Below are 219,145 nucleotides of genomic sequence, written 5' to 3' on the forward strand. Positions count from 1 at the left end.
AAAACATCCATTCCCCACCCCCCCTCCGGTGTGCTTTTCTTGGACTTCCTCTGATCTTAGCTACTTGGTTATTTCTTTAATGAGTATTTCAGCTATGAAGTAACCTCCACCAAGTACACCCGGGACATCTACAAGGAACTGCTTATTTCTCTGGTGGCTTCATTATTCATGGGTTTTGGCGTACTCTTCCTACTACTGTGGGTTGGTATCTATGTGTGACAGTAAAGCAGGAGCTGCTTCAGGTAAGAAAACTAGGATGGAGAGGTAGAAGACACAGCTCACAGGTACTGTGAAGCTGCTTAGTAGGCATTAAATACATGTTTTTTCTGTTTTATATGCATAACGTTTTTGCTCTCCTTTGCATATGCACTTGCCAGTCAAGCCATGTGATTACGGGCAGAAAAGCCTTCTATAACGTGCTGAAATCATATTTTGTATAAGTATGATTTAATTTTGCATGATCATGACTGGAAAGCTTCCTGAGTGTTTCTAGATATCTACATATTGCATGGAATTTTTATATGGAAATTTGTAGGAGCTGCATACCTTCAATAGCACTAGAATAATCACTTTCTGAGCACTGCAGAGCAGCATGGGCCTCTTTACTTTGTGAGAAAGGACACCTAATGGAAAAAATGCATTCCAAATGGATATTATTCTTTCTCTGCTGTTTACAGGTGAAAATCTTTGCTTGGTTGAAATATCAAAAGCTTCAAATATAGAAAGCCATTGGAGTCTGTTGAGTATGAATCCTATGCTCTAAAGTAATATATGGCTCACATCATTGTTACTTTGAAATAAAGGGTATCTATTCCTCTACTCCCCAAAAAGGCAAATTATAAATAAATATGAGCCATAGATAGCTCTCCGTGCTTATAGAAGCAGGCTGTGCCCATAACACCATGTGACATGCCAGAAGATGTGTGCCAGTTTGCTAGAAAACAAATAGTTCTTAGCATGAGTAGCTGTTCCAGTGAGGGACAAGGGTGAAACTATTGTTGTCATGATGCAGAGTCCAGATAAAATACTACTTGGATTAGTTCAGTAAGAGAGTTGGTTGAGACTTCAGGCAAGATGGCAACAAACTATCATTGCCTTTCAGTTGCTCCATGGTTTTATCTGCGTTTCAATTACCTTCTAGAAGTTTAAGATATCTTATCTGGCTATAACTGGAATAATTGTACTGACACTTATGATTCAGATGACCTGAACTTCTTGCATTCTCTAATTACTGAGTAGATTATTCTGACTCTCCCAGATAGACATTCAGAGAGTGGGTTGCTTTTTGGTTTTCCCCCCTTATAACAGCAAATGAATTTGAGACAAATTTGCCGAAAGAACAGTATAGGAAGCATTTTTGGTTTAAAAGTTGGTTAACCCCCACTCCCACTTAATTTGAATGAGCTTGAGTTCAAGGATACTGGTTGCCAAATTCTGTTTTGTTACTGAAGCAACAAATTATTTGATCTGTATCTAGTATAGTGCCCATTTGTGATGAATTCATTGAAACCTTTGGGTATTGAAGATACCAGCCCCATGGCACAGAGTGATAAGCTGCAGTATTGTAGTCCAAGTTCTGCTCACAGCCTGAGTTCGATCCCGGCAGGTAGCTGGCAGGTAGCCAGCTCAAAGTTGATTCAGCCTTCCATCCTTCCGAGGTCAGTAAAATGAGTACCCAGCTTGCTGGGGGTAAAGTGTAGATGGCTGGGGAAGTCAATGGCAAACCACCCTGTTAAAAGTCTGCTGTGACAACGTCGTGATGCGACATCACCCCAGAAATGACTGGTGCTTGCACAGGGGACTACCTTTACGTTTTTATTAAAGATAGCAGCATGAATGTAAGCGCACATGCCCCCAAACTGCATCATGTCCAACCCATTTTCCTATGATACTAGTAGGTTTGGGATGCTAGAAGTTGCTGACCTCCATATCGTTGACTGAAAATGAGCTCTCTTTATCTGGAATTTCAGTGTATTACTTATAGAGTCAGTGCTTCAGGTGACACTTAAATTATTCATGCCTGATCACGACTGTCTTCATTAGGAAGATAATACAGACTCTAAAGGGAAATTCAGTGTAAGTAAATTAACACCGTAAGCCAATTGACACTGAAAAAAAAGACCATCAAACTTTATATAGCTCTTTATTAGTCAATATCCAATACGAATTTTACAGTATAGTAACTTTCATATATCATATAAAAACATTCAATGTGTTCATACACAATTAGGCAACATCCATGGTCAAATATGCATTAATCTGAAAGTTTTCCCAGCTCAATGTAACAGACAAAATAGCACTAAAAATGTTCCTTAGAAAGCTTTTAATCTGACTTAATAGTAATGTCAGTTCAATGGAGAAGAAAATCTCTTCTAAATATCTTGCATCCGTTAGACAAGTATGCCTGGATGAAAAAGGGACTGCTTCCACAAACTGATTAGAAGGAATGCTTCCGCAGACTGATTTACAAAACAGCAGGGTGTGCCCCTCTGAATTGAAGGTGGTTTCAATAGTGACTTCTGCAACTTGCTTCCAACAGTGAATATTCTTCCAACAATTCTTGTTTGGAATTCAGCATGAATGAAAAAAAACTTCAATAATGTGGACTGAAAATGTGATGTCACCCTATGGGTCAGTAATGACCCAGTGCTTGCACAAGGCACTACCTTTACCTTTTTTAGCCTGCTACTATTAAAAAATGTTATTCGCACATGGTTGTTGCCTAATTTTGTAGGACTATATTGAAGGTTTCTATATGATGTGTGATGAAAGTTACTATATTGTAAAATTCATGTTGGAGATTGACTAGTAGAGAGCTATATGATGTTTGATGGTCTTTAATTCATTAGGAAGATACCGTGTCTTGCACATAAGCTTCTGATTTTTTTGATAACCTTTTTCTGCCTTTCCTTGTAACAAATGGTATATGCAAAACTGTCAAGAAGTCCAAAGCTGAATCCCATGGGTTCCTAGGGCTGTTGTACACAAGTAACCAAACCCTTCTTTATTTTTTAAATTATTTGAAGTTTTACTTAAATTCTGTCAATGCAAAATGTTAAATCTACAGGCAACACAACTCTCTAAAATCATGCAGCACCCCCCAAAAAAAATAAAAAACTAGCTCAACTATCTAACACATGTTTAAGATCTGTTAGATGGCACAAACCTGAGTCCAAGACTCAAATGCCATAGCCTAGGCGTTCTTTACATTGCTATCAATTGCAGAATAAGCATATCATAGTTGGTCTAAAAGGTGCACTTGTTCTTGAAATTCCTTTGCATGAAGAATGCAAAGGAACTTCAAGAACAAAATGGAGAGAGAAATTGCTGATTTACAAATTATCATGAAACTTGGAACAAACACCTCCCCAGGACTGAACAGGGATACTGGTTTTTCATCTTATTACATATGCTAAACCAACTCTCACTGAGTATAACTGTGCATCCACAGTGTTCCAGTGTATTTCTCTTTTAGAACAGTGTATCAGAATAATGGGGTTTTTTTGTGTTGACATGCTCAAATGAGGGATGTGGGCTGTTTGTCTCATTACATGTACTAACCCACCTTCCACTATACTTTAATGCACCCTGTTTTACTAATGGCTAGCTTATATATATTTCTCCTTTGGAACAGTGTATCAGAATATTTGGGGGGTTTGTTTTTTTTGTATTGACATACTCAAATGGGGGATATTGGCTGTTTGTCTTATTGCATATACTAACCCATCCTCCACTGTATTTTAATATCTTCCTTTTTTTCTAATGGCAAACTATAATGAATGTTATAACCTCCTGAGAAACCATGCCCTCTGTTTAAACAAAGCCAGAATGTTACCTAGATTTATGGCACTTCATACCTACAGCAGTCTGCTTTTTATCACCCTCCAGTGCTTTGTTCTAACACTAACAAACACAGATCCCTACTTGTGATTCTTTTAATCTGCTAAAAACATTCCCATGATTCTACATACCAACTCACTGCCCACTTATATTAAGAATTGCTGCTTGCCATTCCCATTTTGCCTGATGAAGTCTGGCTTAAGAGCATATGAAAGTTTATATTCTGAATAAAACTTAGTTGGTCTTAAAGGTGCCCTTGTCTACTGCTTTGTTCTATTACAAGGCTGTTAGTAAGTTGTACTATAATAGTACGTTGAAGAGAATTTGATATTTTTTTCTCTTTTTTTTCAGGTTCCAGGTAGAAGCCTTACTGAAGCTCCTTTTTCTATTTTTGTACTTAACATGGCTCATCACAGGAGGAGGACACGTGTGGAATCCAGAGTGCCCTAACATCTAATAAAGTTGGCTCTGTGATGTGCTGAAGTTTGTTCCCTTTTTTCTTTGGAATCCCTTTAATATTGTGATGAACACATTTTGAAATGAAGTCAACTTTCTGTAGCTGTGTCTGCAGTGTGTTTAGAATTGAAGTAGGGTTGTACTAGTCCCTTATTAGCAGCAGCCTGAGAGTAGAATACTTCATGTATGGACATGTATCAAATCAAAGACAGCCATGTATTTGTTCCAAGTAAAGTTTGATTACAGCCACCTGTGAATATATGCCCTATATCTGTTTTAATTTTTATGCATAAATCACATGAATAATTGTGCATACACTTGTTTCATGTGCACTGTAGCCTTTGCAGCTTTAGCAAGCAGCAAAATATTAGCAGCAGCTCAATACACTAAAAGCTGCATTATCTGATACTTGGTTAAGCAACATACAGACTTACTGCTGTTTGTTCTCAAGGGAGAGGAGGTAGTGGGATCTTGACTCTCAGCCATAGGCAGCACCTACTTCTGAGAAGCACTGTAGCCAATATCCCTTGCTCCCTACCCTGATCTGACTGTGCAGCAGATGGAGATTTAAAGGCCCAAATGCATTCCAGCTTTTAAAATCACACTGCTGCACAGCTGATCAATGGTATGGGGGGCAGTAAGCAACTTATATCTTGAGTCAGAATATACCATCTGCTCCTATGAAACATTCAGATGATGGTGGTGATTATAACTAAAGCTTTAGCCACATGGAGCGGGGCTGAAGCAGTGAACCAATTTTGAAGATTTTTAGTGCCTTTCTAATGCATGTATGATGGTATTTGAGGAGCTGCCAACATATAAAACATTTGCTGTAGTGAAATGCCCAGAAGGATGAAGAATAAAGTCTTGTTTAGACTTGGATAATATCTTTGGTAGCTAAAAATATTCCAGATTCCTTTACAGAGAGCTGGACATTATGGGCCCATTCCAAACAAAGATGTACTGAATGCTACAATCCAATGTGTTTTTAACTAGAAATCTCCGTCCCCACCCCCCTTCAGACCTACTTTCAAGTAAAGCATGGACTTGGGTTCATATACCATTGACATGTGGAGGGCTTTTAGTCCATCCTGTGTCTTAATGTCCCTGGAATTTAATGTGACTCAAGGAAAAACTGCTAATAATTCAGTCCCCACAAGATGGAGGAAGAAGCCATGAGCCAATCTTGGATACAAAGTAGTATACTTATATTTATTTATATAGGTACATTTCTTAGAATAAAGGTCTAGGTAAGCAAAAAAAAAATACAAGAACACTGAAACCCAGCGCTCCAAAATAAAATATAAATACAAATCAGAAAAGTGGTATGAGAAAAAGCTAACTAAGCATCCTCCACCAAAGCAAGACTGTAAAACATTTAAAATACTAAGTATAGGACTCTGAAATTGTGGGCAATATACAGATTAAAGCTGTGATAGCAACATTTAAACAGAACATATTAGTGCTTTATCTTCCTTAAGGCTCACAGTGGCAGCACAAGTCTATTTACAGGCTTTAAGCTTTAATAACAAAGACAAAAAAGGCTTATGAATTTTTCTTCAAGAATATTTGCAGCCCCCCCACAGACGAGCCACGCTCCCAAAACTGGCTTTATATCCACCCTTGTTTTTCCTTCTTGTCCCCTGAAATGTCTAGAGAGATAGAGCTTCATGTTCCAGTTCTAAGGAACAAGAACTTCCTACTAAGCTGGAAGCACTAACTCAAGAGCTCCCTCCATCAGACAGAAATTCCAGTTGTTAACCTTCACTCTTACATTTTGGGAGAATACATATGGTGCTAATGAGAATACATCCTGAGAAAGGTAAAAAGGTGAAGGCACTATGGCTGGTCAGTCCAGCTGATATCCTCTTGAAACCAGTGAACACAGTTAAGAATATGAAACTCCGCTTGTCTGCTTTGTCACTCCCCCACCCCCACTGTGAAGATAAAAAGGTGCTATATAGGTACATTAAGTAGTTAAACAATTTTAAAACAATTTAAACTGATGTAAAGAACACTACTGTTACCATGAATTAGGCATGTCAGATATAAAAAACGTGATGTAAATTTATCAGTGAAAATGTTTGACTTATGTACAGCCCTTCTCTCCGATTCCACCTAATAAACTGGGAGAAGACAAGTGATTGGAACATTCGCTCTGGATGTCAGTGTCCCTCTTGCCCTCACTCTGATCTAGAAAGGTAAAACATATAGTTGGTTGGTTATACGTTACTATGAGCTGGGGAGCAGGCAATGGGATAATCAGGTCAAAATGAATATCCTCACTAGATTGTTGTTTTTTAATCCAGTGGTTCTTCACCACTGGCCTATGGGTTCAGTTCAAAGCTAGGGAGTCGTCTTAACCTCCTGCTTGGAAGGAGAGCTTTATTCTTCCCTCCACTAGTAAATAATGCCTTGTTGAGAGGATGAACATCATTCTGATGAAGAGGAAAGCACAGAGCCCCCTCTTCCAATCATTATGATCTCATGATGATTCCATGGTCGCATAACACCATAGAAGCCAGTGCAGCTTTACTTGTCATGTTACTGGGCAATGCAAGAAGCCCCAAGTCATGGCAGGGAACCCAGGCAGCTGACCTTCCGCAACAGCCTTAATATTGAGGGAACTGAGTATGTCGGGATGGGGAAGATCTGCACCACGTGTTTCTCTTGCTGATTTCCGAACTTATTGTGCTGTTGAGAGACATGGATGCAGCTTGTTTGAAAACACAGTGACTAGCATACAAGAAGAAGAAGAAGATATTGGATTTATATCCCGCCCTTCACTCTGAAGAGTCTCAGAGCGGCTCACAATCTCCTTTACCTTCCTCCCCCACAACAAACACCCTGTGAGGTGGGTGGGGCTGGAGAGGGCTCTCACAGCAGCTGCCCTTTCAAGGACAACCTCTGCCAGAGCTATGGCTGACCCAAGGCCATTCCAGCAGGTGCAAGTGGAGGAGTGGGGAATCAAACCCGGTTCTCCCAGATAAGAGTCCAGACACTTAACCACTACACCAAACTGGCTCTCCACAGCTGGAAGAAAAAGTGCATTCTTAGCTGCTTTCACTGCTTGAGGATGGACAGTATGTCCAGAGAACAGATATTCGGTACTGGATGATCAAAAACCTAGAAGAAGAAAACTATGGTTTGAACCAGAGTTGTTACTGTATAAGGCATGTGTGCTGGTGATGTACAGAATACCCTTCAGTGATGGTTGTATGCAAAATAATATCTGACAAGTCAATGGTCATAGATGAGGATGGTGGAATTAATTGGGTAGCACTGGACATGTCATGCATAAATAACCTTAAACGGCTTAACTGCTTGATAGGTCCATCTCAAAAGAGATTAAGGCTAAAGGAATTCACCTTGACACACACACCCATGGTAGAATTATAGGCAGGGGTCATTTTGTAGAAAAACAGGTGGTGGAGCTCATTAGCATAACTCATTCGCATATGCTGCCCCCCCCCCACCAGCCAAAAGCAACTCAACAAAAGGAGAGCCCCGGGCGAGCGAGGCCTGCTTGGGCTGGCTAGAGATCCAGCCAGCTCAAACAGGCCTCGCTCACCTGGGGCTCTCTTTGGCCACCCCCGTACAATCAAAAGGCCAGCAAGCCATCCACCGCCCAAGATCACATAAGAAGTGGAGAAAGGGTGGCGGGGGCTTCTCCAGGGGTTAATAAAGGCTGCTGGGGATGCAGCAAAGCTCCTGGTGGCTGACTGGCTGCCTGCTCTCCTAATCCAGGGATTGTTATGCAGCTGCACCTACTATTCAATGGACAAGGTAGGTGTGAAGGGGGAGGAGGAACCCTCAGAAAGGTTCAGGAGCTGTGCTCCTGTGAGCTCCTGCTGAATTCAAGGCCTGATTATAGGTGAGACGGGGCAGTTCTTTACAGCAGCCTGAATTAGCTTAGGCCTCTGTTGGGCTATCTCACATAAGGCGTTGCAAGAGGCTCTAAAGCCTTACAATGTACTCTGCACTCTGCTCCAAAAGAGCAGTTTACATTTCTGAGTTCCAGACTCAAAGTAATCTAGACATGAGGATATGTGGCTCCAAGATCTTGCCTTGACAAGGTGTTTTTAATCTAGTAATACAATGACTCAGGTCAAAGTCTTCTGATCAGAAAAGCAAAGGGTCTGGATTACGTCAGGACCATCCGATTTCTTGATTGACAGCTAATCTGGGTTATAAAGGGATTTAACACCAGTGTCTGAGATGCGAAGGGCCTTCTGCCCACACTGCGGTTAGATCTTGCCAGAGTGGCCGGAATGCATTCCTAAATAGATAACAATTCCTAAATGAATAACAAGTGCACTATTTGTTTGTAAGTACTGATTGGTCTTTTCTCTTCTGTAAAATGAATACTGAAATTGCTTCTTGCTTGAAAATTTGTGCAGTATAGTTTTCTTTCAGTAAATCATGGATACTTTGGAACAGGTTTTTATTTCTCCAATTGTAGGATTCCTGCCAGTTTCACCTCACCCCTTTTGTTGAGCTGGATGGGAATGGGATTTCTAAGGAAAGCTCCTGGACTCTTAAATTCCCCAACACCAACACCCCCAAATGGTAGGTAGTCCAAAATTTAACTGGAGTTCCTTAAACATTTCCTTTAATTTATCTTATACTAGACACTCCTAAACACCACATGCCTGACTGGATAAATTTTTGGTCTGTTCCAGTAAGTGCTGAAAAGAAAGACAGACATTTCCTGTTACCTATTTTAATCTCTCTTATTCTGAGATTAAAATAGGAACAATTAACTGGAGTGGGAGAGAAGAGATAAAGGTTCCAGAGAAATTCACACAGGAATATTCAAAATAAAGATTTTTCCTTCCTCCTTCTAAGATGAGTTTACCATCTTCAGGCAATAGCAGGATGATTTAGTAGTAGGACAAAGAACAAAACAGGAAATTCTATTTGTGGTCCCCAATACGGGTTGCTGGAGGAGCCCCGTGGCACAGAGTGGTAGGCTGCAGTACTGCAGTTCAAGCTCTGTTCATGACCTGAGTTCGATCCTGGTGGAAGCTGGGTTCGGGTAGCTAGCTCAGGTCTTCCATCCTTCCAAGGTTGGTAAAATGAGTACCTAGCTTGCTTGGGGGTAAAGTGTAGATGACTGGGAAACCACCCTGCAAAAAGGTCTGCCGTGAAAACATCATGATGCGACGTCACCCCAGAGTCAGAAACTACTGGTGTTTGCACCTTTACCTTTAATACAGGTTGCTAAAACTCATGGAGAAAATATAAAGGAGAGAAGAACGGACTGGGTAGAGAGAAAAGCAGAGGCTACTACAGTAGGTAGCTGGAAAACGTGAGAGTGGCAGAGGCTCCCATCTATTTAAAACTACTGTTGGTGGCAGGCTGTTTTGCATTTCTGATTTGTTGTTTGCCTACAAGCCATTTTCGAAAGTGATATTTAAATAGGCTTTCATGAGCACTGCATTTATCATTCAAATGAAAACAAAAGCTATCTTGGCTGAAGCGTGTATTCCATTTCCAAATGGCTCTCTTTCTTTCTTTCTATCCTGCTTTAAATGATATTCATTGATCATACAATCCAGTTTAAATGATGTCCAAAACCTTTGACTTGAATCTTTACATAGTAAACTGATCACACTGCTCATCTCTTCTGAAAAACAGGGCCAGCCAGTGGTGAGTGCTAGCAATTGCACCTTTACACGCCTTGTTCTCTGGACCCAGTGGGTATTTATCTTCCCCCGCTTCCACCTCTGCTGCTCTCAATGAATGCTCATGCCACAGTGCCAGCTGCCGACTTCCTTGTGAGTATGTCTGTGCAGCATTACAGCTGTCACAACTCTGGCCCCGACAGACACTAATGAAACCTACACATTATAAAACTATACCTGTTTTATACCACGTGAAGTATCCCCCTCCCCCCAGGAATCCTGATAATTTTAGACTGGAAGAGTGTTGAGTATTCTTTGTTAGAGATCCCCGGCTCCCATGCTCATTGGAGAAGAGGGAAAAAAACCACTTTAATTTTGTAATATAGATGTAGCCTAAAAGCAGCACTAGCTTGAACTGGTAATGGCTTCGGGAATTTAATTAATATTAATAAAATGACATCTCCATCCAGGCACCATGCTTCAAACACCACTGTATTTTTTAAAACAAAATAAATCCCCCCCCAATCCCTATGTTAACACATTTACCTCTTGCACTACTATAATCTGGTTTAAAGATGGGTTTAGACTATAATCGAAGGCAGGGATATTTATGTCTACAGATTCTGCTTTATAATTTGATTTAGGATCAGAGCAGTAGTAGCAGCTTGCTGACTTGCTTCCTACATTCTCCATCTCCATCCCCTCATCTTCCTTCCCCCTACAGCTGATCTCAACCAAAAGTCTAAATAACCCATTTTATGAAGAGCCAGAGCCTGTTTTCAAAGGCCTCTCTCTTCTCCCTTTGCACAGAGGGCAGAAGTCCGATACACAGGGTAGTTGTGCTTGTACATCTGCCGTGTCTTAGCTACTTCTAGCACCTGACACAGAGCCCAGGTGCAGACTAGTGCTCAGCACCAGCCCACTTTGGTTTCCTATAAGACAGAAGTACGCCAATAATTAACAGAGCTGATTTTTTTTTTTGAAAAATATATATCAGTGGTTTAGCAAGTTAAGACCTTGTAACAGTAAGTTACTCAAAATACACTCAGAATTCCAAGGCACCCCAAGGCGTGGAGTGAAAACAGCATTTTGTTTGCTGCCTGGCAGAGACCCCTTGGGGATCAAAAAGATTTTCAGTCTTTTCTTTTTAGCATAGAGTAAAACTCTTCCAGGAGCCCTCCTCTTTAGCCTCTGGCACAAAGAGTTATATGCCAAGCTCAGGCTTTGCCATGTGCTCTTTGTCAGACCTTTGGGATGAATGCATATTTGTTGCTTCCAATGCATGGAATGATCATCCAGTGTTATTTTTATGACATCAGAAGGATGGAGTTCAGTGGCAAAACCCAGAGGCTGACTTCCTCCAGTAGACTTGAACTAGCTTCCTTAGAAGCATCTTCCTCTAACCCTGAAAAAGAAGGCACAGTAGAAGCAAGCTACCTGCTTGAGATTTGCAGAATTGCTTTTGGTGAGGTTCTTCAGGTCTGTTCTCTCTGGCATGTAATATATATGGCAAAGCAAAAAGCCAGAGGGGGAAATCCTGTTGCTTCCCAGTTGTTGCTGCTGTTTGAAATTCATGGGCAGTAACATGTTCCAGAATCATTAAAAACTCTTCAGAGTATAAATTTAGAGAGAAGCAGCTAGCCACCAGCCAGAAACTCCAGTGTATGACTTGCATAAGATTCTCTATAGTAAGAATTCCAGTGTTTTTGGCTTGAGAACCAGGCTTCCAGCATCAATGAGAAATATCTGTATCTGCTTCACTGGCTCTCTGGGAATTGAGATCTAGGTAAGCTGCATTTTGGAGTTCTGAAGTAAGCAAAGAGATTCAGGCACAATCCAGTGTAGCACAGTCAAATCCAGTGTAATAAGGAGAAAAAAAGAAGGAATGCCAACATCTCATTAAGGGCTTTTGTAATACATACAGCTGCCATGTCCAGAAAAAAAAATATGCCTCAATGTTTCCAAGTTTTGCTAGTGGCAAAATTCTGTGTTCCCCAAAGCTTGCATGGCATTCCAGTGTTTATGCCATCCCTAGAAAGAACCAAATCAACTCAGAGCCCAAAGGGGAAGGGCCTGTAGAGTTCAGAGGCTCCAGCATAGGGCTTTGAGGTTCATTAGAAGAGAACACTGAGTCCAAAGGGTCTTTCAGCTCCTATGGAAAGGGAAGTGGTGCAATGAAGACTCACTCACAGAGCCAGTAGAACTGGAAGTAATAGTCAGTGAAGAGAGAGCCCCTCTGCTCCAGAGCAGTACTACAGTTAGCTTGGCCCTGTGGTGAAAGAACAAGTCAACATTCAAAGGAAACTTTCATGGAAGGATTACTCATATTTACAGTCAATAACATGTTATGATTGTAAGTAGCACCGACCTAAGGTACACTGTTCCCAGGAGGAGGGGAGGGTTAGAACAAATGCTTGGGTATTTTTGTGGGGTATTCAGTTAAAAGGCTTCTGTGGGGAAAGCAAAATGGAGTTTGAATTCAGAACCAAGCGGAAAGCGAACTGATACCTAAACTAAAAAATGCCCTTGATTTCTGGAGTGGCCTCTAAGACTCACTGTATCCCAGTTGGTGGGTGGGGGTAGTCCCATCTGAAACCTGTGACAGTGGCCCCAACTTCAGCAAGGAAAGCCTTGAGGGATCTACCATGTTCAGGCTTGGCTTCTCAATGAATTTCATATTCATCTTGCTTTGAGAGCAGGAGACACATGTGCATGGTGATCTCATTGTTCTGTAGAGGTTAAATTGCCCTGTGTGTGTATGAGAGAATCCACACTCATGAAGGCTGCAAATAAGGTCTATGTCTGAGAAAAATGTTAAATCCATCAGATACACTGGTGACAAACAGTTTACTTACCTGTAACTGATTATCTCTGAGTGGTCATCTGTGCAGTTACACACATGGGTATTGTGCTCAGCCATGGAGAATACAATAGCTAGCTGTGGGCTTTTTCATGCACTTTCCCTTTACTCTGGGGAACAGGCAGCGACTGCGCATGCCTGGAGTGAAGAGAGAGCACCCCACCCACTCAGTTTCTTCCAATCACTACTGACAAGTCACAAGATAATGAGAATAAAGTGAGAAGAGCCAGCAGTGGGGAAAGGTGGGTGGGTGTGACTGCACAGATGACTACTCGAAGATCATCAGTTACAGGTAAGCAACCTATTTATCTTCACTGTGGTCTCTGTGCAGTCCCACACATGGCTGATTAGCAAGCTTTGACAGGATGGAGGGTGCTGGCAGATGAGGAAAACTATCCTGTACTTTACCTGCAGGCACTTACCTGAACAGGTGTCAATTGAAAATTGAGTGACGCACCACCTGGCCAAAAGAATCATCCCATCTTGCCCGCATGTCCAAGGCATAGTGCGTTGCAAAGGTGGATGGGGAGAACCAGATGGCCGTCGCACAGACGTTCTCCAGGGAGATACCCTTAAGAAAGGCAGATGAGGTGTAAACAGCTCTTGTGGAGAGCGCTTTCAAGGCAACATGCATGGGCTGTTTGGCCAGTCCATAACATAAGTTGATAGCTGATACCACCCATTTAGAGAAACGTTGGGTTGAGATTTTGCAGCCCTGATGTGGCTTTCCAAAGGCCACAAATAAGTTAGGGTCCTTAGGGAAGGGCCGTGTGCAGGAGAGGTAGAAAGCAAGAATCCTCCTGACATCCAGGTTATGCAAGGCCTTCTGACCACCGTCTTTTGGTTCCGGGGAAAATGTGGGAAGCACTGTAGATTTGGAGAGATGAAAGGTGGACACAACTTTCAGCAGAAAAGTAGGATCAGGTCTGAGAATGACTTTGGGTCAGGCAAGTCAGAACGAAATGCACAAGTATTGCTAGCCCATTTACTCAAGGTGAGAGCTACAAAAAGAGCAACCTTCCAAGACAACAAATGTAAAGGAACAGAAGTCAACGGTTCAAATGGTGGACACATGAATTTAGCTAAAACTAACGAGAGACTCCAAGAAGGATGAATAGGAGGATGAAGGTATAACAGGCCCTTCAAGAAGGATTTGGTGAGGGTTTGGGAAAAAACAGTTCTACTTTCAACAGGAATGTGAAACACTGATATGGCAGATAAATGAACCTTTAGGGAGGAAAAAACCAAGTCCAGAATCCCTAAGAGACCAGATGTATTACAGAATGTCCAGTAAAGGGGCCGATTCCAGTAGGAGATGACAATTTGTAGCATAGATAGGAAAAACGTCTCCTCTTGAGAAGATATGAACAGTGAGTGGATGGTTTCCTTGCATTCAGTAGGATGTGTTGGACAGCCAGAAGGATGGTGATGGTCGTATTCTCTAGGCTGTGAGATGTAACAGATGGGTTGTGATGCCAGACTTCTTCCCTTTGTTGGGAGAGAAGATCTGCAGCTGGGGGCAGATGGTGAAAAGTGAGAGAGTTGGAGCAGTATGGTGAACCAGGGTTGCTTGGGCCACCAAGGAGTCACAATTATACAGTCCATGAAGTAGAACCTTTGGTGATGATGACATGTGGGAACAGATTCTATTGCTCCTTTCTCTAGGAGAGTGAGAATTTCGGCCTGTAGAATCGGGGATGGGATGGAGGTGTTGTGACAAATCGATGGAATCTTGGGGGCAAAGTGGACTTGATTGTGTACCCTGTTCTTATTATGGTTAACACCCATGAGACTGTGGTGATAATCTCCCATGCCTGAAGGAATGGAGACAGTCTTGTGCCCGCAGATGGTGTAAACTGCGGAGGAGACAGGCAAGGAAGAGGTGGACCAAAGTCAAAGAGACTGCTTTGAAGAGAGAGCAGGTTTTTTTTGAGGATTGAGATCGTGTCTTTTGTTGGAATGCTTCCAGTAGTCAGTTTGTTTAGGTGACCTTGGATGTTTGTAGTAAGATGATTTCCCAACAGCTGTTGAGGCTGACTGACTCCAAGGCGTCTGGCTCGCTTTCTGCCATCGTCAACTGAAGTTAGCAGTTCATCAGTGGAGGTATGAAAGAGTCCTTGGCTGTCGAAGGGCAAATCCTCAATTTTCAGCTTAATATCTGGATGCAATGTGGTGGGATTCAGCCAGGCATGAAGATGTAAAGCTACGGAAGTAGCTATAGCCCTTGAGGAACAGGAAATGGCATGATGGACAGAATTTATCTATTGCTTGTTCTTGTAACTCAGTTACAAGATTTTCTTAGAGTTTTCTCAGTTACAGTTTTCTTAGAGGTGTCTGGCAAGCGTGAAATAAGAAGTGTGAACTCATTGGCTAAATTACAGACATAAGCAGAAAAATAGGCAAGGTAATTGTTGATTTTTGCATTAGCTGTAGTAAGAGTTCCCAGCCTAAGGTGTCCAGTTTCCTACCCTCTTGGTCAGGCAAAACAGGATGTCTGCTAGGTTTGGCTCTCGAAGCCAAGTGAACTATGATAGAGTTAGGAGTAATGTTCCCTCTAAGCTGCAGAATCTTATGAGCAAAAATTCTACTTTGTGACCTACTGGCACTGAAGTTGTGAGCTACTGCATAAATTATTATGCTCTGGGGCCATTTTTCCTGCGGTAAGACAAAAAGGTGTCAGCTGGAGGCTAAAAATATATGAGCTAGCTCATGCTAACTTAGCTTAGAGGGAACACTGGTTAGGAGCCAGATGGGTGAACAGGAATTTTGACTCAGGAGCATGGACTCGATAGAGGGAGTCAAAATGTGTGGAAGTCGGTGGAATAGAGGCAGGTTTGTCCCATGCCTCACACAATTGTTTGAGACGGTAGCATTGGAAAAAGAGGTCCTGCAAGGTCGACTTGTACCAAATCATGAACTGTGTCTGAAACTTTAGGAGAATCAGAGGAGAGTGTGATGTTAAGAGCCTCTCTGCCATGCTTGTAATAAGATCAAGGTAGGCTTTAGATCCCTCAGATGGCAAATATTGGACTGAATGGCTAATGTCAGAACCTGGAGAAACAGGTGGAGAGACCAGGCGGTCTTCATCGGACGACGACTACAATCGGTCAGACTCTGATAAAACTGGCACCACAGGGGGCATCTTAGAGTGGTCAAATCCAGCAAGCAACTGATCCTGAGGAGAGAAGTGAGGCTGGACAATTGGGTCTGTTTGCTGGTCTCTGGAGAAAGCATTGGTGCCGAGTAAGATGACTGACCAGCCTGGGAAGCAGTAGCTGTGGCCGAAGTAGGAGATCCCCAATGTCCTATGGTGTCTCGAGATTGGAAGTCTCTGCGAACAGGTGAAGGGTCTCAGAATTGAAAGTCCGTCTGATGAGGTAAATAGTCACAACACTGAGAGTGTTGGTAGGCATCATAAGACAGCAATCTAGAATAATGCCGGTAATTGCATTAATGCAGAGACATTGTAATGCCTGTGGTGGCACCAGTCATAATGGGTTCAATAACAAGAATTCTGAGGATGGTGATAAGAGACTTGTGTGGAAGACTCTTGGTACAGAGGAAAAACTGCTATACTGTGGAATATGTCTGGTCCCAGAACGTGGCTGACAAAAGTTGAGGCTGAAAAGCTTGGCTGGTCTGAGGGTCGGATTTGAGAATGTCAGACAGAAGGTAGCTATGTACTCACTATGAACGAGAAGGAATCCAAATGATATCCATAGATAGGACCAACTTCTGAGTCTGGAAAGGCACATCGGCGATTACACCCGTGGGAGCAGAAAACTCAGGTGGTAAAATAGGAGATTTCAAAGTTGAGATCGGATTGGGCTTCGAAGCAGAAGCTGTCAGAGTTGACTTTGAAGCCAAGGCTGCGCTGGGGTTGAATCTGAGGAATCATAAGATTCCTTGGGAGTGATGACAGATGAATTGGAATGGTGCTGAGACTTTTTGAAGGACTTCCAATCCAACTCGGAATGGCATGAAGTTCCTTTGTCGAACTTAAGCTTTTTCGGAGCTGGAACCGATACAGTGGCCGACGCAGCCAAATCTCCAACCCTTGGTGGGGGAGGCAGCGGAGAATGAGAGGACAACATTGCTGAGAGAGACTTTTAAAGTAAGCAGCTCTGGAGTCTGGTGGCCTGGTTTTTTCGCACTTGTTTTCCAAAGCTACTACAGTGAGTACAGATGTCTACTTGGTGGGCTTCCCCCAAACAAAAAAAGGCAAAATGAGTGTCTGCCAGCAGTCAGAATTCTAGTCCCACACCTCCAGCACTTTTAAAAAGTCATTTTCCCTTCCATATGCCTCAGAGAGGGTGGGAGGGGGTTGAAGGGAGGGAGAGAACGACACTAAGGGAAAAGATGAAAATTAAAGATTTTTCTTTTTTTGCAGATGAAGAAAACGACAAAAACAGGGCAATGATACCAGACAACGATAGATGAGACGATGAGAAGAGAAGCACTGAGGCAAGCTGAGAAGGAGCACAACAAGGTAGCTGATATCCAAGTGGCGGTTAGGAAGAAACTAAGTTGGCGGAGCACTCTATCTTCACTCCAGGCATGCACAGTTGATGCCTGATCCCCAGAGTGAAGAGAAAATGCACAAACAAGTCTGTGGCTAGCTACTGTATTCTTCAAAGTAGGGTTCATGGCTGAGGACAGTACCCGTTTGTGGGACTGCACAGAGACCACGGTAAATATGAGTTATATCCTTGGAATCAATATTTTCATTAGTCCATTTTGATCTGGCATTTGCACTACTGCATATTAGGACTAAAGTGAATGTTCAGTGCAATGTGGCTACAAGTGCTACCTTCGATGCGATTTTATTTATCCATCAATTCACCCCTTTGTATTCATCCACCAATAGGTAGGATGGAGTAACATTTTGTCCACAACATTCCCAGTGCCCCTTTCCAGATGTGGCTTTTATCTATACACTCATCCACTCCTACTTGGCTTCTGAGTTCTCAGTTCTGTGCTCCACTGGCTAACAATCAGAATCCAAGCTCGGTACTGCAGGGCAATTTAAACAGTAATCACTCCTTTCTTCTGAAAGATGAAATGAAATTAGTTCAGCTTGCACGGCAAAGCATGCATGGTTATACTCACAGGTCTGGCTAATCGGAAATGGTAGGTAAATTCCTGGAATGGCATCATCATCACAGACCAACGGTATGTTTTTCCCTATAGATAAGAAGAAACCACACTTTCAGTGAAACAGAAGCTACTGCAGTTAACGCCTACTGGTTTTCTTGGTTCGTACCAGATGGAATCAGCACATTCACTTTCTGATCCTTTCCCTTGTAGGGAACAAAGAGAGAAACAGACAATAAAGTGCATTATTCCAGCTTCTGTTACTAGTAGGGATGCCTCTTACTTGGCAAGGAAGAAAAAAAAAGAAATAAAATAAAATAAGCGAAATAAATTAAAGGACTGAGATAATGGAGAACTGAGACACAGAGGATTTAAAATCTTGCTGAATAGGAGAATATTTGGTTCACTGATAAGAGTTGTTGTTTTCTTTGTCCACCATAACACACATCCTTAGTGGGTGACATATCATGGTCCCTACTCTCTTCTCTTGCAGAATTGGAGGACTCTACCTTCTTGAAAGTAGGTTGGATCTAGCCAGCTTAATGACTGAACTACACTCTTTATTACAGCTCCTGCCCATATGGCTTTTGTACGCCTAAGTTCCATGATCCCCAGAGACAGCCTTTTTTTGGTAGTTCTGTTTTAACCAGTAGAACATTTTTTATTTTATTAGATTTATATCCTGCCCTCCCCACTAAAAGCAAGCTCAGGGCAGCTCACAGGCCAGTTGGCAATATGAAACATCAATAATAAAACAGAAGCACATAATAACATAAAACAATGAAACATGAAAATAACAGTTGGTGCTATTTTAAAAGGTAAAGGTAGTCCCCTGTGCAAGCACCAGTTGTTTTTGACTCTGAGGTGACGTTGCTTTCACAACGTTTTCACGGCAGACTTTTTACGGAGTGGTTTGCCATTGTCTTCCCCAGTCATCTACACTTTAAATGGGTACTCATTTGACCGACCTCGGAAGGATGGAAGGCTGAGTAAACCTGGAGCCAGCTACCTGAACCCAGCTTCCACCGGAATCGAACTCAGGTCATGAGCAGAGGGCTCCGGCTGCAGTACTGCAGCTTTGCCACTCTGTGCCACGGGGCTCTTGTGGTGCTATTTTACAGTTAGATAACTAGGCAAATCCAGGGGTATCTTCATGATCACCGTTTACATCCAGTGGCCTAGGTGATGTTTCCCGCAGGTAGTTTGTATAATTGCTCCCTCAAGTTCTGTACTTAACAGTTTAATGCAAGATGGAAAAGTGCAGTCTTCCTGTCCTTGCAGAACTGGGAAAGGTCCTGCAAGGCTCTAACCTCATCCAGGAGTTCGTTCCACCAATAGTGTGTGGCTACTGAAAAAAGCCATAGTTTGTAGCCTTGCCTCCTTCAGCCTGGGGACTGACAAAAGATTTTGCATTCTGGGGAATATATGGAGAAAGGTGGTCCCTAAGGTAGACAGGTCCTAGGCCATATAGGGTTTTAAAGGTAATAACCGGCACCTTGTAGCAAAACCAGTATGGAACAGGCAGCCAGTGCAGCGCTTTTAATCCAGGTTTGTATATGCTCCCGTATGGAAAGCCCTAGCAGCAGTTGAGCTGCTGCATTCTGCACCAGCTGCAGCTTCTGGATTTGAGACAAGGGCAGCCCCATGTGGAGGGCATTGTAGTAGTCCAATCTTGAGGTGACCATAGCATGGATCACAGTTCCCAGGTTGCCACGCTCGAGAAGGGGGACTAACTGCCTTATCCACCGAAGATGGTAAAAGGCCGATTTGGCAGTGGCTGCTATCTGGGCCTCCAGTCAAAGAAAGCTCCAGTAGTAACCCCAGGCTTTTGACTTTTGGCGCTTTCATCCATGAGGGCTACCAGAACAGTCTCCATCCCATGGCCTGGGCGAAAGCTGGACTGATAGGGATCTAAAATGGAAATGTCCTCCAAGAAACTCTGCAACTGTAACACTACTGCCCTCTCAATTACCTTATCCGAAAAGGATGTGTTCAACACCGGCTGGTAGTTCACCAATTCGGTTGGACCTGATGTTGGTTTTTTTTAGTAGAGGGCAAACCCCTGCCTCCTTCAGAGGTGTAGGGAAGAGCCCTTCGGAAAGGGATCTATTTACGATATCCCACAGAGGACGTTGTAACTCCATCCAGCAAGCTTTGATCAGCCAGGATGGGCACGGGTCCAGATCACATGTTGTTGAGTGTACAGTAGAGAAGATCCTGTCAACTTCCTTCAGACTGAGAGGAGTGAAACAATCCAAAACCAGACTAGAAGACGGGCACAGAGCCTCAAGTTCACTTACTGTTTCAAATGTGGCAGGGATGTTGCGGCAGAGCAATAAGACCTTATCTGCAAAGAAGTTTGCAAAAGCCTCACAGCCTATGTCCAATTCCCTAACATTTTGTCTGCCTTGTGGCAGGGTTGTAAGAGACTGAATTGTATTAAACAATTGTGCTAGGTGCAAATTCTCAGACGCAATCTTAGCCACAAAGAAAGCCGCCTTTGCAGTTTTGACTGCCATCTCATAGGTCCTCATAACTGACCTATAGGATGTTCTAGTTGCTTTGTTGCGAGTATACCACCACTGCCTCTCTAGTCTGAGCCTCTGTTTCATCAGCTGCAACTCTGGATTATACAGCCTTGAATGAGGGTGTAAAGGATGCCAGGGAGCAATCTCATTGATGGCTGCAGAGAGCCAATCATACCAAGATTCCATTAGCTCATCTAATGAGCCACCAGGGGGCTAGCAGAGCCATCTGGAACTGCACAGGGTCCACTTGGCTCTGGGGGCAAGCTAAAATCTGCTCGCTGCCTAAACAGGGTCGAGGTGGAACGTCCATATGGGCCTTCAGAGCATAGTGGTCTAACCATGGTTGGGTTCAACCTTGCATTTTTAGCAAGAGGTTTTGCTGGTATTGCCCATTTCCTGACCAACATTTATTTATTTAGAAAAGTTGTATGCTGTCTCTTCAGAACCCTGCTTGGGGAGACTTACAGAATAAATACACTGGCTACACATGTATTTCTCCAAAACCATGCAATTAAACATAAGGACCATGTTGTTGGTGACCTTACCTGGGTGTCTGTTGTATCAGTGAAGCTGCCCATGTTCTCTGTGGTGTGATGACATGGACTGCTGGAGATGAGACTGCAAAGATAGCCAGACACAGTAGAGGACACACTGGAGAGAGAAAAGGAAATGGAAGACTTCCAGTTTAAGTCAACGAGATGAGCTGTTTTGACACTGACTTTTCTTTATTTTCTCCACAGACCCTGCTTTCCCAAGAATTCTTACTCACTTAATCTCCAAGGTAAGGTTTGTGTTCACAGCAGTAAACTTGCTGATGGGGATGCGGTAGGTAATGTTTCCCATCCTATATAGGCAGAAACAGAACATAACAGTATTGAATAAAAAAAAAACTAAGACTTGTTCAGAGTTTGCAGAAGGAATTCTGACAGGAATACATAACAGCCTAAGGAATACATAACAGCCTAAGGCACAGTTTAAAGGCTACTTATAATATATCCCCAGGTTATTTAGGGAATCAAAGATAATGGCTTGAATCCCACAGAGGTTTTCCAAAGGTGTGTGTGTGAATCCCTCCCTCACATGGCAAACATCATCTGGGGGCCTTATCCCCTAGAAGCAGCATTTTGAGGGGCATTTAGACTGCCATGGAAGAGGAAGGCAAAAAAGTCCTGCTGTGCAGATGGAAATCCTTTCTGTTCATGGACAATTCCAGCGGATTCCAAGCAACTAGCAGAATTAATTTCCGTTCAACCTAGTGAGATCCTAGGATAGAACAACATCTCAAGTCGCTTTAAACTAGAAGGTCCATTGAGCAAATAATTTAAGATAATGCATGGGATGGAGAAAGTAGAGAAGTACTTTTCTCCCTTTCTCACAATACAAGAACTCGTGGGCATTCGATGAAATTGCTGAGCAGACAGGTTAAAACGGATAAAAGGAAGTATTTCTTCACCCAAAGGGTGATTAACATGTGGAATTCACTGCCACAGGAGGTGGTGGCAGCGACAAGCATAGCCACCTTCAATAGGGGTTTAGATAAAAATATGGAGCACAGGTCCATCAGTGGCTATTAGCCACAGTGTGTGTGTATATATAAAAAATTTTGCCACTGCGTGACACAGAGTGTTGGACTGGATGGGCCGTTGGCCTGATCCAACATGGCTTCTCTTATGTTCTTAACTGGAAATGCTATGAGCTGAACTGGGGATTTCCTGCATGCAAAGCAGGCAGTCCAAACTGCAACCCCTATTTTTAATCTCCAGCCTCTACCTCATAGGCCATTTGTTCCAGTCTGAACTCTCTGGTTGTTGTTCACTTGTGCCTACATTGGATGAAGATTTTAATCACCTGCCATAAAAATGATGTATACAACCTCCTGGAAAAATCCCCAGCAAGTATCTTTACACTACCAAGATGACTGTAATATTTTAAGGATTCTAGTCTTCAAGAAACAGTAAGTTTATAACAAAGGCTATTGGCAGGACACCACATTGCTTTTCATGCTCACCTGCATTCATCACCAGATACACAGTTCTGGGGCGTGATGGCTACATTAGTCTCCAGCAGTGAAACAGACTGCAATGCAAAAGCTGCTCCTAGGGATGGGGGAAAAACTCTCAGTAAGAGAAGGTCACTGCCCAGAAGCTAAAGCAAAACCTTAGGCATTCTGAAGATAGCAGGAAAGACAATGTATTTTGACGTCTATTCCTTCCTACCAAGCTTTGTTGCTTCCACCGGGATCGCATGCTCAAATTCCTATGAGGTTTTCATTTGGCCAAGAGAAGAATGGATGGGCATCAACAACTTTTTGAACATGAAGAAGCATGGATGATTCTACCTATGCTGTTTCTCACCAGGGCCCTAGCCAGGATTCCAGGTTTTTTGTGTGTTTGTTTAGGGGGGCAAGGGGGCCAAGCTCAGAAAGATCTACTCTAGAATGAGCCTTCCCCACAGCCGCCTGGCCTGGCTGCCCAGGGCTCCTTCCCTCAATATGTATCTTTCACTGCCTGAAGGCACGGGTTTTAAATCTTTGCTCTGCTGCTCCTGATGGTGGGTGCAGGATGCTGGGGGGAGCCTGGGGCCGAGTGCACCTTCCCACTGCTGCCACCTTGCCCAGTTGCCCAGGGCTCAACAGCAACTCCAGAGCAGCAGCAGCACTCCGAGTCCCATTGGGGGAACGAGTCATGCCGGGAGGGTGTGCCCAGAGGGTTGCAAATTTGGGGAAGGGAGGGCCTGGGCAACGGAAGGGTTGGGCCAAGCAGCACTGGCACCGGCCGTAAGCAGTGGGGCCAATGGGTTTCTGCAGGGAGAAGGGGCCCACCCCCAATGGGTCCCCACCATAGTTACAGGCCTGTTTCCCACACAACCGAGAGGAGATCAGATAACTCAAAGCTGCAGGAGAGGTCCACAATCTGATTGTTTTTCAACAGCTCCTTATCTGGGAATGTGTGGCATCATCCCCATGGCTATAAATCAGACCAAGTGCAAACTTGTGCAGTACTATTTTGGTTAAGAAGAAGAATTGTAGATTTATACTCTGCCCTTCTCTCTGAATCAGAGACTCAGCGGCTTACAATCTCCTATATCTTCTCCCCCCACAACAGACTTCCTGTGAGGTGGGTGGGGCTGGAGAGGGCTCTCACAGCAGCTGCCCTTTCAAGGACAACCTCTGCCAGAGCTATGGCTGACCCAAGGCCATTCCAGCAGGTGCAAGTGGAGGAGTGGGGAATCAAAACCGGTTGTACAAAATATCTCCCAGATAAAGAGTCCACGCACTTAACCACTACACCAAACTGGTTCTCATAGGGGAATCATTCCAAACAAGATTTGACTTCTGATTTCTGTGAACAATGTCACAGGAAGGAAAAATGCTCATGATTTAGAGAGTTCTACTGAATTTAGATTTGGCTTCAAGAAGTAGCACAGTGGCTGGCAAAACTGGGGAAGATGGACACCTGGAAGAAGAAGCAATAAGAAGAGTTGATACAACTGAAGTAGGAGTTGGGGGCAGCAGCTGGGCAAGGTCAGCAAACTCATTAGAGGACACATTGTTGGATAAAGATCTATATATGAAGGGGCAGGAAAAGAGGGAATACTTACCATCCTGGCTGGCGCTTCCTGTTCTGGGCTCCTCAGGGCCTTGTTGGCTGACGCTACGCTGCTGCCGTACCTGCCCTGGTGGGAAGCTGTTGTGTGTTAGAGGGAGGTTGGAGATGTATTTGGACTTGCTCTGAATGTGGGTGAAGGGGGAAGATGGGCTGGCATTGGGGCCACCAAGGCCCCGCGACCTCTCAGACATCTTTGGCCACTTTGTATGGGAAGCTGCCTTGCCCGTGACTCCCCTAGATTTGGCTTTGATGTTGGTCACTGGCAGGAGTGACACAAGGCTCTGATCTGTAAGGGGAAAAGCAAACAATAAACTAAGATGATGAGGAAACCACAAGCATACAAATCCTCCGTTCTCAACAAGAAAGGTAAATATAAAGGTGGGTTAAATATACTAGCTAGATAGTTGATCTTCATGGGCCTTTGTATCCACTTTATGTATATGATGCAGGTGACTCCTGCCTACAATATGTGTAAAAGTAAAGGCAGTCCCCTGTGCAAGCACCAGTCATTTTCGACTCTGGGGTGACGCTGCTTCCACAACGTTTTCACGGCAGAATTTTTACGGGGTGGTTTGCCATTGCCTTTCCCAGTCAACCACACTTTCCCCCCAGCATGCTAAAATCAAGTTGTTGGCTTCAAGAAGGCCATGGATTTCTAGGTCTTTTTGTTGCGACAGACTAATATGGCTGCTGTCCTTGCATCAAAAAGGTCATATACACTTGGCTAACGTGCTTGTTTTTTAAGTTTTGATGGCTTGCTCTGAGAGTATCACACATACATGACACCCTTCTAATGGTCCACAATATTTAAGAAGTACTGGGAAAGGTTCTATTGTTCTGCTTTCACACTCTATCTTACCAGAGTCTCTCTGGTAGCTAGACATATGGACAGCTAGACAGTTCACAATAGCCATACTAGAGAACACAGGAGAGAATAAAAGTGGAAAACATATATTGATTCTGGGAATTGTTACAAGATGCACAGAGTGACAGAACCCGATCCATCACTAATGTTTGAGGTTTAATTATCTTTACCTGTCCGATTGGTGATGACAGTGGTGGTAGTCTCTGAAGCTGCAGCAGAAGACACATTGTTGGGAACAGAACAGCACATGGAGAAGCAAGGAGGAGTGAAACACACTACTATGCTATGGACAGGCAAGCCATAGAGAGAATCTGGCACATGCGTTGTGGCTGTAAGAGAAAAGCACTGCTGTTAGGTAAGTTGAACAGCCAAGAACTGAAGCAGTACCCCACAATCTCTGGTATTAAAAACATATTTTGTACAACCACTTCACGTCTTATTTTTCTCATTTCCCCCTTGTGTGTATACTTTGAATCTGTCCATGGAAGATGTATCTAAAACTGACCTTTTACTTGCTCACAGTGAGCAAAAGTTGCCCAGGATGAGGAAAAATATATTTTTTTACATAGGTGTCAGCTTGTTCTAGTATGAAATGGCCAAAGGCAAAAAGTACATGACCTCTTCATAGGCATTGACATCCTCCTCCCCCATACATCAGCAGGGGAACTCACTGGCTTAAGATGGTCATCTTAGATAAAACTTCTCAGTTGGGGACTGCTGCTACTCATACCTACCACGCTGTGGAGGGGGATCACCACCAGGTGCATCTGATGAGGCAGCAGTAGAATACAGCAGCTGATTCTTATCAATATTCTGATTGGATCTAAAAATGCAAGAAAACATCTGTGCGTGACATTTTGAAATAAATACAAACATGGCATATGCAGCAACAGAAAGTGATGGAAGTGCACAGGGTCAAGTGTAGAGCCAGGGAGAGTGAGCATATTGCAAACATGAAGATAAAAGGCAGATAACAAGATGGAAAGCAAAAAGACTGGTGGGACAGACTGGAGTAGATTGTGACTCTTGAGACTGAAATCCTACTAGAAATACCAACCCTGCAAGCTAAGGATTGCAACCATGTTGGAAGAGAGAATTCCAACAGCTGTTAAACCCGCAGCTGCTGTTGCAAATCTCTCCTCCCCAATCCATGGACTGTTGTTGTAGTGCAGCAAGGAGGAAACCCCCAACCCTGATACGGCTTGGTTTGCTGAAGCACTTGTTGCTACTGCTGTAGAGATTGCATGGTGAATTTGGTGACAGCCATGATAACATCCTGTTTTCACAAAGACAGAAAATCCTAACCCTATTTACTGGGAAGCAAATTCCACTGGAATTATTGGGACCTATTTCTGATAAAGCATAGCTACAATCAGGTCATTTTGTAGAATAATAGGTGGTGGAGCTCATCCAGGGATTGTTATGCAGCTGCACCTACTATTCAATGGACAAGGTAGGTAGGTGGGGAGGAGGAGGGGGAACCCTCAGAAAGGTTCAGGAGCTGTGCTGTGAGCTCCTGCTGAATTCAAGGCCTGGCTACAATTCCCATCACAAGTTGTATGCCATCCAACTGGCTCATCTCAGATCAGACTTGTATGTCCTGGTTTGGCTCCAGGGTGTCTGTTTAAGCCTTTATTTTGAATCTTTACAGTCCGCTTGCCCTCTTTGTTTAGGAGACAGGGTAAAGACAGGAAAAGATGGAATGGGGACACTAAACAACAGGCCAGAAAGGATGCAATATTTAACATCAACAGTATACTGAAAAAGAAACATCATACCGTGGACAGAGAACAACTGAGATGCCAGGACCCCTGTGCCGAAAAAGGGCCAGACGACAAGTGGAAGACACAGCAAAAGAACTACGAGACAGAATGAAGACAGTGGGGGGAGGGCACATGAAAAACAGATACAAGAGAAACCATAAAGAGGAAAATTGGAATGAGTGAAGAGGACAGGAAGAACAGTGAAAAGATTGAGGGGGAAAAACAAATGCAGCAGGAAAAAAAAACAAAGGAAGAGAAAGGGGGAAGATAGTTTTATCAGTTAAATAGTAATGAATATTCCAACAGTGGTCCAATGTGTCTAAAATTTGTAAGCACAACAGTACATAAAAGAAGAAAGTTTGGAACATTATTCTCAGCGATTCCAGCCATCACCAATCAGTGAATGACAATTTGAATAGGATACATGCCCATAACTGACAGAAGGGATGGGCAGGGTTGGGTCAGATGCTGGGGCTTCAATGCCCTACCTAGATAGCTCTCTAGCTCTTTCCACCCTCAATGTTCAGCTTTCTTATTTCTTTGATCTCTAGAAACAGCATAATTATGCACCCACAAAATGTAATCTGCATGCGTTTTTCTGAACACTGGATACAGGTTTATCAAGCATGACATTTAAATAATTGTAGGGCACAACTCAACAGGCTTAACTTATGACATCTGTTTGAAAAGGTGTGAACTTTTGTACGCTGAACCAAAAGCCACAAGACTGCAGCTTGTATTAGAGATTGCCAAAGGAGCCTCTCCCTCTGGATTGCACATTTTATTTTCATGCACCATGTCATACCTTTGTAGGAAAGTCTCTTATGACTGCAGGGTTCCTACCAAGGAACCAAACCCCTCCCCCCTAATATAATTGTCTGAAGTATGTGACTAAAGGAGAAGAGGCTACATACCCTTCAATATCCACAAGGTCCTCCTCATTGCGATAGCTTAGCACATAGAGAGTAGACATGGACACAACACTGGGAAAGACAAAAAAAAAAGCATCCAGAAGTATAGGTCTTCATCATGTTAGAAAGAAAAAGAGTTCTCTACATGCAGTGCAATGTAAGAGTCTATGAATGAGGCAGGCCCCATGAAAACTGCTATTATCTACTTAGTTTAGGGATAACAACTACAGAGAAGGAATCTTGCATTCAGTGCAACTGCACCAATCAGAAACAGACCGGCATGTCTGGACAGCTTCATGGAAATGAGAGTCAAAGTAAATGAGGTGCTGGGGAAGTTGTGACTGGATCTCCCACTCCCCCCCCGCCACACACACACTTTTTAATGTTTAAAGAAGTCATAGAGGAGGAGTGGATGTCCCAAATCAGGTAATCAGCACTGGGAAACACACCTATTTAAATTCTCCTTTTCCTGTGTTGCCTTGCCAGGGAAAAAACACAGGTACTTGTAGGGTGCCTGCCTGTATGTTTTATCCTGCATAAAACAAAGTTGCACTTACCTGTAACTGTTGTTCATCAACATCTTCTGTGCAGACACACACTGGGACTGGGCCTGCACAGGCCAGCCATGGACATTTTCTTTTCTAGCTTAAAAACTCCTTTCAGAGCTGTGTCCATCATGTGCTCCAATGGCAGTTCCCACTAAGCTGCCATGAGCTCTGCCATTACAAGTACACACACACAAATATCGGCACAATAGCCAGTTGAGAGCTCACGGTGGGGCAGGAAGGAGGGAATGTATGCCTGCCCAGAAGACATTGATGACCAACAGTTACAGGTAAGTGCAACTCTGTTTTCTTCTTCTGTCTTCTTGTGCAGCCCCACACTGGGACCATTCATGAGCTGCTCACCAGAAGGAGGTGGGGTGAGTCTCGCACTGGAACAAAGCCCATAGAATAGCCTTTCCCACATTCACTTCTCTTCTTGTTTGCAGGTCCAGGGCATAATGTCTCACAAATGTGTCCTCTGTTGACCACATTGCTGCCTTACAGGTGTCCAGGAGGGACACTTGTTGATGGAATGCAGCAGACAATCTCTGTGCTTGTGTGGAATGTGCTTTAATGTTAAGAGGACATGGTTCCTCAAAGCTCATGCTCATCACTCTGAGTCATCTTTGTTCTCCACTTGTAATATTTTTAATGGTGCTTTGGATGCTGTTGTAAGGGCCACAAGCACAATCTGGAAAGCCTAGGTGATTGGACTTGTTGCCCAAGGAAGAACACAGACTCAGAACTGCAAGGAAACTCTCCTGAAAACAAAGGGAGAGATCTTTCCAGAAGAATGAAGAACAGACAGAGCATGCAAGAAAAGCTTTCTGTCCTCCCGGAAGTGAAAGTGAGTGAGGGAAGGGGAACACCCACCACTGGAGCATGTGACATATTGGGTTGGAATCCCAAGCATGCACTGGCTCTGAAGGGCAGAGCACCCCTCTGTTGGAGTTTTTAAGCTAGAAAAGGAAATGCCCATGGCTGCCCTATGCAGGCACAGTCCCAATGTGGGGCTGCACAAGACGGACGATGAACATGATTTAGATGTAGAGGAGAGGATTAGACAATACTCAAATATAAAACATTCCCAGCTTCATGAAATGCTGATGTGAGTTGCTTCAGGAGACCCCTAACTCAACTCACTTCACACGTAAAAGTTAGGTCTTCAGTCCAGTTCTGCCATACCTCATTGCAGTGGCAAATAAATAAATAAGAGCCAAACAGGAAATCTGATCACAGATCTCCAAACGCAGCTTAGCACCAGTATGTATGTTTTACTAGATGTCGCTTAAATGTAAGAGGTCTATAGCAAAATGTACTATATATGATTTAGGAGCACTGCCAAGGAGCAACAGCAGGGTATTAACAGGCAGCACTAGTTTCATCTTGACTTTAGAAGGCACACTCTACTCCAAACCAATAGGACTTGTCCATTTGCCTTCAGATCAGAAGAGCTGCCCCTGCTCTGTTCTATGAGCCACACGGACAACACTCATATCCTGGATGTAAGAATAAAATAGGCCAAATATATAGACTCTCACCTGAATGCCATGATGACCACTAGGGCAATGATGGTGCCCTGCAGGAAACGCTGGCTGATACAAGCCTGGTCTGTGGCAACAGAAGGGGACTGCAGGGGAGGGAGAGAAGAACAACACCAGACACATCTCTTTGATTTATCGTCTTTAAGTATAGCAGGCTGTAACAACCATCATATTCCCAGTCAGGTTATGGTAATTTTAGCCCACTCTTCACAGGAAAAAACAGTAACTTCACTAGAAAAGCATTGCTATCACATTGAATAGGGCTATTGATAATCACTGAATAGCTATGAAGGCCACAGCAAAGGCCAAAACAGACATGGCTATGGAAATAAGTGATCAATACATGTATTTTCCCCCTCAACAGAGCTAACAGCAGCTTGGGGGTGGGTGGGAATTTATATCAGAGAAGCAGCACTATTTCCTGTCCAATTTTCCTATCCAATTAGCTACTTTTCACAGATGCTTTGAATTAAAACAGAAGTGGGGACACCCAGATACTGGGAGATTTGATCATAGATCTCCTGCATCATGTCTATTAAAGCTCTGAGTTTGTTAAGCGATTGTAGGAACTGGCCTAGGAGAAGGGTACAAAATTGGGCATTAGAAAGAAGTGGAGAACTAATGACTGGAACAGAAAACTGTTGGATGGAACAGGAGTGCAAGAGTCAACAAGGTCTTCAAGAAGTTATGTCAGATTAAGGAAAGCATCAAGTATGGAAAATGGTTCTCAGTCTACAGATACCACAAACCTCAAATATCATACCATTGGCATGGGAGTACTTACACTAGGGAGTACTTACACTACCCAACCAACCACAACAACACCATTTCATTTGAAGAATTCCAGATAAAAATTTCCCTTTTGTCAGCACTTGTCATCATCACCACCACCACCACAATCTAAAACCCAACATTCAGAATCAGCAGCTGCATTTCTTGCCTTGTGCCAGAACAATTCCATGTGCCTGATGCACACAAGCAAGGGTGACAATGGGTTTCCATCTTACCTTGCTGGCCATTTTGGGGGGCCTCTTTTTGTAAGGCATGCTTCCTGCACGGCTGAACTGACTCCCTGCTTGGCTGCAACAAAAAGATAAGTTAAGGTGCATTCCAAACCAGGACTCCTCATATTTAATTTCTCTTCTGTTTTACCTCTCACTATCTTATCCCTAACCTTCAGTTGGAGGTGGACTCCAAAGGCATTGAAATGCCTTTCGGAACTCACTTCCAGGCTGGCAGCTTGACCCAGAAGTAAACTCTGAAGGCATTTAAATGCTGTTGGAGCTCACTTCTGGTTGGGCTTCTGGACGGGTACTGCTAAAACACTGCGTTATTAGGAGGCTTCCAAGGAAGCCTCCAAAGACCGTGGCGGCCGCTTTCGGCTTGAAAGTGGCCAGGCGACACTTTCAACCTGAAAGTGGACGGGCAGCACTAAAACACCACACTCTTCGGAGGCTTCCAAGGAAGCCTTCAAAGAGCGCAGCAGCCAAGCAGCACCTTCCAGCCGAGGAAGGGGCAAGGGGAGAAAGGGGGCACCTGGTGGTACCCCCAGGCAGGGTAGCGCCATATACAGCCGCCTATCCCACCTACTCCCACGTGCCGGCCCTGCATAAGGTTTCTCATAAGAATTTTGACCATTTCTCCTAATAATTTCTCATTCAAATGTAGCATTGTCTGGGCTTGTAGATGCAGATTTAAACACAGGTTTGTATCTGGACCAGTTCATACACTTAGCTGGGTCCAAGATCCTGTACTGGTAGAGCGAAGGAATTAGTGGACACTCTCCACTCCTCTATGTTTGCAATGCAATGTGCATTATGACTCCTAAAAAAAGAAAGAAAGCAGGAAGTCCTGCATCACATTGCATTATGACTGATTCCACAGCCCTTGGGCTTCTGCTTCTCCCAGTTCAACTGATCGATTTCCCACCAGTTGCTGCATGGCTGCATTTTGACTTGCGTCTCCCTCCAATTCCCCCTGTATCTTCCTGATCTTGTTTTTTAAAGATCAAGAAGGAGGGGGATTGGAGGGAGATGTGAATCAACATGCAGCTGCACAGCAACTGATGGGGAATCGATCAGCTGAGCTGGGGAAAGCAGAAGCCAGAAGGTAGAATGACTGCTACTGTGGAATCAGTCTTTGAGTATGGTGGAAGGGGATGAATGCCTGCCTGTTCTTCCCTCAAAGGAACAAGATGCCCATTCTGGATAAACATCTGAGCCAGGTCCCCATCTGCTCAAAGCTCTGCTTGCTTTTCTAGTCATGACTGAGGTTTAAGTACGCCAGAAAATCTAGACCTGGCTCTTCAAGCCATCTTGGCTCAGGCTGAGTCGGTTGAAGCTGAATCCGATGAAGACGGAGGTTCTTTACCTGAGCCGGGGTGGTCCAGGGGGGGAGATCCCTCTGCCAGCTCTTGATGGGGTGTCACTAATACCGGCCCCTAAGGTCAAGATCTTGGGTGTGCTCCTTGAGTCCTCTCTTACAATGTAGGCCTGAGTAGCAGCCACTACTAGAGCCACCTTTTTTCATCTTCGGCGGCTGTGGCAGTTGGCCCCTTTCCTGGAGCGCAACGACTTGGCAATGGTGATCCATGCTATGGTCACCTCAAGAATAGATCACTGTAATGCTCTCTACATGGGGCTACCCTTGGCGATGACTTGGAAACTACAGCTAGTGCAGAATGCTGCAGCATGGCTGTTAATGGGACTCCCCCGGTGGGAGCACATTCGGCCAGTGCTGAGAGAGCTGCACTGGCTACCTATTGTGTTCCGAGTCCATTTCAAGGTGTTGGTATTGACCTTTAAAGCCCTCTATGGTCAGGGGCCTGTCTACCTGCGGAACCGCCTTTCTCCACATGTTCCCCGGAGAGCACTGCGTTCAGGGACAAAAAATCTATTGCCCATCCCTGGACCAAAGGAGGCTAGGTTGCGGCTGACGTGAGCTAGGGCCTTCTCGGTGGCAGCACCAGAATTGTGAAATGCTCTCCTGGAGGCCATAAGGGCCCTGTGGGATCTCTCTACTTTCCACAGGGCCTGTAAGACCGAACTCTTTCGACAGGCCTTTGAGATCTAACCGGGAGAGAGCTGCCACCCTACATCATTATAGAGCACCATATGATCACTGCTTATATTATATTGTAGTGATACAGCACCATGAAATGAAATGTTTTTAAATAATTTTAAACTGTAGCTATTTTTAATTGGTTTTTAATTTGTAAAAATGAATGTTGTTAGCCGCCCTGAGTCCGCTTGCGGAGAGCGCGGGATAGAAATTTAAAGTAATAAATAACAAATAAATAAGTATCAGCAGCCTATAATCTCTTGACTTTTGAGTGGGACAGAAGTAAAATGAAGCAGCTTGTCTGAAAGCTCTCTGTACCTGAATGTTCCAGAGCTCACAGTTGATTTCATGCTGTCTAGTCGCTTAAGCTTGGCAAGTTTATGACTCCACCTCTCTAGCTCATCAATCCGAGTCTCCAGGTTGTCAGTCAGTTTACAAAGCTCCTTCACAGCTCCTACATTTTCCATGAAAATGCGCTCCTGCCAGAGACAAAATAAAGATTCTCTTTCATTTTCTCTTTTGGAATACTCAGGTACTCACACAATGTATTTAATCCCTTTCATTTGATGTTGGTGTGGATTTTGGCCATAAAGTAAAAATTACCATTCTTAGAAATTGCTTATATATTTTTTTCAATGCAGCAAGTTGATTTTCCCATACAGGCATGTTTCTTCAAAACTCCCTATCAAGTAAAAGTGATATGATATAGCAGGTATGTCCAACAGGTAGATTGCGATCTACCAGTAGATCACGGAGGGGTCAGAGGTAGATCACCAGCCCCACTTGGTCTCATGGTTTGCTGGACAGGTATTTGGGGGTTTTTTTATGATTGTTTGGTGTGGTGGTATTTGATTATTGGTGCCAGTATGGTGAATTCTTACTTTTACTTTTAGAACTGCATGTGTGGTTTTGGCATCATCCAGAGGTCTTCAGTTCCTATTGATCTTTAATACTTGGGACAGTGACAGTTTTGGACCAGATTCAGCCAGTGTTAACTTAGCACCCCAGCCACCCCAGTATAACGAAGATGAGTGTTCCAAAGAAGAGCAAAACCTACCACTTTCATGATGAATGGGAAATGGACTACTTCTTCATGGTGAAAGACAAGTGTTGTTGTCTACTTTGTAACTCCGCTGTATCCTTGCCCAAAAAGGGTAATCTGTTGTGTCATTATAAGGCTCTGCATACAGCAATAAATTTGATGCTGATTTTCCACCCAAAAGTGAAATTTGTAAACTGAAGCTCAAAGAACTTAAATCTAAATTGGCTGCACAGCAACAGTTGATGGCGAAGCCAAGGTCACATTCAGTCAATGCAACCATGGCATCCTTCAAGGTCAGCAACCTGATTGCAAAGAAATGCAAACCTTTCAATGAAGGAGAATTTGTAAAAGACTGTTTTCGTGAAGCAGCAGACAATCTTTTTGAAGGATTTAAAAATAAGAAAGAGATCATAGCTGCTGTTCAAGATGTATAATTGTCAAGAAACACCGTAGTGCGGCAAATAGAAAAGATGTGTGGAGACACAACTGAACAATTGTTGGAGGATGTTTCAGTTTGTGTTGCTTTCTCACTCCAACTGGATGAATCTACAGACATAAGAGACATAGCCCAGTTACTAGGCTTTATCCGGATGGTTTTTGAAGACTTCAGTGTTAAAGAAGAACTACTTGGAATGATTTCTTTAAAAGGGAGAACTACCGGTCAGGAAATATTCAGCTCTTTCCATTCTTTTGTGACAAAGTGTAATCTTCCACTGCATAAACTTGTTTCCATCACTACTGATGGAGCAAGAGCAATGACAGGTGAGGTTAATGGTTTCATAGGCCTCTGTAGACAGCATGACGACTTTCCAGATTTCCTTTCTTACCATGCATCATTCACCGGCAAGTTTTGGCAAACAAGAGACTCAATACAAAGACTGTCATGGACATCACTTTCAAAATTGTAAATTCAGTTCATGGAAGATCACTTCAAAGATGGCTTTTCAATCTTACTCTTGATGAAGGGGTAGCGGAAATAATTTTGCACACAGATGTAAGGTTAAGTAGGCACAAATTTCTGCAAAGATTTCGTGATTTGCTAAATGAAATAAGAAGGTTTTTGAAGGAGAGGGGAGATGACAAAGCAGAGTTGGAAGATGAGGAGTGGTTATGTGATCTGGCATTTCTCGCTGACTTTACAGGCAAGCTAAGTGATATGAACATTGAACTACAAGGTAAAAACAAATGCATTGGCGAGATGATGAGTACAGTTTCATCCTACAAAAACAAATTTGAGCTAATGATGACTGACCTTGCAAACAACACTTTTGATCATTTCCCTAATACGCAGGACCATCTGGGACAATATCCGAATTTTGTTTTTCAGAACGAGAAGTATATGACAGAAATCTGTTTTGTTATCCAGGAATTCGAAAAAAGATTGTGACTTCCAAAGAAATGAAAAAGTTGTGGAGTACTTGTCATACCCATTCAAAGCAGATATGGACATTAAATTACTCATTGAACAAGGTATCTCTTGAAAACGAAATAGTAACCCTTAAAAATGACATTTTTCTCAAGACCCAAGCTGAGCAAGAATCATTTTGGAAGCTAGTGTCTAGAGACAAATTTCCCAGCTTGAGAAGATGCAGTGAAGCTGTACACTCGTTTCGGTTCAACTTATTTGTGTGAATCTGCGTTTTCCCATCTGAAAATGACAAAGAGTACACAGCGTTCCAATATGACAGATGAATATCTCCAGGATTCCCTAAGACTGGCCTCCATGCAATATTCACCCAACTTCAAAAAGCTGGTGGATGAAGTGCAGGCTCAGACATCTCACTAATTAGCAAGAGCGAAGTTTTAAAGATTGCGCAAGATCAGCCTGGATCAATACTTGACCTACATTTAACACAAATTACTCAATAAAAGTTAAAGAAAGTTATTAAGACAGTTAAAGAAAGTTATAACAATAAAAATTGAAGAAAAACTGTTTGCAGTTCTTTCTGGATCTTCGTCTCTCTGTTTTGTTTTTGCTTATTTTGCTTACCAGTAAACGACAGAAGGTGCATTGTAAATGGGGGGCCGGGCACGGTGGAACCCAACTGGTGGGTTAAAATCTAATTTGAAACTTAATTTTCATGGTGCTAAATCACCAGCACTTTTGTCCAGAAAAAACAGATCACAACCTGTTCAAAGTTGGACATGCCTATGATATTAGCAATATCATGCTGTGAAGCTTTCACTTCCTACACCGCAAAATCAACACAGGAATTGGTCCCAGGACCAAGTATAAACAGGACATGGCACAAGTGCATCCTCAGAGATGGCTGCTCAGCCACAAATGATTTTCCCCTCATGTTCATATTTTTAAAACATGAAACTCCATAGACCTGTTTATCATAAAATTCCAATGCATTTTATTCAGGATACATTACTATGGTGATCTCACCCTCTTCCCTCCCTCTCACACAGGATTTTCCCTTTGTTTCTTTTCTTTCTTTCTTGCTGAACAGCAGGCCTTACATCTATTTTATTCTTATTTGTTGGTCTATGGCTGTCCCACCCTGTCATGTTGTTATATTTTGGTGCTGGCCCAGGGATATGAAGGAAGAGTCAGAAATCACCTAATAATATTCTACACCTGTAATGGCACATGAGAGGCTTTTGAAAGTTCAAAAATAAAATATTTTATATAACTTGAAGGGCAAATGGTAAGGTAGAATCAGGGATAGGATGTATGAGGTTAACTGATAATAGAAACTGAGGTAACTTTGTAATCACACTAAATACAGATAATATGTTGCCAGCAAGTAAGTGTTTTTGCTTTTCAACAGGTTCTGCATTGCCGTAAAAACAAACAACCCACCCTGAATCAGCTTTTGTTCCAGCTTATTTCAGCCCTTCCTATATAACATTCAAGTATCTAATATCAGATTTCTTCCATACCGAGCCTGTGCACATGACCACTGAAATTACCATAAATACTGGCCCAAATGAAAATCAACAAGACAGTGCCTGCCAAAACACTGAGAACAACAGTTTACAAGTTTCAGACATGGGATGTTTAAATTAAGTTAAGAACAGTAATCTACTTACAACAAAGAAAAGCAGGACCAAGGATTCTGCTATCACCATACCTCCTTTTCACATCCTTTTCTGGTTACTTATAGTCTGTGGTTTTCTCTTACTTACCTTATTTACTACTAGGAAATTCTCAACAGTCTTCCCACTGGCAAAGACTATGTCCCCTGTATCTTTCACTGCTTCTGGGAGAATTTCCTGCACTTCCTGAGCAATGACACCTGCATAGAAATGGTAGGACCACAAAATATCAGTGTCACCTTAGAACCTCAGAAGGTATTTGCTAGGAGTGATTAGGAACTAAGGCTGAGTAGAGATGGGCACAGAAGTAAGAGTGGGTTTCATTTGTTTTCCTGTGGGTAAACCTTGTGTTTTCCCTCCCTCATTCCTGCACCATTTATCCAGTTCTGGTTCCAGTCCCAAAACTGATAGCTGGCTCTTCGCACGTGTTTCAAGTTTGCTTTATTTCCGATTTTAGTTTCAACGATACCATATTTATTTGTTTGTTTTTACATGTTCCCACTTTGAAATGTCTTCCAACAAGGTGCAGGGGAACACCTTTATGACTGAAACAGGACCAGTCAGCCAGCACTGTTCAGATCCAGCTTCTTCACAAAGCTAAAAAACATCCTCCCCTGATCCAGTTCTGGGCCCATGGAGCTGTGTCTGCGGCAAATGAAGAACCAAGTGTGCTTCCAAAGCTTAGCGGCCGTAGGGCAACTAACCACAAAAGCAGTACGTGTGTACTAGAGGCAGCATTGTCAACAGTAACTTTGGTGCCAAAGCAAATCCATGCAGCAATCACTGGTGTTACAACAGTGTATAGAAGACACACCCATGTCTGAATATTGAAGGTGCATGTATGTAGTTGAAAAACACCAATGTACCCGCTGCAATACCATTTGACAACTGTGAGTGAAGGTTGATTATCATGTCAGTTCAGTTCAGTTACCTTTATTGGCATTAAAGGAGAGAGAAAAGAGAGAGAAAAAACAGATGTACACACATATGCATACAAATAAATGAAACATGCCAACATTAGTGAAGACAAAAGAACATTCTAAAAGGGTCTAAAATCTGTACAAAAATAAGTCAAAAGTCAATCTGTCTAATACAAATTTAAATTACAATATATTACTGCGTATAAGAAGAGCAGCCTGCAAAAACTTTGCCACAGCATCAGTTGTGTTCCCATCTTGGTTGGTTAATAGATAAAGCAGTTTATATGAATCTGGAAGCTCTACGATACTATCAAGAATTAAAGATAAAATGCTGCGCTGAATATTAACATAAAAAAAGTATTCCAATAATACATGAGACACAGTTTCAATGGAAGTACTTCTTCACCCAAAGGGTGATTAACATGTGGAATTCACTGCCACAGGAGGTGGTGGCGGCCACAAGCATAGCCACCTTCAAGAGGGGTTTAGATAAAAATATGGAGCAGAGGTCCATCAGTGGCTATTAGCCACAGTGTGTGTGTGTGTGTGTGTGTGTGTATATATAAAATTTTTGCCACTGTGTGACACAGAGTGTTGGACTGGATGGGCCATTGGCCTGATCTAACATGGCTTCTCTTATGTTCTTATGGCCCACTTGCACAAGGGCACAGTCTGTTAGCAAAAAGTGTACTGTTAAAGCTTATGATTTATCAGGAGTTAATGACACAGGCTTGAGAAAGACCAAAGTATTCCTCAAAAGTCTTGCAGAACTTGAGATTTTCACTGATCTAGCTATAATATCATTCATAATATGAGTAGTTTCCAGACTGCATGTACTATGTATGAATACTTCAGTAGGTCTGACTATTGTTTTGAAGGTCAGGAAATGGCATTATGAAGATCCCAGGAATGGGGCAGCAGAAGTAGGCTGGGCTCATGGATCTGGTGAAGCTAAAATCGATGATGGCATCTTTGCCAAATCTTACTGTACAATCCTAAACAGAGTTATATCTTATAAACCCTGAAGTCCTGAAGTTATAAACCCTGAAGTCAATGGTCTTCGAAGGGGGTTATCTCTGTTTAGGAATGAAGTGTGAAAACTACCAGAAGGATGGAACCTGCAGTTAGCACAGGGACTGTACCTGTCTCAGATGTGTTCTCAAGGCCTGCAGTGGCAGCAAATTCTGGCTTGTAATTGTAGTGCACCAGTCGCATGCGGGAGATCCTCTTCAGCTGTTCTGTGGTGTCTACCTGAACCATACGTAAAAAAAGAAATAGGTGAAAAATCTTTATAACTGAGTCTATAGTACCCAAACATCTAACCCAACTCCTGTAGCAATAGGAAACGAGTAATTTGGGATTACAATCTTAGGTACACTAGGCAGGGAATTACATAGAGCATTCAGCTCTGTATTGAACATATATGAACATATGAAGCTGCCTTATACTGAATCAGACTCTCAGTCCATCAAAGTCAGTATTGTCTTCTCAGACTGGCAGTGGCTCTCCAGGGTCTCAAGCTGAGGTTTTTCACACCTATTTGCCTGGACCCTTTTTAGTTGGAGATGTCGGGGATTGAACCTGGGACCTTCTGCTTACCAAGCAGATGATCTACCACTGAGCCACTGTCCCTCCCCTATTGTTATTCTCTACACTCTGGGCTCAACTGCTGTCCTGGCCAGAGAGCAGCTGAGTGCTCAGCCCTTGTGTTACAGTAAGAAACTGATTTTCCAAGAGGTCAGACTCAGCTTAACTACATCTTTGCACAATGGAGTCTTGATATCATTAGTAAAAACTGCATGTATTTATTTTTCTTAACCTCATTTCTACCCTGCCTTTCTCCCCAGTGGGGACCCAAAGCAGCTTCAATCATTCTCACCCCTTGTATCCTTGACAACAACCCTGGCAAGGTAGGTTAGGTTGGGAGTGTGTGACTGGCCCAAGGTCACTCGGCAAACTTCCCTGACAGAGCGGAGATTCCAACCTGGATCTCTCAGGTCCCAGTCTGAAGCTCTAATCACTGCATCACACTGGCTTACACATATGTTTTCATCTTTGTCTCAGTCATGCACATTGCATGGTGACTGATGTTAGTGACTATGGGTATTAGAGATCTTGAGCCTCAAATGGTAATACTCTCAGGGATTTACCTAGCTTGGCTCCTTGGGCATTTCAATTTATGCAAATAAGTATATATTTACATAATATTTATACATTATACATTGTTGAAGACGCAGCTGCGCCGGGCAGGGCATATTTCTAGGATGGAAAACCACCGCCTTCCCAAGATTGCTCTGTATGGCAAACTTTCCACTGGCCATCGAAATAGAGGGGCACCAAAGAAGAGGTACAAGGACTCCTTGAAGAAATCCCTTGGCACCTGTCGCATCAACCATCACCAGTGGTCTGACCTAGCCTCAGATCGCAAAGCATGGAGGCACACCATCCACCAGGCTGTCTCTTCCTTTGAGAACGCACGCATAGCTGGTCTTGAGGACAAAAGGAGATTGAGGAAGAATCGCACTGCTACAGCACCAACCCCAAATCAGACTTTTCCCTGCAGCCACTGTGGCCGGATCTGCCTGTCCCGCATTGGTCTTGTCAGCCACTAGCGAGCCTGCAGCAGACATGGACTACTGCACCCTTCTTAAATCTTCGTTCGCGAAGTCAAGCCGAGAGATACATCCAGGTCAGTAGCCATGTTAGTCTAAAGCAGCAAAACTAAACTTGAGTCCAGTGGCACCTTTAAGACCAACAGATTTTTATTCAAGGGCAAGCGTACTTCTTCAGATCCTCCATGTATTTGCAGAGGCACTTCTGAAGGATCCTCTCCCCCATCTAAAAGACAGGCTGAGGTACGCATGATTCTCTTCTGTTATGTTAATCCTGCAATTGCTGCAAGGGACTGGCCCTTTTGAGGTCGTTAAAAAAAAATAATAATAATAAAAATCATTGACTATTACTTCAATGGAGTCCTGCCATTGCAATTCAGACACAAGAAACTGCTCATGTCAACAGCATCCTGTCCATGAAACACTTTTTTTTTTTTACAGGAAGTTTTTTTGTGTGTGGAAAGAACAAACTCTGCACAGAACTGTATATGTATGAATAGAGTATGATAACGTGTGGAAACACAATTAAAAGCTCGCACAAGACAGGTGGTGGAAGTGTGGAAACCCCTTGGTATAAAAGCTGCCCTGTTGATTGTTGGGGGATAATCTTGTCCTCTCTTTTCTGGTACTACCCCCCCACCCCCCGCCCTCAGTTTGTATATTAAACTGTGAGGCTGAGGGCAAGGATTATTTGTTTTAATTTTAAAGCGGTGCTTGGCTTAAAATCTCTGAAACAATAAACACGTTGATGCAACTAGGGATGGGCACAAATTAAACTTCATCACAAATTTTGGCTGCTTCGTATTTGTGTAAGGGCAACTGGCATGAACATTCCATGAGCTTTGGTGCTGTTTGTGGCGGTTTGTGAATGGATACATTTCCAGACAGTCTCCACTCAAACTGTTTACTAAACTCCAAAGCAACAGAGGGTGGTAGAAGCACCAATAGGAGCCCTCCCTAGCTTAACAGGCACTGCTGGCTGCCAATAACAGAGCTCCCATTCTGCTCTCTGGGATCAGAATACTATGTATAAGCTCAGCTCTACAGCCTTTCCTCTGCTGGCTGTTGGCAGTTAGACAGAGAGGCAGGGAATTTGTTAAAAGCAGAGCACATTCATCATTTTTTTCTGACTGTGAACACCTCTCCCCTGCTGGGGGTCTGGGTTTGAGGTGGACCTGGAAGGTCACAGATACAGGCCAGCTTGTACTCCCCTTTATTGCAGAGAGGATGCAAACTGGTAGTGATGCTCACATGCAACCTCTCTGCCAAGGCTCTGACCCATGGGAGAACAGTAAGCTCCAGTGTGGAGGCCAGGGCCCAGTCCAGCCCTTCAATCAGGCTGTCTGTATGGGCACACAGCAACATTGGTTGTGTCCTGGAAGGGCCTGAGGACATGCACCATTTGGAAGAGGGTCAGCCAGTCACTGGAGCTAATGGTGAGCTCCTCTTTCCTGTGCAGAATGGTCATGGAGGAGATGACATCCTTAATGGCGCTCTTCTGCTCCACCAAACATGCAATCATGGCATAGGTGGAGTTCCTCATCCCTCTCTTCGGCCTCTCAAGCAGCAGACGGGCAGACTTGATGCTGTGCAAGAAGGCACCAGCAGGTCTCGAGCAAGGGCCACATCTCAAGGGGAGCATCACCTCAGGTGGCCTTAATTGTGCTCCCCAGCCCCAGAGTATTCTTTACCACCAGTTGAAATGTGTGCACCAGGCAGATGATGTCCTTCAGGCGCACACGCTTCACCTCTGCCAGCATGTTGGTGTTGGCATCCGTGACTATGTAGTCATAGATGATGTTGTTGCTGCCCACCCACTCCATCACACACCAGTGATGTTTGCAGCACGTGGTCTGCATCCATTCCCTGCATATGGAGCAGAACCACTTTGTAGCCCAGTGGTAGGACTGTCCCCTCCTGCAGCCTGGGCCATGTCTTGACTGTCCTACTGGCTGCTCCAGAGGTCTGTCATGAAGTGCAGTTCTGCCTTGCATTCAGGAGATCTGAGCCTTGACCATCACCAATGCAGCTGGCAAAAGGCCAAATCCTTCATGAGGGAGAAGGGTTGACCATCCACAGTAATCATTTCACTGATGATTAGGTGCTGGGAGTTCGCACCCCTTTGGACATGGGTGTGGCATACCTGGCACTCTGCCACAAGGGGGTCACTAGGAAAGGTTGCAGAAATGTTGCCAAACTATGGGCTTCCCTGAATCACTGCTGACAGAGTTCTCCTCTCCATAGAATGTTAGCAACTGCTGGTGTCTCTGGGCAGTGCTAACGACTCTTGCCTCTCTGGAGAGTCCCAGGAACAGATCAAGGGAAGAAGGTTCCAAGACCCTTGGTGATGCCCTGCTACGGCTGGTCTCCAGTGGCCTGCCAGGATGGGTTGTGAAGCTTGCAGTAGTTTTCAAATGTTAGTATATGTTTACACAGCTCACATGTTTTCAGGAAACTCTTTCTCCTCCCCTTCGTAGAACAAAGTTAGAGTCCAATGGCCCCTTGTCTGCTTCCTTTGTCCGTGTGGTGTGGGCTAGAGTGCCTGCCAAGCTGTTATGGGGTTTCTTTGGGGAGCCCCTGTTGGAAACATGGGGAATGCCTGCCTTTCTGTCATTCAGAACCTGCCTTTGGAGACTGGGGGGGGGGGCTGTAAGTATAGGGGGGATGCTTACCTTGCTTACAGTTTCTGGCTGGGGGGGGAGGTGTCTGCCCAAATGATGTTTCCCTGTGAGTTTGATGTCACTGGCATGTTCCTGAGCCAGTCCATAGACTCCTGTAAATACAGCTGTTTTTTCCAGAGAGAGTACTGGGGAGACCTTTGGGTTTTTTGGGGTGGTGGTGGTGGTCTGTAACTGGGACCCCAGAAAGGTAATCTGCCTCCAACTTGGAGAGATTGTAGAGGAGTGCGCAGCAGGGTGAGGATCCCTGTGTACTTGATGTGTGCAGCTTCTATACATTTTTGATCCTGTGCCTGACATTTCTCCCAAAAGCATTTTACTGGGGGCACCCTTTTTGGGGAGCTGTAACTTGGACCCCCTAAATCCAATCTGCACATAATTTGGAGGGCATGTAGAGGAGGATTGGGGAGTCTGATGCATGATATGCTGGGACCACATGATACGCACTGGGTTGCCTTTAATGACATCAAAATTCATAGCATCTAAGTCTGATGCCTTTGGCTTGCACTCAGTCCACTCTATACACTCCTGAACCTGCACCTCTCACTTCTGCAGAAAGCATTTTTCTGAGGGCAACTCCTTTGGGAGGTCATAACTCAGACTCCCTAAGTCCAATCCTCACCAAACATGGCAGGCAGGTAGAAGAGAGTCAACTGGAGATTCTCAGTGAGTTTAGTGTCTCCAGCATGCTTGGGGGCTGTTCTACTGCATCATGAACCTCATGAACCAAAGTGGTTCATTTAGACCCCAAAAAATCATGAGAGACTGTGGTCCTCAAAGCAGGGACACCACAAACTGAACTGCATTTTCCCAGTTTGTGCCCATCCCCGACAGCAACTGTTCTAATCTTTAATCTGCATTTTGGACTCTTACATTTTTTGGGCTCCTGAACTGCTCTGAGCAAAATCTCTGCCTGTCCATATGCTAGGCTGGCCTTTTTCTATGGTTTTCTCAGTTTGCCTAATAGTGAGAAGCATATACATTGAAGGGAAGGATGCTGTTCTCATAAGCATTTCTGTACAATGCCAAAGAGACGTCTAAGAACTTCTAAGGATGATGAACTCTTACCTCCTGGATGTCATCTTTTATTCGGATGTCTGACGGATGCATAAGGGATCCCATGACTTTCACATTACCATGAACAACCAACGCTTCATCTGGGCGATCTGTATTGATACCCACTCGGCCATGATGAAACACAGTGTCAGGAAGCTGAGCACGCTGCCAGAGTACATCGCTGTCACTCTCAAACTGACCTGGATTAGAGGCCTGGGGGGAAAAGGTCCATAAAAGAGCATTACAAGGATTCCGCTTTTTGCTAAGTTTGTGGTTCTCATCATGGATGAGAACACATATTTCTTTGTCTATGTTAGGAGAAGAACACATATTTCTTTGTCTATGTTAGGAGAAGACCACTTCTGTGATGGACCCACTTCTGTGATGGACTGCACTTTATAAACTGTATAAACATGTAATGGACTGTGAAGGGTTAATGCCTCACAGTTCCAGAGAGCCTTGAGTGACAGGCTGCTCAAAGGGATTTGACTGATTAGCATCAGATGAGCAGAAAGACTTGGGAACTGACTGCTGAAGAGAACTCAGTTTGAGTTTTGCCCTGACTGTGGAAAGTTTAGCTCTGACTGAGGAGAGGTTGGCTCTGACTGAAAACAGTTTCATACTGATTGAGGATTGGGAACGTTGGCAAGGAGGAGTGGGTGGATCAGTGAAGACCCCCTTTTGGGATAGGAAAAGCGACAGAACTTCTAGTCAGAGAAGAGATTCCCTGCCCAGTTGAAAGGGAGATCCCTGGTTTGTCCAGAGAAGGAATTTGGGTACTTGTTAGTGTATCCCTACCTTCTGAAACCTGAAGATTCTGTTAAACTCAAGAAAGTGAACTGGAGTATTTAGGAAACACATAAATAAAGCCTCTCAACTCAAAGATTCTAAGACAGTGTATAAAGCTTTAAAACTCTCAATTGTAGTTTTTGAAAATATTAAGTTACCTCAGTGTTCTTATTGATTTACCTCAGACAATTTACCCCTGCTTCAACATGACCTTTTCCCCTCTACATTGAATAAAATATTTGGGCTTTTTAAAATATTATAAATGGCACTTGTGTGCCATTTCAGATGTTTAAGTTAAGAGGGTAATCTTGTCTTTTCCCTAAAGTTTCTAGGCTAAACCAGCGTAAATAAAGTGAAAGGGTGGGACAGCCATACACAGATAAGAAGAAAACAGATAAAGGGGCTGCTCAATCAGAAAGGAAGAAAAAACAGAGGGAAAATCCTGCATCTGAGAGAGGGAATGGGGCTAGGCTGACATGCCTTTAGACCTTACTTTGCCGCATAGCTCTACTTTTAATGGAAAAGTATGTTGTTTATTGTTTGATCTGTTTTGCCAAATAAGTACAAGGACTCATAGCTTTGAGTCACCTCATGTTTACAGATCCAATAAGATAAGGACAGGTTTCTTACCTGTAACTGGTGATCTTCGAGTGGTCATCTGTGCAATCACACATATGGGTAATCCGCAGGATTGGCCCCGACCTCGGAGAGTTCAAAGCAATCTTGATCGTAGATCTGGCGCGCCTCCCGCTTGTCCTGGGAGGAGTCAGCTACTGCGCATGCCTGGAGAAGGGGGAGGTGCTTAGCCACTCAGTTTCTTCCCGCCGCCGGGTAGGTGGAAATAACTGTGCTAACTAACTTCCAGCAGCGGGGAAGGCTGGGTGGGTCTGTGTGATTGCACAGATGACCACTCGAAGATCACCAGTTACAGGTAAGAAACCTGTCCATCTTCTTCGTGGTCTCTGTGCATTCACACATATGGGTGATTAGCGAGCCATTTCTTCGGAGGTGGGTGCTGGATCTGTAAGAAAATGTAGGATTAGAGTGTAACATAATGATAGTGTTACTCACGGTGGTTAGTCGAAGATCGATCGTAGCACCGCTTGTCCGAAGGAGGCGTCTCGCCGGGCACGAACGTCGAGGGCGTAGTGCGAGGCGAAGGTAGATGTAGAGGACCAGACGGCTGCGGCGCAGATGTCCTCTATAGGTATGCCTTTCATGAAGGCGGACGAGGTGGCCACGGCTCTGGTTGAGTGGGCTCGTATATGTTGAGGGATTGGTTGTTTTGCCAGCTGGTAGCAGAGTTCGATGGCAGCAACAATCCATTTGGAGAGTCTCTGGGTAGATATTCTGCTGCCCTGATTATGGGTAGCGTAAGTGATAAAGAGTCTGGGGTCTTTACGGATTTGGCGGGTTCTATCTATGTAGAAGGCTAGGGCTCTCCGTGCATCCAAGTTGTGGAGTGCCCTTTGTCCCGCGTCCGCGGGGTGCTGGAAGAAGGCTGGTATAATGGACTGTCTTCCCAGATGGAAGGGAGAGACGACCTTGGGAAGAAAGGTCGGGTCAGGTCGGAGGACCACCGTACTGTTATGAAATGTCGTATACGGTGGGTCTGCTCTGAATGCGCAGATGTCACTGGCCCTCTTACCTGTGGTGAGGGCCGTAAGTAATGCCGTCTTCCATGACAGCAGGTGCAGTGGAATGGAAGCCATGGGTTCGAAGGGCGGTTTCATGAGTTGGCTCAGGACTAGAGATAGGCTCCAGGTGGGTAGAACTTGTTTGATTGGTGGGTGAAGGCGAATGATGCCCTTGAGGAAGGCTCTAGTCGCATGGTGAGAAAAAACCGTTGTGCCATCGATGCGGGGGTGGAAAGCAGAGATGGCTGCCAGATGTACCTTCAGGGAGGAATACGACAGACCCGCTCTAGAGAGCGTTAAGGTGTAAGTTAGTACCTGAGGTATGGTGGCATAGTTGGGGTCGAAGTTGTGTTGTGAGGCATAGTGTGAGAAGCGTTTCCACTTAAGTAGATAGGATTTCCTAGTAGATGGTTTTCTGGAATTCACTAGGACGTGACGGACCTCTGGGGGGAAATCTAGAAATTGATTCTCCAGGCTGTTAGCTTGAGTGACGCCGGGTTGTGGTGAAGGACCCTGCCGTCCTGTTGGGAGAGGAGATCCCGTGTTTGAGGGAGCTGGACGAAGGTATTGTTGGACAGGAGCAGCACGGTCGTAAACCAGGGTTGGCGCGGCCACCATGGAGTTATGAGGATGCAGTTTGTGTGGTCTACCTGAATCTTCTGTAGAACTCTGGTGATAAGTGGGATGGGGGGAAAGAGGTAGTGCAGTGTTCCGTTCCAAGTTTGTAGGAAGGCATCCCCCCTGGAGAGGTGGGATGGGGGACCTCTCATGTAGAAGCGGGTGCATTGGGCATTTGATGGTGAAGCAAATACATCTATCTTCGGTTGTCCGAAGACGTTGAAGATCTGTCGGATGTATCGACTGTTGATGGACCACTCGTGGTTGTTGGTCGAGTGGCGACTCAGGGCGTCTGCCTGGGTGTTGTCGGTCCCTGGTAGGTGCACGGCCGTGAGGAAGATGCCCTGGCTTATGCTCCAATGCCACAGTGCGAGGGCTCTCCTGCAGAGTCTGACGGAGGCGGTGCCGCCCTGCCTGTTGATGTAAAAGACTGTGGCGATGTTGTCGGAGGTGACCTGGACGTGCTGGTTCTTTAGCGACGGGAGGAAAGACCGCAGGGCCTTGTGCACTGCGATGAGCTCCAGGCAATTTATGTGGAGAGAGCGTTCGTAGTCTGTCCATTGGCCCTGCACCGTGAGGTCCTCTAAGTGGGCTCCCCATCCCCACTTGGATGCATCTGTGGTTACGATCACCGAGGGCGGTGTCTGTTTGAATGGCATGCCCTTGAAGAGGTGATGTTGCTTGGTCCACCATTTGAGGGATGGCACAATGTGCGGTGGGAGGGTGAGTAGTGTGGATTGATGTTGTGTGTGGGGGCGAAAAGTCCTTACGAACCACATTTGAAGGGGGCGCATGTGCAGCTTCGCAAACCGCAGAACTGCTGTGGTTGCTGCCATGAGGCCTAGCATTCTTTGGAAGGTGAGCGCTGTTTGGGAGCGCTGGGCGATGATAGTGTTGGCCATTGACAGTATGGCGAGTGCTCTGTCCTGAGGTAGGGAAGCCGTTTGCGAGAGCGTGGAGATGTCCGCCCCTATGAACTGAATCCTCTGGGTAGGGATTAGTTTGGATTTTGAGAGGTTGACTCGGAGGCCTAGGGTGGCCAGGGTGGAGAGGGTGGTCGAGACGTCCAGTTGTAGTTGCTCCCTGGAATGGGCGACGATCAGCCAGTCGTCTATGTACGGGAAGATTGATATCTGTTGCTGGTGTAATGTGGCTGCTACTACTGCCATGCACTTGGTGAAGACCCTTGGTGCTGTGGAGAGGCCGAAGGGGAGGGAGCAGAACTGGAAGTGCTGCCTCCCTACGGCGAACCTTAGGAATCTTCTGTGATGATGATTGATTGTTATGTGGAAGTAGGCATCCTGGAGGTCTATGGACGCCATCCATGCTCGTTCTGGGATGAGCGGAAGGATTGCCTGAAGCGTGACCATACGGAATTTCTTGTAGATTATGTGTAGGTTGAGTTTGCGGAGGTCGAGGATGGGTCGGAGTCCTCCGTCCCTTTTTGGTACCAGGAAGTACCGGGAGTAGAAGCCGGTGCGATGGTATTGGGGTGGGACTGGTTCTATCGCGCCCTTGTCCAGCAGAGACGCAATTTCTGTCTGCAGGGGTGCGGACGGGGGTGTGGTGAGGAATCGGTGGTGCCTTGGAGTGGATGTAAACTCTATCAGGTAGCCTCTTTGAATGATGGTGAGGACCCAGGCGTCTGATGTTATGGTCCTCCAGGCAGTGTAGAACGGTTGTAGTCGTGTTGATGGGTTTGGCTGATGAAGGGGGACTGGACGGCTCGGGGCAGGGAGGTCAGAGAGATGGTTTGGATGTGGTTGGAGGTTTCTTGGTTGTTTGGCGTCTGTGCTGAAAGGAAGGCTTGGACTGTGGTGGTTTGCGCTTCCATGAATCCTGTTGTCGTGGGGATCTGGCCCCTTTGTATTGGCTGGACCTCCAGTTCCTTTGTCGGTTGGATTGTGTCAGAGGTTGGGAAACTCCCAGACGTTTCGCCCTCTTCCTGCCATCGTCTACTGACGTGAGGATGTCATCTGTAGATGAGCTGAACAGGCCGAGGCCATCAAAGGGCAGGTCTTCCACCTTGTATTTGATGTCTGGTTGGAGGGAGGAGGATCTGAGCCACGCGTGTCTACGGAGTGCTATGGCTGAGGCCAAGGTTTTGGAAGAACACTGTGCAGCGTGCCGTGCAGTGTTGATTTGCTGTTTGCTCACTCTGGCGATCTCTTGCAGGGTAGTGGCGGCTGACTTCTGGGACGCCTCGGGTAGGGATGGTACCAGTGCGCCGAGGGAAGTGGTCAGGTTGTGGGTGTATGCGGAAAAGCATGCCATGTAGTTGAGGATTTTGGTTGTGGCTGTAGTGAGGGCGTAGATCTTTCTCCCGATCGTGTCGAGTTTCTTGCCCTCTCGTTCTGGTGGTACCGGGTGCCTAGTCTGCTTCGATTTCGAAGACGAATGCACGATGATCGAGTTCGGAGCCGGGTGAGTGAATAGGAACTTGGATTCAGGTGCATGTATCTTGTAGAGGGCTTCGACCTTCTTGGATGTCGGCGGTACTGATGCCGGTTTGTCCCATGCTTCTCTGAGTGTTTCTAGGAGGACGGGGAGCATGGGAAGAGATGAGCTGGATGGAAGATCCGCATGCACCAGATCGAATACGACGTCCGAGACTCTGGGGGCGTCCGTATTGAGCTTCAGGTTCAGCGAACTTGCCATGTTTGCCACGAGGTCGAGGTAGGATTTCGGGCCCTCGGACGGCGATAGGTCTGCTGGCTTGGCTATGTCGGATTCTGGGGATTGTAGGTCCGAACCCGAAGAGTGGTCGGAGTCGGAGAGTTCCTCCTCGGATCCGTCGTCGGTTCCCTGGTGCAGGTCGGGCTGGGGCGTTGTCTTGGGAGCCGTGTGTAAGGACTCGAGTGGCGGCGGGAGTTTCGGTTCGGCGCCGAGATTCGTAAGGTCGTCATGGTGAAGCGGTTCGACCGATGCGGAATGGAGTCTGTGTGAGCGATCTCGGTCGCGAGGAGACTCTTGGTAGCTGTGGTAATGTCGATCGTAGGATGGTGATCGTCGGTGCCGTCTTCGGTTCCGTGGGGATGGAGACCTGGATCTCGATGGAGAGTAGTAGTAGTGTCTCCCCCTGCGGTGGCTGCGGGAGCGACGGCGGCTGCGGGAGCTGGTGCGGCGGCGACTGCGGGACCTGGTGCGGCGGCGGCTGCGAGACCTGGTGTGACGGCGACTGCGCGACCTGGTGTGCCGGCGACTGCGGGATCTGGTGCGTCTGCGACTGCGAGACCGCGGTCTGGTCGGGAGGACTCTCGGGGTCGAGGGTTCTCTGGTGAGCGCGTGGGCGTCTACAGGGTGCGAGAGATCTATGAATTTAGATGGGTCGAGGATCCCAACGGATGCGGTAGAGTGCGTATCCAGCAGTTGGTCTGGTGGGGAATTCGGAATGGACGGTGACTTGGATGAAATGCGGATGATTTCCAATGGAGTGATTGATGGTGTTGCTGTCGACTTCGATGTCGGAGTCTTCGGCAGCGATCCGGAGGCAGTGGCGCTCGGGTTCGGGGTCTTCGGCTTGGTGGTCGGGTTCGAGACCGAGTCGAGAGGTCGGGTCTTGTGCTTCTTGGAGCTCACGCTACCCGTCGGGTCCGAGTGGGCGGAATCGGAACGGCGGCGCTTCTTGGGGTCGTCCGACTTCTTGGAGTGCTTGCCGGTCTTAGGCTTACTGGGACTCTGTGCCACGGAAGCTGCCGACTGCGTCTCTCCCACGAGGTGTGGGGAAGATGGCGCGGGTTGTTTTTGTCCGCCATGCGGCATGGCCGGTCGGAGTGTGGTTTCCATGAGGTGGCTCCTGAGTCTCGCGGCGCGGTTCTTGCGGGCCTGTTTGCCAAATTGGCTGCAGTGCACGCAGGAGTCTGGACGGTGGGCCTCTCCAAGGCAGAACAAGCACAGAGAGTGACCGTCGGATGAGGGGATTTTGGATGAGCAGCTGGTGCAGCGTTTAAAGATTATCTTGTCCCTTCCTTCCATCCGCCCGGGGAGGGGGGGGGGGGGAGGGGAAAAGTCCCGAAGAGATAGTAAGAAAAGGCCTTTTTTTTTTTTTTTTTTTTTATACGATACCAGGTAGAAGTAGAAGATGAAGAGTTGAGGTTGAAGAGAAGGTAGTTGTAGAGATTGCAATGAAGAAGTTGGAGATCAACGAGGAAGGTGCGATCCGGTCGGCGGTAAGGAAGAAACTGAGTGGCTAAGCACCTCCCCCTTCTCCAGGCATGCGCAGTAGCTGACTCCTCCCAGGACAAGCGGGAGGCGCGCCAGATCTACGATCAAGATTGCTTTGAACTCTCCGAGGTCGGGGCCAATCCTGCGGATTACCCATATGTGTGAATGCACAGAGACCACGAAGAAGATGCATTCCTTTGTAGCTCAAAACAGAAATCTTATGTCTACAAGAAGTCTTTTCCTCTTTCAGTGAGGAAAATTCCCTCAGGGAACTAAAAAACCCCAATTACAAAACAAACCCCTTAAAAGACCTCTAAGCAAACATTATGTGTATTGTGCAGGGAGAAGCAATTAAACATAATGGATAATTCAAGATTGGCAGGAGGGAAATGAAGAAACAAACACCAGACCATGGAATGGTCTCTCTGGTGTTTACAGCATCTTCATTGTGGATTATGCACATTGGAAGTTTGCTTCTAAAGAGAGATGTTCCTGAGCTCAAGATGTCCTTGAAGTCACACACTTTCATCACGCAGCCCCTGGACTCTAATCTCAGACATGTGGGAAAGGATTGTAATTCCTCAGCAGTAAAGAAAAAGTATTTTTGCAATGGCTCAGTCCAAAAGACACCATTCTGTATCTAGTGACTCAGTTAATTTCCAAACACATCTAATGTGAGAGTCATCTCCTTTCAAATTTATTTTACCTGAGCGGTCCCCCATTTTTTCCTCACACATTCTTCATTTATTACTATTTCAGAACTGAGCCCTGACAGGAAAAAATGGGTTTCAAAGGTAAGCCCAGGGTTAAATTAATTCTTAAAAACAGCTGCAAGCCTGCTCAGAATTCATGGCAATATAGCCATGAACAGAGGGCAGCTGAATGAGGTGAGATGGTCACAGAATGTTTAGAAAGTGGTAGTAATAGGCCAGAACACATGATCAGTGAACTGCAATAAGGCAATGTGGGCAATGTTTGTATCACAAGTTGTTCTAGAAATACTTTTTCATGGCTACAACCAGGTTCCCAGTTCTATACTGTGGGGCTCACCTGAGTGAGAATACATGAAAGAGTAAGGATGCTGCCATCTGCAGGTGACTCTGCTATCTTTCAGATAACATACACAAATTGTCAGGACTGCACAGATGGGGAGAAAAATAAAAGAGAACTGGCCATTCTCTGTGTCCAAAATATAAAGCTTCCTCTCCACTTGGTCCCAGGTGGAAATGCTACCAAGTCTAGTCCCATTGGTGCTGGCACTGGTTGCCCCATGAACTCTGCCTCAGAGTCTCCTGCTCTCTTAAATAACCTCACCCATTCTCCCCTGTGGTTCCTAATGCCTGGAACTCTGAACCACTTACATGCTATCACCAACAAGCTGAGAGCTGAGACAGCCTAGCTGCTAACAGACTGTTTCTGCAGATCATGGTCATCTCTCGCATGAACTCACTGACAGTGCCTTTTAAGTGCACTGAAGCCAATGGGCTTAGGACTCTGTAAGTGCACTTAGGCAAGCAGCCTTCACAGCCCTTCCTCTTCTCAATATGGAGGCAATCAGATTTCCTACCTTACAGGGCTGTTGTAAGGCTTACAACACTTGAAATGCTTTGAACTCTCTAAAGCAGGGGTGTCAAACATGCAGTTTGGGGGCCGAATCAGGCCCCCAGAGGGCTCCTATCAGGCCCCCGAGCAACTGGCTGTCATCTGCTTCCTTCTGCATAACAGCTTGCTTTGCAAGGCTTGCTCAATTGCTCAGGAGCTACAGAGCAAAACCTCTATTTTCTCCATTGGCTGAGGCTCCTCCCCACCATTCCCCTGGGGAAGGAAGGAAAGAGCCAGAGCTTCCTTTGCCCAGTTCCCTGGATCCCATGGGAGAAATACAAAGAAAGCATCCTATGCTGTTGTCAGTCTCATATCTTTCTATAGGGTCTTTCTTTCAATATCCTTTTTTAAAGGGGGAGGGCGGGATATAAATCTGATAAAGAAAGAAAGAAACCCACCAGTTTCTTAAAATTTTTAGTGCAGGGTCCCCAATGCAGGGCCCATAGGGACCATGGCACACACCAACATCTTTCCTGGCATCCACCAAGTGTTTTAGAAAGTTGGTGGGGCCAGTGGGGCTTTTGCCTAGCAATACTTTTGATTAGTCATTGGAGATTTGATTGGCTGTGCAACTGTTTAAAAGTATTGCTTCGGCAGTAGCTGCCACCACAGCACCAGGATCTTCAGCATGTGAATGAAGTTCAGATATGGCAGCCATTTTGTGAGGCTTTGCCTCTTAGGGCTGCACCCACCACACTGTGTCAGAATTTGAAAGGTGTCCACAGACTCAAAAGTTTGGAGACCCCTGCTAATGTAACTTTATTTTCATATAAATGAACTATATGTCACATTCGCCCTTGGGTTCTGTAGCTTCTTGTGTCCACCCTCATTCTATGTTGAATTCCCACTGTCTATCTGTAGACACTGAGCTTGTTGAGGCAGGGATGTGTCTGTTTTGTTAACGAAACTTTGTACATGAACTTACATAAATATTACAAGCAATAACAACAGCAGAAACAGCAAAGCATCATGGAACATCTGTGTGGCACTGCTGATGACACAGTGCAGATTCATTCCATGGTCTCTCTGGTGTTTACACCATCTTCACTATGGATTATGCACATCAGCTGTGTATCTGATATGCAACCAAACCATGAATTTGAGCTAGTGCAGACACATCTTTAGGCTCACTGACCACCTAAGCTTGCTCAGAGTCTTCTCCATCCTATCCACCATTCCCATTGGCTTTGCAATACAGCCTCCCACCTCCACCCCGGAGACTGCATAGTTCAGCATGCTACTTACTTGTCTGCAGACTCCGGGGTCCCCGTCTGCCCTCTGTTTGTGTTTTAACCCCGAACCGGCCCGTTGCTAGAGGAAACGGACACAGCACTTAAAAAGGCAGCAGGGCTCAGACAGCCAACCACAATGTCACAGCCTAGTATCCTCCCTATTTGCTAAGAATCTCTGCCAATGCAGGAATCACAAACGGTCTCTTCACACACTGTTCCTAAAAGTTATGTCATCCAAAGTCCAAGAAACTGATCAGTTTAGTTGCTTGCTATGAAACTGTACTAGCTGGATCAATTTTAGCCAGTTTCAGAATTGATGTGTTAGAATTCATAGCAATACACATTTGAGAAGTACTACCTCAGTCAGTCATAGGGTTGTCATAAGTCCTGTCTTCCCTTCCCAAGAACCATAAGGTGTGTCTGCACAAGTGCAATCCTGTGGTTTGACATCAGCATGGTGCTGATGGGGATCTGACCCAAGCAACTTGCTCTATGACTCATGTTGGTGGGGAACAGCTTCCTGCTGATTTGCTTCTAAACAAGAGCATCTGGACAGAGGACGATGTCACTGCCATGCCACACCATTCATGCTGGCAACCCTATTTCTGTGCAGCAAAGGTGTATGCGCTGGGGTGCATTCCATAGCTCTCAGCATGCCCCCCCCCCTCCCCAGGAAAATATCTTTGTGGTGGAAACCAGTAAACTTTCAAGAATATAAACTTTCTGGTCAATGTTTGTAAAATTCAGCTTTATCTGTATAGATGAATGGATAGGGATCCAGAAAGCTGGGCAGGAAGAATGGACTCTGAGAGTAAGGTAGGAAGGATAAAAAGGACAGCAGGAAGTGCTGAGGAATAAGGGCAGTTTCGTAACAGTGAGAAGGAGTAAATGAACCCCCAATTCAGCCAAGAGAAATGCAGTACATCCTCAAGGTCAGGAAAACAGTGAAAGATGAAGAGAGGTACTTACTCGAACAATGATGCGCTCAGAGATGTGAGCAGCCAGAGTGTAGTTCTGGTTTTGGGCATGAGCTTGCAAGGCGACCACCAACATAAAGTATCTGAAAATGCCACAAAACAGGAGTGAGACCAAGATGACGCAAGTATTCCACAGGATTCTCTGAACACAACAATAAACACACCGTATTTTGAAAAATAAACTTCCTAGTAAGCAAAAACAATTTGAAACAAGGCGTAATGTAACATACATATAATCAAAACAGTCTATGTGGTGATGGAAAGTACGGAGTGCATGCTAAATACAGAGAGCCAGTAGTGGTTTGAATATCGAACTAGGGTTTGGGAGACCCAGGTTCAAATGCCCACACTGCCATGGAAGTTTGTGGGATGACTGTGCCTAACCTACTCCACAGGGTTGTTGTGAGGATAAAATGGAGGACAGGAGAATGATGGAAGCAGCTCTGGGTAGCCATTAGGAAGAAAAGTGCGTTATGAATGAAGAAAATTAATAAAATAAAAATGTCTCAGTTACTTTGATGATCCTGTTGAGGACCAAATTTCATTTTAGAAGTGCCAAAGCACCAACTCAAAATGTTTTAATGATTCTAAAAACAACCATTAAAATCAACTTATTTTAAAAATCCTAATATGCAGTAGAACTGCAAAGCACAACTAAAATGGGCAACTTATATCCACACCTCTCATTTACTCTTTAGTTATATCACCATCTTTGTCAGATTTTCAAACTGGACCAGCTTGGGGAGGGACGGTGGCTCAGTGGTAGAGAATCTGCTTAGTAAGCAGAAGGTCCCAGGTTCAATCCCCGGCATCTCCAAAAAAGGGTCCAGGCAAATAGGTGTGAAAAACCTCAGCTTGAGACCCTGGAGAGCCGCTGCCAGTCTGAGAAGACAATACTGACTTTGATGGACCAAGGGTCTGATTCAGTAGAAGGCAGCTTCACATGTTCATATGTACAGAAAGCGTTCTTTTGGCCCTCAGGGTCAGGGGCTGCTCCTGCTGGAAACCCAGAGACCCTAGAGCCGAAGTGATGACTTGGGCTGAGAGAGCATCCAAGAGGTGATAATTAAGCAGCAACTTCACAGTCAGGGGACTTAGAAGGATCTAACTCTACTTAAAATGGCACTGTGAGTCTTCTATATTAAGGTTTCTCAAACTTTTTTATAAAGGGACTGAAATTTTTAAAGCATCGTGGAATCATACTTGGACACATAACTAAAATGTTGAGGAATTCAACACAAAATCTCTATAAACCAGTGTACTTTTAAATTTCCTTTCTGTGTTATAAGACTAAGTTTGAAATATTAAACTTAAAACATTATATTGTACATTTATGGTCTTTGTTTTAATGATAAAGCGGAGATTTGGTGGCTAAGAAACAGTAGTTTATAAGAACACAGTGGAAGCCGCATCTAAGGTACATCTAGGATCCTGTGATTAAGATTTTCCAGGTTTTTAAAATGCTAAAATGATGAATCTGCATCAAAGCACTGAGGAAAGGAGGGGTTAAATGCCCCTGGGGAAGACAGAGAAACTTCAGTCTAGTAACAGCACTACCAAAGAACATGCAGATTTCTGCTTCAGTGCAAAAAAGTTAACATTTAACAGTCACAAGCAAGTATAAGTTCATGTCACAGGTTGAGGAGAGCGTGACAATCTCATTGATCCTTACCTCTGATCAGGATTGGGTTTTCCCTTCTTCCGCATGTTATTGGCTGTGGTCTCACTGAAATGCAGTCGCCCTACGGTGACCTTTGTAACCTGCTCTGGAGGCAAATTGACCCTGAAAAGGGGAGGGGGGGATAGAAGGAAATGAAGATCTGAATCTGTCAAACAGAGACTGTCATTATGAAAGTAATCAAGATGGATAAAATCCAGGGACCCTGAGTGCTCCATGATGGACAGAGAATCAGCACTCCAGAAAAGATATCTCAGAGAATGCTATGCATTTCTAAGGGCCCAGTGAAATCAATAGGACTTAGTCCCAATTTCACAAAGACAGAGAGAGGCTTCAGCTGTGATATCCCCAGGCAATACACTTAATGTGCAATCATTTCTGATGCCATCTGTTAGTACAGGAAGGTAAGGTTTCTGCAGGGAAGGAACATAGAACTTTTTCACACAGCCTATGTATTCCGGTATGGAAGCTGGTCAGTTACTGAACAGTAACGGGTTTCTGCTGGCATTTCAGACAGACCCGACTCAGTAACTGGCTGCTACCGGAATACTGTCACCTTTTCACACAGTCCCACAGCTGTCCCGGTAGTGAGGCATGCCTGAGTCGTTACTAACAAAGAGCAGCTTCTTCCAGTTTTCAACCCCTCCTTCCGGGTTGAAATTGGTATGGGGCGCTGTGTGAAATGTCCAGTATCTAACCCGGGAGCAGTTTTCGCGCCCTTTTTCGCCCGCCGGTGCACGATCTCCAGCCTTTTTTTTTTTTGGAATGTCAGGCTAAGATCACTATAGCGCTATAACGATGTATCACTACAGCATCACCATAGGGATGCCTGGGTTCCATTAAGATGCCAGAGATTGCCGCCGCCGCTGAAACTTGGTAACTTATCTCAATGGAGCCTAGCCATCTCTATGGTGGTGCTGTTGTGATACGACGCTATAGCGCTATAGCGATCTTTGCCCGAGGTTCAAAAAAAAAAATAAGCCGGAGATCACGCGCCGGCAGGCGAAAACGGCTGGGGCTGGTGGAAGCGAGACAAAAGCAGAACAGTGTGAAATGGCTTACTTCAATCACGGAACCCTACCGGGAAAAAAACCATGTGTCTGAAAACTCCCATCCCTGTCTCAAATTACTGCAAGGCGGCACAATACCGACTCCCTTTCGGTTTCCATCGGTAAGCGTGAAAAGGCCCATAGTCTGTACACACAGAACTGTCCTCTCCAAACGTGATGCACATGTGTAGTGATCACACCTTCAGGCTGATGTACAGGAGCTGTCATGTCCAAATTGCCTTTGCTTGTACCTACCTTCTACTGGATCACACACAAAGGAGCACATTAGAAAAGGGGGAGAAGCAGAGAAGTCTGCAGGTGAGAGTTACTACAAATATTCTGCATTTTCCCCCATAGGTAGTCTTTGGAAGGGATCCTCTACCTTTCCCATATTAACCCTTGATATTTTCTCCTTTACAATGAAGAATAAGCAATACTCACATGACAGGATTAAAGGGCCGCTTGCTGCGGTCAGATTGTGACTGTTCTATGTTGATGGACTGGTTCAAGGCCTCCAGCTGTTCAAAAAAAGATCTGAGCTCATTTAACAAGCACTGTCGGAACTACCTCCTCAAGACCTAATCCTAAGCAGCACTGTAGATCCCTTGGTGACTGGCACAAAGCACACACCCTTCTCTCTTCTTCAACTGTATACCTGGGAGGAGATGAGTCTGGGAAGCAGGAGTTTTACACACCGCCCAAAGTCTCATTATGAGGAAGATATTGCAACTATTTTAAAAACATTGAAGAGGACTGGATCGGAAGTGTGATAGCATTGACAATTTAAACCCTCACACACTATTCCTCCCATGGAATCACACATCCCTTGAAGCTGCTATTAGCCACTAGGTACCAAAAAGAGAGAGGGGGGGGGTACCTGTTTTTTTTTTTCCATTGTGCCTAGTAACATGCCAGTAAGTGGGGACGGGGCAGAGAGTAATTTCCGCTGAGGAAGTACAAAGGAAAACATTTAACTGCCCCCCTCCTCCAGTACTGGAAAGCATGGCCTCCCCACAATGACTGGAGTCTTTTAAATGTCAAGTGATCCACCATAACTCTCCCAGTATTTATTTATTTATATTTGTATCCCAGCCTGCCCTGATGGGCTCAGGGTGGCTAACAACAGTTAAAACAACATAGTATTAATAATAAAATCACAATAAAATCATTGCACTCCATTTCCTACAATTTCAGATTACAATCCCAAAAATCCAGGATGGCATCATTATTGGTTTTTATTTAGCACTACCATATAATGATGTTGTTAGATGTTATTTGGTGCTCCACATTTATGCTGGGATGAGTTCAGATATCAATGCTGTGGGATGGTGGTTGCCTCCCCGTTAGATATTAAATGCCAGTTAAAACGATTCTGTTTTGCAGGCCCTGTGAAATTGTGGCAAGTCCCACAGCGCTCTGATGTTTTCAGAAACTGCGTTCCACAGAGCAGGGACAGCCGAGCTTCTTTTGGCCCAGGGAGCATGAGAAGATTTCGTGAACTTGATCGTGGTGGTCTCTGAGGCTCATATGCGGAAAGGCGGTCCCAAAGGTAGACAGGTCCCAGGCCATATAGGGCTTTAAAGGTCATAACCAGCACCTTGAAGCAAATCCAGAACGCCACAGGCAACCAAGTGCAGCGATTCCAGCTAATTACTCTGTTTTTAATGTTTTTAACTGTTTAAATATTTAACTGTTTATACTTGAAATTGTTTAAATTTTATTGTTGGAAGCCGCCCTGAGCCATTCGTGGGAAGGGAGGGATATAAATCCCAAATAAATAAATAAAAAAATAAAAAAAAGGTGCTCCCATAATGGTAGCTGCATTAACAACCTGACTGCTGCATTTTGCACTAGTTGCAGCTTCCAGATTTGCGTTAAGGGCAGCCCCGTGTAGAGGACGTTACAGTAGTCTGTTCTTGAGATGACTGTCACATGGATCACTGTTGCCAAGTTGCCACGCTCCAGGTATGGAATCAACTGGCTTACCCTCCTAAGATGATAAAATGCAGATTTGGCAGTGGCTGCTACCTGGGCCTCCATAGCCAGTGAAGGCTCCAGGAGCACCCCTAGTCTCTTGACCCTAGAAGCTGGCACTAAAGGCGCCCCATCAAAGGTTGACAGGGGAATCGCTCTACCCAGACTGCAGCGGCTCAGGCACAGAACCTTCGTCTTCATTGGATTCAATTTCAGTCAGCTCTGCCTGAGCCATTTCACTATGGCTTGCAATGCCAGGTCCAGATTTTCCAGGGTGCATCTGGACAGTAGTCTAAAGGTTTCTTTTTTGTTTCCCAAAAAGAAGCATATGTATGAGAAAAGCTAATGTGGCTAAGTGCCAAAAAACTGAAGCTCAGTCCAGACAGAGAGTGTTACACTCCTCTAAATCAATCGAAATCCAGTGGGCTCAAAAGAGTGTAATTCTGCTTAGGGATGTGCCAGCAGTCACCTATATATAAAACATAAACTGTTCTATTCAGTCTGATTCACAACATTGAAACCACTTGCTTACACAGATGTCCACACTCCCCAGTTGTTCCCCATAAACTCAATAGGTTTACGCTGATGTTTACATGGCAATATCAGCAGATACAGCCATTGGCATCCATGGAGCCTCCCACCAGCCTGCCATCAGCCTCTTTGATTACCACAAGTGCCCTGCTTTAAACTTGCCTTCACACCATGTAGTTTCAGGTAGAAGCACTCAAGGGGTTTCAAGCCCTCTGGAGTTTTGACATACTTGGCATCACCAATCATGCCGATGTAGACTGTGACCTGGAAGTGATTCTTCTTTTGGCACACGAAAGCATCATCACCCACCGAGAAGTTAAACCCTTTATCTGCATCCACCCGGTAGGTGGGCATTGGCCTGTGCACCAAAGAAGGATTAAGACAAGAAAGAAAGTATCAGGCAAAAGGAGAGATGAGTCAGAAACCTAATTCATGATATGAATCCAGTGCCACTGCTTATGGACACGCCCCTGCCAGAATCAAGAACTGCACAGGCTTCTTCTTCCACCATCAGTGAACAGTCTTATGAAAACTATAAACAGAACAGTGTATTTTGCCCCCTCACAGAACTGGCAGGTTGGAGATATGAAAGAAACATTTCCAGCAAGCACTCTGAGAACTACTGTTCTTCCCCCACCCCCCTCAGTCTCAGATGCCTTATTCTGGAAGCACTGCTTTTGGGTTCAAGCACCCTATGTAACACCAGGAAAGCATTTCTGTTCTTTGATGCCTTTACTCCTAGCTTAAGGTAAAAACATAAAGGTGCAAGCAGTTACATACACTCAGCCTAATCTATCTCACAGGGATGTTGTGAAGATAACATGGAGGAGAAGAGAACAATGTAAGCTTCTTTTGGTATAAATGAAGTAAATAAATAGCTTTTCCTAGCATTCAACAATGTATCAAATGGAAGTACTTGTTCCAGAAGAGGAACAAAATGCCCCATATGAAATCACCAGAACAGCCTTGAATCTCCAATTTTTTTTTTAGAATGCAGTGCCCTGAGACATTAAGAAGGAAAGAAAATGTTCGCCTCAAGTCTCTCCTCTTAAAGCACAAGCAACCAGGTGCTTTTACAGAAAGAGACCTGTCTTCTTTTATAAATCAGATCCATAACTAGCCAGGGAATAAGAAATTTGGTCATTTGAAAATTTTAACTATGTGACTAAGTTGATGGAAAACTCCAGGTATCACATTTTTCACATGCAAATAAAGAAACACCCAGAGCTTGAATTTTCTCCTCTCATAATCAGAAAGAAAATCTTGTCTCTGATACAAAGCTAATCCAATCTCCTTAAGAGAAGTAAATTGTCAACATATTTGCAAAGAGTCAAAGTTTTCTCTTTTGCAAGGAACTTTTGTCCTAGCAACTTTCACTGGATTTTGGCTAGGAAAACTTTTGCAGACCCTTTTTAGCTGTTTTAGGAAAGAAAAGACAGCCAAATTTAGTCTTAATTGTAGAAATAAGAAGTGTAAAATCTGAGCCCCCCACCAGGCAGATATCTCATCACCTTCCCCATCTTGTGTTTAAAAGTTTCTTAACCTGGGGGGAAAAGAACTGTATCCTGGAAAATTTATCAAGATCAGATAAGAGAATACTGGGATTAACTGCCCAGCAAGGTTTATCATCTTCTCTTTCTATCTTTTGTTAAACCAATTTTCTCTCTTCCAGCTTTAGAGAGAGAAGGATCTTTTATATATATATGCCCCATGGTATCTAAGGGGAGAGGCACAATTGAGATATTTTTCTGAATTCTCATCTTCTCCTGATTTTGGGTCTAAAGATACAAATTCAAACGTTTGAAATTCTGCAAGAATGTTTCCATAAACAAAATGAGTAGTTCTAGAAGACCACTCCCAGCCAGGAAGATGCCTGGAAGGAAAGATGTGCATATGTTGAAAGAAGCAAGTCAGCTTGTAAGCTTCTTGGCTTGCTCAAAACACTACTGTGTTTTGCAAGGGTGCCAGTCTCCAGGTGGAACCTGGAGATCACTCCCAAAAATATAATGTAATGCCCAGAACATTAAGGCCAGTGCCTCTGGGAGAGAAAGTGTCCAAGAAAATGAACTGCACGCCTTGTAATCTTCAAATTTAATTCAAATATTCAGAAATCTCCAGCCTGGAGCTGGCATCCCAAAATTCCACTTACAGCTAATATTTCTCTGCTAGAGAAAAGACTCTGCCTGTAAACTGCCCTGAGGCTAAGAGTTCTCCTAGATTAAAAGCTTTTTCTCTGATAATTTTTATTTTGCTTTACCTTTTGAGTCTGAAAATATTTTTCTATTGGCCGTTATCAGTTTCCCTTGTACTTAGATTTTGTAGCTTTAATTTTAAGGAGAACACTTTTAAGATATTCAGCTTGTGATCTCCTTTGTTTTAAAGAAATGGTGCACCTAACAGATCTTTTGTTAAGTTTTTTTTTAATCTGAGACAATGGGTTAAAAGTTTATATTTGCAATTTTGGGTTTATATGGAACATCTTTTTCTGCTAACGCAATACAGTATCAAACCTTTTGGAAATTTTATTTCTCTTGTGATTTTTGTTAAGTACATCTCATACCAGAAGCATGTGGTCTTCAAGTGTTACATCTAACACAGTTTTCTATCTTACTTTGAACTGCTTCCCAATGTTTCATTCATTTAAATCTGAAAATTCCTTTTGTTGTTGGACTGAAATTTTATTTTCTGAAAAGAACAGTGTTTTAAATTTCCACCTCACAAATTTTGGTTTCTACAAGACCTCTTTTCATTTGAAATTATAGCATGTGTTATAGAAGAACATCTGTACCCTTCCTTGGGTAAAACTACCCTCTCATTATGCATCTTCTCTCTTAAGTCTTAAGAAACTAATACTTTGTTTTACCAGTGATCCAGTTATTCTGTGTCTTGTTTCCCATAGAAATACCTTTTCTAGATTTGTTGGTAATTCAGTAGGCAGAATTCCTGAAAACTCTTGGTCTTCATTAGAAATCTGGACTTTAATAATGTTCTGCATTCCTCAAATGTATATCTTCATTTGCTCTCTTAATGTCATTTATAGTTATGTTCCGTCTATGAACTCTGCATATCAATCTTCCTATTCAGCTGTTTGGTGAACCTCTTACCTGCGGAAAGAGGCATCTATATGCTTATCTATCTTATTTTATGCCTCCATCTATAGTATCTTGTTAGAGCTTGACCTTTTCTGAGTGTTTTGTTTAGAAAAGCCTTTCTATGTTTCATGTTCTTACCACGGTAGGACTCCAATTCTGCTTGATTTTGTGTTTCAATTCACTCTCCAGTCCTGGCCAGGCTTGCTACTGGATAACACATTTCCATTTGCTTGTTTTAAGTTTCTGCCTCTCCAATATTTCAACCTTCTTTGTCAAGATGCATTAACCAGAATTTGCTTTCCAGGATTGTTTTGTTATATATAAAGGAAATCCGGATCTGCAATTCAAGTTTAGTGCATGCTCATTGTTATATAGTAGTTTTAAGAATTGCTGGTATGTCTGCTAAGAATTGTTTGTTTAAGGATTAATTATTATTTGCTTTTAGGATTTTGTTGTTAAAGTTTGTTGAAACCCACTCTCACATCTATGTGAAACCCAAAGAACAAATTTTGGATGAGCTGACACAGAGGAAAATGGGGTTCAGTGGAACTTGAACACCCCACTGATTTCCAATGGTTTAAATTTTCTAATCCAGTTCTCTAATCATTTTGGGTCTGATCCCTCGCATACATGTATGTTAATGCTGGCATTGTTCTATTGAGGCCTCAGTTTTGTTTTGTGTGTTTGTTTTTGAAGTTTTTCTTATTTTTGACAATTTCATATATACATAGCTATAGCAAAAGTTTTTGTCTCCCTTTTTGTGTCTGAATGTGTGTATCTTAATCACCCAGGCTACAACAAGGTGTTTGCCATAAAGGCACATGAGTTGATCCAGTTTATAGCATGTCACTTGCATATGTCCCTTGTTATTGCTTATGTGTCTTAGAAATTGAGATGAGTTCTTGTATTCTTGCATCATAACTAGTAATGTTTTATTGATAAAGAAATAAGTTCTCTAGGATCCTTCCAAGATTTATGTTCACAAATTTAGACTGGACATATGTAATTATTCAATGCATATACTATGAATGGATTTCCCTGTTCAAGTGACTGATTATCTCAAAAATGAAATGTATCTCTAGCCTCCTCTACCTCCTCCTCAAGATCGTCCCAAATTTCAGTGATAGTTAGTCTTCAGTACCAAGACACACAGTCCCCTTTTTCCTGATTGGATTGTTTTTTTTAAATTTTCAACTCATGTATAACTTATTTTTTGTAGTTGATATTCCTAAGCCCTTTTCCTTTGTCCCAACTGTGTCTCAACCGTGGTTGTTTGAAGTCTGATCGGCAGCGCGTCATGAAATGTGGCACACACCCTCCAAGGATTGGGCAGTGCCAAAGGGGGGGAAATTGATACCAGAGTGCTGCCGAATAAAGAGGGTAGCCTTAAAAGACATGGGCGGCCCTCTCAAGCTAGTCTGTGTGCCCAGAAAGGCCCCATGATGGAGACCAGGAAAACTCCATATTGGAAGGCTGGGCTGCATAGCCAAGGCATGCCTCTGAGTGACCTTCCCCCCACCCACATCTCTAGATGGAAAAATACTGGGATGTGCCAGTGTGAATGGATAATCCTATTACTGTCTCTCCTCCTCTCGTGACTCATCTTTACCCCATCTCTGTCAATATACTATTTTATTACCCCATTGTAGTGTCATTTCAGTCTTTCCTGGGAATGTCAAAACCAAATTGTCACCTAGCTGCCCTTCCTGAGTGGTCATACAGAATTAATTTGTTTATGATGATGATGGTCAGTTTCCTTCAGACTTAAATAAGCTTTCAGAAGACTGAAAGGTGGGAATGAAGGGGGATCCCTGAATAATTAATGAATACCCCTATGATAATGAATAAAAGCATGCTTCTGCCTTCAGAACTAGGATGTCTGATGCAACTCTTCGTTAGAAGCACAGACAGCCCCAAGTGGGTGTGAATTCAAGGTTTTATATTAGATAAAGAGACAGTGACCTCATTGAGGCCTCTGAATGTGTATTAGATAACAAAAGGGCCTCAGAGAAGCTTCTTGCTGAAGCTGATCAAGGAAGGAGACAGGAGAAGTGGAAAAGTGCTAGAAGTTACAGGGGGTGGAGAATATTGAATCAGATAAGCCTGTATGAATAAAACTGGCTGTATGTAGAATGATTGGAACTTAGTCATTTTGGGGGCCCATGGCTGACTAAGTTCTGCTCTTGGTGCCAAAAGTAAACCTCGTTTCATACCAGTAAGTCTGTGTGGACCTCGTTATTTCTCTGCTTCATTACCAATCTTACTACACAATACTGAGCTAGATGGATCAATGATAATATCATCTGTTTGATTAACTGATTAAATCAGTGCATGAAAGGAAAAACATTTTTGCTATTAGATACTTGCCTTTGTTGTAGCAGGTATCCTCAAAGACAAACCATTCTTTCTCTCATATTTTATGACAGCATCTTCTGTCATTATTATCAGGATCTTTATTAAATTTATTTTGTTAAGAATTAATAACATGACTGCCGAGTTAATTAAGGGAGTTGATCAAAAGGTTTTTTAAATTAATCAATGAATTTACTTGATGAAGTATTGCAGTCTTACTTTAAACCCATATGTTTGGGAAAGGCATAAAGAGGAAGGATCAGTCTAAGGGCTTCATCAAGAAATAGGCGTAAGGGAATGAAGGACAAAGCGATGGATGGTGGAGAAAGATAGAGTCTGGGATCAACAGGATACTTGCAACAAGTGGAGCAGACAGGAGTAGCTCAGCACTTGCCAGATCCATTGCTAGTTTGTATGTGTTTGTCTAGAGGCATGACTAGAATAGAAGTTAAATATTTCCTTTAGGCAGAAAAGACTGGTCTTGTGTATGTTGATAATCTTCCTAAGAGTTCTTCTAAGACATGCCAGAGTGGATGTATGCTGTCAGCACATCCTTGCCAGGCACTGTAAGGAGCCATTTAGTTCTTCCGCATAGTAACAGGGGGACCCTGAGCTGCCAGAGATGTGCCTTGAACAAAAAACAGATGGTGGTCACATAACAAGCTACCTCAGTCAGTAAGTATGAGAGGAATTTCTCTCCCCCTCATACCCCTTTTCCTCACATTTTTGGTCCTTCACTTTGCTATTAATTTTTTCCCAGCCTATGCTATTCAAACAGCAAATTATTCCCCTCCACCATTCAAAGAGCAGGCTTCCTTCCTCATCATTTCTCCTCAGGCCTAGCTATTTGGTGTGTGGCTTCCATATTCCACTGTGATTATATCAGATCTGCCACTCAGAAATTAAAGGAGCGAAAGAAAATACAGGAAAGGCAAAGCATCCTAAGGCAAATGGGAGCCCCTCAAAGATGTTCTGGTTAATGTCTGCCTAGGCTGATAGTTGACCTTTGAGTATGTCCCTTGGAAGGTTCTGGCCTGGAAGGATATTTGCTGGAATAGCATATCAGTTCCTAGGTCCATTTATATAGGGTGTTTTTACACTTACAGTCTGTGACTCTCTATCACCACATTGGAAACTCACCTTTTACACAACCTAACATTCTCACAACTGTTTTGCATTGTTGCTGCCCGAAGCATCTACGTTTGTTTCTGTGAGATGGGTTCTGGTGCTGCTGCAACGTTTTTCTCAAAACTAGTTTTGATCCGGTCATTTCTCTACAGGCGTTTCAAACTTGTATTGTAGAAGTTTTCATGCATTTTAAAAGACTCTTTGCCAACAGTAGTTTGCATGAGAACTGACAGCACTTGAAATTTTTACATATCATTGCTTGCCTCATCTTGTAATTTAAATTTGTATTGTTTTTGCAGTGTTGACACGATTTCCAAGCAATCATATACATTTAACTAAGCACTGGTACTCCGGCTGTCCTCTGATCAGAGACACACCCCCCCCACACACACAAACTGAAATGCTTTCAACAGACAATATAAAAGTTTGGCTATGCAAAATGAGCAGAGCAAATTCACAAATGTAAAAGGAAACTAATTAAAGCGGAACGGTGGCAGACGATTTGAAGACTCTAAAACTCTGGATCAAACTGAATGTAAAAACACCCATAGTGTACTTGCAAACACTCAACAGGCTGCAATCAAAATCTTAGCTGCCAGTAATAGTAAACTAGGGTTTTTGGGGGGGCAGTGGGGGCAATTTTCATGTTACACAAAAATGCATGCAACACATTTAAATCTTTAAATGAAAAGCAAGTTTTAGGAAGCTACAATGTTGATCAGGAAGAGAAGTGGGGAGCATGTCTAGCCCTTTCCTTGTTGACTTTTTTTTCTGTTCAAAATCACCCAACTGCTTCTCATAACTGTGGTATTCCAGATGCATAACTACCACAGCAAATATACAACTTGAACCTCATAGCATGGAAAACAAAGTAGGCATGTTGGAGGAAAAAATGATGATAGGGAAAGGGTTATGCACCCCTTCCCCACCTGCTCTCCATCACAGCCTCCTGAGACTGCTTTTAATGTATAAATAAGCCAGGACTTCCTTACACACACTTGTTTGTCAGAACGTTAAGCATTAAATGGATTCTTTACATGATGAAAAGAAATGGAAGATTCACAGAAGGACAAGGAGGAACTTATAGTGCCATGCTAAGCAGTGTTAAATAATTCCAAACCTAGTGATGTTAGTGGATTTGGATGTGTTAAGCTCTGATTAGCATGGTACTACAAGTCTGCTATCTTTATGATGGAAGACTGTGAAGGGTTATGAACCTAACATGGCCAGTATCTGCCAGAGGTTCAAATAATTAAGATCCATGATAATATTTTAAGCTACAACACAGACGTTAAACAATTGGCATAACAGTGACTAGGATGACATCAGAAACATTACCTAAAATATATACCTAATAAGAAGATGTAACCAAGACATTGCACCTCACAAAAAAAGTCTATGAATTAGCTCAAGAGCATCCCACCAATGAGAACTGTCTCCAAAAAAATCTGCCAGCCAACAGAAATCGGACTTTGTTATCATCTGGTGAAAACCAGAAGCCTATACAGAAACTGAATATTTACCTAACACGGTAAAACCGTCACCTGTCCTTTATGCCAGAGTTGCAATGTAGCCAGAAACAGGGAAACATGAGTAGTATCTCCATAGTTATGCTATCTGGCTCCCATGTTTGTGTGAGATTTGCTGACATGCAGTTTCCAAAGCTGATACACACCAAGGAAAGTTCATTGGAAACCATCTTCTAACCCTTCAGAATATGAGACATTGATCTTAAAAACTGACAAAGCCCATTGACCTGTCTCACAATTTAATCCTTTCAGGTCAGTACACTGATTTCTTTAAACACGATGCCCCGAACCGGGATAGCCCAAGCTAGCCTGCTCTCATCATATGCTGTAAGCTAAACAGGTTAAGTCCTACACACAATTAAGATGGGAGACCACCAAGAAAGTCCAAGGAAGAACCACCTCTGAATGTCTCTTGCCTTGACAACCCTACAGTGTCACCATAAGCTGGATGAAACTAGATGGGGGGAAAAACCCATACACACAAAAAAAATCACTTTGGCCGGGGCCAGACGGGCAGTTTAAGCGGCCCCAGGGATGGCAGGCGAGTGGACTAAAAAGATGCATCCAAACGCGCACATCTGCCTGCTATCCTGCTCCCACCTACAACCCATCCCCACTGTATCTGGAACCAGTCCAAAAAGGTACCACGTTGAAAGTGGTACCTAATCGCTAGGGCACCTTTGAAGTGCCTCCCCAGCCATCTGGATGGCCGGGAAGCAGCCAGCAAGTGCCTGGGGAGCTGCGGATGGGGCACATGAGTGCTCTGGATGCACTGATCTGCCCTGATCTGCAGGCCGTCTGGAGGCTCTGGGGTGGAACCAACCTATGAGTACTGTCTGCCATTTAACTGTAGCCCTTCCATTCTAGTATCCTGTTTCATCTCACAATCGAACTTGAATAGCTGCAAATGAGATCAAATGGATAAGTGCAGAAAGTTAGTGTTCTCTAGAAACTGTGATCCATGGTCCTCTCTTTCAAGGGTAACCCTATGTACCAAAGACTCTTTGGAAGGCAGAAGAGCTAGGTTCAGGACAACAGATAACACTACCATTTCCAGATACATGCAGCATCTCACATATCATATTCCATGCTTTATACTATGGAAAACATTGTGGTCCCAGGCAGGTATCAGTTGATGATGCACTTATATTTTATAGTCTCTGTGTCACTGTATGATGTCACTGTATTATCTCCAGGATTTGTCCAAACATGAAAACTCTCATAAATTTAAAATGTGATACATTTTGCACAAACCTGAATATAAATCCTACCAAAACAAAACAAAACAAAACAAAAAAACGGTTAGTGGGTACAATCTTATTGCATATGTATGCAATTTCTGTGGTTTAGGCATCTCAACCTGTATCTTTCCATTTGAAACTGTAAAATGTAGGTCACTAATGCCTTAGTTCTCAGCAAAATCTGTAATTTGATGTACCATTTAATCCTTATTATGAAATTATGGACATTCCCCATGAGCAGTTCTGAATGCTTTATTTTGCATTCATTTCAGTTGTAACGGAGATGCTTCTAGCACAGCAAAGTGTTACTCGTGTGCATATAGCATGATTCTTACTGGAGCAAGGTTTTCTTTTTTAAATCAGGCTAATCACCCTTCCAGACATTGATGCGGGACTGCCTTTCACTGTGAACAGAGGATGTTGCTAGATGAATTCCATCTAGAGCTGAAACGACCCCCTGTAACATTCCAGGCTGACAGCTATGTTGAAAGTTAATCAAGACATGTCTTAGTCATCCACTGCAGAACCAGAATGATTCTAAACAGAATTTATAGCTGATCCTCTCAACAAAGAAAGTCTACCTTTAAAGCTCTACTTTCCAGTGTACATGTCACTAGTTGAAAACAACCAGAAGGATGGTGAGGGTTTGACCAGTTATTTTCAGAGAAGGGGCTGACTCGTTCCTTTTCTCTTTCCCTCTTCCTCACATTTAGTTGAACAAAATGCAGTTATGCATTATTATGCATTGCCAGATATGCAAATCATATCACTGGTTGTCAGCAGAGGGAGTGGGGCAATACATAGCACATGTTTCATGCTCAGCTAGACATTACAAGGAAAAAGTGGTGGTAGGCCCATGCATCCTGGATTAGTCAGACCCTGAGAAGTATGCTTCTGATTGGAAAACGGAAGTCCAAGAACCACCTGACCCCACATGAACCTGCCCAATTACTGAGATCGTCTTCAGAGGCCCTGCTCTGCATGCCCTTGACTTCAGAGATTCAGTGGGTAGCTAATGGAGTCCATGCCTTTTTTATTTTGTCATCTCATCTTTCACTCCCTTTGTCTGGTGTCTATTCTTTAGACGGTTAAGCACTAGCTGAAGATATTTTATATCCCCAGAAGTAATTGAAATGTTGTTGCTTGGTTTTTTAATGCCCTGAGTTCTGTTAATGCAGCTCATTTATGCTTATACGTATTTTTACGGTCCACTGCTTCTATCATTTATTGTTAGCAGGGTTGTTAATGACTTATGTACTTGGATGCCAGAATTACCTGGGGTGGTTTACACCTTTTATTGCTGTTTATATTGAGTATAATAAATTTTATTGGTTTTCTAGAAAAAAGAAAGGAGTAGGGAAAGGGGAATAGAAAAGTGAAATTACAATTAGCAATACCATAATAATCCAATCTGCATGGTAATGAGTCATTAACATATTATCAAAGATTTCAGGTTTTCACGGCTGGTAACATCATTAGGGTTAGTAGAATCTTTCGGGATCAAGTGCCGTGTTCTACTGGAGAAAGTTTTCCTTCCAGACATTTCGTTCTCAGCTGCGGAGAACATCCTCAGTGGCGGAGAACATCCTGCTCCGGCTGCAACGCCACTGAGGATGTTCTCCGCAGCTGAGAATGAAACGTCTGGAAGGAAAACTTTCTCCAGTAGAACATGGCACTTGATCCCGAAAGATTCTACAAACCCTAATCATTAACATATTGTAATTCATTATACATCATATCTTCTTAAACTGTATGACGTATTACATAAGTAGTAAGTTCTCCTCTTAACTATCTATCTGTCATTATTAATTTATATTTCTAGTATTTCTAGTTTAACATCCTGTAAGAGCTAAAAATAAAAGAATAAAAGTTCACACCATTAATTCGTAATTATCTAGCCACACATATAACTTTCCCCAATATTTCTTTGCTTCTTCCTTAGATTTCCCAGCCAGCAACTGAGATAAGTAGTCCATCTCCGCTGTTTCCAAGATTTTCCCCATCAAATCTGATCTCATAGGGATTGCCTGAAGTTTCCATTTCTGTGCAAGCAAAATTCTAGCTGCTGTAATAATATGAGCCAATAAATGCTTAGTCTCTTTTGTATATTCATTAGGATATATGTTCAATAAAAATAGTTCTGATTTAAATTGGATCTGAGCCTTCAAAATTCTCTGTAGAAGTACATGCACCATCTTCCAATAGTCTTTCACCATCTCACATGAGCACCACATATGATAAAACGACCCCACATGTTTTGTACATTTCCAGCACTTGTTTGACATATTTGAGTACATTTTAGAAAGTTTCTGAGGGGTTACATACCATCTATAAAACATTCAGATTTTCTTTAAAGGCTATTAACCTAGTTAGTTTAATATTAGATTTCCATAATGTCTCCCATTCCTCTAGCACAATATTACGGCCCACATTTTTTGCCCACTGGACCATACAGTCCTTTACAATCTCATCTTGCATCTTCATCTGTAGCAGGTATGAATATAAATTCAAAAGCAGTTTCTCGTGAGGGCCCAAAAAGATTTTATCAAATGGATATTGGTCTGTATTAAAACCCATTGTCTTGTCTTTGGCGTATCTAGACTCTATTTGTGTTCTCATCCACCAGTTCATTTTAATATCAGTGTCCTCTAATTCTTCCTTAAAACTTCAAAAGATTGTCTTTTTTCAGTAAATCTTCATATTTATAGTTCTGATTTGGATTTATGAGATTAGGCGGTGTAAATGCTTCCACCGGAGACACCCATCTTGGAATTTTCTGATAAATTTTCGATTTTAACCATGTCCATGTATGGTACAAAGATTTTCAAAGCCAATGATGTTTAAAATAAGAGTGTCCATCTAGTCTTTGATACCATAAGTACGCATGCCAACCCAAGGTCAGATCGTGTCTCTCTAGCAGTAACTGCCTTCTACCATTCAGTAGAGCCTAGTCTCTCACCCAAGTCAAAATCCGAGGCTCTATAGTACAGCTGCCAGTCAGGAAGACCCAGACCTGCTCTTGTTTTAGTGTCTTGTAGTATTTTTAATCTAATTCTAGGTTTTTTCTTACGCCAGATGTACTCAGAGACCATTTTATTCAAGTCTTGAAAAAACACAGTAGTTAAAAGCACCAGGGTAGTTTGAAATAAAAATAACAATCTTGGCAGAATATTCATTTTTATTGAAGCTATTCTTCCCATTAATGATATATTCAGGTCTTGCCATCTATCCAAGTTCTTTTTAATCTCTTTTAGCAATTTGTCAAAGTTGTCCATCTTTAAATCACTGCATTTATTCGAAATGTATATGCCCAAGTATTTCACTTTTTTCTCATAAGAGAATCCTGATTTTTGTTGAAAAAGGTCAATTTGTGCCATTGTCATGGTTTTTTGCCAAGAATTTTGTTTTAACATAGTTTACCTTCAAACCTGCCCAATAACCGAATTGATTAATTCTGTTTTTCAGAAACTCAATTGAGTCTAATGGTTGTTCTAATATAAAGACCACATTATTCGCAAAGGCCCTCAGTTTGTATTGTTCACCTTTAATCAATGCCCTTTAATACTTGGATCTTCTCTTATTTGATTATTCAATATTTCTAGGCACAAGATGAAAATAAGTGGTGAGAGAGGACAGCCTTGTCTTGTACCTTTCTGGATATCAATTGATTTGTTAATTCGCTATTCACCATCACCTTTTTTGGGAGGAATATATTGATTTTATCGTCTTCAAAAAGTTCTCACCACATTCTATACCTTTCAGTTGATGTATCATGAATTGCCAACTCACGTTGTCAAAGGCCTGCTCTGCATCCAAACAGATTAGTGCCAATTGTTTCTCTGGATGACTCTCATAGTACTCCATTATATTACATATTGTTCTAACATTATCTTTCATGTGTCTTCTAGGAAGAAATTCTGCTTGGTCTTGATGTATGATGACTGATAGCACTTTCTTTAAGTGTTGCGCCAGTATTGAGGCAAAAATTTTATAATCCACATTCAAAAAGGAAATTGGCTTAAAAATTTTAACATCTTTCAAATCTGCACCTTCTTTTGGGATTAAAGATATTATAGCTTCTTGCCATGAATTTGGTATTTCAGCTTCTTTTTGGATCGTTTCTAAGAGATGTTTGAATGGTATTGATATACAATCTTCGAAGGCTTTATAAAATTCTGCAGGTAGACCATCTGGACTGGGTGACTTGCCGTTCTTTTGCAGTGCTATCGCCTCTCCCAATTCTCTTATCATTATTAGCTCATTCAACACTCTCCGTTGTTCCTCTGTAAATTTGTTAAGATTATTCTGTTTAAGGTAGTTTTCTTCCTTCTGCATTTGTTTGGTTTCATAAAGCTTCTTGTAAAATTATTCCACAATCTGGCACATCTCATGTCTTTGAAATTTTTCTTTATTATTTTCATCTCTCAGCACCGGTATTATTCTTCTGGCACTTTCTTTTCTCAATCTATATGCCAACCATCTTCCCGGTTTATTAACATGTTCAAAGTAATTTTGTCTGGAATATCTCAATTTCTTCTCCACCTTCTGCAAGTAGTAAATTAAGTTGATGTTGTATTTTTTAAATTTTATTTTGATATTCCTGTTTTGTTGGTTGTGCTTTTAGATTCTTTTCCGCTTTTTCTACTTTAGTCATTAGTTTTCAGAAATTTTCCGCCTTTTCTTTCTTTTTCTTGGCATTAAATCTTGTTGCTAGCCCTCTAAAACTTGCCTTTGCAGTATCCGATATGACCTGTGTCTTCACATCTGGGGTTCTATTCTGTTTAAACAATAATTGCATTTTATTTTGGCTTCTTGAAGAAATTTTTATCTTTTAAAATTTGTGTATTTAGCCTCCATGTTCTTCTCACTTGAGGTCCCTTGAATTTTATGGTAACCGGATTATGATCTGATATCACTCTTGGCTGGATTTCAATCTCTACTAAATCTCTAATCGAATTTGTAGAGAGCCAACACAAGTCAATTCTTGACCAGGGTTGATGACTAGCAGTATAGTAAGTAAAATCTCTTGATTTTGTATATCTTGTTCACCTGGCATCGACCAGATCTAATTCCTCTGCTAGTTTAAAAAAACTTGCTGGTAGTTGGAATCCTTTAGTTTTTGTAGGCTTACATGGTTTTCTATTTAGTTTTCGATCAAAAACAAAGTCGTTAAAGACTTTTTCTTGATGCTCATTTGGCACGTAAATATTTGCCAATATTTTTTTCCCTTCTATGCTAATTTCCACAAGTAGAGTCCTTCCATCTTCTGAGGCAAATCGTAATTGTGGATTAAATTTGTTCTTTATGTAGGTTGCCACACCCCTTTTCTTTCTAGTTGGATCAGTTGCTACAAATAGATTGCCAAATTTTTTATTTTTCAAAAGATGTTGGTCCTTTGTCAGAATATGAGTTTCTTGCAGGCAAATTATATCAGTCTCCAATTTAGCTAAATATCTGAAGGCCTCCAAACCACCTCCAACAGTTATTTGTAATCCACTAAAAGGAGAATCTCTTGCAGCTGTTTTCCAGAAGAAATACCGCTGTAAAATCCAATGTTCAAAGCACTTTCCTCAGTGGATGTATTTAAGAACAACAAAGTTTTATTCACAATGCATGACTTCCTCCATTCTCGTCACCAAAACCTTCTAGGCATTTAAGACCAGCCAAGTTCTACTCAGAATGTATATCTTCTGTCCTTCTAGTAAAGCTCCATACAGCTGGCTATACGTTTGGGGACAGAATCACAGTGATTAACCTTCTCTGCTTGCCACTGCTGTTTATATTGAAAACCACCTCAAGAACTATGTCTGGGACAGCAGGACATTAATACTTTAAACAAGTAAACAAACAAATGACAAGTCCTTGAAAAAGCTACCTTTTCTAGTTTTTGAAAGACATTTATTATTATTTATTTATTACATTAAATTTCTATTCCACCCTCTCTGCAAGTGGACTCAGGGCGGCTCACAACATTCATTTTCACAAGTTAAAAACCAATAAAACATAATTACAATTTTAAATTTTTTAAAAACCATTTCATGGTGCTGTATCGCTACAATGTACAATATAGGCGGGTTCTATATGATTTCAGGTGGCAGCTCTCTCCTGTTTAAATATCAAAGGCCTGTCAAAACAATTCGGTCTTACAGGCCCTGTGGAAAGTAGAAAGATCCTGCAGGGCCCTTATGGCCTCTGGGAGAGCATTCCACAATTCTGGTGCTGCCACCGAGAAGGCCCTAGCTTGCGTCAAACGCAACCTAGCCTCCTTTGGTCCAGGGATGGACAATAGATTTTTTGTCCCTGAACGCAGTGCTCTCTGGGGAATATGTGGAGAAAAGCGGTCCCACAGATAGACAGGTCCCTGACCATAAAGGGCTTTAAAGGTCAATACCAACACCTTGAAACGGACTCAGAACACAATACGTAGCCAGTGCAGCTCTTTCAGCACTGGCTGAATGTGCTCCCATCGAGGGAGCCTCATTAACAGCCGTGTCGCAGCGTTCTGCACTAGCTGTAGTTCCCAAGTCAGCGTCAAGGGAAGCCCCATGTGGAGAGCATTACAGTGATCTATTCTTGAGGTGACCGTAGCATGGATCGCCATTGCTAAGTCGTTATGCTCTAGGAAAGGGGCCAACTGTCGCACCCACCGAAGATGAAAAAAGGCGGATCTAATAGTGGCTGCTACTTGGGCCTCCATCGTAAGGGAGGACTCAAGGAGCACGCCCAAGCTCTTGACCTTAGGGGCTGGTATTAGTGAACACCCCATCAAGAGCTGGCAGAGGGATCTCCCTCCCCTGGACCACCCCAGCTCAAGTAGAGAACCTCTGTCTTCATCGGATTCAGCTTCAACCAACTCAGCCTGAGCCAAGATGCTACGGCTTGAAGAGCCAGGTTTAGATTTTCCAGAGTACAGTCAGACTGGCCACCCATCAATAGATAGAGCTGGGTGTCGTCTGCATGTTGGTGACAACCTAGTCCATACCTCTTGACAATTTAGGCAAGGGGGCACATATAGATGTTGAATAACATTGGGGACAGAACCGCACCCTGTGGTACACCACATATAAGTGGGTGCCTATGGGATGATTCCTCCCCTATCACCACCCTTTGTCCCTGATCTTGGAGAAAGGAGGTCAACCACTGTAAGGCGGACCCCTGAATCCCCACGTCAGCAAGGCGGCTAGTCAGTAGCTGATAGTCAACCGTATCAAAGGCAGCTGACAGGTCTAATAATAACAGCACTGCTGAGCTGCCCCGATCCAGATGTCGCATGAGGTCATCTATGAGAGTGACCAGAACCGTCTCCATTCCGTGACCTGGTCGAAAGCCATACTGGAATGGATCCAGTGCAGAAGTGTCCTCCAGGAATCCTTGTAGCTGAGTTTCCACCGCCCACTCTATAAACTTACCCAAAAAGGGAAGGTTTGATACTGGCCGATAGTTCGCCATTACGGCTGGATCTGCAGATGGTTTTTTTCAAGAGGAGACGAACCACAGCCTCTTTAGGAGGTGTGGGAAAGATCCTTTCTACCAGGGATCTGTTGACAATACCTTGTAGTGGTTCACGTAGCAACGCCTGGCTAGCTTTTATAAGCCAGGATGGGCACAGGTCCAACCCACAGGTCGTAGGGCGTACAGCAAAAAGGATCCTGCCGACTTCCTCCAGGCTGAGTGGATTGAAGGAATCTAGAATTGGACCAGAAGACGCACTCAGTGCCCCGAGTTCTTTCACTGTATCAATTATGGCGGGAAGGTCGCGTCGGAGCGATGAGACCTTATCTGTGAAAAAAACTCGCAAAAGCCTCACAGCCAATTTCCAATTCTCTAATTTTTGTTTATCATGCGGTAAAGTTGTTAATGACCGAATTATACTAAACAATTGTGCTGGGTACGAGGTTGCAGATGGAATCCGGGACGCAAAGTAAGTCTTCTTTGTGGCCTGGACTGCCATCTCATAGGTCCCCATAAATGACCTATAAGATGTTCTTGTAGCTTCGTCATGAGTACATCGCCATTGTCTCTCTAGTCACCTTAATCGCCGTTTCATTGATTGCAGCTCTAGGGTATATCATGGAGCGGATCATGAACGAGGATGAGAGGATGTCGAGGGGTGATCTCGTCGATGGCTGTAGAGAGTTGGTTATTCTAGATTTCCACCAGCTCATCCGAGACACCAGAGGGTCAGGGATCCCACATAGCCATTTGAAGCTGCAAATCTGGCTTTGGGGGCGAGCTAAAACTTGCTCACCGCCTAAACGGGGTAGGGGTGGAATATCCATACGAGCCCTCAGGGCATGGCGGTCAGACCATGGCACTGCCTTGGCAGAAATCTGATCCACTACAACTCCCGCCGCAAAGTTCAGGTCTAATGTGTGCCCAGCCCAATGCATAGGCGCTGTTATATATTGAGAGAGTCCCGGTGCTGCCATGGAAAGCACTAGGTCCGTCACCCAAGTGAAAGCCACATCCTTAGCATGGACATTGAAGTCACCCAGGACTATAAGCCGAGGATGCTCCAATGCCCAGCCTGCTACAGCCTCCATCAGGGACGGTAGGGCACTGGCCAGTGCGTTAGGCAAACGGTACACCAGCCAGATTGCCAAACTCTCCCCCAAGTCCCACATCAGGCCAGCACACTCTATGCCCACGATCTTTGGCGGCGGAAGTGCCCTGAAGGAGCAATCCTCCCGTCTGAAAAAGCCCCCCCCCCGCCTGCTAGTCCAAACCTGGTGAAGAATGGAAAACACAGGCAGGGTTACTTGGGAGAGAGCAATTGTCTCCCCGTCCCGCACCCAGGTCTCCGTCATGCAAGCCAAGTCCATATTCTGCCTGATAAAAAAATTCTGCAGGACTGAGGTTTTATTAATTATGGACCTGGCATTGCACAATACCAGGGACGGAGGCGAGTGTTTCCACTTGACCCCTCTACCTGCTATCCTTGGGATGGGACACAGGCTGGAAGTGGAGCGAGCCCTCTTGTGTCTCAGTCTCCTTCCATTCCAACTTCGCCTCCTCCCACCGCCGTACTTTCCCCTCCCCAGGAGTACTGGAATCCCCTGACCTGACATTTCTTACCAATGGTCTTCACAGAGTCTCAGGTCACCAGCAGCGTGCACATTAACGTATCCTGCTCCTCCCACCCACTCACTCAACCTAATACTCTATCCACTAACATTTCTTATGACCTAGATAAAACTTATTTCTACCACTAATAATTTTATCCTACCCAATTAATTTAAAAAAAACCCTCCCCCCCGCAGTCTAATTAATTGGCAAAATTTATGTATCAATTCAATTTAGTAGATAAAATATTCAATTAGGTCCAAATACAATCAATTTACAATCAATTTTTCAATGAAAAAGGAAAAAACCTCAAGGATAAGCAATAATAAATGGGTAGGGTCATCAGTTTAGAGGCACTGCGGTATACCACAGCAGATGATTTACTAACTGGAGGACAGATTTTAAAGTGCTAATGTTCTTAAAGTTCTTAAAGTGCTGGAAGGTTTTAAAAATTAGAGCGTCTTCAAGTATCTTTAAAGTGCTGGTGCAAAGTGCAGAGGTAGTGCAGAGGTAGCAGGGTGCAAAGATAGCAGTTCCATCAAAGTGCTGGTATGTAATGCAAAGCAGCAGTTCTTTTTTAAAGTGCTGGTATAAGGTATAAGGCACAACGATAGTAGTCCTTTTGTAAAGTGCTACTGCAAGATACCAGAGTAACAATTCCTTTTGATGATACGTCTCCATCCGCATCACATTAGCTGCCGGGTTAGGCCAGCCTCTGTCCCCCCCCGGGGGCCGGGGCGCCCCACCCCCTGGCTCGGATTTTTTTGCTGGTTCTCCACCAGCTCCTCGTTCTTTCCACCTGAAGGCCCAAAGTCTTCGCTCCTCTGCACCTCCACTCCCCGTCATTGCACTCTCTCGACTCGCCACTCCTACCTCCCCAGCGATTCCAGGCTCCGACCACTCCGGCAGCCCCCCGCCATGGGTCCAGGCCGGCACCGCACCAACAAACACTCCACCGCTAACACTGACATACCACCAGCTCCCTGCTTGCTTCGCTGACTCTCTGCCCTCGCCGCCCGGTCAATTGCTCACCCCGGGCCACAGACCGCGGCGGCTGCAGCTTCTTGCCCTAATCTCAAGCCAGCATTCCACGCCGAATGCTCTGTTCGGCTGGTCTCTGGGGCTCCTTTTCAAACTGTCTCCCTATGCCCCATCACCAATGCATCTCCAGGCAAGCCCTCCGCTCTTCCAAAAACTGGTAAGTAGGTTCAGGGCAGGTTTTACGTCTTATGTTGTTTTATGTTTTTTCCTCAGAGCCTCAGCACCTAGGCTCTTGCATGTGCCGCCATCTTGGATCTTCCTGACATTATTGATCTGTTTTCATCTTGGTCCATATCCAGAGCCATATGGCTAATTTCACAGACCACCAAGCAAAACAATCAAGCAAAACACATCTAGTCACACAGTTTGGGATGACTGCTGGGACAGAACATGCCTGCTTTGACCTGCAGGTGCCATTTCCATCCTGCCCTCCTAGGGATTCCCAACTCTCTTGAGGGGCTTTTTTTAAAAAAACTCTCAAGTAGCTGCTACTACCACCTGACCAATATAGGGATTTCCCACTTAGAGGATCAGGGCTTTCAGCTCCCCTTCCCGGTTCTGAGGCCCTGACTCTGTGTTTCCCACTGTCCTGTGCATGGCTACCATGCCTGGTGCACCCCTGGGGTAACAGCCCATTGCCAGCTGCTTTCCTTTCCTCCTTCTTTTAAAATAGCATGTCTGAGATAGTGGAAGTCTAGGTGGTACAAAGAACCACTACCAGCATCCAAAGTTATAAAGTATTTATTAAAAAGAAAATGTTTATAAGCTTACTTTTAGCACAACACCAGATTTGAGCAAGGGAAACCACATATCCTCTGTCCCTGTCTCTATACATGTCCTAGCTGATGGTAAAATCTAGGATAGTCTCATTAGCTTAGTTCTCTATGGAATTTCCATTACTTTCAGGCTCCCTTCAGATGTCCAGTCCAACCACATGGTCCACATGACTGTCTGCACAACTGCCAAGGACTATTTCATTTGTAGGTTCCCCCTCACTACCTCTCTTATTCTACTTGCTAGACAGAGTAGGGGTGCTGCAGTGAACCAAACTTTGGTTTAGGATTTGCTGATGTTGGCCAGGAAATGGGGAGATAAAGGGGGAGGGGAAAATATGATGCCACATATTTATTATTCATTACACCAGAGGAACCAGCTGGGTCTGAATCTTTCCTCATTTCCTGCAGACAGGTTAGGTAAAGATAACAGACCGCCCTTTTTTTGCTTCAAAATAAATCCTGGTCAGAATAGTTCAGCAAAACAAAATGATAGATCACCTTAAATCAGTGATTTACTTATTGTTTCTGTATCTAATCAAACAGATCTCTTGATCTAGTCTAGGGAACATGATTCATACTTCCCTCATCCCCTTCCACAGCCAGAAGAAATGACTGAAATAAATACACACAGATCTGCAGCACCACTGGAAATGAATGGACTATGAAAAACACAAAGTCAGGCTGGCGAACTCCTCAAATACCCTGCTTCAAATGCCATTAATGAAGGGTGACTGAAAAGTGACTCCACTACAAAGATGTTATCACGAGGCTAGTTCCTTGTGTGATAACAGAAACTACAGCCCTTATCAGACGTTATTTCAATATGCGCAAGAGAGGTGGGGAGGGGCATCATGCAGGCTGTTCTGCTCCTGACCTCTAAATGTTGATTATTAAGTTGGAGCATACAGTACACTACATTCTGCTCCCCACATACATGCTGAAGTAATGCGCCATGACGCTAGTAAGGCGCATAATATGATTTCCTTTTTTTATAAATATGGCAGAAGTAGATGTTGGGCCTTTGACAGCCCAGTAAAAGAAAAAGGGGAGCCCAAGTGCAAAGCAAACATCATCTAAGGCAGGTTTTCAAAAACTCAGTCCTAAGAAACTCGCACATCATTCTGATCCTGCTCTATTTTGTAACTTCCTTGACAGTAGAGAAACATTTGGAAGAAGAACTGTACTTCAGCTGTACGTGACCACAAGAGAGTGCTCTTATAAAGATGGCATATTACTCATGGAGCACACTTTTCTTTTTGCCTCTGAGGCAGGGGTGACCAAACTGTGGCTCGGGAGCCTCATGTGGCTCTTTCACACATATTGTGTGGCTCTCAAAGTGGCCACTGCCCCACTGGCCAGCATGGAGAAGGCATTTCTCTCTTTAAATCAGTTCTCCAAGCTAAGTCAGCTGGCAGCTTGGAGAATGCATCTAAAGATAAAGTTGCTTTCTTTCAATTTCTCTCTCCCACCATCTATCTGCTTTCCTTCCTTCAATCCTTGTGGCTTCTCAAACATCTAGTGTTCATGCCTTGTGGCTCTCTAGCATGTTTATTCTACGTAGTTCTTAAGCAATTTTGGCCACCTCTGCTCTGAGGGCATGACAGCATTCTAGAGTAAGAGAGGAAATGCACAGCATGGTTTGAACTGCCAAAGTGGAGTGGGAGGTGCTGAAAAAGCAGTTATCCCAAGCTCCTTTCACATACATTTTATTGTTTTGAGTTCAGCCACTGTGGGCTATACTTAATTTTTTTTTGGCCTAAAAATCAGGCTCAAAAATAGACAACTCTTGTTGTAATAAGGGTGTGCAGACAGATGTGCTTTCCTTGACTGCTGAGCCTGCTGGGAAAATGTATTCACTAGTCTCCACCCATATGTTAAAATTTCCCTAGAGAACTGGCCACTTCAGGAGGAAGCCATCTCTTCATATGAACATATGTAGCTGCCTTATACTGAATCAGACCTTTGGCCCATCAAAGTCAGTATTGTCTTCTCAGACTAGCAGCGGCTCTCCAGGATCTCAAGCTGAGGTTTTTCATGCCTACTTGCCTTGACCCTTTTTTGGAGATGCCAGGGATTGAACCTGGGACCTTCTGCTTCCCAAGCAGATGCTCTACCACTGAGCCACCGTCCCTCCCCCAAGTAGGGTTACCCTCTTCTGCTGATTACTCTTCCTGTTTCTGCTAGCCATCGAAAGTGCTGATTGGCTGAAACCTGAAATGTCACTGTGTAATCCTAAACAGAATTACACCCTTCTAAATTTATTCTAAAGTCAATGGTCTTAAAAGGTATAATTCTGCATAAGATGGCACTGAAAGTCTCTCTCTCTCCCCAGGGAGCATTCAAACAGCTACTAATAAGGTCCTGAACAAATATTCAAGTGATGGAATGTTCATGCTTTTAAAAGTTCTGTCTGTCTGTCTCTCTGTCGTTACAATCCAAGACTAGGAATCGATATCATCCCAAAACATAAACATTAGCTGCATGTCATGAATGTACTGAAAATAAATATATATTTGTTAAAAGAAAATTTGTTAAAACAAAACCATATTCCTCTGCCTGATTAAACATGCCAAGGCACAAAATCTAGCTACCTTAAAGGTAGTTTCATTATAACAATTGGCAAAAAGTAGTGTCAAATTGATTGGATCTGCCTGGATAATTGGAAATATTGGAAAGATATACATATTCCAAATGTTCTGGTAAAACTGGCAATGTAAGAGGACATGATCAATTGTTTCTTCTATTCCAGATTGGCATGGACAGAGACATTTCACATATGGGGTGCATGCATATCTCCCTTCAAAAAGGGCATTAAATTGAACCATACTAAAAGTGCTGCAACGTTTGGGGAATTCCAATCTATAGAGATAGCTAGATGGATCAAAAATTTGGTTGCAGTTCCCCACTGCCAGGGCAGAGTAGGCTTGTAATCTGTCCACTTGAAGGTGTCCTACCGTCTTTGCTTGATTATTGCTTTAGCTCCTTGGTAACCAACGTTCAAAAGAGCTGTGCAGGAGAAACCCAGAAGTTACAGTTTGTCCTCTATTGCCCTCACCCACCATGAACAAAAGCTATCTAAAAAAAATTAGAGAAGTAAATCTGGGAAAGGGGAGGGGGGTAGCTTAAAAGCCAGAAAAGTATAGCTTGAAACTAGACCATGCTTCTAAATTTACCAGGCCTGTCTCTAGCTTGAGCATGACACTGTATACATGCCAGGGTACTCCAAATAGGGATCTTAGAAATTTGAACTGAATTACTTCCAATTTAAGGAATCATTATACAGGCAAAACTGTGATCCATACACAAGTCTGAGACACCATCTTGACCTGAAAGACTTTCAATGTGTGTGAATTCCTGTTATTCCAGCAATGGCTGCTTACAGCAGGGAGGTAAGGAAAAAATACTGAATCCATGTTGCATCTGCTGATTGGAACATCTGCTAAACAAGTAGTGACTAAAGTGGGGGGAGCCAGCCTCAAGTTGATCAAACCCTGATTTCAAGGTACTTCTGTTATCAGCCTAAATTCAAAAGCAGCAACTAGGAAAGATCAGACACTTTAAGCTTACTAACCTTATGACACGGAAACCAGAAAATTTAAACCAGCAAGTTTCATTTCTCATTGTCAGCACCACACAAGTAATTTGCTATTTAAACTTAGAGGCAATTTTTTTTTAAATTTGGGTTTAAAAATGCAAATGTGATGCAGCTCTTCAAGACTTCATGATGAAAACCTTGATGGCTTACTGAGTTTTGTTGACTTCCCAGGAGGATCTTGATGATACTTGATCAATAAAAATGAGTTTGTTGCTATGGCAGAAACTCAAAGCATCAAAATTCTGGTCCTTAGGAGGTACTCCATTATAGAGGAGAAATCCTTCCAAACAGTATCTACCTTGCCTTCCCAAGATGGAGTGAGCCAATGAGAAAATTGCAGGGGCTACAACCTTACTGCCAAGTACATGAAATCTGGACAAACTTAAAACAAGCAGTTTAAAGTCTAGATGTACAAAATGTCGGGGGGGGGGGGGTTGCCTAATTTGATGCCAACAAGTCTCAAAAGGCCAGTATAAGATGTTTTGAAATAATCAGCACAGTTATGCATAAGGATTCATGGTCAGCTAGGCAAACAGTAGTGATTCTGAGCTAGTAGAATGAAATGATAAAATAATAATTTCTAAAAGATCTAATAGAAAGAACATACTTATAACCAGTGTTCCCTCTAAGTTGAGTTAGTGTGAGCTAGCTCACAGTTTTTTAGCCTGCGGCTCACACATTTTTGTCTTAGCTCAGGAAAAATGGCTCCAGAGCAAAGTAATTCATGCAGTAGCTCACAATTTTATCGCCAGTAGCTCACAACTTTATTCCAGTAGCTCACAAAGTAAAATTTTTGCCCACAAGACTCCACAGCTTAGAGGGAACACTGTTCATAACCTACAACCATTATATTTTGCTGCTACAGTTCCTCACAAAACTACTTAGGGGATAAGGAACCAAAAATAACAATAGTTGTGATTTTTGCCATTGTTGCCTCCAATGTCAAGCTAAAATGAATAAAAACTCTCAAAGGTAAATGACTTTTCAATCTATAATCTCTGCACGATTAAAGATTAATTTAAATAATTTAAATAACTATTAAAATATATTTAAATAAAATATAATTCATGTTTATGGCTAGACAGATTGTAACTGTGCGTACATTGATTAAGCTTCCGTGAGGCTTTCTGTTGCATAGAGGAAGCTGTTACTGGAACTTTTTACATCTGAAAATTTACTTCAGATTCCTCTGGCCTTTGGCTAGTGCAATAAATAACTATTCTACTCCCATTACTCACTCTGAAGACTTCAGATAAATTTCTTTCAGCAAGACCTTGAGAACTACTGGGGGATCCTGGGCCATGCAAAGGCAGCCTCCCTCTGATGCCACAGCTGGCCTGAGTGCATCACTGGCCCTTTCTTCTACATTGTTCTCAAGAAATCAGATAATAATCTCATTTTATTTGCTATCACAGGCAACAACGGTCCTTCCCCATCTCTCCAAACAGGAGATGTAAGCTGTATAGAAATCAAGGGGTGGGGAGCATTCTTGAGAGGAGGCTATTCCTGGAATCCATCCGGCTGCTTGCCAGTTCTCTATCACCTTTCTGGAATGTGGGGAGGATCTACAGTGGTTTCATCTTGAACATTCGTCTCTCTCACCCCGCAAGCTGCATTCACTCACTTCTCCCTGCTCTTTGCTCTTACCCTCTGGAGGTCTCCTTTGTCCAGTCCCAGCTGCCCTTGACCAACTGCCCATCAGCTCCCTTGGTTCTCCCACTATCCCCTTCCACTTACATATTCAGTTCCCCATTCCTCCTCAACCACAGCAGGGTCTTCTGTTTTTCACATTCTCTTCCCCAAGGCTCTCTTTATGCCTAAAGCCCTCCTTACTTTTTCTCCGTCATTGTTGCTTTCAAATACTTACTCATTCTTGTTTTGTTCACTTCTACTACACCCCCATAGTTAACCTTTGCTTTATATGCCTTATCTCATTGCCATTTCCTCACCATTCTCTTTCCCAGTGTCTTTCCCCCTCCTTTTCTACCTGACATGCCCCTTTTATAGAGCCTCGATTCATTTTTTCCTGTGAACCTCATTACTAGCATAGTTAAACTTTTATGGTAATCACTGTTGTCCTCAGAGAAGAGTCCATAGAGGTGCCCACAGAGTCAAGCCACCCTCCTTGCAGTCACTTCAAAACATGCAGTCTAAATCTGCCAGGTGACTTTGAAGATGAGAATGATACATGCATGTGCTCACATTTGTCCCCAAAGTTTACATTTCTTCGATACTCTTCTTCCCAAGCCTACTTTTTCTCATCTTTGTTAACCTTAAATCTATTGATGTAGAGAGAACATATATTTACAAACTTGGGGAAATGCCTAAGTTTGCAGAAAAATCTGCAAAGTTTAAAAAATAGAAGGGGGGTTAAATTCCCCTTAAACAGAGGACCATTCTGTAAGCTTGCATGACCAAGTGCTCATCAGCTGCTGCATGTGTAAGACAGAACAGATGGAGGAGAACCAGCAGTGCTACCTAAGCAAGACTGGCAGAGGAGGCAGTGGTGCTGGAGGTCGGCAAAGGGAAAGTGGGACTCAGTACCACCTTCCTACCAACACTCTCGTCTACAAGAGGGGCAAACAGAGGGCAGGGGTAGAGGTCATTGCCCCTGCCACCCCCACCCCCATGTAAGCCAGACTGGCAGCTGGGGGAGGGAAGAGCAGTGTTGATGCAGACAGGTGACCCAGAGGGTGAGTGGCTGGCCTGGGGGGGCAAGTGGAGAGGAAGGAAGGGATCTCCCACATGCATCTTACAAGTCACCTCTTGTAAACATTATTAGTCTGTAGTAGTAAAAAGTAATTATTACTGAAAAATATGTACAAGAGGAGGTGGCTGTCACCTAAGCTAGCTTCTAATTTCTTTAGAGGAAAACACAGATCTGAGAGCAGTGAACAGAAAGTGAAAGCAGGCAAAGTATTATTCTCTCAGCTGGGTGGAGGTTGCCTGTAGCAACAAGGATTTATTCTATACTCACAGTTCCTTGTAGTTAGCATCATATAGAGTCGCCCACTTGTTCTGCTGATGTGGCTGCCATTTTATAGACTGGTAGTTGGGATCTAGGTACGAGCCATTCAAACTGTCATTGTCCTGAATCAGGCCTGTGACAACAGGAAAAGGAGATGTTTAATGGCCATTAAACCAACACATGCTTGGCCTGCTGCTGTAAGGAAGTTATTTCCTATCCTGCCCTAGTAAAGTTCACTTGCCATGAGGTATTCCCATAAACACCAATTATCTTGCAACATTTCTAACCTAGGAACAAGGACTTTTTCTTTCATTCTCTTGTTTTTTGATTGCTGAGAACTCTCTTCTTCCACTGCCAGTTTGCCACAACAGATCATTCCCACCCTGAAGACGCACTGGCATTCTGCTAACTCCATGCTGGCATTTCCCCATCCGTGCTGAGAAGCTTCTCCCTTTTGGGAATGTGAACAATATCTGAATACTGATAATACTACAAGGAAGCAAGGGCAAAGACCACATACCTGGTGAGAGTGCTCCCTGCTGATGCCATGGAGGTGTTTGGCCTCTGTCAGGGTTGAGTGGCACAGACCCTGTACCTGGCTCTTGCTTTATCAGCCCATTGAGCATCTGGGCATTAAGGGTACTTGGGGGAGACTCTGAATGTTTCCTCTTCTTGGCAGGGTGTACTGGAAGGCTGTGGGGACCAAAAGCATACATTGAGACAGAAGGTGGCTGGCAAGAGAACATTTCGGGGGCCACATTTTCCCATTAATATGAGAAAAAGGGCCAAAAGATTCTAATGAGAACACAAAGAGAGCATTAACAGGCTATCCCATATTTTCTGTGGGCATACAGCAAGACACAGATGAACTGTCATCTGCTTAAGTTTGTGTCAAGATGAGATATTGATTCCAACCCATCAGAGATCATCTCTCTATCACTCTCTGACCCTGCAGGCCCCACAAGGAATATCATAGTGCCATGGAGTCCTACAGTTGGAAAGGGCCTGATAAGCTGTCTGTTTTAAAACCTTGGCTTAATGCAGGAAATCTAAAGCTAGCATATTCGTGGCAGATGAATACCTAGCCTCTGTTTGAAAAGGCTGATCTGCTGAACTGCTCTTACTATTCAGAAGATTCTCAGTGCAATGGATGCTCACATGTTTGAATATTCCTCCATACAAAAACTTCTCTGTACACAGAAAGCCAGCAGATCAGGGAACAAGCTGGTGTAATTCTAGTGTAGTGTAGACTTACATCCTCCTAAATCTACCAAAGTCAGTGGGTTTAAAGACGGTGTCACTCTGCTTAGGACCGCACTGTTATCCTTTAACATCTGGTTTTCCACCTGAGGGAGCTTTTTGTACAGAGGAACATGTAATAATGTGAATCCAAATGTGAGATTTCTACCTGCATGGTCCTTTACAGGAAAAGCAGCTTCTGAGCAATGACAATATAAAAAGGAGAAATCTGCCCGCCCTCCCCCCAAAACCCACTTTCCCCTACATGAGTTTTCAAACACATGTTTGAAGCACAGAAGTGGTAAATGGGAAACAAGTTAAATTCACACCACTCCACCTCAAAACTGTGTGTGTTGGGGGGAGCTATCAGAAGTTTGTTACCTGTATGTATATGCAACCTCTAGTTCAGCCCTGAATAACTAATATTGTAAATAATTAAATGGGCCTTTGAAGTTAACATGCCCATCAAAAGCACAAATCCCTTTACTTTAGAAAAGGGAAAAGACAGTATTGTGGGTAACTTGTTACAGTTATGAGTTATTTAAGAGCAGAAAGTGCTCTTAAAATCTCCTTTTTTTGTAATTTAATCTTGAATGTATCCAAGAACAGGCTTTAAGCGGAATTGAAAACACCACCTTTCCCCTTGCTCCATTCCAGCAATGAAATCTTTTGTTCTGGCATTATGATGCCACCTAACAGCGGCACTCTGGTGACCACTGTGTAAAATGATGGGCAGGGAGACAGAAGAGATTAGAACATAGTATCTTACAATAGCAGACTGGACAGGGTAGTCTTTAGATCCCTCCTCTGATTACCCTTGCAAAAAAAATACCCTCCGTTTTCACAAGTTTAAGGACAGGGAAGGGGCGGTGAAGTGCCTCCCCGGCTCTTTAAAGGTCGACCCCCCCCCTGCCAATCAGCTGCTCAGTGGAGGAAACTGCAGCAGCAGTGGCGAGTGACCTGCTGAAAAAGCGCCACCGCCCTTTCTTCTTCTCCACTTCCTTCCCATGCCCAGGAAGGAAGTGGGGAGGAGGCAAGGGCAGCTGGCTTCTTCAGCGGGTCACTGGCTGCTGCTGCCGTGGTTTCCGCTGCCGATCAGTTAATAGGCAGCGGCGGGGGTGGTGGGGGGTGTTGGACTTTAAAAAGCCCAGGAGGTGCTTCACCGCCCCTTCCCAAGCCTTAGACTAGTGAAAACGGAGGGAGGAGCAGGCACTGCAAGGGGTAGCAGGGAGGAGGAGGCATCGCAGGGGGAGGACAAATTCGGTGCCCCAACCCTGCCAGCCCTGGGGCTGCTGTGGGCGGACTGGCCCTGGGGCTGGTCCCTGGGTTGGGGGCCACTCCTCTAAGGGATCACCATAAGTCAGCTGTGACTCAATGGTAAAAAAATGCTCATAGGTATGCGTTATTAGAAAATACAAAGAAACTGATTATTATATTTTCCTGGTATCTCTATTTGCTTCTCCATCTTTTTACTTTCCTTGGTGGTGGAAAGTGTGGGTTTTCATGGCAAGTGACAAATAGAGTACCATTGCTGGCCTCTGTGTAGTAACCCTGAACTTCCTTGGTGGTCTCCCGTCCAAGCACTCTCCACAATTGACCCTTCTTAGCTTCCAAGATCTGATAAGAGCAACCTAGATAAGAGAGGTTGAAGGAGCTGGACATGTTTAGCCTGGAGAGGAGGTGGCTGAGATGTGATATGATCACCATCTTCAAGTACTTGAAGGGCTGTCATATAGAGGATTATGTGGAATTGTTTTCTGTGGTCCCAGAAGGTAGGACCAGAACCAACGGGTTGAAATTAAATCAAAGGAGTTTCCGCTCAACATCAGGAAGAATTTCCTGACTGTTAGAGTGGTTCCTCCGTGGAACAGGCTTCCTCAGTAGGTGGTGGGCCCTCCTTCTTTGGAAGTTTTTACAGAGGCCATCTGACAACAATGAGGATCCTGTGAATTTAGGGGGCGGTATTTGTGAATTTCCTGCATTGTGCAGAGGGTTGGACTAGATGACCCTGAGATCCCTTCCAACTCTATGATTCTAGCCTGGGCTACCTAGGCCAGGGTTTTTACATTTATTATTTATTTAGTTAGTTAGTTAGATTTATATCCCACCCATTCTAAGAAGACTCAAGGTGGCTAACAGCATAACAATATTAAAACACTAAACCATAAACCAATAAGTCAGATAAAATCACAATGGTGCTACTTCATCTATTCAGGCAAGATCTTATAATATTCTCCTTTCTCCAAAGCAGTCAGATCCTAGACAGGTGAACATAAGAACATAACAGAAGCCATGTTGGATCAGGCCAATGGCCCATCCAGTCCAACACTCTGTGTCACACAGTGGCCAATATATGTGTGTGTGTGTATACACACACACACACACACACACACACACACACACATATATATATACTGTGGCTAATAGCCACTGATGGACCTCTGTTCCATATTTTTATCCAATCTCCTCTTAAAGCTGGCTATGCTTGTAGCCGCCACCACCTCCTGTGGCAGTGAATTCCTGATGTTAATCACCCTTTGGGTGAAGAAGTACTTCCTTTTATCCGTTTTAACCTGACTGCTCAGCAATTTCATTGAATACCCACGAGTTTTTATATTGTGAGAAAGGGAGAAAAGTACTTCTTTCTCTACTTTCTGTGGTACTGATAGATCCAGGTGAGGTGGCGGCCCTCTCCTGTTTAAATATCATATACCATTCGAAACAGTTCAGTCTTGCAGGCCCTGCGGAACTGCGATAAGTCCTGTAGGGCCCTGATAGCTTCTGGGAGGGAGTTCCAGCTTGTTGGGATTGCCACCAAGAAGACTCTTGCTCTGGTGCTATTTAGCCTAGGCTCTTTTAGCCCAGAGACAGCCAAAAGATTTTGAGAACTTGATCAAAGTGCTTCTCTTATGTTCAAATGTGGGGCAAGGCAGTCCTGCAGATATATGGTGCTAGGCCATATAGCGCTTTTGAAGGTTAATACCAGAACCTTGAAACAGACCCAGTATGCAACAGGCAGCCAGTGCAGTGCCCTCAGCACAGGTTGGCTGTGCTCCTGCTGAGGAAACCCCATTAGTAGCCTGGCTGCAGCATTCTGCACCAGCTGCAGCTTCCGAATCTGAGTCAAGGGCAGCCCCATATAGAAGGTGTTACAGTAATTGATTCTCAAGGTGACCGAGGCATGGCTCACCATTGCTAAGTCACCGCGTTCAAGGCAGGGGACCAACTGCCGTACTTACCAAAGATGGTAAAAAGCAGCTCTGGCCGTGGCTGCTACTTGGGCCTCCATAGTTGAGGGTTCCAAGAGCACTCCCAAGCTCTTAACCCTCGGCGCTGATGTCAATGGCACCCCATTGAAGATTGGTAAAGGGTTCACCCTTCCCAGGCTGCTGCGACTTAGATAGAGAACCTTCATCTTTGTCGGATTCAGTTTTAAACGACTCAACTTTTATCATAAAATTGCAGCTTTTATCGTAAAACTGAACATGACTTTCGATCATGTTACCTCTGGGTATCATTACTTCACGGAATCAATGTATTTTTGACAAATCCCAAGGCACTTAAAGTAATTTATTGTGTGACCCAAAGTAGAGAATAGCATAAAGAAGGAAGCAGGGACGAGGACATAATTTGATCTAGTGTGCTTCTCTGAAGCACTGATTGTGGGTGTCCATTATGAAAGGCAGGTTGCTTCTGCAATCAGGACACCTTTTCAAAAAGGTGAGCCACTCAGATGAGGAAAACAAAATGAACAGGCTGCTAAGAAAAAATGTGAGGACAAAGTCCACACAGACAGAATATTTAGGGGAAGCCACAACAGCTAAATATAATGATTCTGCAGTATGGTTCTGCATTCTCAAATTCAGAACCACAATACTTATTGGCCCAGTTGACACTGTGCTCACACCTGCACCACAACTGGTTCTAGCATATGACCATAACCTCCATCCTTTTTTTTATCAGTCAGCATGCTCCTCCTTTACCTTCTTACTATTACATGAAGTAAAGCCTTTGAACCATAGCAAGACGTCAGAGTTTCACTATCACTCAGGACCATAATCAATATCAGAGCCCCAAAGGAGCAAAGCAGCCATCAGAAAAACTAGGGTTCAAGCAATTAGTGCTCCTCACTCTTTTCATTCCATTTTTCCTTGCCCCAAAGACTCACTCTGTCGCATGCTGCTGCAGAAGCTGGTGAAGCATCTGTGACTGCTGGGCATGGTGGAGATCTCCTGGTGACATGCCCTGTCCAATAGTAAACTGTGGCATCAGTGGCTCAGCCTTCATGTACATGTCCCGCTGCATGCTGGGATAATGGTGACTATGCTGTTGCTGGTGTGTGTGAGGTGGCAGCCCCTGGAGGTGGGATGGAGGAGGTGGTGGGGGTGGAGGAGGAGGATGCTCCAGTCGAGAGGAAGGAGTCACATGGCACATATTCTCAGGAGTCATGGTTCGAAGGAGGTGGGGATCTAAAAGACAAAACAGTGGGTCAATTTGGATCACACACACAAATCATCCCCATCATTAGTATTCCTATTTTTGTTAGAGTTTGTAAAGCCTAGTCACCCCAAAACAGCCTCAGAGTATCAAACTAATGCAGCCAGACTAACCTGGAGCTAGTCATGTAGGAAGTAGTATACCAACATCATGAGTGGAGAAAAGGAGAGAAGGACTTCCTGGCAGCCAAAAGGATATGAATACCAAAAGAAGCATGGCAGGGCAAGCCAGTAAGAGAAGATTTCAAGTAGAAAGCAATCAGGTAAAGGACTCTCTAGAGGAGCAACTAAGAAATATCAGCGCCCCCCCCCCCCCGCCCTCCGCCTGAGAAGAAGCACACAGAGCCCAACAACAAGGAATGTCAGTGTGAGCTCAACATCTGTGGCCCTTCAAGCAACATGGAGTCAATGAGCGTAGGACACAATGGTAGTGTCTCCTCTGTAAATCATGGCATAAGGCAGCCAGGGTCAAGATAAGTTTCTTGCCTAATAAGCCCTAATAATGGAAACGTAGTCTCTAAGGACCCCTTTTAATCAACACTATGGCAATACATTTTAGCAGCATTTCTGAAAGCTTAGAGAGACAGTCTATAACCTTGGTGCCTCCACCAACACCCTGTCATGTGCTACCATTCAACAAATCTCCAACTGCTACCTGTCTCGTGGGGTGTGCAAAAACAAATCTGGTGTTTTTTTTCTGATTCAGGTCTATTGGACATGAAAAATATTGGTATTCCTGAATATCCCCAAAATCCCAATATCACTATTGCATTGGGATTTGGGCAAATATTCAGCTGCTGTTAGGCTGCCATGGCTGTAAGCCACTTCATTGATCCTTTTCGTTCTCCCCCACAAGAGTGACATGGCTGGAAGCCAATTCATTGTTCCCTTTCACTTCCTTTCCCCCCTTCCAAGCAGGGGGGAGTGAAATGGATTGATGAAATGGATTTTATCCATTTATACCTAACAGCAGGGTGGGTGAGCTAGTCTGCTGTTAGGATGACATGGCTAGAAGCCAACTCATCGATCTCTTTCACTTTCCCCAACTAGGAAATGGGGGGAGTGAAAGGGATTGATTAAATGGCTTTTAGACATTTAAACCTAACATTTAAACAAACATGTAAAGTATCGCCTTCAATTGCAGGTTCACAGCAGGGTCTGTTGAGGGATGGGATGGAGTTTGCCATATTCCAAACTGAGCTCCTCCAGATATTTTTCCTTTATGGAGTCTAAAACTTTCCCATTCTTTAGATTTCTCTAATGCAACATCTCTGTAATGTGAACAGAATATGAAAAACTATGAAAATCCCAAGATTCCAGTTGGCAAGACTGGATATCAGCAGGCATATGTATACGTTCACCTATAAACAAAAGAAGGGCTCCCAAGTCTCTTAAGCATGCCCTGGTAGATCAGTGGAGAGAAGATGGGTCTTGCTTTATCAGCAGACAGCTTGTTGATCCCACTTCCACCCTGCAAGCCCAGCTCTCTTTTCTCACATCAACAACAAAGGGTATCGCACATTACACAGACAGCGTGAACTTTACCTCAAAATATACAAGGGTCATGTAGGATCCATGAGTTTAAAAACAGATTGCAATAGCCATGAAGTTGTTAAAATGATGGCAAATCTGATTCAGTTCAACTACCAACAAAAAATCCTGGTTAAGCCATACATGGACAAATTTTTTAAACCAACCTTTTCTAACAAATGAGAGAATGATACTGAAGTATATTGGCTATAATCAAACAAGGTAGTCAGAAATGGATTGTGAAATAAAACCTTTTGGGATGGTCAGTGTTGGGATTCAACAAAATTAGCACAGCAGAAACCCCGAAGGGTAGATTCGGATACTCTAAGTAAGGAGACACAGCTCACTGTTCTGCTGGAAAGAGAAGTTATATGAATCTGATATTAAAAATTCTCCAGAGAAAGGTTTTTGAAATGTTTCAGAGATTTACAATGGATTTCAGACAGGGGGCAGGGAGAGAATAATTACCTATTACAAACAACCCAATATTTCAAAATGGATTGGAAAATTTAGAGATGTGATTTTGTCTGTAATTACATTATGTGTTGCCATATAATCTAGAACAGAATACTATTTCTCAGTGAGATCTGTGTTTAAGAAACAGCTCATACTATAACAAGCATTCAGTTATCTTTTCCATCATGTAAATATTCCAGATTTAATCAAACCACAGCGATAATGTTGGTCGTGAATTGGCTTTCCATTTTGAAGCAATGGCAATTTTTGCCACAACTAATAATATTGAAACCAAATATCTTCTAATTTTAGGAACTAGGATTGGGCCAAAAATTCAAAAATATGGTTTCAGGCCTAAATGGAACATCATAGCCTGTTAACTAACATATTTTGTCCAAAACTGAAACCCAAAATTCATGGTTGAGTCTGCAACACCTCCAACAGTGGCCAAAGGATCCCACTTTTCCACACTGCTTCCAGCAGTTTGGAGTGAGTAACTGCTTCAAATGGAACATTTTTTGTGGAGTAAGGTATCATTGTGTTAAAATTTTGTAAGATTGTAATGTGGTACTAACTGTTGAAGATTTAAAGATAGATGATCTCAAGGTAGTATTCTAGTTCTTATCTGATAATTAAGGCAGTAATTACCCTTTTTTAAATTTAATGGGATTATACAGATTTCTAACATTAAGAGCAATGCTCCCTCTAAGCTGCAGAATCTTATAAGCAAAAAATCTACTTTGTGAGTTACTGGCATTAAAATTGAGAGCTACTTCATAATTTAGATTGCTCTGGGGCCATTTTTACTGAGCGAAGACATAAATGTGTGAGGTTACAAAACTGTGAGCTAACTCACACTAACTCAGCTTAGAAGGAACACTGATTAAGAGTTAAATTTTGATTTAGTTTAGAGTATCTGGCATTTTAAAATAGATATAAGTATACAGAATAAATAACACTTGTTTGTTTATTTTACTAGCAAATCACTCTCAGTGGTTAACAAAGGAAGCTAAATGCAATAATTTATTCAACCAATTTAAAAAGATAAAAAGTTAAGTTGTTACCAGTATAAATTTAAAAGATTCAATTATAAAGCAAGACTAACCTTTACCAGAAATGTATCATCACTAGAAAAAGCACTTACTGCTAGATGCCAACTATTAAATCACAAATATTTAGAATAATTTCCCCACCCTATTAAACCCCTGAAATAAATTAGATTAAAACTTCTATTCTACAATTTATAGTTACAATGAATTGGTGGAAATCACAAGCTAATCAATGATAGAATGTATAACTTAATTCAAATTGATTGTAGTTCCTGAATTATTGTATTAAAAGTTATTTTTTTTTAAAAAAAAAAGCCCTTCCCCCTAAAAAAACCCAAACTTCCCCTTGATCAATTAGTTATGTTAATGAAAATATTATTAGAAAAAATTGTTATCAAGGGAGAGAAGGTCTACCCTGAATTGTAAAACTACAATAGCAAGCAATAAACCTCACTACCGGGAACCCTGAAACACTATTTAAAGGTCAGAGCAAACTAAATAACCCCCACCCCTCCACTCAGAGATAAGCAATAACAATGTTTAAAAGTTACACAGAACCAAAGTAGAGAATAAAGAATAAGAACTAAAGAAAGAGAGTTCAGGTTTAAGATGATTGCTTTTCATGACATTGTACATATGGGAATCTTTGCAAAGAATTTTATTTTCCGAGCACATCTCTGTTTATCTTCCATAGGTTGATCTTCAATTGGATGGATATTTAAGGTGCAGAGCATTGCCTCCATCTGAGGCATACAGAGATTTTTCATTATGTGGCACTAGAATTTTACACAGAGCAACCCACTTGTATTTTATGTTCACAGCAATAAGGTTTCTCACTATTGATTTTAGTTCTTTACGAATTGCCAGGGCATCTTGGGGAAGATCAGGAAATGCTGAGATCCAATCCCCTTGATGAAGTAAGAAATTGTTGGTCTGAGCCTTTTCTAATACTCATTTAGGAGTAAGATGATCAGTGAATGTAACTACAGTGTCTCTCAGACTCAAAGCAGGGGGGTTTCTTCTGGGACCTCTTGGATAGCCATTAGCTACTACTGGTGCAACCCCCAGAGTAATCATAGAATCTAACCAACCAGATATGTAGGAAGACAATAATGTAGACCCCTCAGCTTTCTCTTTAATGACTCTAAAATTTAAGGTTCAGTTGACGGACCACCATCTCAAGATTTAAAATCTGCTTCCTCATTTAAGCCTCCCTCTCTTGCATCATGCATATTTCATTTTTATTAGTAATTATTATTTTTAATTTAGGGTTGCCAGGTAAGTGTTGGAAAATACCTAGACACTTTGGGGGTGGATCTGGGAGAGGGCAGGGTTTGGGAAGGAGAGGGGCCTCAGCATGGCGCAATGCCACAGAGTCCACCCTCCAAAGCAGCCATTTTCTCCAGGGGAGCTGATCTCTGCCAGCTGGAGATCAGTTGTAAAAGCAGGAGATCTCCAGGCCCCACCTGGAGGCTGGCAACCCCATTTTAATTGCACCTTTTAAAATGAATTCTGGATAGGCAAAAAATGCTGAAAAGTGCAGCACAATCTATACAAAGACTGGAGGCAGTGACAGGAGCAGAATGGCCATCCATTTACAGCTAATCTCCTTTGCCTTAGTGTGTCTGAAATATAAACATGCTTGCAATATGAGATATGCGGAACCAGTTCTGCACTTTGCTTCAAAGCCTTCTTTTGCCAGGAACATTTCAAGGACTTGAGAGAGCTGCTTTTGATTTCAACAATAAAAACGAACTGCATCAAATTTGGGGGCTAAAAGTGGGACCACAGCAAACCAGTTTGGTGTAGTGGTTAAGTACACGGACTCTTATCTGGGAGAACCAGGTTTGATTCCCCACTCCTCCACTTGCACCTGCTGGAATGGCCATGGGTTAGACATAGCTCTGGCAGAGGTTGTCCTTGAAAGGGCAGCTGCTGTGAGAGCCCTCTCAGCCCCACCTACCTCACGGGGTGTCTGTTGTGAGGGGAGAAGATAAGGGAGATTGTAAGCCGCTCTGAGTCTCTGATTCAGAGAGAAGGGTGGGGTATAAATCTGCAATTCTTCTTCTTCGTCTTCGGTTTTCCTACAGAGGAGATTTCCTGAAGCATGTAAGCCTACAAAGATTTTACTTGTCGGGAAACAGGCTAGAAGGCATTCATGAAAGCCCTTGATTCACATTCACAGATCTCCTTAATACAACAACATTGACCTTTACTTAACTTTGAAGCTTGATTTCAAGTTAATAAAGGATACAGAGGGTTCTCATCTGTCAATGTGGGGGGGGCAAGGGGAAAGAGCTCTTTAATAGCTCTGTGTTATGGTATATCTAAAACAAAACAAAAACAAAACTGAACCTATATAACAAATAGTAAGAGATGCCCTCAACATGCAAAATCAGACAAAGCTGCTACCAGACATCAGCTGTTTTACAGATTCTGTGACAGGTGACCAGGGCACATATTTAGACAGCTAATGGTCCCTCAGCCTCATGCTCAGGTAGGGGTAGGAGGGAAATCCCCATTCCCATCTCCGCTATTTCACGAAGAATAGAAGGATCAGCAGAGCAGACAGCTACTGTTCAATCTACCCAGGGGTCGTTTTGTAGAAAAATAGGTGGTGGAGCTCATCCAGGGATTGTTATGCAGCTGCACAACTATTCAATAGACAAGGAGGTGGAACTCTCAAAAGGAGGAGGAGGAACTCTCAGAAAGGTTCAGGAGCTGTGCTCCTGTGAGCTCCCACTGAATCTGAGGCCTGGATCTACCAAGCAACAGCAGCTCAACCCCTCTTCCTTAGAAATGCAAGGCAGTAATCTATTTCCTGAGGGCTGTCTTACTCCTCAGCACCAAGAAGCTGCGGGTTGGTTAGGTGAAAACTGACGGTACTCAACAGTTTGCTTAGGATCACATATTTATTTCCCCTGACCTGAACAGTCCAAACTAACGCAAATCTTGTCAGATCTTGAAAGCTAAGCAGGGTCGGCCCTCATCAGTAGTTGCATAGGAAACTACCAAGGAATATTAGAGTTGCCATACAGAGGCAGGCAATGGCAAGCCACCTCTGTTAGTCTCTTGTCTTAAGAACCTCACAAGGTCACCTTAAGTCAGCCATGACTTGAGGGAGGGGGAGAAGTATATTTTTACATTATACAGAAGCTGTCCCCCTTTCTCTTACTTTAGAAATCTTTTTCTCTTTCACTTTTCCTTCCATGCACACATAGCTTCTCCCTTATAGCCTTCTTTTTGCTGATGAGGTGACAAAGAGATGCATTAACGATTTTGTAGCATAACCAGGCTTCTCGCATAGCCACATTAACATTATCACCATCTGAGACAAGGAGAATATTTAATTGTATGAGCTCTGGGCATAGAGAATGGCAGTCTCTTCAGCCTCTGGCTCCCAGAGGATAAGTGGCAATTCATACAGCTATAAGCTGTGGATCCAAAGACTTCCCCTAATTTGGTATTAAGTGAAACAAGCTCCTTAAGTTTTAGAGACAAATGAAGTATTTTGTTATCTATATAGAAAGAGGGTGAAGGCCACTCCTCTTACTACTTTTTAGTCCACCTTGTCCAAACTAAAGGCCTGTGTGAAAAGTGGGGTTCTGCTTAGAGTTATGTTAAAAGTAGATTCTCAGAAGGTGCTCATCCAGCCTGCATGCCTACAGTATGGTGCTTCATTTTCTGATTAGGAATAGCAGTCAGAGGCTATTACAATTGATCTAGTATCAATGTTTAAAAGTCAAGGTAGCACTGCGGAAGTGAGGGGGAGGGGGCAGTTACAGTTTGATCACGTGAGGCAATTATTACTCAACCAGAGGAGTTGGCAAATGACATACTACACAGCTGGATTAAAGGAAACCATGAAATTCAACCATTTCCAGACTCAGTCGTCTCTTTGCCCTCTTGTCTCCTCCCTTTGCTACTCAGTCATTTGTTCTTCAACCTACCAAGTTCAATTTTGGTAAACGGTTACCTTGGGAAATTCCGGGAAATGCAGAGGTGGTACCTAGACAGGGAAGTTTGGAAAGAGAAGGGAGCTCAGGGGGAAGGTGAAGTCACTCTAGGACATGTTTATCTTAGACCCTAAGCTATAATACAGAGTCTAGCTTCTGAAGCTGCCATTTCCTTCAAGGGAAGTGACCTGCGTAGTCCAGAGACCAGCTGAAATTCTGAGAAAGCTTCAGACCTCACCCATCATTGGTAACCCTGCCATGAAGGAATCGATGCCTCACACACAAACTGAATTTATACAAATCACAGCAAAAGCAGCCCGTTACTTGCATCTATAGGATGTCTGTTTCTCCTGCTTCATTCCAAAGAAGCCAAAGGATGATAATGAAGTGATTCATAAGGCAGGCAATAAGAAAAATGGAATGGGAAGTAACTTTTGGGGTAGAAATGATCAGGAAAGCTAACATAACAAGGGAGAAAGGAAGAAAAACAAGACCCCCCCCCCCTTTTGCCACCAGAACATGTACTGAAACTAGTAGCATTTTAATTTGTTCAGTAAATATTTGAAGTCAAGATGGAGAGCAAGGTAGCCAAGTCTGCAGATATCAGATTATTCAGTATGGTAAAATCCCAAGAGGTCTGTTAAAAAAAGCCACTCACATGCTATTAGTATTAATTTCTACTGAAGCTAATAAAAACAGCACGGTGTAGTGGTTAAAATGTCAGAATAGGATCTGGGACATCCAGGTTGGAAACCTCACTCTGCCCCAAAGGTTTGCTGGGTGACTTTGGGCCAGTAACACATTCTAACCTATCTCAAAAGGTTGTTGTGTGGATGAAATGGAAAAGGGGGAAATGTGCACTTTGGATCCCCATTGGGATCCACGTGGGGTATACTTAAAACAAAACAAATGAATAAACAGCAGTATACAGAAGATATAAATATAAGCGCTTCACACACCACGTAATTATCCCATGGAGTTTCCTATGTGTTAAAAGCTACTGTTGCTAACACCACCTCAGACTACAGTAGAATAACAAACATAATTTTAGTTTTGAAAAGCTTTCGGCTTTGTAATGTGATTGGCTAGAATTGCAGAAGCCAAGGCCAAAAATCTGACAGTCATAGTTTAGAAAATGAATCAGATAATGGAACCTTCAGTGTATAAAGGAAACCTGGCATTTGAATGCCATCCTGAAAATTAGGAAACAGCCCTAGAAAACTATGAGACCATACAGGCAAAGTTATGTAGAGATTCCACATATGCACCTCAGACCTGTTCAGATCCCATTCACTAAAAGGTCTGAGGCCATGTTCTTCCTTCACCAGAATGTGACCCTGTAAACCCCTCTGCCACAGATTGGAAGAACTGTTGTCTTGGCATTGAGAGAAAGCAGTTCACTCTGTGGTGAATAATCTAGCCTCTTTGGTATATTTAAAGAAGGGCCAGAAGGAATTCCAGGGATTTTTGTAGTGAGATAAACAGAACTCTTGACCTCTTCCACAGAAAAAGAAGTAGCTGCTTCACTACAGTCAGGGCTGAAGTTTTAAAGTAAGGGGCCATTGGGGAAGCTTCTGAAGATTCCTGTCTCTCGTATTTATTCCTGCCCCCCCCCCCCCCCCAATCCCTGCTATTTATTCACTAGCATGTTAAACTTCTTGAACACCTGATGAGGCTCACATCATGGGATAGCAAATGTAGCTTGTGGGACATGATCATATCCACTCACTTCCCTCCCAGTATATAAGGCTAGGAGTGCAATGGCGCGAGGCCAACCTGACCCATGGGGGTGGAACAGAAGCTTCTGGTTAGGAATACAAGATTTCTCAGACTGTAAAAAATGAACAGAGTCCTCAGAAAGATGGCAGAATTATCAGAGTGTACTTACCACTTAACAGCAAACTCATGACAATCTCCTTGTTTCAGTCTTCATTTCCAGAAATGAGAATACACTTGTTTTTACATAATTCTCAAGGTCTCCCAGCAAGAAATGAGGCTTGAGCACTCCCTTTTCATGTTTACTCACTGCAGAAATCACCCATTTTCATGTCTTTGAAGATGGGTTTACACCTCTGTCCTTCCCACACGCCTCTTGTGTTCTCTTTCCCACCCACCCTGATCTTTCCAAAGAGTAGCAAGAAAACAATAGGCGAAAGTCTAGGAATATTTACTAACTGATAATCTCTTAACGTATTGCAAGCAGCCTGTTTTTCCCCGACCGATAAAGCCTTCAGAGCCAACCACTTTTGCCAACCCAAAAGGGAGGGGGGAGTCTGCTGAGTATAGGTTTTAATCTCAGCACTTACCATTCACCTGCTGGGGGGAGTATGCTTCTGATCCAGAGTCCGGGGGAGAGTCAGGTAAAGTGCTGAAGAGCAATTGAGAAAAACAGCGAAAAAAGTCAAACTAGCAAGTCTAGCAAAATTGATAAGGTAAAAGAATGCAAAATATTCTTCAAATCGGTGGGGGGGGGGGGGTTAGGGGTAGGAAGTAACACACAGTACTATGAATAACCCTATTGATGGAAGCACCCCCCACAGGCAGAGCCCAGCAATTGAGTCTACATGCATTTTTCTTGGATAGTTCTATACAATTCTTCCTAAAACTGAAAGCAATGTAAGCACCCTATAGATAGGTCTCTGAGAACCAAATTCTTCTTTAGCTACAGCCCCAACCCTTGGCCACTACTAACTTTCGTTTGTAAGAAAGTAAATAAGAACTGAATATTTGGGAGCTCCCCACATCTAACACCATTAAACCGTACCATACAGCAGCTCCTACGGCAAAAAACTGGGATTGCTTCAACTGGATTTCTCACCTCCCAGTCCCTGTCCTATAATACTTCCACAGTGAGCCCTTTGATTTTATTCATAGGCATCTCACTTCTTGGCCATTTTGTCAATCCTAATAAGACTTCTCTCTTTGGCCCGCAGCTCATGCTCAGCTAAAAACAGCCCACACAGAAACATATCTGTTTCCCAGAAAAAGATAATTAGTGTCATCACAAATACAGAGGGGGCTTTTGGGTAGCCTGGCTTGGTTCCGAAACCTGACCCATCAAAGCAAAAATTGTCAGCCTAAGAGTTAGATTGTGTCACCATCACCATCGTCATCATCACTGCCTGTGGTTTTACAGGAAGCAACAGCACTAAAAATAGCAAAGCTATTCCAGATATAAAAGAAGGAAGAACCTGGCCACCATCCAACAAAAAAACCCCCAGGTATATCAAAGCAATTTCTATCAAAATTTTACAAAAAAAAGATTGTTTTAAAACTACTGATTAATTTCATAGACCAGGGGTCCCCAACCCCTGGGCCATGGACCGGTACCGATCCATGGCCTGTTAAGCAACCGGACCATGACTTGTATAATTATTTTATTATATATTACAATGTAATAACAGAAATACATTGCATAATTGTATCATCCTGAAACATCGCCCCTCCCCCCCGGTCTGTGAAAAAATTGCCTTCCATGAAACCAGTCCCTGGTGCCAAAAAGGTTGAGGACTGCTGTCCTAGACCATATATTTTATTTCTTTATATTGCACCATCCTGATTCAGATTGGGACTGTAGTGCATGAAGAGAGACGTCTTCAGATTTCTGCCCACACCATTTTCCTGATTTCAAACAGCTCCAAGAGGTGGCCATTTGCCCTGATGGGGTTCCATGTGCCCAATGGGAAAGCACTTGAATTTCCCCAGGACTTTTTTTGAGCCGGAACGCACCGGAACACCATTCCGGCTGGCCCAGACAGCATTCCGGCTGACTAAGCCAGCGTTCCGGCTCGGTTCCTGGCTGGCTGGCAGGTCTCCGCACCTGCGCGGAGGCTTCCCAATGTCGCACGCACCGGTGGGGCACCGGGGGCCCAGCCACATCTGCACGGGAGCCTCCCGATGTCACACGTGCCGGTGGGACTCCGTGGTGGTGTATTTACTGGTATGCTCTGGATTTGTGAGACTTAATAATATACAGCACACTGACTTGTGCTAACTATTTACATTTATTTACAAATATACAAGTTATAGCTGTTCTGGTATACACTCGACAAAGTGCTTCGCCAGACACCACATTTGAGAGCAGAGAATATACTGTACAAGCTTTTCCCAGTTATATACATATAGCTATACACAAGCACCAATCAGCACACCAATCATCCTGCATAGGCACAAGTACTCTGGACAGAATTGGTATGCACCCGCTAAGGTAAGCTGTCAGGAACTGTCACAGATCATGAACTGTCTTTCCCTTTTTTTTCTCTTTCTTTCTTCCTTTTCCCCCTCTTTTCTTTCACTCCTTCCCTCCCTTTTCCTTCCTTCCTATTTCACTTCACTTTTTTTTCTCTATTTGTTTCCAACTCCTTCCTTCCTTCCTTTCTTTCTTTCTTCCTTCCTTCCTTCCTTTCTTTCTTTCTTTCTCTTTTTTTCCAACTCTCTCTCCCCCTTTCATTTATTCATTTTTTCTTTCTGTCAGTCTTTCTTTTTCTCTGTTTATTTGCTTTATTTTCTACTCCCCCACTCTTTCTTTCTGTCAGTCTTTCTGTCAATATTTCCTTTTTCTGTTTGCCTTATTTTCCACTCTTCTTTCTTTCTTTCTGTACTGCACCAGGGGTGGCCAAACTTGTTGAATGGTAACAGCCACATAGAATAAATGTCAGATGTTTGAGAGCTGCAAGACATGAACTTCAGATGTTTGAGAGCCGCAAGACAGGAAGGCAAATAGGTAGGGAGGAGGGAGAGGTGGAAAAAGGCAACTTTAAATGCATTCTCCAAGTCACCAGCTGCCTCGGCTTGGACAAGTGATTTAAAGAGACAAATGCCTTCTCCAAGCTGGCTGACAGGGCAGTGGGGGCTTCCAGAGCTACACAATATGTGTGAAAGAGCCATATGTGGCGCCTGAGCCACCATTTGGCCACCCCTGCTCTAGGACCATTTTTTCTGAGCTGAGACAAAAATGTGTGAACTGGAGGCTAAAAATCTGTGAGCTAGATCATGCTAAGTCAGTTTAAAGAGAACACTGTTCCCAAGTGCTATTAATTCACCAGCTCATCTGCTCATGCATCCTGTATGCTTGACCTCCCATGAGAACTGTACCACTTGTTTTTCTTCTTTTTCCTACTTGCCCTTGGACACACCTTGGGCTCGACACCTAGGCTCAACTCATAGCAACCTGACAAGTGATGAGCATGAACCAGGCAAATGCAGTTTGTTTCATTCTGTGGTTTGCGGCATGGTTTGTGAACCGTGAGCCATCATGTCACGCAGTTTGTGATCTAGTCAAACAGATGCCAGACATGCAGGGGATCTCTGGCGGACTCTCCTATACCTGCCCTCCAAGTTTGGTGAGGAATGGACTTAGGAGTTCTAAGTTACATCCCCCCCAGAGAAGGCACCCCCAGGAAAGTGTTTTCTGGGGAAATGACAGGCACAGGTTCAGAAAAGTATAGAACAGACCCCGTGCAAGCTAGCGGCATCACTCACAGGAGACCTCCCTATGATTCTCCTCTACTTGCCCTCCAAGATATGTATAGATCAGGGGTGGCCAAACTTGTTAAACAGAAGAGCCACATAAATAAATGTCAAATGTTTGAGAGTCACAAGACATGAATATCAGATGTCTGAGGGAGGGAAGGACGGAAAATGGAGGGAGGGAGAGGTGGAAAAAAAAGCAACTTTAACTTGAAATGCATTCTTCAAGCTGCCAGCTGGCTTGGCTTGGAAAAGTAATTTAAAGAGAGAAATACCTTCTCTAAGCCAGCCACTGGGGTGATACTTCAAGAATCACACAATATGTGTGAAAGAGCCACAGTTTGGCCACCCCTGCACTATACCATGCTGCCTCTTGTGAATATCTTTTTTGAGGTGTGGTGACCAGAATTGTACACAGTATACAGTACAATTCTGGTTATCACACCTCAAAAAAGATATAATGGCACTTTTGGTGATGTCAGAGGTGTGGCCTAGTATGCAAATGATGGTGATGTCAGAGGTAGATAGATAGATAATTTTATTTATATCCCGCCCTCCCCGCCGGAGCACACTCAGGTGTGGCCTAGTATGCAAATGATGGTGATGTCAGAGGTGTGGCCTAGTATGCAAATGACGGTGATGTTAGAGGTGTGGCTTTGCATAGTAATGAGTTCCTGCTAGGTTTTTTCTACAAAAAAAAGCCCTGGATTTCCCCAATGGGCAAATAATGCCCCCTGGGGCCATTTCAGTTTTTTGGGGAAATGTAGGATGGAAGGTTTGAGCACAGTGGTCTTATTCCAAATTGGGCCTATGTGAGCCTGGGATTAAGTTCCCAGCACAAAACTACCAATACACATGTGTATAGGGAAAACGTAATTTGTAATGAGGAACCATATCTCTATTCCCTTCCATCAAATACATTCAGTACCACCACCATAAGAAAGCCTTCCTAGGTTCCTTGCTGGTCAATGAGTTCAGTTCAGATCTACGATCTTAACTCTAAACATACCTATCATGCAGACCGGCATAGTCAGGTAAACAGAAACAAGCAAGATGAGACAGAAGGGCTATAGGAGGAAATGAAGCTGATATGCAATCAACCCAAGTACAAATGAGTTCATATGGTCACCTCAGGACAACCCTGTACTTTCCATGTGTGATTAGCAACGTGAAAGCCTGGGGTGGGGCTAGAAAAATGGAGGAAAGTTTGTGGGCTCCTTCCCCCTTGTGGACTCTTTCTAATGAAAAAAAGGGAAATTTTGGAATGTGCTGAAGAGTGCGGGGTTTGATTTTTTTTCTGGAATGAGTGAAATGCTTTTTAAGACAAAGTTTTACTTGCTCAAAAGGCACACCATGATTTTTTTTAAATGCAAGGCAATCTACAGCATTAGATAACAGTAATTCCTATCTATATTGCAGACAGATACAACATGTACAAGAATATGTTTATCGTTTAAACATGAACAATTCTGTTAACAATGACTATTCTACAATGTGTTTAACAGTAATAAATTAACAATGATTTCAGTGTTTAATTTTATAAGGTTTTGTTTTATATCCCATCTACCTGTTGTCATCGTGTGAGCTTATTTCTGTCCAAAATTTCCCCCCAAAATGTTTTTTTTTTCAGTGAAAACTAACAACATCAAAATTTTACATCTGTACCAAAAACAGACGCTCTCCCCAATCCTACTTATATTATTAGACACAGAACAATGGCAGCATCTAGTTACCATCTGGTAGCCTGAAGAAACTATCAGGTCTCTGTATTATTGGACAGGTGCAAAGATCTGCCATTCACATAAACTGCATGCTTTACTGGCAACACGAATAAAGAGGAGAAGGGATAAGCAGACTGTGGCGAGAGCAATTATTCTATTAGCCCAAGAGCCATTGTTACGTTTCCCTACTTACTGTCTGAAAATGTGCAAGAGGGGAGATGGAAAACGGCTACACACCTAAGCTGTTATAGTGGAGGAACAGTCAGCTACAACTCAGACATACCAAGAAATTCTCAAGCCGTTTGCACATCTCAGCAATCATTCACAGAGTGCTTCCATAAACAGAGTGGTCATGATTGGTTTATTTTAGCAGAGGTTTGGAATAGTATTTGTGGTAGAATGGCCCAATTGACCCACAAGCACTGCGCTGTTCAACCCTCCAAGTCTTCACCCTGAAGCACAACACACCCCTGGACCTGTTCGACCTTCAGAAAGGATTTATCTCAGTACTGCTGCCATCAACTGGCCATCTTTTGAATTACACACCAAGAGAGCCAGTGTTTCTAGCTCCCCTTCCCATGTTGCTGTTCTAAGGCCACGCCTCACACCTGCATCTCCCACCACACAGCAACTGGGTACCACAGTTATGGTTCACTGTACTAGGAGATAATCAGGCTCAGCTGCACTTCTGCCAGTGTTCCTGGAGTTCCTGCAGCTGTACTGTGTCTTCATATTGCTTTGAGGTGGGATCGCACATCAGTAGCCTGGCGCTTCACCTCCTTTGGATTGCCTTAGCCCAGGACTTCTGCCTCTGTTCCTGCAGAGTGGGGACAGTTGCTGGTGGTCTATGGGCCTGGGTTTGAGACCTACTCAGTGGAAGCCTAGTAGCTATACTGGGGCCAGTGTCAAAGACACTCGTAGGCTCTGACAGATGCTAGCACATCTGCCATGCTAGGTTCTCCCTAGCACCACTGTCCTCTCAGCCAGAGGCCTTGGCTTCTCAGGGTTTCCCCCTGAGGACTCCGAGTGTGAGCTGCTGAACAGGTCAAAGGGTGTCACGACAGATAGCACAGTGTTGTAATTCATCAAGAATGAACAGAACGCCCTCAGATCCTTAACTTTACCCATATTAAAGATATATTACTGTGAAGCAATGGAATGTCTCTCTCTCGGCTTGGCTTCGCGAACGAAGATTTAAGAAGGGTGCAATAGTCCACGTCTGCTGCAGCTTCGCTGGTGGCTGACAAGACCAATGCGGGACAGGCAGGTCCGGCCACAGTGGCTGCAGGGAAAAGTCTGATTTAGGGTTGGTGCTGTAGCAGTGCGATTCTTCCTCAATCTCCTTTTGTCCTCAAGACCAGCTATGCGTGCGTTTTCAAAGGAAGTGACAGCCTGGTGGATGGTGTGCCTCCATGCTTTGCGATCTGAGGCTAGGTCAGACCACTGGTGATGGTTGATGCGACAGGTGCCAAGGGATTTCTTCAAGGAGTCCTTGTACCTCTTCTTTGGTGCCCCTCTATTTCGATGGCCGGTGGAGAGTTCGCCATACAGGGCAATCTTGGGAAGGCGGTGGTTTTCCATCCTAGAAATATGCCCTGCCCAGCGCAGCTGCGTCTTCAACAGCAGTGCCTCGATGCTGGTAACCTCCGCCCGCTTGAGAACTTCAGTGTTGGTCACAAAGTCACTCCAGTGGATGTTGAGGATGGTGCGAAGGCAGCGCTGATGAAAGCGCTCAAGGAGTCGCAGGTGATGACGGTATAAAACCCACGATTTGGAGCCGTAGATGAGGGTTGTCATCACAACCGCTTTGTAAACATTGATCTTTGTGCCTTTTTTCAGATGCTTGTTGCTCCACACTCTTTTGTGCAGTCGGCCAAAGGCACGGTTTGCCTTTGCCAGCCTGTTGTCGATCTCCTTGTCGATCTTAGCATGTAATGTTAGCCCTAGAGAATGGGATTGATGACTGTGCTGCCTATATTGCACCTTACCTGTGAATATAACATGTCAAGGCAACAAGCTTTCTGGATACATACAATAAGGTCAATTCATTAATAACTGCTTTAAAGCTAACAATATATAAAGTTATTTGTACAGCAGTAACATGGTACTCAGTTGCTGGGCTTAACAAATAATGCTGAAAGAGCAAGAAGGATAGGTTTGATGAAGAAATATAAAGAATGTGACACACAGAACAGATATATTGGAGGCTAGAAATGAGTTTGGGGAAGGGTTAGAAGGAACAGCAGAAATTGGCTTGAAGAAGAATAGGTTTTTATACTCCACTTTTCTCTACCTTAAGGAATCCCATGGCTTACAATCTTCTTCCCTTCTTTCCCCCATAATAGGCATCTTGAGCTATGTTAGGCTGAGAGAGTTCTGAGAGAACTGTGAGAGGGGAATCAAACCCAGTTTTCCAGATTAGCGCCTGCCACCCTTAACCATTACATCCTGCTGGCTGAAAGGGGGAGATTGCTCGAGACTTTGGAAACAGCACAGGAGAAGATACACAGCTGGGAATGTAAGCATAAAACATATGGAATGCTAGCCTGAAAGAATGCAGCAAGAACATGAAAAAGAAGTGCAGTCACACAGTAATAAACCAGAAGATGATTGCTTTTAGAGGTACAGAAGAGGAGACTGACATTCATACAAAAAACAGCAGACATCTTTAAAAGAGGTGGTAATTATGATGACAGGAAAATGGATCCTATGAACAATGAAGTTCACTGGACAACTATTTTCACCATCTCCCTGCAGTCCCCCTTTACTGTTTCAGAGAGTCAGAGAACCTTCAGGAACAGTGTGGAATGTGGGGAGGGGGAAGAAACTGTCTACTCACTTTTGCACAGGCTCTTGCCCTGTTCATGGAAGGGTTGACACTAGTAAGGAGGAGTCAGTTTCTGCAGCTTTTCCTTTACACTCCATCTCCACTCCCACACTCCAACTCACAGTCTAGAGAGATTATTACAGCAAAGGCATTCTAAGTTGGCTGAAGAGGAAAGAGACCCCAATGAAGACAGCCAACAAGGAGAAGCTTGCAGTAGTCAAGAGAAAAGAGAACCAGAGCATGGACAAGAGTTTGAAGCAGTAAAGGGAAGAGGTGATTTTTGAAGCAAAGGGGGGGGGGGAAGCCAGTTTTTGGTGATAGTTTGGATGTCAGGGGAAAGGAAGAATATGACTTCAAGCTTATATGCCAAGAATAAAAAGAGAAATAAGAGTAAGAGCGCTGACCTGGAGGGCCCAGGCTAGCCCAACCTTGTTAAATCCCACAAGCTAAACAGGGCCAGCCCTCGTAAGTGTTGGGTTGGAAGGCCTCCAAGGAAGTCCAGGGTTGCTATGCAAAGGGGGTAATGGCAGAACAGTTCTGAATGTCTCTGGCTCTGAAAACCATATGGGGTCAGCATAAATCAGCAGCGACTTGACAACACTTTATACCACCACCAGGAGTAAGAAAGGAGGAGGTCACAGATCAAAAGAGTAAGAATTCTGCCTTTTCAGAATTTAGTTTCAGAGTTCCACAGATCTTGCAGCCTTAATGAACTGATCCGTGTGTGTGTTTGGGCAGAAAAGACTGAGACCTTCAATAGTGTGACTAAACACAGCCAATGGCATCCAGCATATTTTCCGCAAGTGTGGGGAATCAGACTCTGAGGTAAGATTTTACTTATGCATTTTTACATCAGCCCTAAGAAACACAGATTTTGAACGCATCAGTTACAACATGAAAATGGAAAGCATGACCATAAATGATTACTCAGATAACACTGCAGCACCAAATGAGTAGGAGTCCAGTGGAACTCTGTGAAACCCATACACAGAGAACGTTAAGAGACAGAAACACGTATTTCCAAAAGACAACAGTGCTACTGGGGGACGGGGGAAACAACAACACAGCAGCCCCGCAGCTAGGATTTGAAGAATTGGGGGGCCCTGATTTTTTTCAACCTCCATGGCCTTCTCTCCTACCACAGCTGACAAGGAAAGCTGCCAGCTCGCTGCCATACAGCCTCCCCCCTCCCCACAGTTGCCCCACCCAAGGTGATCCCTTTCCACTCCTTTTCCAGCAGCTCTGGTGGGAAGCCACTCAGAGGTTTAGATACGTGCCACACCGTCTCCTGCCCTTTCCTGTAGCATGATCCAGCTAGGCGAGCCCAGCAGGACAAGGGGGGGGGGGGGGCGGAAGGCGCCACCAAGTCGCAACTGACTTCTGCGGCTACAAGACCTCCGATTCAGATTTCTTCCTGTCGGAGGGCGAGCCGAGGCTGCCCAAGCGCAGCTCCCACCCTCGCTCGGGTGGCCAGCGAGACCAGGCCAGAAAACCCCTGCAGGCGAACATCACCTCTCCACTGATCCCCAGCCCCGGACTGCAGCCAGGACCTCCACTTGTGTGCGCCAGCCTACCCTACACTGCCCTGTCTGGCAGAGAAAGCCTGCAATGGAGCTATCCACTCCCTACCCCTGCCGCCCTACTTGAGGGCCAGAACAGCCTCTTCTTGCAGGTGCCCTCTAGCCCAATGTCAGCCCAAGGTGGAGCTTAAATTTCAGTCCGTTGTTTCTGCTTGCTGAGGGGTCAGAGATTTCTTCCAGCCCCTAAGGAAGCTGAAGCAACACAGAGCTTAACTTTCAATCCTGGGCGCTGAAAGTGCCCCCTTGTTTCTGCTTGCTGAGGGGTCAGAGAATTCTTCCAGCCCCTTAGCAAGCAGAAGCAACTATGTACTATCACATCTCCTAAGAAAGCAGAAGCAATGGTGTATGATGACGGCAGAATGGAGAAGGATGCAGCCGAGGCACTGGAGTCTGGTTAGGGGCCCCAAGTCAGGGGGCCCTGCCTAGCAGTCAGGGGGCTGTGCCCCCACAGGCCCCCTCGTAGCTACGGGCTTGCAACACAGTAACCAGGAGGACAGAATGATCAAGAACGGAAAAATAAGACCCTCAACTTCAGCTGTAAAAAAATGTGAAATCTTAGTAAGAAGTTTCAGTGGACCACAACAGGTTACAGCGAAATCAGAGACAGATGACAAGAAATAATAGCCTTAGGCACAAACCAAGCAACTAGAGACAAAGAGAAGGAAAGAGGTGGGATAGGGACAACATGTCCTGTCACCAGATAATAAGGAAGGGCAGGGCATTCCCCTGACACCTCCCCTCCCCAAGCTAAAAGCAAAAACTGAAGATATCACCTGCTAGAAATGCCAACAAAAGTCTCCTACAACATCAGTATATTGCATGAGTTTGTGACAGCTGGCCTGACCCAGATTGCTCCAAATCAACTTCAGAGCACCAAAAGAAGCTCCAGCCTAGCTTAGCTTGCTGATCAGTGGCCAGGACAAGCAGAATTTCAGAACTTAGGGAAATGGAACATTTATCCTTTTGTGCTTTTGAGCACAGATGCCCTTCAGGCCTTTAAAGAAGAGATGGAACATCATGTTCCTCAGCTATACAACTTCTATGACTATAACCATTCTGCCTCCTGATTCTGCATTTGTGTTTTCCCTTGACTTCAGTTTCCAGTACTTGCACTACCAGTCATAAAGGGGTCTATGACAGGGCTCCTACGGGAGGCGGACAACTCACTGTGGTGGCCCCAATCTTAGACTTGTACCTTCTGAAGTTAACAGAATTTGCTCTTTTCAAGTTGCCTCAAGGCTTGCTTCGAAGAACTTTCTCTTCCTGTCTTTCTGCTCTGCCCTTTATACTTTCAAATATCCTTGCCAAATATTTACAGAAGGGTTTGTGTACATCCCCCTACAGAAATGTCAGGCTGGGCCAATCCATTAAGTGAGCCTTCTAGGCAGGGTGCATGACACAGACATGGCTTATTTTGCAAATATGGATCCTTTGGTGAGATTAGAGAGCTTGGAAGTAACAGGCATCAGAAGAAAACATTGTCTTTCAAGTACCATCTAGGACAAATATCAGTTTGCTTTGATAAAGCATGATGGGTGAACCAAGGAGCACTGAATTGTGGAGTCCACTGTATAGTAGTATGTTGGTGGGGTGCCATCTTGCTGGATGAGCAAATTAAGGACGAAGAGATGTAGCTCTTAATGTTCTCCCTCTTAATGTTCACCCTATGCATGTTCCTTTTGCCATTTTACATTAAGTAAATGTACACACAAATAACATGCAAAACAGTGATCGCTACAAGTAATTCACTCTCACTGTGATATCTACTTTGCAAATTTCCTTGCACATGTACACACCAACAAGTAACATGCTGATTTAGCCAACGCTCATCCTATTCATGCTTTATGCAGGCTGTTTGCTAAAAATTGAAAACAACGGACATCAACATAAATCCATCCTTTGCTTTACTAAAAACCTCCAAAATTGCATCCCTCCATGCAGATATATAAAGAGCAGCTTCAAAACTGCTCACAGAGAAAGCTTTAGTAATATTACTTTCACCCACTGAGACTGAACTACTCCAAAAATCAGCAGAACTAGTTTCTCCAGATAGATCCAAGTGGGCAGCCGTGTTGGTCTGAAGCAGTAGAACAAAGTAAGAGTCAAGTTGTACCTTTAAGACCAACGAAGTTTTATTCAAAATGTAAGCTTTCGAGTGCTCTAAGCACACTTCATCAGATGAGGAATCAGGTACAGTAAGCAAAGCTACATATAGCTGGTAAGCAGTGGTTTAGAATGCAAAATGGTACAAATTTAAGATCCAATGACAGACTAGTAAAATTAACAAATTGAGCAAACCTTTGGTCTGGGTAACATGAGCGTGAGAAACCAATAAAACAGTAACATGTTAAAATGTGAGAATGCCTGTTAATCACTGTATTGTTATAAGCCTGGACCAAAATGAGGGCATTTCTTTCTCAGTTTTTCCCATCCAACTAATTTACCTTTTTAACATGTAACATACATATAGTTTGCCATTAGAAAAAAATACATTAAAATATAGTGGAAGATGGGTTTAGTATATGTAATGAGATAAACAGCCAATATCGCTATTTGAGTATGTCAATACAGCTAAAAGAGAAATACATTGGATAGTGATGCTCTTGTCCACCTAATTTACTTTTTAACATGTAAACATCATTCTAGTTTGCCATTAAAAAAAAAGAATACATTACAATATAGTGAAAATGGGTTTAGTATATGTAATGAGAGAAACAGCCAATATCCCTATTTTGAGTATGTCAATACAAAAAACTATTATAAAAGAGAAATTCATTGGAGCACTGTGGATGCATAACTATACTCAGTGGTAATGGGTTTAGCATATGTAATGAGATAAAAAACCAATATCCTTGTAGGGTCCTAGGGAGGTGTTTGTTCCAAGTTTCATAATAATTTGTAATTCAGCATTTTCTCTCCCCATTCTGTTCTTGAAGTTCCTTTGTAGTAAAACAGCTACTTTGAGGTCATCCATTGAATGCTCTGGAAGGTTCTCCCACAGGTTTCTCAGTTCTGTAATTCTTGTTGTCAGATGTGTTTGTTTTTTTAATGGCAAACTATATGTATGTTACATGTTAAGAAGGTAAATTAGTTGGATGGGAAAAACTTCTGAGAAAGAAATGCCCTCATTTTGGTTTCTCACGCTCATGTTACCCAGATCAAAGGTTTGCTCAATTTGTTAATTTTACTAGTCTGCCATTGGATCTTAAATTTGTACCATTTTGTATTCTAAACCACTACCTACCAGCTATATGTAGCTCTGCTTACTAAACCTAATTCCTCATCTGATGAAGTGTGCTTAGAGCACACGAAAGCTTCTGAATAAAACTTTTTTGGTCTTAAAGGTACACTTGACTCTTACTTTGTTCCAGTTTCTCCAGAGTTCACTTCAGGATTGGAATGGGGGTGGGGGGGGGGGGAGATTGGACTGCACTCTGTGAAGGCGCTTCCAAATTATTCAAATTGTTCCAAAATATTACCTGCAAATATGGCATTTCAAAAGAAGCATGCCCAAAAACTGGTAAGTCAGAGAAGTCACTCTGAGAAAAACATTGTTCTGATTATTAAAATAAAAAAAATCCTATGTTCCGATCCCAATTGTTTAAAAATTCCTAGATGTATTCCACTGTAAGCACCGTGCACCTGAAAGGCAGTCTTTCAGCTATATCGGTCTCAGGTCGCATAAGGCTTTAAAGGTTAATATCTTTCTGAAAAACTTTAGGAATGCTAATTGAGATTCCCTCCAATCAGTAGTAAATTATACATTTGTCCGTTCCCAGTTGTGTGCCAAACACTGCCATCAGGTTGGAATCTGGCGTCCCAAGCATCGAGACGTCTATGTGGTTAAACACCCTTTGTTACTTTTTGAGGGTTCTCTCAAAGCCAGGTGGCCTTCCCCATCTGATTTTCTTCGACTCTTTTGTGGGAACTTGGGAGAAAAGGTGTCTAGATTATTTTAGACTCTGTGATCTCTCCCCTGAGTCCCTAGCAATGATGGAACTGAGGGATGCGAAAGAACTTTTGCGCCTGAGGTTGGTTGAGCTGGAACTGAGATCTGCTAGAGCTAGTCTTTCTGCGCACATTTTCTTAGGGAAGCAAGCTGAAGTACTGTCCCCAGCCAGGTATCTTTTCAACATCACTATCCCAAAATATCGGATAGCTTTCTCAAAAGCACGACTTAACGCACTTTTCTCTTCGGTGCTTTTGGGACGTTACGCTGGGTACCCATATCTGGAAAGATTGTGCCCCTGTAATTGCAATGAGGTCGAAACAACTCTCCACATCGTTTTGCGGTGTCCAAATTACAATGACTTGAGGGCAAGATTAATCTCTCCAATTCTCGGGCCCTTGGCGGGCAGGCCGGAGGATGAGCAGATTGCCTTCCTCCTGTCTGACACTCACTCTGATGTTTCAACTAAGATTGCCCGTTTCTGTTATGTTGCTCAGTTGGAAAGGAGGGAAATTGAGAATGTAAATCTTGGCTATGATTTTTAACAATATGTGTAATAGTTGGCGTAAGGAACTTTGTGTAAGAGGTGATGGGTTTGTTTTTATGATTTTGTTTCTGTTTATATTAAGCTGGTCGGATGACCGTGAATAAAGTACTACTACTACTACTAAATTATACATTAGTTTGCTCATTGGGACTTAAGCTTCCAAAACCGTGATTCTATTCTTGAAACTCTCACAGGTGGTATAAAGGGAAAAAAATGATATCTCCTAATACTTTCACTGCTACTGCCATTACGAAGAGTGGAAGGTTGCATTCAGGCCAATCATTTTTTTTTTGTTGGCATCACAGCATTATAAGACTCCAGGTTTGTGAAGTGAGAGTGTAAGGCAAGGAGTCAATCTCTGGCGTAACATCCTGAAGCATAAAGCACTAGTTTGCTAATGCATCTGCTAGAATCAGACACATTAATCCCCACAACACAAGAATCATAGAATTGAAAAGGACCTCCAAGGCATCTAGTCCAACCCCTTGCACAATGCAGGAAATTCACAAATACCTCCCCCACATAACACACACACTCAGTGGCCGCTCTTCCATGCCCAGAAGATGGCAAAGAAACTCCACGATCCCTTACCAAAGTGGCTTGGAGAAAAACTACTTCCTGATCCCAAAGTGGTGATCAGCATTTCACTGGGCATGTAAGAAAGGGCCATGAAAACTAAGCACTGATGCAACCCTTCCTGCCTTCCTTGAACTATTTTGAGTGTGGTGCCGGTTTGAAATTTTTGTCCCGTTTTTCTTTTGGAAATTCTTCTGCAGTCAATTGACGCATCAGAAACAGTCAATATATTTTTCTGAGCGCTTGTCCTTTGGTTGCAATATCATTCATGGAGCACTGTATGCTAGAAGAAAAATCAAAGAAGGAGTAATCAAGTCAACTTCCTGTACATCGGGACTCCATTGACGGAATTGTGGAACTTTGGGAATTGATTTTTCAGTCTTTATGTGACTTGATACTATATATGTTTGTTGCAATATATTAGTAATCTTATCACTATAACTTTGGTTGTATATTTCTACTCTGGAAGTGACCTCTCTCTGTTCAACTAAATCATAGAATCAGCATTGATGTCAGATGGCAATCTAGCCTCTGTTTAAAAGCTCCCAAAGAAGGAGAGTTCACCACCTCCTGAGGAAGCCTGTTCCACTGAGGAATTGCTCTGACAGCCAGGAAGTTCTTCCTAATATTTAGCCGGAAACTCTTTTTTTTAATTCAACCCATTGGTTCTGGCCCAAACCTCTGGGGCAACAGAAAACAACCATCCTCTATATGACAGCCCTTCAAGTACTTGAAGATGGTGGTATCACCTCTTAGCCACCTCCTCTCCAGGCTTAACATGCCCAGCCCCTTCAACCTTTCTTCATAAGACTTGGTATCCAGACCCCTCACCATCTTCGTCGTCCTCCTCTGGACCCGTTTCAGCTTGTCTATATCCTTCTTAAAATGTGATGCCCAAAACTGAACACAGTACTCCAGGTGAGGTCTACCCAGAACAAAATGATACCATCACTTCACATGTTCTGGACATTATACTGCTGTTGATACAGCCCATAATCACATTGGCCATTTTAGCTGCCACATCACACTGCTGACTCATGTTCAGTGTATGGTCCACTAAGACCCCTAGATCCTTTTTGCACATAGCACTGCCAAGACAAGTCTCCCCCATCTTATAATTATGCATTGGATTTTTCCTAACTAAATGCAGAACTTTACATTCATCCCTGTTTTAGCCAGAGCTTTTTTTGTAGCAGGAATTCTTTTGCATATTAGGCTACACCCCCCTGATCTAGCCTGTCCTCCAAGAGATTACAGTAGGCTCTGTAAGAAGAGCCCTGTAAGCTCTTAGAGGACTGGCTACATCAGTGTGGCCTAATACAAAAAGGAATTCCTGCTACAAAAAAAGCCCTGGTTTTAGTCCAGTTTTCCAGTCAAAATCATCCTGTATCCTATTTCTGTCTTCTACTGTCTTTGTGTCTCCTCTCCTATTTAGTATCATCTGCAAATTTAATAAGCACTGCTTCTATTCCTTTATCCCAATCATTTACAAAGATGTTGACCAAAACAGGTCCCAGGACAGATCCTCAAGGCACTCCACTTGTCACCCCTCTACAAGAGGATGAGAAACTATTAACAAGCCCTCTCTGGGTACAATCCGTCAACCAGTTACAGACCCACCTGACATTAACAGGATCCAAACAACATTTTATCAATTTGCCCACAAGAATATTATGTGGAACCTTATCAAAAGCCTTACTGAAATCAAGATAAATTATATCTACAGCATTCCCCTGATCCAGCAAGGTAATAACTTTCTTAAAGAAAGAGATAAAGTTAGTCTAACATATTCTTTGCCAGTGATGTAACAGCATATGTATATCCCTACAATTAGTGGGTGGACTCCAGTTGGAAAAAAGTCTCCCCCAATTAGCGGGTGGATCCTAGTTGAAAAAAACATGCTTTTAAATTGTTTTCCATTAAATATCAAATATGTGGAACATTCTCTTCTTGGTGTGCAGCTAACCAGTTTTATGTTTCTCCTCTATATTAGTCATTCCTGAAACAGGAACTTTCATATTTACTCTGATTAACCTTCTTAAGTCAATATCTCAGTTTATCAACAGAAGGAATGAGGCATCAAGGCACCGCGAAAACATACACAAAATAGATAGAAACATACTTCAAATCAGCATATGAAATTCTGACCCATCATCTCGCTAACCCATTTCCCCACTAACAACTTTCTGTCCTTTGTGTGGTTGTCACCCCTTCTCAATTGATCTTTTGCTTCCTTCTTATCATATGAACTGTCAATATTCTGTAACTGGCTCTTCTCCTTGAATAGGTAGGAATGTGCACAAACGCTTTTGATAGTGGTCCGGTCAATGGCTGGGAGGCTTACTGACAACAGGAAGCAGATGGTTTGAAACAGAAAGTTGGATTGCTGTTCACTATTGGCTGCTGCCTTACAATCTCCTCCTTAATGGCAAATTCCTTAGATTTCACCACAATATCTATTTTCTGTCTGCCATAACAGGCCCTTTCCTGGTTGCCATGGCAACTCTTATTCTCCTACCAAACAGATGTCTACTTATCCCTTCCCTCTCAGATTTTTATTTCACCCTTTCCCCAAAGATGGCATACACTGACTCCTTCATTTTATCCTCACAACAGCCCTGAGAATTAGGTTGGGCTGAAAAATAAAGACTGGCTCAAACTCACCTAATCAGTGGGGACTGAGTGGGGACGTGAACACTGCCTCTCAGAGTCATAGCAATGTGCCTTGGCTGCTTCATTCTATTATGATTCTTCTTCTCGTATTCAATCACAGTTTACCTTTGTATAAAGCAGGAATCACCTCTTCTCCCTAAACTACCTCTTACCAAGAAGATTCCATTTTTGTCCGGGGGAATATATTCCAACCCTGTTGTACACAATTAGAAATCTATATTCCCCTTTTTTCAAAAGGTTTAATGCTCCACTCTGATCACTTTATTTGCTTCCATATGAGTCAGCCAAAGACAGATGTTGGCTATTTGCCTATCAGGAGTGGCTTCCTTAAATGCACGCCTTTCTCCCAGACAGAAAAATGAACATATTTCCAGGTTTGTATCTCATCTGGTTGTTCCTGGAGTTCCTATAATTCACATCCTGTATCCTCTCTCCTTTGCTATTTTCATATGCAAGCTATAGAGATGTAACATTAACAAATATGCACAGTGAGTGCAATACAGCCCCAGCAGTGAGGACTTTGACTAAGGGCGTTTTCGCACAGAGCTTACCCTGGAGCGACGTCCCTCTTCACCGCGCAGCATCTGCGCGGATTTCGCACTACGGATTTCGCACCAACTGCTCCGCAGAACCAGGAAGAGCCGCGAAGTGCCGAGCCTTTTGAGTCGCAAATGTAAACCGCTAAAAACCAGTTCACGTTAGCGACGCAAAAGCCGCAGCTCTTCGGAGCAGTTGGTGCGAAATCCGCGCAGACGATGCGCAGTGAAGAGGGACGTCGCTCCGGGGTAAGCTCTGTGCAAAAACGCCCCAACTCTATAGCTTCTGAACCATCTCCAACTCCATAGACCCTAAATATTATCAGATACCTTTCTGTGAAATTATCTATATATATATGAAGATGTTAAAGATGGATAGATGTTCTTAAAGGTAGCATTAATGCTTGGACATTTCAGATCACATTTTCTCCTCCAAGACTCAGCTTTGGGCTCTTTTAGTAGCCATTTTTTTTTGTGCTTAGGGGTTGCCATCTTGCTTTCAGAAGTCCAGCTCTTTTCACAGAATACTAGCCTTTCTTCAATCTGGACTCTATAAGGGGCACAGCATTATAAGAGACTGGAGAACCATTACAATAACTCCTTCTGATTCTGGAATTGTAGCTCCCTCACACCTAACCTTTTTCTTTGTCCAGTATCACTTACCCGGGTGTATAGGATGCTTTGAGCTCTGATTTGATTGGAGGGCCAATACTAGTCAGGCAGTGGCCTCCAAGGTATTCCTTGGACACCACCATGCCATTGTTGTTATTGTAGTTGAAGTGAGCACTGTAGCTGGGTCCACAAGGGCTGGACAAAGGGGGACCATGTCGGATTGGAACTTGGCTGCTCGGGGTGCTGTGATGGAGACCATGCCGGATCGGGAGTTGGGTACTTGGGGGGCCATGATGGAGGGCACCACTGGACACAACGTTGGTCACATGGCCAGCACCGGAGACAGATGCAGTGGCAGAGTTGGAAGCCTGGGCATGAGGGTAGCCAGCTGAGGAAGGGATTTCAGGAAGGGAGTCCAAGTCAGAGCTGTGGGGTAGAAGTTGAACCTCCTGAATAATATATTATATATTGCATTTTTCTCATCTACTGATCTGATGCTCTTGTAAAATATATTTGACCTGCAATAAACTGAGTAAAAAACATTATTGCACCAAAGAGCTAAAACGGGAGGGATAGTGAGTAGCAACACTTTCATGACATCAAGGAAGAAACTGCCATGGTGTTCATATCATATTGTGATCCAAGAAAAATATTTCCCAAATGTTGGTATTCTGGGAACCTCACTGCAAAGATTCATCTAACTTATGCCTGGTTCACAAAATGTAATCACCTGGTTATAAGAGGTCTGAGGCTACTAAGTTCTGCCAAATGTAGCAAAGACAGATTTACAAGCAGTGCACTGTTGTCCTGACATGAAAATTCCTCAAGAATTCTCTTTTTCGTGGTAATATGGCTCTGTTGTGGATGAGGGGCAGGGTGGCAAGAGATGCTTGACAGTTATGGTGATGGAAGGGCACATTGCCATCTCTAGGAGAATGTGGGAAAGATGCTCTTCTCCAGATAGCAAGCATCTTTTAAACTGACAAAGAAAATATGCTAGCCCTTTAATAATGCGCTAACACCTCTTGATTGGAGAGTCCATGTTCTGGTGGGCTTGAGTCCCCAGGACCTGGTACCCAGATTGGCTAAGGCCCTGGGAACCCATGTGGGGAAGTGTCTGAAAAGAAGAGGAGGAGGAGGAGGAGAAGAGATTGGATTTATACCCCGCCCTTCACTCAGAGTCTCAAAGCAGCTTGCAGTCTCTTTTCCCTTCCCCTCCTCACAACAGACACCCTGTGAGGTAGGTGGGGCTGACAAAGCTCTCAGAGAACTGCTCTTGAGAGAACAACTCTGAGAGAACTTGTGACAGACCCAAAGTCACAACAGCAGCTGCATGTGGAAGAGTGGGGGATCAAACCTGGTTCTCCCAGCTCTCTTAACCAGTTCTCTTAAAGAAGAACTGTTCCTTTGTTTGGAGGTTTGCTGGCAGAAATATTGGTCAGTTTGGGGGGCTGATTCACCTGCATACATTGGCAATGAAGGATGACAGAGGAGAATGATGCTAAAGATGCACCAGAGAGGAAGGCATCATGCAACTAACGAAGACTAGATATACCATGGATTGTAAGTACCTAGTTAGTAACTTTAGATCTGTCTTGTAGTTTGTGCCTTGTAGAAATAAAGTTGTTTAATTAAGAGAGTCTGCACATTTCCTTATCCACCTGACTTGGCTACTTGGTATGACCTCAGACAATTCCACAAGAGGCTGGATTTTACCTGGGGTGATGGTGGCAAGAAAGAGAAGGGGGCAAGACAATAGATGGTCTTCCCCACATGGTGACAATGTCCTTTACAGCCTGTGACTTAGGAAATCACCCATTCACAAGACAAAAAAAAATCTGATATTTTGTATTTAACTATGCCCTCAGTCCTTAACTCTTGCTTTCTTTCCATAAAGCTCAGTCTGATGATCATTTCTTAGGCAACCAGAAGACAACATTTTTTGGTGATACACAGCCACAAGACTGAGTGCTGACCCCTGGAGTCAAAAGTTTCTCCAATGGACTGGCTGCCAAATAAGGAAGGGCACAAATAAAGATTTAAGAAAACCTATGGATGTAATAGGATCACAAAGTTGAGTAGAATTCTGTGGAAAAGAAGAAAATGATGATAGAAGAATGTTGTACAGAAGTAGCCAATTGTATTACCATAAAAAAATCCCTTATGCATTCTAAAAAGAGCAGTAATCATCACTCTGGCAATGCCATGCAACTGCTGTTGATGATTAAAAGTACAGCAAAATGAAGGTACTTACATATCTGGTGAATCCTCCTTGCCAATGTATTCTTCCAGGATACTGGTGTCGATGTTTGATGGTTCAAGAGCTCCATTAATATCGTGACCTGAAGTAAAAATCAGTTGCACAGGGAAAGCAATTAGCAAAAGAGAAAAAGAAAAAGAAAAGTCCAAACAAGACACTGCTGTTTCCTCAGGTCCAGATGGAGCTCTGATGATGGAAATTCTCACAAACAAAAATACTTGTTGAAGCCAAGTCACTAAATTGGCTTTAAAACTGAATATTTGAAGGGAGAAGTGACAGTCAGATCTGAAGAATGAAGTATTGTTCTGGAACCATCAGCTGGAGACCAGGGGATGGACAGAGGAAGAATGGGGGCCAGGGAAACTGGACAAGGATTCAATTGATGCACAATGGCTCAGCAGTGGCCAAGGGATTTGAGTCTAACGACAGGAACAGTGACCTAGAACAGAAATAACCACAGCCATCAATGCATTAAAATAATATTTAAGTGTACTTATATCTTAGGACCCGTATCAGCTCATATTGAAACAGGAATGATAATATATGCAATCAAACACACAAAGTGAACCATGTAAGGAAAATACACTACTAAATCCCAAAAGTACGCCTAACAAGATTAAAACAAAAAGAGAAATAGCAATAGTATCCTATGGCTCTTGCTATTCTGAATTGCAACTAGCTTACCCCTGGAAAGAGTTGCAAACCAGTAGGATGATTGAATTGGCATTACTAAGGATACAGTCTTGGTCTAAATACTGGGGTGTTATGTATCCAAACAAACATATAGTTCCTCTGAGAGAACCGCATTTCCATTTGCAGAAGAGGAGGTGGCAATTTCCACTGATTCTCCCCTCCCAACTAAGAGCCCTCTTTGTACCCTATGTTCTTCCTGGATGTCTGCTGTCCCCACCCCACCCCACCCCCTTCCTGGGACAATATGGAGGGCAATGAGCTATGGACAGGTCAAAGTCATGCCATTTCCTGAAAACTAAAAATCTCCTTTAAACCTAGTTAGAATGTTCACTGAGTTGGTAGCAGCCAACCAAGGTCCACAGACAAAGCACATGAGAGGGGAGCACAGTTTTTCCTTCAGACAAAGGTTAACCCCCAGAGAGAAAAGTTAGGGAATCTTTTGTCTCAGGAGACTGTGGAAGCGGGATGATAAAGTGTGGCGACCAGGAGAGAGACACAACTAATGGTTGATAGATCCAAGCGGGCTGCCGTGTTGGTCTGAAGCAGCTGAACAAAGCAGGAGTCAAGTTGCACCTTTAAGACCAACCGATTTTTATTTAGAACGTAAGCTTTCGTGTGCTCTTAAGCACACTTCATCAGACGAGGAATCCAGCACAGTGAGCAAAGCCATACATAGCTGGTAGGCAGTGAACCAGAATGCAACATGGTACAGATTTAAGAACTAATGACAGTGAAGTAAAATTATCTGGTAGGCAGCGGTTTAGAATGTAAAATGGTACAATGACAGAATAGTAAAATTAACAAATTGAGCAAACCTTTGATCTGAGTAGCATGAGCATGCGAAAGCAGCAAAGCAGTAGTATGTCAAAATGTGAGATTGTCTGTCAATGACAATGGGAGATGGATTCAATATATGTAATGGGATAAGCAACCAAAGTCCCTGTTTGAGGGTGTCAATACAGCTAAAAGAGAAATACATTGGATAGTGATGTTCTTGTCCACCTAATTTACTTTTTAACATGTAAACATAATTCTAGTTTGCCATAGGAAAAAGGAATACAATAAAATATAGTGAAAATGGGTAAAGCATATGTAATGAAATATACAGCCAATATCCCTATTTTGAGTATGTCAATACAAATAATTGTGTATCAGTGTAATTATTTGTATTGACATACTCAAAATAGAGATACTGGCTGTCAGAGAACTGCTCTTGCTACTCAGATCAAAGGTGTGCTCAATTTGTTAATTTTACTGCATACTGCTATTTTGTTGCCTTCGCATGCTGAAGCTTACGTTCTAAATAAAAATTGGTTGGTCTTAAAGGTGCAACGTGACTCCTACTTTGTTCAACAACTAATGATTGTCATATGTTAGTCTTCCAAAGTGGAGGGAAACTAAAAGGACCTGTTTTGATCTGATTTTAAAGTCTTCTTGTAGTCTTAACCTGAGACTCAGTAATCCAAGGTCTAGCTGTTCATAATTTTCTCTCAAAGTGGAGACTGGCTCACTGTTTTCATAACAGAGTTTTATTACTCACTGTTTCCTATAGCCTATGTCCATGGAGGCTCATTACACTTGTTAATAGTTTACAGCCTTACTGCACTTCCAGGGAGGTAAATAAAAGTTGCCGTTTATTCATACAATATCAAGCGTGAACAAGGTATTTTATTTTAACCAAGACAGAAGGGAAAAGAACTATACAAATAATTGTATATCTAATACTATTGTATATCTAATAGTGTACCTGGCCTCAGTGTAGATTGATAGGGCCAGGTACACATTCCAGACATTTTTTTCTGCAGGTTTAGGGGAGCCCTCAGGTTTGCAATAATGCCAAGAGTTTTAAAAATGGAACAGGAAATTAAATCCCCACCCCTCACCCCCAAACAGATACACAATGCCTGCACTTTCACAGACACAATGCCTCCACAGGACATCCACAGGAGTGGGAGAAGCCACTGCCACCACATGAATACAGGTAGGTGGGGAGGAGGTTGAGAGCTGCCATACTTGTCACCACTGGATGCCACTGAGCAGCAGTGAGGGACATGCCTGGGGACAGAGCCACATGGAAGGAGGACATGTGTGGGGGCAGACCATACAGGAGGGGGGAGAGACCAGCCAATATTCCCTCACCCCTGCATGTTTAGCAGATTCCTGTGGAGGGGGGGGGGAGGCTGAGTGGGTAAAGGCACACAAGAAAATGGGGGAACTTGGGATCTTCCACTGCTGGTCTTGCAGGTCTCCCACTTGTACTCTTCCTTAAAATGGGGGGAATGGAAGAAGCAGTAAACTATGTATCAGTTGCAGCTATTAAGACATTTAGAGGCAGGGCTTTTTTTGAGCAGGAATACACAGGAAAGCAGTTGATGATGGGCTTTTTCTACACGAAAAGCCCTGTTTAGAGGTTTTCACTTCAGCACAACTGCATCTCTGATTTCTTGGTGTTATTTAAATTAATCTCAGATAGGCTGGAAAAGTAGTAGTAGTAGGAGTAAAAATTAAATAAATAAATAAAATCCAGAAAAAATAAAGAGAAAACTGTACTATTTGACAGGGGGAAACCCATTGCTATTTCTTTCCCTGCTTGTCACAGGCTGGAGGAGGAAGAGGAAGCAGAAGACCTGTTCTGTACAGTCTGTGGAAGGCTGTATGACCCCATTATCTTCCCAGCCTTAGCAAAACTCATTGCTACAAGAGAGGATTTGCTGACACATTCTTGGACTCTGAATATGGATTGTTTATGGATGCTGGTGAACAGGTAGGTCCTTGCAATACAACTGACTTAAGAGGAAGCTAAAAGTTTGGCCATAAAAGGCTTGGACACCACCTTTTCCTCTCCTAGGTCTTCATCTTCAGAACATACTTTATTTTCACCAAACTTTGTGTCATGAGGCTTTATTTATTATTTATTATATTAAATTTATGAATTGCCCAATTCCTGCAATGTAATAAAAAAGCGGCAAAAACAACAGTTACTGCTCTGTCCTTAATTCTAGACTATGGCCACTTCATGGCTGAAGAAAGAGGAGACACAATCCACAGAGGAAGGAGAGGGTGCCAGCCAGAGTAGAAACTATCACTGCCCTCAACCAAAAGCCTGGCGGAATACTCTGCCTTACAGGCCCTGCAGAATTGCATAAGATCCCACAAGGCCCTCATGGTATTTGGCAGATAGTTCCACGAGGTTGGGGCCAGAACTGAAAAGGCCCTGGTCCTGGTCAAGGACAGCCAGATATGTTTGGGGCCAGGGATCACCAGCAGATTGTTATCCACAGAGTGCAATGCTCTCCCAGGGATATATCAGAGGAGGCAGTCCCACAGATAGATGTAGATTTTAATGTATTGACTAAAGATCTTAACATTGTTACAATATTAGTAAAGGTAAAGGTGTTAACCTTTAAGGGCTTTCCTGGTCATTTTCGCAAGCACCAGTTGTTTTCAACTCTGAGGTGACGTTTTCACAGCGTTTTCGCGGCAGACTTTTTTTTACGGGGTGGTTTGCCATTGCCTTCCATTGCAATATTAGTACCATTTAACAAAATATTAATTTTGTTAAATACAATAGTACAGTATTACAAAAATGATACTGATCAGGGCCTGTAAACATTAAAAAAAGGTTAAAACATAGCCAATGGTCCCACAGCGGTCTGAAGCTGAGCAGTCAAGCCCTTAAAAGTTAACACTAAAACCTTGAACTTGACTCGGTACTCCACTGGAAGTCAGTGGGGCTGGTGCAGCACAGGTTGTATGTGTGCTGTCTGTGACGTTTCCATCAGGACTCGTGCTGCCACATTCTGGGCCAACTGGCGCTTCCAGGTCAGTCTCAAGGGTAGGCCAGCATAGAGCGAGTTACAGTAGTCTAGCCTGGAGGTGACTGTTGCATGGATAACTGTGGCTAGGTGAAGGCATGACAGGAAAGGGGTTGGTTGCTGAACCTGATGCAGATGAAAAAATGCTGGTCTGGTAATATGCGTGACTTAAGCCTTCACATTAGAAAGACATCAGCTCTTTTCCCCTACTCTACGTCCATACCTCCTCCTATTCAGAGGCTGGACTTTCTTTTCACTTTCCCTTTAAAGTTCATCTTCCTTCTCCTCTTGACTAGAAAAGACATTTGGTTTGTTGAGATTAAGTGTTTGCTTGAGAATCTGAAAGACCTCTAGGGTTGGTGTGCCAGTCCTTAGCGCCAAAAGCATTATCAAGAAAAGAGCAGGGAATCCTTTACACAGAGCTCAGATAACAACCTTTTCCTGAATGGTTCAATCACATTAAATTAAAATGATAGGTCACTTACACACTAGATCGGCACACACACAAAATCAAAGGAGTTTCCCACCCCCCACGTAGTATTCTGGGTAAAGGTTAGTCAACCCCTCCAAAAAAGACAGGGAGGGGGGCATTCCAACCTATCAGAACATTATCCTCTGAAAATCCCTTTCATACCAAGACGAGCAAATTGGCAGAAATAAATCCAGCAAAGAATTTTGCCAAATGGTGCAGAGGGGAAGAAAATGTTAAAGGAGAGGGTCCCCCCCCCTCTTTCCTAACATATATGGGGAAAAGACATGTCAAGGATACAACCTCACTACTACACTTAGAACCCATTTTTTGCCACACCAGAGAGAAATCATACAGTTACCCAATGATTGTTACAAAAGAAAATGTTCATCTTTGCATAGACTGAGCATGCAGCTCCAGGCAATAGCTTCCTGTTGAAAGGATCGGAACTTTTCATTGCATACATTTTGCATCCTCCTGTCCTTGGACGTTTCTCTGTCTCCTTTCTAAGGAATCAGTACCCTTTAAAAAAGAGGAGGGGGGCTGTTTTTCCTGTTTTTTAAATAAGGAATCTTATTTAAATAAGGAATATTTTTTAAAAGAGGAGAGGGCTGTTTTTTACCCCAGCATGCACAGGATTGCCCTGGCCATAAATTTCAGCCATGGGTTTATTACTTTCTCTTTTCATGCAACACTTCATACACTCAGAATGCCATGCGGAATTCTGGATCTACATTTTTTTTCACAGCAACCTATGCTTTCAAATTTAGAACAGAATGCTAAATATGTGTATACAAGGAGTAAGGTCCACTGTGAAGAAAAATGCAACGAGCTCTAAAACGAGGGTCTGGATAAATGCCCGCCACCCTTGCTGTCTTCCCACCTACTCCAGTGAAGGCATTGACTCCTCCCCCCGCAAGATAGTGCAGTTAAACCCTTAAACAAAGGATTGTAGATATCGAAAGACAACATGATTTGTCCCAGATTAAATGTTATCCTTCAGGCACAGGTAACCTGAAACAAATAGTTCTGATGCCATACTTGCAGAATTTAGATAAACCTGATTATAGAAGAGCTTTCACACACATGAGAGCGAATATGCTCCTTTCAGCGGTCACAGAAGGTAAATACAAAAGGCACCTCAATGAGGAAAGGTTATGTCTCTGCGGAGATGGGAGGATAGAGACAAGAGAGCACATTCTCTTTGAATGTAAACTTTATCAGAACATTTGCTCGACTTATATTGCTCCTATTTGTGACCAATTCCCGGGGAGAGATTTTAGCTTTTATTTAGATAACATTTTAGCCAATAGGAACCAGGAAATTACTATGAAGGCTGCAACGTTTATTGAGCCCCGTGGTGCAGAGTAAGCTGCAGTACTGCAGTCCTAAGCTCTGCTCACAACCTGAGTTCGATCCCTGGCAGAAGCTGGGTTTTCAGGTAGCTGGCTCAAGGTTGACTCAGCCTTCCATCCTTCCGAGGTCGGTAAAATGAGTACCCAGCTTGCTGGGGGGTAAATGTAGATGACTGGGGAAGGCAATAGCAAACCACCCCATAAAAAGTCTGCTGTGAAAACGTTGTGAAAGCAACGTCACCCCAGAGTCAGAAACGACTGGTGCTTGCAAAGGGGACCTTTCCTTTTCCTTTTTCTTGCAACGTTTGCTGTACAAGCCATAAACAACTGTAAACTGACTCTGTAAACAACTAATGGATAAAAACATTAAAATGGCTATGAAATATTTTAATTTATGTTTTATAACTAGAAATGGAAACTGAAATTTTTATGTATAATATTTTGTACTGTGCCCAAATTCAATTGTATACCTCGGTTTTTGTTTTTTAATGCCACGTTACCTATTTTCTTTCTTTTTGGATGGGTCTCTGACCATATTACACTAAACTTGACTTGACTTGACTCCACCCCCCTTCTCAAGGGGAGCTGATCTCTGCCATCTACAGTAGTTGTAAATCTGAGTGATCTCCAGTGGTTCCCCAGTAGGAAATGGCATTGTACCTGTCTGAGGTCCTATCCCTCCTCAAACCCCACCCTCTCCAGGCCCCACCCCTTAAATCTCCAGGAATTTCCTAGCGTGGAGTTAGCAGCCCTATCTCCTTCCCTTCATTTGCCACCCTAACTTCAAGTTTCCATCACCTCCCCCCCTCTTCAGCCTCTACATAGGAAAAGGACAATCTTTCTTCACAGTGGTGGGAGGACCAAAGCTGTTTACATAATTCTCCTCTCCCCCAATGTGATCTGAACAACAACCCTGTGAGGCAGGTTAGGCTGGAAGTCTGTGACTGGTCAGAAATCACCCAGTCAACTTCCACAGCAAGAACCTGGGTCTGGCAGACCATACACTGAAGCCTGAATTTGTATGCCCTCCTCAAACTCCACCACAGAATATCCAGGAATTTCCCACAACCTGGAAAGATACCACTAATGGCTTCTAGATGAGTGTACCCCAGCCTTGCTGTTTTCCAACCCACCCAAGTGAAGGCATTCACTCCCCCCCCACCTCAAGGGGAGTTGATCTCTGCTATCTGCAGAGCAGTTGTAATTCTGAGTGATCTCCAGCTCTCACCTGGAGATTAAGAAAAAATACAACCAAACGGTTATAGTGACCAAATAACGAAATAATAATTAAGTAAGGTACAATTTACAATGCAATTACAAGGATAATAGTCAAGAGTCCCAACGCGCAGGAGGATCGACTTGAAACTTCCTGCTTCTATCATTCTTGAAGCATAGGGTCCTCCATTTGTAATAACATGCAACTACAAAATATAAATTCACTATGAAACCATAATCCAGGAAAAATACATAATTACAATTATGATATACATCCTGAAACATACTTACAACACTTCCAATTCAAAATTAACACAGATACTTCCACTGCGTTCCATGACTGCAAACTAAAAATAAATGCACTGTTGAAAGCACGTTACATAATATAAATACACATAAATACACGTTACACAATATAAATAATACATGATATACTTACTAATATTAATGTGTTCACAAGGGCACAAAAAGTGTCTCCAAACAATATTCAAAGACCGGCACTATGCTCACAATGACTCAAGGCAAAATGCCAAGTCAGAAGGATTCATTTGTAGCCGTAATAATTTATTTTTAGTTTGCAGTCACGGAAGGCAGTGGAAGTATCTGTGTTAATTTTGAATTGGAAGTGTTGTAAGTATGTTTCTGGATGTATATCATAGCTGTAATTATGTATTTTTCCTGGATTATGATTTCATAGTGAATTTATATTTTGTAGTTGCATGTTATTACAAATGGAGGACCCTATGCTTGAAGAATGATCAAAGCAGGAAGTTTCAAGTCGACCCCCTGCACATCAGAACTCCTGGCTATTATCCTTGCAACTGCATTGTAAATTGTACCTTACTTATTATTTTGTTATATGGTCACTATAACCATTTGGTTGTATTTTTTCTTAGTCTGAAGTGACCTCTCTCTTATTTTTTCTCACCTGGAGATTGGCAACAGTGCTTCCCCAGGAGGAAAGACCTCTCCCTCAGAGGTCTGTAGTGATATCTTAGGAATTTCCCACCAACCTGGAAAGGTACCGTTAAAGACCTCTGGGTGAAAGCCCCCCCAGCCTTGCTCTCTTTCCAAGAGAGCCGTAAGACATGAACACAGCTAGACGCATTCTGCCCCCCCCCAGCTCCCAAGACTCTGAGCATGCCCCTGTCCAATTCACTGTGCAATTATATATTATCACACATATATTATTACAGAGAGAAAGAGAGAGCATCAGGCAAGAACACAAGCAGCCTTAAGCTGCTGGCCCAACATTATTTATTTCAAGTTGTTACCAATCTGATGAACTACTAGATAACTAGAACTATTTCCTGAATTTTTTCTTGAAAGTGATATTGTAGTGCCAGGGGCACATTTTAAAATGGACTCAAGGCCTTTCAGGATACCTCCCTTCTGCTGTAGCCACAGGGTGGAGCCATCAGCTGCAGGTGATTAGTCCCTGATGGTAATGAAAGGCTGGTGGTTAGAAAAGGAGAGACTTTTCTCCTTAGTGCTCTTGACTACTGGGTAAGCCAAGAAGCAGCAGTGACCTGAGGGTCAGTTTTGATGTCTTTGAAACCCTGGAGGATGGCCGAACCATTCCAGGAGGGAGTTCTTAAAGAACTTTGATTGTTGGACCTTTTACCATTAACCTAAGGGTGAGGCAATAGCTAGCTTAGTTTTGTTATTTTCTTTGCACTGTGTTGGGGTTTACCTGCCCTGTAAAATAAAATTTTCTTTAAACTTTAGTTAATCTGTCTCTGTGTCAGTGGCTTGCCAGGCATCGGTGCCTAACAGCCCTAACTTAAGAGAAGCCAACAACCATAGCCAGCTTTGGAGTAGGTGGGAATTGCTGAGCCCTTAAAAGGGAAACTCCAGAGTGGACTGGGCCCTACACATAAACCAGTCTGATGGCAGCAATACGACAAACATGAGCGTGAGAGAGTGAGAGAGAGAATGAATAGATGGGGAGGAATAGGGAGGGAGAGGTGGAAAGAAAGCAACTTTAACTTTAAATGTATTCTCCAAGTCCCCCATGTCAACTGCCTTGGCTTGGGGAAGGGATTTAAAGAGACAAATGCCTTTTCCAAGCCAGTCAATGGGGCAAGGCGGGGGGGGGGGCTTCAAGAGCCCATAATATATGTGAAGGAGCCACAGTTTGGTCACCCCTGATCTAGTTCAACATTTTAGTTCCAGCAGCAGCCAGCCAGATACTTCCAGCAAAATGACAAGCAAGCATGAAGAGCCTTCCACCCATTCTTTGACCTCAGCACCTGATGGGCACTCTGCCTCTGACTATGGAATTTCCACTCAGCTATTAAAGACTATTAGATGTTGAAAGGTGTGTCCCTGTTAAAGCCCTCTGAGCTGATGGCCATAATCACATCTTCTGGCAACAAGTTAGATACATTTTTAAAGCACTATCTGTTGGTTTAAAGATCCAAAGGAGTACTTTCTTCAGTCTCTCCTGAACCAGCTGCCAATCAATTTCTTTAGGGGATGCTGAGCTCTATGATCAAGAAAATGTCATTTCATCCACTTTCTCAACAATGTTTATAAACCTCTACGGCAGGGGTGGCCAACGGTAGCTCTCCATATGTTTTTTGCCTACAACTCCCATCAGTCCCAGCCAGCATGGCCAATGGCTGAGGCTGATGGGAGTTGAAGGTAAAAAACATATGGAGAGCTACCGTTGGCCACCCCTGCTCTACGGCATTCATCTTCGTTTTTTCTTCCAAAACAAACTAGAGGGAAATATCTGCAAATCTTTAAGCCTTTCCTGATAGGGACTAAGCTCCTATGTTTGATCATTTTGATTGTTCTTTTCTTCATCATTTTTTCCAGCTCTATAATATCATAAATAAAATATTTTTTCTTCAATCAATCCTCAGTGAGATATCTGAGAGTAGCGGGCAACCAGAACAGGCCCTTACATGACACTGGGACCCTCAGGCCCACCCACCCCCTGATCTACCACTTAACTTTGTCACTTCTCTCTCATCCCTTACATGTTGTCCTGATTTTCTTCTTCAGACTGCCTGTCTGTTTTGTGTGATGAGGTATGCGATGGAACTACACTATACATGTGTTATGTATGTGGACTCAAGTGAAGACTTTGGGTGTTCCTGCCTGGCTCATTGGAGCCATACGGACTGAGCTTGGGAACAATGTGCTGCAGGATCCAAATCTCTGCTGCCCTGGACCAATCACAAGCCCCCCCGCCAGTTTGAATGACCCAATAACGTGCTTGCATGGGAACCCAGGGATGTATATAAGTTTGGCCCCGTTGGCCTAGTCTCCAGTCTTGTAGTGCAGCCACCTACTATGCTGTACCCAATAAAGAGCTTGTTATCACTTATACTTCGACTCAATAATGCATAGAACCCACTATACAATAACATGCTAAGCAACTAAGCAACTACACTATACATGCTAAGCAACTGCAGCATATGGCAGGCAATAGTCACATTCACATCATCATTATATCTAATTTTCAACACAGCCATAGATTTGGATCTTTAAACCCAAAGACTAAGGCCATAAACAGATAAGACAGGTTTTTCTACAATCTTGCAAAAACGTCCCAGGTAGGCCTCCCATTTACTCTCCCAGGGTAGGAAGTTCCCTACTTTGAGGAACTGACAAGTGGGAGAAAAAATTGTCTCCACAGAATGATGTTCAAGGAACTTCTCCTAGCATCTATGGTTATGACAACAGAGACCAGGGGAGGCAACCTAGGGCACCACCCAAGTGGCATCACATTTTCCCCCAACTTTGCCCTCCCCAGATACCATTCCTAAAATTTCCCAGCATCTTTCAAGGTAATGTTGGGAGCTACAACCTCAGGTTTGCAGAAAACCTGAAATCTAAAACAAAAAATAAATATGAAGGGGTTAAAAACCACAAACTAATAGAAGCTGTGCTTGTAGCTTTAAGAAATGAACACTCTTTGAGATTTCATTGGCAACAGGGAGGGGTTCCTAGGCAACCGCAACAATATCACCAGCTTTCAAAACTTGGTTTCTGTCAGGAAAAAGCAGGGGGAAGAGGCGGGGCTCTTTCCAGGGACATTCCAGCCTCCCAATTCACCTGCTGCTCCCATCCCCCTAACCTGGAAAGAGGACTCATCATCATCAAGTCAGGCAGTGACCACATGGCAACTCACTACAGTGCAATGGAAGCCACCACACAACTTGGTGACTTGGTACCATGCAATTTGGAAGACTCACCAGATCCCACGGTGGCTATCAGATGACTTGCACAATCCGGATGCAGTCATACCTACTGGGCTATTTTAAATAATAAAGATTAATTTATGTATAAATATTCATTAAATTATATTGAAATGTCTAAAAATTATACTAAGCTCCAAACCATATCATTTTGAAGCAACAAAATATTTTCCTGCCTATCATATAAGTCAGAATACACAGAAGAAGAAAAAAAGAGTTGCAATTCATTAAAAACAAAAAGTATGAATCATTTTGTTAAATTTGGAGTTTAATGCTTGCGGGGGGGGGGAGATATGTGAAAAACCATCGTTTACTATGACTGGTTATCTGAGAAAAAAAAATTCAATGTGTGCCAATATGGATACAAATTGTACTAAGGCAATATATATATAAAAATTTGGATTTACTGTCCATACTCTGTTTTCTCTTTCCAGGGAACTGTATGGATCAAGGGAAATTATCCTGATGTTGGACCCTGGCTCCCTCAACTTTTTTCTCTGGATTGGGCCAGACAATTTGTAAGCAGAAGATGAGGACACCATGGCAGCAAACCATGACAGACCCCTGAAGAGCCTGGTTCTCTGATTCCCAGGGCTTGTCTGAGAACTTGCAGTCAGCTGTAGCTATCAAACCAGAACCCCAGGAGTCGTGAAGAGAACCTGGGATTGCTGAGGGAATCATGAAGGAGTGTGGCTGATTGCCAAGGATCCTGTAGTTGCCACCAAGACCCCATGAGCAGAGAAAACAGAAAGCCCAGGCAGAAGCACAGCCAGGGCTGTAGCCTAGTGGGAGGGGCACAGGGTGGTGCCCCCTACAGAATCTGCAGCACCACCACTCAATCTTCCCTTTCACTGAAAGGGAAGATTAGGGAAGACCAGGTGGAGGCGCTGCAGATTCTATAGGGGGCACCACCCCTGTGTGTCTCTGCTGGCTATGGCTCTGAGCACAGCTCAGATGGTGGAGTGCATGACTAGGTACCCAAGGCCTCTCTGCTGATCATGAGGCCTCTGGAGACCTAGATTTTTTATTTATTTATTTAATAGGCTTATATTCTGCCTTTTCCCATAAATGGGCATTAGATTCACCATAAGGGTTTGCAGGATGCTGGACAAGGTCTAGCTGTGAGTACTTGCAGACTCCAGGCCACAGCTACCACTGCAAGCACTTACTTCTACATGTAGCCTCAGTTCATCTCTGGCTGTTGTGGGATCAACCGCTCTGGAAGAACTTGCTACCTCTGCCTTGGGTCCCTGGGTGTGAACAGGCTGCTTTTGGTGTGTGACACCTCATAGTCATCGGATAGCATAATAATTCTGGCTATGGTGGCAGGTCATCTGTGACCTGGCCAACATATCTTGAAAGTTACCTTCAAGAAAAAAGCTAACAAAGGGCGTTTTCGCACAGAGCTTACCCCGGAGCGACGTCCCTTTTCACCATGCAGCGTCTGCGCGGATTTCGCACCAACTGCTCCGCAGAACCGCAAAGAGCCGCGGCTTTTGCGTCACTAACGTAAACTGGGTTTTAGCGGTTTACATTTGCGACGCAAAAGGCTCGGCACTTCGCAGCTCTTCCTGGTTCTGCGGAGCAGGTGGTGTGAAATCCACGCAGACGCTGCACGGTGAAGAGGGATGTCGCTCCGGGGGTAAGCTCTGTGCGAAAATGCCCAAAGTCCAAAGCAAAAGTGAGATAAGCATCCATTCAGCTGGACAACTTTCCCTGACCTGGGTATCCCAGGCTAGCCCAGTCTCATCAGATCTTGGAATGTGGGCCCTGGTTAGTATTTGGAGGGAAGACCTCCAAGGAATATCAGGATTGTAATATGGAGGAAGGCAATGGGAAACCACCTCTGAATGCCTCTTGCTTGAAAACCTCATGGGGCTGCCCTTAAGTCAGCTGTTACTTGATGGTGAAAATATAATAAGATAACCAAGTCTTAAAAGGGGGAGGATGGATACATACCAAGTTCTGTAAATTTCTGGGTCGGTGAAGGGAGGAAGCTGCTGTTCATTAATTACTAAAAATAAATAAAAGGGCTTTTTCTCAGCTTTAGGCTAGAGGCACTTGAGCCAATTACAGTAGGGCTGTTGACATGCCAATAGTAGGGGAGGAACATGATCTGGTACTGCTCAGGGCTTGCATGACACACCCTCATCTCTCAGAACCTTGATAAAAAATAAGACAACTGGTCCAATTTTGTGTTACACCTAATAAACCTCCACAGCCATGCTGAGGATTTTTTTTCTCGAAGCCTGTCCAATTGCTTTTCTCAAACTCTTTTGTATGTCTATTTTCCAAAAGGGGAGAAAAAAAAATCTCTGGAATGTCTGCAGCTGAGTGTGAGTGCTTAAGAGCATCTTGTTGCATGAACCTTCTATTCAGTAAGAGCTATTACCAAAAGCCAGCTTAGGTGATTAATTAAAAGCTAATGCCTCTCTTTGGAGTCACGAGCTCCTAACAACATTAAACAATGCCCCTTTGCCTCCTTCCCTTTCCAACTAGAGATTAGGAAGGAGCAGGAAGCTCCAGAAGAGTTTCCCCCAAACACCCACAAAAGTTCACCAAGAAGAGATTCAATAAAACGGGTACTGCAGCAAAAACTGCAGTCCACGCCCATCTTCCCTATGCTAAAAACCTAAATCCCGGCTTCGTAAGAGCCTTCTTATAAAATATTCAGAATGGAAGAGACAAGTAAATGATTTAAGAACAAATCAAGCAGAGTCCCTGCATCTAAGATCCACAGGGTCTACAAAGTTCTTGGAGTCCCAAGCAGAAGCTATGATGAAAAGTGCTTTCTTTTGCTTTTGTTTTGATACACAAACGGCATCACTATCATCAGGCAACACTTTGGTAATCTCATAAAATTGTTACTATAATGAACTTTACATTGCTTTTGAAGACTGTTTGGAAGCTACAGCTAGTGCAGAATGTCATCATCTATTACAGGGGTGGCCAACGGTAGCTCTCCAGATGTTTTTTGCCTACCATTCCCATCAGCCCCAGCCATTGGCCATGCTGGCTGGGGCTGATGGGAGTTGTAGGCAAAAACATCTGGAGAGCTACCACTGGCCACCCCTGATGGTTGGTGCTGATTAGAGGGGGTTTGCTGCAGACAAACTACATGCCTGTTCACTGTTGAGATGTCGGGGAAGGGGGTGACTAGATCTTCATAGAAAAGTAGATCTCAAACTGCCTTTTCAGAATTGACACTACAACTTTGGAATTTATAGGCCATTTCATTTCAGAGCTTATTACTGTTGTAGCTGAGTTTGGCTTTCCAATGGCTTTGTTGTTGCTATTTTGATCTTTAATACACTTCCATGTTAATCCCCTTCAGAACACTTCAGTCAATTATTTTCCAAAATCAATTGCATGGGTGAAGCTGGACTAAATGCACACAGGAGTCATGGGGATACTTTTAAAAAATCTCAGAGGGTAGCCATGTTGGTCTGCAGTAGAAGAGCTAGATTCAAATCCAGGACATCAGAGGCCAACGAAATTTTCTGGATATTTCAGAGTCAAAAAGTCGATGAAGTGAACTTTGACTCTCAAAAGCTTAAACCCTGACAATCTCATTGGTCCTCCTGGACTTGAACCTAGCTCTCTCTCACTTTTTAAAATTTCTAAAATAATTCCACTGAAGTCAACTCAGAGTTACACTGGATTCACTCTAGCTGTGGTCTTCAAACATCTGCCCCATGGAAACCTTTCCCCTATATTCATTTGTCTGCTAAAGAAGCCTTGAGAAGTGTAGGAGATGGTTGGGAGTATCTCATGTATTCTCTGTTTCTCCAAAGCTAAAGAGCCATAACTTCTTTAACCTTTCTTTCATAGGAAAGGTTTTCCATCCTGTTAATCATTTTAATTACCCTTTTCTGCACCTTTTCCAGTCCTATGATATCTTTTTTGATGTGTGATGACCAGAACTGGACACAATATTCCAAATGAGGCTGCACCATTGATTTATACGGTTCAAGGGAAAAAACACAAAGAAAAAAACCCACGGACATAAATGCTCACAGGAAGAAAGTCCACATGAAAACATGCCCACATGGAAAAATGCCCACATGGAAAGAAGCCCACATGGAATATGGTTGCCAAGTCCAATTCAAGAAATATCTGGGAACTTTGGGGGTGGAGGCAGGAGCAAGGTTGTGACAAGCTCAACTGAACTCCAAAGGGAATCCTGGCCATCACATCTAAAGGGACCACACTCCTTTTAAATGCCTTCCCCCCCACACAGGAAATGATGAAGGATAGCGGCATCTTCTTTTGGGGCTCATAGAACTGGACCCCCTGGTCCAATCCTTTTGAAACTTGGAGGGTATTTTGGGGAGAGGCACTGGATGCTATGCTGCAAATGTGGTGCGTCTACCTCAAAAAACAGCCCCCCAGAGCCCCAGACACCTGTGGATCATTTCTCCATTATACCGTTTTTTAAATTTATTCCATGTTTATTGATTTCTTCCTTCCAGATACTTGCCAGAGTCAGTCCTGCTTAGCTTCTTAGATCTATGAGGCCTTAACTACTTCTGCTGTTTAAGAAAGAGAAGCTATCACAGAGCAGGCAGTAATTTGCCTAACCCAAAAACCATACATTTTGACATTCCTGAAAAGTATAGGCAACTGATACTTCACGATTCTGGTGTTGGAAAATCCAGACAAAATTCTGGTTTTAGGTGATCGAGATCTTATGCTTGAATTAAACAAAGATACCATCTATGGAGATGGCACCTCTGATAAAGTGCCAAATATGTTTTACTGACTGTACACATGGCATGCCAAGGTGGGCAATTCATATCCACCATGTATTTACATTTTACTTCAAAAAAAGAACATGGATACCTATAATAGAATGTGCGAAATAATGGAAGCTATTGATTCCAGACCTGTCACCTCAAAAGGTTTTAGTGGATTTTGAGAAGGCTCGTATGAATGCAGTGAGGATTGCCTTTCCACATGCTGAGGTCAAAGGGTGTTATTTTCACCTGTGTCAGAGTCTCATTTGGAAAATCAACAGTGTTGGCTTGAAGACTGAATATGAAACTAATATAAACTTTGTCCCAATCAATGATGTGAGAACTGCTTTTTATGAGCTTGCTGCCACATTTCCAGAGGAAGACAGCTACAATGCAGTGCTCACGTACTTCTTTTCGACATATATTGAGGGTGCAGCAGGCAGAGATCCTCTGTTTCCTATAAGAATATGGAATCATCATGATGCAGCCCTAGAATGGACAACAAAGACTATAAACCAGGGATGGCCAAACTGTGGCTCTTTCACAGATATTGTGTGGCTCTTGAAGCCCCCACCGCCCCTTCAGCCAGCTTGGAGAAGACATTTGTCTCTTTAAATCATTTCTCCAAGCCAGGTCACCTGGCAGCTTGGAGAATGCATTTACAGTTAAAGTTGCTTTCTTTCTGATTCTTCCTTCACCCCATCTATTTGCTTTCTTTCCACCTTTCCTTCCTTGCGGCTCTCAAACATCCGACATTCATGTCTTGCGGCTCTCAAACATCTGATGTTCATGTTCTGCGGCTCTCAGACATCTGACATTTACTCTATGTGGCTCTTATGTTAAGCAAGTTTGGCCACCCCTGCTATAAACTGTTGTGAGGGATTTCACAATGTTCTTAATTCTTTGTTCCATTGCAGTCATCTCAGTGTGTGGTCTCTATTCAATGGACTGCAGAGGGACCCGGCTTGTCACAAACTAACATTGGCTAAAGCATAGACAGGTAACCTAAAGGTGAAAAAGAGGAAATATGAGGCACTACATGACATGGTTGCCACTTCTATGCAGCAATATGAGCAGGTGGAAGATAAACTTAGTTACTTAAAGAGATTGGCTAATTTGCAATGAAGAATTATATCTGAGTTATTATTGTTGTTGTTAAATAATTGTTGCTTTTACTATTACGGTTAGATAGTCTTTTGTCGTGGTCACTGGGTGTACCACATAGTTGGAATTAATTTAAAAAATGGTATAATGGAGAATTGATCCACAGGTATCTGGGGCTCTGGGGGGCTGCTTTTAGAGATGAACCACATTTGTACCATAGCATCCAGTGCCTCTCCCCAAAATACCCTTCAAGTTTCAAAAGGATTGGACCAAGGGGTTCAATTCTATGAGCCCCAAAAGAAGGTGCCCCTATCCTTATTTCCTATGGGTGGAGGGATTTAAAAGGAGCGTGGTCCCTTTAGATGTGATGGCCAGAACTCCCTTTGGAGTTCAGTTGTGCTTGTCACACAACCATGCTCCTGTATCCACCCCCAAAATCTCCTGGCTCCATCCTCAAAGTTCCCAGATATTTTTTGATTTGGATTTGGCAACCCTATTCCATGTGGATTTCTTTCCATGTGGGCTTCTTTCACAGTATGGGCTCTTTTCCATGTGGGTTTTTTCCCATGTGGGCTTCTTTCCATGTGGGCTTTTTTCCTGTGAGCATTTATGTTTGTGGTTTTTTTCTTTGGGCTTTTTTCCTTTAAGCTTTTTTTTGGTTACTGATTTATACAGAGGAATTATGATACTGGCTGAATTGTTTTCAATTCCCTTCCTAATAATTCCCAGCAAAGCACTGCTTTCAAAGAACTTAGAGCAATATTTTTAAACAACACACAACAATCCTTTCAGCCAGGATGAAATATGCTAATTTGCCTAAGGACACTGAGCTTCATTGCTACATGATGATATTAACCTAGGTTCCACTCATCCAAACCCAATATTCCACCCATTTTCACTGGAGTTCCTCAGTTTACTCCATTACAAAACTGCAGGAGAGTTTGAGGAAAATGGTAAAGGTAAAAATTTGGAGAAGGGAGGAAAACAAGGACATTAATTCAGGCAGCAATCAAACAAAAGGAAGGAGAGCTTGGAGAGTTAAGTCCTTTATACAGGAGAATGTCAGGAATTTGACTGTTTGGACTGGTTTTCTCTGCCAGACCTAAACATCTAAACTTGGCTAGTGTCCAAAGGAAGCTTGCCGTACTACCTCCAATTTTCTTGGGTGCTCACAGTTCTATACTTTATCTGCTCTCCTCAAATTCACTGAAAGTAACCTAGTTGCCACTTCCTGGGGCCCTTGTTACCAAAAATAACACATAATTCCCTTCCCTCACAGCCTTCCTTCTACTCCAAAATTATTATCACTATTCAAGACACTACCTTGTTCTCATACATCTGTCTCTAGTATCATAGGACAGAAGGGACTCAAAAGGCTTTAAGAATTCCTGAAGGCGTTTCTTTCAGTTTAAGGATGATAGAGACTTGGAGGCCTAATGGATGACATTTGTCTTGACCCTTGGGCACACTGAGTGACTTTGAACAAATTACTGTTTCTTCTCACAGTTGGTGACATGATCAGGGCTGCACTTTGCACCATCTAAATGCTACAAAGACAGAAATAATTATTTGCTTTTTATGTGACAAAGTAACCTTGTATCACCCAAAACAGGCTGACTTAATAATGTACAAATTTAGTGAGGCTGCACAAAGGAATTTATAAGCAGATATCTGAAATTTTAAAAACAAAAACTTTCTGCTGTCATGATTTCATTTTGTGATCTCGTTCACAAACCTGACCCCAAGAAGCCTGGAATATTCTGAGGAGCACTTTATGTGGAAGTAGGATTGTTCTGGTTTTAGCAGCTTTCAAAAAAAAACCCTTAAAGGCATTCTAGTGCTTCAGGCCTCCATATTTACAAGGTTTTGAGATTAGAAATGGAATTTACATTGAGTGATAGGCTGACAGGTTTGTGGCATTTCTATTTATAAAAATGCCTCCCTCCCTTGTACAGTTGCTCCACTGCCCATCTCCTAATCACCCATAATCCTTCCTGGGTCACAAGATGGGGGAGAGTAGAGCATCTGACAGACAGAGCTGCATCCTTGAATACCTTAATGAGAACCAGATGTGAGAACCTGGGGAAGATGACAAGGTCAACCATTTTAATGGGCTGGTGAATTTTGATTAGGTGGGGGTGGGGGGGAAACAGAGAAAGCATACACAAGAATGCATGATGTTTTGGAAGGATGTAGACTTCCACAGGAAAGTAGGGTCAGCTTAATAAATGAGAATGGGTGGAAATTCTGTTTTCTTCCTAGTTGCACTACAATCAAATGACACTGCTGGATTTTAAAATGCAGAACCACTACAGTGAATTAAATATAAAAAACACTACAATGAATTAAAAACTAACAAAATTGTGGCTGGGTACGAGCTTTTTTGAGGCACTGCTCACTTCTTCAGATACAGCTGGAATGTGAGTCCATCTGTCCTTATATCTAGAATGTAAGTCCATCTATCCTTAAATGTGAGTCCAATATTCCTTATATCTGTCAATAGCATCTGAAATCACTTCACTCTCCAAGATATAAGGACAGATGGACTCACATTCTAGCTGTAACTGAAAAAGTGACCTAGAATGACTACATCAAATGTTTCTTTATCACTTCTTTCCTTTTCTTTCCACATGCTTTGAGTATTGATAACAATTCTTGACATGCTCTAAAAAAACAACAATGCAAGCTTCAAGTAACAACGCACACAATCTTTGCATGACATAGAGTAAAAATACAACAAACTGGGGGGAAATGGTAGATTTTAGTACTGTCTAAATATCTGGAAATGCCACCATTAACTCACACAGCACCCTTTAAGGAAAGATAAATGACCTGCAGTGCAATCCTGAACAGACTTAAACCATTCTAGGCTCAATTTCAATGAACTTTGAAGGGTATAAATCTTCTTACGATTGTACTATCAGTCTGTATTACAGTTAAGACAATCCAGTGTCTTTACCAGGATCACAGGGAATTGGTGGTGAGGCGTAATATGACAGTAATTTTAAGAACTCTAAATGAGTAGTTTTCTTAGAAATTATGTGTCTTGGGCTACTACTGATGGCCGTATGTAACAATGAGCACCATAATTTATTCCTAGCTCTCTGTAATATATTTCCACAAAGTTGGGTGCTGCAAGTTTCTTGAGTATGAACTATTCCCCATTCAGCTGTGCATGCTATTCAGCATGTCTTATTCAGCCAATGTGCAAGCTTCCAGGCATTCCTTTGGTCCCACTGGCATCACCAAAGCTAGAACTAGAATGGAGAGCTAGTCATTCAAAAGACTTGTCTTTTGCAAGTGACAGCCAGTGGGTTTCAATGAATATACACAATAGGTTGTGAAATCAGTGTACTAGGCTGCAGCATCGGCACATTCCCTGAAACTCACTGTGCTCCTCTCCCCCCCCCCCCCTTCAGGCTTTGTCCATGTTTATACTTTCCTGCCTACCGATTGGCTCATTCTTCAGCCATGAGTTTGAAGAATCTACACAAGAGATTCTTAACCAAACATTACCAGGGAACACTGTGCAAAAGAAGACCAAGGGAAACAGGCAATTATCATCCATCCTCTTGTTTGCCACCTGGAATCTGTGTCACAATCCTATATTCCTCCATGCACGTACACTGGGGGAATATTCACTCCTTCAGATTTTACTGCAAGCAACAGCCCCTGTCTTCAAAAGCATCCTCACAGTGCTTTCTCAAAGCAGAGAGGGCAAAATGAAATTCAGGATCAGAAGCAGAACCCAACCCCACTTTCAGCATTGCCACTTTATCCTGAAGCAAACAGGCTGGCACCTTAATTGGCTTGAAGTGTTGCAAGATCCAAGTCCCATGATTATGAACGGTGCCCCCAAACCCCTCAACCCAGCCATGCAGCTCAACATTCCTCATTAATTATACTCTTTATTACCTGACTGTAAAATTAACCAGCCACTCTTGGGAGAAGACGCAAGTCCTGTAACCTGAGAGGGCAGCACAGGCCCCATTGGACCTCTTTTCCCTTCCCCCATCAAATACCTCACAGACCACCCAGAGTAAAACGCCTGCAGCCCACTGTCCTATGGAGCACACATCAACTATTTAAATGTGAATGGAATAAGAACAGCTTTGCTAATCAAGAATACACCACTGATTCATTGGTTAATTCTATGTATTGTTACGGGTCCCTTATCTATTAAATAAATATATTAAAGAATACACCATTTAATTAGCATAAATATACACTCTCCTCACTAAAACCACCATCAATCAATCACAATCCTGAGGAACACAACAATCCAGCACCAGCTGTGCTCACTGCTCTAAGGAAACCACACAAAAACAGCAGGATCTAGTTATACCACATTATTGCTTCCTAAACACCATTATTGTTCCCAGGATTCTCTGTCTGACACCTGCACCACAACAGACTTGCACAATTTCTAGTGGAGGAATGAATGAATACCTCCTGAACATCTCTCACATACCCTGAGCTTTTGTATGTTTCAACTGGCCCATTTAATGCTTCATTGGAGAGCCAGTTTGGTGTAGTGGTTAAGTGTGCGGACTCTTACCTGGGAGAACCAGGTTTGATTCCCCACTCCTCCACTTGCACCTGCTAGCATGGCCTTGGGTCAGCCATAGCTCTGGCAGAGGTTGTCCTTGAAAGGGCAGCTGCTGTGAGAGCCCTCTCCAGCCCCACCCACCGCGCAGGGTGTCTGTTGTGGGGAAGGAAGGTAAAGGAGATTGTGAGCTGCTCTGAGACTCTTCGAAGTGGAGGACGGGATATAAATCCAATATCTTCTAAAAAATATCTTCTTCATTATGGCCCTAATCCTTCTCTTATGCACCCCAAGTTTTGCACCATCAGTACTTGGAATAATTTTGCAAGACTCACCAACTGCAAGGATGGTGGGGTGGTTTGTTTGTTACTTCTCTTGGATTCTCCTCTTACCCTTACCATACTCACATCTTCAACCCAATACCAAGTCAAGTGGTGATGTAATGAGCACAGGGCTCCTCCTTGTATTTAATTTAGGAAACCAAAGTTTGAGAACCTCAGCCTAAAAGTGAAAATCTACCACTCTATAATCAAACCTAGTTTCTTAATGATAAGAACGTTAGATCTAAATAAAGCTAAAGATAACATTTCTATGAAAATCAGTTTTCAGCTCTTTCAGGATGCCAAACAAAGGAAACGGGGTAAAAAGATAACTCTAAACCATTCTTCTTCTTCCTGCTCCCCCCCCCCATACACACACAAACACACAAGTGTTTTTTTTAAAGATGAACCTCATATGAGTTCCATATTTTAATCCTGATAACAAAGCATTTTGGTCTGACATTAGATCCCGTGTCACTCAACATCATGAGAGGCAGGCCATGAGATACTCTAAGACCAAAGAAGCAGATTCTGTATGGTTCATTAAACATTTATTACAGATTAGTGCTCCTGACAATCCAAGAAGGCCTCAAAGAGATTTCCCCCCCATTTGTCATTATTAAAACAGAGCATAAGCAGAGAGAGGTGAAGTCTCCAGAGTCACAAATATGAAGTGGTGTCATCTGTTGATTTCCTTAAAAATGATGTCTGGTTATAGATTCAGGTGGGTAGCCATGTTGGGCTGAAGCAACAGAACAACGTTTGAGTCCAGTGGCACCTTTAAGACCAACAAAGCAATTCTGGGTATAAGCTTTTTCTGTGCATGCACATTTTTTCAGATGTCTGGTTACATCTGTAGTGTCTAAAGAGCCACAAAACTCTATACAGATCAAATTTATTTACATTACCATGCAAGATAATCAGTCATCACATCACATTTTCAAGTATCTATCTAAGATATTTTAAATGTGCACTTAGAAGTTTAAAGTATTAATTCATGAAATGTGTTTACAAACACATGCACCATGCAAATATGAATGTCAGAATGCCACAATTGGTTGCAACTTTGTTGAGTGTATACCTACTGACAAACCTAATGTAATGTGTGAAGTGATCACTGTGGCTGATTTCTAGAGATCTTCCCAAGTTTGACTAATGAATTGGTTGTTGTAGATTTTCCAAGCTTTGTGTCCGAGGTCTTGGCATTGTGAGACCTGACGTTTCGCCAGCAATTGTGACTGGCATCCTCAGAGGTGTAACCCAGAAAACTGGAGTTCTCTCTGGGTCAAATTGAGAAGAAGTTGGTAGGCAGGTAATTTATATCTACTCAAGCAGGTGGGGTAGGGCTAAGTCATTATCTTGCGGGAGCTTCCTGGGCTGTTACATGCTAATAGAGGAGCTTACCTGAAGGGGTTCTTTTGCATATGGATTGGCTATCGAAATTCTAATCTTATCTGTAGTGCTGGTGTAAGTTGTAGAGCATTTTGTGTTTTTCAGGACTGGAAGCCATGCCTTATTCATTTTTAAACTTCTTTCCTTCCTGTTGATTTCAAAAGTTTAAAAATTTTAGGGGAAATTTTGCTTCTCCATGTGTGGCTTGAACTCTCCAATTCATCAGTCTTGGAATAACATTAACAACATATGCCATTATGGAGTTATAATGTAACATATTTTTGGAGTTTTCTAAAAAGCACTGCTAACAATGGACAAAATTCATGAAAAAGTTGCTTTATTCACTTTCTGAACACCTCTAGGCACCTCTTATATCAGCATCTTCCTCCTAGCTTCTCCCCTTGGCCCCTGCTTTTCTGCCTCCCCCCCCACCTCTCCTCTGTCCAGGCCAGCTGTGGATATTGGCTTGGATGGAGCCATTGTTTTCTGGACATTGGGACAGAGGAGGAGGGGAAGGTGTGAGCAGCAACACAGTAGAGCATCTGTATGCTCTTCAGTGCTCTCTCCCTCTGCCACAGCAGTCAATGGTCTACTTGTCAATTCATGTGCTAAGATGGAGGAAATTAGAGCACATACAACCATCAGCATTTGGTGACTGTGAAGGTGCCTGCCTGAAGAAACACATCAGCCCATTTATAATCTCATTTCATTTTTATGGTCTTTGCTGTTAATGCTACAGCCTTTTTCATTCCATCTTATAAGAGATGGGAAAAGTTGTGAGGAAAATATGTGCTGAGGATCTCAAAATATTATTCCTTCATCTGATCCACACCTCATCAATCCCAGGCTAGAGGCACTCCTTTGCAATACATAAGGCAGTATTCCCTAGTCTAAAAGAGACAAGCAGAGCACAGGTAATTGGGCAATGTTTGCTTAGGGTTGCCAGGTCTCTCCTGGCAACAGGTGGGAAATAGGAGGGACTTATGAAGAAAAAGAGAAAGGCTAAGGCCTCATCACCGCATCTCACAGGAAGTGACATCATCATGCAAGCAACCTCCAGATGACACTCGTGTTTGGGCAAAAACTCTATGGGAAAACCAGCTTCTATTCTAATTTTTTTGCCCAGAGGCAGATTATGAGAAGAAGGGCAGGAAGGGTTGCATCAGTGCTTAGTTCTTGTGACCCTTTCTTACATGCCCTGGAAAATGCTGTTCACCACTTTGGGGTCAGGCAGCAATTGTTCTGCAGACCAGTTTTGCCAGGGATCCTGGAGGGTCTTTACATTATTATTAGTCATTTTCTGGGTGTGAAGCAGGTGTCACTGGGTGTGCGTGGGGGGGGAGGTATTTGTAAATTTCCTGCATTGTGCAGGAGGTTGGACTAGATGACCCTGGAGGTCCCTTCCGACTAGGATTCTAGCATTGCCTAGATATCGCTGGTGTGATGCTGTCGCTTCTTGTGCAATGGCAGCAACGAAGCCAAGGCCATCTCCCTTCTCCTGGTAAGTCTCCCCCCAACCATCCAGCTGATCAGCAGCTGGGGGCAGGGACTGATGGTGAGGGACCCTCACCTCCACTGGGGGGAGGGTCAGGAAATGCTTTGTTTGCTTCTTCTGCCAACAAGTTATTGTTACTGGAAAGTTGATCACAATATATTTACTAAGTGGATTCATGCAAATGTACAAGACGTGTGTGCATGCGTGTATTGTGCTGTCAAGTCACTTCTAACTTATGGTGACCCTATAAATTAATGACCTCCAAGGCAGCCTATCATTAAAAGCCTTGCTCAAGTCTTGCAAACTGAGGGTCTTAAAAACTGAGTCAATCCCTCTCATCTTGGGTCTTCCTTGTATTTTGCTGGGTTCTGGGACATAATTTGCCCAGTGGAGTTCTGATCCTACAAGGATTTTCCAGAAGTTTATACCCAAAATATTCATACTAAATTACTGTGACAATGGTACCTAGAGTAAGATGTCTGTATCTGTTATTGCAGGGGTGGCCAACGGTAGCTCTCCAGATGTTTTTTGCCTACAACTCCCATCAGCCCCAGTCAGCAAGGCCAATGGCTGGGGCTGATGGGAGTTGTAGGCAAAAAAACATCTGGAGAGCTACTGTTGGCCACCCCTGTGCTATTGTATAACTGCTGAAACTATACTGGGGTCGTCTTCTCCTCAAACAAGTTCCCTCTGCATCATGTCAATGCAGACCCCAAAAGTATTCCAAGATGCTTTCAGTCATGCTGCAATTCAGCAGCACACTGAATCAACTTCTAGTTTAGTTCCAGGGTTCCCTGACCAAACTAAGAACTAAAGCAGATGAATGGAAGCACCATGTGATACATCTGCTGCTGAGTTGCACCAATTCAAACTGCAGGTGAAATGAGACTACTCACCCACATTTAATACAAAACCAAAACCTTCCTTATCCATATGAAATTAGCATGTCAGAGAAAAGGGTTTCTTCCTGCTAGTTTTGCACATGTAGGAGATCCTCTATATGGGGGGAGGGGCAGTCAGGCATTCCATTCCCCATAAGCAATCCGAAATGGTACAGCCCAACACAACAAATACATCATGGTGTTAATGCTTCACTTCTACTTGAAACCAATTTTTGTTACTGTAAGAGCATGCTGTATGTAGAGCAGACACCATCATGCTACACTCCATTTAAACACACTCTGTGGCCACTAAACCACCTGATGCTCCTAATAATGGATTTCAGTGCCAATTAAAATTAAAACCTCAACAAGGAAACTTGTAGAGCTAAATGTTTCTGAAATCATTGTAATACTGGAGAAGCAACCAGAGCAGCAGTAACAAAGAGCTGAGTTACAATACTATAATAGAAGAAGGGAAAATGTACAAGTAGAATGAGTCATTCGAGAACACATTTGAAATAATTCATTCAGTGGTTCTCTTCAAGGTCGCTATGTGACCCCTCACTGTAGCACATCAATTGCTACAGATCAATCACTGTAGGACTACATTGTTTCAAATCTTATTCAATTCACAAGTGATGCTACTGAGACACAGTGAAATACACTAAATAGTTTTGATTTAGATCTGGATTTGGATCCACCAAACACTGCTCTGGATGAAAGGACTTGCGTCCACAGAGTGTGACTATCTTACTTCCTCCCAGGGCCAGACCTAGACTGTTTGACACCCTAAGCAAGGCTACACTACGTGTGCCCTCTAGCATCACACCACAGCTGCGGCCTGATCTCTCCATTCTATCCTATGAGCCCACTGGATAGAATGGAGTCCATAGGACAGAATGGAGTCCATTCTATCCTATGGGCCCAGGAAGCAGGAAGAAACCCTGCCAGCCCACACTTCTCAGAGACTCTAAGAGGTGTGGGGAGATCTTTTTCCTGTTTTTGCACCCTGGGGTGGTGCAAATGCAGGAAAAAAGCCCCGCCGGCCCAAGTCTCTCAGAGACTCCAAGAGGCTTGGGGGGCAAGGAGCGATCTTTTTCCAACTTTTGCAGCCCAGGGTGCAAAAGCATGAAGAAAGCCCCACTGCCCACACCTCTCAGAGGCTCAGAGAGGTGTGTGTGTGGGGGGGGGGGGATGGACTACCAGCCAATTCTGTGCCCCTGGATGGACAGTGCCCTAGGCGATGGCCTAATTTGCCTAGCAGGTGGTCCAGCTCTGCCTCCTCCTCTAGTTGCAGCCTCCATGAGTCAGTTCTTCTGTCTATGGAAATACTCCTTCAAGTCCTGGGCTTCAGACCCACTTCTGCCACAGGCTACAATTCTACTCTACTTATTACTGATAGCTACAGAACAAAACTGGACACAAGTACCTTATTCTGTAATTGTATACAGAAGCAGTGAGCAGGAACGCACAGTTCCAGCTGGCTTGGTGTCAGGGAGTGTGGCCTTATATGCAAATGATCTCCTGCTGGGCTTTTTCTACAAAAAGCCCTGTATGAAACAATGGTGACATCAGGGGTGTGTGGTCTAATATGCAAATAGGTTCCTGCTGGGCATTTTCTACCAAAAAAAAAGCCCTGTGCAGAAGTATCAGCTAGGTCAGACTATGGAATATATGAAAATCACCTTATGACAAGAATTTCAACAAAGATTAACTAAGTTTCTTGCCAAGACTAGACTATAAAAGGGGATTTTGCATTCACAGTATATGTAAAGTGCTATCTGTGGTAGATTTCACCAAAGTTTAATCATTTCCTGTTAGTCTGCTAATGTATGGAAGATATTTTTTTACAATCACAAGAGACCACAATGTTTCAGAAGCTGCCACAAAAAAGTAATATGAAAGAACAATATAACAGTTGAAGACTGTTTTAACTACCACATGGAGTAAACTCATATTTAATTAGCTCCCTACCACCTTCCTTGATCCCTGATAAGCGATCTGATCAATAAGCTGAACCTGGTTAAAATTATGTTCTCCAGTTAACAAATGTATTTTTGCCCCATGATGGTGGAAACACCAAGTATGCATGAATAAATCAGCTGATCCTTTATCTCATTTTTTTTAAAAAAAACACAAGTTTCTTATGGCTTTAGAGGTCTTTAGAGATTATTTCCTTATCATCTTTGCAGCTCATAGCTACTCCCAACTTAGCATCTGCTACAGAACTGATAAACTTTATTTCTGAGTCCCATTTTCTAATTATTAAAATAGGCTCAAGCTAACTCTATTCACTTACCTAGCACTTCCTGTTACTTTTTCTCCTAAAGGGAAGATCCGGGCATTATCCTGTATTTGCAGCCCTTTACTATGATATAGAAGAAGATGTAAAATTCCCTCTTTGTTTTCACTCCTTAAAAGTAGGTGGCCTGGAGAACAATCCTGAGGACTGCTCAGAAGTAAGTCCTGTTTTAGTCAATAGTGCTTTAATCTAGAAACCTTAGTCTAGTGCAGACCTCAAAAGAAGTCCATTTCTTTACATTCCCCTTCCAACACTGAGAGGAGGGAGTTTTATCAATGCATTGGAAGTTTCAATCAAGTCAGATTCCACCTGTGAATCAATTTGCATGTGCATTCTTTTGTGGCCATCAAGACAGCATAGAAGATGGGAGAGCGCCAGACAGCAAGCCATGAGACATCATTGATCCCTGTTCTACACATTGCAAACACATACTGCAAAACCCAGCAATTAAGCAGTAAGCGTCAAAAATGTTAATGCTTTTACAGTGTGTCTGGTTCTGCAGAGATACAGTCAGAAGTCTGTTGCCATGCTGACTTCCGGGTTTCGATCATGGAGGATTGAGCTGCTCTTCAGAACCTCTGATCTGGGCAGAGAAGGTGATTTTAACACCTGCTGCCTACCTCTTCCAGGCAGGGAGAGGGCCAAGATATGCTTATCAAGTTCTGAGGGGATTTACTTTAACATAAGTACCTAAACATAAGTACTTACATAAGGATATGTAAGTACTTACATAAGTACTTACTTTAACATAAGTACTTACATAAGGATATCGGAATAGAAGGTAAAAGATTTATATCTATCACTCCGGAACTAATAAAAGACTAAATAAAAATAAAAACAAAGGTCTGGATCCAGAAATATTATCTTATATTAAGGAAGTGAAAGGAGGGGTTAAAATCGGGACTTATAAACTTGGAGAATTAATACTAAAAGAGGAAAAACAAATATTGTTTGGAATACCTGTGGCCTGAAATAGACAACCCTTCCGAGAAGATTTGCTGAGCTGGTGATTATAATACAGGAAATGTCATCATTGAAACAACGTGAGACTTCATAACCACTGAAAACGAGTCTTCATGTCAAGAAAGGAAGGAAGGTAAAGGAAGGAGCCATTAGAAGGGAAAAATACAAGCTTCCCAGCCTTTTCTAGGACTCAAAATCATAGAGAAGTATCAGCGGCCATTATAAGAAGGTCAAAATTTTAAAAATTAATTAAAAGAAAACTGGACATTGAAAAAGAGCAGAGCCAGCAAATATTGTCATTAAAAGGTTAAATCTATTGGACTATATACTTAGAATCAACTTTGGTACTGTTTTGGAGAAATAAGGAAAAAACTTTTTAAAAGGACAGAAAAACCGCGGCAGCCATTTTGAGTAATTTTTTTTAAAAAAAATTAATATCTTGACCTAGGAACATTAGAGAACGGTGATTTTGGGCTAATGTAAAAGGGCATGATTTAATCTACAGAACTGTGTATTTAAAATGTGAATCGGAGAGGTCAACTTTTGGACCTATGTAACGCAATAGGTAAACAGTGATGTCGGAGCAAAGATTAGCAGAAAAGCAGATGCGAACGAGGGCTGGGTCACTTGAAGAAGAAAAAATAGCCAAAGTTAAAATTGACAAGGCTGAGAAACCAGGATGGCAAGAAGCAATGGATGCTATAGAAGCAAGATCGGTAAAGATAATTAGAGAAACGAAAACAGAACTAAAAAGAGAACTAAAAAAAGATATTGAGTCCAGTGCAGAAGAAGTTAAAAAAGACATTGAAGATCTCAGAAAAGACACACAAGCAGCTCTACAGAAAGCGCAGAAGGTGGAGGAAAAGGTGAAAGACCTAGATACAAGAATGGATACAGTAGATTCCACTATGCAAAAAATGCAGGAGAAAGCATTATTAGCTGACTGTAAATTAATTAAGAATCAAATACAAATGGAAAAATTTCAAAAGCAAGATAGAACAATAATTTGGTATATGCTTTCAGCTGCACGGACATTATATGCACAATTGTGGAAGCAAGATAAAACACCAGAAAAGTGGGAATGGCCTTTGAAGGTCATGCATTGGAGTGAAATGGACAAACTTACAAGAACAAGATCTAGAGAAGTTTAAAAACAATGTTCAAGTTCAAGTCTAAAAACAATGTTCAAGTTTATTTATATCCCGCCCTTCCCACCGAAGTGGCTCAGGGCGGCTCACAACACATAAAAATCTAACATAATTTGAATTTAAAACATCTTACATAATTAAAACAGTAGAATAATAAAACATATAACGGCGGTCTATCAGAACTACACTTAGCTTCCAATGCCAGTTAATTATAAGCCAGCCGGAAGAGGGCTGTCTTACAGGCCCCATGGAACTGACCAAGGTCAGTTAAAGGACATTTGGTGATCTTTGACAATGGTTAATCTTTAAAGAAATTATATATAGATTACAGTTTAAAAAAATAGAATTATTGGATTATAACTCTTTCGTTTACTTGCTAATGACTAAGAAGAAATATTATGAAGATGGACTATAATTACAACCTTTGGGCTTTTTAGAGAAAGACTCTTTAATAGATAGAGTATATTACCTTATAACAAACTAAATTAAATAGTAATATGGAGATGTTTGTTAAGGGGGAAGGCACTGCTGGGGGTCACCAAAAAGGGGGGTGGGGTGGAGAAAATGTGATATATGTGTATGTGTATATATGTGTATTAACATTTAATGACAAATGATAACATACCATTACAATATATTACATTATAATAAATTGTTTTAACCTAAGAAGTCTGTTGCCATGCTGAAATACCGGCATATTTAATAGAAAATGTACTTGATACCGCTGGAACTAATTAAATTTCATTGTCAAGTCTGAACTTCAACTGGTCACCAGTCATGAGATTCTCATCAATAAAGCCCCAAGACCCATTAATTAAATTGTACATGTTTTGCGAAGTCAAAAAGAGGGAATGATCAAGGAAGGGACTCTACCAAAGTAATCCTAAGAACATTTCTTGGGAGTAAACCTCTCCAAACAGACCTGATTAAGATTCTGAGTAGTCTTCCACTTGGTGCTGATTTTTGGGAACTGCCAATTTTTCTTACATTTCCCCCCCTCTTGTCTCAAGAGTCCAAACTATCAAGACCCACTCCACAGATGTAGTCAGGCGCTCCACAGTGGCACACTTACTGCATGTCCTGTGCCTGCCTGCAACAGTGGCCTGGGCTTTACCCTCAGCATCCTCACCCTAGACCACCAAGTTATGGTCCACCCATGGGGAGTTTTGGTTAACGGAGATCTCATTCACATATGACACCGTCAGTGTCTCTGGAATCCAAGCCTGTAGAAGGAGCCATCATTTTCTGTTTTAGTTCAGAGAGTCAATCTGAAACCTGAAGCTGAGAGCAGGCTACTGGCCTCCCTGGCTGGGAGTTCTTCTCTCATGCCCCGCTGTTTTCATTTCAGGAAGACATGTAACAATGAACCTGAGAAAGATATTGAATCTACTGGAATATGTTTACAAACATATGAGACCCCTATGCTTTTTATATCTATCTATCTATTTATTTATTTAATTTATATCCCACCCTCTCCGCCAAAGGCAGGCTCAGGGCAGCTCACAAACTGAGGGTCGACACAAGCACATTAGTGTGACCAGTAAAATAAACAACAATAAAAACATAAAAACAATTGGTTAAAACATTTTGCATGTGCTACTATAATAGTTTCAGGCAGCGATTGAATTCTGGTGGTTAGCTGTACTCAGAGGTCTCAGGATCGCCGCAGCGTGATAAGGCCATTGGTGGTGTTCTTATGGGCCAGTCCCATTGCTGCAGATGTTACATTCATGTAAATGCCGAGCGGAAGAATGTCGTTTTGCAGGCCCTGCGGAACTGTAAAAGCTCTCGCAGGGCTCTAACCTCCTCCAGCAACTCATTCCACCAGTTAGGGGCAGCAACGGAAAAGGCCCTGGCTCTCGTTGTTTTGAGCCTCGCTTCTCTGATGCTGGGAACTGTCAACAGGTTTTGAGACCCTGACCGAAGTGCTCGCTGGGGCATATGCAGGGAAAGGCGGTTCCTAAGGTATGCAGGACCCTGGCCATATAGAGCTTTAAAGGTAATGACCAGCACCTTGAAGTGAATCCGGTACCCTATCGGTAGCCAGTGCAGTGCTTTCAGCACAGGCTGAATGCATTGCTGTGGAGGAACTCCCATTAACAGCCTGGCTGCAGCATTCTGCACTAGTTGAAGTCGCCGAATTTGGGACAAGGGCAGCCCCATGTAGAGAGCATTGCAGTAAACAAATCTCAAGGTGACCGTCACATGGATCACTGTTGTCAAGTCGTCACGTTCCAGAAAAGGGACCAACTGCTTTGCTATCCGCAGATGGTAAAAGGCTGACTTAGCAGTGGCAACTACTTGGGCCTCCATTGTTAAAGAAGGATCCAAGAGCACCCCTAAGCTTTTAACCTTGGGCGCCAGCATGAGCTGGGCTCCATCGAAGGTCGGTAAACAGACCTTCAGTCCCGAACCACAGCAACTCAGATACAGGACCTCCGACTTCGTCAGATTTAATTTCAGTCTACTCAGCCTGAGCCACCCGGCCACAGATCTTCTGGAGTGGAGTCAGAGTGGCCGCCCATCAACAGATAGAGCTGGGTGTCATCCGCACACTGGTGACAGCCCAGCCCATACCTCTGGGCAACCTGGGCGAGGGGGCGCATGTAGATGTTAAATAATATCAGAGAAAGAACCACTCCCTGCGGCACACCACATATGTGGGTGTTGGGATAGTTAGTCTCCTAGTGCCACCCTCTGTCCCCAACCCTGGAGGAAGGAGGAAAGCCAGTTCAAGGCCAACCCCTGAATCCCAGCATCGGTGAGGCGACAGGTCAGTAGCTGATGGTCAACCGTGTCGAACGCCGCCAACAGGTCTAACAGCACCAGCACTGCCGAGCCACCTGTGTCCTGGTGCCTCTGGAGGTCATCTGCGAGGGCAATCAGAACCGTCTCCGTCCTGTAACCCGGACAAAACCGTACTGATTAAGCATGGAAGCATCATCCAGAAAACTCTGAAGCTGCACTGCCACAGTCCTTTCAATAATCTTGCCTAAAAATGGCAAGTTAGACACCGGCCAGTAATTAACCAATTCAGCCGGGTCCAGAGATGGCTTTTTAAGAAGGGGGCGAACCACTGCCTCTTTTAGAGGCTGGGGGAAGGTTCCTTCAAGAAGGAACCTGTTGATAATTTCCCTTAGGGGAACCCGTAGCTCCTCTCGGCCAGCTTTTATTAGCCAAGAGGGGCATAGGTTCAACCTACAGGTGGTTGGGCACACGGTGGAGAGTACTCTGTCAACTTCCTCTAGGCTGAGTGGAGTGAAAGAATTCAAAACTTGACTAGAAGACGTACTCGGGGCCTCAAGTTCATTTACTGTTTCCAAGGTGGCAGGGAGGTCACCGCGGGGTGACAGGACTTTATCTGCAAAAAAGTTTGCAAATGCCTCGCATCCTGAAATGGAAGGTGGAGGTGCGCAAGGTCTCTAACATCCACCAGCTACGTGACGTCATCATGGAGGAGTGGAAGAGGACTCCAGTGGCAACCTGTGAAGCTCTGGTGAACTCTATGCCCAAGAGGGTTAAGGCAGTGCTAGAAAATAATGGTGACCACACAAAATATTGACACTTTGGGCCCCATTTGGACATTATCATTTAGGGGTGTACTCACTTTTGTTGCCAGCAGTTTAGACATTAATGGCTGTGTGTTGCGTAATTTTGAGGGGACAGCACATTTACACTGTTATACAAGCTGTAGACTCACTACTTTACATTGTAGTCAAGTGTCATTTCTTCAGTGTTGTCACATGAAAAGATATACTTAAATATTTACAAAATGTGAGGGAGTGTACTCACATCTGTGACATACTGTATAAAGACCCAATTTGTAAAGCTGGTATCAAGAGTATAGAGAGGGGTGAGGCCAGGCCGTTCTCTCTTTTTCTTTCTATATACAAAAATCTCTTTATAATATCCAGACTTTATAGCCTGGATAGTCCAGGGGGGCGGGGGATTGAGCATCATATTTGTAAGTTCATAAAAGAAGATTGATGTTTAGGGGAACCAAAACACCAAGTCTGAGTGCAAGGAAGAAGGCATCTTTAAAAACACAAATGGATACTTTGAGTTACCCATTTTAAATACTGCCCTTTTATTCATTATTGGAAACAGGCCTCTCTTGTGTACATCTCTTGAGAACAGTGAAATCATGGCAGCAGCACCATTTACTGAAGTCCACCAGTCGCTTGATGGGCCACAGCACATGGCTGAGGTGTGCAACTTCAAGCCTGGGGGCCATAGCTTTGGTGGAGGTAGTGTTTTTTTTAATGACAGAGCTTTGATAGAGGTAGTTTTGAAATGGATAGATGATAGACATAAACTACTGAGGTAGTTTTTTTAAAATGACACACGTGTGCAGAATATATATATTTGGGGGGAGGGGTTGTACTAACAATAATAGCTATACAGAAACACGGTATTAGATACTTATCCAGTCCTATGGCACTGGAAATCTAATCTACTATTGTAATATTTTATACACTCTAGTAATGCTATGTTTTACAAAGAAACTGTTTCTTATCATACATGAGGTGCAGACAGATATAATATCAGGAAGTCACAATTTGGTTGATGCTCTAGAAAACAGTGGTGAAATGGAGATCCTTTCTGTCCATCCATAGTGTTTCACTGACAGAAACTGCACCAAGATTCTGGGACCTTGAAAGAACTGGGGAGGGTGGGGGTGGAGAAAAAAATGGGAAAGCTCTGCAGCCATCAAAACATTCTGAGATCCAACCCATTGGCAGGAGGAACAACCTCCCCAGTTTTGGAGACAAATGTATCCTCATCCAGTGCACCTATCAGTTTGGGAAAGTGTGACATTTTAATCTTTTTCCTACTCCACCGCCCCTGAATTTATAAGTCTATGTTTCAGTGCTCTTTCTGATATGACTAATAGCATTTATATCCTAACTGTACATTTCAGAAGTCCATAAGTTTTGAGATATAGCTAAAAATCCATCTAACTGAGGGTTTGAGAAGGAATATGTTTATATAAACATATATAATGTTGCTTGGGGGGGGCAAAGTGGAAGGGCTTCTAGCCCCACTTGTGAACCTCTTTTTTTGTTGGCCACTGTGTGACACAGAGTGCTGGACTGGATGGGCCATTGGCCTGATCCAACATGGCTTCTCTTATGTTCTTATAAAAGTTATGGGGATTTTTAAACTTGATTTTTTTTTCATCCAGTCCATGGAAATCAAAGCCACTGAAGCTGAGAGCAGGCTACAAGGATTAATGTTAAATCGCCGCCATAGTGCCACTAGTAGAGTGCAGGTCCTTCGAAGCCTAGAATCTTTGAGGTCAGTCAACACTTTGGGGTCAGTCAGCCAGTCTGGTGTAGTAGTTAAATGCATGGACTCTCATCTGGGAGAACCAGGTTTGATTTCCCACTCCAACACTTGCAGCTACTGGAATGGCCTTGAGTCAGACATAGCTATCTCAGAGCTATCCTTGAAAGGGCAGCTTCTGGGAGAGCTCTTTCAGCCCCACCTACCTCACAAGGTGTCTGTTGTGAGAGGGGGGGAAGGTAAAGGAGATTGTAAGCCACTCTGAGATTCAGAGTGTAGGGCAAGGTATAAATCCAACATCTTCTTCTTCATCATCAATTGTTCTTCAGGCCAGTTTGGCAAGGGATCCTGGAGGTTTTTGTCATCTTCTGGGCATGGAGCAGGGGTCACTGCGGATGTATGGGGGGGGGAGGTATTTGTCAGTTTCCTGCATTGTACAAGTGATTGGACTAGATGACCTTGGAGGTCCCTTCCAACTCTATGATTCTATATATCAGTACTGAAAAAAACAATTTTACTTTAGCACTTTATTCATATTTAGATATGATGTACTTTTCGGACATGTTGCAAAATGAGAACTGGGGACTAACTCAACAGCTTAATGATAGTTCAGTGAATAGTCTTAAAGCTGTAGAATCAAAAGTCTAAACTCATAGAATAATGTTTCAATTGTTATGCCAATTGAAGAAACCTATGAGGAAACCAGCAAAGATGAGAGTGGGCTCAGTGACATTTTCTATATCTCTTACATTCTTCCTTTGCCTAAGTAGTTACATTTGGGGAGTTCTTGAATGACAGCACTGCTGTCCATGGTACTGGAGTTGTCACTAATTCTAACACCATTTAGCTGAAATCTACTTTTCCCAACTATTTTGTCCTCTTATTTGTCATCACTTAATCCCAAGAACGGGTACACTGACCATTGGCTCATGCCATCACCTCTGTTAAGGCCTGAAAGGAGCTGTGAGGTTAAGACTGGAGCAGCAGCACTGAAATAGCCTTTCTAGCCAACAAACATTATAGCAATGGGGAGATACGAAGACGGGAAGGCAGAGCAGAAAATACAGAGAGGGCTGATGAGTGAGCAAAAGGCTAGCTTTAAAAAAAAAAAATTGCAAGATGAATTCGGGAAAAATGTTAATGTCAATTTATAAGTATCATCAACACTCCACAGATATTTAGCTCCAATCTAGTGCAATGAACTGTTCTGTATAGAAAGACAACTGTTTCTACTGATAGCAAAACTGGGGAAATGCTCTGGCATGGGTGCAAAGGAAGTGGGGGAGAAGTTTTAGCACATCTAGGCAAAGGCATGAGAGCCAAAATTCCTGCCACAGCAAAAAGTCAGGCCTGCAGTTTCAGCTGCCTCCTTAGCACCATGTAGTCACCTGCTCATTAGCTAAATGCAAAACCAACCCAAGTTATAATGAGACTGCTCATCTACTGCAGTGACCACTATGGCACTCTCTTTCTGTCTTTGGACTCCACATGCCACATGACTGCTAAAAGGACTGACCAGTGCTGGGATAGGAGTTGCCAAACCAATAACTTGGAAAGGACAAGGGAGAGTCAACTGGCAAAAGAATTGCTAATTTCCTCTACTCCTTATTTTCCTAGTTCTTAAGAAAAATAGCCACCAGAAAAAGGGTCCATCAATATGGTCACTGAATGATCACATAGTGACAAGAAATTTAATTCTGATGGCCAGCATAGAAAACCTGCAATTTACCTCAGCACAGCAATAACATTTTACAACCATCTGGCAACATAAGAGGGCAGGTTATATTTTCAATAATATTGCTTCACATTTGTATCCACAGGTGAAATAGGTCCCTTCCCCTCCACACAAATGGGACTGCATGGATGTTTCTTTCTTCTACAAACCATCTGATATGGTTGTCTATGGATAGCCCTAGTCAAAAACAAAAGAAATTTATCAGGAGTTGCAAGGGAAAGCAGAGGTCTGGTTTTAGTCTGGCTGCTTCTCCTCCCCCCACAACAGCAATTCAGTGCAAATGTCAATCGTCTTCAAAGGCTATCTGTGTACAGCCTCAAGTCTTGCAATTAGGGCCAAAGAAGCTCTTGTTAACTTCATTGATTATGCTAAATTGGTCGAATTATATGCAGTATCGCCCACAAAGAACAACATTTTGAACTGTGATTTTCCAAGTTTTAATTAAGGGAATATCCACAATTTCTAAGAGTTACAAGAATAGTTCATTACATAAATTATAATATAAATGTGACATCAACCAGATTTGTTGAACCTTAGATCCTAAAGGGTCCAGATGTTATTCCATCAGTAAAGAGTCTAGGAATTACTCTTTTTCCCCCCACTAGTGATTTATATATCGTATTTCACCTAAATGCAGAATGAACCCAAATGAAAATTTAAAAGATAACCTGCATGAGACATTTCAAGTTTTCATGATTTACTAATGTGCCTGGAGAAGCATTCAAGCTTTTTTGCTGCTACAAACAACCCATAATGAATGCCTAACAGAGAAGTTTTTAAAATTAATCTAGTTCAGAGGAATATTTTTAAATGACTATGATCCTACCATAAGTGACTATGATCTTACCATACTAATTATGTAAGGTACATTTTTCTCAAATACAAACCCCAGGGAGACAATAAGCAGAGTTAGACATCTGGTTTTGTTTTTAGTAGATTTAAGGGTTTTCAGTAATACATTCTGCATTATGAGGCAACCCAGGCAACACAGATGTTTAACACTTGTCACATAGAGCCACCTCGGAAGAATAAGGAAGCAAAATACACAGTCATTTAGTGTTTGTTATTTTACAGCTGCAGACTTGCAGACTCCAAGTTCCACACTGAAGTTCCATGCTCTTGCCATTTTAACTTATGGCAATGTATCAGACAAAGTTCAACCAGATAAGCAGCCAACAGGAGGAATCAAGTTACACTCAAGAGTCGGTATCCTTCTTCATAGATGTAAACTTTCTCGTTTTTCTAAGCTTGAAACAGAAACCGCTCCAAGTAAGCCAGGGCCTCTCCACTCAGGGAACACCATGATTTATAATTTAGCAGAATCAATTAGCATATTTTATTTTATTTATTTTAGTATATTTCTATTCTGCCCATTCTCCATAGGGCTCAGGGCGGAGTACAGCATACGATAAAACAATAAAATACAATAAAAACATTTTTAAAACAGACAGCTCAACAGCATTCAGAGAAGTTTGCCATATCACATATTGCCCAGCCTGGCCATCTCACATCATGATATCTCATAGAGATGGCAGATGATAATCCATTTTGTAACACAGGTGACAGTGCCGATAGGGGAGGCCAACCAGATCAAGAATAGACGCCCGCAGCCTCAACTAAACGCCTGGTGGAACAGCTGCATTTTACAGGCCCTACGGAAGGCTAATAAGCCAGGTAGGGCCCGGATCTCTGTAGGGAGCTGATTCCACCAGGTTGGGGCCAGGACCGAAAAAGCCCTGGCCCTAGTTGAGGCAAGGCAGGCGTCTCTTGTGCTGGGGATGGCCAACAGATGTTGGGAGGCCAAACGTAACATCCTCCTGGGCATATATGGAATGAGATGGTCCCGCAGGTATGTTGGTTGCAGGCCGCATAAGGCTTTAAATGTTAGAACCAAAACCTTGAAGCGGATCTGGTACTCAATGGGTAGCCAGTGCAGACTGCAGAGCGCCGGCCAAATGCCCACCCATAAAGGTGGTGCAGTCAGCAGGCAAGCTGCCGCATTCTGCACCCGCTGCAGTTTCCAGATCAATCTCAAGGGTAAGCCAGCATAGAGCAAGTTACAGTAGTCTAGTCTGGAAGTGACCATTGCATGGATCACTGTAGCCAGGTTCTGGGGGGATAGATATGGTGCTGGCTGCCTGATCCGCCGAAGATAACAAAAGGCAGACCTGCAACCATCGTGATCTGGGCCTCCATGGAAAGGAAGGCATCCAAGGTCACATATGAGTACTAATAACCCAAGAACTTATTTACAACTAGGGTTTTACTGCAGGTCAGTGTTCAGTGGCAGCTAACTGAGCCAGTAACTAATTCAAAATCATTTATAAAACACACATACACAATCTGGGAAACTGCATTCACTGTAACTTCAGCTTCTACGGATCAGGCTGCTCTACTAAAACAAAAGGCTAATATTCACAGCTAACACATAACACAAGGAGACAGAAATCACTTGTTTAACAATCCTGCATTTAACTATTATGTTTGGCTCTGCCTTAGACCTACTGACTTTCATTAACATGTCTTTCATGTTTTTCTTTGCTGCCTTTGAACATTTTAATGCATTTACTTGAAATATTTATATCCTGCCTTCCTCTTAAACAACAAGACTCAGTGTGGTTTACCTTTAATTTACAAACAAATGTAATATCACAACAAAAATACAACGACATACAAATAAAAGAGGGCAAGATAGAACTTTCATTCACAGGCTACCAAAGGTACAACAAAAGAGCTCTGCTCTTCAAAAACTGGTGCAAGATCAGGGGCTATCCTCAAGAAACACTTTTCATAGCACAGATGCAGTCATGGAGAAAAGGTGTGCCCGAGAAATGACAATTTTGACTTATGAAAGTGGCGAACTACTAACAGTCCTTGGTCTAATGATCAGAGCAGCTTTAGTGAACACACATGAGTACAGCTGGTTTTGCAGAAACCTAACAAAGGTAGACACACAAAATCCCCTTTAGCAGAGTATGACCAGTGCCTTTTAGGGTGTGCATACATGGAATGGCAAAGCCTGGGATGACTTCTACATTGGCAGAAGATGACCAGCTATAAAGGTAATGGAAGCCTTGTGATCCACGACAACAAAGGTTAGAGCTGTGGCAAGCTGTTATACAGAGGAGTCCCCAGTTGTATAGCAAAAGGAACCATTCTGACTCAGCACACAGGAGATGAGCAGAACTAGTAAGGAAAGGGGTCATTTCAAGACAAATGCCAAAGCAGCCCTTCCAATGGAGGGATGGGAAGGAGGAAAGGAAGGAAATGAAGGATTAAATATAGAGGACAGCCTACCCAAGCCACACTGCAGTGATGTAAGAAATTAAAAGGCTCAACGTAATCAAACTGCCCAAAACAGCAAAGACCACAACAAGTAGAGGCAATGAAAAGAGGATGGGGTCTACTTCCTCCCCACTGGCAGCTGCTTTCCGCTGGTAGCCTTCACCTTTTGTCACACTTATTATCACCTCCAAGTGCTCCCACATTTTCTCATTCTAGCATAGAGACAGGAAAACAGGTGGCCTAGGCGCATCTGGGAACTGGAAGGCAAATCTGACTGGAAAGGGAGAGGGAAGAAATGACACTGTATGAAATCATCAGCAATAATCTATTAGTGCTGCATTAGGGACTTGTTTGTGTCTCAGGTGAGCCACTCCTTTCCTCCCCTGTTCTCTGGCATCACACATGCTGAGTTAATAATTTCTCAAGTTCATTTAGCTCACTGGGGTTCTTATCAGACAGAGCACAAAGTCCAAGGGCAAAGACATGGCCAATCAACATCATCTTTGAAGAGAAGCAAAGGATTATCAGAATACCCTGCCAAATACACAGGCCCAGAGGTGTCTTCTTAGGATCCAAAATGCACAACTTAGCCACACGCATTTTCAGCAGCATTCATTCTCATTAAAAAAACGAAGAGTACCAAGGGATGCGACAGTTATGTGTTTGACTACAAGATCAATACACACTGGTAGCATAAATAAGGCTGACAATCAGTGACTGGTCCAAGGTCTTCCAACGAGCCTCATGAAACCAGGTCTTTGCACCGGCTCTCCACATGTTCTTCGAGCAAGTGCTGCTTAAGGGAAAGAACTAAGAAGTTTAAGCCCTTCTTTATTACCGTAAGTCTATCATGGACAATTGATATTCCACAGATATTTACCAGGGTAATCTGAAAAGAGAAAATTCTAATAAAAGACAGACTGCCTCTCAAGGCAATATCTCTTACAATGGAAATGTGCTGAGCACATTCTAGGTTGAACTGCATCTTCTTAGTTAATGCAAGTTCAAAAAAAGAATATCTTGCATTGTTTTCACACAAGATGAGGTACAGGATGTTGTTTTTTTCTTACATCAATGCATATGTGTATGGAATATAGAATCATAAAGTTGGAAGGGATCTCCAGAATCTAGTCCAACCCCCTGCACAATGCAGGAAATTCACAAATACCTTTCCCTAAATTCACAGGATGTACTTGGAAGTAAAGTCACATCGATAAAAACCATGATGGCAAAACCGAAACATTCTTTTCAACGAATGCAGCAACCTTGTTCCGAATGCAAGAAATGAGAATGCAAGCAGTAGGAAGCAGGAATATTAACTTTGGTAAAGAGTTGACAGTCAGAACTGAATATTCTATGATTTTGCATCATTTGTATTGGACACAAAAATCATCATATTCAGCTTTCATTTCAAAAGTTTCTATACTATATAGCAACAAAAGTAGGGTTGAAAACATGTAAGAGATTATTGAATTTTTAGAACACAGAACCACAGACACTAAGGAGGTACTGAGCCTCCAACTGTTAGTCTTAATTGCCCAATGTAAGTTCTTGACTCTCTATGACTCATAGAAGCAGAATAAAACACACAGGTGAAACATGCTCATTTGGGCATAACTCAAAGACATCAGCAGAGATCTAGATTTTCTTGGTTTACAGAATATGGATTATTTTATTGCGGAATGGTACAGCAGAGTTCATACAGCCCAACACACGTCCCCACTTCTGAACTGTTTCTGTCCATGAATATTGCCAGAGGAGAGATCGCTTTCCATTATGCCACTGTCTGTGACAAAAAGTGTGGCTGCACTGTCTCCAGAGAAAGAAAAGAGGACTCTGAAGAATCTCTGTGAAGTATTGTTGACAAGATGCTCTTTAGGGAGAAAATTTCTGTGAACAGATCAGAAGTACTACATATACCCTCCCCCAATAATCTCTACATGAATATTAGCACAATTCACTTTTTCTCTAGAAAGTCCAGGTCTTCTGGACTCACAATATTTATACTCTACAAGCTGGAATCATTTCTTGATATAATATTGTTTTTACACCAGTCTAAACAAAAACACATTTTGGAATTTCCAAAAACTTAGGGTACACATCAGGTGAATTGCCTAGCCTGTCTTTACTCCTTTTGCCTTGCATTGTAAGCAGACAAAGAACCAGCACAGGTAGCTTCCATGAGGGGTAAAGCAGAGCCAAACATAATAGTTAAATGAATATATATCTCACATATACACACAAGAGACTTCTGAAGGATAGTCCAGGCTAGCTCAATAACCTCAGGTTTTAGAAGCGAAGCAAAGTCAGCTCTGGTTAGCATCTGGATGGGAGACCTCCAAGGAATACCAGGGTCATGAAGCAGAGGCAGGCAACGGCAAACCACTTCTGAACATCTCTTGCCTTGAAAACCCTATTGAGTCATCATAAATCAGCTGTGACTTGACAGCACTTTCTACCACCATCGCTTAGAACATCCAGAATTGTCAAGGACAGACATGCTTCTCAAAAGAACCAGGATTTTTGTTTTAATCTCCCAAGAACAGAGAGAGCAAATTTAGTTTATTTTATCTAATATTAAAATTCTAATCTATTTCAAAGCTGATGGAGGATAACATTACTTGCCCACTTATTTCCACTAAGATATGAGGTCTGAGAAGCAGCCCTCTTATTGCTCCCATTTTGAAAAATGAGAAGCAGCAAATAAAATACTAAAACTTCATATGGCCACCTTGTGCCCAAACAGTTGGGTGAATCATGCTCCAAGGTGGGACTGGATTCCATGGCCACTCGTGTCTATTCAATGGACAAGTCAAAACTTGAGCCATACTTGCATTGAAGAAGAAGAAGAATTGCAGATTTATATCCCGCTCTTCTCCCTGAATCAGAGACTCAGAGCGGCTTACAATCTCCTATGTCTTCTCCCCCCACAACAGACACCCTGTGAGGTGGATGGGGCTGAGAGTGCTCTCACAGCAGCTGCCCTTTCAAGGACAACTCTTGCGATAGCTATGGCTAGCCCAAGGCCATTCCAGCAGGTGCAAGTGGAGGAGTGGGGAATCAAACCCGGTTCTCCCAGATAAGAGTCCACACAATTAACCACTACACCAAACTGATCAGAACAATACCTTGAAAATGCAACTGTCTGAAGGCTGCTTCATATAAGTGGCTGCTCCTACAGTTCCAACATTTTTAAACTGTGTGATCACAGACTATAGAAAAAGAGAGGGGTTGAAATCATCCAAAGCACACAAGGAATTGCTGCGCACATTTGCCATATGGTACAGTTTCCATCTGGTTGTAGCTTTCAGAAGTCTATTATGATTCTGACTGCACTGATCAACCAGCTATTGCATTTTCCCTTGGAAGAGCAGAAACAAGATATATGTAGGGGTGAATATGCCCATGATCTCATTCCAGTGACCATTCTGATGAAAGAAAGCTTATTTGGACATATTTATGTTTGTGAACTGGGGATGGTTTCGGATGACCTTAGCACTTAACACACAAACACAGATGTCATTGTCAACCTGTGTTATGGGAATCTTGGGGGTCCTCAGAAGCTCACCAAGAGGTTTTCAATGACAAAATTAATGTGAGCATAGAAATTTCTCTGATACGCAACTTTCCATCAACACCAGTTGTCCACTTTAACATGGAGTGCATTCACATTCCACCTGGTGTGATACTGTGATTGTGTGAATTGAAGTGCATGACCTCGAACAATCCCCATGATTCTCTGACATATGTTCTTTAGCTGAAAAAATTTCTGTCCTTCAGGATAAGCTTAAAACTGCTCCCTCTGAGCAAAGGTTTCAACTTTTATAAACTTGGGCCCTACCTACAACACCCAAGCAACAGGATAGCGACCCTCTGAGTTGCAGTCACACTAAAGAGAATCATGTGATACCACCCATAAGACAGGAAGAGAAGGAGCCAAATTTGTGGCCTCAATGATGGAGGGGGCTCCACTGCAAACATGCATGAAGCACTGGAGGTCCCAGTGGTAGGCAGGCCAGGCAGAAAGGAGAGCAAGAAAGGGAGAATATTTGCAGGGAAGGGGGCATCTCTGAATCTCAGTGTGCTAAAGCAAGGACCCTGTCCACACTATTGAGTCATCTCTCCTCATCATCTTGCTAGTGCTTTCAGTGTATGTAGATGCAGGATTAATGGCACTCGCGGTTCTCTACGAATGCACGCTACCAACAGGTCCTTCTAAAAAGCAGCAGAAAACAGCAGCTCTAATGACCACAACTCATCGGAGAGTCCAACCCCAAAGGCCTTATAACAGTGATATCATAGCATGCCAATGTGCTTTCTGGTGCTTACTTTCTTCTTCATCCAAACAAAGAGTCCATTCTGGCTTTCCTTCACCTTACTGGAATGGGAAGTGCTTCAAAAGAGTCTAGAACGCATCACTATTGCATCTACAGGTAACATCTGTTGGAAACAGACTCCTCTCACAGAAGGACACTTGGCTTAGAACATGCAAGTATTTTGTAGAAGCCATCAGAATCATGGTAGTGGACCTATTCCATAGGGCAGGAAGGATGCTGTTAACTGTTTCTCTGCACTGTATGTATGAAGATCTGAATAAATGACTGATGGAAGGGACTGGAGAGAGTGTGCTTGAGGGGGAACAACATCAACGAACTTTAGACCTTCACCAAGCTGTCTATGGACTGCAGTGCTCCAGATCACTTGGCAATGTCCAGTCCTGTCACAGTTCCTCACCGCATGACATCCATTTTATTATAATGCCTGCACTACCAGTTCTCAGCAATTCAGAAGAGTCCACACAGGTCTAAGAATGTGGGGAGTTCTTGTCTTGCAATAAGTACCAAGGAAATCTTAGTTCTTCAGAGAACCAAAACCATGAACAAGGAACCCAGCAAAACAGATAATTTAATCACATTCTCCCAACACATACAGAGCGTGTCCATATTCTTATAATTCACTGTGCAGCGAAGTCAAAGAATGCTGAAAATGGACACAAGTTTTCTATATCCTTCAAGCCCATCAAAGAACAAGAAACACAATTTTTCAAAGCCACAGCAGTTCCAGCTGTCACTCCAGTTACTTAGGATGATCCCTCTCAAACTAAGCACAGGCTCTCTCTTCCCCCACTCCCAAACACTGAAACGTTCAGTTTCCTTAGCAAAGCTTCTCCTAGAGAGGCACTATTGTGAATAGCTGGGTACCACTTTATGATCTTAAAGCTCCTGGCTCCTTGTCCTGACTTCAACTGAAGAACATCCAGGTCATACATATACATAAATCTGCATAGAGTACAACGATCGCTACCCCATCTTAACCATCATTCTGATTAGTACTCCTATCAAGGTTTGGTTCCCTTTCCCTTTTCTTCATAAAATAACATCCCAATTGGCATGTTACACGACAATCACCTGCAGATTGATTCTGACAATCTGTATGGGGAAGCAGGTAGTTCTGAACTATAACCATGCTAAAGATCAAATTAATAAACTCATTGTGGTGTCAGTTTGAACAACCTTTTCTCATTAGCCCTTATGGAAGCTGTGGTCTCCTTACTCCTGGATGAACCTAGTCAGATACTACACAAAAGGCTGGACCTCATTTCTCTTGCACTCAGGAATGGCTTCAGCTAGAATTCCTGCAGCACGTATTCTCTCTAGTTTCCCTGAAGTCAGATAAGATGCTTAGAAACACAGGATGAAAGCAACCAGAAAACGTATAGCCAGAGGTTGGCAATGCATGAAGAGGAGCTTGTTAACACATGTACCTGTCCGTATCCAACGCATTCTGAATGTGCCAACGCTCAAGGTGTTGCTCCAGCCACCTCCTTGATATCCTACTGCAGCATCACATTAGATGGCTTTGCTTCTCTTGTCTGTATCCCACTGCTGCTGACTGGTTGAGTCTCTGTTCTTTCCTTGAGAAGTGGGGGTGAGGAGACAGCTACCCAAGAAGGAGGCTGCCACCTCCCTGAAGCATCTCACTCTGATTAGGCACACTCTGGGGGATTTGGGTTTGCAAGGGGATTACTGAGAGAGGCCAGTCATGTGCTTGTACTGTACCAGCTTCCCAGGGACCCTTCTGTCACAGACTTTTTCCTCTAAGCAAAGAACTTTACAAAAAGCCTCTTAACTTCCTGATACAACAGCAGCCAGTCCTAAAAGCAAGAGGCCATCCTACAGGACTCCTCAGCCTCTCAGCAGGTAAATGGCATTCTGTGTAGCATGGCATGCTTTCCTAAGCAAAATCTTTTTCACTGTACAATCATTAGTACCATCTGTTCCTGCCATTAAGCAAAATCTTGCTGTAGCTGATGAAACACTTTCTGGTAGTATTGTTGCCCTTCCACACACTGAGGGCACTTCAGCCCAGCTAACTAAAGCAGAAATGCAACTGACTAAAACTGAACTTCAGTTCAACTGACTAAAGCAGATGTTTTTAGTACACTCTTTGAAGCTTTCTCCTCAGTACCAAGGGATCAGAGTTAAATGTCTGGGGCCCAGTCAGGCCTCAACAGCAACAGAGAACCTCTCCTATTAAGCTCCAGGATCAAACAGACGAAGGGATGTGCCATTGGTGTACCACAGAATGCAGTTGTTAAAAAGGATCTTGGGCATCACTCCTGTGCAGAATAATTCCTAGCCTTAATGATGCTGAAGAAAGCCACTGAGCCAAATGGAACCAACATTATGTTCAACAGCAGCAGGTCGTTCAACATACAGTCTTTTGATTACGTTGATCAAAACTGTAAAGGCCCTTAACTATTCATAGGTATGAATTTATCCTGCGTTTCATTCATAAAATTAGCGCTTTTAACCTAGTGGGAACTGTGGGAAGGGAGTTTATGAACATAGCTACGGTCTATACTTGAATAAACATGAGAGTGCCTCTTGAGAAATCTTGTCATTAGATTTCCTGACAGTGCACTCTTTAGCAGCAAGAAAATGCACCTCATCTGATGATAGGCATGAACTTCTGACATGCTAGTTCAGAACTGAAGAGTGAAAGGATGCCTTAAGTAATCTGCTTCCACTCACAAATATATTCTGGCAGCCAGGATGACTATCACAATTCCATACCAGCTGTGACCACAGGCAATGGCCCAGTGTCATGGCAACTGGGGCAAGCACTTAGCTGCAGCATAGGGCGACATTTAATGAGAAACTTTCAGATACACTTTATGTCTTTATATTTACCTACTGGAGATGTTCCATTCCTCAAAAAGCTACAACTTGTTCCCATTTTATATCCCAGAAGAGCATCAGGGGCAGATGATGCATTTCCTAAAGCAAAAGTAAAGTTTGGGTAATAATCTGGATACGTCTGACTGGGATAAGCTGTTTCAATGCAATAAAAGAACTAAAGAACTAAAATCCATGTTCGTAGGCTAACCATATCACCTTCCCAACCAGTCCTCCAATAGTATCTTCTATGCTGCCTGAGTCTTGGAAGCAGGGCCCATTCTCAAATTTTGGATTTGTGTCTATCTTTCTGCCTTCACTGTATGTGACAAGATGAAAGAAATGGATTCAAGGGGTGTTGATCCTGCCCTTATGGGAACTTGGGCTAATTACTGTTAGCTTCTGAATCAGGGTAGGGAGCAGGGGTGTGCATTTGGTTCAGCTAAACCGAATAAACCTCCGAATCTCCCAATTCAGAAGTATACAGCGCCGTATACTTCCAAATCCAATTGGAAGCCATTATATGGGAGCCATATACGGTTCCCCATATACAGAAGTCCATGGAAAAGGTGGGAAAGGAGCTTCTGCAGCCTCAGGGGAGCTGCTTGCCTCCTTTCCCACCTTTGGAAGCCTTTTCCCGCATCTCTCATAGCCTTCCTGGGATTAGGGAGGGAGGGGGAGAGGAGCCCCAGCAGCCAATCCAAAGCATGCATTTGCCAAATACATTGCAAATGCATGCTTTGCAGGGCTGTTGTGCAGCTGATGGCTGGGCTAATCCCCCAGCCATCAGCAACATTGTTGTTCTTTTGTTTACTTGGGTATCCAAGTAAACACTGTTCTCTGGCCAATCACAGAGCAGTGGTATTTTTTGAAACTGCTCTGTGTAGGGCCAGAGAAACTTTTTAAGGAGTCTGCCTGGCTGGACTCCATTCCATTGCTGCTGTGTTGGTGTTGGTGTGAGAGAGACTGTGCTATGCAGGCCCTTGGCCTCAGCTGCTGCTGCTCTCTCTCAGCCTTGCCTGACCTGCCTGGAGAAGAGAAGACATCTAAGATAAGATAGTCTTGGGGTTCTTGTTTTTATTTTAGTTAGTAAAAGGACTTTTTAAGACTCAGAGTCCCTTTACTTGTCCAGATTTGGGTGTGTGGGTACTGGGTAGCTTATTTGGGGTTAGGGTTAAGGGGTTCTGCTGAGGGTGGGTGCCTGGGATGGGGGGAGTTTTGCCAATTTGCCTATATCTTATTTTAGTGAGAGGACTTTTAAAAGTGCAGTGTCCTTCTACTTTTCCTGATTTGGGTTGCTTGGATTTCTTGGGGTTAGAGAGAAGGGGTTTTTTGGGGGGGAGGGGTTGGTAAAGTTCCTGTATTGTTAAAAGTCAAGTTTTTTACTGTTTTAAAAGTATTCTGTGTTTGATTTGTTGCTACTGTGTTGTGCTGCTGTTGTTCCTTCTGGTTCTGGTTGGGGGGCTGTTTGGCCTAATTTTCATTGTTAAAAAGGTCACTTTTTTAACAGTTGAGTTTGTCGGCCTTTTCTCAGTGATTTGGATCTGTTGTTGTTGGTTTTGCATCCATTCCTGTTCTCCCTTTTCCTGGTTCTGGTTTTGGTGTGGGGGGGTGTTGTTGACTGATTTGGCCTGAGGTTTTTTATTGTTTAAAAGGTCACTTTTTTAACGGTTGAGTTTCTTGGCCTTTTCTCAGTGATCTGTTTGGATCTGTTGTTGCTGGTTTTGCATCCTGTTCTGTTGTCCCTTTTCCTGGTTCTGGTTTTTTTTTTGGGGGGGGGGGTTAAAAGTTAAGTTTCTTTCTGTCACGTTTTGGTTTTTTTAAATTACCTTTGGTTGGTATGGGGGTTGGTGTGTGGGCTGTGTGGGGTGGGTCACTTTCATGTTTTTATAGAGTTATTTTTGGAGTCTGAGGGTGCTTTTGGTTTGGCCAGGGTCACTAAATAGGCTGACCCACTAATAAGGGTGTTTTTAGGGATTGTGTTTTTTGAAATTAAAAAAAAATTAATCCAGTTTAGGGCTTTATCTTCTTTCAAAATTCAACTAGGCCAAATAGGGGCGATTTAAAAAGATTTTAGGTTTCTCATAAAAGGCAGCGTGACTATTAGGCCACATCAGGCTCCCTTTTAAAGAGACTAGGGTTGCAGTGCATCAGCCACTGAAAGTTGCTGCATCCTTAGATTTCCTTAGGGTAAACCACAGCTTCTCTCTAGTTATAGGGGATACCTGATTTCTAGTTTGCAAGGAAATCTGGTTTGTCCCAGGATCCAGTTAGAAGTTTAACTAGGAGGATATAACAAGGATTGCTTTCATCTCAAGGCAGCCTTTTAAAAACTGTAGCCAGGTAGAGGCAGGATCACCTAGTCTCCTAAACTTTACCAGACTACTACTACCCCAACCCAAAGAAGGACAGGTTAGGGACCAAAAAAACAAACAAGTTTTGGTGGGAGGGTTTTTTAAAAAGAAGTCAGTGTTAGATTTGTAAAAAAAAAAAAAAAAAATGTTAGATTTGTAAAAAAAAACCTAATCTCAGTTCAGGTTGTGTGAGACTGGCCAAGGGTGACATGAGTGACAGGTAGCAGAAGAGGGGCCCTGGGGGCAAGACCAAGGAGAAGACTAGAGGGGTGGAGGGGAGGGGGAGGACCCAGTTTCCCCCCCCCCCCACACACACACCTGTGCATAGGGCCACTCCACAGCCGCCTTCCAGAACTCCGACCTCTGGCCAGAGTGTGATGAAGCCCCAACTGTAACCGACAGCACCTACAGGCCCAGCCAGGATAACCCAGTTTTTTTTTTTCAGGGGCAGGAAGAGGGAGGTGCCAGTGATGATGACAGGCAGCCAGCAGCCATACCAATGCTGAGGTCCCTCTAATGGGACAGTGATAGCTGGTGTGTTGCTGTTGAGTTGAGAGAGAAGGCATGGTTCCCTTCCTCTCACACAATCTGAGGCCCTCCCAGCGAACTTCCTCATTTGGGGTGCAACTCTGGCTCGCCTCCTGGGTAACGCAAAAGAGCCTGGACCAGCCAACCATCCATCACTCAAGGTAAGTCTAAATGCTTCTTGCTTTGTGTCAGATACAGAATGATGTGGAGCTAGGTGTGGTCCACCACTTCTCTAGTTTGAGAGTTGTGTTGTTTGGGGCAGGGCTGGAGAGCTGGCATCTGTAGATTGTGTGTTCTGTGGCAGGGAAGCTGGCATCTGGGTGAGAGACCCAGAACCAGCATGCTTGTTGTGCTTGGCCAGCTCTCCCCGTGTTGTTTGGGGCAGGGCTGGAGAGCTGGCATCTGGGTTTGCTGCAGCCAGATCTGCACAGCAGACCTTGAGCAGATTGTGTTTTGTGTGGCAGTGACGTTGGCAACTGGGTTTATATTGGTTCCAGGCCAGCAGTGTTCATAGAGTAGATAGATAGATGTAGTGCATTTGAGTCCTATAGAGATTCTCTGGTGTGAAGTTAGGTTTGGCTTTGGGTGCCCCAGGAATTGGACCCCCTGGTCCAATTTTTTTTTTTTTTGGCCTTGTGGGTTTTGTGTGGGACAGTGCCCTGAAGCTGCACAGAGCCACTTTTCCCACAACAATTACAGCGGGGGAAGTGGCTCTAATTGTTTTTTTTCTCACAATTGGGTACAGTGTTCCTTTTGGGGTGCCCACAGATGGGTGCAGTCTTTTTGGGCCAGGGGGGTTGCATGTGGGGGAGCCCCCTGAAGCTGTAGTTTTGGGGCCTCTCCCTCTGTAGTTTTGGGGCCTCTCCCTCAAACCCCCCTCTGGCCAGAGCCACTTTCCCCACAGCAATTATAGTGGAGGAAGTGGCTAATTGGACTTTCCCCAGCATTGATGGCAATGGGCCTTTTGGGAGCCCAAAGACAGAGACCCCCTGGCTCAAACTTTTTGGGACTTGGGGGTTTTGTAGGGGAGTGTCCCCTGCGGGTTCCCTGCAGTTTTGGGGGCTCTCCCTGCCCCCCAGTAGCTTCTAATTATGCCCTATGTTGCCATTGATTTCAATGGCCCATAGGGTATAATGGTGGGATAGGGGCACCCTTTTTTGGGTGCCCCTGGAATAGGACCCCCTGGCCCAATCTTTTTGGGACTTGGGGGGTTTGTAGGAGAGAGTCCCCTGCAGGTCCCCTGCAAATTTGGGGGCTCTCCCTCAAACGCCCTCCCCTCCAGGCTGCTTCCAATATACCCTATTTTGCCATTGATTTCAATGGCTCATAGGGTATAATTGGGCGGTATATTCCGAAATAGCCGTATATCTCCTGTATATATGGCTATTCCAAGTACCGGTATTTGGAAATATACGATATTCCAAATATTTTGGTCCCGCATATTTCCAAATCCGATTTTTCCCCAAAAATGTTTTGGAACACCCCTAGTAGAGAGTCAAGGGTTCTGAATGATTACATACTTCTCCATTAAGGGTAGGCAACTTTTTTGGCCCAAGTACCCAAAAACCTGCAATGCCTTCCCCTCTGGTGCAAAAACAAAAGGGGAGAAAGTCAAAGGCTGTACTTGGCCAGACACACTGTGGGGCAAGCCAAGCCCTAACAACACTGCCAACGTCTCAGGCATTTGCCTTGGTCCCTAGGGCAGAGAACTGGCTTAGCATACTGAGCAAAACAGTCTGGTGTGCTGTTGTCTGGCACGTGTGCTGGGGGCTGCCTACCCCTGTTCCAAAGTTTTTTGGCTTCAGATGGACCTCCAAGTGTGTAAATGGGCTCAGTATTGCAGCCCTAGTTCTTAAGGCTGTTGGGGAAATTAATTCAAAATGCCAGCAAAAGGGTGTTATGATTACTAAAAAGTGAAATCTCTAAAGTAAGGACATATTATTAATATCCTTAAAATACCCACATGACTACAAATACACACATACTTTGCCTTCAACATTTGCTAATACAAACACTTCTCTTCACACACTGATAACATACTGTTGTTGTTACATACACCCATCTCAGAGGCTCCCAGGCCCCAATGAACAGAAACTAGCAATGTCAACAGCAAAGTTACAGGAAACCACCTGAGCAAGAAAATTTGAGCACAAGAGTACAACAACTTTACACTCAGCAAAATGATTCAAGGGAACCAGATTCTTAACTGCTCTAAAACACAAATGGCGAGACACGGAAAGTACTTGTTCCATTTCAAACTGTGGAACCAAGACACTTTTATATAATCAGGTGGTTTCACTCCCTGGCTGCAATAACCTAACCGAAAGCCTCAAATCTGGATTTTTAAATTCAACCTCTCCTTATAGTTCTCATGTCTATAGGGTTTTTTTTTTGTCTGCCTCCTCTACCCCCTTTCTCTGCCCTATTAAAGTTCTTAGTAAGTTGCCAAGCCACCCATTCAACTCCACCCCCACCCCCGCATGCACCATTTGTTCTTCCTTTTAAGCAGCTCTGCACATCTTTCCCCATATACATTCTTTAACAACCTCTTATCTCATAAATTAGACCAGAGAGAGGGAAGCGGGATCCCGAATAGCTAAGCTCTGTTGTAACTGTTTCCCTTACGTGAGTGTTAGGCGGAGAGGATGGTGGGGTTTCCAGAGAATGCCAGCCAAGGGTCAGGCTTCTTCCCTCTCCCTCAGTGCTCTTCACCTTCACTTTGATATAAAATACAAACACCCTATGTAAATGCTCCTTGAGCACCACAGACAGACCAAAAGGAACTGCTATACCTTTCTTGTAAAGCCTGAAACATACCACATACCATCCCTTTTGTTCTGTTTTTTTTCCTCATAAATACCGTATGTTAGTGGTTAAAAAAAAAACATTGCAAAGAGTTTACCTGATCTAAAACTATCATACTGAGCACTGTGGGCAGTACCATATTTTCTCTTCCTCTTCCACTGCAAAGAACACATTTCTGTAGAAAATACAAGTCCTGAATTACAGAAGCATCTCAAAGTACACAACTCATTTCTTTTTAACCCAATACCTCCTGAGAAAAGTATAGAGAAAACATTCTGGAGAGACACATTTGCACTACTGCCTGTTCACATCATGATTCACTTTGACTCCCAAAGTCCGGACCACCCCCCAAACCAGAAAAAATTGTAAACCTCTTACTAGGTTCTCAGTCCCCCCCAAAAAATGTTTAATGGAAAACTTGGGGTGCTTGATAATTTTTTTCTTTTTAAAGCCTATAAAATATTTTATCTTAAACCACAGTTTTCAAAAGCACTTCCTAAGAACTGTGTAATATGAAGATTTTTATGTAAAATAATCTGTAGCTTTGGATAAAACCAATACCTGTATATACTGTAGACATATACGATGTATATTCAGGTTTATCTAACATGCTGTTTGTACGATTATAATCCACTATCAGAGGTCCATGTTTGTAATGTCATTAACGTAATATTCAAACCTGCTAATAGTTGGAATAATGTGACTGAATAAAGACTGCAATGAAGATCAAAGAATAAAACTTCTTTTATTAATCCAAAACATTTTTTTTCATAATTCTCACAAAGCAACTAAGTGTTTAGGTAGCACAGGCTACAGTTTGCAGCCTTCACTCTCTCTATTTACCTTTGGAATTTTATTTGAGCAAAATAAGGCATTTTATACTTTAAATATCACAAATCTGCCAAATAGTAAAATTGTATTTGCTAATAATGTTCCTAATGATGCATTAGAACAGTACAATAAATTTAAGTTTTTTTAAGACAATAAGTATTCCATACTTCAACATTTTCACAAACTTTCAGCTTTTTTTCTGGATGGGAAAACCTTATCTTTCCAAATCTCTAACTAACAACAGAAATTCTTTTCCATTTTCCATCTTTTTCTTACTTGGTAAAACAATGTTAAAGTAACTGTATTCTAGACTGTTTCTATTTGCAATGAAAATGATCAGTCCCTGTTCTTTTCCAGTGCTTAGGAGACTACAAGTTGCTTTGCTTGACAGAAATAACCTTTGCAAAACCATTTATGTTTGGAAGGGGGAGGGAAGCTCATTCCAAATTCCATGATCAGTCATTCTGCCTCTTTACCTTTGGTTCCCATGTGATACTTGACTGACTTTTCCAGCAGCAGGGAAAAGAAAGGTATACCAAGCTTCTCCTGGGGACTTTCAAAATTTGCAACAATTATTTAAATTTATTCTGCCCTTCCTCCATACAGCCGGGGCAGTTTACATGATTTCCATATCTCAATTTTATCTTCCCAACAACCCCATGAGATAGGTTAGGGTGAAAATGTGATGGCCCAAGGTCACCCAGGAAACCTTATGGCAAGGGTGTCAAACATGCAGCCTGGGGGCCAAATCAGGCCCCCAGAGGGCTTCTATCAGACCCCCGAGCAACTGGCTCTTTCCTGCTTCCTTCTCCCTCTCTCTTGCTTGCTTCCCTTCCGCATCTCAGCTTGCTTTACAAAGCTTGCTCAATTGCACAGAAGCTACAGAGCAAAGCCTTTATTTTCTCCATTGGTTGAGGCTCCTCTCCCTCCTGGTGCCCTGGGGAGGGAGGGAGGGAAAGAGCCAGAGCTTTCTTTGCCCAGTTCTCTGGATCCCATGGAAGAAACACAAAGAAAGCACCTTTACAAACAACAAGTGTTAATGTTTTAAACATGTTTTAAGTTTTACAAAATAAATCTTTGGTCGTGTTTGTCTGTGTCCTTTATATCTCTGCTACCGGATCTTTAAAAAGTACACACATGGCCCGGCTCGACATAGCCCAGTCCAGCCAGGTCTCATTTATGTCAGATCCGACCCTCATGAGTTCGACACCCCTGCTTTATGGTATGGTGAGCAGGGATTTGAACTCAGGTTGCCCAGATCTTAGTCCAACACATTTAACTATGACCCTCAATTAAGTCTGTAACACAGCATACTGAAAATATATTAATTCTTCAGTAGCACAGTATTTAGCACAGCATTGCTTGCGTGTGGTAAAAAGTCAGTGTATGCTAAACTTGAATGTACAACTAAAATTATTTCATTACATTACAACATAGGAAAATAATTCTAGTAACCGTTTTCTATACAACAAACAAACATAAGCCTTTATTGGCATATATCAGATTATAAATAAGGCAAAAAAGAGGTACAGAAATAACAAAATAAACTTGTCATATACAGTTATACATTGGACAATCAATCCTTGATTACCAGACTCAAGAATAAAGCAACCTTTTCCATTATTTCAGATGACAAATCATTCGGAAGGCAGCATACTTTTGCAGCATCTGAGCAATTTGTCATATTCAGCAGAATTGGGTCTAGAAACCTAAGGTGTATAGTATCATACTGGGAGCAGTAAAGAAGAATATGAGACAACGAAATCAACTTGTTTTAAATTACATGTACAAAGTCTTAATGAGAGTGGAATTTTTTTTATCTACCATAGGTAACTGCTGATGGAATAGTATTGCATCTGGCAAGAGTAAATGCTCTACGCAATTGTGGGACATGGAGAGTCGATACATAAGAAGGCAGATGACCAGTAATTGGGGAAATTCCAAAATTCAAAGGGGAACAAGATGTATTCACAGTACTGATTAGTTTTTGCAATTCTACACCTAAAATTCTATGTTTAATTATATAATAAGCATTTGAACCATTTCTATATATCCAAGACAATTTCTAAAACTAAAATTATTTAAGATTAAGCAATTTTACAATCATCAAAATAGTTTTGTCTCTTTCACACAGAATTTGGTTTACTTGTGAAACATTGCTACCAGAAGCTGCAGTGTTCAAAATACACAACTTTATGAAGAATTGTTTTTATACCCTAACCTTCACTACCTGAAAGATACTTCGAGCAGATTACAATCACGGTCCCTTCCCTCTCCACACAACAGAGCTTTGAAAGAGCTTTGAGAGAGCTGTGACTGACTCAAGGCCACCTAGCTGGCTTCATGTGGAGGAGTGGGGAATCAAACCCAGTTCTCCAGATTAGAGTCCACCTCTCTTAACCACTACACCAAACTAGAAAAATTCCTGAGACTCAGTGCTACAGACAGCTATAGAACAGGAAGCTCAAGTAATACATGTTGAAAGAGCACAAAATCCAAAAACTACCGAAAATTGCAGTCCTGTTTGGAATGCCCCCAAATTCTCACTGGAGAGATACCAGAAAGGGGTCCTTAGGCTAATGCATTCACCAACTAGTCCCTCAACACTTCTCCTGTTTAACTTGCCCAGTTAGCTCTGGGCAATGCTGGCTTGACAGAAACTCTTTTTCTTCCAAATGGGACTCAACATTATTTCTGTCAGAATAAGCTTTATGGCACTATTTACAGCATAATGAAAATCTATGCCTGAGCAGCAAGAGATCAAAACAGACAAAAATAAACAGTATTTTGCATAACATTATCCTGAATCCCGCACCCTCAGCACAGTGTCAAAGAAAAGGAGACAGTGTACCTCAGGACTTTTAGGGATGCCAGCCTCCATGTGGGATCTGGCGATCTCCTGAAATTAAAACTCAACTCCAGACTACAGAGATCAGTCCCCCTGGAGAAAATGGATGCTTTGAATGGTAGGCTCTTTGAAATTGTACCCCTCTGGAGTCCCTGTCCCCCCCAGGCTCCAATCCCAAACCTTCAGGACTGCCAACTCTATCCTCAATAGCCTGGGGGAACCTGGAAATCCAACTTCTACTGGTAGTCTGTTCACTCAGAACTGGGGTAAGGAGGGGAAGAGAGCATGTTTATATTCTTGAGGAAACAGGAATAGTGATTACCATGTAAATTGACGTAATAGGCTAAATAAGGAAAAGTGGGGAAATCTCCAATAAATCACAGGTTTTCTAGTTTGGTCATTCGTCTCTCCCCACACTGAGGGGGGGGGGGGGGAGGTAGCAACTTAACATTTGAATAAGACTAAAGAGTTAGATCAAAGGGATTGATTTTTCCACAAGACACTGCTCCTTAAATATCTGGACTAGTGAATTGCTATGCCAAATTGGTCGTCATATTGCAATTTTGCACAGTTATTCAACATTAAGTAAATTAACGTAAGTGAAACCTACCCATCAGCAAGGAATATTTTGAAGGAAACTGCATTTTACACATTAATAATTTGCACTGTAGCAGTTTCCGTTAGTAAGTCCCATATACTTCCACCTTGCTGGAAGGGTAAGCCCTTAGGGGGGATGTACACATTTATACATAAAAGACTTCTAAAATGGGTTCCTTTAAAAAGCAAAGTTTTAAAGTTATTGGGACAGTTGTTCTCCAGAACTTGTATATCTACTTTTAAGTCTACTGAAACCAAGTTATTAAACCCCCACTTCCTCGACCCTTCGAATGCATTCTAGTTGCAGGAGCTGAATAGGCTCTATATCCCTGCAAACCAGGAAAATCAGAGTTGCGTATCCATGTTTCCTGTAAACAGAGAATGTGATGTCCATATAAAAATGATAAAAAGTCTGGATCATACAGCTTATTATACCAACCCCCTAAGTTCCAGGAAAGAAACTTTAGTTGTTGGCTGATGTAATGTTATTCAGGTCACCATCTATGTCCTGAAAGACGCAGCCATTCTTAGATAAGAGGGCTTCATCGAGAAGATTCTGCACACCCAAGCTGAAAATCTGGGGAATGTTTGATACCTTCTCTTTAGGATTCACTTGTTGGATGGGTGAGTGGTTTACTCCTATTTTCCTTTGGTTACCTCCACAGAAATGAGAGGAGTTAGAGGAGTTGATAAAGCTGAACCATTCTCAAGAGTGTTGGGCATCATGAGCAGATTAGATACTTGTTGCGTGTGATCACTTTTTGTTCTCAAAAGTATGTCCCTCAACACTTTGAGTTTAGATGTGATTGCAAGTTGTTCCATAGATGGAAGGGCTGTGAAAGAGTTAATTAGATCGTGTAATAGGCTAAACAAGGAAAAGTGGGGAAATCTCCAATAAATCACAGGTTTTCTAGTTTGGTCATTCATCTCTCCCCACACTGAGGAGAGCAAGGGGGAAAGAGGAGAGTATGAAGGAGGGGGGGGGGGAGGCAGCAACTTAACATTTGAATAAGACTAAAGAGTTAGATCAAAGGGATTGATTTTTCCACAAGACACTGCTCCTTAAATATCCGGACTAGTGAATTGCTATGCCAAATTGGCCATCATATTGCAATTTTGCTCAGCTATTCAACATTAACATAAGTGAAACCTACCCATCAGCAAGGAATATTTTGAAGAAAGCTGCATTTGATAGATTAATAATTTGCATTGTAGCAGTTAAGTGCTCTGTACAGAACCTGGGTGACCTGAGTTCAAACCCCCACTAGGCCATAAAGTTCAATAGGTCCTCTTGGATCAGTCACTCTCGCAAAGCCTAACCAATCTTACAGGGGTGTTGTGGGGACACAAAGGGAAGGAACCATTTATGTGGCTCTGAGTGTTTTTAACTCAGAGTGTTTTCACAAATCATGCTAGGAACAATTTTTAGTGTGGAATGTCTCACTTGTGGATATTGTTCTTATTAAATAGAATGCAAAAGAGAGGTAATTGCAAAACCCAGTGTACATTCTAACCCACCGAGGCTATACATTCACAATACTGAGACAAGAAATACAAAACCAATTTGGTGGCTCTGGCTAGGCATAAAGGCAGAACATAAATATTGTAAACAAATAAATAGAACCAACTTTCTAAATCACTCATGAAAACTGCTTCAATGTGCAAAGAATACAAATCCATTCAAATGGACTGCACTGTCCAAACTCAATTAGACTTTAGGGGCACACTAAACTGTCCTATGATCTCAAGAATCTCCACTGAAAATCGAGCATCAAAGACAAGGATTATTCCCTCAGAGTCCATCTGGAAAATCAGATAGCTGTTCAGCTCAAAAAGGGAGACTGCAAGAAGTAAAGCATAGGCATATGAGAAACAGCAATAATCTCCGTTAATTAGCAGGTTCTTGGAGAAGGTTCTAACGGTTTTGCTCCTTCATCCTCAGCAACAAGAGCAATACAAAGCAACGCTACTCTCAAAACTATTCCTGAGAATCAAATACTCAAAAGGGAAATAAAAATTACACAATTACCGTGAACCGCAGGGGTGGAAAAGTGTTTGACTTGCCTCAAACTCTATTAGCGACACAACTGAAGAGGATGTAATATTGTTTATATTGATACCAATCAAATTATTTTGGCAGTCTGTGAAACGCAAAACTCCTTCTGCTGAGGTAGAATCAAGGCAATGCAACCAACATTCACAGTGAGACAGGGCTGAGACAGGTTTATGCATTCCTGTCCCTCTGCATTTCAGCAGATAGTTTCTCATATCACCGCAACCTTTTTTCCTGTTATTTAAGGAAAGCAACATATATCCAATGTCTCCCAGTTACACAGCTATTAGGGTCAGAATTTCTTTAAAAAACAACAGTTGTCACACTGGGACAGAAAACAAATTGGGAAGATCTGATAATGGGGAAAATGAGAACCAACCACACAGCTTAAACCAGAGAAGCAGTTGAAGAGACATAAAAACAACAGATCTATCAGAGAACTTTTCACCCCGGGTATGATAATTTATTTCATACAAAACACAGACCCAAAACAAAGAGAAGTTAGAAAAGGATACAGATCAGGCTCAGTTTAAAGTATTAGAACAAAGTCATTTTCCACTCATTGAGTTCCTTTCTTTTGTCTTCATTGTGACTTTTCAGTCTACAGAGACTCACTAGTACACCTTAGTCCAACATAAGGGAGGTGTCAAAAATGACTGTTGTATGAGAAGTAGCCATAAAGGTAACACATGATTTGCATTTTGAGGGGCTTCTTTTTTTATTCTAGGCTAAATCTTCACCATCCCCCCCCCCCCAAACTTGGCTACAGACCACAAATGAAAGGTTCAAAGCACTTCCCTTCACATTTAATCTGAACAGTCCCTGCAGTCCAGTATGACTACCCTCATACTGCAGATGATAAATTGTAGCTGAGAGAGTATTGTCTCAGCTAAGGTAATTCTGTGAGGTTGTGTCCAAACTGAGATTTAATCCCAATTTACATTATTACCCACAATACTATACCAGTTTACTATATGTGTAGCTGGGTCACCTAGTGAAGAGAGCCGGGGTGGGGGATCAGAAAATAAAAAGTTTTGTTCAACTTAACTCATGTGAACTATTTTCTCATTTGGAATAAGAGAAATGCCTTAAAGGCAAGGCTTTATTCAACCTGTCTAGTATATGTCAGTCTATACTATTAGATAATGATAATTCCTATGTATATTGTAGATATATAAAGCACATTTCCCCTAAAATATAATTTTTCTCCTGGAGGAAAAACTTCCCCCATGTCTTCAAAATATCCAGAAATTTATATTTTTAGACTGTGACCTGAACATAATTCAATCTGTGCTGTCATCAATGTCAACTTTGTGCTCTTTCACTGATCTTTACACTGGGCTCCTTGACATTTCCACATACACACTATGCTACATCAGCACTGTATCAGGAGACTGGCAATGTCATGAAAACACCAAGGTATGTAACCCTAAAGAAAGGCAGCTTCAAACCCCAGTCTTAATCAATCTATTCAACTGACCCATGAGTCAATGGGGGATTATACTGCCATTCAGCCTGTCAACAACAACAGATATATCTGAGGCGTATCTTTAAAATTAATTGAGTAGGATATTCCTCCTAGGGGTGTCACAGAATGAGAAAGATAAGTTTCCCTGGTGTTGCCATGGAATCAGATATGGAGTGCTAGTAGAGAGGTAAAACAAGAATGCAGGGGCACCAAGAAGACTAACAACATTTATTCCAGCATGCACTTTTATGAATCAGATCTCACGTCATTAGATACATTAAGTGTACATTCGTTAATCAGGTACATTTATACAAACAGTGGAAAGAAACAGAAAAAGGGAATGTTACAAAGACAGACCAGTTTCACATAAAAGGGAAACAACAGGAAAGGGGGAGAATCAACAATAAAGACAAGAGAACAGAACTAGATTTTTAGAAGATATGCAAAAGAAATATGGAAAAGAAGAAAGGTAAAGACAAAAAATGAGAAGAGGAAACAAATCAGTAAACTAGTTTTAAAACATTAACAAACATTGCTGCAAAACCTCAGATGTTTTCACCCATTCCAAAATGTGATGTACACTCAATGTACAATTTAGTATTTTCCCCGCTTAATAATAACCAAAATGTCACATTCTGCTTTTGCTCTGGACTCCAGCAGAGAGAGAGGCGTGGGTCTAACCGGCAACACACTTATATACAAGAACTGCTTTGTGAATTCCTTTTTTTAAAAAGTGTATTATAAAAGCATAACATAATGCCTGGAATGACTTAAGTGATGATCAGATCTAGTGTCTTCTGTGTGGGCTCTCATTCTACTGTCCAGGTCTACAACTTTTCATTAGAAGTAATCGATCTCCACTATAAAATGCCACAGCGTTGTTATCACACCATGTTGTCACACCATTTCCAGAGGAATGGTCCATGGGGAAAAAGGCCACTCTCAGTGGCAGGTGGGAAATGAACCATGACTGGTATATGGTATTGGTTAATTAGGAAACAAGATTTAGGAACATAAACTAGGGAGCTCCTCATGGTCCAGGAGAAATGATGCTGAATGGCTTGCAACACCTGGCTTGGCATTTCAGGAAATACCTCAGCAAAGGGGTGACTGCAAGGTTAGCAATGAGATTCTTCTGCTGCGGTCATGGGATATGTGCTATGAAGAAAATGGTGGTACTCTGCTTTGTATTGTCAGAATACGGATTTACATAAGAACTGCTTTTCAGGCAAGACTGGCTTCCGAAGTACCGTCAACAATTAAAATCCATAACAAAGGTGTTATGAGTGATTATAAGATACATGGGAGGATCCTAAGGAGCGAGGGCAAAAGAGTTAGAAGAAGTTGGTAGTCCCAGAGGAAGGCCTCTAGGAAAGAGGAAGATGAATGGCAGTGCACACAACTCCTTCGGACACACCCCACACTCACTGCACACATTCTGTTCCACTTCCACACAATGGAGATTTTCCCAGCGCTTTTTGGCGTGCAGAGCACAGTTTGGGAGCGCAGGGCTCAAACCTCGACATGGTTCGACCCGTTTTCCTAAGTTTTTTTTAAGACAGAGGCACCCCGCAACCAGGCATGTTCACAAGACCGCTTCAGTGTGCTAATAAACGTCATGTGCAGCAGCTGGTGAAGGACCTTAAGAAGGACTGCGGCGGTGACCATGAATTCTGGCTCTCAAGACGGCGGGCTTCGACGGAGAGGAGGGATGCAATGGAGAGGGCAAAACGAAAGAAAAGAAACGGAACTTTTAACAGTTCGGCATATAACAGAAAAGGGGGGGGGGGATGCTTGAGTGCAGCTTTTGGTATTCTCCTTCAAAAGACTCCCGTTCTAAGAACCCCCCGGGGAAAGCCTTAACCTCCGGCAAAAAGTTTGCCCCGTCCCCGTAAGTGCGCAGTACTCTGGTTCAAAGTCAGCCAGGCGGAAAGCTGCCCCTCCGTAGTGTCTCCAGCGGCTTCTAGCAGCGCTCCCCACGGCGCAGGAGCCCTTGAAGCCGCACCTCCTCTCCCCCCCCCCGCGGCTTTCTGCGCGACCCTCTGCCCGGGGGGCTTTCCCCGCCGCCCAAGAGCTGCAGTAGCGGCGCTGCGGGAGGAGGAGGAGGAGAAGCCGCCTGGAAGGGGGCCGCGGGCGCCCCCCCCCCCCCGCACCGCCCCCTACCTTCGAAGAAGCGCTGCAGAGCCTCCGTCTCGTCCACCACCTCCATGGCTGTGCCATGCACCCCGGCGCCGGGCTAGTGGCCGAGCCCGCAGCCGCTCATCCTCCCGCGAGCTGTGCGACGCCCACGGCGCGCAGCTCGAAGCCGCTTCTTTCGAGTCCTGCTGGGCCGACGCCCGTCTCTCCGTCCGCCTCAGGCGCGCTCTCCCCCGGGGGGATTCGCTCCCAGGCTCCCCCGGAGGGCGCTGCGCATCGGCCTCGAGCACGCCGCTGGGTCGGAGAGTTGGGGTCCCGCGGCGGCGCTCTGGCTGCCCGACCTCTCCCTTCGCGCCCTCCCTTGCGCTGCTCTGCTCCGCCTCTTGCTTGCCTGCCCGCCACCGCCTCCGGGGCCCCTGCCCTCTACCGGACGGAGCCCGCACGGCACAAACACCCCCACCGGGGCAAGCCGAACAGAACCGCGGCCACGAGCGAGGCCCTGCAGGTGTCGGAGGGCACAGAAATTCAGCGGGTGGGGAAATCAGCCTCGGTTGAGTTTCTGCCTATCGCAGAGCATTGGATTCGTGTTCTCCTTCCTCTGTTGAGAAGATTACTGTTGTGTATGAGGACCTAAATGAAGACTCTTGTGCGGGTGTTCCTGCAGTGCTCATTGGAGCCCTACGAATGGAGCTTTGGGACTCAGGAACGATGGACGGCAGGATACAAATTCCCAGGGCATTTTTTCGTAGGAAAAGCGCAGCAGGAACTCATTTGCCTATTAGGCCACACCCTCTGACACCAAGCCAGCTGGAACTGCGTTCCTCTGCGTTCCTGTTCAGAAAAAAGCCCTGCAAATACCTGTTGCCCTGATCCAATCAGGAGCCCCTGGCCTGTTTGAATGATCCAATAGCGTACTTGCGCGGGAACCCTGAGTTGTATATAGTTGGCCCAGTTCTCCAGTCTTTTAGAGCAGCCCTATACTATGCTGTATCTAGGGGTCGTTTTGTAGAAAAATAGGTGGTGGAGCTCATCCAGGATTGTTATGCAGCTGTACCTACTATTCAATGGACAAGGTGGGAAGGAGGAGGTGGAACTCTCAGAAAGGTTCAGAAGCTGCACTCCTGTGAGCTCCCGCTGAATCCGAGGCCTGGCTGTATCTAATAAAGAGCTATAATCACTACCAACTTGTCTCTTCATTGCATTGAACCCACTATATTATCATTCCTTATGAACGCTGCACGCTCCAATTTAGGCATAATCATAATCAATTTAGGCTCATGCTGATGTTCTCTCTCCCCCATCCCCCGGTTCTGTGCCTACAGTATGCAAAAGTTCAACAGGTGATGATTTTTCTAGTTCTGGGCTAGCTAGTGAAGGCAGCACCTACTTCGAGCCTGTTCAGCAACTGCTAAAGGCAGAGAAAGAAACCTTCCCTAAGTTTTGCATTTGTCCTCATTTTACATATGCATTTTCGTTGCGTAGAGCAGATTACTCCCACAGTGCTGCTGCGTGTTTCTTCATTACAGTAGTGATCGTTCAAGTGGCCATCATGAGAATGAAAAGATAATGGAAATAAGAAAAGCAAAAAAACTAAAAGCAATTTGCAGCATGGTTCCAGGCTACCCAAACTATAACTTGTGGGGAATCCTATGAGTGATCCTAATGCTTGTTTCTGAACAACTATGCAAACAACTAGCATTGGCTTGATAAAACAGATGGAAAGAAGGCGGGTCTGCTGATGTCCAGTGCACCCAAGTTCCAATTCCCTAGAGATTGCTGACATTCTGTCAAAGAATGTAGGGTTGCTTGGAGAAGATGGACCTTGATCTGTCCCACTCATGCGTTTCTTATGATCATCTAAAGCAAGAGTGCCTGCTCTGGATCAGTTCACACAGATTGGTTAGGTATGACAAGCTTGTTGAAGATCATGCGTTGACTATTGACTCTTGCTTTGAACCATGATAATGACCACAAAGGATTCTGGGTCATTGGTTTTTAAACATAGACCACAGGAATGAAGTAAACCCATGCCTGCACTTGAGGGCGTGGATCACATTGATCATCTCTGCATCTTTTAGTTCCAGCTGTGCAGTTTTCTGCCTTATAGAAGAAAAATGACCGTTTAGAACCACTTCAAACACAACGTGCCTATGTTTCCCATGCTGAACAGGAAGCTACAGCCCATCCCAGCTCCTTGTAGTTTATGATTTGGCAAACATGGGTTTGTTAATGGGGCAGGGAACTGTTGATTAAAAATTGATAACAAAAATGGGGTTCGATTAGTACGCTGGTTAATACACGCAAACAGATTTACAGGCACACCTTAAAATGCAGAATGTGAAGTGCTGTGTGAGAAAGTAAAGGGCGTGGAGGCCGATGTTGCCCCCTGGCTCGGGGGTGCAGAGGATTAGTGTCACAGAACGTGGAGGTTCCTTTTATTCACTGTAGCTAATAGCCACTGATAGACTTGTCCTCCATGAATCCAGATGGCTTTTTACCTCCTAGTGGATTTCCAGTCCTTGAATAGTAATGATCCTGAAAATGTTAATGGTGACCGTTTCCAAAAAGTTCACATAATGTTTCTCTCCCAACTACCACCAATATTTTGTCTCCCAACTACCACCAATAAAGTTTTTTTTTTCTTAAATAATAATTTTCATGGGGGTTTTTTTTGTATCAGTGTCGTCATGAGGTATGTACATAAATGTGTTTTTATGTATTTTACTGTATTAATTATTAATGTATTTTAAGCTGATTTATTGTTAGAGTTTTATGTTGTAAGCCGCCCTGAGCCTGCTTCGGTGGGGTAGGGCAGGATATAAATCGAATGAAATAAATAAATAAATAAATACTCTCCAAAAGAGCATCATTGCCCCCCTGAGAGGGGTGGCAGTCACACATTGCCACGAACATGATTCCTCCTTCTATGGTTGTTGGTGATTTCTACCCCTACCCACATGTCTGTCTGAAATACTGGCAAAATGTGGGGCCTTTTTTCATGGAGGGAAGAGGTTTTGCAAAAAGGTGCCCTTAACTCAGTGCTGTGCTAGAAACAGTTCACTAACTCCTACACTTGAGGAGCAAAGTGTTACAAATTTTTTACAGGATTTGATTAGCAGTTCTTATTTGCATACTCCGTGGCCAAGTCTGGAAAATGCCTGTTCTTCCAGATTGGATTAGGAGAATGATAGCATATGGTGACCAGTTTGAAAGGTCTAAAAATCTTTAGATACATCATATATTGGAATAATAATCTATTTAACGTCCTTAGACTTCACAAATACATAGTATTTAGAAATATTTAAATTATTTAATTACTATATTGCCCACATAAATACATAGTTTGACTTGCTTATTCCTTTGTCCTTCATCAAATAAAGCATGAGCTGTTCTCTATGGAGCTTGCAAAGACAAAATGTAGCAAGAAGAGTTGAATTTGAAGATTAGGAATGCAGAGTTGCCAATACATCTGATGTACCTGCCATTTTAAAGAAATAACGTAGGAAGCAATTGTGAGCAGGTCTACTCAGAAGTAGGTTTCATGCTATCCAGTGGGACTTACTCCCAGGAAAGTGCCTTCAGGATTGCAACCTTAGAATCCTGAACAATAAAAGAATGAACTTCCGTTCAATACAGGAAAGAAGGGAACCGGTGGAGGAGGGTCAAATAGAATAGCTAGAGCACAGGAGTTGCAGCAGGGAATAACTTTAGCAACTTTGAACAGAACTAAGAGGACCCCAAATATGGCAAGTGTTCAACTCGAACCAGAGCAACCTGGGTCCAAATTCTTTCAGTGAGAGGGAAACCTCTATTTTTGCTCTAACCTACCCCTTGAACTGTTGTGAGGATCAAATGAAGTAACCTCATTTTTTCTTCCACAGCTTCTTGGAGGAACGCTAGAAGACAAATATGTTTAATAAATTAAAAATAATATAGGCAAGCCCAATAGTAGAAAGTTGTCTATAAAGATTAAGGCAAAATCTGGAAGAGGGAAGGCACGTGAGTGGCAAATGAGTGACACTTAAGGGCAAAGAAAAAGGAGGAATCAAAGGAAAACTGGACTGTGGAAGGAAAGGTGTGTGTGGGACGGGGGTGGGGTGGGGGGCTGGGATGCTGCTGAACCCAGTTAAGGAACTGAAACACTCTGGAGGAAAGACAGGAAATTCTGTATGAATGTGAACAGATTGAAATGTTGGGTAAAATCCCTATCAGTACTGAGAGACAGAAGAGTGGAAAGAGAGCTCATTTATTGTAGAGAGAGCCTTGGAGTATGCAGAGCATCTCTGTGCATAGAGATGCATTTCGCCTATCCTGGGGTCCCTTTAAATGAAGACCAGGCCACCCAGTGTCAGAGAAAGGGGCTGGTTTTGCTCACTCCATATTGATGTTCCCAAGGGCAGTGCTTTTTTCACAGGAGTGAATAGCAAGCATCAGGGAGGGACTAAGCCTGACCATCTTCCATAGGGATCCCCTAGACACAGGACAGCTCCATTTCCAGCCCTGCATTTTATTCTACAAACATCAGTGAAGATTTAGAAATGAAACCATTCCCTATTTACACAGCCCTACCCTGAGTTCTCTTTCTTAGTCATGCTGCAGCATTACAACGAATCAGAACCAGGAACAGCTTTTTCCTATTTGTCACTGGGAATGGATAGTGGGATGGAGAATATCGGTCTCTTCCCAACTCCATTTGCCATCATACCATACTTGTGCCCTGTACCTTTCCCTAAAGCCTGCCTCATCCCCTGCCTTCCTGTGTTCATTACACAAGCAATGGTGGTTAATGGCAGAGCAAGAAGATAAGTAGGCTTGCTTCCACCCATCTCCATCCTGTCCATCATGAGGCCATTTCTGTAGGCTCTGTGAACAATGGTGCCAAGCTTGGCTTTCCAAACCTGTTCCTTCTCCTCTCTGGATTACTTTAACAAATAAACAGTCCACTGTTATTGCCCAGCATCCTGTCTGGCCTTATGATTCTGTGAATCTGAGGATGCATACAAACTTTACAAATGGTTATACTTGCTCTCTTTAAATTTCATATTCCTTTTTATTACTCCCCTCCATTAACATAAATCAAAGATGTAAACTAGGCACCTTAAAAATGTTCTATACATTGTGCCGAAACCAAAAGCTCATGCTGGTAAGTCAAACAATTCACCAAGGGGATGAGAATATCCTCTTTGCTGATGTCAGTGGCATAGTATGGACATGTTGTGATGCCCTGCAATAAAGGATTGTAGCTTAAGTATACTGTAAAGACCTGTTGAACAATTTTTTTTTCTTAGGCCAGGTCTAAGGCATGTGGTACAGAGCAATGAAATAAAAAGAGTTTAACTCATAGGGGATACTAATTATTCTGGAATGGAAGGACCTGGACCTTCCCATATTTAATTCATTAGCAATAAAAATTATGTAGAAAATTATACATAAACTATGTAGAACACAGTGTGCTGTAGTAGTTAAGAGAGGTGGACTCTAATCTGGAGAACTGAGTTTGATTCCCCACTCTTCTATATACAACCTGCTGGGTTACCTGGGCAGTCACAGTTCTCAGAGCTCTCTCAGACAAACCTACCTCACAGGGTGTCTGTTGTGGGAAGAAGAAGGAAAGGTGATTGTAAGTCACTATGAGACATCTTAGGATAGTGAAGGGTGGGATATTTTTATTTCTATTTTATTTATTTGGTTAATTTATATTCCGCCCTTTCCCATGCAGGCTCAGGGCAGATCACAGTCATAATAAAACAGTTAAAATACAACAATAACTTAATAATATATGAGTAAAAACATAACTCAAAAATATACACAGGCGAGCAGGCACATATTTCAGGTGAAAAAATATAATATTTCAGCTCATAGTTTTCTAGCCCATTGTGAGGGAGGGCAATAGATGGTGTAGACAGTGAAATGAGAGGACGTCCGCTTGCCTTAACCGAAGGCCTGGCGAAACAGCTCCGTCTTGCAGGCCCTACGAAATGGAAGCAAATCCTGTAGGGCCCGGATCTCCACAAGGAACTGATTCCACCAGGACCTGGCCCTGGTCGAGGCAAGCCAGACATCCCTTGGGCCAGGGATGGCCAGTAGGTATTGGTTGGCCAACCGCAGCAATCTTCGAGGCTTGTATGTGGAGAGGCGGTCCCGCAGGTATGTTGGTCCCAGGTCACGTAAGGCTTTAAATGTCAGTACTAAAACCATGAAGCAGTATAAAACCAACTCTTTCCCCCCCTACTTTCCTAAGTTCCAAGTGTGACACAGAGATACAAATGCCTCCCTTTAAGCTGTGAAGTCTTGTGAGCAAAAATTCTACTTTGTGAGCTAGTGGCATTAAAGTTATGAGTTAGTGATTTGGCTACAGCATAAATTAGTTTGCTCTGGGGTCATCCTTCCTGAGCTAAGATAAAATTTGACTTGGAGGCTAAAAAACTGTGAGTTCACTCACACTAACTCAGCTTAGAGGGAACACAGCTCACAATGTGACTTTTGTGGAGAGTAAAAGGGAAAAGCCACTGCAAGGTGCTTTGTGTCTTTTTAGGGTAGAGAAAAGTGGGGTATAAAAACCTACTCTTCCTATTGGAAAGCCCCATTGTTTATCCAAGAGTTATCCAAAAGCAAGAACATGTTGTTGGATTGTGCTGAAAATGAAAGTAATCTATTTTGGGATTGTCAAAAAGTAAAATATGATTATCAACAGTTTCAGTCCCATTCAACAGGAAGAAAGCAGGATATACAGATTTTAAATAAACACATAAAATATTTCCACATTTTCATGCATCTCATAGAAATTATTTCAAAGCGTCCAGCAGTGCAGTCCTAAGCAGAGGTACATCCTTCTAAGCCTGTTGAAGTCAATGAAGCTGAAAGGGTGTAATTTTGCTCAGCATTGCACTATTATGCTCATTGAGTTTTAGACAGGGCTTTTTTGTAGTAGGAACTCCTTTACATATTAGGCCACACCCCCTTATGTAGCCAATCCTCCAAGAGCTTACAGGGCTCTTATTACAGGGCCTACTGTAAACTCTAGGAGGATTGGCCTAATATGCAAAGGAGTTCCTACCACAAACAAACAAAAAAAGCCCGGGTTTTAGAAAGTTCTATTCAACCCAGAGGTAGTTACTTCCAAGTGAACATTTCTAGGTTTGGGTTTCATAGCTGCAAAGCTAATCTTGCTGAACAGAAGGCAAGTCCCACTGAACTCACTCAAAGTTGGTTGCAAATAATTTTTAAAACTGTAGAGGAATAAAAATGTTTCTGGACTCATTTTAACAGCACAGTCATTTGCCTAACTGCATCTTTGTCAGTATGATATATATATATATATATATATATATATATTCAAAAAGTCTGTATGGAATTACTGGAGAATTAGGTTGAACCTGCATTCTTAAATCAGTAAACTTTCACCCCTTTTTCTTCTGTACTGGGTAGGGAGAGGATTAATGTTTGTGTTTTTCTCCAGATGTGCTCACAATCGATAATAATGACACAAGCACACACACATACACACACAGTACAGTATCTAAATGAAGTTACAGTTATTTGACCACAGTTAACCAAAGGCAGAGCCCCTGCCAGGCAAAGACTGTGGGCCCATTCTCTTCTGGGCAGATAAAGCACACAATGAGGTTTTGTCCAGTTGCACAAACCAATTCAGAAGGGCAGATTCTCTTATATATATAAATATATTTTTCTCTCTCGCACAGCTGTGCAGTGACCAATTCTTCTCCAGGGAGGGGTGAGAGAATGAGAGGGGGCTGAGGTTTAGGGAGAGTAATAGGGCTATTCTTTCATGGTTAGAAAGCAAAAACTCAACAGCCTTTTTCAACTTCTCTCCCCCCTTCTATTAACACAATTGTTATCTTTTACCCTTTCCTTTCCCCTCCCCTCATCCTTCATAAAGACGCACTTCAGGCAGTCCGAGAGGATGCAGAAACATTATTTGTTCATTTATGCTAGCTATGGACATTAATTCAATACTACCATACCCAAACATTTCCCTAAATAAGAATTGGGGGATATAGCAGCTGGTTTTGGGTCTCTTCATGGGGCCATGAAGCAAAGTCTTTCATTCTAAAACACCCCTGAATATGGAAAGAGCAACATACACATTACTGTTCTGCACTACACAAATCTCAAAAGAAGGAAACCTGCTATCTTTTTCTTGGGGTCATTTAGTAGAGAGTTGTGTCAAAAGGTTTTGAAAGTCCATGCATACAAAGTTCACTGGATCAGCTTTACAGAGGGGTGAGGGGAATTCTGTTAAGAATGCTTCATGTGCAGGATATCCATTCTTCTTCAGAACAAATAGGTCAGGCTAGATTATGCATATATTCCCTTCCAGTTATTCTCAAAGAATTCCAAAAGGTTAATGCAGCATTGACTTATTTTTGCAAAAATCATGCTTATTTGTAAGATTTGTTCTTTTATGTTTTACCTTAAATATTTCTACCATGTTAATGATTCTTACCTGACTGCCATCCAGCCATTATAGATTATTTTTTTAATGTGTAATTTTAGTATGAAACATTTGTACAAAGCATCTTTATGGGGAAGGGGGGGTGGATCTGTTGTATACAAGACATGTATCCTGTTTGCCTTAGGAAAAAAGAGGTGCAACTAGTTCTTTTCCCTGTTCATAAAGTGTGATGAAATACGTTTTTGGTTTTGAGGTATTCAGATTAATTCTAATTTGGCATGACCTTGAAAGACTGGAATTTGCCCCCCCCCCCTCCCCAAACTGGGATTCTAAGGCAGCATCAAGCCATGGTTTAGAATCCCTGTTTGCCAGAAAGAAACTCCCAGTTTTGTCCAGTCACCCAAATAGGGATGTCTCACTCCAGCTTGTGAAACTGAAAATTCCCTAAACTAGGAAGTCTTCAAATTTATTCCATGCAACTAGGGAAGGGAGGATGGTGGGAGCACATCACATATGCATGACCATTAACCAGGTTCCTGGTTCTTTAAACAGAAGTTTGTGATATCTGAATGAAGTTCCTAAGAGTGAAAATAACTAGATGTGCTGGGTCATGGTACTTAGTTTCATATAATCAGAGTTATTGATGAGTGCTGACAGGCAATATTTAGGATTCTCCTAAGCACTCCCCCCCCCCAAAAAAAAAAAATAGAATAAAGACCTGAGAAAGCCTCCTGTTTAACCCTTGGCAATAATTCTATAAACAGAAGTGCTATGTTTGGCACCAGTAGAGAATACAGTATGATAACTGCAGGTCAATCAGTCCAGGAGAACAATAAACTGTTCCTGACACTAACAGGGTTCAGTCATACTGGGTGAGCCTTGGGGAAGGGTTTATTTATTTTTCAGTCTCTCTCTTTCTCTCTCTCAGCAACTTACCCACCTGGAAAACAGTTGGCACAGCCATTCAGGAAGAGGGCAATCCAGATTATATCTGACATGATCCATGTTGTAATAATGACTACTAAAAGTCAATGACCTGGGAGTGAATGACGTGAGAATTCAAAGTACCAAAGCTACCTGTTACCTATATTAAATTATTAGACAATGCTTCCTCCCTCATACACATTATTTAAAGAGCAGCTTTGTGAAGATAAGTTGATGTGGCCACATTGCTTCATACAAAGACATCTGGAGTAGCTTACTGAATTGACAAATAATTTTTGACGTTTCTAACAACTAAGGGCTCTGTAAACCTCAGCTCTTATATTCCTAGCTCAACAGTCCAGTTCTGCTTTTGTCATACATGAGACAAATGGAAAATGGTATGGTTTCTTAAGTAGTTCCAATTCTGCTAGACTGTGGTGAGAGTTCTTATTTTTCATACTATTTTTTTTTCTAATTAGAGTGCTCGCTAGTGTTATATAAGAAGATACTCATCCTTTATAAAGGATAATCTATAAAGGATATTACTAACCAAATGGAGAAAAACTCTTAGTTTACACACTGTTCTGTCTACTCTGTAATATAGTAAAAACAAGTGGTGTAGCCTACAAAGACATGCAAGGGTGTTTGTATTTTCCCTTTCCTGAAGGCCCCAATACTTCTCCCCTTTCCTGCTTCCTTCTCTCCTTCTCTGCCACCAACCAACATACCTGGCCTTTCCCCGTGTCTTTCACATACAGAAACCAAAAGCTGAAGGCTAGCAATACCGTTGCTACTGAAGGCATTTGTTTCTTGAAGCTACCTGTGCTTCTTCTATTATTTTGGCAGGTTTTAACCTCCCAGTATGGGTGTGTGTTTCAGATTTTCCTGAAAACCTGGGACTGTCTTTTGGTTTGTTAAACATTTGTCTTTTCTGTTCATAGCTTCAGTCTCTGGATTTATGTATCCACAGATTTGTCCCTGTTGAGAATTAAATACATTGTCTTAGAAAGTTGCCAGGTAACTATAATATTTCCTCTAATCCTTTCACAGCTTAAAATCAACAAGTTATTTAACACCTGTGATGTGAAAGATACCACTATGGGTGAAAAGGAACTTTGGAGAGGGTGATTCTGAATGGAAAGGCAGCAGAAGATAGCTTCAGTCCATAGACATAATTCTTCTACTTAGATACAACCTGCCTTAGGCCGTTTGAGTTTTTAAAAATGCCTAAGAAATATGATTCTTTTAACTTAATATGTAGTCTGAGCCTTGATTTACTGTAAATCATGTATGTTCTTTACACTCTTGTGAAGATAGGGTTGCCAAGTCCAATCAAAGAAAAATCTGGGGCTTTGGGGGCGGAGCCAGGAGACTTTGGGGGTGGAGCCAGGAGACATTGGGGGTGGAGCCAGGAACAAGGGCGTGACAAGCATAATTGAACTCCAAGGGAGTTCTAGCCATCACATTTAAAGGGACAGCACACCTTTTTAAATGCCTTTCTTCCATAGGAAATAATTAAGGATGGGGCACCATCTTTTGGGGCTCATAGAATTGGACCCTCTGGTCCAATCGTTTTGAAACTTGGGGGGTATTTTGGGGAGAGGCACTAGATGCTATACTAAAAATCTGGTGCCTCTACCTCAAAAAATAGCCCCCCTCAGAGCCCCCAATACCCACGGATCAATTCCCTATTATTCCCTATGGGAATCGTTCTCCATAGGGAATAATAGAGTGCCCAGTAGACATTTCCCTCCCCCCCACGCTTTCTAAAGGGGGGGAGAGCCTCCAAACCAGGGAATCCCCTGCCCCCTCCCTCTCTCTCACACACAAATACTTACTAGATCTTCTTCCTGCAGAACTCTACTTGCTGTGAAAACGAAAGCAAAAGAAAGGGAGGGGCCATTCTCCATGGAAACTTTTACTGACCCTTTCCAATGAAGCCCTTCCTGTTTCCTGTTTCCTGTGCAGCCTTAAAGGCAGACATTTTACAAATGGATCAGGAGCTCTACAACTACATGATGCCAACACGCATGCCCCCCCCCCGCTTCGAGATTTTTGGAGAGCGGGGGAGGAAGCTGCAAATTCAAGGGTCCCCCGCCAGGGCGGGGGGTTGGGGGGTTGGGAAGCCTATGTGGAGAAAAGCACAAAAACTTCTCACATTCTTAAGCACTCCTTTTTCATTGCACTGACACATAAAAGTATTCAATAACACTCTCTGAACAGAGCTTAGGAATCTTTCCTGTATTATTAAAGGTGCAAAATCATAATACCTTAACGACATATTTACTTATGTAATTATGTCCCTTAAAGAGCTTTGTGCTGCATAGATCAACATGTGCTGGTGGTCCCCAGTTTAGCCTTTTCGGCTCTGGTGGAATACTCTCCCAAGTGAAATCAGGGCCCTGTAGGACGTGTTGCAATTCAGCAGGGCCTGTAAAACAGAGATGTTCTGCCAGGCCTATGGCTGAAGTGGTGAAGATCCAACTCCATTGACCTCCCTTACTCCATTTTTGCACCATCCATGTGATGCTGTCTGTTAATTGTTCTCTGCCATCTGCCCAGTACCTGGTTCCATCCATGGGCATACATACTGAAAGTTCTCTGGGGGTGCTTACTTACTGTCCTTGACTGCCATCTTATTTATTACTTGATGTTGTATAGGTTTGTAAATATTGTATAGACTGTGGGTGTGATCAGACAGGAGTTTTGTTCCGCCATAGCCACTTCCACTTCCTGATTTTATAGGTGTGTTCCCACATGCACATCTGCCTCCTGAGCAACACGCATCCCTACCTTGTCTTCTGATGACTCAAAACTGCATTAAATAGCTACTGGTACTTCCTGGCGGCAAACTGCAGAAGCTCTTCCATGGCGTGCTTCTGGGCCATCTGAACAGCCAGGGTGTGCCTTGCTCTCACCCTGCATGCGCAGGAGCAGTCTGAACACTCTAAGCACATGTGTAGCCCATGCCTGTGTCAGGCATGGTCTGATTGCCACAGCACATCTCTTTCTGGGGTGGCTTTTTTAAAGCTGAGTGACGACTGTGACAAATACCTAGTGTGATCCCACCCTGTGCTTGGGCTGTTTTAACTTACTGTATATTTTTACTGTTTCAACCTGCCATGAGCCCTGCCATGGGGCTAGGAATCCAAATAAATAAATAAATTGGTAGCTTGGTACAAAGCTACCTGCCACCATGATATGTATCTAATCATTTTTTTTTATCCTATTGTCGTGCTCTGGGTACCTCCCCCGGTCTCCCGGCGCCGCCGTCGCCCCTCCCGGGCACTCTGGGGCATTCCCCGGAGGTCTCAGAAACAGGGGTGGGAGCCAGGTTACTTCACCTCAGGCCCCCCGTTCCCCTCTGGCTGTGCACGGACTCCTTTCTCTCTCTCAGGAGGCAGCCCCACTGTGCACTTGCCAGCTTCCTCCCCGACCTCCTCCTTCCCTCCCTTTATCCCCCCGTCTGAGTCCTCCCCCCTCCTGGGTTCTGCCCCTCTCTGGCTCCTCCCCCCCTTCAAAGCCCCAGACGCCCAGGAGAGGCGCGCCGGGGCTGGGCTGCCTGGGCGTGCCTCGGGCGTCTCGGACTTCTGCAGCGTGCTGGGGTGTGGCGTCTCTCGCCACCACGGGTCAGGCGGCTCTCCTCCTCTTCGCCCAGTGCTGGGCTCAGCTTCTCCCTCCTGCTTCTCGACGTCTCCCTCTGGCCGGGCTCCTCGGACCCGGAGACGGGCGCGGTGGCTGAGAGGCGCCGTTCGGGCGACTGTTGGCACTCCGTCAGCCCAGGTGAGGGGGGGGCCGCCGCGGGGGCTTGGGAAGGCGTGGGAGGCTCTCGGGGCGGGGGCGGGGGCCGGGAGCGGCTGGCAGGCACTGGGGGGTCCCCCTTGCGTAGTCCTCGCCCGGGCTGGGCGGGACACCTATGTATTCCAAAGATCTGAGGATAGTATATATGGGTGGCAAGCCCATGGCTATGGGGAGCCTGTGGGGGCCCTGCCCCTGACTTCTGGATGGGGGGGCTGCCTCCTCCCTCCGAGTGTTGGGATTCAAATTGCGCCAGAGGGCCTGAAGCAGGAGTTGATGCCAACCTCCCCGTGCCACTTAAAGTGCTTGCCGATCAGCTGATTGCTGGGACCTTGAATTTGCACATGGAGGCTGGTGGCAGCTCCTGTCGCCCTTCCCGTGCAATTTAAACAGAGCAATTTAGACTTCTGTGGCAGCACCCTCCAGGATTGGCTGCAGTGAGTGGCACAGCAGGGTGGGGTGCATCCATGTCCATGGGGTCTTTCCTGGGACTCTCGCAGTGGTGGCAGCACTCAAGAGTGTTCACAGGGGGTGACCACAGCTGGAGCAGACTGCCAAGGGAGACTTTATGTGTGTGTGTGTGCATGTGCCTCATCACTTGCTCGTGTTGCAACCACCGCCACTTAAACGTCTTGTGCACAGCCCAGGAGATGAGGGTGGCTTCCCATCAGCATGGGTGGAAGCAGCCAGGGCGAGAGGAGCAGAGGTGTCAACCTGTTTGAAGGAGCTGTTAACCCATCCTTTCCCACTCCTGGCCATAGGCAGATGTGGAACCCACATGACCCCAATGGAAACTGAGGAGGAGACAACGGGAGCAGCTCAGAAGTGACAGGAAGGGGGCAGAGATGTGCCCTGGAAAGCTTGGGGACTGTTCCTCAGCCAGAGAGCCTGTGCTCAAACAACCCAGAGAAGACATCTAAACATCACTGGCTGCAAAGTTTACCATTTATTAATTGGATTAACTTTATTAATTTAATTAAGCCTGAATTAAACAGTGCCCCCTCAGAAATTCAAATGCCTCTCAACTTTTGAAATCTTGGCTACATGCTTGATTGTTGGTATATCTATATTATTCTCTCAGTAACAGTGTAAGGTAGATCACTCTGAGTGATGGGTCCAAGACCATCCAGTGGACTTCTTGGCTGAGCAGGGGTTTAAACCCAGGTTCCCTAAGCTGAGTCAAGAACTTTAAGTACCACATTGCACATAGTTGTGTTAAACAGATTTCATTGAGTGCCTCTTTCCCTCTCCCTGAACAGCCCTCCAGGTTTTTATTCTACAGAATAGCCTTTAACATTATTGCATTTCTTCCAGACAGTAAGGGAGCTCCGCAGCCAGATGTGCAGCACGCCGGGTGCTAAACATTCAGGCGTCTTGGGACAGAGATGATGCAAACTGAAAATCAGTCTGAGAATCTTTTGCTGTCTGTTCTATGGAAATTAAAGACGTACTGAAGTAGGACTTCCCAGAGCTTCATTTATGAGCACACTGTAATGGAATACAGTCGCAGGCATGTTGGCCTATCAGACATCATTGCATTTTGCTCAAACATTTTGGGTATGAACTGAGATTTTTTTTAAAATTCAGTGTTATGTAACCTAATTAAATCTACATAACACTTCCTTTATTTTGTTTTAAGACTACTGCAATCTGCAGGCTTGGGCTTTCTGTCATGCATTTCTGTCTCTCTTCATTCCCCCCCATGTTGTGCTTAAAAATCTAACCTGAAGAAGAGTTCGGCTGAACTCAAAAGCTTCTCTCTATCTTGTGATGTTTTAGTAGATCTTAATAAAGGTGCTACTGTCCTGTTGCTTTTGGATAATAACAACATCAAAGTCTGTCACACAAGAGAGATCTACAATTTATGCTTGAGATTATGTCTATGCCTATTTAAGTCTGCTAAGAAGGGGGGAAAATGTCCTGACAGTGTCGGGAATTCATCCTGAAAATAGCTGGCACAAATGAAAACATTTAATGAAGATTTCTCTTACATCTGGTTCATGGTGACTGAATAATATTTTCACAAGTGATGCTAAGAGTAGTGTTTGCATTTTCTGCACTTTAAATCAAAACAGCAGTATAGATTTTTTTACAAATCTTACTCTTGCTCTCTATGTTGCTTTAACACTCAGAAGCAACACACTGAAAGTTCTCTTAGCAATATTTGGGACATCCCAAGTACTTTGGGGCTCTGAGCCAGAGGCAGGCTCAAACATGACCATGAAGAGCAGTAGAAGGAAACAGCACCACCTGCTGGCAAGAAAGGATAGGAACAGTATATATCACATTCACTGTTTTGTTGCCCAGCTCACAATGAGAGCCACATCACAACACTGCAATTTTCCTACAGGGGTATTGTTTATCATTAAGTGGGAAAACTGTCATGAGCAAAGCAGCTGTAAGGGTGCGACAAATAGCTTCAGTTTCAAGCCCTTGGTTGTGCCTGTCATGGACTGAGGGAGCAGCATATGCTAGAGATAAGCAATAGGTGAAGATTGTTGCTTTATGTCCTGCCCAGGCATCTAGTCGGCTTCTGCTGGGGAGAGGATGCTGGAACAGATGAACTTTTGGTCTGATTCAACAGAACATTTCTTATGTTAATGTGCTGTTGATTTTTGTTGTGCATTAAGTAGCAACATGCAAAGGAATTTGCACATGAGGATGGCATATGCCACTGAGTTTTATCATCTTCACTCTGTTATTATACTCTTTGTATCCAGATATTTGGCAGGTGGTTATTTCTAATCTTTGATCAGATTTAATACTATCTAATTAACTTTGGAACCTGGAGTAGGGTTTTGTGTGTACGATGCTCAAAACATGTATCCCTTTGTGTATATGGCTGCTAAAAACAATGAGGATTTTGAAAAACTTACTTTCACCTATTGCCAAGATGCAGTGAGAGTTACAAGAGTCACAGTCTAGACAAGAATACAAAAAGATATAGAGAGATGGTCTAGATTAAAATTATCTTGGCTGGGAAGAATTTCTGCAATCAAAATGAATATATTGCCAAAAATACATTTCCTATTCCAGATGATACCAATCAATAGACAAGAGACATTTTTGAAAGACTGGCAAAAGCAAATAAATATGTTTATATGGAATGGTAAGAAGCCAAGAATCAGATTTAAAGTATCACAAGATGGGGCGGGGGGAAGGATGTTAAACTATACCCAATGTTAAGCTATATTACCAAACAGCATGCGTGGGCTGAATTGCAGCTTGGATTAAAAACCCAAATGACAGTCTAATGAAATTAGAAAATGCAGACCTGACAGGAGGGCTACACAACCTCCTTTGGGTAAAGAAAAGGACTCAAATCCAGGGGTGGAATTCTAGCAAGAGCTGCTTTGCATATTAGGTCACACACCCCTGATGTAGCCAGTCCTCCAAGAGTTTACAAGGGTCTTTTTGGTAAGCTTTTGGAGGATTGGCTACATCAGGGGTGTGTGGCCTAATATGCAAAGCAGCTCCAGCTAGAAATGGAAGCTGTAAAAGGTAAGAAGGACTCCTTTAAGCGGTGGAAAGCTGGTCCAAGTGAAATTAATAAAAGGGAACATAGGCTGTGGCAAATCAAATGCAAGACTGTGATCAGGCAGGCAAAAAGGGACTATGAGGAGCATATTGCAAAAACATAAAGACCAACAATAAAAATTTATTCAAATATATTAGAAGCAGGAAACCAGCCAGGGAGGCAGTGGGGCCCTTGGATGACCATGGGGTAAAAGGATTATTGAAGGAGGATTGGGAAATGGCTGAGAAGCTGAATGTATTTTTTGCCTCCGTCTTCACTGTGGAAGATGAGAAGTGTTTGCCTGCTCCAGAACCACTAATTTTGGAAGGGGTGTTGAAAGACCTGAGTCAAATTGAGGTGACAAGAAAGGAGGTCCTACAACTGATTGATGAATTAAAAACTAATAAGTCATCAGGTCTGGATGGCATACATCCAAGAGTTCTGAAAGAACTCAAAGTTGAACTTGTGGATCTCCTGACAAAAATATGTAATCTTTTATTGAAATCTGCCTCCATTCCTGAGGACTGGAAGGTAACAAATGTCACCCCCATCTTTAAAAAGGGTTCCAGAGGAGATCCGGGAAATTACAAGCCAGTCAGTCTGACTTCAATACCGGGAAAGTTGGTAGAAAGCATTATCAAGGACAGAATGAGTAGGCACATTGATGAACACAAGTTATTGAGGAATACTCAGCATGGGTTCTGTAAGGGAAGATCATGCCTCACTAACCTGTTACAGTTCTTTGAGGGGGTGAACAAACATGTAGACAAAGGGGACCCAATAGATGTTGTTTACCTTGACTTCCAGAAAGCTTTTGATAAAGTTCCTCATCAAAATCTCCTTAGTAAGCTCGAGAGTCATGGAGTAAAAGGACAGGTCCTCTTGTGGATCAAAAACTGGCTAATTAATAGGAAGCAGAGAGTATAAATGGGCAGTTTTCGCAGTGGAAGACGGTAAGCAGTGGGGTGCCGCAGGGCTCAGTACTGGGTCCCATGCTCTTTAACTTGTTCATTAATGATATGGAGTTGGGAGTAAGCAGTGAAGTGGCCAAGTTTGCAGATGACACTAAATTGTTCAGGGGGGTGAGAACCAGAGAGGATTGTGAGGCACTCCAAAGGGATCTGTTGAGGCTGGGTGAGTGGGCGTCAACATATCAGATGAGGTTCAATGTGGCCAAGTGCAAAGTAATGCACATTGGGACCAAGAATCCCAGCTACAAATACAAGTTGATGGGTTGTGAACTGGCAGAGACTGACCAAGAGGGGGTCATGGTAGATAACTCACTGAAAATGTCGAGACAGTGTGCAATTGCAATAAAAAAGGCAAACGCCATGCTGGGAATTATTAGGAGTGGAATTGAGAATAAATCAGCCAGTATCATAATGCCCCTGTATAAATCGATGGTGCGGTCTCATTTGGAATACTGTGTGCAATTCTGGTTACCGCACCTCAAAAAGGATATTATAGCATTGGAAAAAGTCCAGAAAAGGGCAACTAGAATGATTAAAGGTTTGGAACGCTTTCCCTATGAAGAAAGGTTAAAACGCTTGGGGCTCTTTAGCTTGGAGAAACGTCGACTGCAGGGTGACATGATAGAGGTTTACAAGATTATGCATGGGATGGAGAAAGAAGTCCTTTTCTCCCTTTCTCACAATACAAGAACTCGTGGGCATTCAACGAAATTGCTGAGCAGTCAGGTTAGAACGGATAAAAGGAAGTACTTCTTCACCCAAAGGTTGATTAACATGTGGAATTCACTGCCACAGGAAATGGTGGCGGCTACAAGCATAGACAGCTTCAAGAGGGGATTGGATAAAAATATGGAGCAGAGGTCCATCAGTGGCTATTAGCCACTCTCTCTCTCTCTCTTTGTGTGTGTGTGTGTGTGTATATTTTGGCCACTGTGTGACACATAGTGTTGGACTGGATGGGCCATTGGCCTGATCCAACACGGCTTCTCTAATGTTCTTATGTTCTTAATTCCACCCCTCCTAAGAAAAAGCCTCATGTAAAAGTAGATGACTGGGGAAGGCAATGGCAAACCTGGCAAACCACCCCGTAAAAAGTCTGCCATGAAAACGTTGTGAAAGCAACGTCACCCCAGAGTCGGAAACGACTGGTGCTTGCACAGGGAACTACCTTTACCTTTTTAATTGGAGACAGTTTACTTAAAGTCTGGGATTCTTTGAAAATAACAGTTAATCCACTGACTTCACCAATAATGTCACTGATAGATGCATTCTATGGTAAGTATGAGAGAAAAATGAATGATTTTATAACCTATCAAGATATGCTGAATTCACAAGGAGAAATTAAATCATGGCAAACAGTAAAAGAAGGAAAGAAAATACAATGGCTGTTGACATATCTTCAATTAATTTCTAGACTTAAAAAAGCTGCCATGCTTATAGGGAATGGATAAGAGATTTAAACGATTTTTTTTAAAAAAAAATAATGCCTCAACAGAAGGATCACCTGCTAGGATACAAACTTTTACTTCAATACAGCACAGAAATTGAACAATGTGTATGCTGAAATGGACTCAAAATTTAGGATGAGAAGTAACATTTCATCAATGGAAAAAACTTATGGATGAGAGGCATACAATTTACTAGGTGGGTAGCCATGTTGGTCTGAAGCAATAGAATAAAGTTAGAGTCCAATGGCTCCTTTAGGACCAACAAATGTTATTCAAGGTATAAGCTTTGATGTGCACACACACACATTGTATCTGAAGAAGTGCATGTGTGCTCACAAACACACTTCTTCTTGAATAAAACTTTGTTGGTCTTAAAGGTGTCACTGGACTCTAACTTTATAAAATTTACAGTGTGGCAAACACTGAGAGAAAACTGGTATAAGGTGTTCTTATGATGGTACATAACTCCTAAAGATATTAAAAATATGGGCAAGGACTATATAGCATCCTGCTTGAAGTATAAAGAGGCAGAAAGCACTTTTTACCATATGCGGTGGACTTGTAAAAAGGCAAGAAAATTTTGGAAAGACATACAGAAAGCCAGAAAATTTAAAAAATTAATTTTGAAATGAATTCTACCAGATAAAATCGAAAAAACATTTCACAAATTGTTTAGATACATGCAGACTGTAGCTAACAGTATGGACTACCAAATGGGAAGCTGAGGAATGCCCAGACAATGAAAACCAAAGAGATAACCATTACAACTAAACTAACCAATTATATAAGAAGATTGGTCAAAGAATCTGAAAAAAGGAAAAAATATTATGTTATAAAAATTATAATTAATTAATATAATATAACATAATAATTTATTATGTTATAATAAATGTTATAATTTAATATGTTATCTTATGTTATAATAATACTTATAATAAAGATGAAAAATGAGTGATTTGGATTAGCTACAGAAATGCTCTCTTCTATTTTATTAATGTTTAGGCATGAATATAACTGTATTAACATAATTAAGATTGTTATAGATAGTATTATAATGGCATAAATATAAGTATTTTCTGAAATTATCCTACACTCCTTGAAATAATGTCATATCTGAGACCACAAAAGCTAATTTTGTTGTACATATGAACCTATTTTATTGTTATCCTTTTTTAATTTTAGAAATGCTTTTAAAAAGTACTCTCTGATTTAAATTTGGCTATGATAGCTGCAGTTATATTAAGATGTAATAGGACATATAATGAAATAATCGATATTAATAATAGTAACTAATGACAATAAATGTTAGGCTTTAATAATAAGCATAGTATCTAGGGACTACCAAACATTATGTATTTTAAATGTCTATGTTAAATATTCTATATTTACTCTAATGTTGTTTGTTTTTGTGATGAAGAAGTAATAGATTAGTGCTCCCTTAACTCCTATAACTCTTTGTTCTCTTTTCTTTTCTGTACTCCTATTTTAATTCTTCAATGGAATGGAATTCATAATAATAATAAAATTTTATCAATAAGAGGGTTACAAGAGTCTAACTTTTTGATGTTTTGTTTTTTTAAAAAAATATTGTGACTGATTCCTCACTAGCAGTTGCCCCACACCCGAACTTCTGCTTTCCTTGGCTCAAGCAATCAATTCCCCACCAGTTGCTGTGTGGGCACATTTTGATCATCAGCTCCCTCCAATGTCTGTCATGGTTTCTCAGAAAAACAAGAGCAAAAAACTGCGAGGGAAATTGGAGGGAACTATGGATCAAAATGTGCCCATGCAGCAATGAGTAGGGAACTGATTTCTTGAGCCAGGGAAAGTGGAAGCCGGGGGCAGAGTAACTGCTAGTGCAGAACTGGTATGTGTTAAATATGTTTATAATAGTACACTATTATGGGGTCTTGCAAGAAACTTGTGAGGAGGGGGCATTCCTTCTCCACTCTATTTCTCTGCCTTTTACTCTTTCACTATCCTACTCCCCTTTCTCTTACTCTCACCCCCATGTCTGTCACTCTCTCTGTTTCCCCACTCTCTTTCTGCCCCCAACCCATCACTCTTTTCTCTCTCCTTCTGCTCCCCACCCCAGCCAATGCTTTCCTCCCCCCACTTCACCACTCTCAGTAACTCACCTGGTGCAGCTCTGGGCAGGTCTGTTGAGGCTTCTGCTGCCTTAGTGTTGGTCTCAGCAGCTCTGTCATGGCCAGGCTTTTGAGCTCTACTGCCACGGTAGCCACCACTGTGCAGCAGCTGCTGCCGCTACTGGGCTCGACCCCTTGATGGTAATTTCAGGAAAACTTCAACCCCCCAATGTATTTTAATTTTTTTTCTGCAAACCTAAGGACTAAGGACTCCTCCAAGTTTTCAGAAAAATCAGTTTTGGGTAAATGTGGCCCTGATTTGCAGACTTAGGTATCCACAGATGGGGGACACACTTGGGAAATAGATATATAGATATATTTTTATGTGTGGTTGCCATTGTAAAATCTCGTTGTTGCTCATCTTGTCTTATAAGATTCATCAGATTCACACAAAGAAGCTTGGAAGAGATGGATCCAAATAGTTTTCAAAAAACTTGTACACCTGAAAGTCACACTTATACATTGATAGGCCTCTGGAATTTGGAGTTCACATGCTAGAAGATATCAGTTCTCAAAGTAACTAGAGAACATGTTGTGCCTTGCATTTTGGTCCCTGAATTTACAACACAGTGCGACTGTGCGTACGCTGAGGTGACCAGCAGGAAACTGCGGGTCGCCAGACGAAAGGACCAAATGCAATCCACCTATGAAGATCTGTGGCAGGAAGTTTAGCTGGCCAGGATTGGACCTGTCCAGGAAAGGGGTTGTTCCGGGAAATGTATATAATTGGGGACCTGGCCCCACCGTGTTCTCCTTGTGATGAACTCACCAATAAAACATGTTTTCTTATAAACATCTCAGTACATAATAGAACATGAAGCAGTGGGGATGACCATTAATGCTACAGTGGAAAAAAAGATTCATGCCAAATAGGTGAGATTCAGTCAAGCTTTGAGCCTACATTGTGGCAACAAGAGAAGAAAAACGTTACTCTTCTACCACCATTGCATCTGTGCAGTGCCATCCAGTGATGTAGTTCTGTGGCAACAAGTCTTGGCCTCTGGGAGAAAATAGCATATAGGCAACCCTGAATTTAAGACAGCTCTGCTAAAAATGTTTTACTCAAAAGGATTGATATTATTGGACATAACTATAATTTGTCCACAAATTTAAGACAACCTCCTTATTTCACAAGGCATATTTGGAAAATACCCGTCTTACATTTGAGTAAATACTGTAGCTATGATTGTAGTAGTGTACTTACTTCTTAAGTACTTTGTAGACAAAGGCAATCTAATTACTGAATGTTCCTGAGGAATGTTGCTAGGATTGTTCTTGGAAGGACACATGGGTTTAGAGAAAAGGGGCAAATAGCCCTTCTGCCCTTTGCACTGGCAAAAGCAAGGTGGGAGGGAAACCAGAAGTTCCTTTTCCCCCTTCACAACACTCCCTTGGAGCACCAAGCACATAATTGCTTTTCACAGTGAGTTTTCCCCCAATGTACATTTGACTGTGAGTCCAGTTGTGACCCAATATGTCAGGCACATTGTATCGTTACACCATAAGGCTTGCTAGACTGTGGTAACTGGATCTTATTTAGGGAAAGTCAACTACAGGCCTTACATGGTCCTTTGCAACTCCACCATGAACTCATTCTGTGCTTATGATCAGTCTCCAGATCTGTGGGCTCTCTCAAAAGAGAAGCAGTGCATTTTCACTGGTGCTGCCAATGGCAAATTTGAATTTAAGTTGCACCACTTTTCAAAACTATTGATGTGGGATAGAAAACAAAAGAGAGGTAATTAAAGATAGAATGTACCTTCTAACCCATGAAAGTTATTCATTAAATATACTGGGGATACAAAAAAAAAGCTCATGTTATCTGAATGATAGTCGGTAAATGACACTGATACCATGTGAAAATGCCCATTAATGGATGGTTTTTGTCAAGTAAGTTCAGCTCACTGACAAGGTTCCTAAAAAAAAAAAAAATCCCACAAGAAATTGGAGTTGCAAGGGATCATGAGGATTGTTTCCCCCTCAATCTGTTGCCATTTTACAGTCTGAAAATTCTATTCATCATAAACTTTGTTTATTAATTCAATTTCTATCCCAGCCTCCCTGAAAGCAGGCTCAGGGCGGGTTACATAAAGATCATGACCAAAATAACTATTAGTAGAGATTTAACAATAAAAATAACATTAAAATCCACCATGGAACAAACCAGTGAGCTTGCCTTAATAACAAAGTCGCTTGCTAGATTTAAGAGAATCAATGTTGTCAGCAGAGGGAGGCCAAGATGGATTTGGATGTCTGGTGCCTCAACTAAAAGCCTGAAGGAACAGCTCCATTTTATAGGCCCTGCAGAATTGGAATAGGCCCTGCAGGTAGGGGCCAGGGCCAAAAAAGCCCTGGCCCTAGTTGAGGCTAACTAAACATCCTTTGGGCTAGAAACAGCTAAAAGATATTGATTGCTGGAACATAAAGCTCTGCTGAGCACATATGGGGAGAGGTGGTCCCGAAGGTATGCAGCTCCCTGGCCACATAGGGCTTTGAAGGCTAACACCCAAATCTTGAACGGAATCGAGTATTCTATTGGCAGTCAGTGCAGTTGGCACAACACAGGCTGACTGTGCACCTGAACAGACATCACTGTCAACATCTGTGCTGCTGCATTCTGCACTAGCTGCAGTTTCTGGATCAGATTCAAGGACAGCCCTGCGCAGAACAGGTTACAATAATCCAATCTGGTAATGACTGTAGCTAAGTCCTGTGAAGTGAGATAGGGAACCAGTTGCCTGACCAGCCAAAGGTGATAAAAGGCCGATTGAGCAAAAGTGGCAACTTGGGCCTCTATAGAAAGGGAGGAATCCAAGATCACCCTCTAAGCTCTTCACCCTTGGTGACAGCATCAACAGTGTCTCACTGTGGTTTAGGAGTTGGATTCCCACCGCCAGATTCCCACGGCTCAGATGCAGGATCTCTGTCTTTGTTTGATTTAGTTTCAGTAAGCTCTGTTAAACCCATCCAGTCGTGGCCTGTAAATGAGGTTTATCCCAGGTGAATGATGTTCAATATGAAGACTCTACTTGGCCAAGACTATCCAAATTTAAGATAAACCTGATTGCATTAATTATGTGAAGCTTTGCAAAGAGTTAGTGTGGTTTCTTGGTGTAGTTGCCTCTTGATTGTTACACATTAAAAAGTATAACTAATATAATGAAAAACATTATGAATTAATAAACATTGATTTTATAATGAATAGACTTTTTACGATGCATAATGCTATTGAAAGGTGGCTTTAAAAGCAGGCTTTTGAAGTGGTCCCATATGAATCCTGCTACAATTCTGATTTCTTGTGGGAATCTTTTGAGGAATGTACTCAATGAAGATAACTTACCCTCCAAAGATCATCCATCAGTTTTCTCATGGAACTTCTCTGTCGTTACACTGGCCAACTATTGTGTCATTTTGAACGCAATTTTTAAACTTTTCTGTACCTTTAGTTTAGCAGTTAACCTGCAGGTTGCAATTCCTTGCTCATTTGTACTTACAGGATATGGTTAGCCAAACACAAGGATGGAGAGCTCCTGGAGAAGTTTGCCCAAAATTTAATTTACTAGCACTTGTTCTATACAGTGTTGAGGGGTAAGTTAATTGAGCTAATACCCATGAGTGGCTCTGTTTGCAAGGAGGTTCTCTGTCTGCTGTTTCAGATGGTGGGCTGAGATACCTTCTCAAAGGTCAATCCTGTACTTCAATTTATACAAGTAGACTATATCTGCAAAGAACAATACAGGAGCATTCTTTGTCAAGGGGAAATTGAACCATGGCAAGGCACACTAGTGCAAACACATACTGAACAAGTATAATTGCAGATGACAGCGTGAGAATGCGGCTGTATGTCCTTGGCTGTAACTGATGGGCCACACATAGGTTTCCCCAGTGGTGTGAATAGAAGCACTTCAAGGCCATTTCAAGTCAGATGAGGCTGAAGCCCCTTCACCACGTGCACTATGGTCCTGATTTGCACGGAGCACCCATGCATCCGTACACTGAGTTCTGACTTGCAAGGCACATCTGCTCAAAAGTTCTTGCAGTGGGCCCTGGGATGATGTGCGGATGATGCAACATATAGTTTAGGCACTAAATCTAGGACATTTCCTGCGGTCAGGATGACGATTTTTTTTTTTTAACCTAGCATACAGATTCTTGAGACAATCTGGAAATCTGAACATATTGAGATGGAGCTAGAAGATTTATTTGTCACTGAGTTTTGCATTTGCTCCCTACAGATATGGTAGCAACCAGCGAGCTACTGCTGTGAATCAGGAACTACTGAGATGGGTGCATGCATTTTAAATAAGGAGCATGTGGCTGTTGTTAATCAAGGATAATTGTGGTGAAGAAGGAGGAGGAGGAAAATATTGGATTTATACCCCACCATTTACTTGGAGTCTCAGCGCAGTTTACAATCTCCTTCCATTCCTCTCTCCACAACAGAAACCCTGTGAGGTAGGTGGGGCGGAGAGAATTCTGAAAGAACTGTGACTGACCCAAAGCTGGCTTTATGTGGATGAGTAGGGAATCAAAGCCAGTTCTCCAGATAGGGTCCACTGCTCTTAACCACTACACCAAACTGGCTCTCAACGTGCCAGCCAATCAAAGCAAATGAGATGTGTGGGTGCATTATTTAGAAACAATGCCAGGGCAAAAGTTCCTAAGACAAAATACATCAATGTGGCTATCTTAGAGGCAAACTCTTATTCCTAGGCAGAGTGCATGAAAGGACTACAGCAGAACTAAGTGGAGACCTGAAGAATCCAACACAAATATGAAAAGTTTTTTGTGACAATGGCCACATTTACTAGTATTCCTTTAGGATAGTTTTGATACACAGTCTAAGTAGGTTGTGTGTGATATGGACCCAGGAGACCAGCATTCAAATTCTACTAACCAAAGTCCCATAAGGGTCAATTCTCACTATCTGCAAGCTTCCATTCCCCATTTGTAAAGACAGAACCAAAGCTTTTTTGTAGCAGGAACTCCTTTGCATATTAGGCCACACCCCCTGATGTCGTCAATCCTCCAAGACCTTACAGTAAGCCCTGTACTAACAGCCCTGCTACAAAAAAGCCCTGATGGGAACCATAATATCATAGTTACTGTTAAATGCTTTGCACATTGAAAATTGCTTTAAAAAAACTTTTCAATTTAGCATCATTTATTTACTTAATATATTATTGTATGGTAATGTGTAGATGAACTAAAAACCTTGTTCATTGCTTTATGGCTATGTCTCAATGTTATGCTCTTTGCTCTAGCAATTCTGTAGTGCTTGTTATAAAATTGTATTGGGGATAATTTTGACTGATTTGTTCTATTTTGTATTGTTTTCACTATGTTGCAAACCTCCTTGTGGATCTGTTTGGATGGCAAGGTAGGCTGTAATTGTTTTTAACAAATGAAAAAAAAAATAAGTAACAGACCTGATGCAAAAGTCTCTGAAATATCTTGGAATGTGGTTGCCTAGTTACAGTGCTCCTTGTCTCTGTTGCTGTTCAGTAGTTATGTATCTGGATGTTTGTTGATTCTATTATCTTCTAAGTGCTTTTGGTTAATGGTTTTAATATGTACGCTGCTTTAGATACAGTTGTAAGAAGATGGGTTCATAAATTTAAAAAATAAAAACAGACTTCTGAATATTTTGCTTTCATTCTTTCTGAAGAAAAATGCTATGGTTGCTCCTCAACTGGATTGATTAGTAAAACTGTTGCTATCTCCAGACTACTACAGGTTTTTTTTTAACCTCGTAAACTGTTAGCAGTTGCTTAGGTTTTAATCTGAAAGATTAGACTGTTGCATTGCCTGATTCATTATAGTCCTTTTTCATAATTAACGAAAGCCATTTTCTTTAGTTATGGGTCACTTCTGACATTCAGTCCTGTGGTAACAGCTTTTGTGTGCTGAGGGGCTGGACTGTGCTGTGTAAGCATGCATGCCCAGCAGCACCAATGAGGTATAGCATATGAGCTGAGCAAACTTGCCCATATGTGGAAAATGTATGCAAAATTTGCCTGATATGTATGACATGCCCCCACTCCCAACACTGTACAGCCAGTTGCCTAGCTCACACGAGATGTGAGGTCAACGGAGTGAATGCTCCCCCTGTACTGTTTTAACTCCCATTGCGAGATGGTACTCTTCTATTTCCAGCGGATTTATTTTCTCATTTAAAAAACTGAGGCAGGACTCTAAGTATTAAACCACTTAACATATCACTGTGCTTTCCTTGATTGATTCTGCTTGCAGTGTGAAGGCAATGTCTTCTCCAAGTCTACTGAGCACTGGTGAATTTGTATGGCTTATGAAACCACCTGCAGCCAGTTGAGGTTTTTTCAGCGAACTCTTTTCCAATATTGTTATACCCACTGCTCTTTTAGTTTACTGATCAGGCCATCTGTACCAACCTGCCTGGTGATTTGCTTTTGACCTGTATTTTATTGGTATTTATCGGAATTGCTATTTTATCTGTATTGCAAATCTACTTTGCAATTTTTATTTACAGCCTATTCATATTCATAGCTAGATGTACTTAGCCCACTAAAATTAAAAAAAACTTTGGAGCAGGACTGGTCCTGCCACTAGGCAAACTAGGCCTTCTGGGGGCACTAAAGTGGGTGCCCCCCATGTGACTCGGTGACATTATCACTGCGGGGGAGGGGGGCACCAGAAGTTAGCCGTGCCTAGGGTGCTGGACAGTCTAGGGCTGTCTTGGAGTATCTAATTCTGCATAGGAAGCTGTTAGTCCTCTGGGATACAGAAGTTTTAGATGTTTACAAAAGCTGCAATCCCAAAAGAATTTTAAAAAAGAAACCAGGTAAGTGAAAAACATGTATCATTTCTACTACAGCCACTTGCGTGAATAGTCAAGCCAACTGTTTTCTTAAAATGTTCGTTCGTTCAGTCGTGCCATTGCTGTAGCAGAAATTTTGAAGACCCCACATATTATTTCCAGGCAGGGCTTTTTTTTGTAGAAAAAGCCCAGCAAGAACTCATTTGCATAATAGGCCACACCCACTGACACCAAGCCACCCAGGTGTTCCTGCTCAAAAAAGCCCTGTATGTGGTGATCTATCTTCTGGGCTTTTTTTTTTTTTGTAGAAAAGGCCCAGCAGGAACACATTTGCATATTAGGCCACACCCCCTGGTGCCAATCCAGCCGGAACTGCTTTCCTGTGCATTCCTGCTCAAAAAAAGCCGTTTCTAGGTATACACATAATGTGGAGGATCACAGCCAAAGACATTAGCAGGGTTTCTTTTAACAGAGTGTTACAGGAGGATGAGAAGGGTCTAAAATATCCAGTAGGAATAAGGACACAAGCATTTAGATGTTACTATACCACTGTAATTCTAATAGGAAGGAGGCTATTTATCAATTACCTAACCTATTAGCTGTTTTGTGAATTCCTACATTTGTGGTATAAGAGGACCGTTTAAGACTTACTCTTTTCTATTGTAGGAATCCCAGCCCCAGCCATCATGCACCAGGGCCTAATTTAGCCAAAGAACCTTTCCCTTGACCTCTCAGACCACTCTAATCCACCTTTTCTCCCCCAGCTGTACTCCGTTCTGAGATGGGATCTAGCTGTGCTCCTCTTTCAAGCCTTTTGGAGGTCTTAGCCAGGTCTGGGGCATGCCCAATGGCCTCCCTCTACCCAGAAACATGATGGGGGTGTAGCCCAAACTGTGAGGCACCAACAGCACATCCTGAGCCATTTCTGCCTTGTCACTCTTTCCCTACTCCCTGAATGGAGCTTCCCAACAGTAGATTGTCAAATGGCTAACTATAGTCCAGGGGTGCCTGACTGGGTGATCAAGGGCTAGCTGCCATTGATCACCCAGCTGGTATTTGACTCTTTATAAGGTGTATCAATCACCTCACTGAGCCTGGTGGGTGCTGGGCTTGACCCTGTGGGTTGAGAAGTGGCGGGAGGATGCTGTTGTCTCCACCGCCACCTCACACCATGTTTTGCTTGACATACTCCTGGTCTTTGATACTCTTAAAGCCTTTATGAGTCTTCCTGGACCTGTTTGATGGAAATCCTGGATACTACCTTGCTCCTATTCTCATTCAAAAGTACATAGTTGGCCATTGCTGGAGACAGAGTGCTCAACTAGACAGATACTTGGTTTGATGTAGTATAGTCAATTGCTTATGCCTTTGTGTTTCTTCTGTTGGATCTCCTGGATCATAGTTAAAAGTTCATGGCTCAACAATGTTTGGCTCTAAGAAATTCAGAGTCTTGGGGTAACATTGCACATACCAGTTGTGCTTCAAATACTACCTTGTACACAGAGTCATACAATATACAGAAACTGTTATATACATATATATTTATATAATATGCTATAATAATTTCTATCTTTCTTTACAGCAGTATTAGTTCAGATCTTTCATACATAGGTTAAAAAGTCACATGAGAATAGCACGTGTTATGTGCTCAGAATTCTCTACAGCCTTCATGCTAGAGCAAATCAGAGCCAGGGTCCAATAGACAGCGTTCCTGGAAAGGGTAATTAATGAATGACTTTGCAAGAGACAGCAAATACAAGAACTTTTTGCTGGCTCTCCAACAACTGCATACAAAGACTTTCTAGAGTCCATGAGAAGGGACTTCTGGCTCAAAGGCATAAGGTGAAGACTCATCACTTCTTTCTCCCAAAAGGAAGAAGAATCTAACTCACTTTGATCAATCAAGAGTAAGAGTCAACTGGTAAATGCCTGGCTCCAATGTGCCCCAGCGTAAGGATAAATAAAGTTTACAAGCATGTGACAGTCTTTTGATTGCTATTGAGAGAAAAGGGAGGAAAGTAGTTTTCTGTAAGCAAAAACTTACAGAATAGCAGAAAATATGTGGGAATGCCCCTTGTATAGGCAAGAACTTAAAAGCTTCAGAAATAAAATGAAGTGCTCTACACCTATTCCATATAGATGTATTCCACCCACAAAATAAGGAAAGTTAACATTTTACGGAAGAAAGAGAACACCACCTGGGCTTTCCCACAGTGGGCCTGGCAGGTAATTAACATTACTGATGTGCTAACATAAGGTAAGACTAACTGAAAGGATTGTAAAGGATATCCCTCCTATCATGCCCAGAACTCTAAAGACAGGGATGCCGAATAGCACCTCTTCACCAAAAAGCAACTTGTGAAATATCATTCAACAATACTCAGAGCTGGGATACACATTTCTTGCTTGAAAGGACCCTTATCTATAACTGTAGCAACGTGAGAGCGGGAGGGGGTGAGTGTTGTGTTGTGATCTGAGGACACTTCTCTGCAAAGTAGTGTCTGCCAGCAGGCACTTCTGCATGCTGATATGAACATTTTGATATGATGACATGTGTGGTAGTACTCTGCCAATTCCATCTCCTGTGTGATAGCATTGCAGTCAGCCTGGGAAAACACGTGACCAGTCATGGAGAAGTGCCAGTAAATAAGTATGAAAGTAATTGTGATACCCAGGACTCAGATGTGTCCATCCAGTAGATTCCCACAGATCAGGAACCCTTGATGCTAAATACCTGGGCCTAAACAAAGTTGTGAAAGACCTGTATTCTGAGTACTAACAAATATTACCTTTTTTTTGGTCTCCAGTAAAATGAGTACCCAGCTTGCTGTGGGGTAAAGTGTAGATGACTGGGGAAGGCAATGGCAAACCACCCCATAGCAAAAAATGTTGTGATGTGACGTTACCCCTTGGGTCAGTAATGACTTGGTGCTTGCACCTTTACCTTTTACACTGCATTCAGTTTGTCAAATTTATTTTGGTCACTGTCTAATTCTCTGTTTATCCCAAAGCATACAAGATAAGCACAACCCCCCCCTCCCCCAATTTTGTACAAAGGAAAAAGTTCTAGTACAAAGGTGGCCAAACTGGGGCTCGGGAGCCACATGTAGCTCTTTCACACATGTTGTGTGGCTCTCAAAGCTCTCACCACCCTGTTGGCTGGCTTGGAAAAGGCATTTCTCTCTTAAAGTCACTTAGCCAAGCCAAGAGGGCTGGTGGCTTGGACAGTGCATTTAAAGTCACTTTCTTTCCACCTCTCCCTCCCTTCATTTCCCTTCCTTCCTTGTGGCTCTCAAACATCTGATATTCACGTCTTGCGGCTCTCAAACATCTGACGTTTATTCTATGTGGCTCTTACATTAAGCAAGTTTGACCACCTCTGTTCTAATACAAAGGGCCTGACCATGCTTTGTGGAAAACTGAAAGGCAAGGATTAAAAAAAAGAAACTGACCTAGAATCTGATTTTGGAACATAATTGGTCCAAAACCAGGGCTTTTTTGATAGCAGGAACTTCTTTGCATAGTAAGCAACATACCCCTGATGTAGCCAATCCTCCAAGAGCTTACAGGGCTCTTATTACAGGGCCTACTGTAAGCTCTTGGAGGATTGGCTACATCAGGGGTGTATGGCCTAATATACAAAGGAGTTCCTGCTACAAAAAAAGCCCTGTCCAAAACCATTGTGGCACATGTGTGATGTCAGTATTTTTATAGAAGCTTTATAGAACACAATTAGCATCATTTTTTTGCCAAACCAAATAGGGGGGCTGAATAAGAAACTATAGAGTTTGCAATGAAACAGGTAAACATATCCAGTTGTGGTTAATTCCACATGCTGCTTTTAGGCTTGCCCCCACCCAACTAGCACAGATCACCAATCTAGGAGAATCAATAATAACATCCAAGAGAGTCACCTGTGGGTATTGGGAACAGGTGCTTTTAATAAATGAGGCATTGCTATTGGTACTTTTTAAACCTGAGGGAGGAGAAGACACTTAGGAAATTTGGCCACGACTAATGGCATGAAAGATGAAGACTAACTGCAAGAATCATTCTCTCAAGATATCACAAGAGAAATGACATGACAGCACATGGAAGAAAGAGAACCTGCTTAATGTTGTGTCATTCCTTGCACCTCAAACCAACAACAAAACACTTTATGAGGAGGCAGCAATGTGTTCAAGGGCAGTCTGACTTAGGACTGTTGTATTACCTATGCATTTTAAAATGTGTATTGCTCTTCCACAAAATGAAACTTCCCTGACCTAACGTTTTATAGCTGCAATTAATATGATGGTATGTTCATTCTCTCATATCCTACACAAGAAACAACATGTAGGAAAAAAAATGTATCTGATGTTAAATATATGGGAAAGAAAACAAAATGCAGCAGTGAAGATGCCTTGAGTATATCTACAGTTGTGGGAGAATACAGCTGACAGAAACAGCCACCTAAACAAATTTCTATCCTGTTCTATCCCCCCCCCCACTTGATTAATTCATTTATAATAATTCTGGGAAGTGGCCACAACTATTTCCAATTTTAAAGATGGATATCTGAGGCCAAGGCTCAAAGTAGATGGTCAGTGCATGCGCAGCTGGAAATTGGGCAAGCAATGTCCCGTCTCCAGAGCTATTTTGGCTCAGGAAAATGGCGTGAGGTGGGCAAGATAGGAGCCTCTCCTCCTCCCCCACACCAGTGTCTCAAACAGAATGCAGTCTCTGTGGCCCTGCAGCCCCTATTTGACTGTGAGAAATGGGGGTTGGATCTGGGAAACCCACACCCAACATTAAATGGCACAATAGCTAGTTT

General features: G+C 43.0%; 2 protein-coding genes and 1 long non-coding RNA gene across 5 annotated transcripts in view; 2 read left to right on the forward strand and 1 right to left on the reverse strand.

The window, feature by feature from the left end:
• Positions 1-4,323, forward strand: part of TMEM258 (transmembrane protein 258) — a 6,837-nt gene extending 2,514 nt beyond the window's left edge. The window contains exons 2-3 of the mRNA XM_060263194.1: positions 93-242; positions 4,192-4,323. Coding sequence (XP_060119177.1) covers positions 93-219 — 127 coding nt within the window. The 3' untranslated portion in view covers positions 220-242; positions 4,192-4,323. The remainder of the gene's footprint in view (positions 1-92; positions 243-4,191) is intronic.
• Positions 4,324-10,293: 5,970 nt separating this feature from the next.
• MYRF (myelin regulatory factor) lies at positions 10,294-186,448 on the reverse strand. 3 transcript variants are annotated; one of them, XM_060263179.1, is made up of 27 exons: positions 186,343-186,448; positions 122,561-122,648; positions 120,358-120,732; positions 102,123-102,184; positions 92,498-92,798; positions 87,611-87,783; positions 87,100-87,223; positions 60,468-60,663; positions 58,242-58,318; positions 56,746-56,856; positions 55,066-55,156; positions 54,110-54,175; positions 44,067-44,267; positions 38,851-38,959; positions 36,879-36,988; positions 33,020-33,180; positions 30,649-30,721; positions 29,639-29,727; positions 27,556-27,624; positions 25,613-25,701; positions 25,049-25,207; positions 24,006-24,299; positions 22,414-22,501; positions 21,175-21,249; positions 20,951-21,056; positions 17,893-17,967; positions 10,295-12,192 (listed from the first exon to the last, which is right to left on the reverse strand). In XM_060263179.1, exons 1-27 carry the CDS (start codon positions 186,386-186,388, stop codon positions 12,106-12,108), a joined length of 3,495 nt encoding a protein of 1,164 aa, XP_060119162.1. In that variant the 5' UTR covers positions 186,389-186,448; the 3' UTR covers positions 10,295-12,105. The 3 variants fall into 3 exon arrangements, with proteins under 3 accessions (XP_060119165.1, XP_060119162.1, XP_060119164.1); XM_060263182.1 differs by lacking the exon at positions 120,358-120,732 and having other exon boundaries at positions 10,294-12,192; XM_060263181.1 differs by lacking the exon at positions 54,110-54,175 and having other exon boundaries at positions 10,296-12,192.
• LOC132589762 (uncharacterized) lies at positions 131,607-132,432 on the forward strand. Its single transcript, XR_009556629.1, has 2 exons — positions 131,607-131,750; positions 132,283-132,432. It is a non-coding gene; the product is annotated as an uncharacterized LOC132589762 (long non-coding RNA).
• Positions 186,449-219,145: the final 32,697 nt, after the last annotated feature.

The sequence above is a fragment of the Heteronotia binoei genome, chromosome 21, assembly GCF_032191835.1.
Source record: "Heteronotia binoei isolate CCM8104 ecotype False Entrance Well chromosome 21, APGP_CSIRO_Hbin_v1, whole genome shotgun sequence".
Taxonomy (NCBI): Eukaryota; Metazoa; Chordata; class Lepidosauria; order Squamata; family Gekkonidae; genus Heteronotia; species Heteronotia binoei.

Bases quoted from the DNA above. Each gene is read 5' to 3' on its own strand.
- MYRF (XM_060263179.1), bottom strand. From the start codon at position 186,388: ATGGAGGTGGTGGACGAGACGGAGGCTCTGCAGCGCTTCTTCGAAG. The intron at 55,157-56,745 runs GTAAGGATCAAT...TGGCATTTTCAG, and splicing joins AAACCCAATCCTGATCAGAG to ATACTTTATGTTGGTGGTCG. The intron at 29,728-30,648 runs GTAAGATGGAAA...CCTCCCCTGCAG, and splicing joins CCCCCAAAATGGCCAGCAAG to TCCCCTTCTGTTGCCACAGA.